The sequence below is a fragment of the Gopherus evgoodei genome, chromosome 1 (assembly GCF_007399415.2).
Source record: "Gopherus evgoodei ecotype Sinaloan lineage chromosome 1, rGopEvg1_v1.p, whole genome shotgun sequence".
Classification (NCBI taxonomy): Eukaryota; Metazoa; Chordata; order Testudines; family Testudinidae; genus Gopherus; species Gopherus evgoodei.
The window spans coordinates 35,981,632-36,269,989 of NC_044322.1; the positions used below are offsets into that span (position 1 = coordinate 35,981,632).

Below are 288,358 nucleotides of genomic sequence, written 5' to 3' on the forward strand. Positions count from 1 at the left end.
AGAGAGTTAAAGGTTTGTCAGTTTACAACCCAGGGAGGAGATGATGCTGAGTGGCCTGAAGGTGTCTACTATGAAGGAAAAAGTGACGGTGGCATGGAAGAGCTGAACCTCTCCATGACCCTTGGATGTATGCAGCAACAGCAGATCAAGGAGCTGTGCACTAGTTTCGCACCGATGTTCTCAGCCACCCCAGGATAGACCGAAGGGGCATACCACTCCATTGACACAGGTGATGCTTGCCCAATTAGAGCCCAACATTACCGGGTGTCTTCTCAAGCCAAAACTGCTATAGAATGAGAGATTCAGGACATGCTACAGATGGGTGTAATCTGCCCCTCTAACAGTGCAGGGCATCTCCAGTGGTTCTAGTTCCCAAACCAGATGGGGAGATACGCTTTTGTGTGGATTATCGTAAACTAAATGCTGTAACTCGCCCAGATAACTATCCAATGCCAGACGCAGAGGGGCTATTGGAGAAACTGGGACGTGCCCAGTTCATCTCTACCTTAGACTTAACCAAGGGGTACTGGCAAGTACCGCTAGATGGACCTGCCAAGGAAAGGTCAGCCTTCATCACCCATGCAAGGATGTATGAATTTAATGTGCTCCCTTTCGGGCTGCGAAATGCACCTGCCACCTTCCAAAAAAACTTGTATATGGTCTCCTAGCTGGATTGGGAGAATCTGCAGTCTCCTACCTTGATAATGTGGCCATCTTTTCTGATTCATGGGCAGAATACCTCAAGCATCTATAAAAAGTTTTCGAGCGCATAAGGGACTAACTGTTAAAGCTAAAAAGTGTTAAATAGGCCTAAACAGAATGACTTACTTTGGACACCAGATGGGTCAAGGAACTATAAACCCCCTACATGCCAAAGTGGATGCTATCCAAAAGTGGCCTGTCCCAAAGCCAAAGAAACAGGTCCAATCCTTCTTAGGCTTGGCCGGATATTACAGGTGATTTGTATTGCACTACAGCCAAATCGCTGCCCCACTGACAAACCTAACTAAAAAGAAACAGCCAAATGCAGTTCAGTGGACTAAAGAATGCGAGAAGGTGTTTAACGAGCTTAAAGCAACACTCATGTCTGATCCTGTGCTAAGGGCCCTAGACTTTGACAAACCATTCCTAGTAACCACAGATGCATCTGAGTGTGGTGTGGGAGCAGTTTTAATGCAGGAAGGACCAGATCAAGAATTCCGCTTGTCGTGTTTTTCAACAAAAAAAAAAACTGTGTGAGAGGGAAAGCCACTGGTCAATCAGCGAAAAGGAATGCTACGTCATTGTGTATGTGCTGGAAAAGCGATGCCCATACGTTTGGGGATGGCGTTTCCAACTACAAACCGACTATGCTGCACTGAAGTGGCTTAACACCATCAAGGACAATAACAAAAAACTTCTTCAGTGGAGTTTAACTCTCCAAGATTTTGATTTTGAAATACAACACATTTTGGGAGCTTCTAACAAAGTGGCTGATGCACTCTCCTGTGAAAGTTTCCCAGAATCAACTGGTTAAAATCATCCTTGAAATGTGGAAAATAGTTAGTTTTTTATATAGTCAGTAGGATATCTAAAGGTACATGTGTCTTATTAACTCTGTTTTCTCCTAGAGCTCCAGGAAGAAATCACAGCCAGTGTGGAACCAGTTGTCCAACACTGTGTGTGATTTGGGGGGCGTGTCATAAATATAAAGGGAAGGGTAACAATCTTCCTGTATACAGTACTATAAAATTCCTCCTGGAAAGAGGCACCAAATCCTTTTTATCTGTAAAGGATTAAGAAGCTCAGGTAACCTAGCTGGCACCTGACCAATAGGACCAATAAGGGGACAAGATACTTTCAAATCTGGGGTGGGGCGGGAGGAGGAGGAAGGCTTTGTTTTGTCTGTTCTTTGCCTGTCTATTCTCTGTGCTTGCCAGAGTCAGATCAAGAAAGCAAGCAATCCAACTCCATTAGAATTAGTAAGTACTAGCGAGGGAATGCATTAGCTTACTTTTATTTTGGCTTGTGATTTTTCTCTGTGTTGAGAGAAAGGTGTATTCCTGGTTTTCTTTTTGTAACTTTAAAGTTTTGCCCAGATGGAAATCCTCTGTGTTTAGAATTTGACTGCCCTGTGAGATTATCTTCCATTCTAATTTCACAGAGGTGCTTCTTTTAACTTCTTTCTAATAAAGTTCTGCTTTTTTAAAATCGTATTGGTTTTTTTTAAGTGGTCTTAAAAAAAACCCACCCAAGGTTGGTTTGTGCTCATCTTGTTTATTCTCAGGCCTCCCCAGGAAAGGGGGTGTATGGCTTGGGGGAAAAGTAGGAACTCCAAGTGGTCCTTTCCCTGAGTTTTGTCTAATCAGTTGGTGGTGGCAGCATTACCTAATCCAAGGTACAAGGGAGAAGTTGTGCCTTGAGGAGTTTTTAACCTAAACTGGTAGAAATAAGCTTAGGGTGGGTCTTTCATGCAGGTCCCCACATCTGTACCCTAGAGTTCAGAGTGGGGAGGGAATCCTGACAGGAGCCAACCTACTTCCCTATAGCTTTCCTTCCCAACTGAGCTTTTTCAGTCTTTATAGATGTTGTGTGTAAGCCAGTCGTCTGAATGAGCTGTCCCTTGCCATATATTGATGAATTGGGGGAAAAAGACTTAAGGAGCAGACTGTATTTGCATAGATACAACTACTTTGCCTAGGTAATCAGCAACCATACCTGCTTTGCCAAAGTCATCAATTTTGGCTGCTTTGGGTTAAAAAAATCATTTAAGTTTCAGATGCAGAGGTTATGAAATGTTATATTTACCATATAACTAAAGGGCAGCAGAATGGTACTTAACATTCCCTAATTGAGGTAAGTCACCTTAAACGGAACCTCATTCACTAAACAGAGTAGTGATGCCAGATTCAAGTGAAAATCAGAAGGAGATTGTTGTTACCTGGTGCTGTGAACTTGTTTAATGTGTGGGACTTGGTAGAGCTCCTTCCCTACATAGGGCAACCAAACCTGCCTGAGGGCTGGGGTGCTACTCCAAAACAAGGATACAGAATAGGCTACAAACTGTTTGGGAGGATTTGAACCCCTGAGCAGGTCAGAGGATTAGGCAGGGAACTAGCCTGCAAAGTTTGCAGAGAGAACAAAGAAGCTGTAGCCACTCCAGCAGGATCAGCAACACTGAGATGAAGGCAGAGACAGTCTGCACTAGGAGGTGCTTGAAGGAGAACCAGCTGCTGCAGTGGTGATTGCAAAAGGGATCCCTGCAGGCATACAGCCTGGAGCCAACAGGTCACCTTGGACCATGAAGCTGGAACCACTATTTTTTGCTCACAGCACACTCCAACATCAGAGTGTCTGGACAGGTTGGACTGACCCAAGGAGGTTTGCATTGACACCGGGCAGAGTGCCTGTGTGTGTCCAGCTGGCATGGAGGGATATGTGCTGTGCCAGCATAAGGGAGTCTGTAACCAAAATACTCACCGGGGTTTACTCCTGGCTTTGCCTGAGTTAGATAAAAGTGTGTTGTATTGTTAAGCATGATACTTGTTCCAGGGGTTAACTCTGACCCCTAGGAGGGAGAGTCGTGTTTGTGCAGAGGTGCAGTGGTTGGGACTTGGGGGATGTGGTCCCAAGTGACAAGTGTCATCACAAACAGGATTTGGGGAGTTAAGGCAAGGCTGAGACAATGTGTGAGACACAAGTAGTTGGAGGGTCAGGGACACCTTTTAATAGTCTGAATTCTAACCCTTCTCCTGTCCTAGTGGCCTGCCCTGCCCTGTCCCAATGTTGATGGCATACCACATGGGGACCTGTGCTTACCCTGGTTTACTGGGGATAGTCAGACCAGCTTCCCAGGTAGGACTGGAATCCACATTTAATATGTACTGCCTCCCTGAGACAGTGGCAGATTAGCCACTGGGCCAATGGGGTCTGTGCCCAGGGACCCTGGACAACTGGGGGGCCCAGAAAAATGGGTGGCCCCTGCCCCAACCAGATCCACCCACCTGGTACTCCACTTGCTTTGACCCAGGGCTCCACAAAACAGTAACCCACCTCTGCCTTGAGTACCAGAAGGTGAGGATCCTGTTGGAACAGCTGTGGGGAGCCACTCTAGTGGAAGTATGGACCTGGCCAGGCAACCAGAATGATAGAGTCCAAAATATTTTTAAAAGACTGGATTGGATTTATGGACCAATGACCTCTTCCCCTCCCTTAACAGATAAAATAATTCTTTGCTCAAGCTCAGAAAAGTCTACCAGCAACACTCAGGGATTTTGCCAATAGCCTCCACGCGATCCTCTGCTCCATCAAAAAGATGATACCTTTCCTGGGCCTAGAACAGGACCTGGCATGATGACCGGCAGAAAGGGCCTTTGCGCTCCCTATGCATGAAATTCCTCAAAGTCCATATTGAGGTCTTTAAGGAAAAAAGCTGTGGAGGCAGCTGCATTATAAACACCTGAGAGAGAGGGCTGGACAGCCACTCACATGCTAAACTTTAGTTACTCACACTCAACACTTGGGGCCTGGCTCGGAGTGGACTGAAGCATCTCAGCCAGCCTGGACATCCACAATATCACCCAAGTTGTCCAGATGCATGATTGAGCTGAGAATGAGATGGAGAGGCAGGAGACACAAATGTAGAGACTGCATTAGGCACATAAACAAATCCAGCAGTGAGGCAGGGGCAGGGAGGAGGGCAAATGCTCAGTTTGACCAGGATGGCCAACCCATCTGCTGGGAATGTGGGGAAACAGGCCACTGCGCAAAGAGCTGCTCCCACCAGGTGATGGTGTAAAGCAGAGGGTCCTTCGGGCATGGAACTGAACCCTGAAGGAACAACCACTAGGACACCTGAATGGGAACAATCTAGATTGAACAGCAAGTGCCCAATAGTTCTCATTGTCCTCAATGGTGTGTGGATGAATGCCATACTTGACACTGGCTCCCAGGTGACTACTGTCCATAAGAGGACATTTCTTCTGCACTGGTGGACAGAGGATTTATCAAACGCTCCCTACAACTGAATTCAGCTAGTTGCTAGGACTGGGCTCAGCATCCTTTATGAGGGATACATGCTTGTTGACCTACACCTAGACTCCCAGATGCTTCATCAACAGGGAATCACTAATAGACACTGATAACTATGCCCTAAATGGCTGTTGTTCTAGGCATCAACCTGATCCAGCACTGCTATGACAAACTGCTAGAGGCACTGCGGGCACATGAGCCTCAGCTGCCTCTCTAGGGGAGAAGGGTGTGGTAAAATATCATTAGAAAAAAGATGGAATTAACAGCATCTTGCTGACACCTATGATGAAATTTGATAAGCTAAGATCCAGGGCATCCCCTCTCTGCGTATAGGACTGAACATGGAGACCATTCTCCTGGTCAAAACAAAGACTGGCGTAGGTGGCATTGATTATGTCACCCAAGTGAAGCCATACCCTGACACCAGTGAAAACCTGATCATGGTTGCCCACAGCCAGAATGGAAGAATTATTCCACTGATTTAGGTTGAATCAGAGAGAAGAAGACTGCAAGCCCCAGAAGGAGGGCTGTGGGGTTCCCTTAGTAAAGAAGGAAGGGTTCTGAGCCACTGGAGACTGGGAGCAAGACTACATAAACTAGATCCCACCCAGAAGGGGTAATTTTGTTTGAAATACCTAGGACTGTGCAATTCTTAAGGGGGCCTGAAGAGGGGGAAGACAGGGTGCTGTAAAGTGAAACCTTACGCTGAGGGGCTGCTGAGGAGATGACTAACCTTGTTACATGCTCTAGACACAAATCAAAACAACCATCATCCACAATAACACCAAACCCACATAGGTCCTTATTCTTCACACAGCCCATATTGGCCATCCACAATCAGCACACACAACCTCAAACATCAGTTTGAAGCCTAGAAGATCTGTTGAGTCCGTGTGAAGTTATGGAAACAGCCACAGAGCTCTTTTTGTTTAGAATATCACCAGGTTCAATCATCACTGGGATTTGCAGTCCATTACCGTCCAGTTCTCAGCAATTTTCTGCCCCCCCCCCCAACTCCTTTGTTTTTTTTTAATACATACACACACGACTTTATAAATTACACCTGGGCAACAGCATGGCCTTTCAGCTAGTAGTAATAACACAAGATGGTATAAACTGGTTTCCACTCTCTTACATGGGGCTTCAATACTACTGAGGACAAGGGGTGGTTCTACGTTGCATGAGATGTAGATGTAGCTATGTCAGACTTGAGATATTAGAGAGACAGGTGAGTAAGGTAATTTTTTTTAGTGGATGAATTTCTGTTGGTGAGAGAGACAAGCTTTTGAGCTACACAGAGCTCTTCCTCAGGTCTGGGAAAGGAACTCCCAGCGTCACAGCAAAATTTAAGGTGGAAGGGATTGTTTAGCATAAGTAGTTGGCACATGTTGTAAGGGACCATTCCAGGTGGAGTGGATCCACAGATTTTGAAAACTGTGTTGGGGGAGGAGTGTTGATCATTGTAGCAAAGGAGATACGTCTGCCCCATCCAACCACCCCTTCTCCCTGACCACCCCTAGAAACCCTGTGTGCCTCCCGCTACCCCATTCAATCCCCCCCTCTCCTTCTTGACTCCCCCCCCCCCAGGATCATCACCCTCTGACCACCCTGACCCCTATCCACACACACACACACACACACCCCAACCACTACCCCAAACTCCCCTGCCCTCTATCCAACCCCCCCCTGTTCCCTTACTGCACTGCCTGGAGCACCGGTGACTGGGAGCACTACAGCCCTGCCACTCGGCTGGAGCCAGCCATGCCACCGCGCAGCACAGAGCACCGGCTCTGCAGCTGCGCTGCCCCAGGAGCTCACAGCACCATCACCCAGAGCATTGCTCTGGGGTGAGCTGAGGCTGTGGGAGAGGGGGAATGGTAGGGGAGGGGCTGGGGGCTAGCCTCCCACGGCAGGAGGGTCCTGTGGGTCATATATGGCCCATGGGCCATAGTTTGCCTTCCTCTGCACTAACCCCTTCTTTTTTTCCTAGGACTGCAGAGGTGTTAATATTGAATGGTCCCTTCTAATATGTGCCAACTACTGATGCTAAAAAATCTGTTCCACATTTCATTTTGCTGTGATATTGGGAGTTCCTTTCCCAGAGCTCATAGACTCTAGGACTGGAAGGGACCTCGAGAGGTCATCGAGTCCAGTCCCCTGCCCTCATGGCAGGACCAAATACTGTCTAGACCACCCCTAATAGACATTTATCTAACCTACTCTTAAATATCTCCAGAGATGGAGATTCCACAACTTCCCTAGGCAATCTATTCCAGTGTTTAACTACCCTGACAGTTAGGAACTTTTTCCTAATGTCCAACCTAAATCTCCCTTGCTGCAGTTTAAGCCCATTGCTTCTTGTTCTATCATTGGAGGCTAAGGTGAACAAGTTTTCTCCCTCCTCCTGATGACACCCTTTTAGATACCTGAAAACTGCTATCATGTCCCCTCTCAGTCTTCTCTTTTCCAAACTAAACAAACCCAATTCCTTCAGCCTTCCTTCATAGGTCATGTTCTCAAGACCTTTAATCATTCTTGCTCTTCTCTGGACCCTCTCCAGTTTCTCCACATCTTTCTTGAAATGCGGTGCCCAGAACTGGACACAATACTCCAGTTGAGGCCTAATCAGCGCAGAGTAAAGCGGAAGAATGACTTCTCGTGTCTTGTTTACAACACACCTGTTAATGCATCCCAGAATCACGTTTGCTTTTTTTGCAACAGTATCACACTGTTGACACATATTAAGCTTGTGGTCCACTATGACCCCTAGATCTCTTTCTGCCATACTCCTTCCTAGACAGTCTCCTCCCATTCTGTAAGTGGGGAACTGATTGTTCCTTCCTAAGTGGAGCACTTTGCATTTATCTTTATTGAACTTCATCCTGTTTACCTCAGACCATTTCTCCAATTTGTCCAGATCGTTTTGAATTTTGACCCTGTCCTCCAAAGCAGTTGCAATCCCTCCCAGTTTGGTATCATCCGCAAACTTAATAAGCGTACTTTCTATGCCAACATCTAAATCGTTGATGAAGATATTGAACAGAGCCGGTCCCAAAACAGACCCCCGCGGAAGCCCACTTGTTATACCTTTCCAGCAGGATTGGGACCCATTAATAACTACTCTCTGAGTACGGTTATCCAGCCAGTTACGAACCCACCTTATAGTAGCCCCATCTAATTCGTACTTCCCTAGTTTGTCTATAAGAATATCATGCGAGACCGTATCAAATGCCTTACTAAAGTCTAGGTATATCACATCCACCGCTTCTCCCTTATCCACAAGGCTCGTTATCCTATCAAAGAATGCTATCAGATTAGTTTGACACGATTTGTTCTTTACAAATCCATGCTGGCTATTCCCTATCACCTTACCACCTTCCAAGTGTTTGCAGATGATTTCTTTAATTATCTGCTCCATTATCTTCCCTGGCACAGAAGTTAAACTAACTGGTCTGTAGTTTCCTGGTTTGTTTTTATTTCCCATTTTATAGATGGGCACTATATTTGCCCCCTTCCAATCTCCCCCATCTCCCATGATTTCCCAAAGATAATAGCTAGAGGCTCAGATACCTCCTCTATTAACTCCTTGAGTATTCTAGGATGCATTTCATCAGGCCCTGGTGACTTGCAGGCATCTAACTTTTCTAAGTGATTTTTTACTTGCTCTTTTATTATTTTATCTTCTAAACCTACCCTCTTCCCATAAGCATTCACTATACTAGACATTCCTTCAGACTTCTCAGTGAAGACCGAAACAAAGAAGTCATTAAGCATCTCTGCCATTTCCAAGTCTCCCGTTAGTGTTTCCCCCTCCTCACTGAGCAGTGGGCCTACCCTGTCCTTGGTCTTCCTCTTGCTTCTAATGTATTGATAAAAAGTCTTCTTGTTTCCCTTTATTCTCATAGCTAGTTTGAGCTCATTTTGTGCCTTTGCCTTTCTAATCTTGCCTCTGCATTCCTAGATTATTTGCCTATATTCATCCTTTGTAATCTGACCTAGTTTCCATTTTTTATATGATGCCTTTTTATTTTGTAGGTCACGCAAGATCTTGTGGTTAAGCCAAGGTGGTCTTTTGCCACATTTTCTATCTTTCCTAACCATCGGAATAGCTTGCTTTTGGGCCCTTAATAGCGTCCCTTTGAAAAACTGCCAACTCTCCTCAGTTGTTTTTCCCCTCAGTCTTGATTCCCATGGGATCTTACCTATCAGCTCTCTGAGCTTACCAAAATCCGCCTTCCTGAAATCCATTGTCTCTATTTTGCTGTACTCCCTTCTACCCTTCCTTAGAATTGCAAACTCTATTATTTCATGATCACTTTCACCCAAGCTTCCTTCTACTTTCAAATTCTCAACGAGTTCTTCCCTATTTGTTAAAATCAAGTCTAGAACAGCTTCCCCCCAGGAGCTTTTTCAACTTTCTGAAATAAAAAGTTGTCTGCAATGCTATCCAGGAACTTATTGAATAGTCTGTGCCCCGCGGTGTTATTTTCCCAACATATATCTGGATAGTTGAAGTCCCCCATCACCACCAAATCTTGGGCTTTGGATGATTTTGTTAGTTGTTTGAAAAAAGCCTCATCCACCTCTTCCACCTGATTAGGTGGCCTGTAGTAGACTCCCAGCACAACATCACCCGTGTTTTTTACCCCTTTTAGCCTAACCCAGAGACTCTCAACACTCCCATCTCCTATGTCCACCTCTACCTCAGTCCAAGTGTGTACATTTTTAATATATAAGGCAACACCTCCTCCCTTTTTCCCCTGTCTATCCTTCCTGAGCAAACTATAACCCATCACACCAACATTCCAGTCGTGTGTATATCCCACAAGTTTCAGTAATGCCAACAATGTCATAGTTGTATTTATTTATTAGCCACTTCCAGTTCTTCCTGCTATTACCCTACTTCTTGCATTTGTATATAGGCATCTAAGATACTGGTTGATCTTGCCTCCCAGCTTTGCCCTGACCCTCCTTTCTCTCTGCCATTATAGCCCGTGCTCCCTCCTGTTTCCAACCCATCTCCCAGGTCTTGTTCCCCACTTACCTGTGGGCTTTGCTCACCTGTCCCCGTCGAACCTAGTTTAAAGCCCTCCTTACTAGGTTAGCCAGTCTGTGCATAAATAAGGCCTTTCCCCTCCTCGAAAGGTGAACGCCATCTGTGCCTAGCAGTCCTTCCTCAAATAGCATCCCGTGGTCGAGGAAGCCAAAGCCCTCCTGGCGACACCATCTTCGCAGCCAGGCATTCACCTCCACGATGCACCTGTCTCTGCCCGGGCCCCTACCTTCGACAGGAAGAATCGAAGAGAATACCACCTGCGCTCCAAACTCCTTAACCCGTACTCCCAGAGCCCTGTAGTCTCTCTTGATCTGCTCAGTGTCACACCTCACAGGATCATTTGTGCCCACATAGATGAGTAGCATGGGGTAGTAGTCAGAAGGGCGGATAATCTTCGACAATGCCTCTGTAACATCTCGGATACAGGCCCCTGGCAGGCAGCATACCTCCCGGGATGAACGGTCAGGGCGACAGATGGGTGTCTCCGTCCCCCTCAGCAGAGAGTCTCCAACCACCACTACCCTATGTTTCTTATTACCAGTGGTGGCAGCATCCCTCCCAGCCTTAGGGGTACGAAGCTTTGCCTCCTTAACTGTTGGGGGTGATTCCTTCTCTCCTGTATCAAGAAGAGCATAACGGTTATCTATTACCACAGCAGGAGGGTTCGCAGCAGGGGTGGAGCACTGCCCGCTGCCAGAAGTAACCAGCTGGCTGTGTCCACCCTGAGCCATCTCCTCCTCCACTGGTGTCAGTAGTCCTGTGATCTGGGACAGCTATGTCAGCTGTCTCCACATGGATACTGTCCAGGAATTGCTCATGGATACGGATGTTCCTCAGCCTAGTCACTTCCTCCTGTAGCTCTCCCACCTGCTGCCTGAGAGATTCCACCAGTAGGCACCTTTCACATTGGATGCCACCCCCAGCCTGGATATCAGTAAGTGGAAATTGCAAAGTACAGTCTTTGCAAGCCCACACCAGAATCTGGGTAAAAGCATCCATGCTTTGGTGCTCTGTCTGGCTACAGGCGCAGGTGGAGGAGACAGAAGCAGTGCTGGCACAGGTGTTGCAGGTCCTCCTCACCATTGTAAGCCTCCCTCTGTCAAACTCTCTCAAATTCCCGTCTGCAGCTCCCAGTCCGCTCTGCTCTGCTTTAAACAGAAAGGTTTAGGATGAGGCTTAGTTTATAGGTTCAGGGGACCAATGGGTCATGGATGAGACCGACAAGGGACCCCCACTCCCTTCCTATTTCCCTTCCAAACTCCCTTGCGAAACTCCCTGTTAGCAGCTCCTGGTCGCTAAGCTCCCGGGTTGCTTGTGCACAGCTTTATACAGCCCTGGCCTGAGTGAATGCCCTGCCCACTGGTTAAGGCTCAGCCAATTACCAGAGGCTTCTAGCTTTCAAACCTTCCTTGGTAGCTCTGCCTCCAACTGCCAGCTACAGCACACGGTCCTTCAAACAAACAAACCAAACAGACTGACAAACACAAGCTCAGCACACAGCAAGTAACCCACAAACACACACACTGCAGACAGTCACTTACCCCACAGATGCTGTATGTGCTCCTCCTTCACCTGGAGAACTCCCTTGTGAAACTCCCTGTTAGCAGCTCCTGTTAGCAGCTGCAGAAGAGCTGTGCGTGGCTCAAAAGCTTGTCTCTCTCACCAACAGAAGTTGGTCCAATAAAAGATATTACCTCACCCACATTGTCTCCTACTTCATTTCAGTAAGAACTGCTGGCAGGAATAGGCTCAAAAATGCCAGTTTTTATTTCAGACTTACACTGCTTCCTATATGTAAAGCCTGCAAGCTGACCATCTTGCAATGTGAACTCTCAGAAAACTGTGCTGTGCAAAAATGAGTGATATGCTTATTTTTCAAAGCAAGTAAATTTGTGAATACAAACTGCAGTTCAACCAGCCAATATGCATATTTAACTCAAAGAAGAGCTGCCTGTGAGAAGCACTGTGTATGGTTATAAATCAGTAGTTCTCACACTTTTGTACTGGTGACTTCTTTCACATAGCAAGCCTCTGAGTGCGACAGCCACCCCCTTATGAATTAAACACGCTTTTAAAATATATTTAACACCCTTATAAATGCTGGGTGCAAAGTGAGGTTTGGGATGGAGGATGACAGCTCAAGACCCCCCATCTAATAACCTTGTGACACCCTGATGGGTCCCAACCCCCAGTTTGAGAATCCCTGTTTAAAGCTTTCTTTGTGTGTTTTATGCTCACTACATTAAGAGTATGACAAAAGCTGCTGAGTTGTTCAGGATCTGTGGATGACAAGCCACTCTAAGATGGATCTAGAATTCAAATATCAATCCCTTACTTCCCACAGCATAGAGCCAGGAGAGCTTCAGGACCATACTTGGGTGCAAACAGGATTAGCTATAAAAAGGACAGCTGATCACAGTGTAGAAACATAGAAATGCCAATATAATACAAAGGAAAGCAATAAGGCAATCGAAGGCATTCACTGTGTAATAGCATGGATAAGCGGCAGAACAGGCAAACTATTCTTTGGAGTAGTTAAAGCGAGAGGGTAGCAACTTACATATTACAGAGAGAGACATCCAAAATGAATGAAGCATCAAAGAAGAAAGATGCATCTTGGTATGCAAAAATCTTTTAGATTAAACTAAGAGGGTTTATGGTGTCAAAAATGGAAGCCACAGTGCAGAAGTGACCCTACCCAAATGCAAGCTCTGGGAATGCAGCTGCTGCCCCACCCGGAAAAAATGCATGCAATTCTACAGCTAGCAATTCTGCTGACCACTGTGGAAAGGCAGTTCCATGGATGCCCTGCCTTTCTCTACCACTCTTGGGAGACTTGTGCCACTAATCGTGCTTAGGTGCATACAAGGGCTGCAGTTGTGCTCATCTCCATTTCAGGAGGTTCAAAGCCACTTGTGCACTTGTACTGGGACAGGCCACAATCTGTCCCTTCACAAAGGGAATGTTCTTTCCTCTTTTCAGGTGTATTAGATGTAAGAGCAAATCCCACAATTTCTCTCAGTTATAACTGATAAAATTTTTGTGGGTTGCATGGGAGTAGCTGTCCAGAATTTGGTTCCCTTACCTTATTTTAGTAAAAGGGGAGCTATATTAACCCTTCAGAGCTTAAAATGAGGTGGCAGTGATTATCTCCTGGCTCATGATCATTTCAATAGCCCAAACTCATGCTTATTCTAGTTAAATGTGCATCTCAGATCAGTATTAACTATGGAATCTATATCCTTATAATATTATGATACGAGTGTACTCTTGTCATAGTTAAGGTTCAAGCTGGGTTTCATAGTAAGCCCCATGTTTAGATCCTTTCTAACTTTAGCTAGCAAATTAGTTTGACCTGAAAATTAAAAAAAGTTTTCTCTGAAAGAAGAGGAGAAATTCCTGAAGTGATTGAAAAAAAATTGGTCAAAGTGGTTTAGAGTTACAGGACACTTAAAAAACAAAATGAAACATCACCCTACTTTCCAATATTGACATCTATTTAACATTACTGTAGAAGGGGCACTCACTTGTTAAGCACATCCTACCAGACAGGTGTGGTATTGCAGTCCTTTTCTCACCCCTTGTAGACAACTTGGCGGGCATCAGTGGCTTTGCTCTCTGGCAGACTCACAAAATCTAAATTAACCCCTTCTGGGGTATTAAAGAGTCCAACTAATAAGCAGTTTATCTCACTTCACTAGGGTCTTCAGCCCCAGCTCCAAGTCCTTTAATTCAACATTTTGTTCAGGCTCCCAAATAAGACTTGGCTCCTTCTTGGAGTTTACATCATTACACCTGGGGCCAGTAGGGGAATCTGAGTCCCTCCACTACTCCATGGTCCAATCAGGGACCCTATACACAGCAGCCATACACTACTTACTCCAGTCCATCAATCACCACTATTTCCATAGGACTAATCTTACTAGGCCCCTTTTGTCTCCAGCCCTATTTCAGGACCAGCATCCTCAGGGTCTTCTCCAGTACCATACCAGAAACAAACACCCTTCTTCTCTTCTCCAATCCTAGCCAGGAACTAAACTGCTGAACCCAAGCAGCTCCTTTTATCTGGGCCAGAAGGTCTCTGCTTGGCTGTTACTAGCCCCTCTAGCTCATGGAGGACCATCTCTCGCTAGCTTTTAAAATGGCTGCTCCAGAAAGTCCTCTCTAGGCAAGCTTGGAGGACTTATCAATACTGCTCTTTTCTTCTCAGCTTGCTGCTTCTTGGGGCAGGGTCTGATTTGACCCTAAAATGTGCATTAGAAATTGCTATTTCAATGGAGATTACTGCTAAAATTGGCAAATAGTTACAGCAACCACTTGTAATCTGTGGAACAAATAAACTGTGCAGCAAACAAAAAGCACAACATGGAGAACATTCAAAGATTGTGTGTTTTCATTGTGGGATACAATCTCACAAAGATAAAGGTTGTTGGTGTAAAGACAAACCATGGAGAAAATGCAAGAAATTGGGGTATACACAGAAGACGTGCATGTCAGTGGAAAAAATACAAACGTTATCTCACAAGGGCAATTTCAGAGAATTTCAAATTAATCAGATTGCAGATAATATGGAATCCTCTGAGAATGTTGTAGCATCTCTACAACTTTTTAGAAGACAGTAAATGAAGTGTTATTTGACTTCCTTTACAAATGGAAGGAGTATGATTTACAATGGAGTTTGATACAGGATCTTCTGTTTCAGTAATTTCTCCAGGGCTGCCCAGGGGGGCAAGTGTGGCAATTTGCCCCAGGCCCTGCAGGGGCCCCCATGAGAATGTAGTATTCCATAGTATTGCAACTTTTTTTTATTGAAGGGGCCCCTGAAATTGCTTTGCCCAGGCCCCCTGAATCCTCTGGGCAGCCCTGAATTTCTCTGCAGAATTATCAGAGAATACTTAAAATGGTGATGTTGCAGAAAACCTCAGTGCTTCTAACAACATATAAAGGAGGAACTCCTCACTCCCTTGAGTGTAATTATGGTGAAGGTAACATGCAGTGAAACTGTAAACTGCTGCTCTGGTAGGGTGCTGGGTGGCTGCTACAATGGAAGATAGCGTGGCCCAGTAGAGGTTTCCCGAACTGTTTAAAGGGATATTATTCCTCAGTTCCTTTACACTGCAGGCAGAGATTCTGCAAAGCTCTTATGATCCACACTGCAGGGAGCAGGGAGAGGTGGGCCTGGGAACCCTGTGGAGCTCCTGAACTCTTGATTGGCTCGTACTTAAAAAACAAACAAAACCCACAAGGAAATTAACAAATTAAAAAAAAAAACTTTAAAGTTATTTTTCTGTATACTAAGAGCTGTTCCAGTTAAAACAAAAAAATTCTCTAACTAAAGGTATGAAAATGCTGTTTTTGTCTCTTAATTTAAGCTATGGAGGCCCATTTCCTCTTTGACTCCCTGCAACTCCTTATAATGAAATGTGTATATATTAAATTTAGAAGTACTTGTATTTATTGTAATTTTGATGATGATTTTCCCAGTAGTGAAAACCTGGATATAGAACTTTAGCAAATTTTGTCTGAGACTCTAGCATCCATAATTTCACACAAAGTCTTTGAATCTGATTCTCCACATATGTACTTTAGTTTTACATCAATGTAACTGTACTACTTAAATGGAGTCACTCCAGATTTGCACCAGTGTAAATATGAGGAGAATCAGGCCCTTTGCTTTGGTTTCTTAGCTTAAAATGAGAATGAAAGACTGGGTCAAGAAAAATGAATGGTTGCATCTTGTATCTATACATTGTAGATACAATGCATGTACAAAATGAATTATTTCCTAGTAAGTTTATATTCTTTGCAGAATTAAATCATCCCTTGAAATGGATAAATAACTCATACTATTCAGCCAACAGAAACCTGGAACCATCAACTAGGAAAAAAATACTGTTATCCCTTTTTAACCCAAGCAGCTAGCCAATATTTGGGGTCTTGTGGGTTGTTTCCATTAGGAGAAGAAATTGATGATAGAGTCGAGTATTTCTTTGATGAAACCCTATTATTTACACAAATAATGTACACAAATCCTGTTTCCTGACCACAGTAGGAATCAAACAACACAAGGCAGTTTCTTTGCTCACAGTTCTAAGCCTCTTTCCAGCCAGCAGTCTGCCCACAAAGCTCTCTTCATTTTCTCTTAGGGCCACGAGTGATGCTCTTATTACCTCCTGACTCTCTGCTTGCTTTTCTCACAGCTTCTGTATGCTTCAGACACACACAGCTCCACTCAGAAATTCCTAGCTTGTACTTTTGCATTCAGTCCCCAGGGAAAATCTTCAGACTACACGGCTCAGCTCCTACTTCAGCCTTGCCATGCTGGTGTCTGATTTGAGTGGAGGGCTTCTATTGTTTCAGTTATTACCAACAAAGGGGCATTCAACTGCTCTGTTATTTAGCCTGAATGAAAGGCAACTATCATACCCATCACTTTCAATGTTTACAACTGCCCTTAGGTTAAAGACACATTCCCTGAGAACCAGCCAACCTGCAGCATAAAAATATTTTAATAGCAAACCTTTAAAATGGGAAATATATAATGCTTTCTTACTTGTATGCTGCGCAATGATTCCAGATAAGTATTCCACCAAACAGAGATGATTTTGGCCAACATACTAGTTACATTATGGCCTATGCTTGGCATTGATATTGTAAGTTTGTAAGAATTCTTTATCTTTCAATCTTTCATTTGTACTGAAACGATTTATTCTGGGGTCTAAACTCTTCCTTCCTCTTCCTCTTCTTGATGTATCACTCACTTACCTCATAGTGACAACTAAATGTATAGCAACAGGGAACTCAAGTGTTCCTTTGGCAGATAGATAACACATCACTGAAATGCCATACAAGGTTTTCTTCTCTGTCTTCCTAAGTTCTTGGTTTTATTTAAAACTGTATCAGCAGGCCTCTACCAATGATATGCAGAGTAATAAACAATAGTTTAACTGATCAGTTTTATTCATTATCTAACTTAAAGTCAGACAACAAGGGAGACATTGATAACACTTTATAACTGTACCAATGGATTCTTTATCAGAAGTACATCTAAGCCCAATGACTCTGTGACCTCTTGGTGCTGATTGTCAGAGGGCATAGAGGCACATAGGGTTCCAGGGCTCCCCATGGTCTGGTCTCTACATAATAATTTGTCAAAGGGTGTCATGTAAGGTTTGTATTGAAAGCTTGTGTCACACTGATCATCATGTACCTATGGATAATATGTAAGGAGTTATGTTAAGATTCACAGAAGAGACCTCTGCCACTTGAAAATAAAGTAACTATGAGAAATAGTAAGTTGTCATCCTCTGTGTGGACTAGCCATTAGAGGTACACATTTTGCCAGTGGAGTTTACAGCTGTCTGCTGCTAAAAGAGGAATGCTCAACCTCAGAAATCCTGATTCCTATTCCAGGTTCTGAGAGGAGTGTGTTTTAGGGATTACAGACCCTTCTTCTTCTGTGCTGCGCAGTTCAATCCCTTCTGCCCCTGCCCCTCTGGCTTGTCCTTGTCCCAGTCTGAGTCTCCCCCTTCCCTTTCCCCTTCCCCTTCCTCCCTCTGCTCCACATCCTAGTCCCACACTAGCAGACCCTGGGCTCCACATCCCAGTCCCCTACCCCTTGACTCCTTGTCCCAGTTCCAGTCCCCCACTGTGATGGGATCCCTGGGTGCAGCCTGGGACTGTGGGACTGCTGTGCCCCCTTAACTCTCCAGCCTGGGCTGTCTCTCACAACATTTTGCTAGTGACAAGCAGCAAAACCCCCTACAGATGCTGTGATCACTCAGCACAACAGCATGTGGAGCCCCACACTCAGCTAGATTGCATGAATCCTCCCAGAGCCACTTATGAATCACATAGAGTAAGACACCAGTCAAATCCCCCCAGCTCCCAGCCTTGTACCTCAAGAATATACCTTCTTGCACTGCTCAAGACTAGCAGTTCAAATTTATTAATGGTTCACCACTTCATCAATGGAAAGTGGATATACACCAGCCTTTGTAAACCTGAGCAAACACCCTTACCAAACACTTCAGGCAAACTCACTGGTAAAGATAAACAGTTAAACAAATGTATTAACTACAAAAGATAGATTTCAAGTGATTATAAGCAGTAAGCAAAATGTCAGAGTTAGTTACCAAAAGAAAATATAAGCACACAGTCTAAACTCTCAATTCTTTTAGACTGAGCAACATTTAGATTAAGCAGTTTTTCTCACCCCACTGGATATTACACTCCTTAATATTCAGGTTTGTCCCTTAAACCTGAGCCAGTCTCCAATGTTGGAGTCTTCAGTCTTCTTCTGAGTGTCTTTGTTGCTTGCAGCATAGGTGGAGGCATGAGAAAGGGCAAACATGTGGCCACTGTGTTCTGTTTTATACCCTTAGTCCATGTGCCTAGAGAACACAAGTCCAGGCATATCTTGTGGGCATTGCTGAGTTCCCAGGCAAGGTTGAGGAATTCCCCTGCTGTGGCCTTATGCAGGTGAATCATTGCATGTGCAGGTGAGTCATTGTAGCTCCTTGTATGCTGGACAATGGCTGGTGATTTCTGTTCAGCACCAACCCGGTGGTATCTGGGCGCTTCCCAAACGAACAGCATATTTTAGTGACAATCATACAACACATTCTCCTAACTTCATATGCATTAATTATATATATATTTAGATAGAAAAATGACTTTCAGCAGATCATAACTTTCCCCTGATACCTCACACAGCCTGTTTTATATGCAATATCACAATTATATACAAATGAGGAATATGTTGGTTAGAGGGGGCTCCCCCAAGGTATAGAATGTCACACCCGCACCTTGTACCAGTCTCCCTCATTGCCACTCCCTTGCCCCAAGGTCTGGCTCTTCACTTTTCTGCATTCCAGCCAGGCTTCTTTCTCCTTACTGCTTGGGCACCATAAGGGGTAGCACTGAAAGCACAGGAGAGACTAGTATCAGAGGGTAGCCGTGTTAGTCTGGATCTGTAAAAGCAGCAAAGAATCCTGTGGCATCTTATAGACTAACAGACGTTTTGGAGCATGAGCTTTCGTGGGTGAATACATCTGAGGAAGTGGGTATTCACCCACGAAAGCTCATGCTCCAAAACGTCTGTTAGTCTATCTGGAGAGACTGTCTCCTTGCTCTCAGTTCCTGTGCCTGGCATGTATCAGCCCTACTTGCCTGGAGGAGCAATTACAGCCTGTCCTGCAAGCAGGGGTGGCTCCAGACACCAGCACACCAAGCGCATGCTTGGGGCGGCAAGCCGCAGGGGGCGCTCTGCTGGTTGCCGCGAGGGCAGCAAGCAGGCTGCCTTCCGCAGCATGCCTGCGGAGGGTCCACTAGTCCCGCTGCTTTGGCAGACCTCCCGCAGGCAAGCCGCTGAAGGCAGCCTGCCTGCCGTGCTTGGGGCGGCAAAATGCCTAGAGCTGCCCCTGCCTGCAGTCCTAGGTTGAAGCATGCTCAGTAGAGACTGAATCTTTGGAGATTTTAGCTGCCCAAACTCTAACTAGTCTCTACTGAGCATATGCAAACTGAGATTTTTCAGAGACTTATAAATTTGCCAAATTTGAGTGAATTTTCACAGGAACAGGAAGAGGCATATCTCCAACACTAGGGCAAGTTATCTGCCAAATGTAAACTCCTATCTCCAAAGCATGAAGTTCTAGAACTTCTTAATGAAAGAGCTGTATGAATTTTAAACTTTTTTTTCTCATTAGTACCATCTAAAATATGATAGTTGTACATATGATTGTCACCCTATCCTCAGTGCTTCATCATATATTGTTAATCTTTTTAGATTGTAAGCACTTTAGAGTACTATGTTTGTATAGTTCCTAGCCCTGTGCAAATATCTCTGCTTGGTGTCTCTATATACAACAGTATATAATAAAATAATAAGCATATGCTTTGTAGACTGCACTATTTTCAGCTGACTTCCAGATGCAATTCGTGGTGTTGAATTTCAAGCCTACCTGGCTAGCATAATGGCAGCTTCTCTCTTCCTAGCAATAAAGATTGGCTTAAATGCTCTTGCTAACAGACTTAGCCTCTGCATTTATACCTTTGTGTCTGATGGTAGAGGAACTTTTCTCTGGAATTTATTTTCCTCCACTGTTCCAACAGAGTCCAAGTTTCATGACCTTCCAAATATGCAGTAAGGCCTATATGTACACTCAGGCCAGTTGTGCACAGCTGAATTTTTGAAATGGTTAAGTGGGATTTTTAAAATTAATTAGTAGACAAATGCTGTCCCAAGTCATCCCCTTTGTGGCTTGCAATGGCCCTACAGGCACCTTGCCTCAGTTTCCTTTTGAGTTCCCCAGAGCAATCAAGTCACAGACAAGATCTTTGAAACAATATTTCCCTCTCCTGGGGTTAGTTTATTCAACAGCATTCAGTCTCCTTTCTGCTTACCCCTCAGATTTAAGGTAATTTAAGGTAATGATTTAAGTCCTCCTCCTTGGGACTATGTCATTAAATCCTGGCCTTCCTAGCCCATAACTTGCCCCTCAAGTTTAGAGGTTACACAGCTATCCTTTCTGGGACTCTGGGCTGGTTAACTTCTTTCCTCCAGGAGGTGGCTTCAGCAGCTTTCACTGACTGGACTTAGATCTCCTTTTGAGTCATCCCACCCAGTCACCTGAACACTATCTTAATTCTTACCAGGTGGATTAGGTATAAACCCCCAAACCACCGATCTAGGCTGTCTGGGAGGGAGGGAAGCCTTGCCCCACCCCCTTTATACATTGGCTGATTTCTAGTAGGAATTGTGGCAGAAGTGGATTTTGAGAAGGGATTGGAAGGAGGAAGAGACAGTAATAGCTGTACTGATCAGTCAGGAAGAACATACTATGAATAAGGGTAATGTGGAATAAAATGTGAAAATGTTTGTGCAAAAGATGGTAGATGATGTCATTTTTAGTGGGATAGAAAAGGCTATGGAGTGAGGGAGCAATAAAATACATTAGCAAGTAAAGAGGAAGTGGCAAATTATTGAGAGGCCTTGAAGTTAAAGACAAGAAACTTGAACTTGATTCAGTGATAAAGAGGGAACCAGGGGAATATTCAAAAGAGGAATGGTCAGAGCAATGAGCATGAAAGTTGATCTTATGAGCTATGTTATGTGTGGGGCAAGTGAAGTGTTGGGGAGGCCAGTGAGAAGGTAGTTACAATAATCAAGATGGGTGGTTAGAAAGCTGAACAAATTCTAGTCTAGACACAAAACCTAGTTTTCAGTAAAGGAAACATTGTTAACTATTTATAACAGTTATAATACTTTTGATAAAAAGGTGATAAAACTTTCTATTTAAAAATCTCATGAAGAATTTGAAAAACAGCTCTGTTTCAAGCCCTTCAAAATGAAACAACTTCAAAATTTCATTTTTTGTGTGATTTTTTCTCCCCCAACAAGCTTTAACTATTGTTGATAATTGGCATTCTGGGACCAACCAAAAGAACATTGTGAACCTGATTAACAAAAAACAGGCAGTACTAGCCCTTCAATTAAAGATACTACCTTCTACCATCTCCTACTAATGTTTTCTCCATTATCCAGCTCTTGTCTTCTCCAGACAGAACCTTAATCAACTGGCTTTCATTCAAGCCCTGTGTACACAGGGTGACCAGATGTTCCAATATTAGGGGCTTTGTCTTGTATAGGCAACTATTACCCTCCACTCCTGTCCTGATTTTTCACATTTGCTATCTGGCACAGGTGCTGGGTTCCTCCGGGCCCTGGGAGAGCTCAACCCCCCTGCTCTGTTCCAGACCCTGCCCCCCCCCCTTCTCCCAAGCCCTCACCCCAGCTCCACCTCTTCCTGCCCAGATCCACCCTCTCCCCTGAGTGTACCCTGTCCACTGCTCCCCCTCCCCCCAGTGCCTCTTGCCAGGGGCAGCTCTAGGAATTCTGCCTCCCCAAGCACGGCAGGCAGGCTGCCTTCTGCGGCTTGCCTGCGGATGGTCCGCTAGTCCCACGGCTTCAGCAGGCCCTCCGCAGCGAAGCCGTGGGACCAGCAGACCCTCCGCAGGCTTGCCTGCGGGAGGTCTGCCGAAGCCGCGGGACCAGTGGACCCTCCGCAGGCAAGCCGCCGAGGGCAGCCTGCCGCCCTCGCGGCACCGGCAGAGCGCCCCCCGTGGCTTGCCGCCCCAAGCACACGCTTGGCGTGCTGGGGCCTGGAGCCGGCCCTGCCTCCTGCACACTGTGGAACAGCTGATTGTGGCGGGCAGGAGGTCCAGGGAGGGAGGAGGAGGAATTGATTGGCCAAGCCACTGGTGGGTGCCAGGTGTTGAGAAAAGGGGGGAGCTGGCTGCCAGTGGGTACTAAGCCTCCACTAATTTTTTTCCATGGGTTCACTTCCAGGACTGATGTCACTGGCCAATTGCACTAGCCCACAGGGCCCCCCAAAGCATGGAGCCCAGAGGGCTCGTGTGCACCTAGCAGCCCTGCGGCCTGCCACAGTAGTGGTGATGGCTGGGTCCCCCTGGCCCTTTTAAATCACCCACCTCCTCGGCAATTGTGTACAACAAGCACTGTGAAAGTCAAAACATAGCACAATCTAGGTTTAAGGAAAATAAATATTCAGTATTATCACCATACTGATGTCACTGCCTCTCTTTCCTTGCAGCACTGAACTGAGAAACACTTAAGAAGATATAGTCTTTACTCTGTGAATCTTACAGCCTGATATAGAAAGAAACAAGAGTGAAAGCAAATAGCATTTTAGAGAATCATCAAGGAAAACCTAGGAAGAAATTGGATTTAAAAAAGATCAAGGAGCTCACTTTGTACACAGGAAGAAGAAGGCTGTTCCAAGGCTAGGGAACTGTGTGAAGAAGATAGTGGGAAAATTAGTTAAATGGAGTACATGGAGGTTGGCGTGGGGAAAAAAGTGGTTACTCTATACTAGCACCTTTCTCAGTCCGAGAATCTGCACACAGTCCCAGAAGATAAGGATGTTTCTGCTAAACTAACCAACAATTAAATAGTTACTATTATTTTTTTATCAAGAGACTTCAGGTCACCATGCTGTTGAGGTGAATAAGAGCATTTCACACCTGTCTTAGATCTATTGGGCCTGAATCTTTTCTCATTTACATTAGTTTTACATTGGTATGACTCCATTGACTCAAATTAAGTTGCTGTACTTATGATTTACATTTCTGTAATGAGACACAAACTCATTGTTTCTGTCTATCTGAAAACTCAGTTGGATAGCCCTGCATTTGTTTTATATTTTGATCTGTTGCAATCATAAGGTTCAGAAACTTCATTTCTTTTAAACTAAAGCATAACTTCTGCAGCAGCTGATGAGGCCAAATGAAAAATGCTGGTACTGTGTACTACTGCATACAAACTCAATCTGACCCAGGGGAGCCCTAAGGAGAGGGAATTGGTCAGAACAAAGCGGGAAAGAGGGGAGAATTAGATGAAATGTAGGCAGTGATGTAGCAGTGCAGAGCATTGAAATTTAGCCCGAGAAGCTTGAACTTGAAGCAGAACAGGAGAGTAAACCATAGATACAAGGAAGGGAAAGGGAATATGATTAGAGTGACAGGATAGGAAGATAACTTTAGTGTCAGTGTTTTAGATAGACTAGAGAGAGAATGCAGAGATAGGGAGACCAGAGAAGAGGAGGTTGCAATAACCAAGGGAAGAGTTGACCAGGATTTCAGTAGTTGGGACACAGAGAAAGTATACTTTCTCGGCGCTATGAGCTAAGAGGTGAAAACATTATCTAAAAGTTGTATCTCTTTATTAGTGCCATTTCTGTTAGCAATTTCTTCCATTTTCAATGAGGACTACAAGACTTGTCAAACAAACAAAAAAGAAAAGAAGAAAGGAAAAGGTAACAAAACAAAAATGGTAAAGTTTGCATTTTGATTCTATTTCACAAGTAAATGAAATTTTGACCATTGCATAACTAAATAGAAATTATTTAAGAATATTGGATAGGTGTTGCAATATTAGCCTAGACAATATCAGAATATGTACAGTTGCCTTCTTTGAGAAAGGTGTGTATGTTTGGAACTACAGTTTCTAACACACACTTTTCCAAAATTGAAATATGGGATGTAGTGCAAGGTTTAACTGCATATTATACCATGTAATGTATAGTAACTTACTATAGAGTGCATAATGTCACATTATATGATGTTTTGAGAGATCATTTTTGGTTAAATAAGACACATGCAATGAAAACACTTGAATGTAATATATTTTTGGATACATATTAATTTGTTTATAAAGATCATGAAATATATATGTAGCTTAAAACTAGGCTTGGCATAATTCATTGTTAATATGTTTGACAGACAATATTGATATTCATTTTTAAGCATTTTTCTCAATTGGTATTTAGTTAAATTTTCGCAGTTGCGGGAAGTTATAGTGGGGTCAGACAATGTGTGTAGTCAGATGATAATTATTTAATGACAGTAGAAGTTGAGATTCAAAAAGTTAAAGATTTGTAACCATTAAAACAGAAATTGTCAATGTCAAATGTAAAAATTTACAAATTAAATACTGTATGTACTTGTTCATAAGCCAAATATTTTTGGTAAAAAAGCGACGCATCAAAGAGCGGGGGTTGGCTTATAAACAGGTCTACACCAAAATTTGATGATTTTAAACTCTGTGGAATCATTGAATTGAATATCTAATACATTGTTGTTTTGTTTACCTGCAGCGTCTGCAGGCATGGAACCCCGCAGTTCCCTGTGGCCAAGGTTCGCTGTTCCCAGCCACTTACCACAGCTCCCATTGGCTGAGGGGCTCCATGCCTGTGAATGCTCCAGGTAAATAAAACGCCCGATCTGCCAGCGGCTCACCCCGATGGGCTGGGAGCCAATTTTCCAACCCATGAAATACAGGGTCGGCTCATGAAAGGATCATACAGTTTTTGCTATTTTTACTTATCCATCCATATAGGGTCGGCTTATAAATGAACGGCTAATGAACAAGTATATGCATCGTCTTAAATCAAATTCTAATAAGTTTTCAAGCAGCATTTTTCTTACTTTGCCTATCTGTAAATTTCTGTTACTGTCAATGGAAATATATTTTTTATCAGTTTGTGAATGTATGGTGAAATTGATGTTTATTAACACTTACTGATAAAAATCTAATCCTTACAGGCCTACTTAAAACTCATAATGAAAAATACAGGTAATATATTGTTGAAAGAAATTTCAATTTTTTTCAGGATTGTGTTAGTGCCCAGAGACCCCAATCAGGATTGGGGGCCTATTGCTTTAGGTACTGTGTAAACACATACAAACCTAAGATGCCTGTCATGAAGAGCTTAAGTCTAAAAAACAGCTCAAAGGCCTAATGCAACTCAATTAAACAGAGAAAGGTAGAGGAAATGATTATAGCATACAAACAAAGTGATTAAGGTGTGATGGGCCCATATTGTTAATTGTGTATGTGATGGGTTGCCCCACCTTAAGGTGCCACCTGATGTACAAGGATACCACTGAGCCCACCTGTTCCGCCAGCCTGGGCCCCTTTTGCTCTGTCTTGCTGAGACAGGCTCTTAAGCCTCCACTGGCACACACACAGGCAGGGCCACACCCAGCTGCAGAAAGACACAAACACTGAGATCAGCTCTGGCAAAACTCAGCTTAAGGGATTTGCCGCAGCACTCAGGTGCTCACCTTCCTTGGAGAGCTGACCCAAAGGTATATTGTCTTGCATTGTATAGAAAGATGTGCACAGCGCAAGCTCATAAAAATTCGCCCTCTCCCTCAATGTGAAGAAAGATAAGCACAGCTTCTTGCCGGCCGCCCCTCCTCCCACCAGATATGGCTTGCACAAACTGGGTTTAATAATAAACAAAAACAAGTTTATTAACTATAAAAGGTAGATTTTAAGTGATTATAAGGCAGTGGTGGGCAACCTACGGCTCACGGGCCACACATTGCCCATCAGTGTAATCCGCTGGCGGGCCACGAGACAGTGTTTACAATGACCATCCGCAGCTCCCAGTGGCCACAGTTCGTGGCCGCTCAGTTTATAGTTTATTTATTATTATCATTAATTGCAGTAACACCTTTTTCTTCTTCTTTGAGTGACATCTCCAGTGTGGAGGTTGTCAACCACCACCTTCCATCTTTTGCTGTCGCGAGAGGCACAGCATTGTAAAACTTCCACTCTTCTTTGGATACCAGCCCATCTGGCCATTTTTCCGATATAGCAGGCTTTCTTCCTCTGTGATCTTGCCTGACAGTCTGAGTGCTGGAATCAAGTCGCTCTGCGATTGATGATCCGTGTGTTCACAGAAATATGTTATTCTCCTACCTAGGATCTCAAGTAATTGTGCTATTTTTAAATTAATCCTTCTCATAATCTCATCTATAGTTCTGGTTATTCAGCTATATTATTTTTCCAATTTTCAGTAATCGATTGTATATGGGATGCCTGGTCACTCACATCAGTGCACCCAGTACTCCATTTTACACTGTCTTGCCTGGGTACAAGAAAGTGCCGATTGTAATCAGATTGCAAGGCTTCTTTGCAGGTTTAATTATACTGTACAACTTTCCATGTCAGATTGTACTAGTGGGTAGTTTCAGAGGGAGGCCCCCAAATATCAGCCTTTCCAGAATCCCTTCTGGTAGGTCAATTGCATGCCACTTTGGTTAGGATTGGCTGCAGGCTTATTTAATTGCAGCCTACACTTGTCATGTCCAGTACTGTGTTTGGGCTTGGCAGTACTGCATCAGATTGTCTGCAATTGCTTATTTGACCTGTGTCCCTGGTTATATCGCAGATAGCCTTCATAGCTGAAGGCTGTTCCACTATCTGCAACCATGGTTATGTTCAGTGGTAGATGCTGCTGCCCCTTGGAATGATTACCCAGGGCACCTAGGGACTCAAATCATAGACCTGTACCCCATTGTGCTAGGCACTGCATGAACACACAAAAAAAGACTGTTCCAGTCCAAAGGAATTTATAAGCTTCTGTTTCTTCTTTCTTTCTTTGTTTTTATGTATGTATGTATTTATGTGCTTAGTATAGGATGGGGTTAGGCTGAGGAATGGCAGGAGTTGAGTAAATTGGAGCAAGAAAGTGGCATAAAATAAGGAAGGGAAAAAGAAACTGAGGAAGGAGAAATGGAAATGAGTAAAGGAAATAAGGAGAGGAAGGAGAGAATGGAAGCAGGGATAGTGAGACTGGAAACAGAGGGATTGTGAGGGAGATAGACAGGAGAAGAGGAAAAACAATGAATTAGCACACAGAAAAGAATTATTTTTGTTACAAATTGTACAAGGGGCCAGATTCTATTTTCATGCACACTAGTCAGAGTAACTGCACTGACATTTTAAAGGTATATGCTTTATTTGGGTTCCAGACAGATGCTTTTCCAAGCCAGCCTTCAAATCAGTTGTAATAAATTGTAGGATTGAAGTCTATGTAGTTTAAAGCTGCCTGTTCCCTACCACTTTCCAACTGTTAACTTATGCCAAATAGTGGTAGACACTTATTTTATCCAAATATTCCTTCTTCTTCCTTGAAAATGGTCATAGTTCTACAGGCTCTGGGCCAGATTCTGTCCTCAGTTATAGTGTTGTAAATCCTGATAGTGTTTAGGCTGAAAAGGGAGTCATTGAATAAATAGAATATTCACTTTCTAATTCTGGAAAAAGAGTCTAACCATTCGTTCATGTGTGAACACTTGGTAATGTTGGCGGTAGCAGGAGGAAGCTTTAAACTACATACATTCCAATCCCACAATTTATTACACCTGATTTGAAGCTGTCTTGATAAACTAGTCAGGATTACTGTGAAAGCCTAAACCCTTTAAAAATATGTCAAATATTCGATTTTGCCTTCTCAGTGAAAATACATTGGACTTCTAGTTGCCACACTTTTACGTCATGAGACATAGAAGGATATCACTCTTCACATATGTCATTACTTATACTATTAGTTCAGCTTTGATAATTTATCTACTTCCAGTCCATAAATTAGAACTTTTGTAGTGACGCTGCTGACATCAGACCTGTCCCTGAGCGCTGTAGTGTGAAGACTATAAATACATCAGTTTCACATTCATGGTATATATGCAGAGATACACCCTTTTTTTTTTTTAGGTTTTTTTTTTTTAGTTTTTGAGCGAGAGCAAGTGCTTTCAAACCATAAGATGGAACTGATTAATTTTAACGGTGTTTTTGAATAAGGTCAGCCTCACCATGGATCTGTGGATGACAAGACAGATAAAACGCGATACAACAATGCTTGAATTGGGAAGTATAGATGTCTATGCCAGACCTTCACTTTTCACTGCTGTCAGTTGAAAAAATAATTAAAAGATAATTGTATATGCCATAACTTTTTTCCAAGTATGAGTAATGAGAGAGTTAATTTAAAGGTAGGATTTGTGATCCTTGATTTGTGATCTTTTAGTGGAATTACGATTAGCAAAACTCCAGTAGAAAATACATACATTTCTAAAATTGCAAGCACAAATGTTCAAATTTAAAAGTAAACTTTACATTCTAGTGTCCTAGTGATAATGATCTGTACTAAAGTGCGAGAGACACACGTGCCATTGCTAGTTCAGATCTCTTGTTGGGACTTTGTAGAGGCAGAGTGCTCAGTGGTTACTTTTTTGACTGATTAAATAGAATTACAGATTCCATCTACAAATCCTGATTCAGAAAAGCACTAAAGGACATGCTGAAGTCCATTGCTATTCAAAAAAAGCACTTAAAATCACGTTTAAGTCCCATTGACGTCAATAAGACTTAAACACATACTTAAAGTTAAGCATGTACTTAAGCACAGTTCCAGAATAAAGATGTTTTAATTAAGGGAGATCAGAGTCATGTTTATCCTCTGCAACTAGAAGGGTGGTCAAAGTATGCAGACCATTGAGGATAAATTTGTTTTGATTCTCAGATACCGGAGAACCCATAAAACAAAGAAAACAAAACCAAACCCTAAATGTAGAAACGGTAGAATATAATTTTTTTTGTTTAATCTTAAACATTTCTCTGGTTTGTATGTATTTATTTAGCTGAACATTTTTCTGTTTTGGTTCAAACTATTTACCATACAAACTCAAAAGAATCCCTCACTGTGGATGGTGATTAACATAATTAAAAATGTCATCCTTTCATAGTCATTGAGTTAGACCTTTTTTCATTATCACGTCATTTTTTTGCATCCACACAAAAATGTCATGTACAGTATGACATCTAGGTGCTGTTAACCATAGGACACGTTTTCCCCCATAGCAAAAGGTGTTCTCTCTTTCCAAGGCATCTATAGCTAGGGTGAAACGTGCTAATAGTTGTTTCTTACCACCACCATATAGTAATGGTGTCACAAAAGTGTTTGGCTTGGGCTGTTGACTTCAGCCTGAGTCTCAGGGTGGGGCTGTTGGTCGGAAGGAATTAGTTGTAGTGAGCCAAAAGAAGCGTTAATATTTCTAGTCTATCTCCCACATGAAAATTATTAGCCCAACACACCAAGGGCACGCTGGAGAAGAGCCAGCCCTTCATTCACTTCTGCTCCTTCTCACCTCCGCACATTACCCGCCCAGATGCCCTGGCATTTGTGGTTGCCCTGCGCGATGCTTGCAGAGGTGGGATGGAAGTGGGGCAAGCAGCTCGACTGACTCATGCGCCTTACACAGGCATGAGGCTCTCTCCGGGGCTGTACTGCACAGTGTGGTTGACATGAATTGACGCAGGGTGGAGAGGGCTGGTGTTTGCTTCCTTTCTTGGCAGCGGGGGAGCAGTTCAGGAGAAAGAGCTGGATTAACTAGCGGTGCGAGAGGCTGAGCTCTCCAGGTCCTCGAAAAAGCGGGCGTGAGTCCCATGGCTAGAAAGGGGGAAGCAGCCGCGCAAAGGAAGTGCGCAGCCTCCATTTTGGCAGAGGGAGCGAGGAGAGCCTGGCTCTCAGGGTCTTGCAGCCTTTGCTGCTCTGAGCCCCGCGGACCACCCCAGGGCATTGCCTGGGGCGCCCTGCGAGTGTCACTGCAAGGCAGAGGCGCTTCCAACTGGCCCCTATCTGAGCCTCAGCTTGGCTTGAATTGGTCCCAAGTTCCCCGCAGCAGCTTCCGACAAAATGGAGGACGTTACCACCACTACCACCACCACCAGCAGCAGCAGCAGCTTCTCCAGGAGCCATGGCGGCTGCTGATATGGCTCCCTCCCCCAGCGTGGGTGGGAGTCTTTAGTGGAGGAGGCGAGGAGACTCCTGAGTGGGACGTGGGTGTGGAGAGTCTCTGCCCCGGGGGAGGGGACTGTGTGTTCTCTCGCTCTTCTGTGAGGGAGGATGTCCATTAGCCACACTGTCCTTCATGGAAATGGCTCCAGCCCAGGTTCATAGCCCTGCCGGGGGGCGGGGCCCAACCTATAAGAAGCTGTGGACGAGCTGTGCCCGCCCTGCCGTCGACGAGCATGGGGTAATTACCGTCTGTCCACGACTGGGGGTGTTGCCCATAGGGACTCTGCACAAGGATGGGCTAGTGTAATACACTGTACTCTCCCCACCCCAGCAGTTGTCTGGATGAGTGTGGCCAGCCTTGCACCCATGCTTCTGCAAGTTACTGTCAAACAGCTGCCCTGGGAACTGGGGGGGAGCCCCCATCGCTTCCCAGACCCAATACCCGGGCATTAGAACTGCTGCTGCTGGTGGGCAATGAAATTCGCGTTTCTCTAACCTGATGGATCAAAGTGGGACGAACTGTGGGCGTGGTTAGAAGAATGATTGGCAGCTTTTAGACCCAATCTGCTGCAGAATGATCTGATGGACGGACGGTCCGTCCAGTCGGCTTGCCAATCGCTAAAGCTCACCCTCTGTGGGAGCCAATGGGGGGGTTACGGAGGCCGTTCTACCCCAAGCTCGGTTGGCCCTGCTCCTCCTTCCCCTCGCTAGCAGCTGCGCTTAGCCCGGGACTGGACCGAGTTAGAGTTGAGGCGGCGGAGGAGTAGCGCGGAGTGCGTGTGAGCGGGGGGAGGGGGAGCCCCGAGCCTGTGAGCGGTGGGGAGCTGGGTAAGGTGGGGACGGGGAGTGCCGCACCTTAAGGGCGGACAGGGGGGCAGCTGGAGGCTCAGAGCTGCCCCTAGGGCGGGGATGGGAGGGGAGCCGCCGTGCCTCACAGCCACCCGGGCTAAGTGCCCCACTGTGGCGTCGCTGCTGCCGCCTCTCGTCACAGAGAGGGGTGGGTAGGACTGGGGCAGCCCCAGTGACAGTCTCGGTGTGGTGGCGGCGGAGCGGGTAAATCGGAGGCGGGCTGGGGCAGAATCGAGGGCGCAGGGGCATTTGGGGGAGGGGTGTTTCAGTTTTAGCGCCTCCTATTTTAAGTCGCTCCCTCCGGCTCCGGGCCCTCGGCTGTTGTTGTGCCCCGCATCCTCGCCCCCTCCCGCCCGCGGGTGTCTCCCTCCCTTGCCCGGCGCTGCGCTCCGCGGATCCTGCTGCCGCCGCCGCCGGTGCTCCCCTCCCGTATTGTTTGGCTGGGTGTCTCTAATGGCGGACAGGAGGCGGCAGTGCTGTTGGCTGACTGCAGGGGGGCAAACCCGAGACCCGGGGCAACTGCTTAGGGAGCGTTATTCCAGCACAGAGGGGTGGCTACTGAGGGCTCTGTGCCCCCCGAGGCAGGGGGCTCTGCTAAGGGACTGTTTGGGCAAGTTAGCAGAGCCCTCCTCTGCTCCCGGGCTGCCTCTTACTTGCACCTTCCCAGGAAAGGCCCCGGGGCAGATCCATGCAATCCTTCCTTCAGCGGGGAGCTGGATGTCTCTTTGGGGCGATACCCCATAACCCACTGGGAAGGCCATGTGTAGGAGTTGGGGGAGGTGAGGGAAGTGGCGGGCAATGCAAGTAATACCTGCCCAGGCAAAGGGGACGCTGCTGACTCCCCAGGCCGCATGTTAATCCCCCTGCCTTTCCCCCAGGCTCCAGCCCAGTTTGGTGCAGCCTTGGCAGAGACCAGAAAGGAGAGGAGCTCCATTGTGAGTGATATTTATGTATCTATTTCTGCCTCAAGTAGCCCTGTCTTTGGGGAGGGGTCAACCCCCTTCTCCGTTGTGGTGTGGGAATCGGGGTAAGAGGAGGAGCGTCCGGCATAGGGTGGGGGAGATGCCTGGGTGCAGCAGCTGCTTCCCTGGGGCGAAGCCCCTGTAATGTCTGTAAGACGGCTCCTCCTCGGGTTGGGCGCCGCTGCTGCAGGCATCGTTCCTGCAATACCAACTCCAGCAAGCAGACGACGGGCTCCTGCCGCTCTCACGTTACTCAGCTGGGGAGGGGGGAGGGCATGTTTCGGCTGCCCTCTAGAGTTTTAGATTGTACATTAAAATACACAACGTGACACATTTAGCCATCTTTAATTTTATATTTTTCCTGTAACCTGCCTGTAGGAGTATGGGGGAAGGCAGAGATCTAAACTAATCCAGTAATTCGCAGAGCCTATTCCAGTCTCTGGCCTTTGTGTAGTTGGATCAGTTCTTGCTGCCTGCGGGTTTGCTTGGGTGATTCTGTCTGGTGCCATTGGGGTTTCACGTGTCACAGCAAGGTTCCCTTGTTAAGCAACCATCTGTCTTGCTCTTTCCCCAAAACCGCTGATGTCACCTGAGAAACCCACACCTTGTCACTAATCCGTTTCAGTGTCTTATCAGTATGGGATTTTCGAAGCAGATTGTGTTCTCTGTTAGGTGTTAGCTTACCTAAGGAGAAACGACTATTGATCCCTTTTCACCTAGGTTCTGGGTGTAACTTGTCGTAGGTTTGCACCTTTTTAGTAATGTTTTTTTCTGCGCCCTGTGGAATCACGAATCCCAAAATTACAAAGTAGCGCAGTGAAGGCGAAAGTAATATTAGTATCTATAGACACAATGTATTTTGAGAGCTCACGAGACTGGATGCTGTCGCTCCCCACTAGAGGCCGCTGCAACGATCTATTAATTGCACTGAAACATCTCCTTAACAAACGTGGTGGAGGCAGAACAAAACAAGAAGTCAGCCCATACTTTGGGCAGTAAATTCAATTTTGTGTAGAAGTATTCTAAATCTGAAAATATTCCTAAACATGTACATCTTGTTTGATACCTTAATATTACAGAGCATAGTCAAAGAAAGTAAAAAGTTCTTTTCCAGTAGCATTGGACAATGACTACGTTGCACTTCTTATTATGTACATAGATACAGAGACTAGGTGGCTCCCTAAATAAATCCACAGCTCTAATTCTTTGGCATTCATGTTTGGATTTATTCTGAAATTCTAAAATGAGCAGTAACACTGACCATTAGAACTCCCACAGCCTCTAACTATTAAAGAGCTTGTTCTAATATAATCTCTGATTTGTTGCAGTATCTTATTTTTAATGTTTATGTTTGTATTCTGCCTGTGGTATAAGGCTACCTTCCAGCCTCAGCTCTTTATATGTTCTAGCATAATAACTATTGTAGAGTTTGTCTGTAGTACATATTGCTGTAATATCTAAGTTCTGAGTAACATAACTTATGTCAGCATTGCAGAATTCTACTAGTCTTCTCACTCAGGGCAAGTAACTGCTTTTAGAATGAGTGAATAAACATAATTAGGTTGATTTATCATCATAATCATCACCACCACTATCACAATGGCAAAGGGAAGGCAAGTAGATTATTGTGCCTGGACTAGTACATTTTCATGACCATCTTGCATGGCCGTCTGCTAGAAAACAAGAATAGCTTTATGCAATACTCTTTCTGTATAAAAGTATAGATAAGAACCAAACATCTTGAACCATCATAGTGTTCTAAAGGCAGATGTATAGAGCAAATCCCTTTTTATCAAGCCTCTATTTAACTATTAATAAACTAAGTCACTTTTAGTTCTTCATTGATCCAAAATCTTTTGTTCCATTCTACTGTTTTTTTTCTTTGTCAAAACAATCCCTCCCAACCTTTTATTTCAATGTATATAAAAACAAAGTTAATGTGAAATTCTGTATCTTCTGTGAATTGAGCTTGTGCAGAGCACATGTGAAGGCATGTGGGACCAAAGTCTCAGTTGACTTTTTTTTTTCCCAACTCTTTTAGTAGATTTTGTTGACTTGGTCTTGGCTATTTGTTGTGCCTTGTCCAGCACTACCATTTTTACATTGCTGTGGCATCTTTCATCCTCAAAACTTTGTATTGTACAGAGAACTTCTGAAATCTATCTTACATCTTTTATGGTGGATGGCAACCAAACAGAGACAGTGGATAATAGGGGAAATGGGAAATTTGATCAAGGACATTAGGGCCAGTACTGCTACTAATGAAAAATGCTACAAAATCTTTGACACTTGTGCAGAGTAGGCATTTTTGTTAGATTTTCTTCCAAAAGGCCTGTTTTCCTCAAATGGCAATGAATTCTATCTAAAGTACCCTAGAATGGTGAAGGGTTGTGGTGCAGGCAGCCTAGTCGGATCAAACCTGTTGGGGAGAGAGTTTGTCTAGTCCAGGAAGCTGGGTAAAAACTTGTTTAATGTAGACCTTGTAACTGTGTGTGTTTAGAGTCTTTTTGGCTAGCAGAGTTCAGTTTTGTTTCCTGTCAAAAGCAGTTAATTGCAACTTGTTTTATTATTAAAGCCATATTCTTGCCTCAGTGATTTAGGTTATGTCTACACTAGCACTTATGTCAGCAAAACTTTTGTTGCTCAGGAATGTGAAAAAACATCACTGTGAGCTCCATTAAGTTTTCCTGGCATAAGCACTCGTGCACAGCGTTCTGTTGGTTGGAGACACTCTCCTGCCGACATAGTTACCTCCGCTCATTGAGCTGGGTTTATTATGTCGATGGGAGAGAACTCTCTTGTTGGCATAATGTGACTACATGAGTGCTCTTACAGCAGCACAGCTATATTGCTGTGCCACTGTAAGCTTGTAAGTGTAGACATGGCCTTGGTCATGTTGCCTTTCTGGAGCTTGTGACTTAGTAACTTTCTTATGGATGGGAGACTAAGTTCTCTTTGAACTCTGTTCCTTACTGCATGTAGGCTGCCTGCTAGTCACAAATGTTGCTGAAAGTGGAAATTAGTATGTCTTGTTGGTTTCTTGTTCTTTGTGCAGGACCAAAGCTCATTTCCTAGTCACTTGAGTTCTAATACTGTTAGGAAAAATCTTTCACCTGAAAGATGTTAAGAAATGGGCTAGGAATATAAAGACACCTATGGTGTACAGTTAACTTTTATGTCCCTTTTCACTTGATACCTTGATATATTGATTAAACTCAACTTGCATGTACTTAAATAGTGATTTTGTGCAGTTTAAGGCCTCTTCCAGTTTCTGGAAGTGATCAGTTACAAGACAAAACTTAATTAATCTGTGAAACTCAGTGCCACTAGATATCACTGAGTCCAAGAGCTTTATAGGATTATATCAAATTACATGATAGGATTAAATTTTTTAAAAAGAAAGGATAAAAACTTAATGCTTCAGGACTTAACTCTTGTCAGTTAGTGATTATCTTAAGAGACTTCTTATAAACCATTATTTCATAAGTTGTCTACTACAGGGTTTCTTGCATCTTCCTCTGAAGCATTTGGTACTGGTCATGGACACAATAGCGGTTTAGGTGAATCACTGTTCTCATCTGATATGGCAGTTTCTGTGGTCATGAAACAACCAGGCTGCTTTCTGCCGAGTATCTAATTTGGGGCTCTTGTTAACAGTCTAACTTGTACTGGGGTTTGTTCAAATTATTTTAACTGGGAAATGTTTACAAAGTTATTTCTGTTAATGTTTGTAATTTAGGTTGTGAAAGTCTTACTAATTCAGCATATCCAATATAAATCAAGGTCATTCAATTCTGTACTCCAAATGAGCATTTTCAGACTTGACACTAAAACCCATTTGAAGTAGAATCTTGTGTGGGCGGTAGCTCCAAAGGGTGTGTGTGTGTTTTTTGTTAAATGTTTAAACTCCCTTCTGTCCCCATCCTGCACCCAGTCACACTGAATGATTATTTAATGATGATCTCATGCTTTGGGTGGTAGTCTCACTTCAAGATTCACATTCAAGATTTTCAGTAACTTAAATTTAAATCTTCCTTTGCTATTGCACTTCAGGTGTGCACTGTTTTAAATCTCTAGAACATTCAGCATTTAAGTGTATTGCCTTTTCATAGAATGCTCAACATATTTTTGCAGACTGATTTATTGCAAGAAACTACGTACATGGAATACTATATTCATTTAAATAAATGTAGCATGCCTTCATTTTTGTGCATGCTGAAAAAGCTTTATTGTTGGGTTACCTGGAAAAAAAATTGTTTTTTTTAATTGCCATTTCACCAAAGGTGCTAATCCGGGCTGGAGCCCCGTGGTATGACAGGTGCAATAATGATATCTAGAAAGACATGGTCCCTGCCACAAAGAATTTCTTTCTTATTAGCATGGGAAGTGACAAAGGTGGAAAAACAATGTTACCCCCTTTTTTCCTTCCCCAGTCTTGGATATTATGTGAATTAGCTATGTGCACGTTTTAACAATACCAAATCACTTAAAAGTATTGTCCTTCTGCTCTATTCCTACCTGACTTAGTTGTCATGAGTTGGACCAGAAGTAGGTCATTAGAAGAGGGTAGTAGCCTTACATTAGTTTAATGAGGGCATTCTATCTGCATGAGGCATCATAGTGGAAAGCACGAAGATGGCTGTCAGAAAAGGTCAAACTGGCATTTGAGGTTGGCATAAATGTGGCCGAGCAGAAAGGATGGGGGAAAGTTGATAGTTATAATTACAGTTGCAACAGCATACTGAGGCATAAATTGAACCATCTGTCATCTCTCTTCCCTCCCTCTTTCCCCTTCCAATTAAAAAAAAAAGAAAAAGAAAAAAGTGCAAGCTGGAGTTGCACGCTGGGAAGGATTTCTTTGATTTGTGTCAGTTAGGTGTACATTGCCACCATGGTAATGAATGCTATATACATGCCTATTAAAAAATTACTATGCTAACTTCACATACCTTTTACCTCAGTTCAAGATCAATTTTCATAGTGTTTAAGGCCAGAAAGGACCAACAGATCGTCTAATCTGATCTGTATATCACAGGCCAACAGCACTACCCAGCAATTGCTTAAATTAGATCGAAGTATTACAACTCACAAAGACTAGACTTTTATGTGTCACAGGCAGAGAATAGCGGGGCCCAAGGTACTCCAGTGCCTGAGGTCCAAAGTATCCCAGTGCATGAGGCCCTGCAACGGCAGGGAAATTATTGTTAGATATACCCAGATAATCCTGGCAAGTGATCACGATCCATGTACTGCAGAGGAAGGCGATCACAATCGCGTTCACTGCCAGTGTGACCTGGGGCAATATTTCTTCTCGACCCTACGTATGGCAATCAGCTAGACCCTGAGCATGTGGGCAAGAGCCAAGTACCTGAGAGAGAATGCTCCGTGCCACTTCTTAGCCGTGGTACACTGCCCAATGTCCCAGCAACAGCTGTGGCCATCCCGAATGCTTCAGAGAAAGGAGACCAAAAAAGCTCCCCCTCCTGCCCCAAATACATTGGGGTGCGTGTGTGTATTTTGCAGGCTATCCCTTCCTGACCTCTGCAGCTGGCCTGCTGAAATCCTGAAGCATGAGCTTTTAGGAATGTAAGAGAGAAACCTGAAGTGAGCCCCAGGGCTGCTGAGTCATACCTTTTATCACAAGCAACCCCATCATACAATCACTCCTATAAATATGTCCAGCTCTCTTAAAAAGTTGTCTCTCCCCCCTCCCCTACCTCCATTGGTAGGCTGTTCCAGAATCTCACTCCTTTGACTAGAAACTGTCTTCTAATTTCCAGCCTGAATTTGTTCATGGACAATTATATGCATTTGTTCTTGTGTCAGTACTGTCGTTTAGCTTAAATAGGTCTTCACGCTCCCTGGTATTTATCCCCTGATGTATTTGTAGAGAGTAATCATATCGCCTCTCTGCCTTTTTTTGCTAGACTAAAAAGGCTAAGCTGTTCCATTCTCTCATAAAATACGCCCTCCATTCCCCTGATGATTCTAATAGTTCTCTATACCTGTTCCAGTTTGAATTAATCTTTCTTGAACATGGGTGACCATAATTGTATACAGTATTCCAGATGAGGTCTTATGATGCATTGTACACTTGCATTAATACTACTTTATCTCTACTGGAAATGCCTCATCTGCTGCATCCTAGGATCATGTTTGCTTCTTTTGCAACTGCATCACAATGGTGGCTCATAATCATCCTCTGGTCAACCCACGCACTCTGGTTTCTCTCATCCTCTGTCACTTCCAGATAAGTCCCCAGCTTGTAGCAGAAATTCTTATTATTAGGTTGTAAGTGCATGACCTTGCACTTTGTGCTATTGAACTGCATTCCATTTCTATCATTTCGGTCTTCAAGGTCATTCAGATCTTCCTGTATAACATTCTGATCCTCCTTTATATTGATGATGCCTCCCTACTTTGTGTCATCAGCAAATTTCATTAGCACATTCCTACTTCTTGTGCCAAGGTCATTTATAAAAGTATTGAATAAGTTCCAAGACAGTTGCTTAAGGAACTCCACTAGTAACCTCCATCCAGTCTAGTAATTCATTTTTCAGCACAACCCTTTGCCTTCTCCCCTTTAGTCAGTTCCTTATCTACCTTACAATTTTATACTGATCCCCATCTCCCCTAATTTAGCTAATAATTTCACTGTAGTAGCATGTGAAAAGCCTTACTGAAGTCCAAGTATATTAAATCTAATGCCCTTCCCTTAACTATAAAAATAATTAATTTTCTTAAAGAAATCTGGTTAGTCTGACATGATCTGCCTTTGGTGGTAAACTCATATTCATTAGATTTATTTCCCTCCATGAATTTAATTATTCTTTCCGTCACAGTTTTAAAGCCTCACATACTATGGAGGTCAGACTAACAGGTCTGAAACTGCCTGAATCACCTTTTTCCATTTTTTGAACACCGGTATGATGTTTGCTATTCTCCAGCATATGGTACTTCCTCTGAATAGCTATTTATTAAAAATCCTTGATACAGGAGTAGCAATTTCATGTGCCTGTTCCTTCAGGATTCTGGGATGGAAATGATCTGGTCCTCCCAGTTTGAGCGCATCAAGCTTCTAAAGCTTTTCTTCCACCTTAGATGTGGTGATTTCCATATCTAGACACTCATTTCTGTTAGCTGTACTGCCTTGATGCATGTGCTCCCTATTATCATCCTTTGCCTCGATTTTCAGTTAAGTACTCATTTAGTTTTGGGGCCATACCTAGATTATTTTTAATCTTTCCACTCACACTGAATTGTGGCCCAACCTCATCCTTCTTTATCCTCTTTTTATTTATATAACTAAAAACCCTCATGTTAATTTTCTTGGCAAGAGTTAATTTAGCTTGACTGTTAGCTATTCTCACATTATTCCTACATTTTCTAACCTCCACAATGTAGCTTTCTTTGCTTATCAACCCCTTTTTCCATTCCCTATATGTTCTCTGCTTACTCCTAATAGCCTTTTTGAGCTGGTTATTCATCTAGCTGGGTCTGGAGGTGAAGACATTCTTTACAAGCCTCTCCTTCCCCCTCCCTTGATTGCTATGCAAATTTGATAGTTTTTGTATGGTTGGTGTGAAGAAATTCCAAGCCTACTCCACCATTTAAGTCCTTGACCTCTTCAGTCCAGTTAACTTCTGTAATTAATTCCCTTAATTTCTCAGTCTGGTCTTTTTGAAATCAAACCAGGTCATCAACTGTTTTTTTTATCATCCTTCCAATTTTTTTAAACTGAATCAACTCGTGATCACTCAATCCAAGGTTATCCTACATGAGCTCTTCTGTGCTGTCCTCACTGCTTTCCAAAACAAAGTGTAAAATTGCATCACCTCTTGCTGGTTCAAGGACAGTTTGATGAAGAAAACTGTCATCTATCACATCCAGGAATATGTTGGCCCTTCCAGTATTAGTATAATTTATTGTCCAATTTATATCTGGGAAGTTAGTCACTCATTATGCACAATTCCCAGAAGTATTTCTCTCTTTGATGATAATAGAGATCTCTATCCATAGCCACATCTGACCCTAGAGGGTCCATAGTAGACCACTAATGCTATTCAAATAGAACCTCTTTTACAATCCATCCCTAAAGTGATTTTGACCTGAACAGACCCCACCACCTTTTACCTTTTTCTCTCTCCTAAACAGCACATGCTCTTTGATACCTGTATTCCAGTCAGTGCTATTCCGCCATGTTTCTGTAATCTCTATGTCTAGCTTGATCTCCTGCACCAGTAGTCACAGTTCCTCCATTTTATTGCCCATATTCCTTGCATTCATGTACAAGCATTTCAGTTGTTTCTCTTGGACCTCATCCAGTTTTCTAGTCAATTAGTTATAATGCTTTCAATAAGAATAACACTTGACTACTACTGAAATCAGTATTTCACTTTCTTTCTCCTGGCTGTCGATAATCTTATCTCATAAAGAATAGCGAAACATCACTATATCTTCATTTAGCTGACTTTTTTTCCCCCTCTCATGTTTTGAAGCCAGGCATGGAGATTTCACAAGTCTCTCCAACCTACTCTCCATATCTGTTTTAAAGCTTTTTTTTTCTTTTTTTTCACCTTCCTTCAATCATGCCAGCCTTGATCCCAGAAGGTTAATACCCCTGGTATTCAAAGTTGAATGCATCAGTTGAGAATAATCTTCCATCAGATACTCCTAGAGGATGAAATACATCCTGCAGCTTCTGCATCTGTCCATCTGTATCTCATCTCTTCTTTGGGTCTCATGGACTTAAGGTCAGAAGGGACCATTATGATCATCTAGTCTGACCTGCACAATGCAGGCCACAGAATCTCACCCACTCACTCCTGTAACAAACCCCTAACCTATGTCTGAGTTACTGAAGTCCTCAAATTGTGGTTTAAAGACCTGAAGGTGCAGAGAATCCTCTAGCAAGTGACCCGTGCCCCACACTGCAGAGGAAAGCGAAAAACCTCCAGGGCTTCTACCAATCTTCCCTGGATGAAAATTCCTTCCCAACCCCAAATATGGTGATCAGTTAAACCCTGAGCATGTGGGCCAGCACCCAGGAATTAATTCTCTGTAGTAACTCAGATCCCACCCCATCTTACATTGCATCATAGGCCATTGGGCATATTTACCTGCTAATAATCAAAAATCAATTAATTGCCTAAATTAGGCTATCCCATCATACCATCCCCTCCATAAACTTATCAAGCTTAGTCTTGAAGCCAGCTATGTCTTTTGCCCCCACTACTCCCCTTGGAAAGCTGTTCCAGAACTTCTCTTCTCTAATGGTTAGAAACCTTTGTCTAATTTCAAGTCTAAACTTCCTAGTGTCCAGTTTATATCCATTTGTTCTTGTGTCCATATTGGTACTAAGCTTAAATAATTTCTCTCCCTCCCTGATATTTATCCCTCTGATATATTTATAAAGAGCAATCATATCTCCCCATAGCCTTCTTTTGATTAGGCTAAACAGGCCAAGCTCTTTGAGTCTCCTTTCATAAGACAGGCTTTCCATTCCTTGGATCACTGTAGTAGCCCTTCTCTGTACCTGTTCCAGTTTGAATTCATCCTTCTTAAACATGGGAGACCAGAACTGCACACAGTATTCCAGATGAGGTTTCACCAATGACTTGTATAATGGTACTAACACCTCCTTATCTGTACTGGTAATACCTCGCCTGATGCATCCCAAGACTGCATTAGCTTTTTTAATGGCCATATCACATTGGTGGCTCATAGTCATCCTGTGATCAACCAATACTCGGATGTCGTTCTCCTCCTCTGTTATTTCCAACTGATGTGTCCCCAGTTAATAACCAAAATTCTTGTTATTAATTCCTAAATGCATGACCTTGCACTTTTCACTATTAAATTTCATCCTATTACTATTACTCCAGTTTACAAGGTGATCCAGATCTTCTTGTATGATATCCCAGTCCTTCTCTGTATTAGCAATACCTCCCAGCTTTGTGTCATCCGCAACTTTATTAGCACATTCCCACTTTTTGTGCCAAGGTCAGTAATCAAAAGATTAAATAAGATTGGTCCCAAAACTGATCCCTGAGGAACTCCACTAGTAATCTCCTTCCAGCCTGACAGTTCACCTTTCTGTATGACCTATTGTAGTCTCCCCTTTAACCAGTTCCTTATCCACCTTTCAATTTTCATATTGATCTCCATCTTTTCCAATTTAGCTAATAATTCCCCATGTGGAACCATATCAGATGTCCTACTGAAATGGATGTAAATTAGATCCACTGCGTTTCCTTTGTCTAAAAAATCTCTTATCTTCTCAAAGAAGGTGATCAGGTTGGTTTGGCACCATCTACTTCTAATACTGGCACAGTAGCCATTGTTGACTTCTCTTCCTAGATCCTATGCAGAAAAAACAACAAACAATGTAAGGGGGGAAGGAACTTCAACAGCACCACCTCCTCATTAAAGGATTTTAGCAAGCACTGAACCAAGCCCCACACCTGTAAGAAATCACTGGGCCTTCAGAACACAAAGTCATCACTGTCCTCTCAGGCCAAACTCCCACAGAAACTCCACTGTTAGTGGTCAAGTGACTCCTGATTTTTGGATGCCCAAAATTGAGAGACCTTAAAGGGGCTACAGAAAAAGAGCAGGTGCTTAGAATTTTTTGTATTGGGCCCTCTTTAGGACTCACAATCACTATGCCCTGACAATGTGGACCCAATTTTCTTTTTTAACTCTTTTGTTGAAAATATTACAAAATATTCTTGCTATCTTTCCTGACTCCATATGCCCTCCTCCCCACAATTGCAAGCATGCTTTTGTCTCTCCCATCTTAAAAAGAACCCTCCCTTGACTCCACTTATGCCTTCAACTACTGTCCTTTCTCCCTTCCATCTCTAAGCTCATTGACTGCGCTGTTTACAGTCACTGTCTGGAGTTCCCTTGATGCTCTCTATTCTGGTTTCTGCCCTTTGCACGCCACTGAAACTTGCTGTCTAATGATTTCTCAGATTTGGCTAGGTAGAATCAGTACTCCCATCTTCGACACAGTCGTCTGTGCACTTCTTGGTTTTCCTTGGCTTCCATGACTGTCCTCTTCTGGTTCTCATCCTGCCTTTTTAAATCACTCCTTCAGCATGTCCTTTTGAGGATTCTCTTCATCTCTCTAGCTCCACTTCCAACTTGGGGGTGGTAGTGCTGTTCTTTTGGGGTCTGCCTTTGATCCTCTTCTCTTCTTCCTATACACCCTATCTCTAATTTGAATTTATAGATGAGATTACCTAAACTACCATCTCTATACTGATAATATATAGATCTTTCTCTACTCCAGACACATCTCCCTTTTTGCTCAACTATAATCTGTCTCTGACATCTCCTTGTCAGCTCAAGCTCAGTGTGTCTAATGTAGAGCCCTTAATCCCTCCCTCCACCCCCAAGCTCTCCCCATTACCTCCTTTCTTGATCATTTTGGTCAACACTACTATCTTTCCTGCAGCTCAGACCCATGAGCTCAGTGACATCTTTGACTTAGACCTCTTTCTAGGTTCTCACATCCTGGCTATATCTAAATCTTTCAGGTTTTCTGCATAACAGCTCTAAGATATGGCCTTTCTTATTCGCCCACCCAGCTAAAACTCTTTTATGCAGGCTCTCATCACCTTACATATTTATTACTGCAACATCTTTATCGCTGGCCTTGACAAATGCAGTCTTACCTGGCTCATATCCATTTGGAATGCATGTGTTGTTTACTGAGCTCTTTGATCATGTAGCCCATCACTTTGATTATGTCACCCCTCTCTGTGTATCCCTCTGCTGGTTCCTCCTTCTCTACCTAATCAGACATAAACTGCTTGTCTTCATTTTCATGGCCAGTCCCCACCTTGCCTGTCACCTCATTCACTATTGAGATGTCCACTCCTGCCTCTTCCATCATGGTCTGAGGAATCTCCATTGCCCACTTACTACATTTTTCTAACAAATGTCGTCTTGATTTCTCCTGGGAGAGGCTCCCTGCAGACATCTGTAAAGCTATCTCATGATCTTCCTTAAAAATTCTGCTTTGACGTGATGCCTCCAAAAATTTGACAATATTGAGGCTGCTGGACTGAGACAGTTGCTTGTCATGCTGACCAATACTAGTCAATGACTACGGCTTCAGGGGGCTAGAATGATAATAATTTGATAAAAACGGTAATATATTGGTAAAGAACCACTATCAGTTAGATCTGTTTTGGGTGGTGCTGGGGAATAAGCCTGTTTTTCTGTATAACATTCTGTATAATTTTTGATCTCAGATTAAATATTTTAACTTTTAATTGAAAAGTAGGATATTAATAGGTTTTATGCTCAAATAAATTTTAGTCTCTAAGGTACCACAAGTACTCCTGTTCTTTTTAGAGTATTAATGTGTGTCCGCTTTATGCTCAGACTAATACTTTAGTTAGTAGTGACATGTACCATTTCACATCAGGTGGACTGGCTTTTATGTACGCCTCACCATAAATATAAGACTTTATTTTTATTTAGGTTAAAAGAATGGGGGGTTCTTAGAGTGCTTGCTCATGTTCATTACATATTAGGTGTGTGTACATGCCACATGCACCGGAAGTTTTTCCCTTACCAGTATCCATAGGGGTCTGGCTCTGGCACCTTATGGAGTGGTGCCTGCATGGTGTGGTATAAGGCGCGTTGCCGGCTCCCCTCACCCTCCGTTCCTTCTTGCCGCCAGTGATGATGCTGAAACTTCTGCTGCTTCGGCTAGTTTTTGCTTAGTTCCATGTGTCTCACGAACTGTTCTTGTAAAATAGTTGTATATAGTTTAGTTTTATCCTTAGTGTTTGTTCCAGTTAGTTGGTCCTGGATGGGACTCAGCCTAGGGATGGGGCATGCCCCAGTTCCCAGGCTATAAACTCTGCAATGGTTGTAAGTGGCCCAAGCCTATCAGCAACCCTCACATCAGGTGTTGAAGGTATCTGGGAGGACAGATAAGTGACAAGTGTCACATCTGTAAGTTCAACCCAGAACGAAAAAGGGGAGAGACATCTGTCTCAAGGCACTCCTGATGGAGTTGGCGCTGACCCTGGCGCTGGAGCAGAGGTCTGACTCAGCCCAGAGCACTGCAGCTTTGGTATGGAGCTCCCCGCTGGTGCCGCCTACAAGCCAGCACCGATCCCCCCTCCCCAGCCAAGAAGCCCAAGAGGTCTGCAAGGGGAAGGTCTCCACTTCTCGTAAGGGAAAGGAGAGGGCCAGAGGAGAGCCAAGACCTGCGCTGCAGCTCAATATCTCCGTCAGAGAGTTGGGCCCGAGCGCATGTCAGGCGGTCGAACCCCTCCTGTACTATGCCTGCCACACCAGACAGTGATGAGGCCCTCTGTCAACTCGAAGTCCCGTCGATACCTGAGGCCCTGCAGGCAGTGCAGGAGATCTTGATGCTACCGGTGCCACCCACACTTTGGGACCGTTCCGAGTGTCCCCGCCTCAGCAGTGCTGTTCCCCAGTGCAGGGGACATCCCGCCTGTGCTTGCCGACCCATAGAGCCGTCATGTCTCGGACTTCGGGAGGCAGGCTCAAAGAACCCCTCTTTGGTCTCTGGACCCTTGGGCTCTGACAGCAGGATTTGAGGCGTGGCTTGCCGGTAACCTGGCGTAGACCTGCAGAGGCATGTGCTCCCCACATGAATGTCAAGGCCGACCTATCATGTTTCCAATGCCTTGGCAGCAGTCGTGTGACTGATCGGCAGAACATGGTCACCAGTCACGTGGCCGCTGGTGCCCGTTGCTGAGATGCGAACCCCTCGATCGGGGAGATTCTACCAGTGACCGGCCTGCTCCGACTCCCGGTCCCACTCTATATTCTGATACAGATCAAGCAGTGTGAGGCTTAGATTGCTAGTCTACCGATGCAGATTTGCAAATGTCAAAGTTCCCTGGGCTCCCATGAGAGGAACTCATTCCAGTTGGCGTTGAGACATAGTGGCTGGCACTGTAAGGAGGCGGGCCACTGGGCCAGCTGGTCATGGTCACTCCGCAGCATCTGCCCTGCTTAAGACTGGTGCTGATCAGGAGTCCCTGGTAGCAGGACGAGCCTCGGTACCAGTGGTACCGTTAATATAATTGGCACTGCAACTGACCCTGTGGGCTCTGGGCCAATAGTGGCAGCTTGGTACCCCTGGAATCCATGGGGCTTCACCCCGCCTTTCAGGCGGCCTGATCAGTGGTGGGGGCTTCAGGCCATCGCCGCAGCATCCTGCCCTCCTCTGGAGGTGGAGGCACACAGGGAAGGGCCACTGCCCACCCCAGTCCATGAGGACCTAGGGGAGCAGCCAATTGTACCACTTTGGGGGGATGTGGTGGAATCCTTGCCACTGGCTTTGTCGTCCTCTTCGCCAGACAAAGCGATTACAGGTCCCCCTCACCTAGTTCCGCAAAATGACACCAAGGCTCATCAGGAGCCTTTGAAGAGGGTTGCCTGTAACTTGAGGTTCCAGGCAGAGAAACTTGAGGAGTCATCGGATTCCCTGTTCGACATACTTTGCTCAATGACACCCGTGAGAGTGGCTTTACCCCTATATGAGGGGTATGACGAACCCTCTCTTCCCTGCCACTCATCTCAAAAAGGCCTGAGCGCAAATATTTTCTGCCAGCTAAAGGCAATGAGTATCGCTATACTCACCCAGCACCAAACTCCCTCATAGAGGGAGAGGCAGGGTCAACCCGCGGCCATGCCCAAGAATAAAGACTCGAAGAGACTATGTCTGTTTGGGTGAAAAATTTTAGTCTTCCAGCCTTCAGTTGAGAGTGGCCAACCACCAAGCCCTCTTTGGCAGCTATGACTACAGTACGTGGCAGTCTATAGCCAAATTCGAGGTCTCGCTGCCCCAAGGGTCCAGGAAGGAATTCTGGGTGATCCCCGAAGATGAGTGGCCTTCCAAGCAGCCTTGGATGCAGCAGACTTTTCAGCTTGCCCCATGGTCTGGGTCATCTCCACGCGAACGGCGGCCTGGCTGCTCTTCTTGGATCTGTCAACGGAGACTCAGCAATCAACGCAGGACCTCCCCTTCAACAGCCAGGTTCTGTTTGCAGAGCAGACGGCCAGTAAACTGCATGGCCTAGAGGACTCCCGCACTACCCTGAAAACTCAGGGCTGTATGTTACCAGCCCAGCGGTAAGCGGTTCAAACTGCAGCAATCTCAGGGTCAAGAGAGTCGATCCCGCCAGGAGCCCCCTCTCATAAGAAGAGTAGGGGCTACAAGTGCCACCCGAGTCACCCAACTCCACCCCTTCCCAGTTGGGCTCAACCTGCAATAAGCAGGGAGACGAGTGTTTTGATGGTGCTTTCGAGGGCAGCCTAGAAGACTATATCCCGGATCCATCTATCCGGCTGTTCTCCAATTGCCTTTCTTTTTTCCTCCCCTCATGGATCGCTATAACTTCAGACGGCTGAGTCCTCAATACTGTGGTGGAGTGTTGAACCCTACAGTTTATTTCTATCCCCCTCCCAATTGCCCTTCCCCGTCCCTCTTCGGGGTTCCTTCTCATGAGAGCCTCCTTGTGCAGACGGTAAAGGGGTTGCTGCAATTGGGTGCTGTGGAAGAAGTTCCTCTTGAGTACAGGAACAAGGGGTTCTATTTTGTAGTATTACTTAATCCCAAGGGTGATCTGCAGCCCATCCTGGACCTGAGGGATCTCAACAAGTATTTAAAGAAGCTAAAGTTCCACATGGTCTTCCTGGTTTCTATCAACAACACCCTGGATCCAGGAGACTGGTATGCTGCCCTCAACTTGAAGGACTCATACTTCCACATAGTGATCTTTCAAGGTCACAAATGCATTCTCCGGTTTATGGTGAGCCCCCACCACAACCAGTTTCTGGTCCTCCCACTCGGTCTGGCGACAGCACCCAGAGTGTTTACCAAGTGCACGTTGGTGGTGGCTCCTTACCTTAGGCATCAGGGTATCCAGATCTACTGTACCTTGACAACTGGCTAGTCAAGGACAACTCCCGGTTTCAGGTCCAAGAGGATGTCATGGTGCTGCAAGCCACATGCTGCTCCCTGGGCCCACTGGTGAATGACAAAAAGTCTACGTGAGTTCCGGTGCAAAGGATAGAGTTCATTTGAGCGGTGCTCAACTCGACCTGCACCAAAGCTTTCTGCTTCTAGAAAGGTTCCAGACATTTGACAGACCTCATTGCGGAAGTCTCTGCGTTCCCCTTGACTATGGCCAGGGTCTTTCTGGGCCTGCTGGGTTGCATAGCAGTGTGCACATATGTTGTCCACCATGCCAGGCTCTGGATGCAACCCCTGCAGCAATGGCTGGCGATGGTCTGGTCTAGTCTAGTCCCAGTCCAGAGATCACCTGGACAAGGTAGTTACCATTCCCCCGATGGTATTCACCTCACTGTGATGGTGGACTGATCGCATGACGATCCTGGAGGAGGTTCTGTTCAACACCCCCCATCACTCCCTCAAATTATCAGACGCCTCTGATTTTGGCTAGGGTGCGCACCTTGCTTCCAGACCCAGGGTATGTGGTCCCCAGAAGAGATGACGTTACACATAAGTGTTGGAGAACTCAGGGTGGTCCGCTTGGCATGCAGTGTCTTCCTACATCACCTGTTGGGCAAGGTGGTGAGAGTCCTGACGGACAACATGGCCTCTATGGTCTACATCAACAGGCAAGGGGGAGCACGCTCATTGACTCTCTACAAGAAGCTCTCTGGGACTTCTGCATCAGCCACGAAATCCATCTGGAAGCTTGTCACCTCCCTGGCTAGTGGATCACCTCAGCAGGGGCTTCTCCTCTCACCACGAGTGGTCACTCCACCTGGAGGTAGCTTGTATGATCTTCCGACGGTGGGGAACTCCCCATGTGGACCTGTTTTGCCACCAGTCTAAACTGGGAATGCCTCTGGTTTTGTTTGCAACAAGGCCTGGTCAAGGATTCCCTCTCCAATGCCTTCCTCCTGTCATGGTCAGAGAACCTGATGTAGGTGTTCCCTCTAATTCCTCTCATCAGCAGGGTCCTAGCAAAGATCAAGAGAGACAAGGCGCAGGTTATCATGATCGCCCTGGAGTGGCCTCGCCAGCACTGGTTTAGAACGCTCATGAACCTAGCAGTGGCCCCTCCCTGATCCCTGTCACAGTCGTCTTACACCCCAACCTCGTCCCTTCTTGGCGTGAATGCTGCATGCCTGAACCCAGAGCAGTGGACCTGCTTGGATGAGGTCCAACAGGTCCTCCTGGGAAGCAGGAAGCCCTCAGTCAGACTGACTTTACCTGGCTAAGTGGATGCGGTTATCCCGCTGGGCATCTGAGCGTGGCATCTCTCCCTTGTGCTCTTCCATATTGTTTATCTAAAACTACCTGCTTCATCTGAGGAACCAGGGCCTGGCATACTCTTCTCTTAGAAGCAACGAGGAGTCTGGTGGCACCTTAAAGGCTAACAGATTTATTTGGGCAGAAAACCCACTTCTTCAGATGTGTGGAGAGAAAATTACAGATACAGACATAAATATATATTGACACATAGAGAGAAGGGAGTTACCTTACAAGTGGCGAACCAGTGTTGAAGGCCAATTCAGTCTCGCAGCCATCTCCTCTTTTCACCCACTGATCCAGGGCCAGATGGTGTTTTCTCATGACATGATGGTCAGATTCTTGAGAGGCCTCAAGAGACTCTTCCTGCAGGTAGGGACCCCTGTCCCAGAGTGGGATCTTAACTTTGTCCTCTCCAGGCTCATGGGCCTGCCCTTTGAGTCGCTAGGCTCCTGCTCCCTTTCCCACCTTTCATGGAAGATCGCTTTCCTGGTGGCAGTGACATCGGCGAGGTGAGTCTGAGATTGAAGCCTTGACCTCAGAACCGTCGGACACGGTAGTCTACAAAGACAAGGTCCAGCTGAGGCCTCACCCAGCGTTCCTTCCATACGAACCAGGACATATTCCTCCCGGTGTTCTGTCCTAAGCCGCACAAGACCAGTGAGGAGAGGTGACTGCATGCCTTGGACGTCCGAAAGGCCGTGGCTTTTTACCTAGAACGTACCAAGCCTTTCTGTAAGTCGACTCAGCTCTTCATTGCCACAGCGGATAGGATGAAGGGCCTTCTGGTGTCCTCACAGAGGATTACCAACTGGATCACCTCTTGCATATGGGCCTGTTACAATCTGGCCAGGGTCCCGCTTCTTATGATTGTCTGAGCCCACTCGACTAGGGCTTAGGCTTCCTTGACAGCCTTCCTAGTGCACATCCCTATCCAGGACATCTCTAGAGCCGCAACATGGTCCTCTGTCCACATGTTCACGGCGCATCATGCCATCATTCAGCAGGCCAGAGACGACGCTGGGTTTGGCAGTGCTGTGTTAACGATTTACACGTCTGTGAACTCCTACCCACCTCCAGGGGTACTGCTTGGGAGTCACCTAATAGGGAATGTACATGAGCAAGCACTCGAAGAAGAAAAGACTGTTATCTTTTCCATAACTGGTGTTCTTCGAGATGTGTTGCTCATGTCAATTCCATAATCCGCTATCCTTCCTCACTGTCACAGTTTCTGGCAAGATATAACTGAAGTTGGGGGGAGCTGGCAGTGCCCCTTATACCATGCCATGTGAGTGCCACTCCAGAGGTCACCAGAGCTGGTTCCCTACGGATACTGCTAAAGGAAAAACTTCAGGCACCGGTGCATGTGTTGAGCGCACACACACCTAATATGGAATGGACATGAGCAATACATCTTGAAGAACGCCAGTTACAGAAAAGGTAACTGTCTTTTCTGCAGTCACCAGAAATTCATTCAATTGATGGGTTGTGTATTACCCTCTCACTCAGTTTTGGAAAAACTATGCCCTCCCAAAGGATGAGGTTTTTTAGAGTAAAAAATAACCAACCCATATGTAAATGGGGTAGAGCTCTCTTATATCTGAGCTTGGCAGAATTCAATTTGTATTTTTTTTATAATTTTGATAGCTGTTTATGCAAAGTAAAGATCCTTAAACTGAAGATCTCAAGCAGCATTTTTCTTACTTTACATATCCAAAAACTGATTATCGATGGGAATATTTTTTTTTCCAGTTTGTGTGTATGGTGAAATGGATATTTACTGACAAATCTAATCCTCCAAGCCTACACTTGCATCTGATGCATGGAAAAATAAGTTGCAAGGAGAGGTTTTGTTTTGTTTTAGACCTGGGAAGGATTTTTCAGGAAGGAAACCTGGATAAGTCCTGAGAGACAATGGAATAGGCTGAACTAAAGCTGCTTTTGTCTGTCTAATGACTTCTATATAACACTGGAGCATCAATAATATCTGTAGCTGCCATATAAGCAACAATCTGGGCCCTCTGACACTGTGTTCAATGTAGCATCCAGTCCATTAGCAGGACCTCCCTTGAAGCAAAAACTTCTTTAGAAGTACTTAATCAACAACTTGATATGAACAGAGTCTGCTCTTATTTCTTCCCTTACCTCCTGTCCCTTCCTTCCCTTAAATAAAAAAAATAAAAAAAAAAAAAAGAAAAGAAAAAGAAAAGAAAAACTGAGAACCACAGAAGAGAGAAAATGACTGCCTAAAAGTAAGGTCCTGTAACTAGGAACAAAGAATATAGGCTGCATATACCAAATGTGGGAGGGATTACCCTAGAAATTATGAGAATGAAAATTATTTAAGGAGTCATAGTGGATAATCATCTGAATGTAAGTGCCCAATGTGTGGCTAAGGCCAAAGGGGTAATACATTCCTTAAATGTATAAACAAAAAAATATTGAACAGAAGCGCCGGGGTGTGTGTGTGTGATTTTACTTCTGTGGAAGTGAGGGCAGTATTGGAATACTGCATCCAGTTTTGATGCCATTCAGTTTTTGAACAATTGGAGAGACTTCCGATAAGAGCCAGATGAATGATTTGAGGACTGGAAAACATGCTTTACAATGGGAGACTTAAGGTCAATCTGTTTAGCTTATTGCAGAAAAGCTTAAGAAGGGTTTATTGAGTTCTACAGGTACCTGCCTGAGAATATATCTGATATAAGAGCTCTAATATAGCACACAGAGGCATAACAAAATCCATTGCCTTGAGTTGGTTAGAAAAACAAACTATATAAAAGGCACAGTTTTATTTTAATCCGTAAGGGTAATTACCAATTGGAACAATTTACTGAGGGTTGTGGTAGTGTCTCCATCACTTGATAGCTGTAATACAAGATTTGAATGTCTTTCTAAGGGAACTTTGAGCTTGATGCAGGAATTAGTGGGTGAAATGTTATGGCCAGTATTCTGCAGATCAGACTAATCAGTTGTCTCTCTGGTCTAAACATCTATGATAATGATTAATACAAATGCCATAAAGTTTACTGTATCTTGTAGAGTACTTGGAGACCAGCATTAAGAGAACTAAAAATATACATATCTGCTGTGCGTTTAAAAAATTGAAATAACACTCTCCTTTGTACTTTTGGAAGCCTACCTGTTTAATCTTCATTTTGTAGTTTATAAGTTGGGGACTCAGTTGCATAACCCAAGCCCTTGCCAACCAAAGAATGCAGCTGCAAAAACCTGTCTTGCCTTACGCTCTGGCCACATCTATCCTCTCTTCAGATTCCTTCGCTAGTTTCCTGTTGGTCTTAGCATCAGACATAAGCTCCTAGACGTTAAGCCCAGAAGGGACCTTCATGATCATTTAGTCTGACCTGCTGCACAGTGCCAGCCAGAGAACCTCACCCATCCCACTCCTGTAATAGACCCATAAACTCTGGCTGAGTTATTGAAATCTTCAAATCATGATTTGAAGACTTAGTTATAGAGAATCCACCCTTTACTCTAGTTTAAATCTGCAAGTGACTTATGCTCCATGCTGCAGAAGAAGGCTAAAACAGCATCTCCCCGCCTCCCCCCACCCCCAGTCTCTGCTAATCTGATCCCAGAGGAAAATTCCTTCCTGACCCCAAATATGGTCAGTTAGACCCTGAGCATTTTGGCAAGACCCAGCATCCAGACACCTGGGGAAGAATTCCCTATAGTAACTCGGAGCTCTCCCAGTCTAGCATCCCATCACTGGCCGTTGGAGATACTTGCTGCTAGCCGTTCCAGATTGGCTACATGCCATTTTAGGCAGTCTCATCATATCATTTCCTCTATAAATTTATCAGTCTTGAATCCAGTTAGGTTTTTCACCTCCCATGCCTCTTCTTGGAAGGCTGGTCCAGAATTTCAATCCTCTGATGGTTAGGAACCTTTTTCTAATTTCAGACCTGTATTTATTGATGGCCTGTTTATATCCATTTGTTCTTGTGTCCACGTGGTGCTTAGCTTGACTCCTCCCTCTCTGATTTATCCCACTGATGTATGTACTGAGAGCAATAATATCTCTCTCCAGCCTTCTTTTGGTTAGGCTAAACAAGTCAAGCTCTTTGTCTCCTCTTGTAAGGTAGGTTTTCCATTCCTGTAAATATCCTTTCACTCATGGACAGTGAAACCAACAGCCTGCCCTTCAACTTCTGTGCTTTTATCTTCCTGCTGTTAATCTCTGTCCCCCTTTGTTGCCTGAATAACCTGGTTCCTTTGTGCTCTCATCTCACTGTTGGCTCCAGGCCGCTTCCATGTGGTCCCTGATATCAAGGCATCCCTCCCTTATCCAGTTTGGTGTGCAAGTATCCTGATGTGGGGTTTGCCTGCCCTATAGTGCCCTCTGTTAGCCAAGGGCAGCTCTACTGGCTTTCCCTGCCTGAGTTTTCTTCTCTGAGGTGGGTCTTCTGGGCACTCCATGCACCCAGGTCTGGTGGAGAGGTGGCTTAGCCCTCCAGCCAAGTCACAAACAAACTTAGCCCCCCACATCCCTCAACATCAAAAGAACAAACTAAAAAGTCCCAACCAAAAATGTTTTTTTTTTTTTTTTTTTTTTTTTTTTTTTTTGCCCTTTGCGGAGGGCTTCTCTTCAGCTCTTCAACAACCACCTGACCCTCTTTAGTCTCACCCCTCCAGGCTAGGAAGCAGTTAATTATGTCACAGGTGTGGCTGGCCCATCTTCCCTTAAAGGGGTTAGTAGTTCTGTGACACACCCTCTTAAATCTCTTATTTAAAACTCACCCATTACCATGTCCACTCCTCCTTAGTCCTCTTATGTGATCAGTGTTACCAAACTAGATGGTAGAATCTTTTCCATTCTAGAAAAAAACTCAAACAATTGTGGACACATGCTGTACTTAACTATGCTTCCTTTTTCTTCTGTTTGTGTTTATCTAGTTTTTAAACTCTTGAAGGTAGGGATGGTGGTTTTCATATTTCTGGCACACAGTTGACACTATACAAATGACATGTTTTTGAATTAAGTCCTGCTGATTCATATTATACCTAGCCTGTGGCTGCAAGTTGGGGTTTTGGTTTGTCCATATGAGGATCCTTGAAATTGTGATTGTGTTCACAATCATGAAAGGCAGTACAGTATCTTTCTCCAATTCTCTGTCAAAGTAACTTTTTTCCTTCTCTGTGCTTGTTGAACCAATGGGAAAAGGTGCCGACAATGAGTAAAACTTGAACACCTTACAATTCAAGACGTCCCATATAGAAAAGTGGTCTCAGACCAGTCTTCAGCAGATGGGTTTCCATATAATTACTGTCATAACTCATAATCTTGTTGATAGTTGTAACAGAGAGGCTGAGAAATGAAAGGGGCATGAAAACTGAACTATCCTCTCTTCTTTCAAGATGTTCCCTTTCTTAACAAGTTAGTTAACTGAAACATGTGAGCCAATCCTTTAGAATATCTTCTTGACACGTGGAGACAAAACCCAATTATCTAGATAATGAATTCAGGAGGGTTTCACACACAGCCATTGCAACTTTCTATTTTTTAATCCACTGGACACTTGTCCTTACCTCATAATATATGTTTTTATATCATCGAAGTGCAGTGAGGACACCTCTCTTGTTAGTGGCTGAATGAGAAGAACCTCAAAAGATTCCCTCTTTGAATCACCAGACTGGATAATAGTGACCACTGAAAGCAATTTGTTTGGCTGAAGAGTGATTCTGTGCTTCAGAGTGGGCCAAGAGAGTTCTGAGATTCACAAATTACAAAAGACAGGAGGAAACACTGATTATCTAATCTGATCTCCTGTATAACATAGGCCACAGAACTTCTCTGGAATATGCTGTAATTCAGATATTTTTCTAAAGAGAGTTTCTTTTTTATCTTGTTTTAAAAGTTGCCGTAGATGGAAATCCTGCCACAACTTTGGCAAATAGTTCCAGTGGTTAATTACCATCACCATTAAAATTGTCTGCTTATTTATGGTCTGTTGGGGCTTGTTTTACCTCTGGCTGCTATATTGAAGAATATATTATCAAACTTCTGGTCCCTGTATAGATACTTACAGACTGTAATCTCTTTTTTTAAGATTGCGCTCCTGAGTCTTTCATTATAATGCATATTTTCCAATCCTTTAATCCAGTGAATCTCAAACTTTTGTACTGATGACCCCTTTCACACAGCAAGCCTACGAGTATGACCCCTTTATAAATTAAAAACACAGTTTAAAAATATTTAACACTATTATAAATGCTGGAGGCGAATCGGGGCTTGGTGGTGGAGGTTGACGGCTTGCGACCCTCCCACATAATAACTTTGCGACCCCCTGAGGGGTCAGGACTCCCAGTTTGAGAACCCCTGCTTTAATCATTCTTGTGAATCTTCCCTGAACTTTCTGCAATTTATCAATATATTTCTTAAATTCTAAACATCAGAACTAGACACAATGTTCTAGTAGTGATTTGCACCAGGGCCAACTGTAGGCAATGTAACCTTCCTAGTCCTACTTCAGATTTCCTTATTTTATACATTAAAACAAAACAAAACTTTCTCAAATAGCTATCTGACTTTAGGCAACATGGATTGATCCATCCTCCTTTAGCCTTATAAATGATCTTTGTTCAAATTGCTGATTTTGTCAAAAGTGAAATAGTTTGGTGGTGTCACTTAAATCTTCTGACCACTTGTCTGTCTCACTGACAGTCTCTTTCTCCCCCTCCCTAAATATGGGAATGCCAGAATTAAGGTTTCCTGTGCAATCTTACTTCATCCGTTTTGTGCATGTGCATTGTGATAGTCATCTTTAATTGCATGATCACCTCTTTTTTTTTTTTTCATAGGTCCCCTGTCTTATTCTGTGCTCTAGGAGTGAATCAGGGTTGTATAGTGAATGAGACTGTAGGATCTGCTGCATTTGGTGTTTTCCCTAGCCTTGTCCTGAGAAAAGGATGAACCATTGTAGTTCAAACTTAAAGATTAGCTTGAAGGAGATGCTCCACTCAGCATGGAAAACGTCACCCTGGACAATTGGTTTTGCAAAGTTGTATGCAACTTACAACAGGATATTTATAATGGACGGTGTTGGGCAAACTAAGCTGTTGGGCTGCTACCTCTGCTACCTATAAAGATGTATTTAAAATTTGTTTGTCTTGATAGTCTGCTCAGAGGACAAGAATTGCATAGGCTGATCCAGGGGTCACTTCCAGTTGCAGGATTAACTTTTTTACATGTGGAATGACTATAAACATGGATGGCTTTGCAATTCTAAAGTATAGTGTGACTCTCCTTTTTATGTTAATTGCTTACTGGTAATTGATGAACAGTACTTCTTAGAGAGAGGACTAAATGATTTGAGAAATGGACCTTTCACCTCCTTATTCAGTAATGTCTAGGGCTGTGTCAGTGACCATCGCTGTCATGTAACGTCTGTTTGGCCATGTGAAATGAATAGTTTCAGTTCAGTTTCCTAGAAGACAGTAATCCATGTCACGTATCACCATCTTACTTGATTCTCTCAAGTATCCAGAAAGAAAGGAATTTGGAGACTGAACTGTTCTCTGGTTCTTGGCGGTGATCTCGACAGAGCAGTTATGAAGTATATCTAGAATTTAAATTTAGTAGCATTGTTCATATTTTTCTGGGTATGGATGACCCATAATTCCCATTTCTAATGCTCATGTTTAAATACCTCTTTGTCATTCCTAGGTCTGTCTCTATCTTAGACCATTCATTTATTTTCCTTTAGTAAGTTATAGTGCCTGTATTGAATCAAGATGGATCAAATAGCAGCTCAGCCTCTTTTTATGCCTTCAGTTCAGCACGAGAGAAGCCAGCAACTCGCTAACCTTTACAGATGGGTTTCAATCACTGTGTGTTCTCTCAGATTCTGTTGCCTTTTTTGTGCTTTCTCTTGTCATGTCCCTAACACGGTGGTTCTCATCCATCATATTTAATTCTTCTTTGCTCTCTCTGTCTCTCTCTCTCAACCTAAAGTTGGTTCAGGTTTTGTCACCGCTCTTTCCTTGGACCTCTACTCTCTAACTGCTGTGGAATTTTCTAGTTTCATCTATCTGTTTCCTCCTGCCATTAAAGGGGCATTACCTAAAATGTTCTGCTTGATATTTGAATAGCAGTAGTGGGGCAAGAATAATTTTGGTGTTTACCCCATTACATATATACTACTTACAGATAGAGGACTTCAGGTTGTAGGTGACCAGTATCTTTTCATGACTAAATTTACATCAAATGTATTGAGTGTGAGAAAAATAACCCTTTAATGTGATTAACATGGCTACCATGGACTAATTTTGTGTCTATACTAGAATTTTCATCTACTCTGGCCAACCTTGCCAAACACTGCTTGTTCTCCTCAACTGATATTGAAAATTGATTGTGCTGTTGGAGTGGCTCAGAGTCAAAAGTTAAACATTGTGATAGAGGGAAGGAGTGTGGCATGCTTTGCTGCAACAGACATTGAGTGCTGTTGATCCTGTCCACAGAGGCAGGACAGCCATTTCAACACTGGCTAAGAGGGAGCAGCACCAAGGGACAAAGCTGTGGTGGATGTCAGTTGTTCAAGTATACCCGAAAGCCCAGTTTGGATACATCTCCGGACTACTGCATTCATACGTTGCACTTGACAATAAAGACAACTTTCGTTGTGCATACTACAGGCAGTTTTGCAAAGGCATCAAGATATTCAGAATACAGTGAAGTTCATGGTCTCTTTACTTTTCAGCTTCCCAGTGGGCATCACTTTTTTTGCTTTTTTAAGTAGTTTATCTTTTGAATCAAATTGAAACCTGATTGATAGAATTGCTTTGAAGTATTTTCATTGCATAGGGCTATTGGTTTGTTTTGCTGTTCTGCAGCTTCTCTACATTTTTGCTATTGAGTTTTAAAAAATGTATTTAGACATACGACAACCTATGTGTCCATCATATGCTCTGGATGTTTATTGTGTATATAAACATAAAATAAGTCCCTAATTTAATACATTATTTCAATCCATTTCTCTCCATAAAAGCCTAGGGAAAAGATGAGCTTTGCAGCATGTCCAAACTTATCAAGTATGGGAGCAAATTCCAAAATCAAGGTCGTCTTGCAGCGTATGGCTTTCCATCTTGTTTATAAAGAAGGGGGCTGAAGCACCTCTGTTACACTCAACTGTGGTAGTACTGCATGATTAAAGAGCCATGCCATTTACAAATAGATAAGCGGGACAGAGAAAAATGACTCAATTTTCTAAATCTGTTTTTTAAACTCAGATACTTTTATTTGCGTGTCTCTCTTGTTCTTTCCTATCTCTTTATTTTATAGTCCTGAATTGCTAAAGTGAGTATTTTCTACTTTTGTTTAGTTTCCCAGCTGTTAGTAGAATTTAGGATTTTGCATAGAGAACATTTTCCTAAGAAGTTTCACACTTACAATGGGTTTCTTTTTCAACATGCACAGCAGTGTTTCGTTAACATCCTGTCCATGCTATACTTGCATTCAGCACCATCTTTCAGTATATTGAACTTTCACAAGTTAAGAAAGCTGAAATTCTTTGCCTTCATCAGTATTTGCAGTTTGAAGTCAATGAGGCTTGCTTTTGAAAACCATACCTGTAGGCTCCTAAACCCATACTTAAGCACCTAAACGTAGGCATCTTTTTTGTTGTTGAAAGTTTTGGCTTTTTTGTTTAAAAAGTTAATTTCTGTGTATGGAAAGTATGAATAACACTTGTTAATTCTGAAGCAATTTTGATTTGAAATGTCAAACATTTTATGCCACTAACACTTTTTAGATTAAAAATACAGTTTTATATCTGGTGGTGCAAACACTTATGATGCACATGCTTAACTGTATATGAGTAGCTCCATTGAAGTCAATAGGGCTATTCATGTGACTAAAGTTACACAGTTGATAAGAGAACAGGAGTACTTGTGATGCCTTAGAGACTAACAAATTTATTGAGTATAAGCTTTCATGGGCTACAGCCCTCTTCATTGGATGCATAGAATGGCACATATAGTCAGGAGACACACACACACACACACACACACACACACACGAAAAGGTGGGAGTTTTCCTACCAACTCTAAGAGGCTAATTAATTAAGAGAAAAAACTTTTGTAGTGATAGCCTATTACAAACAGTTCCTAAAAGAGTACTCAAGGACGATAAGGCTATTGCAGAGAAACCAAATCGGGTTGGCAGCCTTTCAGAAGTGGTGTGCCAAGTCTTTCTTTATTCATTCTAATTTAAGGTTTGCGTGCCAGTAATACATTTTTAACGTTTTTAGAAGGTCTCTTTCTATAAGTCTGTAATATATAACTAAACTCTTGTATGTAAAGTAAATAAGGTTTTTAAAATATTTAAGAAGCTTCATTTAGAATTAAATTAAAATGCAAAGCCCCCCAGACTGGTGGCCAGGATCCTGGGCAGTGTGAGTGCCACTGAAAACCAGCTCACGTGCTGCCTTCAGCATGCATGCCACAGGTTGCCTACCACTGAACTACATGCATTCATTGCATTGATCTTCATGGCTGAAAATGTGAAGGAGATTCCCAAACCTGAGACATTCTTTTTAGGTGACAAATCTGAGGAATAGTCCCAGCTTGAGGTGTCATTAGAGTAGGCTTTTAACAAATGGATAAATTTAACAGTAGTGAGTCACCAGGACCAGATGTTATTCACCCAAGATTTCTGAAGGAACTCAAATGGAACTACTAACTGTAATCTGTAACCTATCATCTAAATCAGTTTCTGTACCAAATGGCTGAAGGGTAGCTAATGTGACGCCAGTTTTGCAAAAGGGCTCCAGAATTATCCCAGCAATTACAAACCGGAAAGCCTGACTTGAATACTGAGCAAACTGCTTGAAACTATAGTAAAGTCAAAGTTGTCAGAGAGATAGGTGAACATAATTGGTTGGGGAAGAGTCAACATGTTTTTTTGTAAAGGGAAATAATGCCTCACCAATCTACTAGAATTCTCTGAGGGGGTCAACAACATGTGGTCAAGGGGGATCCAGTGGATATAGTGCACTTAGATTTTCAGAAGGCCTTTGACAAGGTCCCTCACTAAAAGCTCTTAAGCAAAGTAAGCTGTCATGGGATAAGAGGGAAGGTCCTCTCATAGATTGGTAACTGGTTAAAAGATAGGAAACTAAAGGTAGGGATAAATGGTCAGTTTTCAGAATTGAGAGAGGTAAATAGTGGTGTCCCTCAGAGGTCTGTATTGGGTCCAGTCCTATTCAACATATTCATAAACAATCTGGAAAAAGGGGTAAACAATGAGGTGGCAAAATTTGCAGATGACACAACACTGCTCAAGATGGTTAAGTCCCAGGTGGATTGCGAAGAGCTACAAAAGGATCTCTCAAAACTGGGTGACTGGGCAACAAAATGGCAGATGAAATTTAATGTTGATAAATGCAAATTAATGCATATTGGAAAACATAATCCCAACTATACATATAAAATGATGGGGTCTAAATTAGCTGTTACCACTCAAGAAAGAATCTTGGAGTCATGGATAGTTCTCTGAAAACATCTGCTCAATGTGCAGTGGCAGTCAAAAAAGTTTGCAGAATGTTAGGAACCATTAGGAAAGGGCTAGAAAATATCATATTGCCTCTATATAAATCCATGGTACTCCCACACCTTGAATACTGTGTGAAGTTCTGGTCGTCCCATCTCAAAAAAAGATACATTAGAGTTGGAAAAAGTACAGAGAAGGGCAGCAAGAACAATTAATAGTATGGAACATCTTCTGTAGGAGGAGAGATTAAAAAGCTTGGGACTTTTCAGCTTGGAAAAGAGATGACTAGGGAGGGCAAGATACGATAGAGGTCTATAAAATCATTACTGGTGTGGAGAAAGTAAATAAGGAAGTGTTGTTTACTCCTAACACAAGAACTAGGGATCATCAAATGAAATTAATAAGCAGCAGGCTTAAAACAAACAAAAGGAAGTATTTTTTTCACACAATGCACAGTCAACCTGTGGAACTCCTTGCCAGAGGATGTTGTGGAGGCCAAGACTATAGCAGGGTTAAAAAAAGAACTAGATAAATTAATGGAGGATAGGCCCATCAGTGGCTATTAGCAAGGGTGGACAGGGATGATGTCTCTACCCTCTGTTTGCCAGAGCCTGGGAATGGGTGACGGGATGGATCACTCGATGAGTACCTGTTCCGTTCATTCCCTCTGAAGCACCTGGTATTGACCACTGTGGGAAGTCAGGATACTGGGCTAGATGGGCCTTTGGTCTGTTCCAATATGGCCGTTCTTATGTTCTTAAGTTTCAATATTTTGTGCTTTTTGCCTATAACAGTTTTGTGAATTTCAAATATCCTACTATTAATGTTTGACAGATTGGGAATGTCTGTGTCAAATTCTGTACTCCATTTTGTTGTGAGAATACCTTTTTCTTTTTAGAGGCTCCACTTTGTACTGTTATCTTCATTTTGGAGGGTAACCTTGATAATGTATTGTAACCTTACTTGTGGATTAGAGCAGCAGTTCTCAAAATTGTGGGTCGCAACCCCATTGTAATGGGGTCGCCAGGGCTGGCTTAATTTGCTTCAGCCCTGGGCGGCAGGGCTCAGGTTACAGGCCCCCTGCCTGGGGCTGAAGCCCTGGGGCTTTTGGCTTTGGCCCCCCCAGCCTGAGGAGGTGGGGCTTTGTGCCCCCTCCCTCCTTCTGGATGGTGAGACTTGGGTGGGCTTAGGCTTTGGTCCCCCCTCCTGGGGTCCTGTAGTAATTTTTGTTGTCAGAAGGGGGTTGTGCTGCAATGAAGGTTGAGAACCCGTGGATTAGAGTATCTATTTTGTAATAGAGGCTCGAAACCTAGTTGAATTACTATTTGGGAAGCTGGTACAGAGCAGTCTGTCAACTCTGTCTCTGAGTTACTGGCCTATATACAAAAACAATGAACATTCTACACAGAAGCTTGGCTGTGGGAAAGGGCTGGAGTTCCTCAGACTGGGCATATGGCCAAAGTGGATCAAAGGTTATATTTAAGGGGTAATGTTCACAGACATCTGTGAGAAGACCAGGCCAAAGAAAGAGGTGGCAGGAAGGGCCAGGTAGCTGAAGAATGCTGACCAAATTCAGCAGTTATAGGAAGAATGAGATGAGAGAAAAGGAGTGGGCTGCATTTGAGATTTTGTTTTTCAAAGACCGTAACCCTGTAGTGCTGTTAAGAATAAAATGCCTGTGGTTAAGAAATTTCTTTGCGAAGCCTGTATTCTTTGATTTTCTGTCGTGTTATCCCTGAAGGAGTTAATGGAAAAGATCAGAGCACCCACAGTGAGGTGACATTGAGGTATCCCTTTAGAAGCAGCTGGTGACACGTGTATTAACAGTTGGAAAAGTTGAGGCACTGGTTCTGGTGTGTAAGGCAGCAGGGCTACAAAGCCCTAAAGTCCCAGGAAAGGGGCACTGAGGTCTTTTGAGGTTCGAGGTATGCACCTGGGAACTGGCCTGAGAAGACCTAGAGCTAGAACATAAGAATGGCCATACTGCATCAGACCAGTGATCCATCTAGCCTAGTATCCTGTCTTCTGACAGTGGCCAGTGCCAGGGGCTTCAGAGGGAACAGGCAGTCATTGAGTGAACCATCTCCAGAGTGGATGACACGCCCAGCTTCTGGCAGACAGAGGCTACGGACACTTGGAGCATAGTGTTACATCCCTGACCATCCTGGTTAATAGCCATTGATGAACCTATTTTCCATGAATTTATCTAGTACGTTTTTGAACCCGGTTATAGTCTTGGCCTTCACAACATTCTCTGGCAAGGAGTTGCGCAGGCTGACACGGTGTTGCATGAAAAAATAGTTCCTTTTGTTTGTTTTAAACCTACTGCCTATTAATTTCATTAGATGACACCTGGTTCTTGTGCTACATGAAAGAGTAAATAAAATTTCCTTATTCATTTTCATAGGAATAGAACAAGTTAAAAAGTACTTAAGCAAATTAGATATCTTCAGGTTGTCGGGGCCTGATTAAATGCATCCTAGAATACTGCAGAAGCTGACTGATGAGGTATTTGAGCCATTAGCGATTATCTTTGAAAAGTCATGAAGACGGGAGAGATTCCAGAAGACTGGAAAAGGACAAATATAGTGCCCATCTATTAAAAAAAAAAAAAGGGAAATAAAGACAACCCGGCTAATTACAGACCAGTCAGCTTAACTGCTGTACTGGGAAAGATAATGGAGCAAGATAATGGAGCAAATTCTTAAGCAATCAATTTGGAAATATCTAGAAGATAATGTGATAAGTAACAGCATGGATTTATCAAGAACAAATCGCTTCAAACCAACCTGATAGCTTTCTTTGATGGGGTAACAAGCCTTGTGAATAGGGAGGAAGTGGTAGACATGGTATATCTTGACTTTAGTAAAGCTTTTGATACTGTCTCTTGCATGATTTTCTCATAAACAAAGTGGGGAAATACAACCTAGATGGAACTACTATAAAGTGGGTGCAAAACTGGTTGGAAAATTGTTCCCAGAGTTTGCGGACGATACCAAGCTGGAGTTGCAAGTGCTTTGGAGGATAGGATTAAAATTCCAAATGATCTGGACAAACTGGAGAAATGGTCTGAAGTAAATAGGATGAAATTCAATAAGAACAAATACATTTAGGAAAGAACAATCAGTTGTTGCACACATACAAAATAGGAAATGAATGCCTCGGAAGGAGTACTGCAGAAAGGGATTTGGGGTTCATAGTGGACCACAAGCTAAATATAAGGCAACAGCGTAACACTGCCGCAAAAAAAGTGAATATGATTCTGGGAGGTAGAAGCAGGAGTGTTGTAAGCAAGACATGAGAAGTAAATCTTCTGCTCTACTCCGCGCTGATTAGGCCTCAACCATAGTATTGTGTCTAGTAAAGATGTGGAGAAATTGGAGAGAGTCCAGAGAAGAGCGACAAAAATGATTATCAAGATCTAGAAAACATGACCTTTGAGGGAAGATTGTCTGTCTTCTCTTTTCCAGACTAAACAAACTAAATTTAGTCAGAGAGAGGACATAAGTTTTCAAGTACATAAAAGGTTGTAACAAGGAGAAGGTAGAAGAATTGTTGTCCTTAACCTCTGAGGATAGGACAAGAAGCAATGAGCTTAAATTGCAGCAAGGGAGGTATAGGTTGGATATTAGTAAAAACTTGCTGTCAGGGTAATCAAGTACTGGAATAAATTGCCTAGGGAGGTTGTGGAATCTCCATCATTGGAGCTTTTTAAGAGCAGGTTAGACAAACACCTCTCAGAATGGTCTAGATAACACTTAGTCGTGCCATGAATGAATGGGACTGGACTAGATGACCTCTTAAGGTCTCTTCCATTCCTATGATTCTATGTTTTTCTCCCCACGATTCACAATTTTGTAGACCTCTATCATATCCCTTTTTAGTCATCTCTTTTCCAAGCTGAAAAGTCCCGGTCTTATTAATCTCTCCTCACATGGAAGCTGTTCCATACTCCTAGGAAAGGTGACTAGTCACGGCTTGGTCTACGGGGTGGAAGAGGCTCAGATGACTTAAAAGCATGTGGGATCTATTGGTTGTGTTTACTCACAAGACTGGTGTCTGTGGAGAGAGGGGGACCGGGGCAGGTTGTGACAGTGGAATTTTGTAAAAAAAGCAATTCATCAATTTTAATCTAAAGTTAAAATTTTGTTTCAAATTAGTTTTACAAAAATCTAGTTTAAATAAAAACTTTAAAAAATAAAAATAGAAAGGTGATTTAAATTGTTCCACTCTGTATATAAGTTAAAAGTAATGCCCTAAATTTCACCCAGAAACCTTCTGTCGTTCAGTGTAGATCCTAGAGCATTGATGTAATACTCCATTTAACGAGTGGACTTCCCTTTTCTGAATAGGTATAGTTTAAGTGGTCTCATAGGCTCAAGTTAGCTGCATTCTTGCAGTTTGATATCAAGGTGATAGGGCATAGATAATAGTGGTATAGTCTCATAGGCTCATAGACTCTAGGACTGGAAGGGACCTTGAGAGGTCATCGAGTCCAGTCCCCTGCCCTCATGGCAGGACCAAATACTGTCTAGACCATCCCTAATAGATATTTATCTAACCTACTCTTAAATATCTCCAGAGATGGAGATTCCACAACTTCCCTAGGCAATCTATTCCTTTTGAACAATGCTCATGGCCACATCCTCTATCTAATAATACACGTAAGTTCTTGCCTGTAGTTGAAATGTTGATTGCATGCTCTGTCAGGAGCCCCAGTATAATTTCTTCTAACTACAGGGTGATGTTTATCATAATGATCACATCACAGCCCACATCTCCTCACTAACTCTTCCAAGGGCCTCATTTGCATGTTAGTCAGGCGGGACTGACAGTAGACACACCTATCTCTTTCATAGGAGAGAAGCCTCAGAGTAGAAGGTAGTGATGTGGAATTGTAACTTTCTGATCTCTCAAAGATGGGACCACTCCAAACAGAATTCATGCCTACCAGGTCAACAGGCAAGTTAGTAGAACCTCATAGTCAATGATTTCAAAAGCTGCTGACTGATCCAGTGAGCATAGATGTTCTAGGCTCATCCATTGCAAGGAGGAAAATCATCAACTAATGCCACCAAAGCTGTTTCTAGCCCATACCTGTGCTTCTAGCCCCTACCCAATTAGACAGGATAAGGGAAATTAAGAAACCAACCAAAATTAATCTCTGGAAAAAGATATTTTCTTGAGTAGAGGCCTCAATAAATTCTTTAAGAATTACAAGCATGTGCCTCCCACTTAAAAAACTGTTAAATCTCAATCAGTAGTGGCAATTCACGCTGTAGCTTGAAGCCACGTAAGTATCTTCATAACACTGAGTTTTACCCTCAGCCTAAATACCAGATCCAGAATGCACCCAACTTTATGAATAGAGTGTATGAACACCTGAGGCTACCTATGGTATTAGTACCTTTCTGAGCCGATCCATTTCTCCTCTTCTTTCCACAAGAAAATACCTAAAAATTAATTCTTTGGACAATGTTAGCTTTGGCATTGAATGCTGTTTCATCATGCTTTTCTTAAAGAACTTTTTCACAGTCAGTAACTTTGATTCGCTGAGGTTGGTAGGTCCAAAACATGACTGATTTCTTTTCTACAAAGTTTGGCAATTCTTCTAAAATAAAATGTCAATATTCTTGTGTTTTTAAAATAAGAAGAAAATCCAAACATAGCCTTTCAATACATAGAGGGGCAATCTTTCAATCAGTGGAGTGTAAGTGCACTTCAGTCCTTCTCTTTGAGGTTGTTTATAAGTAGTAAGAAATGTTACACATCATGCTATTAAACTGGAAAATGTTCCTTGACAGCATCATAGAGTAAAACTCTACAATAGGCTAACTTTTTGAGAGAGTCAAACTCAAGAAAGGTCAGACAGTGAAGATGCATAAGAAGTGAATGTCATTGGTTAGAAAGAAATGAGAGGAAGTTTAATTAAGGAGATTAAAGTGTTTGTGATTAGTGGACCACCTGATTTCAAGCCTGACTAATATAGCCAAATGACACAAATTGGCCAAGGGACGTATAATCTGTATGTGAATTGTCTTGACTAACACACTGTAACAACCTTGTAGTCAAAGACCCCAGGTCTGAACTTTGGCAAGTGGATGAAACTTCGTTGACGTTATTGCAGTTTATGTACCTACACATGTGTAGGCTTGGGAGGATTTGATTTTAATTGATAGACATTGGTAAACATCTGTTTTAAGATGATGCACTGAAATAGAAGGAATAGAATGTTGACTGGATAACAGTTGGCAGGATCTCCCTGCAATTTATAAACCTCTTCCTAGCATTGAAAAATCCACACCCCTTGAGCAACACAGCTGTACTGACCAAACCCCCGTGTAGACAGCGCTTTGTCGATTGGAGAGCTTCTCCAGTTGATGTAGCTACCACTTCTCGTGGAAGTGGATTGACTATGCCAATGGGAGAAGCTCACCTGTCCATGTAGTAGCATCTTCATTAAAGTGCTTCAGCAGCTGCTGCAGCTTTTTAAATGTAGACTTGCCCTGAGAACTGCTTGAATCTTAGTACCCTTTGCTTAAAATAAGAACGGCTGTACTGGGTCAGACCAAAGGACCATCTAGCCCAGTATCCTGTCTACCGACAGTGGTCAATGCCTGGTACCCCAGAGGGAGTGAACCTAACAGGCAATGATCAAGTGATCTCTCTCCTGCGATCCATCTCCATCCTCTGATAAACAGAGGCTAGGGACACCATTCCTTACCCATCCTGGCTAATAGCCATTTATGGACTTAACCACTATGAATTTATCCAGTTCTCTTTTAAACGCTTTTGTAGTCCTAGCCTTCACAGCCTCCTCAGGTAAGGAGTTCCACAAGTTGACTGTGCACTGTGTGAAGAATAACTTATTTTTATTTGTTTTAAACCTGCTGCCTATTAATTTCATTTGATGACCCCTAGTTCTTGTATTATGGGAATAAGTAAATAACTTTTCCTTATCCACTTTCTCCACGTCACTCATGATTTTATATACCTCTATCATATCCCCCCTTAGTCTCCTCTTTTCCAAGCTGAAGAGTCCTAGCCTCTTTAATCTTTCCTCGTATGGGGCCCTCTCCAAACCCCTAATCATTTTAGTTGCCCTTTTCTGAACCTTTTCTAGTGCTAGAATATCTTTTTTGAGGTGAGGAGACCACATCTGTATGTAGTATTCGAGATATGGACGTACCATGGATTTATATAAGGACAATTAATATATTCTCAGTCTTATTCTCTATCCCCTTTTTAATGATTCCTAACATCTTGTTTGCTTTTTTGACTGCCTCTGCACACTGCGTGGACATCTTCAGAGAACTATCCACAATGACTCCAAAATCTTTTCCCTGATTTGTTATAGCTAAATTAGCCCCCATCATATTGTATGTATAGTTGGGATTATTTTTCCAGTGTGCATTACTTTACATTTATCCTCATTAAATTTCATTTGCCATTTTGTTGCCCAATCACTTAGTTTTGTGAGATCTTTTTGAAGTTCTTCACAGTCTGCTTTGGTCTTAACTATCTTGAGCAGTTTAGTATCATCTTCAAACTTTGCCATCTCACTGTTTACCCCTTTCTCCAGTTCATTTATGAATAAATTGAATAGGATTGGTCCAAGGACTGACCCTTGGGGAACACCACTAGTTACCCCTCTCCATTCTGAGAATTTACCATTAATTCCTACCCTTTGTTCCCTGTCTTTTAACCAGTTCTCAATCCATGAAAGGACCTTCCCTTTTATCCCATGACAGCTTAATTTACGTAAGAGCCTTTGGTGAGGCACCTTGTCAAAGGCTTTCTGGAAATCTAAGTACACTATGTTCACTGGATCCCCCTTGTCCACATGTTTGTTGACCCCTTCAAAGAACTCTAATAGGTTAGTAAGACACGATTTCCCTTTACAGAAACCATGTTGACTATTGCTCAACAGTTTGTTTTTCTCTGTGTCTGACAATTTTATTCTTAACTATTGTTTCGACTAATTTGCCCGGTACCACCTGCTTTTAATAAACATGTCCATGTATCTGTATAGTATCAACTAAAATGCTCTCCATTACAAACTGTGCCTAGTGTAAAATCTGGACTGTGTACTTTCTGGGAGAGATGACAGCTTCAATTCCCAATTTTTGGCTAGAACACTCCAATAACATAATGAATTTTATCTATCATCCAGGAACAACTAAACTGATATTAGTGCATTGTGTTAGTATTATATGATTGAACTGTTACGTAATAGTGTATTACCCACCCAGAGAACAAATAATTCTAAGTTCTATGAGCTGGACAGCACCTCTTATTCAGAAGGATGACATCACTTAAAAAATTTTTTTTTCTAAACTCTCTCTGCTGGTGTGAAGGAAACAGACTTGTTATCCTGGTTGGTAAGACTTTGGGCTGTGTCGGGGGGTGGGGGAGAAAAGAACTTGTTGTTATATATGTTAGGATCATGAGAGTTTATTTTTCTCTATTTCAGGACATTTCAGCCAAGGGCATCAAGTTAATTGGTATAAGAGGAGTAGACCCTACACTGGAGCACTTGGGATCAACTTACTAAGGTAAACAGGTTGCAGTGGATTTCTGGATGGGTGAGTATTGGGGAAGAATACTCCCCATCCCCCTACCCCCTTTTTTTAAAAAGGTTACTTGCAGAAATCCAAAAGACATTTTTCCAGCCTTGAATAATCTTCTGTTATAAAGTATACAAAGATTTAATGGTATCACACGTGCAAATTCAGGTATGTGTTTGAGTATACTATCATGTAGTTATCTTGATAGTCCTCCCAGTACCTGCAGTAGCACCAATGCACTTCATTTACCAACAGCTGCTGTGAACTTCGTTTCTATTATGTCCTTTCCATTGGCCCTGATTATATATTTAGTCTTTTATAATACATAAAAGCAATTATCCAGGGCTAAATTTTCTTTTGGTGTATTATAAAAATACAATTGTACTCATGCAAGTATCCACAAGAATAAACCCAGCAGCCTCCCAAAACCACAAAAAGACCAGCTGAAAACAAAATGCCACGTGCAAGATGGCACGTAGTGGATGAAGGAACCTGCAGCAGCATCTGATGTTGAGAAGAGAGGAGATAGGAAGTGAATCTCTTAAAACTTTCTAAAGAATATTAGAGTAGGAGCCAGGATCTCAAATGAGCCTCATTTCACTGCTCCCTTGCAGTGGTCAGAGTTGAAGATTGGCAGAGTCAATGTTTTCCTTTCTTCCTTTAGCGTCCAGCTATTCCAAGGCTCTTACCCTCGTTTCCTTCCCCCATCACTCTTCAACTGGGCAGGATCCTGTGATGGGGGGTTATGCTTTCTAATTCAGACTGTGAAGTAGTCTTTGTTAGCCTACACCTTGTGAGCATGAGTCCATGCAAAGCAAGTCCTTTACTAGGCACGTAATTTGTGCATTTGCTGTTGAGATGTTTTCATGCCATTTTAAGAGGAATAAAAATGGACAACTTTAAATATCTGTGCTCTTGATCTTGCCTTGCAGTTGAGCAGAGGCACTGCTATTTGACCTATTGTGCATACAAGAGAGGTGTGGGGTATAGGGATAGGAAATTAAGCCTGAGTAGTAAATGGCAACAAAAAGGTGACAATTGTGCTAAATTCTGTTGATGTTTCCAACATGTATCTTGCTAAACTTAACAGCACGTAGCTGTTCTACTGGCAAAAGTTTTATGAAACTGATAATGGACCTCTGTTCTTACTAGCGTGTTATGATGTGGGAGTGGTATTAGGTAGGATAATGAGTAAAAGTTCTTCTAAAACAGAAGGCAGATAGAAATCTTGAGTTGTCATTAAGATCTAGTTAAGAGAAAATAAATAAGATGACTTTTTAAATGTTATGGAATACGTGGTATTTAAAGAAGTTAAATCTTGTACTTAAATTACTTTTGTTTCTCTTTTAATTACAAAACAGCTTATCTGGAATGGACAGAAGTTCTCTGGGAGGATTAGAACTATCTGAACATACTTCTGGTTTACTAGGAACTACTGCCATGGCAACTGGTCTTGCAAATATAGGAAATTCTTTTGGAGGGCCACCTAATACTCTAGTTTCTAGAACTAATAAGTTCCAAAACTCATCTATAGAAGATGATGATGATGTTGTTTTTATTGAACCTATACAATCTCCACAGACTTCTACATCACTGATATCAGATCAGAGAAGCATTGCATTTATTTCATCAAAAAGTGATGAGCTTCAGGGAAATGATTCCAAAATGCTTCCTCCTTCAAAAGACTTAAGTTCTCAAAAGGGAAGTATAAGCGAGACTATTATTATTGATGATGAAGACGATATTGAAACAAATCAAGGACAAGAGAAGAATACTTCCAGTTTTAATGAGCGAAGACTTCCAGAGTGTAAAAATAGATCCAGCGATATGGAATTCTCAGCTTCCAGTTTTTCAAGAAGTAAGGTAAATGCAGGAATAGGTAATAGTGGTATAACCACAGAACCAGACTCTGAAATTCAGATTGCTAATGTTACCACATTAGAAACAGGTATGAGCTCTGTGAATGATGGTCATTTAGAAAATACTGAAGGGCGTGACATGAACTTAATGATTACACATGTAACATCACTGCAGAATACCAACTTGGGAGATGTGTCTAACGGACTGCAGTCAAGTAATTTTGGTGTTAATATACAAACATACACCCCATCTTTAACTTCACAGACCAAGACTGGTGTAGGACCTTTCAATCCTGGTAGAATGAATGTGGCTGGAGATGTGTTTCAAAATGGAGAATCTGTGACTCATCACAGTCCAGGTAAGTCATACCTTTAAATATTTTGCTAAGCTTATAAAATGTGTAAAATGTGAACAGTCCAAAATATTAATTTGTTTAAATATATACAGTGCAGAGCTACTAAAATACACACATGCACACATACACTCTTAACGTCATACTTTAGAAAAGGAACTTGTTTTGTTTTTTTTTCTGTCATCTCAATCAATGAGGCAAAGTGTATACATAAGTAAACTTGTCTTGCATTAGCAATTAGGAAACAAACTGAATTCCTTCCACCCCACCCCCAATAATTAATACTTTGTGTATAACTACCTAATCTTTCAAAAAGACAATGCACATTTTTATGTGTAACTGATTTGGGATGCATGGAATCCAGCGCGCAGTCAAGGTGACATGTGTGCACCTAGATAATTAGTGCACATTTGTTCATGAACTTAGTATTTGAGCCAAACTTCTGTTTCTGAAGTTCTGTGGCTAGTATTATGCATCAAAGCCATTTTCCCTCAAAGTGGAAAAGCGTTAATTTACAGTTTTGTTGTCCATGCTCTTTTAATAGTATTTGATATGCACAAGGATTAAGTGAGAGACCCTAGAATATTAATCAAATCATGATGATAGCAGCTAGCATTTTAAATTTAAGCACTGTGAAGTATATAATTTTTGTTGGTATGATGTCTGGTACATTTGAGGTCTAACCTGCTTGTGTCTTGTAGGTGTTAAGTATTAATAGTTATATGTGTGTTATCTTTTTGCACTACCGATGCTAAAACTTATATGCTATATGCTGTTGGGGTAATTTGTTTTTGTTTAGGAGAGCGGGAATAGCAGTAAACCTTACTTAGCTAATAAGAAATTCCACTTGAAGCAAAATGGGACAGTTGCAACTGCAGTTTTCTAGCATTCACGTTCTGCAGAATTTAAGCTTTCACCTAAAAGGTGCAGGGGGAGGAGGAGTAACTCAGTGGTTTGAGCATTGGCCTGCTAAGCCCAGGGCTGTGAGTTCAGTCCTTGAGGGGGCCGTTTAGGGATTTGGGGATTGGTCCTGCTTTAAGCAGGGGGTTGGACTAGATGATCTCCTGAGGTACCTTCCAAACCTAATAATCTATGATTCCATGATTTTCTATGGTAAATACTGGAGCTTTAATCTTAAATTATGAAGATGAAGTTCTCTCAGTGTCAGTCAGTGCACTGCTGCCCTATTCAATTAGCCTTGTAGAAAACCATCTCAAATGAAACCAGTAGCAAAGGTATGAATGCCCCTCATTTCCCTATGCAAGTAATAACTTCGGAGACTAGTTGGGATCATTTCAAAGGTGATCTAAAACATTCAGTTGGAATCCAGATGTATTAGAACCTAGCACAATTTGCCAGTATGTTAATTTTAGAATTTTCAGACACATTGGTAGCCTCTATCTAGATCTCAATAAGTATCTTGATAGCAGAGTTCTCTAGTTCATGTATTACCAAAAGTTAGTTTTCAGAGAGTATTAGTACTTTGTATAGAGTACTGTAGTAGCATTAATATAAAACTAAATACTTCTCTCAAAATAAGAGCAAAGGAAATGCTATGTTTCCTGACTAACTTGCAAAATTCATGTCAACTTGACAAGTTGTGTAGTTTGCTGATGGCACCGTCCATTCTTATGAATCAGTTATATCTATTGTAACGAAAAAGCAAAACTTGGATGTTCACCTCAAGTTTTAACTTATTTTTCGAAGAATGCATTCCCGTTTTTGTGAAATTTGCTGGTGATTCTTGATACGCTAAAGACATCAAAATGCATTGTTTTTTGTGACATTACAGGTAGAAGACATGGGAACTTCTGGTACCTGTTAGTGCAGAATAATGCCTTTTGTATGCCTTTCAAAACCAGCGCACGCTTTTGACCAAGACACCAGAAAATTCCTCCTTTTACTGCTGGCCCAGAAGGCTTTTTGTATGTCTGCTAGTTTGATTGACAGGTCAGGTGCATACTGAAAATCTGCAAAATATGGAAACTGGTACACTAGCAGCATGAAGTAGAGTGAGTTCTGGCAGCCTGGATTAATGGGGAAGAGAGGAAACAAGGTTTCTTTGGGATTCAGTGAAGAGGGACAACTATGGGAAGGAAGGTTGGTGCAGAATGGGGTGGGAGCTGAGAGTGTGTTGCAAAAGTCTTTATCTGTTGCACTTTCGAAATGTTGCTTGTCTTCTGGAGGGAATAAAAAAGGTCTTTTCTACGCTTGTGGTCCTTACACATGAAAAGAGCATAGTGAAGGGTAAACAAAAATAGGGAGAAGCGGGAGCAGAAAGGACTACCACAGGTAAAAAGGGGGAGAGACAGAGCAAGCGAAAAAAGGAACAAGACAAGTGAGAGCAGGAGCAAAAGAAGGAGAAATGAGAGGAGGAAGGAGAGAGGAGAGAGCTGTAGTGGAAACTGCTTGTACAGGAGAAGCAACTGAAACATGGTAGGTGTGGATCTCTTATAGGTTTTATTTACAAAAGTAGGGGAAACATTTTCCGAGTAACTTGTTTCTGCTCACCTTTTCATAATTTTTTTTTGCTTTTGGAATGACCCTCCAGTGAATACTTGTCAACATTTTATCTGCCAAGCTAGGCCTGCCTGATCAGAAATCTGTATACTATGAAGCATTTAAATCTTAAGTATAGCTACCAAGGATGTGTTCCCCAACATCCTGTGGTGCAGGGATAGGGTGGAAGAAGTGGATAGAAGAATCTTACATGTTCTCGGATATTACCATCTCCCCTAGTGATTGCTGCTCCTGACTTTCACCACAAGTGAAAACTTGGCACAAAGGATATTCTTTCCAGCTACTGCCGTAGTTTTGCAAATCTTATGTCCAACCCATTGTTGTATTAAGTCCATTGTAACTCTAAAGCAGGATGGTCTTAAGACTTGAAGTAAGTCTATTGTCTCTGGGGAGTAGCCTTTGAAAAAGAATGCTTGAGAGCTATAAACTGTAGCAGTATCAGTCTGAGCACCCAATAAAGCTTGTCACTCCAGGAGGGCATTACAGAAGGCAGACTGTAAAAGAGGATGTTGGGGAGGGGAGAAGAGCAACTCGAAGAAATGGAGACTTGGTGACAACATGGGAATGAACCAAAGAAGGGGAGACACCTTTTTTGTGCTGAGATCAGGCTTTAGGAATGGTTTTGAAGAAGGGAAGGAAGGTGGTGGAATACAGGGAATGATGGAGGAAAAAGCGGTGAGACTCAAGGATGTGAAAAGAGTTGGCAGAGAAGGATAAAGTGAATGGAGTGCAAATATGAGGGAGACAAGAGTGAAATAAAGAATGAAAGACAAAAGAGGAAAAAGCAAGAAGTCCCATTTTAAGATTAGACACTTTTGTTTCTACATTTTATGGTATTTCCCCTGCAGAAAGGAGGGAAGTCCACTTGAAATTTTAAGGTATGGGGGACTCTCAAAGCCTTGTGGAAGGGGCTAGGAGGTGTGAGTGGCAAGTTGGAGTCTCAACCGAAAATGAAGTGTGCAAACCATAGGGCCCATGAAGCATCAGTTAAGTAATGTTGGTGGTATAGTCGCATATACAGGAATCTTTCTGGGCATGTGCTTCCTTGTTCTGGATGGAAAGGAACCAGTGTAGATTCCCATTCCAAACGCACATGAGAAAAGGGAGTGTCAATATTCTGGCTGATTGAGGTATTTTCTAGAAATGTATCTGTCAGTCTAAGGTAGTTGACAAAAAATGGAGTCTACATTTGTATGAGTCTCCTTAAACTGTAAGTACTGTGGTAACATATCTAGATTTGTCAGTGTGGAGCACATTCTTAAAAAAAATTTTTTTTTTAAAATGGTCTGACAGGTCAAAAAGAATGTTTTTGCGCTGCTTCTCCTGTCCTCCCCATAACCCCTCCACTTTGTTAATTGAAGCTTTCTAAGGGTACGTCTACACTACGGGATTATTCCGATTTTACATAAACCGGTTTTATAAAACAGATTGTATAAAGTCGAGTGCATGTGGCCACACTAAGCACATTAATTTGACGGTGTGTGTCCATGGTCCGAGGCTATCGTCGATTTCTGGAGCGTTGCACTGTGGGTAGCTATCCCATAGTTCCCGCAGTCTCCCCCGCCCCTTGGAATTCTGGGTTGAGAGCCCAGTGCCTGATGGGGCAAAAATCATTGTTGCGGGTGGTTCTGGGTACAGCCTCACCCCTCCCTTCGTGAAAGCAGCAGACAACCATTTTGCGCCTTTTTTCCTGGGTGAACTGTGCAAACGCCATAGCACAGCAAGCATGGACCCTGCTCAGATCAATACCGCAATAGTGGACGTTGTAAACACCTCGCGCATTCTTGAGCAGTCTATGCTGAACCGGGACCTGCAAAGCCAGGCAGGGAGGCGGTGGCTACGGCAGCGCAGTGATGAGAGTGATGAGGACATGGACACAGAATTATCTCAAACCGCGGGCCTCTGCACTTTGGAGATCCTGCTGGTAATGGGGCAGGTTCTAGCCATTGAACGCCGATTTTGAGCCTGGGAAACAAGCACAGACTGGTGGGACCGCATAGTTTTGCAGGGGTGGGACGATGCCCAGTGGCTACGCAACTTTCGCATGCGTAAGGGCACTTCCATGGAACTTTGTGACTTGCTTTCCCCTGCCCTGAAACGCCATAATACCAAGATGAGAGCAGCCCTCACAGTTGAGAAGCGAATGGCAATAGCCCTCTGGAAGCTTGCAACTCCAGACAGCTACCGGTCAGCCGGGAATCAATTTGGAGTGGGAAAAATCTACTGTGGGGGCTGCTGTGATGCAAGTAGCCAAAGCAATCATTAAGCTGCTGCTAGGAAAGGTTGTGACTCTGGGAAACGTGCAGGTCATAGTGGATGGCTTTGCTGCAATGGGATTCCCTAACTGTGGTGGGGCAATAGATGGAACCCATATCCCTATCTTGGCACTGGAGCACCAGGGCACCCAGTACATAAACCGCAAGGGGTACTTTTCAGTGGTGCTGCAAGCACTAGTGGATCACAAGGGACGTTTCACCAACATCCACGTGGGATGGCCAGGAAGGGTTCATGACGCTCGCGTCTTCAGAAGCACTGCTCTGTTTAAACTGCTGCAGCAAGGGAATTACTTCCCGGACCAGAAAATAACAGTTGAGGATGTTGAAATGCCTATAGTTATCCTGGGGGACCCAGCCTACCCCTTGATGCCATGGCTCATGAAACCATACACAGGCAGCCTGGACAGTGGTCAGGAGTTGTTCAACTACAGGCTGAGCAAGTGCAGGATGGTGGTAGAATGTGCATTTGGCCGTTTATAGGCGCGCTGGCGCACATTTCTAACTTGCTCAGACCTCAGCCAAACCAATGTCCCCTGGTTATTGCTGCTTGCTGTGTGCTCCACAATCTCTGTAAGAGTAAGGGGGAGACCTTTATGGCGGGGTGGGAGACTGAGGCAAATCACTGGCCACTGATTACGCGCAGCCAGAGACCAGGGCGATTAGAAGAGCACACCAGGAAGCGGTGCGCATCAGAGAAGCTTTGAAAACGAGTTTCACCATGGGCCAGGGTATGGTGTGACTGCTGTGTTTGTTTCCCCTTCATGAACACCCCCCCCTTGATTGACTCCTTCCTTGTAAGCAACCCACCCTCCCCCTTTGATTACAGCTTGCTTAAGGAAATAAAGTCTCTATCGTTTAAAAATCATGTATTCATTATTAAAAAGTAATTATAAAAAGAGGCAGAGAATTGACAAGGTATCCTGGGTGTGGTTTGGGAGGAGCATAGGAGGGAAGGAAAAGGCCATTAAATACATTTCAATGTAATGACAGCCTTTTTTTTGGACTGTCCACTGGGGTGGAGTGAGCGGGTGCACGAAGCCTTCCCCCAAGTGTTCTTACGCGCCTGGGTGAGGAAGATATGGAACATGGTGAGTGGTGAGAGTGGTTCCACAGGGGCTGCAGCGGCACTCTGTGACCCCGCTGCTCTTCCTGAAGATCCACCAGACGTCAGAGGATATCAGTTTGATCATGCAGCAGCTCCAGCGTTGCATCCCGCCACCGCTGATCTTCCTGTCTACACCTCTGATCTTCCTACTGCCACCTCTCATCTCCTATCCTCATGTTCGTCCCTTCTATCCTCACGTTGGTCCCTCCTGTCCTCACGTTCATTGGCATCTTTCCTGTACTTTGCTACCACGTCCTTCCAGTCATTCAGATGAGCTCTTTCATTGCGGGTTACTTCCATGATTTCTGAGAACATTTCATCTCGCGTCTTCTTTTTCCTCTGCCTTATCTGAGAGAGCCTTCGGGATGGAGTAGGGAGGCTTGAAAAATGTGCAGCTGCATGAGGGAGGGAAAAAAGGGAGAGAAGTATTTAAAAAGATACATTTTACAGAACAATGCTTATACTCTTTCACAGTGAACAACACTATTCACCTTACATAGCACATGTGATTTCACTATAAGGTCGCATTTTACATCTTAATATTGAGTGCCTGCGGCTCTGGTGTTACAGATATCACAGACGCAGGTCCGGGCTTCAGAATTCAGCTTGCATGTGGCCATGGTAAGCCATTGTCTTTCGGCTTCTCCAGCCTTCATATACACAGTGCCCTCTGATGCTTCTTTCCTGTTAACATGCAGCAGCAGAAGCCAACCCCCCTCATCCAATTCTCTAGGATGATTGCTTTACCCCTCCCCCCACCGCATGGCTGGTATCATGGAAGATCACTGCTAATCACCCCCCTTTTCGCCCCCCACCGCGTGGCTGGTAGCTGGGACGATTCCTGCTAGCCAAACGCAAAAAAAGCTTAGTGCTATCCTTCCTCCCCTCCCCCTGCTTGGCTACGTGCAAGGAAGGATTTCTTTTAAGCAACAGCCCAGTAGGAAAATGGCCATCTCTGTCCCCTTAATTAAATTCCTGAATTTCAACCAGGTTATCATGAATATTATCACTCTGCTGAGGATAACAGAGCGAGATAAAGAACGGATGTTTCTTGAATGCCAGCAATCACCGGGACCATACGCAGCTATGCTTTGTCATGCAATGATACCCGATTACTTGCTACATGCATGGCGTGGTAAAGTGTCCTACCATGGTGGACGGAACAAGGCTGCCTTACGCAGAAACCTTCTGCAAAGACTTTTGGAGTACCTTCAGGAGCGCTTCATGGAGATGTCCCTGGAGGATTTCCGCTCCATCCTCAGACATGTTAACAAACTTTTCCAGTAACTTTACTGGCCGCGAATGCATCCCAAGCCCTCATGGCAAATCAATCATTAAAAAACGCTTGCTTTTAAACCATGTTTTATATTTACAAAGGCACACTCACCAGAGGTCGCTTCCAGGGCTTCGCTGTCTGGGCTAGTGGCTTGGGAGGGCTGGGAGGGTAATTCTGTCCGAGTCAGAAAAAGTTCCGGCTTTTGGGGCTAACGGAGTGCTGTGTGCTTGCTGCAAGGTCGTCGTCCTCTTCCTCCTCCTCCTCATCTTCCCCCTCCGCAGAATCCTCAGCCATGGTTGAGATTACAACCCCCACCTCGGAATCCACGGACAGGGGTTGGGTAGTGGCGCAGCCCCCTAAAATTGCATGCAGCTCAGCGTAGAAGCAGCATGTTTTCGGCCCTGACCCGGACCTTCTGTTTGCTGCTTTGGTTTTCTGGTAGGCTTGTCTGAGCTCCTTAACTTTCACTCTGCACTGCACTGAGTCCCTCGTGTGGGCTTTGGCCATCATAACCTTGGACATTTTTTCATTTCGTCTTTTGGAACGGAGTTCTGTTAGCACTGAATCCTCTCCCCATATAGCGATCAGATCCAGTACCTCCCGTGCGGTCCATGCTGGAGCTCTTTTTCGATTCTCAGGAGACTGCATTGCTACCTGTGCTGATGAGCTCTGTATGGTCTCCTGTGCTGATCACAGCTCCATGCTGGCCAAACAGGAAATGAAATTCAAAAGTTCGCGGGGCTTTTCCTGTATACCTGGCCAGTGCATCCGAGTTCAGACTGCTGTCCAGAGCGGTCACAGTGGTGCACTGGGATACCGCCCGGAGGCCAATACCGTCGATTTGCGGCCACACTAACCCTAATCCGGTATGGTAATATCAATTTTAGCGCTACTCCTCTCGTCAGGGAGGAGTCCAGAAACCGATGTAAAGAGCCCTTTATATCGATATAAAGGGCCTCGTAGTGTGGACGGGTGTGGCGTTAAATCAATTTAACACTGCTAAAATCGGTTTAAACGCGTAGTGTAGACCAGCCTCATAGTCAACTTACATTTAATGCATCTTGCATGCCTAGGAAATAGGACATCCATGGCAGCTGTCATGACAGACAACAGGGCAGGCAAACATGCAATCTCAAACAGTAACCTGGATTTCCAAACAAGAACATTAGACTCCTTGGGTATTTAAAGAATAAAGTTTTAGAGTCCTTGAAACTTTTATCCAAGAATTGTGAAGCACACTTAGTAAAGCTTGATCTTTATGGTCTCTTCTTAGAAATAGAGTGCTTTATTAGAAAATACGGCAATCTTTCATTTCATTGATTGATGGATTCCTTAGAAAGCATCAAGAATAGGCTGTAGTAATTTTCACCTAAAAACTGCAGGGATGAAGAATCCAAAATCTTCAGAATTTACACACACTTTTTTTTTCTTTTTTGTTTCTTTATGGCTATTTTGATACCAGCTGTTCTAAGGTGCAATGAGAGTCACTAAAAATGTTTATGTATTTAAACTAACTTGCTGATACTGGACCAAACTATAGAGATGCCACAGAGCTTTTAAGGTCCTGCAGTGCAGTTTGCAGGATGTCAGTGCTTTCAGCCTATATGTTAGGGTAAATGCCACATTAGCTTTAACTTGGGGACCATGGCAAATATATGTTCTCTAAGATGAGATTGTTTATGCATGCTAGGCTCTAGCATTATTTTTATGAAATATTCATTTAGAAGAATGGAATGACAGGATCAAAAGATAAGTTTAGGTGCCCTGAAGTTACTGGTGATAGTTGTCATGTTGTTGGTATTTTAAGTGAAATAAATTGGGTCATTCAAATATAAAGGAAATACACTTATAATTAAATTTTTCATACTTAAAATAATACTTCTTACTCTTGGCATCCTATAGAACTTTCTCCATTGTCAGGGCCTAAAAACTTAGTTGGTCCAAATGGAAGCTTAAATTCTGGAGAAATGCCTAGAAAGAGGGTTTTATAGAAGAATATTTTTGCCAGAACTTTGTCTTCTGAACCTAAGTTAGATATTAAAAATTGAGTTCAGGAGACACAGGGTTGCGATTTTTTTTTTTTTTAGTTCTTTTCCTGTGGGACAAATTAAATTGTGATGGAAACGGCCCTGCAAGATATTAAACTATAAAATGACCAACTGTCTCTGTACTCTGGGATTGTGTTGTCCAGAGCTAGGTGGGAGGAGGGGATGCTCTGAGGCGGTGCTTGGGTACTGCAAGGACTTGGATTGTTAACTTCTAGGTTTATTGTTCCCTACTGAGAAGACCAAAATCTTGAACTCATCAGTTTTTGCTATCCTGCAGATTTCCATTGTTCTGTTTGGTAGCCATTGCATTGAATTAGGTTTAGAGTAAAATAGAAATTGCTTCCTATAGGAACCATAATACAGATAAACGTAATGGTTGGTGTGAATCTGTTTTGTCGTCTTTAATTGTAATACAAAAATTTTTTGGGCCAGAGACTCCGGACTGGGAAAGTACTTCAGAAGTTGCAAATCTGCTATTTTTGTATGTAATACCAGAAGTTTTAAATCAAAATAGTTTTTACCTTATTCTAATCTCTATATAAGTGAATTTTCTATCTACAGAAAATCCAGGGTTTTGCTTTTAAAATAAAAACATGAAAAGTATCTTTGATAACAACCTAAGTCTGATAAACATTTGATTGGTCCAAATTTGTAAACCTCTTCAGTAATATTTTAGAAAATGGAAGTTTCTAATAGATGAAATCTTCAAAATGGAAATTCTGCTTTGACTTCTCTGCTTTGAATTTTTAACTGCAATTGGCACAATTTAATATTTGTCTACAGGTTCTACTCCTGGGGGAATTCTGCACCAGTGCACATGTGCAGAATTAATGTCCCCTGCAGATTTCTTTGTTTCCCTGCAGAAAAATGACTTTCTGACACGGAAGTAGAGCGAAGCTGCAAGAGCAGTCACACACGATTCCCTAGCTGCGCAGGTACATTGTTTCAGGTACCCGGAGCAGCCAGTGGTGACGTAAATCACTGCAGGGCTGGAGACACCTCAGCCAGTGCTCCTACCCAGAGGAAGGATTAGCTGCTAGTCCTGGCTGGGCTGGAGGCAGGAGAGGACGGGACTTCCTCTTCCCCTGCAAGGAGTGGCTGTGGCTGTGTTAGACCCATCCCCAGAAACCTCCCCAGTTGCGGAAGTTCAGCATTCTCCCCCCCAGCTTCCTGCCCCCATTGCTCCTGAGCTGCAGGGAGAGGGGTCACTGTATGAGGAGCTGCTCCACCATCCCCCTAACCCCCGCCAAGCCTCACCCCGTACACCCAGAACCCTCCTAGCCCTGCATACTCAAACCCCACCCCACTGAACTTCAGCCCTTGCATTTGGAGCCCCTCGCCTCCAAACCCCCAGCCCCCACTGAGCTCCCTGCACTCAAACCTCCACCCTGATAAGCCCCATGCTCTGCACCGCCCTGAGCCCCCTGCATCGAGATCCATTTCCCCATCAAACTTCCCTGCAGAGACCCTCACAACCAAACCCCTCTGCTGAGCCCCAGCAACTTTCACTTGGAAGCCCCTCCAGAGTCCCATTGCCCCTGCACCTGGAATCCCCTCAACAAGCCTTTGTGCATCCAAATCCCCCCACACCTAGACCCCACACTGAGCTACCTGCATTCAGATTGTCCCACACAGAATCCTCTCCTCTCCCCTCCCCTCCCTGCCCCCGGATCTCCCCACACTGAGTCCCTCTACACTTGGCTCCTGCCTGGTTGAGTCTGCCTGCCCCACACCTAGTGTGCCTGGCGCAGAGCCCCAGGGTTTTTCTGGGGCAGGCCGAGGTCTTGTGCTGTGTCAGGATCAGGTGCAGCCTCACCACTGAGTCCATGTCCCGAGGGTGAGGAGTCTGCAGGGTGATCCCCATCTTCGCACAGACAGTGGCCTGTGCTCCCCACTGCCATGCTGGAGCCTCTGCATTTATTCATTGACAAATAAAACATGCAGAATTTTAAAATGTATGCAGAATTTTAAGTTTTTGGCACAGAATGCCCTCAGGAGTAAGGTTCAAATGCCAATTTGCACACAAACTACAGGTGTGTTAATCACTCTGGTGTCTCCAGGCCTAGGAAATGGGCACCTTGAGATGCTCCCCTGTTTGGGATTTCCTGTGATTGCAGAGAACAATGCCATTGATCTAAATATACTGACTGATCGTGTTCTTTAAATTTTTACATATACCTCCAAGATAACCAATTCCTCCTCTTAGGATAATTTGCTAACAAAAGTGTTTAATATAATCAGATCTATTTGTATATTGAAAGAGGTCTATTCACTTAATTTTCCATGTATTTTGTATTTTTAAGATTCCTGGATATCCCAGTCAGCTTCATTCCCTAGAAACCAGAAACAACCAGGTGTGGATTCCTTGTCACCAGTGGCCTCACTTCCTAAACAGATTTTTCAGCCGTCTGCACAACAACAACCTTCTAAACAGGTTAAAGTCACATGTGCAAATTGCAAAAAGCCCTTGCAGAAGGGACAGACTGCATATCAGCGCAAAGGATCAGCTCATCTGTTTTGTTCCACTGCCTGCCTTTCATCATTCTCGCATAAACCCGCTCCAAAGAAACTCTGTGTTATGTGCAAAAAGTAAGGGATATTTTATTCTTGTTCCCTTAATACTTACATGCAAAAATATGTGCTTTATGATTGTTAAGGAGCATTCTTCTTCGAGAGAGTGCTTATGTGTATTCCACAATAGATGTGTGTGCTCGCCATGTGCACTGGTGCCGGAAGTTTTTCCCCTAGCAGTACCCGTAGGGGAGTGCCTTAGTAATCCCTGGAGTGGCACTTCCATGGCATGGTATAAGGGGTGCTGCGCTGCCAGTGAAGATGCTTCGTAACTGCTCTGCTCCAGCTGTGCCGTAGCTTGTCCCCAAAACTGCTTGCTTGTTCAGTGTATGGCACCTGTAGTTAGCTTAGCTTAGGTTAGCTAGAGCGCCCAGGCCAGAGCATGCTCTGTGCCCCGGGTTTTAAGTCATGCAGCACTTGTAGGTGACATATGCCAGTGAGTGATCTGCACGTGGACTGTTTACTCTGTTTGGGGGAAACGCATCTTAGTGATTGCTGCAAGATTTGCAAGTCATTTAAGACTCAGACCAAGAGAGAAAGGGACATCAGGCTCCGGGCTATTCTGATGGAGTCAGTGCTGACCCTGGCTCTGACGCATTGCTCTGAGTCAGCACTGGGCACTGCGGTGTTGGTGTGCGGCGACCCTTCGGCGTCATTGACTAGTTGGCATGGCCCATGGACGGGGAGTGGTGCCAAGAAGATTAGGAAGAGGCCTTCTTTGCCTCATCACTGGAGTAAACCTGAGACAGAGACTAAACCCATGTTAGGTAGTCCTTGATCCCCACCGGCCTCTAGGCCTCTGACTCAACTCGAGCAGAGCAGCCAGGCCCATTTGAAGCAGGCCTCCCCAGATGTCCGGATGCCCTCCACACAACGACCTGCAGGCGGCCCAGGATGTAATGTCCATGCCAGTACCAGGAGCACCGCCGATGTTGGCCCCATGCTCCAGAGGCAACCTGCCGCCGGGATCGCTGCAGTCACCCCCAGCTCGGTACTGGTCTTGGTCAAGGGAACGTTCCCGACGCCGTTCCCCACCTAGCATCTGTTCAGGGCAAAGTCCACGTGGATCCCTCTTGATGCTCACCAGGCTGTCTGGTTGAGTTCCATTTGACCGAGACTCTTGGCACCGCTCCGCCTCAAGGAGAAAACACCGACCGGACCAAGGCAGACAATGCCAGAGGTCCTCGTCTTGGAGGGGCTATTGCAGCCGGTCACGGCACAAACGTTGATGTCGTTCCCGTTCATCATCCTGCTCCAAGGTCCCGCCACGGCACCACCTCTGCAGCCCTGGGCATTGATTTCCGGAGCTGATCGCGGAGCATCTGTTACCTACAGTACCGGTCCTCCATGTCGGGATTGCAGTCCCATGGTCTGCATTGCTACCAGTGCCACTGCTCCTCCCGATCCAGGGACAGTGGCAGGTTATGTCAATCCAACCTCCCTTTGTAGTTGTCCATCAATGAGCCAGGCCGAACAGCTGGGTCTGCCGGTGCCACAGCAGGTGCAGTGGCATCGGGCTCAATGGTACTGGTGAGCACCATGGCCCCCAGTTGCAGCCCCTGGTGGGGGCTTGCTTGGTGGCTGGAGCCTCAGAAGGACCATCGGCCTCCCTCTTCAGACCTCCGAGGAAGGAGTTGGTGGGACATACATCCTTGGCACTGTGCCCAAAGACTGACCAGGTGGTGGACCCTCCGGTGCCGGTGGTGACACAAGTACCGCACTGGCCTCCTCACCCTCCCCGCATGAGACGATTACAGCCCCACCGTCCCACAGGAGGACTTTAGGGCCCACCGAGAACTCTTAAAAAGGGTGGCGTCAAGCCTCCACCTCCAAGCAGAGGAGATGGAGGAGCCCTCGGGCTCCCTGTTTAATGTACTGTCCTCCTTGGCACTGGGCACAGTGACCTTGCCTCTTCACGAAGGGATGGTGAAAATTTCAAATGCCCTGTGGCAAACCCCGACCTCATTGGTCCCTATCTGTAAGACAGTGGAATGCAAGTATTTTGTATCCGCCAAGGGACATGAATACTTATACATCCACCCTGCTCCTAACTCCCTGGTCATCGAGTCGATCAGCCACAGGGAATGGCAGGGCCAACCAGCCCCTACCCCAAAAAAATAAAGATTCAAGGAGGCTGGACTCATTTGGAAGAGAAATGTATTTGTCCTCGAGCTTCTAGTTACGGATGGCCAACCACCAGGCTCTTCTGGGCCAGTATGAGTTCAATCTGGGGGCTCCCTGCCCAAGTTCGAGGACTCCCTCCAGGAGCGCAACAGGAAGGAGTACAAAGCACTGGTGGAGGAGGGCACAGTGGCTGCCAGAGCAACTCTGCAGGCAGCTTTGGATGCAGTGGACACAGCTGCGCGGTCTATGGCCTCTGCAGTGTCCATGGGAAGGGCGTCATGGCTTCTGCTCTCTGGGCAGTCCGGAGAGGCGCAGACTTCCCTACATGACCCTCCCATTTGACGGCAAAGCCCTGTTTGTGGAACAAACAGATACAAAGCTGCATGGCCTGAAAGACTCCCGCATGACTCTCCAGACTCTGGATCTCTATGTTCTGGCTCTGGCTAAACCTAAGTCCAAGCCACAGCAGACTCCCGCTCGGGCCACCCATTCAAAATATGAGACTGCCTCTTACAGTCCCATCTCGTCTTATAAGCAGTCTTGACCTGGTCCACCAGCCTACCTCAGGCGCCGGGGGGTCCAGATCTTCCCCTGTCTGGATGACTGGTTGGTCAAGGGCAACTGCTGGTCGCAGGTACAGGATCACATGGTGCTCCTTCTGTCCACATGCACCACTTTGGGCCTGTTGGTAAACAACACCAAGTCCATGTTAGTTCTGGTACAACACCATGGAGTTTATTGGGGTGGTCCTGGATGCCTCGTCGGCCAGAGCCTCCCTCCCATCAGACAGGTTTGAGACCCCGAAGGGGCTCGTTGACTTGGTCATGAGGTTTCTGAGGACAACAGCCAGAGTGTGCCTCAAACTCTTAGGTCATATGTTGGCATGCACATATGTGGGCTGTCATGCCAGACTCAGGATGAGGCTTCTCCCAAGTTCTCTCAGGCCAGGAACAGGATGGACGAAGTCCACACGGTGCCCGAGCCAGTGATCACCTCCCTACGGTGGCGGTCCTCCCCGAGAAACATGCTCCAAGGGGTCCTGTTCAGGGGCAGGGCCCCATTGCTGGAACTGGTGTCTGATGTGTCTGGGATGGGGGGCCTGTGTGGAGAACTTTCAGACCCAAGGCCTGTGGTAGGCTCAGGATCTGACGCTCCACATAAAGGTCGAGCTCAGGGCAGTATGGCCGGCATGCATGGCCTTCCGCTCACACCTGAAAGACTGGGTGGTCAGAGTCCTCACAGACAACATGACCTTGATGTTCTACATCAACAGGCAGGGCGGGGCCCGATCCTCTGCCACGAAGCCCTCAGGCTGTGGGACTTTTGTATAGCACGTGACATGTCTACAGGCCTTCCATCTGCCAGGCACTTGGAACGCGCGCACGGATCGCTTTAGCAGGGACTTCTCTTCTCAGCACAAGTGGTCTCTCCACCTAGAGGTGGTGCGCAGACTTTTCCAAGTGTGGGGGACTCCCCAGGTGGACCTGTTTGCAACGCAGCACTGTCGCTGTTCCCAGTTCTGCTCCAGGGAGGGGGCTGGGATGGGGTGCTTTCTCCTGTCCTAGTCAAGCCAGTTTCTCTCTGCCTTTCCCCTGTTCCCGCTGATCAGCAAGGTCCTGGAAAAGATAAGGACAAGGCCCGGGTCCTTCTGATTGCCCCAGCATGGCCCAGGCAGCATTGGTACGGGACCCTTACGGGCCTGGCGGTCACCCCACTGTGGCAATTGCCGTCCCGCCTACTCTCCCAGGACCAGGGTTACCTCCTCCACCCTAACCTAGCGGCACTCCACCTCACGATGTGGCTGCTCAGTGGTTTGGTAGAGAGGAAAGGACGTGCTCAGAAGGGGTTCAGCGCGTCTTCCTAGAAAGCAGGTGGCCCTCTACGTACCAAGCCTACTTGGCAAAGTGATCTCGGTTTTCCAGATGGGCAGAAGAGCAGGGCGTTTCCTCATGACCTCCCCGATTCAGTTTATTCTGGACTACTTTCTTCACCTTAGAGCCCAGGGCCTGGCACCCTCGTCAGTCGAGGTGCACCTGGCGGCCATATCGGCCTACCATCTGCTGGTGCAGGGCCACACGTTATCCTCCCATGCTATGACTGGCCGATTCCTTAAGTGGTTGGATCATCTCTTCCGTATGTTAGGCCCCCAGACCCGCAGTGGAACCTAAACCTGGTGTTGGCCCATCTCACGGGGCCCTTGTTTGAGCGACTAGCCACGTGCTCCTCGTCACACCTCTCGTGGAAGGTGGTCTTCCTGGTTGCAATCACGTCGAGTAGATGGGTCTTGGAACTCAAGGCCATGACCTCTGAACCCTCGTACACGGTGTTTCATAAAGATAAGGTCCAGCTCTGCCCACACCCTTCGTTCCTCCCGAAGGTGGTCTCCGCCCGTCACATGGGTCAGGACATTTTTCTGCAGGTCCTCTGCCCCAAGCACCATGCATCCAGTGTGGCGCGCCGCCTCCACATGCTAGATGTGAGACGGCCTCTGGCCTTTTACCTGGAGTGGACTAAGCTGTTCAGAAAGTCCTCGCAACTGTTCATCGCATCGGCTGAGCGCATGAAGGGTTGGCCGATCTCCACTCAGCAGCTCTCCAACTGGATCACCTCGTGCATCTGTACCTGTCGTGATCTGGCGGGAATCCCTCCGCCGTCAGTTGTGATGGCACACTCGACTAGGACGCAAGCCTTATTGGCTGCCTTTTTAGCCCATGTCCCCATTCAGGACATTTGCAGGGCTTGCCCCATGGTCTTCAGTTCACACGTTCACCTCTCACTATGCGATTGTCTCCCAGACCAGGGGCGATGCTGGATTCGGCAGGGCCATACTCTGTCCTGAGAATTTGTGAACTCCTACCCACTTCCAACAGATACAACTTGGAATCACCTATTGTGGAATACACATGAGCAATCACTTGAAGAAGAAAAGACAGTTACCTTTTCCGTAACTGAGATCTTTGAGATGTGTTGCTCATGACTGTTTCACATCCCACCCTCCTTCCCCTCTGTTGGAATTGTCTGACAAGAAGGAACTGAGGTTGGGTGGAGTGCACAGCACCGCTTATACTGCACCATGGAGGTGCCATTCCAGGGTTGCTAGGGTGCTCCCCTATAGGTAGTGCTAGGGGAAAAACTTCAAGCACTGTTGCACGTGGCGAGCATGCACACCTATTGTGGAATAGACATGAGCAACGCATCTCGAAGAACATCACCAGTTAAGGAAAAGGTGACTGTCTTTTTCTAATAACTAAGTATCTGACACTTGTAAGATCTGACCACAAAAATATTTTTCCCCACAAAGTGTAGGGCCCGCTTAAATTTTGATGAAAATGGCAAATCCTTTATATGTTACCGTTTATGTGTTATCCTTTATGGTTATAGCGTGTCTGGAGACAATCAAGGAAACTACATTACCTCTCCTTGACTGTCAACTCTCTAGTTCAGAATAAGGGAGGATAGGGGAGCTGCTTCTCTTTAAAGATAATTTTGGTTTAGTGATTTTTTTCATATAAACAGTTTCTAAGAGTTTATAAAATATACTACAGTAAACAATATGGCAAAATTCGCAAGAAAAAATAGTGAAAGCATCTTATTATATAAATGCTTCCATTGTGAGAAGGAAAAGGTGAAATCAAGGGGCAAATGCATAGGAGAAAAAAATATTGAGACTTGGAAAGACATGGCAGAGAAACATAGGAAGACTGTTCCATCTACTGGGAATTATGGGGGAAAGCCCTGGCCTAGGCAGTGGCTGGAAGGGAAAGGGAGAGTAGCAATAAGCTGGCAAGCTTATGAGAAGGCCCTTTGCAAATACACCTCTACCCTCGTATAATGCAGTCGTGGGGAGCCAAAAATCCCTAACGCGTTATACCTGAACCCCCATTATATTGGGGTAGGGGCGGCAGGGGTCCAGCAGTGATTTAAAGGGCCCACGGCTCCCTGCAGCAGCCAGGGAGTCTGGAGAAGGGGCTTTGTGGAAGCTATAGAAAGCATAATTGAAATAGTGAAGGCATGAATGAGGGCTTGAGGGCTTCATCCCATTCTGCGGTCAAGGCAGTGTAATATGGGCAGTATTATAGAAGTAATTAAATATATTTATACATAGTGTTCTGCATTTTCAGTTTTTACCGACTTTCTCCCGCTAAATTACCTTTTTTGATTGAAGAGTTCAGTTTTTTTATTAATTTACACCCTCATCATTCCACTTAATATTTTTTCAGGTACTTATTTTTGTTAAACACTTTTATGCTTTACATAATTGTTGTGTCCTGCAGCTCTGAGACTGAAGCAGTTACTCAGTGTAAAACTCAGAACACACACACAGTGGAGATCAGAAAATCAAACAATGTTAATATTGCGCTATGATTGGTTCACGAAGACATGCCACCTACCTATTGTCTTGCGTCAGTTTAGAGCAGCACTAAATTTAAACAGTCAGTCCTCCATAGATAAAGAAGTTAACGTGGGGCAAAAACACAAATCTGTGCCTGAATACCAGCGAACGATCAGTGCTAAGAAATTTTCAAGGAAAGTAAAGATGGGAGCGAAGAGAATGCATTGCGCTGCAAGAACTGCAGCACTGAGGTGAGTGCTCGCACTGACAGAATAAAGGAGCACGTCGAAAGCAAGTGACACAAGAATCTGACCCCTGAAGTGTTGGTTCCAAAGAATGTCATCCAGGTATTGCACTCCTTCCTCAAGGTGAATTTTGCAGCAGACTGTGACAGTTATGCCAGCGTGTTTTAACCATTTGCCACTAAAGATGGAATTTCAAATCTAAGTTTACTATTTACACGAACATGCCTAACCTGACAATATGAAACTGAATGTGCTGGCTTTTTGGGACAGTCATCAAAACAAACTTCCTGACTTCAGCAGAGTGGCATGGCAAGCTTTGAGTGTACTACCTGGATCTTACTAATGTAGAGTGCTTATTTTTAAAGATGGAGTACCTCCAAGACAGCAAGAGGCTCAACATGAATGAGAATACTTTGAAGAAAATGATGTGAGCATACACAAACCAGGATTTCTGGAAAAACTGTTCTCTTAGACAAAAATTACCTTTTTGTACATGAAAAAGTTTAAATTATACTGTAGTAAAATGTGTATATTATGCAAGTTGTTTTTTCCCCAATTTTTTTAACCCAATTTCATAGTTTTAATGTTTGGAAAATAAAAAAAATTGAGATTTCTTTTTTTTTTACAATAAAAACTGAAAATGCAGAACACTAGACATAAATAATTAAAGGTCATAGTTCATCTTGAAATTTATTATTGATTAATTACTCAGAATGCCTAAAAGAACCATTGAGGAGCTTAAGAATTGTAGACTAATAACATAAGACTTGCAAAATAGTTATTCTTAGGGCTGTCAAGTGATTAAAAAAATCATGATTAATCACACTGTTAAATAATAGAATACCATTTAAATATTTTTGGATGTTTTCTACATTTTTAAATATATTGAATACATTTTCAAATATATTAATTTCAATTACAACACAGAATCTGAAGTGTACAGTGCTCACTTTATATTTTTATTACAAATATTTGCACTGTAAAAAGCAAAATAAATAGTATATTTCATTTCGCCTAATAAGTACTGTAGTGCAATGGTTTTATAATGAAAGTTGAACTTACAAATGTAGAATTATATACAAAAAATAACTGCAGTCAAAAATAAAACAGGGTAAAACTTTAGAACCTACAAGTCCACTCAGTCCTACTTCAGCCAATTGCACAGACAAACACGTTTGGTTACAATTTGCAGGAAATAATGCTGTCCACGTCTTGTTTACAGTGTCACCTGAGAGAGAGAACAGGTGTTCGCATGGCACTTTTGTAGCCGGCGTTGCAAGGTATTTATGTGCCAGATATGCTAAACATTCATATGTCCCTTCATGCTTCAGCCACCATTCTGGAGGACATGCTTCCATGCTGATGATGTTTGTTTATTAAAAAAAAAAAAAAAAAGTGTTAATTAAATTTGTGACTGAACTCCTTGGGGGAGAATTGTATGTATCCTGCTCTGTTTTACCCACATTCTACCATATATTTCATATTATAGCAGTCTCAGATGACTCAACCCATGTTCGTTTTAAGAACACTTTCACAGCAGATTTGACAAAACACAAAGAAGATACCAGTGTGAGATTTCTAAGGATAGATGTAGCACTCGACCCAAGTTTTAAGAATCTGAAGTGCCTTCCAAAATCTGAGGGGGATGAAGCGTGGAGAATGCTTTCAGATGTCTTAAAAGAGCAACACTCCAATGTGAAAACCACAGAACCCAAACTACCAAAAAAGAAAATCATGATGATGAAAATGAACATGCATTGGTCCACTCTGCTTTGGATCGTTACTGAGCAGAACCCATCATCAGCATGAACGCATATCTTCTGGAATAGTGGTTGAAGCATGAAGGGACATATGAAACTTCAGTGCATCAGAGACGTAAATATCTTGCGATGCTGGCTATGGCAGTGCCGTGAGAGTACCTGTTCTCACTTTCAGTTGACACTGTAAACAAGATGTGGGCAGTATTATCTCCAGCGAATTGTAACTGAACTTGTTTGTCTGCATGATTGGCTGAAGTAGGACTGAGTGGAGGTTCTAAAGTTTTACATTTGTTTTATTTTTGAATGCAGAAATTTAAGGCACCTCCCACACACCTCTCCAGAGCGGAGTTGGTGATTGGGGCAGGGGCAGCGTGCGCAGCACCGTGCTTTCCCTGCCTAGAAGCCAGACCTGCTGCTGGCCACTTCCAGGGCACAGAGCAATGTCGGAACAGGTAGACACTAGCCTGTCTTAGCTGGCCAGCACTACCTATGGAACTTCTAATGTCACGGTCGGCAGTGCTGACCAGAGCGACCCAGAGCCTGACATGCCATGACCCTAGTATTGGGTCGTGACCTGAAGTTTGAAAAATGCTGGCTTAAGGCATATTTCTATATTCCTTGATAAATGAGTCTTTTATTTTGCATGCTGTACATTCTCTGATGCTATAGTGAGTTGTCTACAATGAAGCGCTACAGTGGCACAGCTGCAGCACTGTAGCTGTACTGATGTAGTGGTTTAAGTGTAGACATAGCCCTAATCTTTTAAATTCTCTCTCTAGTCTTCAACTGCTCAGTAAATCTCTGTATTGAAACCAGGGCCTGGACAAAGTTGCTCTTGTTTAACACTGCCGTAGCTTCATGTCTAAAGAGTAGAAATCTATGCTACCTATGTTTTTTTAGTTAGTGATCCTGTATTTTCTGCACTTCCCTCCTCCACCATCCCCTCTCAGTATCAGATTTACTGGATAGGGAGTAATCTTGCTGCACTGTGTCAATGCCATAGCTATGGGAAACTTGGCCAATTTTCTTTCCAGTTGTAAGATGGCAGTACTGTCTGTTCTGAGCACATGGTAAAAAGTAGGAAACTTGATGTTGCATGGTGAGTTTAGTGTTGTTTTGATAGAATACGGTGTTAACTTAAGTTTTAATTCAGGTTTATAATGGCTGTTTTGTAAATTGATATCAACTTCTTCTAAAAAAAGATGAAATTTAGCGAATCTGGCAAGGATTTGCTAGAAGTGATGTGATTTTGGGTGTTCCCCATAAGGTCTCTTAGAGGGTTTTTTTTTAAATCCAGCTGTTTAGTAGGTCTTAAATTGGGCACTCAGAAATTTAAGGCACTAAAAATTGTTAGTCACTTTCTGAAAATTTTGGCTAATGTGTTAAAAGTTCATTATTTTTCCTGTCAAACTTTTATTAAAAATTGCCATTTTCCCCCTTTTTTGATGCTCTTACTTCTGTCTGATCATAGTCAGTGAAACTATTTGTGCTAAAAGTTAAGCATGTTTGTAAATCTTGGCTCAGTTGGTGCCACAGATTGTAAGCTTGTCAGGGCAGGGGTGCTGGCGCTCTGTTTCTGTGGTAGTACACAAGCAATTTGTCTTGTCTTGTCCTCTTGCAAAAGGCCCAGCTTCATGCTGACATCCTTCCAGATGAGGGTAGATCTGAAGGTGTCTCACTGTACAGGCAGTCCATACCTTTTCCAGCAGTAATCTTTAAAGAGTAGCATACAGCATTCCCTTTCCCCAGAGGCTGTATATCTTCAGTGTTTTCAGCTCCTCCCAGTTTATAAACTCAGAACTGAACATGGGATAGACTTTCTGGGAACTTATCCGTCCCCAACACGAGAATATAACATGCTATCACTTGACCTCCAGACCTGCCCAGTCAGTTCTTTCTTTATACTGCTGAATGGTATTTCCATTGCATCAGTAATCATAAAAAAACAAAAGCTGTGTGACTGTAAGGAAAAGGGAGATATTTTTCCTCTCTCATAACTTCTGTGGAGGATGTGTGGGGGAGGGGAGGAGAGGGAGAAAAGAATCCTCTGGTTTGTGTGTGTAGCAGTCCTTTGTGCCCAATGCACGGATGATATGGATGTGCCACAGCCCCAGCTACAGAATCTGGCTCTTTAGTTTAAGCTGTAGAGACTCTTACTTTTAGTTTTATGGGAGTAAGGTTCTTGTGAAGTAACAGCAAAATACACTAGCAGATATCACTTGTGTTCAAAGCAGTTAAACTAATCTATTGTCAGTTGAGTTTGCTTCTTATTCTGTGTCTATTGTTAACCACAACTTTCTGATGAATATCTATAATGTATGATGGATTTGATTTGGAGGGGGCTCTTCATTTTAGGAGTTGGAAGTATCTCTTAAAAACTCTGCTGCCATCTGAAAACCAAGTAATCTAATATGTTGAAGTAATCAGATTCATGGACACCCTACAGTTAATACTGACTGACTTTAAACCAAGCTTACTTTAAGAACATTTTAATGTAACTTTAGATGTGTATTTAAACCCAAAGGTGGTAAATTGGTGGTGGTTGTTACTATTATGCCCTGCTATTTTTGCAGAGATGGCCAAACAGTAAATGCGGAAGAAATAGCATGCAACAAGGCATACAACTGAGATTATTGCAAATGTTAAGGTACATAGTGTAGCATGAGCCTGAAGACCAAGTGTATCTAGCACTAGCCACAGAACACAATAGTGCAATTGACTTTTAATTAGGAGAGGCGTGAAGGACTAGTTCAGAGTAATTTATTACTGTTCATTTGATTAGTCCAAAAATAATCTTCTGTCTCAATTGTATGTTTAATCAGTTACAGCTAGGTAGTCCATATTCAGATTGGTGATTTGGAACTTCTTTAGCCAACTTGATTACTTTTATAAGTTGTGCCTATTTTTTATTTAAAATGATGCATTGTAATATCCAAGCACAGCAGGCAAATTCAGGGTGGAGTTTTGCTCTCAACAAAAATGTCTGGCTACAGTTAAAAAGACAGCTCTTCAGTGTCCTATTTCAGAAGAAAAGAATCTCCAGAAATAATAAAGTGCTGATATTAGTTGTAGCAGTGTTTATGGGGTTTTGAGGAGCAGGAAATAAATGTTTGACTGAATTAGTTTTTTTAAAATACCTTTTTTATTGTTGGGAAGCAGCTTTTATTTAAAAAAAATCCATGGCTTTTATGTTTAAAAATTTAATTTTTTGCATGTACCAAGTTAGATATGCACAATCAGTAACAGCTTTTTGGTAAAAGCTGTTTTACAAATACTCTCTCTTCAGTATTGGAAGTAATGTAGGAAAAAATATGTAGCCTGATATTATTTTGGATATATAACAGAAATTGCTTTGTTTTAATGGTCCGTTTGCAGTATTAATGTAAAGTTGCTCATAACTGTTTATATTTTAGTAAGTAGTATTAAACTCGAGAAACAAATGCAACAGATAGAATGATTAATTGACGTCAGTACAGTGGGACTGTCTTGAAAATAGTATCGAACCAAAAGCTGTTTGGAATCTGAGAAATGAAAAGTGCATGGTGGGGGGGGGAACAGAATCAATTATTAAAATACAATTTTTTAAAAAAGTTTTATGCTTTAGCGCTTTTGTCTTTCAGAGATATAACAACAATGAAAGGCACCATTGTTGCCCAAGTTGATTCCAGTGAGTCTTTCCAGGAGTTTTGCAGTACGTCGTGTTTGTCCTTCTATGAAGACAAGCATAATCCTTCAAAAGGAATCTTGAATAAGTCAAGATGCACTATCTGTGGTAAACTAACTGAGGTCTGGTTGAATGTTTGGTCTCAACTCTTAAATTACTTACTAATAGAACATTTATTATTAAAAATTTGATTGGGAGGAGTGGTAAAATATCTATTTTTCTGAAATTGTCCAGGTTTTTTTGTATTTCTACGCTTATTAGGCTTAATATATTTAGCAATTTTATAGCTCTTGCCATCTTCAGTCATGCTTTATAATGGTTAGATAATATTAATTTCTGGAAATTTCTTTATTGCATATTTAAATTTAAGAAATCTGTGAAGACAGTTGTGTATTACTAACATTTTTGTAGTCATGCAGCTAACATTTTGGAGTTGTCTTTCATTGTTGATTATTGCAGGCAAGGCTTTTCTTTAGACAGCTAGTAATTTTAAAAATTTTATGTTGAATTGATCACTGTTGATCTCCGTAAGAGCATAAGAATGGCCATACTGTATCAGACCAATGGTGCATCTAGCCCAGTATCCTGTCTCCTGACAGTGCTCACTGCCAGATGCTTCAGAGGGAATGAACGGAACAGAGCAGTTAGTGAGTGATCCACTTCCTATTGTCTAGTCCCAGCATCTGGCAATCAGAAGCTTAAAGACACCCAGAACATGGATGACCTTGTTGGCTAATAACCATTGACAGCCCTATCTTCCATGAACTTCTCTAATTATTTTTTGAGCCCATTTATATTTGTGGCCTTCATAGCATTGCAGGGCAATGAGTATTATAGATTGTGTTGTACTTTTGTTTGTTTTGTTTTATTAATTTCATTGGGTGGCCCCTGGTTTCTTGCATTCTTAAAAGGGAGAAAACTAGCAACAGTTACTGCTTCTTTCATATTTCATTTTTCAATAACTATTTTGAGGACTCTCAAAGTATAAATCATAATAATTGATAATGATCAGTACATTACATACAAATGTTGCCATTAAAACAATTCAGGATTTTCTCTATTCTAATTGCATATTTGGAGAATCCCCCTGAGTAATGAATAGATAGTTTGTATAGTAGAATATACTCTTATTTAAATTCTGCTAAATTGGGATTACTACATTCTGGATGCAAATACTGGGCCCAGCTTACATAGCCATCTATATGTATCCTTTTAGCCCCAAGACAGCCTTGTAAATTAAAAGCCAAATATATTAAAAATCCTGCTCACTGCCAACAAAGCGTATAAAGTGCAGATGGGGAAAATGATGTAAATTAGCTCCCCATTTTCTTGATCAGCCTTGTGTGAATCCCACCATGTGACCTTGGACCTTGGATTCCAGGGCTGCAAGAACAGCTGGGGTTAGGTTTTTGCCCAGAGATTGCAAGGAGGCAGAGTTTGCTTTGTTTGTTGTTATAGTTATTTCAAATGCATATGTCACACTGTTATATAGGGTTCCAGCTGAACCACATATTGTTTTTTAAATTGTGATTGTCAAGTGTAGTGCACTGATGAAGAACCTTTGTTTTTTTTTAGATTCGCCATGAAGTTAGCTTTAAGAACATGACTCATAAGCTGTGTAGTGACTACTGCTTCAATAGATACAGAATGGCGAAAGGTTTAATAATGAATTGCTGTGAGCATTGTGGGGAGTACTTGCCCAGTAAAGGAGCTGGAAACAATATCCTTACGATTGACGGTCAGCAGAAAAGATTCTGCTGCCAAAACTGTGTTGGTGAATATAAACAGGTAACTACTTCTATTTATAAAAAATGAAATTTAGCCTGTAAATTAAAAAACAAAACATACATTAGTACTGATAAGATGCTTTCTGTTCTTGATTAACTGATTTTCTTGGGACTGTGTAAATATAGAATACGAACAAACCTCAAAGACTCAGCTGAATTTGTACGTGCATTTGTGGGAGCGGAACTCTACTCATAAATTTATTATTGTAAAAGGAGATGTGTATCTTAACCATAACCAAAAGTGCTATTGACTTAAAATAATTGAGGAAGAAAAGTCTCTCTCTTTAGTGAAGGCTTTAATTCTTAACGTACTTATTTATGGTGGCCATGACAACTACATACCTACTGGACAACCCACTGTGCTTGGTTAGATATAGAAGCTCAGTTACTTGCACTTTTAGACATATACGTAAAGTAAAAAATTTATATGGGCCATGTAGTCTGGACATGGCTGTTGACTCTCTTAATCACATTGTTTACCTGTACATTGGATATACTTTTAGTTCTTTTTCAGTGTAGACCATCCCAAGTGCAAAGCCCTATATTCCTTCATGAGTGAAGGTTTGAAGGATTTTGTGTCCTCCTTTGCTTAGCTTCCATGTGCTCTTGAAATTATTATAGCGTTTGAAACACGTCTTGGTTTTTTACGTTCCAGTCTTCAGACAATATTTGCCCCCTGCGTTTACTTTAGGAGGCAGTGGTGAGCCATCACTTCACACTAGTGGGGAGGTTGGAGTGCTGTTCAAACTATTTATGACCTAGCAGGGATAATTCACAACCATTGTTATTTATTTATTTATTTATTTTGGGCTGGGCCACTGTAGAAATTCAGTTTTTTCTATAGCGTGCATCTTTTATCTGAGATGTCATGGTGGCCTCGTATATGAAGTGTTATGCCTCTAGGGACTGTGTTTTAGGACTTCTGAAATGAATGTTCCACTTGTAACATATGCCTATATTTTCTGTAGTTTTGGAGTAAACCTTTATATACGTGAGATGTTACTTTACCAAGGCTTCTTTGAGATGGTTGTGCACCCAGCTGCGTTGAAGATTCTTCTTCATTTCTTTTCACTTTTTGAAGCTGGTGAAATACAGTCAGTCAGAGGGAGCCCAGTATTGAATTAACAAAGCTCCATTATATTTGATTAATAAAAAGCTCTATAATGTTTGATCTCTGTTCTATATTGCTATTCCATTTTTGAACATCAAGTGCTGCTTACCTTTACCCTTTTTGGACTGCTTCTTTGAGCTTGTGCAGAACTCCAGACAGTATTTCTGGGAATGTATACATGTATAAACAGCACAACTGAAAGCGTAACATGAGCCTTATTGTTTTATCATACAGCAAAACCAAAAAAGGTCAAAATAGGTTTTCGAGATACTAAAAATGTAGGCATAGACAGAAACCATGGAAAGACTTGGAGAAACGTTGAATAAGCACTCATGAAGGAACAAAAAGACACAAGATTAACTTTGAACTTGGGACTGTCCCACACAACCTAAAAACTTGCATTGATGAAATGCCATGTGAGCATGGAATTATGAAAGGTGGAACGACAATTCTGTATCTGTTATACATTCATTGCAAAATGTACTTTGTCATCTGTCTCTCTAGATATTTTTGTACTATTGTGTTCAGACATTAAATCCCCATATGTTAATGAGAGGATGAAGTGGCATGGCATTGGTAGGATCTTGTACTCTATTGTGTGCTGGGGAATTGCATTATTTGTAAACGTCACTATTAGTAGTGGGTATTATGCAATAGCTTGCTGAAGTGAATCTCTCTTTCCTTGATCTGGATAGTTTTGCTGCGTCCATTGCCATTGGCAGACTTTGTACCAGCAAAATCTCTTACGTTGTGAAAGGATTATTATGTATTTGATGTTGGGGTGGGGTGGGGGCTGAATGGCTTATGGAATGGTAATGAGCTGTGAAATGATTAATCTCTAGTGCCTGTTTGCATCCACCCAGGTTATTGTGATCAAATGTAATTCATAGTAGGTTTTCAAATATTATTGACAGTGAATGGTGGATTTACAATTCTTGTTTAAACGAGGTACATTCCAAAAGACTATAATTGTTCTGATGGTGTATGATGTGGGTGGCAAAATGTCTCAGGCCATAGTTTAATTTTATAATGACAAATCTGTCTAGCAACGTGCATTTACATTTTAACTTGAATTTGAAATTATTTGAGGACATTTTGGAAAATGATTATTAACTTTTGTTGAGTGCTTTGGGTGTTTCTTGTGAGAAGAATAAATGTATAGTCTTGTTCAGTAAAGGGTTTTTGTATGGAATGTGTCTATCAATTTAATCTTTTAAGGGAATTTTGACCATGAAAGCTCAATCACTGCTAGCAATAGGTAATTATAGATAAAATATATTTACTTTCCCACAATAGTACTAGACCTCTTTCTGGGGATTTTTCTCTGTCATTTTATTTTAAAGGGGAGTGAACCACAGGAAGGGAGGGACAGACTTCTAAAATAATATAGAAATAATCCTCCTTTTGTCAAAACAGTAATACAAGGCTTGATGGGGAAGCATTTGGCTACATTAGTATTTTGTTTAGCGGGTTATCATCCTGTATACCTAAAACTTTTAATGACTATATTCCACTTATGTGCAAGCAATTGTACAGTAAGTGGGGTCTATCTTTTTGCTATGAGAGTTGTATAAAACTAATATGTCATGTACTGTAATTGTCATATAACAATTGGTCTTTTATAAATATGTAGTACTAGTAAACTAGAATTGACACAATATTTGTACCTACCTACTTAATCCTTATGTGTGAAATAAATATTACTTAAAAATGTTTGGAACTAGTTTTCATAACATATGCACATTTTTTCTTAGGATTGAAGTGAAATTATCTGCAGACTAAAATAGTATGCCCTTTGGCAGGGAGATTGGTGGTAGAGAACCAGGACAAATGGGTCATTATTTGATGTGGCTGATCCTTCATTTTACATTGTGATGGTTGGAGAGACAGGGAAAGAGGAGACAATGCTGTTTTTGAATTAGAGGGACATTGGATAAAATAGTCAAAAGCTCTTCTCTCATTTTCAGAACTGTGAATGCACTTAAGAGGTGAATTCCCATTGACATAAGCTCCTAAATAGACATGTCATGTTTGAAAATGGGACTCTAGGGCCTAGGTACTAAAATTTCATCCTTCATAATCTAAGGAGATAACTGGTCCCTCTTTTATATAGCACTAGTGAAAGTGTACTGTATACACTTGGATGCATCAGTGCTTGAAAGATATCTATTAAACTGAAGGATAACTGGGGAAAAGTTGCAAATGAATAGGCAATGGAAAGATGAGGAATGCTAAAAAAAATCTAAATAGGAATACCTTGATCAAACTGTTTAGGTATGATTATGTAAAGTGTGTTGACACCCACAAGGGAGACCTATTATTTATGGTGGCACAAGTGGGTATAATCAAGAAATGGAATGATAATAAGTAAAGGGCAACTTAGGTTAAATGTCAGGAAAACTTTTTGGAAATCTGTGTTAAACATGGAAGACACTTCCAAGTGAAGTAGACTCTGAACCCTTACCTGTCTTATTTGTTGTTGAAGTACATACTCTCCAGCACTGGGAGAGTTAGGGAGCAACTCAGAGAGTGATCCTAGAAAAGTAAATTAATTACCAGAAGAAAACAAGATATTGTTTTGAGTATATGTAGCTGTGTATTCCACTTATGTGTGTGGGTGCCCAGTGCAGTGGAACCAGAGAATTTTGCCTTCCAGTACCAGTAAAGGGGGTGGGGGGTGCTTGCGCCTTGTGGCTGTAGCACCTCCCCTGGTTACGTGAGGTGGTTCTCTAAGTTCGTTCTTATTGCCTGTGGTGGGGTTTAAACAATGTCCCCCCAACAGTGATCCCCACACTTGGTGCTTGCTCTGTCTTGTTGAGGCCTACATCAAGGAGTGTTGTGTGATATGCAGCTCATTTAAGAAATGGACTCAAGTAGCTTAAGACCTTTGCTTGAAGAAGCACCTGTTTGAACAGGCCATGCAGCCTGCATTGGTACCAAGGCCCTCATTGGGTCGGAGATTGCCCTTGAACTTCAGGAGAGCTGCTACTTCACATTCTGGAGCAAGTGCCTTTCCAAAGAAATGGAGAAGCCATTCCTTGTCAACTGTGCTGAGGAAAAGATTGCATAAAACCAACTGAGATTGCTCTAGGTCTCAGCGTGACTCTTCAGCCTCCCCCAGGAAAAGTGTGGACAGGCACAGAGTTGGTGCTGGCATGTGTGATGGTGCAGGTATCTTAACCCTTCCCTGATACTAAGTAGGGAGGGTAGAAACCCTGTACTGTTGACTGAGTGTCCATTGAGTCCAGTACCAATGAGGGAGATGCAAGCACTGACTGTTTCCACGTTGGCAGGATACCAGACAGCTCCTCTGCCTTTTGGTCCTGACCTCTCCTTTTGTCCAGGACTTTGCCATGGACGCGCCAGCTGTAGCGCCTTTGACTGAATGAGCTGCTGAGCCTTTGGATCTGTCAGCACTGCAACCCAATGTTCCCCTTCCACAGGTTATGTAAGCAGGGCTGGTACCAGGATTGGTATAGAGGGCCTTCATACCAGGAACCTCCTTTGCACTGCTGCAGTCACAACCACAAATGCTTCCGTGGTGGCTTTCACCACCCTCAACGTTGGTACTGTCAGATGCTCTAGTACTGCTGTTCAGTTTGTTCAGTTTGAGACTGACACTGCTTCCAGCACTGGTATGCTTGGTAATCAATAGTACTTTCTCTCCATCAGCTGCCGTGCTTTCTGTCTTGTTTTAGGTGACAGATTAGTCAGACTGCCTCCTCGTTCCCTCTTGTCTTACTCCTCCCTTATCTCTGTGATCCTGAGGCTCCTCTGCATCTGAGTCAAGGTTGTCATCCTCTCACTCTCCATTGCTAAACCAGCATTGAGGGCTCCTGATGGACCGTTATGGGTACCAGAATTGGCATGCATCTCGTACTTGGGATGGAGGTCCCTGGCCCAGTGCCTATTGGACTGGCCACCAATGCCATATCCATGTCAGTGCGCTCCTTGGAATCTGTGGGACATTCCTCAGTCGTGGGTGTCTCGCTCTTTGTCTTGTTCAAAGGTAAGATTGCTGGCTAGGTCTGTGGTGGTGAGCGTCAATCTGCTGCAGGCCTAAGCACTGGCTGTACTCCTCCCTGCAGAGCATCCAGAATTGTCCTGTCCAGGTTTGTCCGCTCTGGAACAGGATCTGGCTTTGGCTCAGTTAAGAGTCTCATATTTGTCTGTGGACAGTGCTATGCTGCCTGGCTCATCCTTCCCTTCAGTACCAGAGGACTTTAAGTCATACCAAGACCTTTTGCGGTATGTAGCTATTTCCCTCAGTGGAGATAAAGTTCTTTCAAGAGAACATCCACCGATTTGTGGACATCTAACAGCCCTCTGTCCTGGGAGAGTTACCCTTCCTATCAGTGACATGCTCCTTGAATCAGCTATGGATCTCTGGAGCATGCTGGCTTTGGTACAGCCTGCAGCTAAGTGCATGGAAAAGCACTAGTTTGTTCCTTTGCAGGGATTTGAGGGGTTTTACTCACATCCAGCCTCAAATTCCTTAGATGTAACTGCAGTGAATGACAGAACTCATTAGGGCAGGTTTAAATCCACCCCTGAGGACAGAGACTCTAAATGATTGGACCAGACGGGGAGGAAGATATATACCTCCTCTTCTTTACAGATGCGAATTGCTAACCAGCAAGCCTCACTGTCCAGCTGTGATTTTTTTGAATTGGACAGCTATGTCAAAGTTTGCAGACCAGCTGCCTGAGACCTCACCAGAGGGAGGAGCTTTGGGCATTTGTGACTGAGGGCTGCTTGGTGGCTAAGACATCCTTGCAGTCTGCACTAGACATTGTGGACACCTCATCTAGGTTGATGACCTCCACGGTCACCATGAGGAAAGGCTGCTTGGCTGCAGAATCTGGATATTTACCCAGATGCCCAGGAAACCATTGAGGATTTGCCCATCAATGGTCAAAAGCTGTTTGCGGACAAAAATTACAAGACACTGCACTCCTTCAAGGACTCCAGGGCTACACTGCGCTCCTTGGGCGTGTACATGCAAACAGGGATTTGGAGCAATCAAATTTTTGAATTGCTCCACTCCAGCTCCGCTCTGGCACCAATAGTGAGTACTCCAGCTCCGCTCCGCCCTCCGACTCAAATTAATTTTCAACTAAATAAAATGCATACTGTACTTTTGAAAAAACATTATTTTTATTCAGACTTTTAAAATAATTTAAATGTCATCAACAATGATACAAACTAGAATCATTCATAATTCATTCTGTGAAGAATTATTGCAGCAATCAAGTTGTCTTTAATTTAAAATTAACTTTAAAGCCGAAAACAGTCATTCTACACTAGTTTGAGTTGTTGGCATGCTCAAAGCAATTCTACAGGCGGTGTGAGTAGCTGTGAATGGTCTCAAAAACAGACTTGACTTTTAGCCTACTGATAGACTCTATCGCCTCACAATCTTCCCAAAAGTTTTTCTCGAATAATGCTTCATTACGATTATGAATCACAGAAACTTGACAGCATCTTTCTTGTTTATCCAATTCCTTTTTGAAGTCGTCATCTTCAGAAGAATTGATGCTTGAATTATCTCCATTTCCCCGTGATGGTTAAAGACATCTCAGGGATGGATGTTCGAACAAGTTCCGAATGGAGATGGAAGTTTGAGAACAGCCTGCTATTTCTGAAGGATGTGAACTTTTTTCCAAAACCGCAAATTCGATTGTTGATGAGTCCTTTTGTTGTTTCATTTTCTTTAACCTCTTTCAAATGTAGTAATAGATTTTGTTTTTTGAGTCGTCGAGCAATATCAAGGAGCCCTTCCTTTGCCTTTGTATTTCCCTTGAGGTAAGAAGAATTCGATACTTTGGATCAACATAAACTCCAGCAAGGAAATGAATATCGTCAAAAAGCTCCTCTTTGCATTTCTGCATGGAGGATAGAATTCCTTCTGCAATTTGTCCACCTTTTTTTGCAAGTATTTTGACAGTTTTCACCATTCCTTCATTAAAATTCCCAAGGTTACATCAACAGCTTGAAGATTCATGGTTGTTTGGTTTGGCTTTGCCAAGAGGTTTTACAGGTTCTTCATTTGTCCCATTCAGCTTTTGTTAACCTGAGTTCTCTTGTTCCAGCAGCCACTTGTTCACAGTAAGATTGAAAAATGAGAAGTCGATCAATCATCACAAATGTTGAACCCTAGCGAGTCACAGTATCCAATGATTGAGTTACCTCATGTAGATCAAGCAGAACACTTTGAATACTTGGGGTTTGTAGTTTGATAACAACTTGTCGAATTTTTGCCAGAAATTTCTTTGCATGTTCTTTATTCAGTCCATCCCAGATTGCCAACTGAAGAGTGTGAATACCACACCTCATCAGTTGGATTTTGAGTCGTCCTCATGAAGCCATGTTGGAAGTATGAGGCTAGGGTCATTAACCCATTGCGCAGCAGCATCCATGTTGAGTTTGATTTCATCCATTTTCTTTAGTTCCTTCATCAGGCAAAATAGAATCATAGAATATTAGGGTTGGAAGGGACCTCAGGAAGTCATCTAGTCCAACCCCTTGCTCACAGTAGGGCCAATCCGCAGACAGATTTTTGCCCCAGTTCCCTAAGTGGCCCCCTCAGGGATTGAACTCACAACCCTGGGTTTAGCAGGCCGGTGCTCAAAGCTTTAGTTCTGTCCACATCCCTGTTCTCAGAGGTAGAAATGGTTTCATTGCCCTTGCTGAAATTTTTGACGGCACACATTGTATTTGCTGCATTGTCAACGCAGAAACTCAGCGCTTGCATTTCACTGTTCTCAAATTTTTCTAAAATAGCTTTTACTTGAAGAATTGTGACACTTTTAGTGTCTATTTTGTCCAAGCTATTTACAACCTGAATAAATTATACAAGATAGAACCTGTTATTTGCTCTATCTTATATAATGTTTCCAGCCTGATGAAGGAAAAACATATTTCCGAAAATTTACTCTCTTTACTAGAAGGATTGTGCTTGCAATTTGAATCCGCTTTCTCATTAAAGTTTATTTTCAACCTTGTCAGGTGTAGCCTAATTACTTCCCAACAATTAATGTTATAGAACAGTAATAGCACGTAATAATGCTATGGCACATACCAAATTTCATTGATGGACATTTTCCAATAACTCTGGAGATATCACAAAAATCACTTCTAATTTATGCAAAAATGTTTACTATATATTTATATGGCTTCTGCACTCGACTTTTTCAGTAATTTTAAAATTACAAACAGCGCTACCAAAAGACTGTTGAACAGATGATGTATAAAATAAGTCCACCAGAGTGATACAAGAGCATGTACAAATGTAGCGATAACGGGAGCCCATGTGAGCAATGAGCTTGTGTTAAATATGTCTTGATATCTTAATATATCAATAAACAAAAACTTTTTTTTGCAATATACCTGTTTGTGATATCTTAAATGTTTTGTGTTGCATCACACTTTCCCATAATCGCAGCACTCAGCACGTCTCGTTGATCAACCCTTAGAAAAGAAGTATCAACAAATACTAATATATCTATCTATCTAATCTACATGAGTACGTTCTCGCCTAACCTTGGCATAAGGGTAGGAGCAGTCTGTAGTGTTGCTGGATGTCTGATAATTATCTGATTCTTTAATAAAACGTATCACTAAAAAACTTTGTAATTTTGTATCTACACATTAAATCTTGATTTCAGCCGAAGTGAGAATAACTGTGACATTACGTAAAGTGGTAAAGTAGGTGAAAATATCAATTGCTATACAATCTGAAACTTTTTGGCACCGTTAAGGTTTTCTTGCTAAATATCATTCATTTTGGATTGCAAATGGAAAAACAAACAAACTGGAACAGTCAAGATTTTCTGTGTTCCGGCTCCGCTCCAGCTCCGGGCAAAAACCTGCAGCTGCACTGCTCCATGCTCCAGCTCCGTGCTCTGCTCCAAAGTCCTGCATACAGGCGGTGTAGAGGTGCCACTATGGCATTCAACAGCAACAGTATTGTCTACAGTGCACATTTGGGCAGCCTTTCCCTCCCCTGAGGCAATGGGACTACACCAGAAAGAGGTTCATAGGTCCCACAAGAGAAAATAGTTGGGCTCGGGGTTCAGCCAGTTCACACGACCTGCCCCAATGCCTTCCAAATGCTTATTTTGGCTCCTTGGTTCAGAGCACTGTTCCGTTCTTTGTTTCTCCCTCCTCATTTCCAAATGGTCACTCTATTGACTCTTCTCCCTGAGTTATCTCACAGTGACTGGCTTGCAGCTCTGAATCTTCAGGACAATCACTTCTGTGTAGCAATTTTGCCAAGCCACAGAAGTTCCTTCAATTTGTTGTGGTGAAACTCCACTTTCAGTACCCAGTGCTATCATTTCAACCTCTCCTGTGCCATCCAGGTTTTTACCAAATGCATAGTCATTGTTATGATGTATCTCAGAAAGAAGAGAATTCACATCTTCCCATATCTGGACAACCAGTTACTTAGGGGGCAGCTCCATAGAGCAAGTTGTTGCTCATGTCGGCACCACACTGATTGCTCGACTGTCTTGGTCTCATCCCGAACACCAGAAAGTCAGCCTTGGCTCCCATGCAAAAAGTATAGTTCATTGGGGCCCTGTTAGATTCCACAACGTTGGGAATGTTTTCAGACAATTTTCTACCTTTGCCTTAGTCTGCAGTCTGTCTTCCACGACAGTTCAGACATCTCTGTGGCTCTTCGTTCACACATCTGTTTGCATGCAGGTGGTCCAATTTGTAAGGTTGCACCTTTGCCCCTTTCACATGTGGCTCAGGATGATGTACGGTCCTGCTGTTAATCCTCTAGACAGACTGATTCATCTTCCTCCACAGGTCCTGGACTCCTTGCAGTGGTAGATACATCCAAAGAACATGGCAAGGTGTCCCCTTTGTCCAGCCCTCTCCAGCCAAGTCAGACATTACCAGTACTTCCCTGATGGGTTGTGAGGTGCACTTGTGGTCACTGAAAGTACAGGGACTGTAGTCAGAGTAGGTTGTTTCACTTCATATCAACTTGCTGGGGCTTTGGGCCATCTACAGTGCATGTAATGCTTTTTGGCACTGTATCAGAGGCATTGGTTCACATATTTACCGACAATACCTCTGCGATGTATTATTGAACAAACAAGGTCCAGGTTGCTTTGCTTAGAGGCAATCAGGTTGTCGAAGTTCTGCATTGTGGAGGACATTAATCCAAAAGCTGTTCACTTTCCGAGGGTTCAGAATACTCTTGCCGACCATCTTAGCGGAACTGAAAACAGGTATTCTCCGGGTCATCTTCAAAGCTTGGGCATTCCAACGATTAACAGGAAATGTCTGTTTTGCTCTTGATGGGTCCTCAATCCAGGCTCTCTGTCCAATGCTTTTCCACCTCTGCTAGCAGTCTGCTCTCCTTTATGTGTTTCCCTCATTCCCAGTCATCCCTCAAGTCATCTTGAAGATCAAGTTGAACTGGTGTAAAGTCATTCTCAGTGCCCCTGGCATGTCTGAGACAGTGCTGGTTCTCTGACTTTCTCATGCTGTCTGTTGAGCCTCCCATACTGCTTCCTTTCCATCCTGATCTATTCACTCGTAATCACAGCCCGACTTTACATCCTATGTACAACTCCCTGCATCTCATGGTGTGGCTGCTGCATGAATGAGGAGCAGGAAGAGCAGTGTTAAGCAGCTGTCGAGCAAGTCCTGTTCAGTAGCAGAAAGTCGTCTACCATGATAGACTGTTCAGTGAAATGGAAGTGGTTTTCAGTGTGGTCATTAGCCTGCATACCCCAGCCGATGTTGCCTTCTATCCGGGACATCTTGGAATACCTGCTTCATCTTCAGTTGTTGGGGCTTGTGCATAGTTCATGGAATGTGCTCTGACAGTGATACTGGCATTTCATCCTCCTGTTCAGGGAAGATATGTCTTCTCCAGTGCCATGGTAATAAGATTATTAAAAGGGCTTCTTAGTCTACATCCTCTGAACTGAGAAATGGTTTGCCAGTGGGACTTAAACATGATCCTAGTGGCTCTGATGGTCCTCAAGTCCCTAGCATCTTGTTCCTTGGCAAGTCTCTAGCATCTTGTGTCGGAAAACTGATTTCCTGGTAGTGATAACATCCACAAGGAGAGTGTGAGTGGTGCAGGCTCTGATGGAAGAGCCTTCTTATAAACAGTTCTTCGAAGGTGGCTTTATGATCGCACCTCAAAATTTTGTCTAAAGTGGTCTGTTTCATTTGAACCAGGCAGCATATTTACCAGTTTTGTGTTTTGTTTTTTTGTTTTTTCCCCCTAAGCTGTCTTCATAGCTGGAGGAGCAGTGTCTCAATATCTTAGATGTCAAGTGATGTTTAGCCTTTTATCTGGACAGGACTAAACAGTTTCATGCTTCACCTTGTTTGTGTCTACACTACAATCTGTGAAGGGTCAGGCAGATTCTTCACAGATTATCTCTGAATGGATAACATCCTCCATCAAGATGGCATATGAAGTAGCTTTGGCTATGCCCCTTCAAAGCTTGAGAGCTCATTCTATGAGGGCATAAGCAGCGTCCATAGTGTTCCTCAGTGATGTGTCCTCATTAGACGTATGCAGGGCTGCTTTGGGGTCCTCTATACATGGGTTCATAAATCATTATGCCATAGCCACAACTTCCAAGGTGGATGCAATCTTTGGTAGATCAGTCCTGCAGTCCCTGTTTAGTTAGACTGTGAGCCCTGCCTCCTGGGAGTGGGAGGAGTTACTGTTAGCGAGTCACCTAGGTGGAATACATGGCTGCATCTATTTGAAGAAACAACACAATGTTATGTAGATGTGCATTACATGACCCACCCTCCATCCCCTCTGCATTAGAGACTCATTTCCAAGCGTTTGGTATGACATAACTAGGAGAGGATCAGGATAGTGCTGCCTCATGTACCCTGGAGAGGGGCCATGGCCACAAGACGCATGCATTACCCCTCTACAGGTACTGCTAGGCAAATTTCTGCAGCTCCAGTGCTCTCGGCACCTACATACCTAAGTGGAATATGTGTACCTGCATCACGTCTCGAAGAACCAGTTGCAGTAAGTTGGAGCATCCTTGACAGATGTAAAATGGCTAAAGTAATGGTCCCAGAAACTGAAAGGAAAACTATTATTACACTGAGTTACAGTGCATGCAGTTAAACATTTTTACCTTTATTACTGGTTTGAGCAGGTGTTCCCTGTAGTTATAATGGGGAATATTACCAATTCTAGTATTATCCTTATCTGCAGGTTGAAACAGCCCCCTAATATGTCCATTGTATAACTGTCTCTAACAAGAGAAGTGACATCGTATTTTGGTTCTTGTTAATTTGTACCTGTGACCAATATGTCTTCCTTGTTTCCACAAACCAATCAAGAGACGATCCTCTCAAGGAAGTGGCAGTGCCTGGTTGTGCCTACGTTCGCTGGTGGGTTTCAGTGACTGGCCTGGCATTCTCATCTTTTGGTCACAAACTGGTGCAGTTATCTTGGTCATATCATCAACCATACCTTTCATCTTAGCCAGCTCAGTCTAAGCTTGACTGAATTCAGTATACCTGTTTTTACTAGATTGCATCTGCCATTGTAGCACTATGGCCCTGTTTACACTACAAAGTCATGCCATTTGAAGTTAAGTCTGTATACAGCTGCCATAGTTAGCACTTCACTGTGTACATGCATACTTGGCTCCTTGTGTCAGTGATGCGCATGATCACTAGGACTGTCAATGCAGAGTGCTTTGCAATATGGGCAGGTATCCCCGGGCAACTCACCACTGTCTGGCGCACTGGCTTGTTACCCTTAAAAATGAATTTTGGGACTCTGCTATAATAACCTGCCTATTGTCCCCTTAATCTGTTCTTCCCAAGGTAAAAGTTTTTGGCGTTGTTAAGAAAACACTAAAGGACACAGATATAACCTTCTAATAAAGTAATTGACGCAGCCAGTGTTCTTTCCAAAACAAAATATCTTTTTATTAAAGTGACTAGTAAGCCCTACTATAATGTGATCTAAAAATCCTAAACAAAGCACAAAATCCCTGACCCCAATCCCTTATTACAAATTTAAGAGCATTCAGACTACAGTAACATATAGCATGGGTGACCAGACTTTCTGAGCTGCATACGATAGTCTTCAGAAGTTCACGAGGTGGGCACGTCTGCTAGGGCTCAGAGCTTCAGTCCTTCTCTGGTGAAGCTCTGAGCCCCGGCAGATGCGCCCCACAGGGATGAAGCCCCAAGACCTATCATCTTGCTGCAGGGCAGAAACTCTGAATGCCGCCGACCTAACCGCTCTCCCCCCTGGTCTGGTAGGTGGAGATTGCGGGGGGGGGGGAGCTGGAGGGGGGTTGTAGAGGGTGGTCTGCAAGCCACACTTTAACTGTAAAAGAGCTGTAGTTTGGCCACCCCTTGCATATAGTTGAAATGATTCGAAGCGAAGCCATTTGTTAAAGTGGCGAGTTTATAACAAATTGCTGACAGCAGATCTTAAAATTTACTTTGCTTTACATAAATAAAACAATTAAAATACACACACGCACACACACACACACACATTCTGAGCAAACACATAAATACTATACTAAACGTATGAAAAACTGGCAAGCTTACTTTATAAATCCATTGATATCCCTTTAAAATCACCGTTGCTGCTTTTTACATTTTTAATCACTGTTGCTGTTCAGCTCCTAGTCAGTCAGTTTTGCTCTGCTCTGGTTTTCTTCTCTCTCTCTCTGCAGCAGCTTTTTTCTGGCTTCTTTACAGCAGCTTTCTCTTTGTTGGCTTTCAGTTCTCAGTCTTCCGATCAAAACTCTCCTCCTTCCTCCAGTCCAGATCTTCTCTCCACATCAACTGACTGCTCTCCTCTAAATGTCTGCCTTTTTATACTGTGTTATTGGGATTTCCTTATATACCCTTAAGCAATTACCCATTTGCACACATTCAGTACGAACTGTTACTTCAGCATTATGATTGACAGCTCTGCCCTTTCAAAACAAGTTGTGACTGGTATGAGTGGTCTGTGACCAGCTAATGGCTCGCTTAACTCACCTCTCTATCATCCCTTACTGCACATGCTCCATAGCCAGCAATCTTGCACATGTTCACTGTTTTCATTTACCTCAGAGCTGTGATTCTGCCAATCCACACATATATATATACCTAACTCTTTGCCAGGGCACCATTTAAGAAATCTGAATTTCTTGAAGAATCTCAGGCTCTGCAGCATTCATCTCAGGGTGGACTGACTTTTGCTTAATCAAAACAAAGATTTAGAAAGGCAAAGTGGATACTGGAGATTCTCTGGTAATAGGCGTTTGGAAAGTTTTGGCAATGCATGATGGGGTTGAAATGAGTCCCTCAGGGGTGACTGGGAGCATGGGGTCAACTTCCCAGTTGCAGCTGTGTCCATCTCATTGTTATCTGTATCCCATAATTTTATACCTTTTTTCTCAAAATCCTACAATCCCACATGACCGTCCTCACTGTCCACCATCTCTGACAGAAGCATGGAGCGTGCACAGCTCTGCACTATTGTCATGAGCATTGTAGGCACCGGATGCATGATCTTGGAGTATTTGCAGAGCCACAAAAAGAACCAAATGCGTGGGGAACATGACTATTCCTTAGAGGACAGGGTGCTGTGGGACATAGCAAGAACCAAGGTTGTTGGTGTCATTCACAGAGCAGCTTCAGGTGGTAGAGTGCTGCTTCTGGCCCTGAGAAATAAGCACTGGCTGGCAGGTTCGCATTTTAATTCAGGTTTAAGATGACTAGCAGTGGCTGCAGAACTTTTGGATGTGCAGGGCCACATTCTTGGATCTATGTGCCGAGATCATCCCAGCCAATGCAGGGACACCAAAATGAGAGCTGCACTAACAGTGGAGAAGCGAGTGATGATCTGTGTGGAAACATGCAAGGCCCGATTGCCACTGGAGTCAGGAAATCCACCCTGGAGGGCTATTGTCATGCAAGCATGCAGGGTCATTAATTGCCTCCTGGACTGTGATTCTGGGCAATGTGGAGGACATAGTGGATGTATTTGCAGCAGTGGGGTCCCCGAACTGCAATAGAGTGATAGACTGCACACACATCCCTATTTTGCCACCAGATCACCTTGCCACTGAGCACATCAACTGAAAGGGCTACTTTTCTATGGTAATGTAAGCATTGGTGGCTCACTCATTGACATCAGTATGGGCTTGTCCAGGAAGATGTGTGATGCTTGCATCTTTAAGAATGCAGGACTGTCAAAACTACAAGCAGGGACTTTTTCCCCAGCAGGTGGATTACCATTGGGAATATTGAAATACCAACAGTGGTCCTGGTGGACCCAGTTTACCTCTTGCTCCCTTGGCTCATGAAGTTATACATCAGCCACCTCAACAATACAAAGGAATGATTCAGCTACTGGCTCAGCAGGTGCAGAATGACAGTTGAATGTGCTTTTAGTCATTTTAGGGGGCCTTGGTGTTTACTTAACAGATTGGACCTCAGTGAGAAAAATACGCCAATGGTTATAACTGCCTACTGTGTCCTGCATAATACCTGTGAAGCAAAGGCGGGGAAGTTTCTGCTGGGGTGGAGGGCAGAGGTGGAGTGGCTGTCTGCTGAATTTGAACAGCGAGACACAAGGGCTGTTAGAAGAGTTCAGTGTGGAGCTATGCAGCTCAGGGAGGCTTTGAAAGACCATTTTAATAGTGACACAGAGTAATTGCATTGTTTTAGTGTGCTCTATCTGGGCCTGCACTTTTGTGGCCTGGTAGGAATTGTGTAGTGATTATTGTACATATAGGAAGATAACGTTGTCAGTGCATCTATTAATTTTGTTTGTGACTGATCCTCTGAATTGTGTAATGGTAATTGGTTACTTTCAGAACTGCTGAGTGCTCAGCAGCATATGCTGTGAACTATAAAAGATTATGTTCCAAATAATAGCATTTTGTTCTGTAACAAAATTAGTGCAAAAAAACCTGTGCAATTAAAAAAAACATTCAAAACATAATAAAACTTAATAGAGCAGAACTTATCATGTCCATTTCAACTACAGATACATCAGCCGTGTCTTTCACTTGTATTCGAAGCTGTGATTGTCTTCAGTGTCCCCTGAATTGCAGGGGTAGGGGTAGTACAATGACCCCTGATGCCCTGTGAAATGTGGGGCTATGGGGAGGTCCCAATTTTGAGTTCTTAATGGGTTGCAGAGAGAGGTGAGCCCAGTATTATTGAATCTGCAGGTCCACCACAGGCTGCGGCATCTGTCTGTGCTGCCTGAGAAGCCTCATCATGTCCCGGTGTATTTCCCTTTGCTTTTCCTGCTGGGACTACAATATTCATCCTCCAGGCCCTTTGCTCACAGTCCAGTGCGGCACTGGCTTGCATGATCTTATTGAACATGTCATCCTGAGTCCTCTTCCTTCTCCTTATCTGGCTGAGGTGTTCTGTGGGTCTGGGTGTGGAGGGGAACATCCTGAAGACCTCAGTGGTGATTTTAGCTGATATCTCACTCTAGAGGATAGCAAAGGCAGAGAAGAGAGCACAGCTGCTGCTGGTGTACTGAAGCCACCCACACACTGCAATGGTGACTGCTGAAGTTACCACTGAGTGGCTTTGGAAAATATCCTAACACAAAGGAAAAAATAAGGCAGCCCTCCGTAAACCTTTGGCAGCGGATTGCAGAGTACCTCTATGAAAGTTTGAGATCTCTCAGGAGGATTCACAGGCCCCATCACTATGTACATAAAGAAACTGGTCCTCATGGGCTCCCCTGCCTAACTCTAGAGGGGAATGAAAAGCAGATAGCAGCTCTCTTGGTTGTACCAGTGTGTCTTCAAGTCAAGTGAATTAATGAAAGTCAAAAGCTATATCCTGCTACTTTAGGTGAATCCATCCCTGTAATTGAAAGTTTCTCTACACACTGACCTGAGGTTCCTTCCTTGCATTGGCCTAGCCCATGCTCGAATGGCTAGACTGAGGTGGAGTCAAAAACAGTTTGTGGCTCACTGCTAACTGGATTTCCCCCGGTCACCTAACCCCCATATGCTGCCTCCTCTTCCTCATCTCTCACCACCTCCTCAGCCTCACTGTTCACGGCAGCGTCCTGCAATTTGGGCTCCTTGGAGGTATCCACTGTGCTGGGGTGTGTGTGTTTGTGGGGCTTGGTGGTGGAGTCTCCACTGAATATGGCCTGTAGCTCTTCATAAAAGTGGCAGGTCTGCAGCTTGGCACTGGGTCAATTGTTGGCTTCCCTAACCTTCTGGTATGTCTGCCACAGCTCCTTGGTTTCATATGGCACTGCTGCTCTCCTCCATTTATACTTCTGCATCCCGTGAGCAATCTGTTCGTAGAGGTCAGTGTTTTTGTAGCTGGTTTGGATCTGTGCCTGCACAGCCTCTTCTCTCCACAGGCCTAAGAGATCCAATATCTCATGTCTACTACAGGCAGGACCCCATCTGGAGTGTGGGCAGTGTGGTCAGCTGGCTTGCTGCACTCTATAATGTAGAGCTGCTAGGTGTGGTTGCTAAACCAGACAATCAGGAAAGGGAATTTCAAAAATTGGTGAGCAGTAGAGTTCACAATGATGACCAGAATGGTCAGTATTGGACACTGTGGGACAGCCGCTGGAGGGCAATTTGAGTCAACGTAAGTAACAGTGTCTACGTGTACTGTGTTGACCTAAGTACATGGATCTTGGCTCTGTGCTGCTCAGGGAGGTGGTGATACTGTGTCGGCATAATGGAGCTCTTAGAGTGGTAGGAGATTGTGTAGATGCATACACAACTAGGTTGACGTAAGCTGTCTTTCATTGGCCTAACTTTGTACTGCAGACCAGGCCTGTACTCTGGCCTGAGTACCAATTCCATCTCTCTCTCTCTCCTTCCATCACATGAGTTAACATTTGATCCCTTTTCCAGATCAGAACACCCCTTACGTGTCTTGAATTTGGCTTCTTTTTCTGATGCAGAGTACTCTTTCTTTCCCTGCCCCCTTGTTAGAATGTACATTTGGACTTAACTCTCTTGGCTGTTTCCCAGGAATCGTGGTCGTGGTATTGCCAACCAGCAAGCTGTCCTCAGTTACAACAGTTTTAATTCTTGGAATGCTCTGACCAAGTTTAAAGAGTTGCTTCCAACTAAATCCAGGCAAGATCAAGAACCTCCTTGCAAGCCTTTCTAGACTGAGCAACCCGCACTATCTCAACCACCATAGCTGTGAGAAGGAGCGTGTGGCTGAAGGCTTCAACATTTCAGACTGGAAAAGAGATGGCTAAAGGGAGATACGATTGAGATCTATAAAATCATGATTGGTGTAGAGAAAGTAGATAAGGAAGTGTTGTTTACTACTTCTCATAACACAAGAACCTAGGGGTCATCAAATTAAATTAATAGGTAGCCGGTTTAAAACAAAAGGAAGTATTTCACACAATGCACAGTCAACCTGTGGAATTCCTTGCCAGAGGATGTTGTGAAGGCTAATACCATAACTAGGTTCAAAAAAGAACTAGCTAAATTCATTGAGGATAGGTCCATCAATGGCTATTAGCCAGGATGGGCAGGAATGGTGTCCCTAGCTTCTGTTTGCCAGAAGCTGGGAATGAGTGACAGGGGATGGGCCACTTGATGGTTACCTGTTCTGTTCATTCCCTCTGGGGCACCTGGCAATGGCCACTGTTAGAAGACAGGATACTGGGCTAGATGGACCTTTGGTCTGACCCAGTAGGGCCATTGTTATGTTCTTTTGTCCAGCAAAGAATTCAGGACTTGCCTTTCAAGGGCTTAGGGTTGTTCTTGGAGCAAACAGATGCCAAGCTCCACACTCTCAAAGACTCATGAGCAACGCTAAAATCTTCGGGGCTTCATACACCAGCCCCACAAAGGAAACATTTCAGATCATCGCATCCCCCACGCTTCTACCCTGCTCATCCTAGACAGGATTAGAGCAGGAAGTGTTTCGGAGTGATAGCCATGTTAGTCTGTATCAGCAAAAACAGCTAGGAGTCCTTGTGGTACCTTAGAGACTAACAAATGTGGGCATAAACTTTTATGGGCTAGAACCCACTTCATCAGATGCATGGAATGGAAAATACAGTAGCAGGTGTGTATATATATACATAGTACATGAAAAGATGGGAGTTGCCTTACCAAGTGGGGGGTCAGTCTAATGAGACAATTCAATTAACAGTAGAATACCAAGGGAGGAAGAATCACTTTTGTATTGGTAATGAGGGTAGCCCATTTCAAACAGTTGACAAGAAGATGTGAGTAATGATATGGGGAAATTAGTATGGTAAAATTAGGTTTTGTAGTGACCCATCCACTCTCAGTCTTTATTCAGGCCTAATTTGATGGTGTCCAGTTTGCAAATTAATTCTAGTTCTGCAGTTTCACGTTGAAGTCTGTTTTTGAAGGTTTTTTTATTGAAGAATTGCCACTTTTAAGTCTATTATTGAGTGACCAGGGATGTTGAAGTGTTCTCCTTCTGGTTTTTGAATGTTGTAATTCCTGATGTCAGATTTGTGTCCATTTATTCTTTTGCGTAGAGACTGTCTGGTTTGGCCAGTATACATGGCAGAAGCGTGGCAGGAATAATAGGCGAAGGCCACCTCATCCCTCTTTCAATCAAGGCCAGGGCTTGGCGAGGCAGTCTTCAGCCCCTAAGCAAAACCTTTGAAGGGGCGCCCAGGAGCGACGCAGCAGACCAGATCCCGGATCCTTCCCACTGTTTTGTGAACAATCTATCACATTTCTACCATGCCTGAGCCTGGATCACCTCAGACAATTGGGTCTTGCACATGGTAGAACTGGTATATTCTCTTCAATTCTGTTCGCTCCATTTCTCCCTCCCAGCTATCTTCCCCGTCCCTCTTCAGGGACCCTCTTCACAAGCAGCTTCTCATAGAGGAGGTGTAAATGCTCCTAGAAGTTGGAACGAAAGAAGAGGTTCCTCAGAAATTCCGGGGCAAGGGGTTTTATTCACGCTATTTCCTAATCCTGAAAGCCAACGGTGGACTCAGGCTTATTTTAGACTTGGAAAACCTCAACAGATTCATGAAAAAGCTGAAGTTCCGCATGGGCTCCCTAGTTTCTATTATTCCTTCCCTGGATGCAGAGAACTGGAATGCCACCCTTGACTTGAAGGGAATGAACTTTCACTTGTTGTTAGTCCTGTCGCACAGGCGGTTCCTCTGCTTTGTGGTCAAAACACCCATTATAAGTTCATGGTTCTCCCCTTTGGCCTATCGGTGGCCTCTCAGGTTTCCCCAAGTGCATGTTGATCGTAGCCACTTCCCGAGGAGGCAACAAATACAAGTAGACAGCTGGCTAATTAAGGGCCGCACCAGAGCTTAGGTGGAGGAGCACATGAGCCTGATAAGGTCAACTTTGGACAGGCTCAGACGAATATTTAATGTGACAAAGTCAACTCTAACCCCCACTCAGATGATAGAGTTCATCGCAGCTCTCCTAGACTCTGGTCATGCCAAAGCATTCCTCCCAGAATCTCATTTTCTGACAATGGGCGCCATCGTAGAGGACTTAAGGATACCCCACTACTACAGTGCAAAAGTGTCTGAAGCTTGCTTGTTTGTATGGCAGCTTGTACATCTGTATACAGCACGCAAGACTATGGCTCTGACCTTTTCAGGCCTGGCTGGCCTCATTGTACAGACCAAACCGAGACCGCCTAGGCAAGATAGTCACACTCCGTCCACCAGTTATTGAGTCCTTCCCTGTGGTGGCTCAACCCATAAGTGGTATGCGCAGGGGCACCCTTTTCCAGTCATGGATGCATCAGTGATGGAATGTGGGGTACATGTAGGAAGACTCAGGACTCAAGGCCTCTGGTCCCAAGCAGAACATGCCCTGCACATCAACATCAGGGAGCTAAGAGCAGTTTGCCTTGATTGCCAGACATTCCAAATCCCTCTGGAGGGCAGATGTGTATCGGTATTGACCGACAATACGACAGTGATTTTCTATATAAACCAACAGGGTGGTGCTTGCACCACTCCCCTACGACAGGAAGCCCTCAAACTGTGGGATTTCTCCATTGCCTGCTTGATACATCTGGAGCGGCGGTAGTCAATAGGTGGACTATTAACCAAATCCAGACCACCAGATGCTTTTGAACGGACCCCAAAATCTTTTTATTTACTACTTATTATCATCATTAGTATTTTTTAAATGATTTTCTTTGGAGTCTGGACCTTGATTATACCTTGAACAAGAAATTTGGACTTTGACAAAAAATAGTTGACTATCCCTGATGTAGAGGCGGCATACCTTCTGCGCTTTTAGAACAAACTGGCTGATCATCTCAGCAGGTCATTTCACAAACACAAGGGCCTGAGAGGTCCTTCTGCCTGCATGTCATGAATATCTTCCAACAGTGGGGAATTCCCGAGATAGACTTGTTCACAACAAGGCATGTCGGGAAATATCAGCAGTTCTGCTCCTTCCTGAATCACTGCCCACGGTTGCTCATGGACACTTTTCTCCTTTCTTGGAAGGACCACCTGCTATATGTGTTCCTGTCGTTCCTTCTTGTACACAAGGTCCTGCTAAAGGTCAGAAGAGAGAGCATCAATGATATTAATAGCACCAGCGTAGCTGTGCCAGCATTGGTTCACCATGTTTCTAGACTTGTCAGTGGACACACCAGTGACCCTGCCCCTGGTCCCAGACTTGATCATGCAGGACCATGACTGCCTCCAACATCCTCGTCTAGAGTCTCGGTACCTCATGGCGTGGAAATTCCATCGCTAAACCCCTTGGAACCGGCATGCTTAAACTCTGTTAGAGAGCCACTTATTTGGCTAAGTGGAAGAGATTTTCTATTTGGTCATTACAAAAGGACACTCCACCTTTGCAGTCATTGATTCCTTATATCCTGGCCTGTTTACTATACCTGAAACAGCAGAGCCTGTCAGTGTCATCAATAAAGGTGCACCTGGCCCCCAACTCAGCCTTCCATCCAGATTTGGGTGGCCAGTTGATTTTCACTGACCCCATGGTTGGCCATTTTCTCAAAGGACTAAATAGACTGTACATTCAAGTAAAGCAACCGATCCTCCTGTGGGATCTCAACCTGGTGCTCTCAAGACTGATGGGGCCTCCCGTTGAACTCCTAGCAACATGCTCACTTCTCTACCTTTCCTGGAAAGTAGTGTTCCTGGTGGCTATAACTTCAGCCAGGAGGATGTCTGAGCTTAAGGCCTTGACTTCTGAGCCTACATATATTGTCTTCTGTAAGGACAAGGTGCAGTTGTGGCCCCACCCTGCCTTTCTCCCAAAGGTCGTTTCACATTTCCATGCAAATCAGGACACAATTCTCCCAGTTTTCTTTGCTAAACTGCACGCCAGCAACCGGGAGTGAATGCTTCACTTCCTTGGATGTCAGGCGAGTGTTAGCTTTTTATATTGAAAGAACGAAGCCATTTTGAAAATCAACACAACTCTTGGTTGAAATTGCAGAGTGCGTGAAGGGACTTCAGGTATTGTCACAAGAAATTTCCTCATGGATCATGTCTTGTATCAGGGCGTGCTACGACCTAGTGAAGATACCTGCTCCCGCACTGACAGCACACTCCACAAGAGCGCAGGCATCCTCGGTGGCATTCCTGGCGTAGGTCCCCCATTCACGACATCTGCATGGTAGCAATATGGTTATCAATCCACAGCTTTACATCGCACTACACCATAGCACAGCAGGCCAGAGATAATGTTGTATTTGGTAGAGGGGTGCTGCAGTCTGTGACTCTCTGATCTCCGACCCCTCTTCCTAGGAGATGCTTGGGAGTCACCTACTGGGAATTGACATGAGCAAGCACTAGAAGAAGAAAAAATGGTTACCTATCTTCCTGCAACGGTTGTTCTTTGAAATGTATTGCTCATGTCCATTTCAACACCCACACGCCTACCTCTCTGTAGGAGTAGTCTGGCAAGAAGGACCTGAAGAGGCGGCAGGTCGGCAGGGACTTATATATAACGCCATGAAGGCAGACTCCAGGGGCCTCCACAGCCAACCAACAGGTACTACTAAGGGGAAAACCTTCTGACAACTCTGCATTTGGCGTGCACACACCTACTTGGAATGGACAGGAGCAACACATCTTGAAGAACAACAGTTACAGAAAGGTAGGTAACTGTTTGTTTCCACTGAAGGAAATAGGTGACTGGAAGGATTCTCAGTGTTTGCTCACCCTACAATTGTAAGGTTCATCAATGGACTGGGACTTCCTCAAGTAACAACCCCTCACTCTAGGTTGGAATCTTAATCTACTTCTCAGAGGTCTCACAAGACCCCATTTGAATCAATGGTGACCTGTTTCTTAATGAACCTCTCTATGAAGATGGCCTTTTAAATAGCTATTACATGGGCATGAAGAGTTGGAGAAATCAGAATTTTGATGACATCCTCATTTACAATATTCTTCAAGAACAAGGTTTCCCTATATCCACACCTTAAATTCCTGCCTAAGGTGTCATCTGAGTTTTCTCTGAACCAGACTATACATTTACTCATCCCCTACTCCCTGAAACCACTTAACTGAGGGCAGGAAGTTGCTTTCCATACCTTTTTATAGAATCATAGGTACGTAGGACTGGAAGGAACTTCTAGAGATCACCTACTCCAGTCCCCTGAACTCATGGTAGGGCCAAGTATTATGTAGACCAGGGGTTCTCTCAACCCAATTTTTGGTGGCCTCAGTGCAGCCATCAACTCATGCTTGTGGCTGCTCTGATAAATTTTCCTACTTTACTTTAGGAAAAACAAATAAATATGCACATATACATGTCCAAATCATTGTAATTTATTTATGTAGGTTTTTGCAGACTCAATAATACACAGTTGTATTTTGGTGCCCTGATCCCCACTGACTTGCCCGCCATGGATTCCACCTGGCCCTTGCCGCCTTCCTTCCATCAAGCATGGGCTACTTAACTAAATTAGGAAACCGATTTTATTCCAAGTGCTTACAGTTACCTAAAACTTTAGAAGGGCTTCATCCAACTTGGTGATACATGAATCAGTAATCCTTCTAAAATGAACAATGAAATAGTGATGTTTAAAGTCACCATCAGTTTTAAAAGTTAAGAAGTTCTGTTGTATTCCTTCTTACCCCCTTTATCATAAGAACGGCCATTCTGGGTCAGACCAAAAGTCCATCTAGCCCAGTATCCTGTTTTCTGACAGTGGCCAATGCCAGTGCCCCAGAGGAAATGAACAGGTAATCATCAAGTAGTCCATTCCCTGACACTCATTCCAGCTTCTGGCAAACAAAGGCTAGGGACACCATCCCTGCCCATTAGGGTGACCAGATGTCCTGATTTTATGGGGACAGTCCTGATATTTGGGGCTTTTTCTTATATAGGTGCCTATTACCCACTACCCCCATCCTGATTTTTCACCCTTGCTATCTGGTCACCCTACTTACCATCCTGCTAATAGCCATTGATGGACCTATCCTCCATGAATTTAGGTAGTTCTTTTTTGAATCCTGTTAGTCTTGGCTTTCACATCATCCTCTGGCAAAGAGTTCCACAGGTTGACTGTGCGCTGTGTGAATAAATACTTCCTTTTGTTTGTTTTAAACCTGCTGTTCATCTGTGTGTCTGACAATTTTGTTCTTTACTATAGTTTCAACCAGTTTGCCCAGTACTGAAGTCAGACTTATCGGCCTGTAATAGCTGGGATCACATCTGGAGCCCTTTTTAAAAATTGGCTTCACATTAGCTACTCTCCAGTCATTTGATGCAGAAACTGATTTAAATGATAGATTACAGACTAGAGTTAGTAGTCCTGCGATTTCACATTTGAGTTCCTTCAGAACTCTTGGGTGAATGCCATCTGGTCCTGGTGACTTCTTACTGTTTTAGTTTATCAGTTTGTTCAAAAACAACCTTTGTCACCTAAAAAGAATGGGTTTTGGGAATTTCCTTCACCTCCTTAGCTGTGAAGACAGATGCAAAGAATTCATTTAGTTTCTGCACAATGGCTTTATTTGTCGTCAAGTGCTCCTTTAGCATCCCGATTGTCCAGTAGCCTCACTGGTTGTTTAGAAGGCTTCCTGCTTCTGATGTAGTTAAAAAAATTTTTTTGCTATTACTTTTTGAGTCTTTGGCTAGCTGTTCTTCAAATTCTTTTTTGACCTTTCTAATTATATTTTTACACTTAGTTTGCCAGAGTTTATGCTCCTTTCTATTTTGCTCACTAGGATTTAACTTCCACTTTTTAAAGGATGCCTTTTTGCTTCTCACTGCTTTTTTTACTCTGTTGTTTAGCCACGGTAGCACTCTTTTGGTTCTCTTACTATGTTTTTTAATTTGGGGTATACATTTAAGGTAAACCTCTATTATGGTGTCTTTTAAAAGTTTCCATGCAGCTTGTAGGGATTTCACTTTTGGTGCTGTACTTTTTAATTTGTTTCACTAACTTCTTCATTGTTGTGTAGTTCCCCTTTCTGAAATTAAATGCTACAGTGTTGGGCTGCCAGCAATGCTAGCTTTAGAGCCCTCTTGATTTGCTTTATTTCCTTTTCCTTTGGTCAGTCTTCAAGCTGCCCCTACTTGGAACATCTTTTCAATTCCAGTGTTGAGGATCTCTCTAGTATCTTCGTTTTCATCCTATCTGAAGACCCGTTTTTCCTTAAGGTCCACAATATTTAAGACTTCAAAAATTTATCTAAGGTAACTTCTTCCTCTCATTCTCTTAGTGCATCTTGGTTTATCTTTTTTTCTCTGCTGGTTTCAGGATTTTAAGGTTTCCAAGGTCAAGACTGTCTTCTTCTTTATCTGGTCTATTGGACTGGGCATATTGTTGATGCTTAACAAATAAAAACAATAACCCATTGTGATGAAAGGGAGAGCATTACATTTCTCAGAAATATTGTTTCAGGTTTTCTCTTATCGTGGAAATAGAGAACACTACTTCGGCTTATATTTTTGAGTTTTGACTCATAGACTTTAGGTCAGAAGGGACCAATATGATCATCTAGTCTGACCTCCTGCACAAAGTGGGCCACAGAATCCTACCCATCCTCTTCTATAACAAACCCCTAACCTATGTCTGAGTTATTGAAGTCTTCAAATTGTGGTTTGAAGATCTCAAGCTGCAGAGAATCCATCAGCAAGTGACCCATGCCCCATGCTGCAGAGGAAGTTGAGAGAACTCAACTGTATTAGAGAATGTTAATGAAGAGTTAGAGTTAGATTTCATCATTCATTTCTACAGCAAAGGTTAGATTTTACAGCAGGTCCTCACCAGCAGAATTGCAGAATAAATGGAAACCGTCTTTTGTAATATCTTAGAACCATATGCTATTTCATACAAAAGCCATCTGAGATGCCTGTATTGTCTCTAATACTGTTTAGTACTTAACATAAAGTGAAAGCTGAAAAGTTTATACAATTAATATATTTTTGGGGTTGCAAATGGTTTTAACATTCAAACATACTAGCTTGGTGGAGAGCCGACAAGAATAGAAACAAGATATTGAAAAAAGATTGAGAAGAAGAGGTGGCACAGGAGTTTGAGTTGGAAGAAGTGGTAATGGGATTGGAGAGGGAGATTTTTCTATACAAAATATTGTGCTAAACTCTGTACTATCAATATTGCAAACGTGCTAAAATCTCCTTGTAGGGGTCAGTGACAAACAGTGAGAGCTTTAATTGTGATTAGATACCTCCAGAATCTTTCCATAGAATTACACCTTAATGTACCACTGGGAAAATTATATTACTTATGGTACAGTTTTTGTCCATGTAGAAACTTGTGGGATGAAAATATAAAGACACTGGCTCTCTAGTATAAAATACCATTAAGCAAATTAAGATCTCTAGGTTTGGATTTAGAAATTTCTTTCTAGATACCATCAGCACAGATTTTCTCACTCTAAAGTTTCAAGCTTGCAGCATGAAGCAGAATAGGAACTTCTTTAACTGCAAGTCTGTTTGAATCTCAGAAAAACTGGTAGTGGGTCTTGACACCTTCTTACGCTATTGATTGTATATTAAATGCCATTTCTGTGGTCCAGACATCCAGGTGTTCCTTCCTTGCTTCCAGACATGCAATAAGGTCTCTGTGACCTTGTCTGGCTGTGTACCCGTGCAGGACTAACCCCTGTCGCACCTCCTGCTGGTACCTTCCGGGAATTAGCTCTCCAGCCGCCGGAGCGCCCTCTGCAGGCCGGTGTCCTGCTTTGCCTGGCCCCCATGTCCGTCTTGGACCTGGTGCCCCTTGCACGCCAGGGTACTGCCCCTGGCAGTACACCCCTCAGTCTCTGGGTCTCCCCTCCTGGGGAACCCCCACTCACTATTCCCGCTTTGTCTCAGTCGTAGGCTACTGTCAGTCACCAACTAGCCCCTACTCCCTGGGACAGACTGCAGTATAAGCCACTCATCACAGACAAGGTTGGGTTTGGACCTGCTGCCTCTACCTATAGTGGAGCTGCCCCTCTGCAGCCTTAGTACCCTCTAGTGGGCGCTTCCTTTGGCTTGCAGCCTAGGACTCTGCTAGGCTAGAGCTCCCCAGCTCCCTGGCTCTTTCCCAGCACCGCCCTACCCTCGGTACCTTCCTCATTTCCTGAGGCAGCCTGGTCCCTCCATTTTCAAAGGCAAGAGAGAGAATGTTCCTGCTCCTGGCTTCCCTGCCGTTTATAGGGCCAGCTGGGTCTGTTTGGGGTGTGGCCCCAGCTGCAGCTGCTTACCAATCAGCTGAGCTTTTCCCCCTGCCCCAGCCCTCTCCAGGGCTGTTTTAAGCCCTTCCAGGGAGGAGCGGGTGACCACCCTGCTACAGGCTGCCTTTGAACTCTGTTTTGCCCACCATTCATTCGTTAGACATAGGATATCCTTCAGAGTGTTCTCGCAACATTCAGTGTGTAATAAATTTTCAATTTTTTTGCATGCCTGTTTTTCCATACTGTGGAGTGCTGGTAGCCTTCAAGGCCTGACAGCTTAATTTTGATCTCTTCTTCCAGTCCAGAATCTTGTGGAGGCTCCAGTGATTTCTCATAGACTTAAAGGGCAGAAGGGATCATCGAACTCATTTAGTCTGACCTCCTTCATACTGCATTCCTGCTTTCTGATTCTGCTCCTGGATACAGTCTATCTATAAAGCCCCCTTTCAGCATAATTGCATCGGTGCTTCCGGATTTTGCTTAGAACCTTTGAGTGGTTATCTGCATAGACTTTGGAGTAATTACTCAATGCTCTTAGGTCTTTTTTCCTGGATTCCAATCCTGCATAGACTCTACCTTGAGGTCTTTACTGTGCTCAGTTTTTGCTTTACATGGTTTCAAAAAGTGCTGCTGTGAGATATTCCTCACAGGTGAGCATGACTTTTGTATTTTGTGCTTGGGAGTTGAGGAAATTGTGTGGCTGTCATATATCTGATTAGAAATGTCACCCACAACGTGCAAACTCTCTATGAGGCACTTCTGAAAATTTCCAGTAAGATGGGCATAAAATTGGCCTGGAATCTTTCAAACGATTGATTCTCTAAATAGAAGCCAGAGTTGAATCCCTTCTCCTTGGTGCTAGGATTGTCCACATCAGCACAGACCCAGCCACTCTTGAAGCAGAACGGATCGACAACACAGGTTGCCTCAAAGTGGCTTCCACAGGTCATGAAGCCAAACTCTTTGGAGTACCGTGAGGCTTTATGTGTTGCAAATTAATTCACCAAATTGTGCGGGGGGGGGTACATTTTACAGAGGCTAGAGAATGTTATAGACTCTGCTCTGGAAGAACTGATCGTCCACAAGTTTCTCCAGTGACTGCATAGACGTCTGGCTTTGACTTAGTCACTGATGATAAATCCTTAAAGACTAAGAGCCAAAAGTACCCAAACGAAGTTCCCTCTGCAAACAGGATAATTGTGCCCTTACATGCTCCTCTTGAATGACTGAAGCAGAAGTGGAAGAGCCTGTCCACTTCTCTCCCCTGGACCTAGGTGTTGAATGATTTGGGGAAATTACTAGGAAAAGATGGTTCAGAAAATCCCTCTTGAAAAAGTCTACCGTCAAGCATGGGCTATTTGGAATAAAATCTGTTCCGTAATTTTGTCCAGTGCTTACAGATATCTAAAATGTTAGAAGGGCTTCATCGAACTTGGTGATTATATGAAACCATAATCCTTCAAAGGAAAAATTCAAGATGGTCACCTAGGAGCAAGTATACTACTAGATACAGAACACAAAGCCAGTGACCTCTATCTTGTTGATGTTTTGTGTACATTTGGATCCTTACCTAACTGTGAGATCTGTATCAAATTTGTAGAAGACATCAGCACTATCCATTTTGTGTATTGCCTTTTGTGTTGGAATCTGTAGTGCTTGTGTTCACTAAGTGATTATCTTGGCCTAGTTTGGCTTATCTGCGTGGTTTGAGAGTGCTCTTATGGGGTGGAATGATACTACTGATGGTGGTGGGGATTATCTGAAATCAGTCGGTCACCATCACGATGTTTTAATTACCTAGAGTTCACTCAAAGTCTCAACTTGTCATTGGGTGATCAGTTGACATACATAGAAACTCTTCTAGACATGGCTCAACTGCATCAAGGCAGGAACCCAAGATATTCTAAAGTTAAGAGAAATCCACTCTTCAGGATTTGTCAGAGCCAGGAATTTTCAGCTCTAACAATATTCATGTGAGCTCTGCTGGCTGCAACAGTATTCATAGTAGCCATGATATATCATAACATCAGACAACCTCAGTGGAGCCTTTGATCCACTGAAAGTATGTTGTATTTCACCAGTAACTATTTTGCTACTAATAGTCTTATAAGAATCATTCAGGGTGGAAGGTTAAGTAGAGGGTATTTCTATAAGATACTGGTGCACAAGGGCTTGGCCATTTTGTATCTAAAATTACGTTGGGAGTGGTTTAATGTGAAACCAGTCTTACTGCTTACAAAAGAACATAACGGCCATTCTGGGTCACACCCAAGGTACATCTAGCCCAGTAATCCTGTTTTCTGATAGTGGCCAATGCCAGGTGCCCCAGAGGGAATGAACCAAATAGGTAATCATCAAGTGGTTCATCCCCGTCGCCCATTCTGAGCTTCTGGCAAGCATGTCTATAAACAGCTGAGAGATCCCATGTATTTTAGTTCAACTACATGAAAGCATTTTTAATGTTTCTTTTTTTACGTTTACCATAAATTCCCACTTTTCATGTATCATACTGAGTTCTATTTTGGTGCCTAATTACTTGTGCTCTTTCTTCCTGCATGGGTGAAGTTCTTTTTGGAGCCTAGAGTATCCCTGTTTTAAACTTCAGTTCTCCATCCCACCTCCCTCCAAGAAAAGCCTCTCTTCTCTCATTACACCGTTTATCCGCTAGCAAGAAGGGATAAATATGGGTACCTCCAAACTACTGTAACCACTCCGATTTACCTGGGCTCTAACACAGTTCACAAAATTGTTTTCAATACTCTTGAAATTAAAAAATATATATTTATTTTTAGCCAAGCCATCCTTTCCTGCCAAAAGAAATGTTCTAGATCTTTTATGTAATACAGGAAGATTCTAATGAGGTGAGAATAGCAGAAATGTATCTTCCTGTGTACTTACTGTAATATAACTTAGTCATAACTAATGCATTGTTTTGCTTTGTTTTATGTTTTAGAAATATGGCAAATTAACAACTTGTACTGGTTGCAGAGCTCAGTGCAGGTTTTTTGAAATGACTCAGTGCATAGGACCTAATGGATATATGGAGTCATACTGCTCAGCTGCATGCATGAACACACACACATCAGAATATGCAAAATCACAAAGTAAGTGAAAAGGATGGTGGCTTTTCATCACTGATAAGACTCCCAAATTGTCCGTCCCCCTCCCTTAAAAAGTTTCCCAGTGTATTGAGGCTTGTAGGTTACTGGGGGAAAAATGTTGAGACATAATAAGTAGTGTACACTAATGATGCTACAGAGTCAGATATAGTACAGTCTTCATGCATGTAGGGGGTACTTTTTACATATATGATACCATCCAGTACTGAATAAAATGCCATCCATATGCATGAGGCATTGCAACTGTGTCTCCTTCACAAGATGTGTCATTTAGCCAAGACATTTATTCTGGGAAAAGGGTGTATAAATCTATCAAGATTTCTGAATGGAAAAAGGAGACAGAGTGAATTAGCTTGATCACTAAATTGGAAATACTAATAAGTTTTTGATAGGAACACAAATATACTTTAACATTGAGGTTTAACAAATAAGATCAGGAAGAACTAAACTGTGTATTTTTTTCTGGTGTGTGTGTGTGTGTGTGTGATTTTCAGAGCCTAATAGTTTTTTTGGTAAGAAAATTTAATTATGAAGTTTAGGTTTTTACATTAATAAAATGAGGGGAAGTGGTAAATTATAACCCAGTAAATTTCTACACTACTGCTTGTATTTACTTTCTGTGTAAACTACGTTTTTCTTTTAGGTATGGGAATTATTTGCCACTTTTGTAAACGAAACTCTTTACCTCAATATCAAGCCACAATGCCTGATGGAAAACTGTACAACTTTTGCAGTTCCAGTTGTGTAGCTATATTTCAGGTTAGCTGTTGTGTTAAATCTTTTGCTCCCTGGGGGAAAAAAATATATAATATATATGTTTATGCGTGTGTTAAATATGTGCATATTAAAATATCTGGCTTTTATATAGCTTACTTTGATTTTTTTACTAAAACTAAAAAAAAGACTATCTTAGGCCACAGGCAGCTTTGACATAATGAAAAGTACAATTTCATAAAGAATAAAACTCACAACCTAAAAATCTGAAAACAATCAATTAAAAATATATATCCCAGCAATACGTGGGCGCACCCACCAATATCAATCCTCACCACATTCTCTCCCCCCCCGCCCCCCCCAAAAAACCAAAAGTATATGTGCAAAGATGAGCACTGAAGGACAACAAATTTTGGATCTTTCAGACCAAGTGGGGGAAGTGAATTCCAAAGTTGAGGGTCCTTCATGTTTGTATACCTACCATATGGGGCTCCACTGACTACAACTACAGCAATACGTCATGGGGACAGAGGTGCTCTCTGAAACTGTTACATCCTGTGCCATTGAAGACTTGCAGATGGAAATTAACCGCTTAAACTGCACCCAGAAAACAAATAGGTTGCCAGTGCATATCCTAGAGCACCGATACCCTGTTCTTCTGGTGGGATACGCTACTTACCAAATGGACTGTCACGTTCTTCGCAGGCTTCAATTTCTGATTTAATTTAAGGTGTAGCCTCCATATAGACTGCATTGCAGTAGTAAATCTTTAGGGGTGAGAGGTATAAATGACAATAGCCTAGTCTTCATCTGAAGGAAATTGTTGCAATCTCCAGATTAAATAAAGTCTTCCTAGTATTGTTGCTATATGATTGCCCAACAGTGACTGGGGATCCAGCAATACCCCCAAATGGCTTCCCATATGTCAGCGGTCCCCGACCTTTTTGTGGTCAATAGCACATTCATGTTTTCAGAAAAGTGTTGCGGGAACCAACAATTTTTCAAGACTTATTTTGCATTTGTACATTAAATAATACAAAAAAAATCATATTTACTGTTACATAATATATTAATCCATAAGATAAAAAAGATAAGTTTACATATAAAAGATATTAATTAAATTATTTGGCAATTACTCTTTCACCTTACCATGTGAATTTCCTCTTTTTTTATCTACCTGTAAGAAAAATTAAGGAGTTTTTACAAAATAAATATCATAAACAGTTTTCATCTTATTTATTTTAAAAAAGTAAAACGTTGAACTGCTGGTCCAAGTATATTTATTATTCTTAACTTTAACATCGATAGCCAGTTACGGTTAATTAAAAAAAATTCTTTGTATTGTTATTTGTATCTGGATTTCAATAAACAAACAAATATGAGAAAAAGTTAAACACAAATTAATCATACGTGCTCATCAGCACTTAATGGAGAATAGGTATCATTAATTCATGTGGTTTTTCTAATAATGTCAGTGTGATTTTTGACACTGCATTTCTTCTACCAATTTTTTGTAGTTGGGAGAGTAGGATGATATTCCCGTTCGTAAGCAGTTGTCAAGATGGGCAACTGTAAGCTGAGATCTGTATTTTGATTTTATGATGATCATTGCTGAAAAAAGAACTTCGCATAGATAAGTGGAACCAAAATAAGATTTTATTTTGTATGCTACGTTTTTTAAGGCAGGAAACTTTTTTCGGTCTACCAGATTCCAGAAGTTTTCATCTGTTGCACAGAATTTTAGCGCAATGTCATTTTAAAGGTCCAAAATCTTCAGTTCCACGTCTTCTGTTCTTACTTGAATGAGACTTGCAATTGATGTAGCCATTTCTCTTACCTTTTTTTAGCAAGTAAAAGGATTCACAGGAAAGGCAACTACAGGCTCAAGATGGTGAACTGTTGAAATTCTCTTTTCAAATTGTTCCAGAAGTGTTTGAATGTGGATAATAGATGGTGATGGGTTAAAATCACTGTCACATACCATTTCCTTCGTATTTGGGAAATGTGCGAGAGACTTCGTCATCATTTGTGACATCCACAAGATCAGTTTTGCTTTTGCATTTGAGCCACATGTTTGTCTAACTTTTCCTTGGAGCTCAAGATTTAAAATGTTCAATTTTGTCAGTGATGTCGGCAAGAAAAGCCAAGTCCATTAACCAGCTGTCGTCTTCTAGTTGCTCGAAGTTCTGATTTGTGGACTTCAAAAATTCTTTTCTCTCTTCAGTTAGGCTTAAACATGCAAGAACTTTACCTTTGCTCAACGAGCGTACTTCTGTGTGCAAGATAAGATCAAATTTTGTCATCAACGTCTTCCAACAGGGCCTTAAGTTGCTGTTGCAAAGGTTTCGCTTGAATAGAGTTAATTATTTTAATAATGACATTAATGACATGTTGAAAAGAAAGAACTTTGATGCACAAAGCTTCTTGGTGGATAATGCAATGATAAGACAAAGTTCGGAAAGGATTCATTCTTCTTGCAGAGTGCAATGATGGGCGGGGCCTATGGATTCATTACTGGTGCCCCACCAGTGGTGATTGCACACAGTTTGTGTAGTGCCATACTAACTGATGTTGCATATGATTTGAGTAATTTATAGATGTCCTCACCCTTTGTTTGCCCTTTCATAGGCGGTACTTTTAGTAACTCTTCTTTTATGGTGAAGTCACTAACTACCATCCTTACCATAACTGCCAACTGTGCTGTATCCGATATGTCTGTCGACTCATCAAACTGCAGTGAAAACCAGTCATGTATTTCCAAATCATCTTTTAGCTGAATTTGCATGTCGCTTGAAATTGCTTGTATCCTCCTCGTAACTGTGTTATCTGATAACTGCAAGCCTTAATGTTAAATAAGAAAGCAAACAAATCTCATGCATGTTAGAAAATCCTTGAAACAGGCAATCAGCATCAGTCAAAAATGCTTCCTTCAACAATTCACCATCTTGAAAGGGTTTTTCTTCTTTGCGAGCAGATGAGCAATTTTAAAGGAAGCAATAGTAGCACTTTTAGACTTTACTACTTGTCTGATGAAAACAGATTGGTGGGCAGATAGGTTTGATTTGAGTTGATTAATTTTTTTCTTTCTCAGCTCAGATTTAAGTGGATGGCTAATGTCAAAAGAGCTGTGATTAGTTTGGAAATGGTGTTCAACTTTGTTTTTTCGGCACTGCAATGGTACCACTGCACAATAAGGAAACACATTTTCCTTTATTTTCAATAAAACAATAGGATTCTTCCCAGTCTGCATTGAAATAATACAGACATTGTCTTTTATTTGAACCACTCATTTTGGGGCAAAATGTTAAAATAAATAAATAAATTGCAAAGCATGAGAAAACAGTATCAGTGCAGTGGAAGAATACTCATATAATATATGGAAACATGGGTCACTGACATCCTACTGCGTGCGCAGGTGCAAGCAGGAAAAAAAGAGTGGCGATAAATGAGTGACGAGAGGTTGGAACCAACAGCACGCACATGAGACAGCCTACATCTGCACTACCATGATACTACCAAATATGGTAGGTTGTTCCAGCGAACAAGAATGAGACCAGTTTGTGTTGGGCAGTGCGGAGAGAAGCTGCAGCCCTGTGCCTGCCGGGAACAGAGAACATCTGTTCCTGGTAGTCGCGGGGCTGTGGCACTAGTTTTCATACCTTTTTACTAGGCAGGCACACATACATGCCCTGGTGGGTGCCATGGCGCCCGCGGGCACCATGTTGGGGACCACTGCCATATGTTGTTAAAGTTTGTACATTTATGGGAGCAGATGTAATCCCCCCCTGCCTTTTCTGGTTGCTTCTAACAAATCTACCAGCATCACATCAGTCTTCTCCAGATTGAACTTCAGTCAGATAGCCTTCATCTGTGCCCCAGTTTGTATCAAACATCTGGTAAGGCACCTAACAGCACTGTCTAGATTGGATGAAGTAACAAAATAGAGCTGAGTATTGTCAGCATATTGAGAACACTATAACTCATGCCTCTTGCTAACCCTCCCAACAGTCATGCATATTTGTCATTCCCACATACCCGTCATTGTTCAGTAAGATGGAATCCTGCAGAATTCCACATGTGTGAGTTCTTGGGACTGAAAAGCAATTGCACAAAACAGTTCAATATCTCTTGAAAGAGAGAGCTACTGAAGGATAATCCTGTTTGCTTCTGCTTGGTTTTGCAGACCAGACAGTGTTTCGTCCACAATACTGAAAGCAGCTGATAGATCTACAAATGTCAGCATGTGTAGCTTGATTTGGAGTGTGGTAGTAGTGTTGATTTAATTTATCCACTTAATTTAATTGTATTTATTTATTTAATTTTTAATTAATGCTATTAATAATTATTGGATATTAATTAGTGTGGGTTTGGCTTGCCAGTTTGTTTGATCAGAAGATAAAGTTCATCCTGATCAGGCTTCACAGAGTTTATAAAAGGAACTTCGGGATCATGACAGGAGCTTACACTGAGGCAGATATAGTCATAAAGACCTTTTTATTAAAATCAATGAAATGATAAGCAAATGACAAAACAGTTAGGATTACAGAGTTACAGGTATCACAGTTCTTTAAGAGAGATATCTATGGTAATATAATATTATAAGCTACAAACATGCTTAATACTCACACACTGTTTTAATAACCTGATACTGAAAGATACAGGCCGCACCTGTGGCAATTTCTTTTTTCCTCTGGCAGAGGAAGCTACTGCGGATTTGTTTGCTTTCTTATTTAACACTAAGCTTTAACTCAATTAAAACATAAGGGAAATTAAATCCCTTTACACTTCCAGTTTGAAAAGAAATAATAATATGGCCTATTAATAGTTAATAGCCATCGTAGATGAGTAGCATCGAGATGGAGTTGAAGGTGGAGGCAATGAAGAGTAGATTGGAGCAGATAGATGGGTAGATTGCCTGCTTAATGGCGAGCTGTCTCACCTTTTTATAGGGTATTAGTCAGAAATCCTTCCTCTGATGTCCAAATTTCATCCTTCCCCCACGGAAATGTTAGGGTACACTTGCCCCATAGGCTAGTATGTATGTGTGTATGAATGACAGGTATGTACGCATTTGTGGTGTACTTGTTAGATTTGTGGGCAAAAATCCCCTTTTTCCACCTTTTACTGTTGTTGGTTCAGTCAAAGGTCTCTAGACATCTGCATAGGTATTTTGTCTATTATTACTTTTCTGAGTAAGGGTCCTAAAATGTGCTAAAGTTGCCTTAGCGTCACATACAGGATGTTTGGCCTGTAGGTCTCTTGCATTAAAGCCAAACTTATTCTTAATATAAATCTATAAGCCTATTACATTAAATACTCAAATTTATAAGAAAGATATATTTATACAGACCAGCAGATTAATCCTTAGGGCTACTGGCTTTTCCTCTTTCATAGGAGATCAACCAGTGCTACCATTACAGTGTCTGTGCTATACTAAGTCCGTGTCCAGCCCAGATTAATATGGACTAAGATGATCTGAGGCATCCACAAATTATCTTGGCGCAATCTTTTAAATACTTTTAACCAGGGATGGAAGGTCAGATACTTAGTGGTAGTTGGTGAAATCGTACACTTCAGGGGCTGACTTTTGGTCATATAATCACTTACTTAATAGAAGCCAACTCCTTTGAAGGAAGAGTTGATATCTATCAACAGTTCACCTGTGTTCCAGCCCTCTGAATAAAGCTCAGAAGGAAGGACAGATCTGAAGCACAGGTTGTGGCATGAAGTATTCTCGGAATCTCTAATACCAGAGTGAACAACATGGTACTGAACTTAAGAAGAGGAAACCAGTTTTTTTCACCCTCTTCATCAAGATGTTGCCCTTCATCTATGGAAAAAGACAATTAATTCTGAATCTGCTTGATTTTATTCACAAAATATGAGATTCCCTGACAAAAGCGAGGGACACTCAGCCACCAAATGCATGTGCAATGCTTCAAGCAGTGGGTGATGGATTTACTTATTTAATGAACCATGTGAGCAGCAGTACTACAAACCATGTGATGGATTAAATAATTGACTTAATATCATAGTCCGAATATTCTTAATGTTTGCTAATGTAAATTTAGTTTCACCTTTTACCATCTCAGCATTAGTAGCTAATATATGCCTAGAAGTGTACTGTTTTTTCTTTAATAGTTTAAGTGAATCCTCTCAAACTAGGATTTACTCAGTTAAAATGAGTTTGACATGAATTATTATTAACTATTATCCAACAATTTGTCATCCAGCCGCTCTGTACAGTTTGCTTTTACTCCTAAATGGCTGAAAGTTTTGCAGAAAGGTGTGAATATAGGGTTCCACCAGTGATTTTTATTTCTACTAGTCATGGGTGGTTCGGCACTGTTAAAAAAGAAAATGCAAGGTGATATTTTGGTCAGATCCCTTTGATCTAAGATCTTATTCTTTCACTCTACTCTTAAAGTAGGTTGCTATGTTTCTCACTCTGATAATATATCTTCTCTTGAATAATCCTTTCATTTCCAAATAAAAATTATTTAGTAACATATTAAAAGCATTTGAACAGTTCACTTGAGGTATATGCTATGGCATTTCTGCTACTACCTAAATACTGTTCTCCTTTCCTTGAGCAGTTGAATGTAAGCATTCATCCTTGTGGCTGAGAGAAGACCAGGCATGTTTACCTAAGGCTGTTGTTCAATAGGCGGTTGCTGGTGAAATGCTCTGCAAGAATATCTGAGGCCTTTCCATATATCCTAAACATACTGCTTGGTCTTCTGAAGCTAATAATGTTGCAGGGTTAAGTATAAAGTTATTCGTATATCATATTAATGTTTCCATCCAACATTGTGCTGCCATTAAGAAAACTGGCACAACTGAAGATTTTTTCTTTGTCATGTCTGAACTTGATAGTTAAAGAAACTGAGGCTGAAAATTCCTTCTTTCTGAAGATGTGGTGCTGTCGTATGAGCTTGCCAGTTCATCTTGCCAATAGCATCAGTCCTGAATGGGCATAAAGTGCATTACTTAAATAGTCTTATCTTGCATCATGTCTCAGCATCTGTTTTCCAATCTTCCAGTTTTTGAGTGTGCCTAAAGAGTGCTAGATCTAGTGTGTTTCAGACTTCTTTAAGTAGAACATCCTGTAACTTGTTGCCCATTTTGTTGGTGGCCAGGTAGTATGGTATTCTCTCTTGTCCTCTACTGTGGAATGCGTGTGATGGGAGATTGGCGTGTTGGTGGTGGAAATCCATGCTATGAGTCTGATAGTAGTAGAGAAAATATTTGACATTCCTGTACGGAGGCTGTAATGGAGGTAGTTTTTTCCTTTCCCAGTGCTGTAACGTTGTTGAGATTTGCTTATGGAACAATCCTGGGTGGATGGGTGACTGATAAATTAGCTCTTCTAAGGAACAGACACATTTTATGCACTTTTTTACATTATTTCAATGATTGGAGCAATTTGATTCTTTCTGGGTTCATTTTATTTTTGTCAAAACCAGAAAACTTGGTGTGCTAACTGCTGGTTGGACCTCCTAGACGACTTGTAATACATGCATCCATATGTAAAATTGCTAGTGCAATTTGAACTGCCCTTGCTCAGAGCAACCCTAACTTTCATGTTGTTCAGAATTTCATCATGTTCCACCAGTTGCAGTGACAGTGTAGAATGTAAGGGCTGGGTTTAGCAGTTGCATTAGTGCTTCAGTCCTCCCAGTGCAATCCCAGACTGTTCCTGTTCCACTCTTTGACAGTTGACAGCTCAGAGCACTGGCTCTGTCACCTGTTAAGTTGCTTGGATGGAAGCCTGATTGTGGTCTCTGATGGTCTCATCTGTGCCTGGCACTTCCTATGTCCTCTGTATTCAAGGCAAGTCCTCGAGCAGCTGCAATGAAACATGACCATTCTTGGCTCAGATGAGAGCTCAACAAAGAAGGGAACAAATATATAATTTAAAACACAACTTTAATACAAATATTAATAAAAAATAACTTAAAGATGTCTGGAAAAATGTTTTAAATGGGTTGTGCCTTTTTTTTTTTTTTTTTTTTTTTTTTTTTTTTTGCTGCTTGATTTATTTATTCTAACTGTAGTACACAATATGTTTTAGACGCTTCCCAGACATTCAAGAAGGATGTTCTCTTTGAGCAGCTTGCAATGTAAGGATAGACAGAGTTAGGGGGAAAAACAACAATAGGCAACTTATAAGTCCACTCAAAAGTTAAAGAAGAAGAAATTAATTTAGTGTGGTAGAGGTCTTATAGATGGGCTCAGTGAGGTATTAAAAATGGCCTGAAGGATTATTTTGTATTTTTAAAAAAAAACTTCTTTCCTGATATTTCTAAAATAAAAAACAAGCAATGTAAATCCTGGTCTTCCCTGGCAATCTCTGGTAGACCTCTGTGGTGCTTGTTGTGAGCTGTATTTTAATTGAAGATGTGTGTATATTAAATCTCATAAACAACGATTTCCATTATTATCTAAAATGTTAGTCATTAAACTTTAAATATTAATTAAAAACAAATTTTGAACTGTCTGACTAAAAATCCCTTCCATTCTCAACTCTTTAATTTTCACTTTTGTCATGTAACTATTTTGCTATTTGTCCAGTCACTTGTCTTCCAGGAGACAGGACTTGAATTTCTAATATATAAAGAAGAGCAAGGGGACATTAAATAAAATCCTTTCAGGACTTTTATATATCAAAAGAAGCTAAAAAGCCACATAACCAATTTTTAACATACATTTTTTTTTCTTTTGCCCTCCCTTTTTAGTGATTTTTTTCTTATTTTTGGAAAAACAAAAATGACAAAAGTCAGTGGTCAAGAACACACACCATTTCTAATGTACTTATTGCCTACAGGTTGTCACAAGCGCCTGTCAGATTTTTAGCAACATCCAAAGCTCTGATAAAAAGGAACCACATACCTCTGCATGTTGCTTTACTGCCTGATCATTTCCCAACCAGTGCAACTCCCTAGGACTTTCCCTGCACTTAGTGAGGGAGTGTATAGTGAGGAGAGGAACAGAATGGGGAGTTGAAGGACCTGGAGAGAGATCTTCTCTCTAGACTCAGACTATTACTCCCTCTGGATCCTGGAGAGAAAAATGCAAAAGGGGATTTTCAGTAATGAGACAAAGGAAAAAATCAACAGAACAAAAAAACTTAAACAAAACCCATACTATTTTACTCCTTGAGCACCAACACCCAAAGGCATGATTGCTTATCAGAATAAACTGGTCACCAGTCCAGTAATATGTGCCGGGAGAGCTGCTGACTCTGTCCTGGCATCTGCAAGTATGAGGATGTAGCAAGTTGTAGATCCTACTCTTCATAGCACTTGCACAACTCCCAGTGCTGAACAGAACCATTTAAAGCAGGCAATAGAACAAACCAAAATATGATCAAGTTTTAATAAACCCATTACATAATACTGCAAAGATATGTGCTGGACATAATGTGACAGGTGTGAAGATTGAGGCCCTGAAATGCTTGCATGGAGTACTATTTGTGGACATTGCACAGGGTTCAAGTTATAATGACACAGTTGTCTGAAGAAACAAAGCATAAACTTTTCTGTTTGAGGTTAGGCCAGTTTTACTCTGAGGCCTCATCTACATTAGTGCACCAGAGTGAAAACTCATGCAAACTCCTGATGTTGCACTTGTGCAAAGTTGGGTCTTGCACCAGTCCAGTGTACGTCAGTATGTTACTTAATTAGGATGCGCCAGTGTTGGTCAGTTTTATGTCAGTGAAGCACATCTGTATGAACTTGAAGTTTCAAAGAGAGCTGTCCTGAGAAATGTGAGTTAAACGCTGAACCAGCATGACTTTTGAAGTCAGCTGGAGCAGTGGTAATGAGTCCATTATTGTTTGAAGTTAAATCTTATCCCAAACTTTGATTAGTTCCCTCTTGTAAAAATAAATAAATGTTGCAAACTTTGTTGTTGTCCTGTTTATAATATTTCTCTTTTGGGAAAGGCTATTAAGAAGGTGGGTGTGGGGAAGGTAGTGCTATCTCAGATTTCTGTGATCACCTTTCATTGAGACTCTGGCATGACCACAGCACAGAGAATATGCCAATTTAATTGGTGGTTGATTTAGTGATGGTTAAATGCTGATGTCCATAATGGGTCTAGAAGACCATTGGAAAGTTTCTGGTATAAAATAGAGTTTTTCATCTAAGTGGTATTTGCTGCAGGGAATATTTTACATCTGTTCTTTAGCTGTGATGTTGGCTTCCTATACATCTCCAGATGCAATATAAGATGTCTCCTTTAATCTAAAAGCTCTAAATGACGTGGGATCTGGTTACATGAGCGAGTGCCTCTTCTTGCCATGGCAGTTGAGTCCATTGGGACACAGCTTGTATTCACAAATTTTTCTAGGAATTGGATGCAGGGTATTCTCAGTAGATTGCCCTCTACTCTGGCATTTATTTCCTCATCTGATCTGCTAGAACTTAAGTTTGACCATTTAAGACACTTCTCCATTCTCAGGCTTTTTTCTGAGGGCAGGGTAGTGTTAATCTGCCTTGTTTTTTCTTTTCTTTTTTTTTCGGGAGGGGTTCACACGGGGCGCAGCTGGGGTTCTTTATAAATATTGCTTTGTCTAGTTCCTTTCATATGAAAGCTCTGATATAAATGATAGTTTGATAATTCTAAATGGGAATTATGTTTGTTTCAAGTTACATGACTGATTAATTGTGTCAACTGATCAGTGGTGGGTGGCATAGGGGGAGGATGCTCTTCAGCTTTATGCATACATACAAGGAGCAGCCTAAAGAAGTCCTTAACATTGAGTACAGTAGATGGGAATGTAGGAGAAACAAGACTGAAGATCATCAGAGGTGAAACAAATGGATTATAACAAGAGCAAGAGTAGTAGATTGTGAAGATAAGGGAAAAGATCTGTAAAGCAATTGAGAGACGTGGGGAGAATCAGTCAAAAGTGGAAAGATTTATCTATTGTGCCTTCTACAAGGAAAACTTCTGAATTCAATAATATAAAACCCCATATTGTTAAGTGTCCTTTAATGAAACATATTTTAATTAAGAAAAATGTAAATTTGTAGAACACACTTTCTACAGTGATGTGTATATATGTTTTTATATTTTTCAGACTCTTAGTGTGCAGTCTTCAACCAATGGTCAGTTTGTGTCTCCAAGTGACATTCAGCTGAAATGCAATTATTGCAAAAGTTCTTTTTGTTCAAAGCCAGAAGTACTGGAGTGGGAGGTATGTTCCTTGATAATACTGAAGCAGAAGTAGGGACTGGTTACATGTACTTGCCAAATAGGTTACTTACAAAGAGGTTTTTAAACCTATATTGTGTTTAAATGTGTACCTCTTAATAATGGGGTAGTCCTTAAAGTTCGAATAATTTTTCTTTTTAATGTTTTAATTAGCAAAAAATAGGTATTAATCATGTTAAACCTATAATTAAATTAGTTTTACTGATGGAATCAAAAAGTTTTGCAAGAGTGTGTGTGCACGCACATGGTGCATGTACTCAAATACTATATTATCTATAGCAAAAAGGATCTAGAATTTAAAGTAAAAGGTAATTCTCTCTTCTCACCTTAGCTGTAGAGGTTGAAGCCTGCTTCTTCTTTGAGTAGTTGCAGACATGCATTCCACTCAGATGTGTGCGTGCCAGTGCTGGAGAACTTGGCTTAGAAATATCAGCTGGGTGATGCATGCTCCTTTTGGCCCCTTGTAGCTCCTCCTAGGGCTTTTTAAAGGTGGTGCCGCCCTAAACCTCCTAGGTTCCCTCTTACCACCCACAGCTTGAGTTAAAGCATTTGACGAGGTATTTACCTCATATATTGTAGTCTGAGAGTTTTCTCTCTCTTTTTTAATATGTAGTTGACCCCTAGCGTTATTAGTTAAATAGTTGGTTTTTTGGATGGTGCAGTGCCTTCACAAGGTTTCCAGCACTGTCCCTCGTGTGAAGTAGTTACCTCCAGTAGCAGTCCCCATTATCAGTGTGTATTGTGCCTGGCAGAGGGGCATATTAAGAAGAAGTGCTCCATTTGCAATTCCTCCATCCATTTTAGTCAGGCAATCAAATTGGCTTTCCTGTGGAGATCAACATACCAGTCATCAACTTCCATACCAATTCCCTGCCATTTAGGGACAGATTGTCCCTTTTCTACAGTGGTTAGGAAACAATAACCACAGATGTATGGATTCTAAGCATGGTAGGATTGGGTTATGCCATCCAATTCCTGTCTGTCCTCCCATCCCCCCTTCACACACCCCAACTTTGTCCCTTTTCAGGGAACCCTTTCATGAGTCAGTGCTTCTACAGCAAATTGAGACTCTGCACTTTGGGAGCCATAGAGGAAGTTCCCATTCAGCCTCAGGGAAAGGGATTCTACTCCCATAATTTCCTGATCCCCAAACCCCATGGAAGGATGAGACATATTCGGGACCTCTGAGGTCTCAACAACTACATTAGAAATATGAGATTCCATATAGTAACCTTAGCTACAGTTCTCCCGACATTAGAGGAGAATGTCTGGTATGCTGCCCTCAACCTTCTGGATGCCTACTTGCCATGTTCCCTTTGCCTGTCCTCCAGTGACCAGGACTATAATTATTGATGCCTCCACAATGGGTTGGAGGGTGCATTTAGGGACATTGAAAGTACAGGGGTGTATGAACAGAATAGGAAGTTTCCATTCATATCAATGTCCTGGAGCTTTGAGTGATTGACAATGCATGCCTGGCCTTTTGGGATTAGATCAAGGGTATGCAGCGATTCACATACTTAATGACAATACCACTACAATGTACTATGTGAACCGGCAGGGAGGAGTTGACTCCAATCAGCTCTGTTAGGAAGCCATGATGTTTTGGCATTTTTGCATTGGGGAAGACATCATTCACACAGTTGCACACTTACCAGGTTCACAGAATCGGGTGGTCAATCATTCTGCAGGAATGCCTCCCAAAGTCATCAATGGTTTGTGAAGAGCTGTATGCTGAGATTCCCTTTAAAAAAATAGGGCATTCAGACAATTGCCCTGTTTGCAATGAAAGACCCCTGCAAGAAATGCAGTCAGTTTTATGCTCAAGGGGATCTCAGTCTGTCTCATTAATCAATACCTTCCATTTGAATTGGGTATCAACCCTGATCCCACTTGTCCCTCAGGTTATTCTCAAACTGAAGTTGGATCCTGTCAGACTCATTGCACTAGTTTGGCTGAGACAGTGATGGTTTTCTGACCTTCACAGTCTGTTGGTTTGACCTCGCAGATCTCTTCCCCTCATTCCTTACCTGTTGAAACAACACCATGGTCAGATATAGCATCCACTGCCAAGCAGTCTGCACCTAATCGTGCGGGTACTGCATGGTTAGATGAGGAGGAACAACAGTGTCCTCAAGCAGTGCAGCAAGTCTTATTTCGTAGGAGAAATCCTTCTGCTGGGTTTGCCTAATTTAGTCATTGGCTTGGGGAATTCAGTTGATGCTAGCACATATTCAAGAAGTTTGGGATTAGCTGTTACAACTTAGGTCCTCAGATCTATCTTAGCTCGAGCTCAGAACTTTATCCTATGATGCAAGGGAAGTTGGGATTTTCCAAGTATATGATAGTTATCTTTCTAACAGGTCTTGTCCTCCTCTTTCCAGCTGTAAAAGAGATGGTTCCCTTGTGGGACCTCAGTACTATACTAGCTGCCCTCATGACTCCTCCATTTTGAGCTACTAGCAACTTGCTCTCTGTCTCCCCTTTGCCAAAAGACAGCAATAAAAATAAAAAGCTATAATTACTATGAGGAGAGTTAGTGAACTGCAAGCCTTAATAGTAGAGCCTCTGTATCCAAAAGTGGTGTCACAGTTTCACCAAGCCTCACTCAGATGTGAATGAGCAGCATCTTCATTCCTTGGATATGAGATGAACAATTGGTATTGGATCATTTAAGGCATCACCTCAACTTTTTGTCTCTTCTGCAGATCAGATGAAGGGTCAGAAGGTTTCCACACAGTTTACTTTCTGCATTACGACAGCACATGGAGCTGCTCAGAGCACATCTCCATGGAGACTGGTGGCTCATTTGTTGAGGGCCCAAGTGACTTTGGTCACATTTCTCAATAACATTTTTTCTTCAAGTGCTAGTCCCTCTGTGTAGTCCGCACATGTGTACACATATGTGCCATGCACCTGAGTCTCGAATTTTTTCCAGGCAATGTCCATTGACCCTCACATGTACAGTGTCTCCCCTTGTGCTTTCCCAGGAGAGTATAAGGGGTGGTGCAGGTCAACACCACTACAGTTCCCTCTTACCGCACGTGACCTGAGTCAGAACCCTGTTTCCCTTTGCCCTTCTAATCTTTAGAAGAGTTACTGTATATATTTGCTATAAATAGTTATCCTGTAGTTTAGAAATCTTAGTTGTACAATGGCCTCATGCACATATGACAGTTTTTGCCAGGCTCCATTTGCGGTGTCTACAAGCCTGGGTCCACTCGACCTAGCAGGCATCACATGGATTCCTGAGTCACTGCTCCCTCAGAAGTCCTTGTCTTTCTTGGTTGGTAGTCCAACCCAGCCAGGGTCATGGTGGGTATTCCCTCAGCTCTACCATACCAACAACCTCTCTTACAGGAGGGGTGCTAACCTGGACTGCCTTGCAGCCGAGGGGATGTGGACACCATGGGAAACCAGGCTGCATATAAACTTTCTGGAACTCAGAACAGTCCATCTAGCCTACAAGGCCTTTCTTCCCCTCATACGTTCCCTCTGCTTGCAAGTCCTATCAGACAATATCATCACAATGGTATATATAAACTAACAGGGAGGAGCAAGATCTTGTCCTCCTCCTGCTTTGAGGTAATCATACTGTGCCACTGGTGTGTCAGGAATCGGGTTACCATACAGGTCATATACCTCCCAGCTGCTCAGAACTACCCAGCGGACAGACTAAGCAGAAGTCTCTACATAGATCATGAATGGGAAATACACTACACAGGTCTGACCAACATCTTTGTGCAGTGGGGTATTCCCTTATGGGGTCTGTTTGCGTCCCAGATGAACAGAAAGCTGCCCAAATACCGCTCCAGTGTGGCCATAGGCAGTGACTCAGCGATGCTCTCCTTTTTCACTGGACGGGCAGCCTCTGATATGCCTTTCCCCCATTCCTCTCAGGCCACAGGTTCTCTGGAAGATTTGCCAAGATGAAGCTGCCATCCTTCTCCTAACACGCCATTGGCCAACACAGTTCTGTCCACACACCAACCATTCAGGATTGGCCTATTCCAAGTTCTCCTGAAACAAGACTATGGGAGGCTCAGGCTTTCCAACCCGAGTTCCTTACATCTCACGGCTTGGTGTTTGGGTGGATGTCAGACATAGCACACTCATACTCTGCCTCGGTCCAGGTAGTCCTTAACTAGAGCAGGAAAGAGTCTTCAAGAACATACTACCAAGCTAAATGATGCCCCTCTTCTTCTTGGGTGTGCCGCTACCACCATTCCCTCACCACAGTAGACAGTCTGGTTATCCTCGATTATTTCCTTGCCCTAAAAACACCAGGTTTATCCCTTAGCTTGCTTCATGTACACCTACCAACATTTAGCACCTTCCTTCCCCGGTGTAGGGATGCTCTGTCTTCATGCAGTCCTTGACCGTACTCTTTATGAGAGGCTTGATCAGAAACTTCCCACCCATCAAGTAGTCCAGGCTTCAATGGGACCTTACCATCAGCCTGTCAATTCTCCCAGGTCCACCCTTCAAATCTATGGAAACCTGTGCCATGGCCTACCTCACCATGAAAGTAGTGTTCTTAGTAGCCATCACTTTGGCTGGGAGAGTCAGTGAGCCATCAGCCATGATGGCAGACCCTCCTTTCACAATATTTCACAAGGAGAAGGTCTCCCTTTGGCTACATCCAGAATTCTTCCCCAAGATGTGTCCGAATTCCATCTCAACCAGTCAGTTCACTTACTTATATGTTTTCTATGGGTATCTCTACTCTGCCTGCTGTATTGGCAGGCAGCGATGGATCCAGGGGGGGTCAATTTATTGAGTCTAGTCTAGATGTGATAAATTGATTCCTGAGTGCTCTCCCATCGACTCCTGTACTCTGCCACCACGAGAGGTGCAGGCGGAGCTGATGGGGGAGTGGCAGCAGTCGACTCACCGCAGTGAAGACACCGCGGTGAGTAGGTCTAAGTACGTCGACTTCAGCTACGTTATTCATGCAGCTGAAGTTGTGTAACTTAGATTGATCATCCCCCCCAGTGTAGATTAGGCCTAAAACCTCATTCCTCTCCTGGGGACAAGAAACTGTACTCCCTTGACATCAGATATGCCTTGGAGTTCTACCTGCAGAGAACTAAGCCCATTAGAAAGTCTCTGAGACTTTGTTGCAATAGCAGAAAGATCAAGGGGCCTAACCGTATCCTTCCAGAGAATTTCTAAGGGGATTTCAGGATGTATACTAGAATGCTATTAGATAGCAAACCTTCCCCTCCTGGGGGTGTTACAGCTTGCTCGACGCAAGCTCAATCAGCCTCCACAGCATCCTTATCAGATCCCATTGCAGAAGATTTGCAAAGCTGCAACTTGGTGATCTGTCCACATGTTTACAGCACCCTGTGCCCTGACTCAAGTGACAGCTGTGGATGCAGCAATAGCAAGGGCTGTATTACAAACAGCTCTGCTACCAGCATCTGCGCACCGTCCTCCACTCTGATCACTGTTTGCAAGTCACCCGTGTGTGGAATGCCTATAGGGACCAGCACTTGAAGAAGAGGTGGTTACTTAACTGTAACTGGAGGTTTATTGAAATGTGTGGCCCCTTTCTGTATTCCACTGCCTGCCCTTCTTCTCCTCTGCTTCAGACTTGATTATATTGCAGTAAGAGGAGTAACTGGAGTGGCATCAACTCACACTGCCCCTTATACCCTTCGTCAGGAGCACAAGGGGAGATACTGCGCACGTGTGGGTCAACGGACACTGCGTGGAAAAACTTCTGGACTCAGGCATATGGTGCACGTGTGTACCAATGTGTGGGATACAGATAGGGACCACAGATCTCAAAAAAAACTCCAGTTACAGTAAGTAAGTTGATATTGGATATTTTCTGGGGTGCAAGCTTGTCTTCCATACATCCTTTTACCAAACACTACACTGTTAAAACTGCATCTTGATCAGATGCAAACTTTGGAAGGGCAGTTCTATAGTTGCTATTAAGAACATTCTGAGCCCCATCTCCTTCCATTACTGCTTGTGAGTCATCTTGGTGGAATACATGTCTGCAACTACTCAAAGAAAAAGTGGTTATCTACCTGCTCTGTAATTGTTGTTCTTCGAGGTCCGGGTGCAGACATGTATTCCATGATCCACCCTCTGTCCTCTCTATACTGAAGTCTCCAGTCTTGGATTCCAGTGCAAAGGAACTGAGTGGGGTCAGAGTGGTGCCAGCCCTAAATAACCCTGGGTAGGCTATGAGGGGCCAGAGGGCATGTGTGCAGCCCCAATGGGTACTTCTAAGCAAATTGCTTCGGCGCACTGCTGCATGCATACGAGTGGACCTCACGTCTGTTTCCACATCTTGAAGAATAACAATTATAGTGCAGGTAGGTTACAGTTATCTTCATCTCTTATTCAGCTACTCTGCTTTAGAGATTATAGCTGATCTTAGACCATCTTGAAACTTGCTTGTAAATTGAAAAAGAGGAAAATAGCTAAAGGAAATGTGCTGTTTTTTAAGATTCACCAATATGTATTCTTTCCCGGTTGTCACTTTCTCCATGTGAAATACTTAATGACAAATAACTTCTGTAGCATTGAGTGTCAGTTTAATCAAAAGCTTTTACCTCTGTTGGTAAAGGTCACACTACCTCATATATACTTGCATCTTTGCTCATGACACATTTTTAAGCATTTGAGTATTAAGGCATATTCTTGTTTAAAAGTTGCTCTATGCCAATCTTAATACTTTATTTTATGTTTAGAACAAAGTATACCAGTTCTGCAGCAGAACTTGTTCTGATGATTATAAGAAACTGCACTGCATAGTTACATACTGTGAATACTGCCAAGAGGAGAAAACACTGCATGAAATGGTGAATTTCTCTGGTATCAAAAGACCATTCTGTAGTGAAGGTATGTTTTTTCTTTTTTTATGGTTTTGATCTCATTTGTTGTATTTTTACTGTAGTCTGTTTACCGTTTTGCTTATTGATGATGATGAAACTTTTCACATTAAAATATATATAAAATACTACCGTATTCAGCAATATTAAGCTGGAACAGCACCCCCCCCCCCAACCCCCCGTCCGGTGAGTGGGCCTGTTGAAGCCCTGAGACACTCCCGTGCATTCCAATCTGTTGAGTTTCTGCAGTGCTTATTTCAGGTTGAAGAAGACTGGGCCAAGATTCTTTTTTTAAAAGCTCTTCAGTGCTCTACACCGTTCTCCATCAAGAAAAGTTGTTTTTGAGTCCTGGGTGGCCCCTATACAGGGACTGAACAAACTTTCTGTTTAGCAAGGTGGATAAAATTTGATGATTTAAAAATAAATAGGTCTCTCTTATTTAAATTAAATGCAAGTTTATTTTTTAAAAATAAAAATTGACAACCTATGTTAAGGCCTAAAATTATTATAATTCTATTAACATTGTTTGAATTAAATATGAAAAACAATATAAGCAATAGATGTTTGCTGTTAAATTTGAAAGAAAGTGAAACCACTGAACTGATGGAAGTCACTGGCTACGTACCAGAAACCAGAATTTTTGAAGTGCTAAACTTGCTTTTGACTGCAGTATTCTCTTCTGTAGATGCAAAGAGAACATTTTCTTCCTTTAAGTTTATTCAGCTTATTCAATTTGATGACTCATGTATTCATAGTCGACAAACCAATTGGGTGTTGAAAAAGCAGAAAATCTTGTTTTCATCTTCCAGTCTGAATAAAATATAGGTGTGAGAGGATGCTATCTACTAGTTACAAAATCTTGATGGAGATGGTGGCCAGAAACCGTTCAGTTCGCTAGCTATAGAGAATACTTTCTTTATTTTATTAAATCATTTGGTTTTAATGGCAAAACATGTTTTGAGAAACTTTTTTCTTATGTATCCAACACATTTAAGGTATTGTAGTTTTATTTAATAATCATTTAAAAACATGTAAATGCTGTTTTTGTGCATTTTTAGTTGAATTTGAATTTCCATTTTTTACTTACAAATCATGAATAAAAAATTAATAATTTAGTGAATGCTAAATGCATAATTCACCATTATCTAACATAACAAATATGTAAAAATTAAGAATGTGAATAAAAGTAAGTTAAGATGCGTAATTGTTTAAATGTGTATAGAATATAAGTGTATCCTTCTGGTCAGCAAAAAGAAGCACCAAATTTAGTGCAAATCAACATGTTTTAATAGTTTTTAGCCAGTGAAAATCAACCTTTCTTTAGGAAAATAAGTTGTACAAATGAAAAATCACTTTATATTAAGGTTTTCTGATTTAAATCATTAAAATTGGTAGTTTAAATTTTGGTTTAAGTCAGTCCACCCTGTTGTTCGGACTTTTGAAAGAAGGTAGGTGAGGTAATATCTTTGACTGGACCAACTTCTGTTGACAGAAGATATAAGCTGTTGAACTTCAGAGAGCTCTTCCTTTTCTTCCCTGTAAAGCTTGTACCTTCCATCAACAGAAGTTGATCCAGTCGAAGGTATTACCTCACCTACCTTATCTCTCATATCTCCTGGGACCAACTCTGCAAAGAAAAAAGAAAAGTCACCAGGAAATCATTTTTACACAGAAATAAATTATGAAAGTCCCTTTCAAGCTATAGTTTGCTGTCTTGATAGGTATTCATTATCATTCAGTGGTGGATGGCACTGCATGGGGAAGATGACCCAGAATCTGTGCACTGGTTGCTTGCTTGAGGATGTTCAGTTTATAACTGATCACTTCACTTGGTCAGTCAATCATTTTAGTTTCACAATCAGCCTAAAGAAAACTGAAGTATAGTACCAGTCTATGCTGGGGAATGGACATGTCTACCCAATTAAGATCAGCAGTGCTCCTCTCAAGTGTGAAGTTTTGCTACCTAGGGAGTATGCTGCCACAGAATGCCACAATTGATGAGCTAACCCCTTTGGAATGCTGTCATACCACTTATGGAACAATAGGGTATCAAAATAAACACTAAACTAAATGTCTGTCAGGAGTCATGCTCCAGCGCTTCTATATGGTTGTGAGACATAGACTAGATCATTAGGGTTTAGAGGCATATTGTTCATTTGATCCTTTGATGCAATGATCAGATTTAACCCTAATCTTGCAAACCCTGCCCAGAATTCTTTCTCCAAGTAGAGCAAACAGTAGAATTCAAATTTCAGTTTGTAGTAGAGCCCTTTTAATATAAAATCTTTAAACCAAACCAAAAAAATCTTGCTGTTCTGTCCTTCTGTTCCTTGTGCCTTTTAATCCCTCATACTGGTACTATTGGGGCATCCTGGATTGGCACATTAACTTTAATTACCATCTACTGGCCAACCCCAAGCAGTCCAGTTGGAATGCTTGGAGGACAAAGATGATCCGGATCTAGTGGTTCTGGGAGCAATTTCATTATCATCTCATGAGGCAGTTACCCCATCTTCATTGTCTCTGGTTGATGAATTCAGGCAATATCAGGGACTCCTCCTGCACAGGGTGGCATCCAAGCTGCAGATATAACTTGAAGACATTCAGGAGCTCCAGCATAGATTGTGATGCATTTTACAGCACTCAGGCCCCAGTCGAGTATCCGCCTGATAAATGAGGTCTTTGTGGATTCTAGCAAAAATGGTATGGCACATTCCTGTGTCTTGTGCTCCCACCTTAAAGAGAGCCTAGTAGCAGTACTTTGTTCCATCCAAGCGGAGAGAGTTTCTATTCTTGTACCCACCGTCTAACTTCTTGGTGGTACAAGCAGCCCCTGAAAGATCCAAGCTGCAATGCCCAAAAACGGTTCCCTCAAAAAAGGGTGCAAAATGGCTGAATCTCCTGGAGGAAGAAAGATCTTTTCTTCTTTGAGTGATTGCTCATATCCATTCCAGTTAGGTGTGTGCGCCGTGCGTGCACGTTCGTCGGAAAAATTTTTACCCTAGCAACTCCAGTGGGCCGGCAGGTCGCCCCCTAGAGTGGCGCCGCCATGGCGCTCAATATATACCCCTGCCGGCCCATCCGCTCCAATTCCTTCTTACCGCCATGTCGGTCTTTGGAACTGTGGAGCGCAGCATAGCTGTCCTCCACGTCCCTAGCTCTCCTTCGTTTCACTGTTCTCATAGTTGTAAATTGTAGTTAGTTATTGTTAATTGTAGTATAGTTGTATATTCTTATTAGTGGGTTTGGGCTGTAGCCTGGTTCGCCTGGGTTCAAGCAATGCTCGGCCTGTAAAAAGCCGATGCCAACCAGCAATCCCCACGACGCCTGTCTGAAGTGCCTGAGGGAATCGCACATTTCCGACAAGTGCCGCATCTGTAAGGCTTTTAAGCCTCGGACAAAAAAGGAGAGGGACCAGAGGTTAAGGACTCTCCTAATGGAAGCGGCACTTAATCCTGTGGCCTCGACGCAGAGCGCCGGCTCCTCGCCAGCACCGGACCACGCCGGCACCAGAAAGACACCCCGGCACTGCCCTTCCCCGGCACTGGGACCCGAAGCAAGACCCTCGAAGTCTGCAACTCCATCCTTGCAGGCTCGAGCGGAGCACCCGGCACCTACCTCGGCCGCGGCACCACCAGCAGGGTTTCCGTCGACTCCGGGCCCCGGAGGTCCGTCGACTCCGGTCCCTCCTAGCTCCCCTATAAGATCTGGGGTTGAGCTATTGGTCCCTTCGACGCCAGAGATTTTCGCTTCGGCACGGGACCTAATTGCTCTCTCAGAGCCTCCCCAGCCTCAACCCCCGGTACCCTCGGTGCGGGTCATATCCAGAGGCAAGCCTGCGGCAATGCGAGCACCGTCTCCGTACTCGCCCAGCCGGCACCGATCGCCTTCGAGGTCCCGACACCGTGGACGTTCTCGCTCCAGGTTCCGCTCGCAGTCCCGGCACCGCTCCCCTCGGCGGTACCGGTCGCACTCACGGCGCCGGTCATCCTCCAGGCAGTCTCGCTACTCCCGGCACCGGTCTGGATCCAGTCGCCGCTACCAGCACCGAGACTCCAGGAGCCGTTCCTGTCGGCGATCAGCACCCCGGTCGACCTCCCGGCACCAAGCTGGTGGCAGGTCCCGGTCCCGGTCGACCTCCCGGCACCGCGCCGGAGGCAGGTCCTGGTCCAGATCCCGGCACCGGTACGATTCCCGGTACCGGTCCCTGGCACCGAGAAGATCATCGGCGTCGAGACCGAGGGAGCCCTACCAGCCGCATTCGGTCCCACTATGGCCCTCCCGGCAGCCGTCTGTCTCATCACAGACAGACAGCATTTATGCCCTAGACGCAGACAGACCCGCGGCCCTCTTCCATGACCCTCCCCCGCAGGATCAGGGACCGCAGCAGTGGGGTTTCTGGACACCCTGGGCGTATCATCAAGCCCAGGGCCCTCAACATATTCCACCTCAGCCTGTGACGTCTGAGCGCAGGGTTCCGGAGGCCTCGTTGTCTCGCCCTCTCCAGCGGGGGAAGACCGATCCAACCAGCAGGACCCTGAGCTCCCTCCGTAATCAGAGGCGCTGGTACAGACGGAGCCCCCCGTGGACCCACTCCTACCGGGGGTCTCCTCGTCATCCTCCCCCGATGAGGCAGTGGCGGGAACATCATCTTCCAGTCCTCCCCCACTCGACCTCAGGGCGCACCAGGACCTCCTCAGGCGTGTAGCGCAAAACTTGAACTTGCAGGCTGAGGAGGTTTCGGAAATCGAAGATCCGGTGGTGAGCATTCTCTCAGCAGATGCTCCCACCAGAGTCGCCCTTCCCTTTATCAGGACTATCCAACCCAATGCTAATACCATCTGGCAATCACCGGCCTCCATCCCTCCTGCTGCACGCGGGGTGGAGCGCAAGTATATGGCTCCCTCCAAAGGATATGAGTACCTGCATGTACACCCAACCCCGTGCTCCCTCGTCGTGCATTCTGTGAATGAGAGGGAGCGTCACAGGCAGCAGGCCCCAGCACCGAAGTCCAAGGAGGCGAGGCGTATGGACCTGCTAGGTCGGAAGGTCTACTCAGCAGGCGCCCTCCAACTCAGGGTCTCTAACCAATAGGTCCTCCTTAGCCGCTATGCCTATAACTCCGGGGTGGCCGCAGATAAGTTCAAGGAGTTGTTGCCTCAGGATGCGCGTCAAGAATTCGCAGCAATTCTTGATGAAGGCAAGAAGGTCGCAAGAACTTCATTGCAGGCATCCTTGGACGCGGCAGACTTGGCTGCTAGAACTCTGGCTTCAGGGGTTACAATGCGCCGCATCTCCTGGCTACAGGTTTCTGGCCTTCCTCCGGAGCTCCAACACACCATCGAGGACCTCCCATTTGAAGGTCAGGGCCTGTTTTCAGAGAAGATGGACCCCAGGCTGAAAAGCCAGAAAGACAATAGGGTCATCATGCGCTCCCTAGGGATGCACACGCCTGGGATGCAGCGCAGACCCTTCCGGCCGCAACAGCAACTGCAGTGCCAGCCGTATCCCCAATACCGCTAGCGGCAGGACTTTAGTAGATGCTGAAGCAGGAATGGCCGGCGCAGACAATCGGGCAACCAAGGGGGGCAGAATCAGGGCTCCTCCAAAGCCCCGCCTGACCCAAAACCTTCGTTTTGAAGGTGCGCCCAAGGACGCTGTACCAGTTTCCCCTACGGATCCGTCTCCCCCGTTTTCCAACCGCCTTTCGTTCTTCCTCCCTGCATGGACCCAAATAACTTCCGACCGTTGGGTCTTATGCACTGTGGAAACGGGATACCGTCTGCAATTTATTTCACACTCTCCCTCCCGCCCCCCACCCTCGTCCCTCTTCAGGGACCCCTCTCACGAGCAATTCCTCCTTCAGGAGGTGCGGACGCTCCTCGACAAAGGAGCCATAGAGGCGATTCCGGAGAACGAGAAGGGCAAGGGGTTTTATTCCCGCTACTTTCTGATCCCCAAGGCCAAGGGAGGCCTCGGACCTATCTTTGACCTGTGAGAACTCAACAAACATATGGTGAAGTTGAAATTCCGCATGGTATCCCTGGGGACCATTATCCCATCTCTGGATCCTGGAGACTGGTACATCGCCCTCGACATGCAGGACGCTTATTTTCATATAGCCATTTTTCCGCAACACAGACGCTTCCTTCAGTTCGGGGTCGACCGCCATCATTATCAATTTGCGGTCCTCCCGTTTGGCCTCTCCACGGCCCTGAGGGTATTCACGAAATGCATGGCGGTCGTCGTCGCATATCTTCGGCGCAGTCGCATACACGTATTCCCCTACCTCGACGACTGGCTGATTCGAGGCACGTCAGAGTCGCAGGTCCGCAACCACATCCACAAGATCAGCAGACTCTTTGGAGCTTTAGGCCTCATTATCAACGTGGACAAGTCCACTCTGCTCCCCACGCAGAAGATAGAGTTCATCGGGGCCATTCTGGACTCCACCTTGGCCAGGGCCGTTCTGCCGCTGCCCAGGTTCCAGTCGCTGTCGGCCATCATTCGGCGCCTACAGACGGCCTCCTTGACCTCTATAAGGACGTCCCTAACCCTCTTAGGCCACACAGCGGCCTGCACCTTTGTTACGGGTTATGCGCGGCTTCGCATGAGGCCTCTCCAGTCTTGGCTTATCGCACAGTACCGTCCGGCCAGACATCTGCTGGACGCGGTCCTCACCATCCCCCAGGAGGTATTGAATTCCCTCCGGTGGTGGCTAGACCAGTCCGTAGTGTGTGCGGGGCTCCCGTTTCATCCGCCCCAACCCTCGGTATGCCTAACAACGGATGCCACCTTGGAACCCTGAGAATGCAGGGCCAGTGGTCCCCTCAGGAAGTGGCCCTCCACATCAACATACGGGAGTTGAGAGCAGTCCGTCTTGCTTACCAAGCATTCTCCCATCAGATTCAAGGTTGCTGTGTCTCGGTATTCACTGACAACATGACACGGCACGAGATCCTCTCCCCTATGTCAGGAGGCGATGCGGCTCTGGGACTTCTGTATAGCCCACTCCATTCACCTCATGGCTTCCTTTCTCCCTGGAGTACGGAACACGCTGGCAGACCATCTGAGCAGATCCTTCCTTTCGCACGAATGGTCCCTTCGCCCGAACGTCGCCCTCTCGCTCTTCCAGAGGTGGGGTTGTCCCCGGCTGGACCTCTTCGCGTCCAGAGGGAACAGGAAATGCCAGATGTTCTGCTCTTTTCAAGGGCGGGAACCAGGGTCAGTAGCGGATGCCTTCCTTATCCCGTGGACGACTCACCTGCTCTATGTGTTCCCTCCGTTCCCTCTGGTCTACAAGGTCCTTCTGAAGGTGCGCAGGGACAGGGCCCGCTTGATTATGATAGCTCCAGCGTGGCCCAGGCAGCATTGGTATCCGACGTTGCTGGACCTGTCTCTGGCCGACCCAGTCCCCCTGCCCCTTTATGTGGACCTGATCACCCGGGACCACGGCAGGCTCTGTCACCCGGGCCTCCAGTCTCTACACGTCACGGCGTGGCTCCTGAGTGGCTGACCAGGTCGGAACTATGGTGCTCTACCCCTGTATGTCAGGTACTACTGGGCAGCAGGAAACCTTCCACTAGAGCGACATACTCGGCCAAGTGGAAGCGTTTCTCCTGTTGGTGCACGGAGAGGGGTTCCCTCCCTATGGAGGTTTCTATCGCCACTATTCTTGATTACATCTGGTCCCTCAAGCAGCAGGGCCTGGCGATATCGTCCCTTCGGGTTCAACTGGCGGCTATCTTCACCTTTCATCCAGGAGGAGATGGCCATTCGGTTTTCTCACCCTACGGTGACTAGATTCCTGGAAGGACTAGAACGCCTCTACCCCCAGGTTCGACCCCCTGCCCCTACCTGGGATCTTAACCTGGTTCTGACTCGGCTCATGGGCCCTCCATTTGAGCTGTTAGCGACTTGCTCCCTGCTCTATCTCTCATGGAAGACTGCTTTCCTGGTGGCCATCACCTCAGCCAGACGGGTATCAGAACTCCGGGCCCTCATGGTAGATCCCCCGTATACGGTCTTCCATAAAGACAAGGTGCAGCTGAGGCCGCACCCTGCCTTTCTCCCCAAGGTGGTCTCAGCCTTTCACGTCAACCAGGAGATCTTTCTCCCCGTCTTTTTCCCAAAGCCCCATTCGTCCCGCAGGGAGCAACAACTCCACTCGCTTGATGTCCATCGGGCACTCGCATTTTATGTGCAGAGGACCAAACCGTTCCGTAAATCCCCCCAGCTCTTCGTGGCAGTAGCGGACTGAATCAAAGGGCTTCCCATTTCCTCACAGAGGATGTCCTCATGGGTAACGTCTTGTATCAGGACCTGTTATGACTTGGCTCACACCCCTACGGGCCATGTGACTGCGCACTTCACCAGGGCACAGGCATCATCGATGGCTTTCCTCGCCCGCGTGCCCATCCAGGAGATCTGTAGGGCGGCGACCTGGTCCTCTGTCCACACCTTCGCTTCCCATTACGCCCTGGTCCAGCAGTCCAGAGATGACGCGGCCTTCGGCTCTGCAGTGCTCCATGCCGCGATCTCTCACTCCGACCCCACCGCCTAGGTAAGGCTTGGGAATCACCTAACTGGAATGGATATGAGCAATCACTCGAAGAAGAAAAGACAGTTACTCACCTTTGTAACTGTTGTTCTTCGAGATGTGTTGCTCATATCCATTCCACACCCGCCCTCCTTCCCCACAGTCGGAGTAGCCGGCAAGAAGGAACTGAGGAGCGGGTGGGCCGGCAGGGGTATATATTGAGCGCCATGGTGGCGCCACTCTAGGGGGTGACCTGCCGGCCCACTGGAGTTGCTAGGGTAAAAATTTTTCCGACGAACGTGCACGCGCGGCGCGCACACCTAACTGGAATGGATATGAGCAACACATCTCGAAGAACAACAGTTACAAAGGTGAGTAACCGTCTTTTCTTCCATCTCTCCCCAATTCAGGATGTTGAATTTCAAGGCTCATCTAGCTAAATATGATTTTTACCAATTATATGAAGTTTGGTTTTTTTAGATTTTAATGACAAGCTGCTTTAGGAAGATAGAGCCCACTTCCACTCCTTAATTAATGAGGGCAAATTGGTGGCCAAAACTTCCCCCCAAGCTGCAGTATATGCTGCAGATGTTGTGTTCACAGGGATGACTGTGACCTTCCTGGTTACAGTCCTCAGGTTTCCCTAGGGAGGTACAGAGTACCGTTCAGGATCTGCCTTTAGATACAGTTAATTTGTTCCAAGAGAAGATGAATGAACCACTCCACTCCCTCAGGAACTCAAGAAAAACTTTTCGCTCTGGGCATTTATACCCTTGCCTCTGAGACAGCATTGCAAGGATACAGAGTGGGACAGTCCCCTCAACCTTTTTCCTACCAGCGTCATCGGGAATCACCACATAAGTGACACAGTGTGCACAGGCCCAGACACACAGGTCTTGCAACATCCACTGCCTCACCTCGCTTTAACCTTCAAACAAAGAATTTCTTTTGATGACTGCTGAGACCGTATCTCTTTATTGATGCCACATCATCCTCCCCTCTCAGTTTTTTGATGGCCACCTTACCAAATTTTCCTGCAAGTGGAGGACCCTAACAACCAACTTATGGGTACTGGAAATGATTCATTGTGGCTGTCTGATTGTGTTTCTGTCAATTCCTACCCAGAAACCCCCTCCCTATTTCCTTTTCAGGAACCAGTCTCATGAGGAAATTCTTTCGAGAACTGGATTCCTTTCTCTACCAGGGAGCCATAGAAGAAGTTCCACCTCAACATCAGGGGAAAGGATTCTACTCCCCATACTTTTTAGTTCTCAGAAAGAATAGGCAATGCAAACGTATTCTCAGCCTGCACTGATTAAATATATTCATCCAAAAATTAAAATTTTGCATGATCACATTGGCATCAATAATTCACTCCCTAGACGAGGGCACATGGTTGGTAGCTCTGGACATGAAAGACACATACTTTGTGTAGCTTGAAAGCTATTCTTTCACCAATAGAAGTTAGTCCAATAAAACCCCGCCTTGTCTTGGCATACTTTCACATAGACATTTGCCCATCCCACTGAAGGATCCTCGGGTTCCTCTTTGGTCAAGACCATTATCAATTCTGGGTTCTTCTATTTGTACTAGCCACAGCACTAAGAGTCTTTACAAAAAATTTTTTCAGTGTTGGGAGCTTGGATGAGAAGGAATGAGTTCACTGTCTTCCCATTGGCCCTAATGAGCAGATCATATGAGGAAGTCCAGTTGTCAGCCTGATTCCTGTTCTGCCTATGTCCTTCTCTAGAAGTTTGTGTCAGCCGTGAGAAGTCCATGTTGACCCCTACAAGGTCTGCAAACATCATAGAAATTACCTTGGATTGTACCGCAACAAGAGCCTTTCTATCGAGAGATTCCATTCACTGGGTCGCCTTCAGGCCCTGTACATCCGTCAGAACGTGCCTGTCCCTCCTCGGCCTTGTGGCCTCATGCACACATGTGAAACATTTCTCAGGCTGCATCTTTGTCAGAAAACCTGGTTTCTGTCTGCCTACTCACCATAGTGGGGCAACACCAGTGCCAAAATGAAAGCTCTGTTTAAGTTCCAGAGTCTTTTGTCCAGTGGATAAAGTCGAAGAAAGTTTGAGTGGGGATCCCTTTCCTCACGCTGACACCCAAGACTACCATAGATTCTATGGAAAATTTGTCATGACAGAGCTTGAGTCTTCCTTATTTCATCTTATTTACCGAAACAGTTCTGGTTCACAGATATACTGAAGCTGTCATGTTGTTGGTCCATAAGAATCCGTCCATTTCTGGACCTTCTGACACAACACAAGGACATCTTCAGGCACCCTAACCCGGAACTGTTGCAGCATGTTCTAGATTGATGCAATCTATTTTCAATTAAAGTAGGAAAGATTCTACCAGCAGATGTTTTTTCAGATAAATGGAAACTTTTTTCTTGTTGGGGTCAATGATAACTGGGATCTCTTATATTCTGGCATATCTACTTATCTTTAAAACTTTGGGTCTTTCTTTAGGTTCGCTTTGGGTTCGTTTGGCAGCAATCAGAGTTCATTCTCCATGAAAATTTGTCATGACAAATTTTCTTTCCCCTGTTGACAGCCACACTCTCTCTTCTCATCCTGCAATAACTAGATTTTTGAAGGGGCATCTTTGATCCTTCTGATCACTGGTGAAACTCTCATCCCAGTGGGGCCTCCCTTCAAACCTTTAGCCTGATGTTGTGCATCCCATCTTTCATTTAAAGTTACCTTCCTACGTGCCATAACATCAGCCAGAAAAGTCAGTAAGCTGTGGTTACTCATGACAGACCGCCACAAGCTGCAAATTATCTCCTTTCATCTTTACTCATTGCACCTACAATACTCGAAAGACAAAGGAAGCACCATTGGACTGGGAGGCATCCTGGCTGAAAGATCCAGCCAGTAAGACTGCAAGAGAACATGTGGTGAGAGAGAGACCCTTTTGCTTTGTTCACTTAACTTGTTAAATTAGGTATTAGTTTGTATTTTACCTTTTATTTCTTTGTAACCAATTCTCCTTTTATGCCTTATTACCTGTAATAATTTAAAATCTATCTTTCTGTAGTTAATAAACTTGTTTTATTGTTTTGTCTAAACCAGTGAATTTGGATTGAAATGTTTGAAAAACTTCATTTGAGGTAACAGGATTTGTGCATCATTTTATTAATATAAAGTGATGTGGACTTTCTATGAGCTTGTATTTTCCAGAAGGAAAGAGCTGGGCAGTACAAGATGCATTATTTCTGGGGATAAGTCTGGGATTGGGATTTGCTGGTGTCACTCTGCAGTGTAATTCATGAGTGGCTAACTAAGCACTCATGCAGTATAGCTGGGAGTAATTTACATGCTAGAGGTTATGTGTGAACAGGCCAGGAGTGGTTGCTCTCACAGTGAAGCAATGTAAAAGGTTCCTCAGATTGGAGAATTGAGGGGACACAGCTGTTCAGTAGTCCAGATTGTACCTGGATAATGTCCCCGTGTCCCAGCAGCCAACATGTATATTATAAATACAGAATGTGAATTCTCAAGTAGAACAATCAGATAACTTCAGAAGTCCTGTTTGCTCCTAAAGAATAGAAAGGTCAATGTAACTTTGGTAAACTTAGGTGTAGCTACTGCTGTGCAATTGAGGGTATGTCTACACTGCACAATAAATGTGGTTCTGTGGGACCTGCGCGTGTAGTTCTTAGTGTTCCAAGCCCACGCTTGAGCGTTCACACTGCTTTTTAAACCCGGGTTTACAGTTGCTGGACCTAGGTTCACAGCCATGCTAATATTGCACTACTTAGACCTTCTGACTTGGGTCCACAGCTTGAGCTGCATCCACGTTGCAAAATGACAGGGCTTGGACCCAAGTCACAGTGGGACATGGGCTCTGATCCACCCCTCTCACAGGTTCCTGTGACCCAGGTCCTGAGTGCTTGTGGAACTGAGTCAAACTGATTTGTGTGTGGACGGAAGCAGGGCTTGGGCTCAAACCTGAGTCAGAGCTTGGGCTTAATGTGCATTATAGACATATCCCAAAACACAGCTGAATCCTTAGAGGGGGAATTCTTACTCAAGGAGTCCCTGAACAGGATGATTGTAGATAGGAGGCCATCCTTGAGAGATGATTGACTCTAAAGGATCTTCACTACAAGCCTCTACCATTTCATACTGTTCTCAAGGTAAACTGGCCTGACTGATGAACTGGAAGATTCTATTCAACCAACAAGTAGAAATTAAAATTAGTTCTTCTGGATATATCTTTGGATGCCTCTTTTACAGCAGATGAGTTCTGGGGCTCATGCTGCTTGCTCTCATCAGTATATTGGATTAGGAAACATTGTTGGCTTGGACTGTGGAAGGTAAATGCATATATGTAACAGTTAAACTGCCTCTAAATATGCAAGCAAAAAACTGCACAGGGAAGTAAAAGTCAGAGCTGTAATGGAGGTGATGGATAGGTATAAGATGCTACTTGCTTTCCATAAGGCATCACAGAAGGAATTTAAGTAGTCTTTTTCAGAGAAGCAATCCTTTTATGATCATTACAAGTGCAGCTGTGTTCCCAGCAAAGGCTGCTGGAACAGGAGGAAGTGGGGGATCAGACTAGTCTCTTGTACCAAACAACAAAACTCAGACACATTTCTTAGGAAAGAAGAGGTGTCAGAAATTTGCTCATGTATGAGGGAGGGGTAATCAAGAGTCTTGAGGGAGGACAGTCCTTGGCACAAAGACACTAAAAGACAAATTGTTATCCCTCAGAGTTGCAGGACAAGCATCCATAAACTAATCCAAGCCACTCCCAACTATTTTCCCTGTGGTGGTGAAAGGCTCAGGCAGTGGGAAGGTAGCGGGATACTACATTGTTAAACATGGCAGTGTCAACAGGAGAGGAATTACTTAGGCATGTAGAGAGCGGTCTAGGGTATGTACCCAAAGGATTCATGTGTCTTTACTTGCCTAAGCAGTGCTTCGCTGTCTATAGTGTTATCTATGCCCCAGCTAGGGGGGCATGCAGCGTATGTACTCAGCATGCTGCCGTAAGGAATGTGAAGTATAGACATACACGCTGTCAGTTGCAAAACTGGTACAAATAAGATTTCTAAGATAGGCTCAGGGCATGCTATTATCTCTTCAGGTGGTATGATTCCCTAAGAGAAAGCTGTAAAGGTGCAGAGCCGCTCATATTCCAGCCTTAAGTACAAAGTGGAGGGCCACCACCTTAATGGGCCCATAATAAATAGGAGGAGCCACCCAGAAAAATTTAAATCAGCCTAACTTCTCAGTGTCAGACTGTTGCTGATAGTTCTGATGATTTCTACAGAGGTGGCACGCATCTGTGGTACCATTGGAGCAATGCTAACAGTGGATGCATGCCTTCCCATAGAGATAATCTGAACTACCAAATTACACAGGGAGTATAGGCAGACCGAGAGTCAAAAAAGGAACATAAACTGGTTGTAACTTGGGGCAATCCAGCTTGTGCTTAAATTCTAGATATATCTGTACCGCGCGCACACGCTAGTCATAATTGAGAACACTGAGATGATGGTACATAAGTTGTCCACACGACGCAATAAGGACAGTAAACTGTTGAGCTGGGCAGAAGCCACATAAAATCTATTTGTCCTGTATACCAAGGATAGGGCTATCTTCGTTGGTGATGTCTTGGCAGGATTGGGAGCCAGCAGTGTTGTCCAGGTCTTTGACTCAGGTGAATGGGTCAAGTCAAGACTCCAAACAGACTCAAATATTTTTCCCCTCAACAAGCAGAGAGATCCAGTGACAGTGATAGATCTTCTCTTCCAAACATCACCTTTGGTATAACTGTACGTCTTTCCTGGGAATGACTATAAAAAGATTGCAGTAGAACAAGCTGTAATGATGCTGATTGGCCCCAAAGGGCATGGAGGCAGTGGTTCTTGGACATAATCCCAATGCAGATCACCCTCTAGTATTTGGTCCAATACAAGTCTTCTGACATGCGGGGTGGGGGGGAGTGGAATCGTGCACTAAATTCTAACATGCTATGATTAACTGAGAGTTTGTGAGGGATGAACTGTTGCTCCCTTGAATAGTCACAAAGGTACTAACACATTCCTAGCTTCCTGGAAGAAATTAAAGTCATTGAAAGAGAAAATATGAACAAAGTTCAGAAACTGGTATTATGAAAGACTTCTAAGCAAAGTCAACAGAAGTGAAACACACGGAATTTTTGCAAGGCTGCTTATCTATGGGTTTCAAAGCAAGTGCTGTCAAGAAACACACTTTGTCTATTATGCACTTGATCAGCTACAAAAAAAATAAAAAATAAAAACTTTACTGGCTGTGCTAGCCAATGACATGATTCCATATTCCCAAGGGCAACATCTTTGGGCTGGTCTACACTACAGGGGAAAATCGATCTCAGATACGCAACTTCAGCTACATGAATAACGTAGCTGAAGTTGAGGTATCTAAGATCGAATTAATCACTGTCCTCCCGGCGTGGGATCGATGTCCGCGGCTCCCCATGTCGACTCCGCAACTCTGTTGGGGTTGGTGGCGTTCCGGAATCGATATAAGCGCGTTCGGGGATCGATATACCGCGTCTAGATGAGACACGATATATCGATCCCCGAGCAATCGATTGCTACCCGCCGATACAGCGGATAGTGAAGACGTAGCCTTTGTTGTTCACATTCTTTGGAGCCTGAGTTATTTTTTTAAGGCACTGAGATACCCATTAATGCTGCTGGGGTCAGTCTCTCTGTACTTTTACTTCCAAATCTTGCTTCTTAATCAATATGACTTCGACTAGGAGAGATTTGGAAATATATGCAATATCCATGGAATGAGAATACCCAAACCTTCCACCCGGACAAGGTCATCATCAGACCTCTATCCAAATCCCAAGCACTCCAGGGAAGTTGAACGGCATGAATTGACCAGTAGAAGAGCTATGGAAATCTGTCTACCAATGACTGGTGGAAATTAAAGTAACCTCATAGTGCATTGCCACTTCACATTCTAGGGGTAAAAAGCTTAAAAACCTCAGTGACAAGCCATTGCAAAGTCTGAAGCAAGAGGAGCAGACCCAGTTGTGGATATTCTTGTGCAATCAATCAGATAGGTGACAACATTGAAGACAGAATGAACAAATATGAGGAAATTTGCAGAACAGCAACTTGGCCATCAGTACATGTTTTCTCTGAAGTGTCCAGAAAACACATCCAGTTGTGTTCAGATTGCTACAAGCTGTGACTCCATAACGTCTTTCCTTATGGACTCACAGGCTGTGTCTAAATAGCTAGTTAATGCACAGCAAGCTGGGCAGTGAATGTTCAGCGTGTGAGACTGACAGATGCTAATTGACCACATCGATCCCGTTTTGCTGTGTATCAGAAGTTCCCTAGTGCATGGCAACAGGATTCACATGGTCAATTAATGTGTGGCAGGCCTGGCTTGCTGCTTGTTAACTAGCTATGTAGATGAGCCCAGAATCTGTATATAGTTAATCTTTCTTTCTCTTGGAGATGGTACTCACAGCTATTAACATTACACTGTTTTATGTCTCAACAATGAAGAATACAGCTTTCCTTCTTCTAATCTGGGAATTTTCTTTTTAAACAACTTCATGTCTGACCTATCCTGAAAGGAGAGAGCTGGATGAGGTTAAAATGATTTAATTCTCTGAAGTTTGATTGAAGGCTTTGTTTCAAATGAATAATACTGTTAAGTTTTAGAATGTGTACTGCTTTGATATTTGTTGTCTCTGGGTAAGGTTTCTGAGCAAGGGATGTCTCCTCTTTCTAAGCCCTTTGTAGAGTCAAAGCATTTGCCTGAGTTCAAGTTGCTAAGGAAGAAGAGGATACACACTTTTAAGATTGCTGGATGTTAGGGGTCTAAACATCAGAATGCTCAAGAAATAATGCTTCATCCCTACTCCCCCCCAGCATCACTCAGGTATAAAAATTGTGCAAATAGGAGATTAATGTGATGTTTCTTTGGCTGCTTCAGCCAAACAGAATCCAGCTTACTTTAACAATATTGTGTTGGTTTTTCAGAGCAAACAGGAGTAAAAAAATAATATAAACTTTCTCAGAAAACTAAGTGACTTTGACACTGAATGCCTACTGGCTGCACATCCATTGAGTAACATACTGCAGTTTTAACACTTGTTTCTAACCATAAATCACATTTAACCATAAGATCATTCAGGTTTTATATTTCCTAATAGTCTAGACCCTCAAGTTTTAGTAAAATGCATAATAAAATGTTTTGAGTTGACTCAATAGACCTCTTGTTTTTTATAGAAGAAATCTTAGATTATGTATATTAAAATGAAAATACTGGGAAGACCTTAAATCTCTGTGTATTAATTATCCACAAGAGAGGGTGTTAACACTTTGTGGAAAATTCATTGTTTTATTACAAAATGCTTGCAAATTTATTGATGCAGGAATAGTTTTTTGTCATTAACTTTGTTAAAAATATCATAGTTTAAATAAAATGATATATCAAATGATTCTGCTTATGGGTTTTTTTTCCTTATTTTGTTTTTTGTTTGACCACTAGATGGAGAACTGTACTGAGGAAAAGTTCGTATGCTGTATTTTTTTTCTTCTTTTTAAATGCATGCTTGACTCTAAAATTGTAAATGATAGGGATGAAGACAACTGCCTGACTTGTATACATTATTGCCTTGTCTTCTAGATCTTATTATTGTCAGACTTTAGAAAAAGTTCAAATTAATTTATTTGCTTTTTGTTTCAATTTGTCCTTGTTTATATGTCCCATTGCCACCTTAAAAGGGATGCTGTCAATGTTTTTAATGCCAATAATGTACCTTTTAAAAAGAATATAAATGCCATGCAGAATCCTGCTACTGCAATTAAGGTTTACACTTTAATCACACAAATCAAGATGTTTAGTGTTTTAATTTCCATAGCAATTTTAATTCTTTTGCTGTATTATCCTTTGTTAAATGTCACAAGATATGTATGAATATAACATGTATTTATAGATTAAAAGGCAATTCCTGCGTGTATGGTGTTTGCCAAACAATATGTCATGTTTGTGTCTTGCGTATGTAATGAAAAACCCTACTGTAATTCTTACTTAACTCTTCCCCTTTCTAAGTTGTTCTTAGCTTCTGGACATTTTGCATTGTAGCCTAGCATCTCTCACAATTGTGTGGTGTGTGGCGCTGTTCCCTTCTCTGACGTTATAGAGTTTAGCTTTGCAGAGTAGCCCCTATGCAGCAGTTAGTCATGGTTTGTTTTAATCCTGCTTGATTCCTTTGCCAGTTTAAGGCAAATATGTACTAGCCAAATCCCAGCATGAGACAGCAATTCCCCTTTACCTTCCCTTTGATGTGAATGGGAATACTCTGATGAGGGGAGGAGTCATTTAAGTGGACAAGTATTTAAATAACTACAAAATGCAACAACCTAAAAATAGCCTCACAGAAATACCAAGAGTATATGCTGCGGTGGCATCCTTAGTGAAAGATATGATACCGTCTTACAGGGATTTTTTGTCCAAAGGCACAACACTCTTTGGAGCAATTTTGATGCTTTCTCAGCCACTGTCAGAGAGCATCCTTAGCCACTACATGCTTTGCAAGAGCTACAGTGTTCTGATTGGATGACCTAAAGCCCCTGAACAACAGGGACCATCCTAGCTTCACGTCAACCCTTAAAAATAACCTTAGCAACCACTTTTGCCATAGACACCTTAATGGACACACTGGCGTTCTCAGCCAGTGCTATGGCATCTAGTTTAACACCCAAGGGCACCACATATGGCTACACTGCATTGTAAACGTGTCCTGTGCTTTTCTAAGTTCACAGGCTCTGTCTCCTACCTGGAGAAAAACTGGATAAGATAGTGGCAGACAGTACTTCCACACTGAAACAGTCTCTCCTTTCTGCACACACTGCCAAAAGTAGGGGGCCTACAAGTCCAGCAGTAGGCAAAGAGATTCCTTTTATAAATCCTCATCTCAGAATTACAAGAGGAAAGATGGCAGGTATATCCGAGGAGAACCCCGGAACCATGGAAAACGCAGCAAAACCATACAGGGTAGCCAGACTTCACACTTCTCAAATCTTTTCATAATCACAATAAACTATGCATCTGGCCTAGTCTGAGTCAAGGAGGCATAATATCCCACTTCTGAAAAGAATGTTCCCTCTTTACAATGGGCAAGTATGTGAAAGTAGAAGTGAATTTTGGTAAATTCTCTCAAACTAAGGCCCCCTCTACTCTGTTTATCCAGTTATCCATCTGTAGCAACTGTACAAAACATGAGTTGGTGCTGAACACAGTCTCTCACCTTCTGGATATAGGAGCAGTAGAACTGGTTCCCTCAGAAAAAAGGTTATTAGTTCTTTACTTCATATTCATCATTTAGAAGCATACAGGGGAGGTCAGAGCTGTTCTGGGTCTAAAATGACTCAATGAAGAAAATGAGATTTTGGATGGAAATTGTAGCCTGGACGGTAACATCGCTATCCCAAGGGGATTTTCTTGCCTCAGTGGATGTAGCAAATGCTTATCTCCACATGCTCTTATGACTGTTACATATTGAGACCTGGATACAACATGGCTTACTACTAGTACAACTTACTGTCATTTGGCCTTTCATTGGCTTCCAGAGTCTTTACCAAGATGCTAGTAGTGATCATAGTCAAACTCAGGTCTCATAGTACTCATTTATATCAGTTGCTGGATACGTACTGATCCAGCCCTTGACCAGACAAGCGGCTCACAGCACATATGTTTGTGATGAACAGGAAAATATCACTGATCCTTTCCACAAAGAGAGCTTTTATGGGAGTGCATGTGGATCCATCAGTAGCCAAAACCTATCCCTCACTGGACACATTTGAGAAATTTACAGAAATTGACATCCAGACTCACAAGGAATCGAAGACTGTCCATATCGCAATGTCTCCGGCTCACAGACCTGCTGATTTCATTTATTGCTGTTACTCCTTGGGCAAAATTCCACATAAGGTGGCTTGCAACTTCTGCTGAAGGTGGGGACCACTCACCATAAGGCATTCAAGATCAGGTGCCAGTTCCTTCCCTCAGATGGCGGAGAAATCCAGGAAACGTCCACAGGGGCTTTCCAGTTTGCTCTGCAGAGTTCCCAATACTCACAATAGAGGTCAGCGTACTGGGATAGGAATGCAGAACAGCGCAAAGCATATGGAGCTCCTTAGGCAGAAACAAGAGCATCGGCTTCTTGGAGCTCAGAACAGTGAAGCTAGCCTTCCAAAAATTCCTGAACCATCTCCAGGGTATTCAAATCTTCGTCCAGTCACACAACACCCCAATGGTGCTGGTGTACCTCAGCAGCCAAGGGGGAATTTGAAGCACAGTCCTGTACTTGAAAGTGATGGCAGTTAGTGGAATGGGCAGAGGGGAATATGGCTTTTCATAAGAGCAATACAAACAATGGGAGAACTCAACCGTAAGGCAGACTGCATCAGCAGACACTCAGTCAATAACTCAGAATAGTGTCTGAATCAGGAAGTCTTCAACTTGATTTCACAGAAATTCACCCTCCCTGGCAGATGGTGTGTTTGCCACTTACATGACCAGAAAGCTGCCACGTTATTTTACCAGGGAAGCAGATTCAGGTCGCTGGGGACAGATGTATTTCCATTCAGGTGACTGAAGGGCTTGCTTTATGCATTCCCACCACTTCACCTTGTAGGAAGGTGATTGAAAAGATAAGTCATAAGGAAGATAAGGTAATAGTTTTTCTGTATTTTTATAGTTAGTATAGTTAGTTTAGTTGTTCTCCGCCATCCCCCTCCACCACCCAAAGTTGTGGTGTGTGGGTGTGTGTGGAGAGTTCTCGCTCTGAAGAGAGACCATGCTAAGACTTCGAAGGTTCAAGAACTGTCTTCTGCCCTGGTTGCTTTTCTGCCAGTGACAAACACTAGTTCTGCCTTTACTGCCTTGGGGAGGATTATATAGCTACCACCTGTAGTATCTGCTGCTCCTTCCCTCCCTGAACTTGTGAGGGACAAGAGCACCATCTGCAGAAGCATTTCATGGAGCAGGCTATGAAATCCCATTTGGATTCAGGCTGGGGAGACCTCCCTGTTAGACCTACCTAAAACAGCGAGCAGTGTCCCTCTGAGCACAAGCTCCAGAGTTGGGGCAAGTATCAGAGGGGTAGCCGTGTTAGTCTGGATCTGTAAAAGCAGCAAAGAATCCTGTGGCACCTTATAGACTAACAGACTTTCGTCTATAATCTGTTATGCATCTGACGAAGTGGGTATTCACCCACGAAAGCTCATGCTCCAAAACTTCTGTTAGTCTATAAGGTGCCACAGGATTCTTTGCTGCTTTTACAGAGTTGGGGCAAAAACTCTTATGCCTTAGAAACCATCTCATGAGAGTAGGGGATGTGAACGTAGACATGAGAACAGATCTCTGTCCAAATCCTTCTAAGAGAGAGGATCTCTCCTTGTCTCGGTCAAAGTTTGGTGAGCCATCACATGTGGGTTGCAAATAATTAAGCCTACATAAACCTTCTGTCCAAGAAGGAAAGGCAGTGGGGGAGATTTAGATTGGATATTAGGAAAAAACTTTTTCACTAGGAGGGTAGTGAAGAACTGGAAATGGGTTACCTAGGGAGGTGGTGGAATCTTCCTTAGAGGTTTTTAAGGTCAGGCTTGACAAAGCCCTGGCTGGGATGATTTAGTTGGGGATTGGTCCTGCTTTGAGCAAGTGGTTGGACTAGATGACCTCCTGAGGTCCCTTCCAACCCTGATATTCTATGAAAAAGGAACAATCCAATGATACTGTTGCTGGCTTCGCCCTAGGAACTCCAGGAGTGGTACCCAACAGTTCCATCTGTGACTTCAGTGCTCAGATCCTATCTGACAGCTCCAAAGCAGTCTATGCGGAAACCTCTGAACACTAGACCATCAGATTACTCGGATCCACCAAGTCATCTGAAGGAGCAGCCCACACTACAGGGAAGTCCAAAATCACCACCTTGCTGGAGAGTACCATTGTTTTGTCTTACCCACAGTTTCACCTGCTATCAGGTCTGGTTCTTTTTAGAAATATCCCTACACTTGTGGAAACCACCTTGAGGGGAAGAATATCATCCCCTACCACAGCCGTAATTAACATCCTCCTGCTAGTTCTGTCAGTGCCACTTGTAGAACCAGGAGCCTGTCATCTCACCAAGTGAATCTGATGCTCCTGCTGAGACTTTCCTCCCCAAAGGAAACAAGCCTGGTCAGAAACCCAGGAGGGTAGTGGACCCTACGCATCTCCTTCCAAATGTGGTTATGCAGGGGATTGTTGATAGGTAATGTCTTGAGGTCCTCCTCCTTCAATCAATCCCTACTGGTTTTACTGGGGTCTGTAGGATCTATACCATTGGTCTCAACTGGTGGCCCAATCAGCACACAGGTGTGGCCCATGTGACATCCTCAGGGCCATGCAGGTAGTGTGTATAGATATATATTGTGTGGCTGCGGCCCGCATAACACAGAAAGTGCCGCATATTTGGTCCACAATGGTAAATAGGTTGAGAATCACTGATCTATACAGTAGAAGCCTGGGGTCCATGAGGGAATCGCATTGATCATCCTCTGCTAGCCAATACCAGCCAGTTCTATCAGAATTTGCAGAGAAGAAGAGATCGAGCTGGTTCTGACTGGCATGGCATATTGTTGTCCTCTCCAGATGACGTAGTTGCTCCTTCATAATCCTGTTCACCTGTTGACCACAGACTATACCCACTGTTGCAGAGGGTGACGTCACATACCTCTCGAAGATGTCAAAGACACATAATAGGCCTGTTGGACATCCTCCAGCCCTCTGGCCCTTTGAGGGTGGCCCTTCTAGTTAATCAAGCCAAACTGGAACCTACCAGACTGGTGTGGCACACCCATGGCTCTTGTGTCCCTACATGAAAATGAGCTGGTATAAGGTATTTCATACTAGCTAAAGGGGCTGAGTTCTTACTCACCCATCTGGCACCCAACTCCTTAATAGTGCAAGTGGCCACAGAAAGATCCAGGGCACAATACTTCAAGACTACACTAACTGATAAGTTGCTAAACGCCCCAGCCTTTTGGATAGGAAAGTATTCTCATTGGCTAGTCTCCAATTGAGAGTTGCTAACTACCAGGCATTGTTAGCAAAATATGATTTCTTTTAATTACACCAAATTTACAGAGTTTAAAGACAAACTTTGGTAGGAAGACTGGGCCCTGTCCAAGCCTGCAAGTGGCCAGACATCACTTCAGGTGGTGGTTGACACATTTAGTATTGCCTTTAGAGCCATTGTAATAGCTACAGTCATGAGGCGTATGTCATGGTCACAATCTTTGGGATTCCCCTGAGAGGTCCAGAGTACCATCTAGGACCTTCCATTTGAGTCTAACATTTTTAATGCAAAGACTGATTGCATACTCTAAAAGACTCCAAAACAACCTTACGTTTCTTAGGGATTTATGCCTCTGCCCTGAAGAGGAAACATCATAAGCAACCCCCTAGACCCAGACTACCTCCTTAAGCATTCTACCATCAGTGGTTATATGAACTCCTACGTAAGAGGCAAAGGATTCAAAGCCCCACATATACGGCTTCCTGTGCTTCTACAACCACTGCACAACCTCAACCACCACCTAAGGAATCACAATCACTCAAGATTTCTCAGATCAGACTGGCTTGCTAAACCTGTGGTCAGACTAGTCTTTCCTAAGTCACTTTTGCTCAAAGCCCGAACTACTCACCCCTCTGAGTGGTTAAGTTGCGCCATTTTTAAATCAAAACATGCTGCTTGATCAGTTTCCTGTTTTCAGACATGTCTTGGTATTAGCTGCTCTGTCCATGCAGGAACCACATGACATGTTCTATAATGAAAAGGTGGTTCAAATGAGCCCAGAATTTTTCGTATCAAAAGTGATTTATCGTTTCATGTTTCCCGGGAAGTAATCTTCCCACCAATGTGTCCAAAGCCACAGCATCCTACTGAAAAGCTGCGGCATACTCTGGATGTACATGAGCTGCCTCAAGCACACTAATGGACAAGATGATCAGGTTCCTTGTTTATGTCCTGTCCTCTGAAGTGCCAAGGACTTCCAGCATCCAGATGGATTGGTATGTTTTGTGGAGGCATATAATCCCTGAAGGAATCGGAACCCACTTTACAAGATCACTAGCTACATTGTGGGCAGAAAAAGTGTAGGAACATCTCGGAATAAAGAATGTAGGCCATACTTGCATAATGGGAGACTCTATCCTGGGAAGCAGTGACTCTGAAAGACTTGGGGGACATGGTGGATAATCAGCTGAATGTGATCTCCCAGTGCAATGCTTTGGCCAAAAAGGCTGTGTGAGATCATTGGATGAACGAACAGGGGAGTAGGAGTAGAGAGGTTGTTTTCCCTCTGTATTTGGCACTGGTGCGACTGATCCTGGAATACTGTCCAATTCCTGTGTCCCTAGTTCATGAAGGATGCTGATAAATCAGCAAGAGTTCAGAAAAGAGTCATAAGAACGATTAAAGGATTAGAAAGCCTCATAGTGATAGACTGAAGGCATTTACTTTCAAGGGGAGATTTGTCTACTTCAATCTGTTTCTTTATCCAATCTTACTTAATGTTCACTGCTTGCTGCTTCCCACATGTCTCATAATTGTGGGAGATGTTGAGCTGCAGAATGGAAAATTTCTTATCTGGTAAATTCCTTTCTTCTAGCAGCATCTCTCACATTTCTACCCTCCTCGATGTGACTTCGGTAGTCAAGGGACAATATTTATTTATGTGTATGGTTTGTGGGCCAATTAACCTACTGTGCATAGGGCCTAGCTGGCACTGATATTATTACTGCCAATCATACTTTGATGGTTTCTACACAGCTGTGGGATTTACTCTCATGGTAGAAAGCTGGAGAAAGAGGTATGTGGCCAGCATAGTCTATGCTGCAATGCTGAACTGCCTCTGGAATTGCAGGGGGAAGGGTCACAGCCCCACATGTCACAGATTTGTAGGAGAGACTGCTCGCAGAAAAGAAATAATCAGGTAAGAAACCTTCCGCGACTAAACAGTTGATGAGTAAATTATGAATATACACACTGACATCTTCAGTGATAATACATTGGATTTATTTCTGTTGAAGAGTATATTCTCTAAACCAAACTACTTAAAAGTGACGTATCCCATTTTTAAGGAAGAATTATGTATTTAGTAACTCAAGTATTTGTAATTATTGTTTAATTGTCTCTAAATCATATCACATTTCCATAATCTCTTCTATAGGTTCTGCTCTCTAATTCTTTTAATACAAACTTAGCTTTAACAATCTGCATAGAAGGCAATTACTATCTCCAATATTTTTAATGATACCCCTTGTATATAGTATTTTTGGCGACAGCCTCGCTTCAAGATCATGTCTAATTTATTTGCAAGCAGTGTTCTAAATTCTTCATTGTGTAGCTGTGTTTTAAGCAAGCTGTTTGTTTTATATTTTTGCCGGGTATTAGAATTCCATGATTATTTAATTTTTTTCCAAGGTGCTGAGCACCTGCAGTTCCCGTTGACTTCAGTGAGATTTATTTGTGCTCAGTACTTCTAAAAATTATGCCAACAGCATATTACATGTGCTGATAGAAACTAAATCTTTCTATTGCTGTTTGCCTGTGTCCTTAAACTCCCAAGATTTTCTATAATCTATCTCAGATGAACTTGATTGCCTTTTAGTGAGAATAATTTTAAAAAGTGATTATGTATCTGTACTGTATTTGGCATTCAGTGTATATACAGCATATTTGGATTTTAGTGAAGCATTTGATACTTGTTAGACTTTAGATCAGAGATCGGCAACCTTTGGCACATGGCTCGCCAGGATAAGCACCCTGCAGTGTCCGCAGGTTCGGCTGATCATGGCTCCCACTGGCCATGGTTCGCCACTCCAGGCCAATGGGGCCGGCGGGAAGCAGTGGCCAGCACATCCCTCGCCCCACACCACTTCTCGCCACCCCTACTGGCCTGGAGTGACGAACCATGGCCAGTGGGAGCCACGATCCCACTGATATAGATATTCAGACCTGCCTGTAAAGGCCTATACTTTAAGAACTTGCGTGTATTTTATATCACTTAGGGCCTTGTTCTTAGGCGAAGTCCTTTGGCTAAGCGGCAGGGGCAGCCATAAGCTGGAAAGCATATGGTCACATCCTCACATTCCAAACCTGTCACATTGAAATAAGGTGGTATTGGGCTGTTAGGAAGACTGTCCTGTCCTGATGGTGCCCGTCACCACCAGATAAAGAAACAGATCTTAAGATGGTTAAAAAAAACTTAGTTTGATAGCATCCTGTCGGGCAGAAATCACTTTCCAGTGGTTGTGAAACCCTCATTATGTATTTTTATCTTTATGGCCCCTACTTTTTCTATTGTTAATCTATCTGGTTCTCTAATTGTTTCTGTCTACCATTTAATTTTGCTAGATGTAAGTTAATTAGGGTTTTGGCATATAATTGGTTAGAGAATTATGTTACTATATGTTAGGATTGGTTAGTTAAATTTCAGTAAAATGATTTGGTTTTAAGGTATAGTTGAGAATATTACTATATAAACTGGGGTCAAACAGGAAGTGGAGGGAACGGAAATTGGAATCATGTTTGCTAAAGATGGGGGAAACAGGGACACAAGCAAGGCTCTGCGGCATCAGAACTGGGAAGGGGCACATGGGGTAAATGCTCTGCAGTGTAAGAGTGGGGAATGGTGCACTGAGGAACAGACTCTATTGGCCTATCGAGGTAAGCCTGACTGGTGTGAAGGGCTTCAGAATATGCTTGCTTGGAAACTAACATCGCATTGTCTGTACTTCAGACTTCTGGTATTTTGGTGTTTGCTGTCTGCGTGACAAGAACCAGGGAAGTGGGAGGGTGAAGGGAAAGCCCTCTAACAATACTGTTTAATGAAATCATAATATCTCAAAAATAAATGAGTTTATCTTGGGTAGAAACATTGTGGATTTGACTGTCTTATCACAGTCTGAATATAGTCTAAAAGACTGACAGCACAGATGCAACTGGCCAGGTTCAGCTTGAATTCCAGGGCTATAAAATTGCATTGTAAACATCTGGGCTTGGGCTGCAGCCCAGGCTCCAGCACAGTCCTCTGTTGCGGGTTTTCAGATTCCAGGCTCCAGCCTGAGCCCAAATATCTACACTGCAGTTTAATAGCCCTTCAGCCTGAGCCTGAGTCAGCTGATCTGGGCCAGCCATGAGTGTTTTATTGCAGTGTAGAAATATCTTTAATGACTCATTAGATAAAAGATAATAATAAATGGTAATGTATCAAAATTGGTGGAAGTGCCATAAAATGTTGTTGTACTCTGTAAACTGACTATAATAATGGAATTGTGGGCCCCTAAATCAGGGCTCTTAAGAGAGAACCATGTGATCCAGTGTCACCAAGTCACCCCGCAATGCACAACCTTAACTCAGTCATCCAATGTAATATTGTTTAATAATTAAGTTATAATGGTATTTCCACATTATGAACCAGAGAGAGAACCTGTTTTATTACATATTCAAAACTTCTTGACTTATTATAAGCACAAAGTTCTGCTGTTTACTACAAGGCACTATGAGGAAGTATGGCCTAAAGGTCTCAGGATAGTTGTGTTCTAATTCCAATGCTGCCACTGGCCTGTTTTGTGATTGTGGGCAAATCCCCTTGCTTTTGTGCCACATTTTCCCCTTTAAGTAAAATGAGGTTAATGATACTGACCTCCTTGTAAAGCTCTTGAGATCAACTGATGAAAAACGTAGGTAAAAAATGTATTCCGCAGCCATTGACTCCATCTCTTGGTTAATTTTTGCCACAGAACAATGCCCTTGTGGAATTGAAAGGTAACCTGAAAAATTTGAACTGACTGTAGAACAATGCAGTGTTGTTTTCCTGAGTCTACAAATTGCCTGAACAGTGTGATAGATGTGAATTTTCAATCATCTCAATGGATTGTTAACTTTGGAGTGTGAAGATGACCATTTCATTGTTAACGTTAACTATTTTAGTGTTGATCATTCTGGCAGTTGCATGCAGCTGATGCATTTATACAGCAATGCCAAACTGCCACCTTTGCTTTCCCAGGTGCCAAAAGCCCACATGTCCCCTACTCAGCTGCCAAAACCTCCAGCTTCCCATGACAACTTTTATGATGCATTTATTCCTTGTCAGGACAGAAATCTGTGGCATATTGAAAACTGAAAATGTGGGGACAGCATAAAAGGTAGAATTTAATATAAAAATAAACAACATAATGGCTGTTGTCTCACTCTTTTTCATATTTAAAGCATTAAAAGCCTCCTTTTAATTGAAATGAAGACAAAATTTTCTAGTCTGTTGCACCAGATGACTGAAGAATCCAGGTCCAGCGTGCTGTTAGAGTACTTTGAGCTGTGGCTACATTAGTAAAAAAAAAAAAATCTAAAGTACTATAACATAATAAACAAAACCATATAAATTTTTTGTTAATTCATATATTCATACAGTTTCATGTTTATACTGATAATTATATGACAGAATAACCAGTTGCCAGATTTGAGTTCAGATTATGTTTTGCAATGTGATTTTCAGTTCTTGGTTCTGTGTGTTGAGTGACAGTACTGTTAGACTGAAAATGAATGGGTTACATAGATTATTGGAGTGTTAATGTGGATGAGTGTAGTCATGATAGCGAGCTGATGCTTGAAGATCACTATATTGTATAAGGTGTGAATATTGTTTTAGTCTATGCTTTGCTTTTTATTGTTTGCATTCTAGGAAATATACCTGAGCAATAGTAACTCTAATGGTATGTCTACACTTTGGTGATAAACCTGCAGCATTGAGTCTCAGAGTCTGGTTCAGCTGACTCTGGCTTGCGGGACTTGAGCTGCAGAACTATAAAATTGCAATGTAGATTTTCAGACTTGGGTTGGAACTTGGACTCTGAGATCCTGTCCCCTCACTGGGTATCAGAGCATGGGCTCCAAACTGATCCTTCAACATCTACACTGCAATTTTATAGCCCCACAGTCCAAGCCCCGTGAGCCCGAGCTGTATTACTTGGGCCTGCCATGGCCCTGCTTGGGAATCTTTTATCATGGTCTAGACATACCCCTAGCCGAGGATTTTTGTGGGGGGTTATGTAGAAGGCAAAAACTAAATAGAACTCCATGGCTACTTGTGATATTCTGAGTTTTTAAATGCTGATAAGTAGCCACAGCGTTACATATTGTGAGATAAGAATACAAAGAATTATATATAACCTTAAAGTTGTGCATGGGTTATATTCAGGTAAGTTTGATAGTTTGGATCATAGTGTAAATTGTAACCTGAATTTATCTGAAGCACCAACTTCTTTGCTATTACTGCTGTTTCAGTTTTAATATATCTTGTAACTTCAAATGATTCTGAAAAAAAAATTCTATAAAAATAACTCTGTTCCTAAGCATTCTTTTAATTTTTAAAACTTTTTTCCAGGATGCAAGCTGCTATATAAACAAGATTTTGCAAGACGGTTAGGATTGAGATGTGTTACTTGTAATTACTGCTCACAGCTCTGTAAAAAAGGAGCTACTAAGGAACTTGATGGTGTAATAAGAGATTTCTGCAGTGAAGAGTGCTGTAAAAAATTTCAAGACTGGTACTTCAAGGCAAGTAACTTAGAATTTTTGCCAAGAGCTCCAAAGTGTAAAAAGATAAAATGCTCTTGAGGATATGTTCAAGGACTATCTAGGAAATATGGCTTACTTCAGCACAGCATTTGCAACACAATAATCAAATGTTCTTTCCATCATTTCAGTTTTCTCATAACTTAGAGCAGCATTTCTACCTGTCTGTAACCCAAGTTTCCCTTGCCAACTGGTTTACTAAAAAAAACTAATAAAGAACTGCAATATGTTTGTTACTTTACAGTTGCAAAAAAAGCTGCTTCATCCACAATTCATAGAAATACTTTCGCCAATCACAAATTATTTTAATTTATATTCAAAATATTGGTTAAAAAAACCAAACCCCATTAATAGTAGCTGACTAGTACCTCAAATAGACTGATGATAGATTAGGTTAACGGAGTTCTTTCTCTTTGTTCCTGTTTTTGCCTGTCCCCTTCTTCCCCTGTTTGTGAACTTCAGAGGCTTTAATTGTTCAGTATTTCCCAGTGCAAAGGATGCCAAAGTGGAAAAATGAGACGAAATGGATTTTTTATAGAAGTGTAAAACAAATGTGATGACTTCTTTTTTTAATTCCCTGGACGTTTAACTACTTTGTCATGCACAACCAGCCAAGATTATGCCTTAAGAGCTTTTGGGAAAGACGTTAAAGTGAAATTGGACTGGGTTTAACCTGCCATTGGTACCATGGATAAAATATTTGATCTCTGGTGTGAACAGCCTGGAAAACTACTTTGATATACCAAAACAAGAGCTACACTTGCGGATGCAATGCAAAAAACGAAGGATTACAAAATTCATCACCTTTCCAAAACTGCCTACACAGCCTGAAAGCAAGGCAATAAAAAGCATGAAATATTAGAGGTCTGGGTACAGTCCAGTTATCCAAGATAAGCCTTCCAAATAGAACCAAATCTGAAGAGAGGTTTGATATTTTTGACTGGCAGTTTCCAGAGGTTTTACAGCCAAATGTTATACAGTCTTTATTTAGAATAAATACTACTGCAGCTACAGTGTTGATGTTTTTCCTATGCTGTCTCATGTAAAAGATTGAGGCTAAAAACTGACTGCAGGTTTAAAAAAAGTTACTACAGACATTATTTAATACATTATATTAATTGGATGAAGAAGTTTTTAAATGGATTGTAAGGAATTGAAATTTATCCCATATATAAGAAGTGCCTCCTCATATGAAAATCTATTACAGCCCTGCGATACTTGAACCAATCTCTTGGTTGAGCATTCACCTGAGGGCTTAAAATATCCAAACTTCCATGAAGATGGGATTCTGATTTGGGTTTGGGAATTACTTAAACTATTACTTCAGAGTCAGAGGGGTGGCCGTGTTAGTCTGGATCTGTAAAAGAAGCAAAGAATCCTGTGGCACCTTATAGACTAACAGACGTTTTGGAGCATGAGCTTTCGTGGGTGAATACCCACTTCGTCAGTTCCATTCACCCATGAAAGCTCATGCTCCGAAACATCTGTTAGTCTATAAGGTGCCACAGGATTCTTTGCTGCTATTAGTTCAGATGCACTTCTGTCTGTGTGATAAGGGTATGCCTTAAATGGACCAATAAGTCTGCTTAAAAGAATTGCTGTACTTACTGTGATACAAGGAACTGAAATTTTCATTATAGTGGCTTTGCCTTGGTACCGTGGTGTGGCAAAGGCAATGTAATTTAAGTAGCCTTTTTGGTAATTAGATGCTTTTGATAGTATTGTTGGTCTTAAATTTTGTCAGATTATTTTTATATTTTGGGATCTTACACTTTTGAGTGAAAACTAGTGTTATGTAACACTGTTGAATTATTCATTGTTGCAGTTGCATTGTTTTTTGATGCTACTTAATGCCTTTTCCTAATTCAGTTATGTTTATAAAGTTTGGGGTTTTTTCAGTGGGGAAGACATGCATACATTCACAGGTTTTTGGAAATTTGTGCATCTTGCTGACAGTCTCTCTCTGCCTACTCTTGCCAAATGCCTTTTTTAAATTAAAAATTGAATTTAAAAAAAAAAAGCCCACTGCATGTAGTATCTTCCTTGCTTTTTTTGCATTCTACAGTTACATGGTATACATTTTAACTGTTAGTTAATGTCCTTTCCTAACTAAAGGATAATTTTAAAATGTGGGAAGAAAGAATGGACAGATGTTGACCTCTCTCCCTCGATTTGTACTTCATTTGCTTTTTTTCTTGAAAAAAGTTAAAAGAACACTTATTTATGCTTGAGGAGTTAGTCTCATTTGTGCAATGTCCAATGTTATACTGGAGTTTCAAGAAATTTAAATATATTTAGTTAGTAAAATAAGTAGTGGTGACCTAATAATGTTTAATACCAGCATTATGTTCATTAAACAAGAGTTTATTTCCATTTTCTTTGTTGTCTACTTTTTTAAACTGGAAAAATGTCTCATGTGTATTATAATTAGCAGGTATGGGGCCTCTTAATTTTTACATGAAATTAACGCTCACCAGAGGCCTCAGAATACCAACCGTGGAGGATAAAATCCTCTTTTCAGATAGCAACTATGGCGAAGGCAGCGGTATGTCAAGGTCCCTGCCCTGTCCAACTCTATCACGAGTCAGCCCAGATCTGGAGGTTTGAAGGGAAGAGTAATTCAGCTCTTGTTATTCTTTACTGAGAGACCCACAAGCTTGTCAGTGCCAAATGTAGTGATAGCTCTTGCAATATGGATCCTTATCTAGTCAGAAAAAAGTCATCTGAAAGTGAAGGATTCTGTATCCTGAGACCAAGTCCCTAAATTATTGTATCTCTTTATGCTAATATTTCAGTGTAATTACATCTATTGATACAAAAGCAGTGGTTTGGATATCATTCAAAAGAATAGCTATGTAGATGAGAAATATAAAAGGTAATTTTACTTAGCTGATTTGTGACACTTGACCATAGTTCCAATAAAGTAATTTGATTTTACTGTAAAAGAGCACTGACTGAAAAAACTGAGGAAGATAACTTAAAGGGTATTCCTCAGTTCTGAGAATTGCAAACTGCTCCATTTCTCTTCAACAGGCGTTAATTCATACGGCTCTTAATGCTACTACTCTAATACTACACTAACTTCTCAGCTGACCAGTTTAGTAGAAATAACCATCTACTTTGGACTTGTAGATGGAGCTTGACGATAGCAGCACACCTTTCTTTCTCCCCATCTGATTCCTCATTGCAAATACAAGGAACAAGATCTTGCAAAATACAGTGGAAGTGTTCTTTCTGCTGATAATTTTTGTCGCAACTACACAAGTCACGTTGCCAGTGTAGACTAGCCCTCAGAACTAATGTTTCAATCTTTCTGTTGACTCTGAAAGAGAGTGCTTGCATTGAGTCACATCTAGAAGGGTTAGAAACACTTTTAATGCAAGTATTTTCAAAAACAGATGCCTAAAATTCAATTCCTAAGTCCATAGATAAGCACCTTAATATTTCAAAATCTTGGCTCAAATTTTATGTTCCACAGAAATTCTCACAGGGTCACTAGAGAATGACACCAAACCACTAATTCAAGCAGAAGAGACTAAATACTGTACCTGATACACATACACACAAACACACACCACTTAGTCTCTTTTGTGCTTTAACTAATTGGCCTGTTGTCATTCTCTCATTACCCTGTGAACACTAATGGTGCAAATTTCAATTCTTCAGCAATCAGATCCTCATATGTAACTTCAGTGCTACGTGTCTCTTGACCAATTATCGTATCTGTTGCGCCCTGTACTGCTTTAAATGGGTTTTCCAGTGTATCTCATTCAACAGATCTATCTGGTTTAAGTACCCTTAAACCTTGTATATTCCCTCCTCTGTTTTTGGTATTATGTGGCACGCAGGTGTCAACAGGTGGGAAGAGCATTGTGGTTATGAAGATTTGCTTGTTTGCTGAGGGACTGCAGGTGGCACCATCAACATTCATATTATAACTTAGTGTGACTGATTTACTTCAATGGAAGCTTTATTTATTAGAAATGAAACCGATCTTTGGGTAGCATAGAAGCCCAAGTAAAGTTGTTATAATGCAAAGCTAAGTGTGGAGACCTACAGGATTCCATTTAGGAGCTTCAGTTATGTGCTAATCATTGCGTTCCTGACCAAAAACATTGAAATGGCAACTTGAACTTCCTGTTAGATTTTCAAAATATATATTTGTATTGCTCTAAAACTGGTGAAACTTAAACAATCATATTAATATTTATTATTTATAACAATTTTACTACTACTGCTATAGCACAAAGTAGATAAAGACACAAGGTCCCTTCACCAAGGAGCTCACAATATAATTCAAATACAAAACATTGGACAACAATATTGTTGCTTAATTACTATTTCATTGTGGGTTGGAAAGAATCCTTACGGAGGTCTCAATCTCTGTCCTTCTCTCTTGTTTTGCAGAATGTTTCAGTGGACCTTGTTAAAAATGGTTCCATGACACACAGATATCTTGATGAATATGCAGAGATGAGCTAGTTTTACAGACTTAAAAACATGTAAACAAATGACGCCTGTTGATCCTTTTTTCAGTTTTATATAGTTGAAAACCAAATGACTAATGTGTCTATACGTACAGATCAGAAGGTAACACAAATGTTGTGGAAGTGGCAAAGTAGTTGTCTCAATTGAAAATGAACTGTTTAAAAGTTTTAACTGTTTAAAAGTACTCTAGAATCAATGATAAATAGCCTCATCATTAAGTATCCTTCTAAAATGTAAAGTGTTTAGTTCTTTTTCTGAGGTTTCTTTCTTTAAAAAATATCAAAATCTCCCTTTCTTTTAAGGCTGCCAGGTGTGACTGTTGTAAGTCTCAAGGAACTCTCAAAGAGAAAGTGCAGTGGCGTGGAGAAATGAAACATTTCTGCGATCAGCACTGCTTACTGCGTTTCTACTGTCAACAAAATGAACCTAATATGGCAACACAAAAAGGACCTGAAAATTTGCATTATGGTATGTGATGTTTCAGAGATCATAAACAGCAGAACTATACATTCGTTATTCTGAAATGACTTTTTTTTTATTTACAAATTTCAATTGTGGCTCAATATTTTTCACTCAGATGACATCTACAAGCAATATGAACTTGTATTTACAAAGGAGAGACTTCTGTTAAATGAGAAATCAGAAATTGATGAGATTATATATTTTTCTTGCGATAAATCCTAGAGGCACCAGCCCCATTGTGCTAGACACTGTCCAGACGTTTGTTTTACTGTCAGAAATTTGCTGCTTGTGCCATTTGTATTGGATTTTTGATGTTAACTTTTTGTTTTATTGCCTGTTTTGAGAGTGAAATTTCTGTAATTTGTCAATTAATATTCTGATTATGTGGACAGGTATTCAGTACTTTTCATGGGTAGAATTAAACACACAATTTCTGTTTAATGTTAAAGAAAGAAGAGACTGATTCCCAGCAGATCATGCTAAATAATTGCCCTTTACTGTATGTTTGTTCATATAGAAAACTTACTTGTACTACAAGAGTCACAGTTTGAAGGTCAGTTCTGAGGCCAAACACTGGTTAAAGAAACCAAGTAATCTCAAGAGGGGAAGGAATAGCAGAACACACTAACACTCATATTAGCTTCTCTTCAGAGCCAATGTAATTTTGCATTTAATGTGGATAGGGGGCAGGGAACACTCTCTTCCTCCCTCACTCCCAGTTTCTTTGCTTGTACTTTGGGGTCTTTTCCTTTCCAAGTGTCCTTAGATCATGGGGAGAAGAGGGATACCAGGGGTTAGAGGTGAAAACGTTAAAATCATGTTTTTCTCACATGGGAACTCAACTTGCAACATCTTTTTGAACTACACAATGCTCTCTTGCTTTAATACAAGGAGACAGCTAGATCCTTAGAAAGAGCAGGAAGCTCATGTACATGTGGAGATCATAGTGATACTTAGGGGCTTGTCTGCACATAGAAATGACACCAGTTTAGTTAAATCAGTTTTTAAATCAGTTCAATCAGATTGGTGCAGCATCTTTGTGTGTACACTTTTTTAAACCTAAGTGGTCACTATTAATTAAGCTCAATTTAAGATAAATTGATATAAGGAAGTCTTAAACCAGATTGAGAGTGAACATGGGTATTGCACTGATTTAACTCAGTGGATTTAGAAACCTGTGTAGTTAAAAGGGTGTAATTTCTGTGTGTAGACTGGGCCTAGGACTGAACACAACTGTCATAGACAGTTGGCTGTGCTTGTCTGGTAATACTGTGATAAAGTAACTGTCTTAATTTTTGTTGTTGAAAATTTATTTTATGTACTTTTTATATAAACTGATAAAATAAACACTGTTAATTTTGAATCTCTTTACATTTTAGATCAGAGTTGTCAAATTTCCCGAACAAAAATGACAGTAAGTATATAAAATATAATTAGATGTATTAAAATGACATCTTGAACTCTCTTAAAGAAACACCAACAAAATAAGTAACATTTTTATATGCTTAAAATAGAGAACGTTAATCCAACTTTGGGTTTTTTGTTGGTTTTTGTCGTCATGATCAGTGAAACTAAATTGGCTAGCTTAAGTAACATAAAAAAATTGTATTCATATGTCTTTTTAAACCACTTCCACTAAAACGAACTGCTGGGTATTTTCTTGCTGAATTACGTGAGAGTATCCCTTTAAAGATAATTCACAAGAAAATATAGTTTTTGTATGTTTTGTGTTCCTAATATATAGGTGTATATAATAAATGTACAAGGAAAAAAACCCACTGATTAATTAGCATTTTAAGGTTATGACCCATTTTGGAAAGGCAGAAAGTCCCAAGTTAAGGCCTCTGATTATGCAAATAGTTATCAGAAGTACAGTCACTGCTGTACAGAGTCCCATTGACTACATTTAGACTGTATGTGGGAATAACTGAGTAACTTTTTGCAGGTCTGGTGCCTGTGTAGCGGAGAGCAAGGCAAAGCATGAATGGAGCATGGAGTAACCTAAGTTTGAATTTTACTAGGTTGTATCAGATTTTCACAAAAATGGGGTTTAATAACGGTCTGTTCCTCCAGATTACCTTGTTTTAATTTCACACTAATTTATTTTTCTCTTGTTGAGATCTTCGGGATGCTTATTTTCCAACTAGACTAGATTACCTCCTTCAGATTCCTTACTGTTATAGAAAAATATATTTAGGCTTGTATAGAGATAAATGTTAGACATGTATAATAAAGTATCTTAATTTATATTTAGTTTATGTATAAATGTGTATGCATTAAACTTTTTGGGATTTCTGTAGTAATTGGAGATGTCAGCCATAAGCATCTGGATTAAAATTTCTGAGCACATACATAGAAAACTGCTTCTAGACTGATTGATTCAGTCCACAGGTTTAAAATAAAAAGCAGCTAAAAGCCCTCATTACTTAACTTTTACTTTTTAGGAAGTACATTGCCAACTATTGTAGTATTTTTTTAATATTTTACTATTTTATAATATCCGTTTGTAAGTCTTAAGTCTTTCCTCTACTGATTTTAATGCACACTGCCATGTATAGGTGAAAATCTGTTTTAAAGAGAACTCTGTTCATCAGTGGGTTTATTTTTAACAGCAGTTGAAACTTATGTAATGTTCTGTCATGCAAAACCACCTTGATTTATTGATCATCATTTTTAGTACATTTCTAGAAAAAGAGTTGGATTACTGCTATAGAGGCCATATTGCATATTTTTAGGATTAAAAAAAAAGCAGTGGAATGCTGAAATTAAAATAAGAATTAGAATTGAAGACTTTTCATTATGGATTATTATACCTCTAAAGAAGGTCAAATTTGAGCCTAGAGCCTTTCAATTGTGTTGTTTTTAATGAAGTAGTTTAAAGCTAGAGTTTTTAAAAGTTGTAAACCAACAAGTCCATTTCTTTATGCTTTCATAATGTAACAGCAGTGAAGTCAATGTTGTAGTTTAAACTAAAATTTAAAAGTTAATTCTGGAATAGGCAGTTATTCTGAAAGTATTAGCCCCAAGCAAATAAAATACAGGTGTATTATGCTTCTGACAGAAGAAGCTCATTTAGAAATACAAAACAACTTTTAACTAAAGAGCAGTCACCAGTGCTGCTGTGTTTTACATTCTTTTCCAGGACTTGTCTGTGTTTAGAACACAAATATTGGCTAGTATCTGAAATCAAAAGCTGTAACAAATCAATAATGATGCAATTGTTTGCTTGTCTGTAGGGTTCAGTGCCACCCCCTTCTCCAACACTTAACAAAGAGATGAAGAACAAGGCAATTCTTTGCAAACCTTTGACAATGACAAAAGCTACATACTGTAAACCTCACATGCAGACAAAATGTTGTCAGACAGGTAACTAGTGAATATTAGTAGAAGTAACAGTTCGTTCATTTCACCTTTCATGTATTTGAATTATATTGGCTTGGAATATGCTACAGAAAGTTTAACTTTTAAGTGCCTATCTGTAATTTGGCTTATTTTTATAGAAGATGATTGGAAGAAAGAATATGTCCCAGTTCCTGTTCCTGTACCTGTTTATGTTCCGGTGCCTATGCACATGTATAGTCAAAATGTTCCTGTTCCGACAATGGTTCCTGTTCCAGTAAGTCATGCCTTATTTTTGAGCTGAATTGCATTATTATTAATTATTTTGCATGTTACAGTCATAAATACCGTGTTGCTTGAGTGGTGCTGCAGCACTTCTTTTTTTTAGGTAGAACAGTACTTATTTTCATAGATTCTGGGACTGGAAGGGACCTCGAGAGGTCATCGAGTCCAGTCCCCTGCCCTCATGGCAGGACCAAATACTGTCTAGACCATCCCTGATACACATTTATCTAACCTACTTTTAAATATCTCCAGAGGTGGAGATTCCACAACACCCCTAGGCAATTTATTCTAATGTTTAACCACCCTGATTGTTAGGAACTTTTTCCTAATGTCCAACCTAAACCTCCCTTGCTGCAGTTTAAGCCCATTGCTTCTTGTTCTTTCCTAGGAGGCTAAGGTGAACAAGTTTTCTCCCTCCTCCTTATCACACCCTTTTATATACCTGAAAACTGCTATCATGTCCCCTCTCAGTCTTCTCTTTTCCAAACTAAACAAACCCAGTTCTTTCAGCCTTCATTCATAGGTCATGTTCTCAAGACCTTTAATCATTCTTATTGCTCTTCTCTGGAACCTCTCCAGTTTCTCCACATCTTTCTTGAAATGCGGTGCCCAGAACTGGATACAGTACTCCAGTTGAGGCCTAACCAGCACAGAGTAGAGCGGAAGAATGACTTCTCATGTCTTGCTCACCACACTCCTGTTAATGCATCCCAGAATCATGTTTGCTTCTTTTTTTGCAACAGCATCACACTGTTGACTCATATTTAGCTTGTGGTCCACTATAACCCCTAGATCCCTTTCTGCTGTACTCCTTCCTAGACAGTCTCTTCCCATTTTGTATGTGTGAAACTGATTTTTCCTTCCTAAGTGGAGCACTTTGCATTTGTCTTTGTTAAACTTTATCATTTTTACTTCAGACCATTTCTCCAATTTGTCCAGATGATTTTGAATTTTGACCCTGTCCTCCAAAGCAGTTGCAATCCCTCCCAGTTTGGTATCATCTGCAAACTTAATAAATGTACTTTCTATGCCAATATCTGTCGTTAATGACGATATTGAACAGAGCCGGTCCCAAAACAGACCCCTGCGGAACTCCACTTGTTATACCTTTCCAGCAGGATTGGAAACCATTAATAACTACTCTCTGAGTATGGTTATCCAGCCAGTTATGCATCCACCTTATAGTAGCCCCATCTGAATTGTATTTGCCTAGTTCTTCTTCGAGTGCTTGCTCTAATCCATTCCAGTTAGGTGTGCGCGCGCCGCGTGCATACCTAACTGTAATGGATATGAGCAACACATCTCGAAGAACAACAGTTACAAAAGTGAGTAACCGTCTTTTTATTGATAAGAATATCATGTGAGACCATATCAAATGCCTTATTAAAGTCTAGGCATACCACATCCACCACTTCTCCCTTATCCACAAGGCTCATTATCCTATCAAAGAAAGCGATCAGATTGGTTTGACATGATTTGTTCTTTACAAATTCATGTTGGCTATTCCCTATCACCTTACCACCTTCCAAGTGTTTGCAGATGATTTCCTTAATTTCCTTAATTACTTGCTCCATTATCTTCCCTGGCACAGAAGTTAAACTAATTGGTCTGTAGTTTCCTGAGTTGTTTTTATTTCCCTTTTTATAGATGAGCAGTATATTTGCCCTTTTTCAGTCTCCTGGAATCTCTCCCGTCTCCCATGATTTTCCAAAGATAATAGCTAGACGCTCAGATACCTCCTCTTTTAGCTCCTTGAGTATTCTAGGATGCATTTCATCAGGCCTTGGTGACTTTCTAAGTGATTTTTAACTTGTTCTTTTTTTATTTTCTCTTCTAAACCTGCACCTTCCCATTAGCATTCACTATGTTAGGCATTCCTTCAGACTTCTCAGTGAAGACCGAAACAAATAAGTCATTAAGCATCTCTGCCATTTTCAAGTTTCCTGTTACTGTTTCTCCCTCCTCACTGAGCAGTGAGCCTACCCTGTCCTTGGTCTTCCTCTTGCTTCTAATGTATTGATAAAAAGTCTTCTTGTTTCCCTTTATTCCCATAGCTAGTTTGAGCTCATTTTGTGCCTTTGCCTTTCTAATCTTGCCCCTGCATTCCTGTGTTGTTTGCCTATATTCATCCTTTGTAATCTGTCCTAGTTTCCATTTTTTATGACTCCTTTTTATCACTTTGCTAGTGATACTTCAGCTTCCTCACCATTCTTCAGTAAAAAAACCTGCCTGCTTGCATATATGTAAGCTCTTACAGTGCTGTTTTGCTCCAGCAACAGTTTTGACTGGTGCATCTCTGCTGGGTGGTCAAAGATGAGAAAGTGAAAGATTGTGAGAGATGGCAGAGTCAGACTAGCAGGAGGGAGTAGAAGCAAATAGAGAATGACAGGGTTGCAGTGGAAACCAGGATAAGATTTGGATTTCAAAATTTCTAGCAAATTAAGCTTCTTAATAGTTACCATTTACATAGCATTCTGCATCTTCAATGTGATTTGCTCAAGTGATGATCCTCACAGCGCTTCTTTGACTAGGAAGGTGAAAAGAATTTTCCGCATTTTACAGATGGGGAAATTGAGGCCACCAAAAGAGGATAATGACTTGTCCAAGGCCACAAAGAGTACGTAGATAGTCAGACCTGGGATTAGGAGTCAGGAGTCTCCTAACACTGTTCTTTATTCTCACCACTAAATTGTACTACAGTACTTCTCACAGCATTTCTGTCCCTCTTTTTTTTCACTCTGGTCATCTGTATTCATGGGTTTTCAACTGTTGGCTTTTCTGCTAGATCTTACTGAGGGCACCGTTTCCTAAGCCCCGGACTATTGAGTCTTTTAAAAGATAGATGTAAAGCTTCTGCATTTAACTCTACATCATTGGTAATCATTTGTTAACAATGAAATTTTTGAAGAGTTATTCATTCATATCTGCTTAGGTGCCAGTTCCAGTTTTTCTGCCCACTACTCTGGATAGCAATGAGAAGATCCTTGCAGCAATAGAAGAGCTGAGGGGTAAAGTTCCTTCAAATCCTCTGGAGGCTGAGCTACTGACTATAGCTGAGATGATGCCTGAAGATGATGGAAAAACAGAGACTACAGATCTGAACAGTATGTTTTATTGCTGTGGCCTTTGAATCCATGTGTTTTTACTTCTGTGTGTATGTATCTATAGTATTCTTATATTACAGTAATTAAATACAAAACTGCTATTTGTGAATTCTAAAATTAATTGGAAACTTTACCTGTTTAAACAAATTTCTAGAATATTTCATCGTATTTGAGAAGCAGGTAACTTTTAGAAATCTGCTCTGTGGCTTAGCTGGCAGCCGTGTAGATGCTGAAATCCTCCTCCTCACTTGCTCCTAGAGCCAGGAAGATGACAAATTGTCACCCAGGATTTTCTCACTCTATGGGGCTCCTTCCTTTACATCTCTAGTTTGACTGCTGCTTCACTTAAAAAAAAACACAAATGCAGGAAAGTGACTTCTGCAGCTGGGTCCAACCACCATTTATCTATCAACCAAAGGAGGCTAAAGAAAGAATAAATTAATTGTTGTTCTTGCAGTAGCACTTTCCTGTAGACACCTTAAATTATTTATTAGCTGAGGGAAAAATTCACTATCTCAATGGAGCAAGGCAGTGGCTGAAACAGTTTTTGCGATTGTGATGAACAAAATCAGCCTCTCAGGGTGCCTAAAGACTCATTATAAAGGGTAAGTTTTTAACAGTGACAGTAATTAACCATTGGAACAGATTTTAACAAGGTTTGTGGTGGATTCTAAATTTTTAAATCAAGATTGCATTTTTTTCTAAAACATACAATCGGAATTATTTGGGGGAAGTTTTATAGCTTGTGCTATACAGGGTGTCAGATTAGATGTTCAAAGTAGTCTCTTCCAGCCTTAGAGTCTATGAAAACCTGCAAAAGCAGAGTCTCTGGCTGAAGCAGAACAAGGAAGCAGTTGATGCAATTTCTGGGGCTGTGACAGGGGTACTGCTTTCCCACCTTCTTCCCATCCTCCCTGCCAACTTACCTGAAGGGGGAGAGAAATTCTCTCTAAGGCATTCTCAGATTCAGAGGATGATATGATTCAAGACTTTCACTAGGAGAGGAATTTCTGCAAACTTTCCTGTCGTGCAGACTTTTTTTTTCTCCCCACGTATCATGATATGTTCGTGGCTTCCAAATTTTACCAGAAAAAAACCTCTCCTTCAAACAGTAACCTCAAAAGCTTTTGAGAGGTCTCCAGAAGCATTTTTTCCTAGACTACTTCAGTTGTTTCCTCAAATTATCTAGAGACTATATGGACAAATGTTTTATGTCTGGGATACAGGAGGCATACAAAGCTGCAGAACTTCCATGTCCATTAAAACTTAGCACTCACGAAACCAGAGCTAGGGCCACCCCCTCAACTGGAGAGTTGAAGGTGTTACTGGAGAAGCTTTGCAAGGTTGCCACCTCAAGTTCCCTTTGCTCTTTCACTAGATACTGTTGACTGAACATACAAATGTCTGCAGACAGAGCCCTTTGACTGTGGAGAGCTTGTGTGCTCTGCGTTTTACTGTGAAGAGCTTCTGTGTGCTCACAGAAGCTCTTTGACAGAAGTTGGGGAAGAGGTCAAAGATTCCTATTTCCTTTCATCTCCCCTCCCTTTTCTGGTTTATCCTCTTGTTTTCCCTCCGTGTTTGTTTTTGCTAAGGTCTGCTATAAAGAAGCCCAGGATCTGTGCTGTTGCAGGCAAAGCCGCAGAAAGACAAATTATATTCCCACTTTATGCTAATTTGCTTTCTGTGGCTGGTTGAGACAGCCTAGATTACACAGTCCTGAGCTTTACAAACCTGGACTTCAACAAGAGATTCTCCATAATTAAGCAGGGCAGAGTAGGCTAACAGATCTCTTTCTAGCTGGGAAGGAATCATATTGGAGAAGCAGAATCGAGAGCTCCAGAATTGGAAAATCTGGGCTGGTGATTTGACATCATTCTCCTGGCAGTGAGTATGTGAGGTGGAATTCAGCATATGCACTGTCTTGGCAGAGCCACAAAATGAAAATTAACTGTTAAATGGTAATATAATTGTATTTAATTTAATTACAGGTATAATAATTGAAACAGACTTGCTAAACTCTGGTACAGAGATGCAGACAAGCTTGCCTGATATTCCGTATGAACCAGATCTTGATATTGAAATTGATTTTCCAAGAGGTATTTCTGCTATTCTTTCAACAAATGTTCTGAATGAAATAGTCTTTATGGTCTGGCTTTGTGGTCATACATAAGAATACCCATACTTGTCCATCTAGCTCAGTATTCTGTCTCTGACACTAGCCACTGTAAGATGTTTCAGAGAGAATGAGCAGAATAGGATAATCTCAAGTGATTAATCCTGTCATTCAGTCCCAGCTTTTGCCAGCTGGAAGTTTAGGGACACCCAGGAGCAAGGGGTTGCGGAGAGAATTCAGGGGCAGGCCACCTCCAGTCAGAGAATCTCAAAGTGGGTCTCGAGGTGCATTACACTCTATCAGTTGTTAGGGCAATCCCATCCAAGTGGGATAGGGGCCCATTCCATGAGAACGCAGTCATCAACTATGGCCATGCTCAACAAAGTGACCTCTGTGGATATATGTAAGGCAGTCACGTGGAGTTTAGTACATACCTTTTCTTCTTATGCTCTAGGCTGGGGATCGGCAACCTTTGGTATGTGGCTCACCAGGGTAAGCAGCCTGGTGGGCCAGTTTGTTCACCTGCCACATCTGCAGGTTCGGCCAATCATGGCTCCCACTGGCCGCGATTCACTGCTCCAGACCAGTTGGGGCTGTGGGAAGCAGCACGGGCTGAGGGATGTGCTGGCCGCTGCTTCCCACCACCCCCATAGGCCTGGCGATCGGCCGAACCTGCTGACGCAGCAAGTAAACAAACGGTCCCACCAGCGTGCTTACCCTGGCAAGCCTCATGCCAAAGGTTGCTGCTCTAGTCATTCTGTGGCAGATGCTTTGTTTGATGTGGCAGTCCTCCGTTCCACAGTTCTGTCTTCTTCCTCACAACCTCCTCCTATCTAGGTACTGCTTGTTAATCACTCTCAGTGGAATACGGTAGGGATCATCACTCAAAAAAGAAGGGTAGGTTATTTACCTATAACTGGAGGTTCTTTGAGATGTGTGGTTCCTATCTGTATTCTAATCTCACCCTCCTGCCCCTCTGCTGCGGAACTGGTCGATTTTTTTAGTGGAGAAGGAACTGAACGCGTGGTCATTCCGCCCTGTCCTTTATTACCTTGGGCGAAACCATGAGGCGGTACAATAACACATTGACGGACCCACGGATTCTACTATTTTGAAAAGCTCTGGGTCTGGGCCCATGTCTCATGTGCATAAATCCTCAGTAGAATACAGATAGGAACCACACATCTCAATGAACCTCCAGTTACAGGTATGTGACCTCATTTCCCCCTTTAGTCATCTCTTTTCTTAACTGAACAGTCCCAGTTTTTAAATCTCTCCTTGTATGAAAGCTGTTCCATTCCCCATACCACTTCTTGTTCTACCTTTTCCAATTCTAATATATCTTTTGAGATGGGGTGACAGAACTACTCCGTATTCAAAATGCAGGCATACAATGGCTTTATATAGTGGCATGATGATATTCTCTGTTTTATATCTATCCCTTGTTTTTAACATTCTGTTAACTTTTTTGACTGCGATTGCACATTGAGCAGATGTTTTCAGAGAACTATCCACAATGACCAAGTTCTCTTTCTTGAGTGATAATAGCTAATTTAGACCCCATCATTTTGTATGTCATCCCTTTAAAGTTTACTGGCTTGCTTCTTTGGATGGTTGGTTGTTCAGCTTTGGCAGACTGAGGGTGTATGTGAGTGAGTTCCTCATCCTTCGAAAGAAACTTTTCCAAATAGAGCACTACAGTCTGGCTCCTGGAAGGAGCGGGTCTTAGACACAAGAAGGTAGGTGCACCATTTGGCTTTGAGAGTAGACTCGGGGAAAGCATTCTTAAGACTGCCTCAGGGACTCTGGACACACCCTGACTCACATTCCGGAAGATGAAAATGAAACATCCTCTATAATGCTGGATGCATGACCAAGAAGACATACCTTGTACTCAGACCTGCTCAACCTCTCCATACCACCCCCACTCATGCTTCCTGTAGTCTCAGATCTTATGGCTCAGAATGGAGGTGAGATGCTGCAACCAAACCTCCACTCTCTCTATCTAAGCATGTGGATGCTTTCTTGTTGACTCAAGCAGAGAGGTCCTGCTTGCTGGAGGTGCAGGAGGTGTGATAAACAGCATGTAGGAGTTAACAAGGACAACTTATCTTTTGAAATGGATGAGACTCTCCAGCTGGGCCCACGGGTACCATATTCCCCCCTGTTCAGGCAAGCATCCAGGATACACTAGAGTACCTGTGTCAAAGCAAGCGAGTGTTTTCTAAGGCTCTTGGTGGGTGCACCTAGTGGCCATATCAGTTGACCATCCATCTGTTGATTGACCATTCCTTTGTATTCTTATAGCCAATGGCAAAGAGAGTCCTGAAAGGCATCTCTAGACGCTTTCCACCAGTTAAGGACCCAAACCCAGCATGGGACCTTAATGTGGTCCTCTCCAGGTTAGCGGAAGCCCTTTAGGGCAACGAGCCTGTTGCCAGTGGCTCAATCTCACCATAAAAGTTGGCAATCACATCAGCCAGAAGAGTTGGAGAGACTCAGGCATTAATGGTGGGACCCTCCAGGTACCATCATATATAAGGATGAAAGGACAATGAAGCCCCACCCAAGATTCCTGCTAAAAGTAGCATTGGAATTCCACATCAGTGAGACTATCAACCTACCTGTGTTCTTCCTGAAGCTTCATGCAGGGAGAGCAGAACAGAGTTTGCACGTGCTGGACATGCAAAGGGTGCTGCTATATTACTTGGACAGGGCCAAGTCCTTCCAGAAATCACCCAGACTCCTCTTTTGCTTATCGGGAAAGGGTTATGGGTCAAGTAGTACCCACCCAGAGATTATCTGGCTGGAGCATCACATCATGCTTTTGACTCGCAAGGATGCTACTTCCATACAAAGTGTTAGTGTGTTCCTCCATATACAGTCTCTATCAGTGGCTTCTTTGGTGTGCCTTTCCATCAGTGACATCTGCAGAGCAGCAGAGTGGTCATCTGTCCACACACTTATGAAGCATTACACACTGCTATAGGTGAACAGGGATGAGGCCAGATTTGACAGGACTGTAAGGACTACTGTTGGAAGTCACCAGCTGTGGAATTAACGGACTATCAAAATAAAAAAGGTTACTTACCTGTACAGTAACTGATTTTCTTTGAGATGTGTAGTCTGTATATGTATTCCACAATCCACCCACTGTTACTACTACTACAGAATTGCCCAAGCCCTGAGCTTTGAAGGTGGTGAAGGAACTGAGGATGATGACGTGGCTCCAGGCTCCTCACTGGAATTTCTTAGAGTGTAAGGGGGCATGCAGTGCCACAGAGATGCTGCAGACTAGAAAGTTTTCTGGCACATGCACTGCCCCCGCAATCACAAGCTGTGGAATATGATTTGGACTACGCATCTTGAAGAATATCAGTGACTGAACAGCTGAGTAATCCTTTCCTTGGATGTGTGGCATAAGACCATTCCGCCCCACTCTGAACTCAGTCAGTGCCTGGTAGTTAAATGGGAAGTCAGCCTCCTTTTACTATTAAGTCAATAAAGTTACAGCCTGCAGCTTTAAATCTAGTGTCTTTGTTTTGCTGTGTGTCCTGATCAAAAATTGGTGGCTTCTTTCCACTTCTCAGGGGTTAATCAGAGATGCAGTATTGGGGCCTTACCTTATCATTATAATAATTTGTATTACCGTCGCTACTAGGAGCCCTAGTTACAGACTGGATCCCATTGTGTTAGGTGCTTTATGAACACAGAATAAAAAGACTGCCTGCTCCAAAAAGGAAATCTAAGACTTAGTAATGTTAACTTTACATTTGTTATAACAAAAATAAGTGAACAAAGTACATTTTGTAATGTCACCCTAATTTGTTTGTTTTCTACTGTTTATTCACTAAGGGTATGTCTACACAGCAACTAGATACTCCACAGCTTGAGCCCTGTAATCCTGAGTCAGCTGGCACGGGCCAGCCACAGGTGTCTAGTTGCTGTGTAGAAATACCATTACTTGCTAATTCACACAATGGGATCACAGGTCTGATCCAAAGTTTGCATAGGTGAAAGAAAACCTGCAAAGTGATGTGTTATGTGCCTCTCTTAATAAAACAGAAGAATGGGCATTACTGGGTGAGACTAATGGTCCACCTATTCCAGTATCCTGTCTTCCAGTGGGCCGGTGCCAGTTGCTTTAGAGGTAATGAATGGAACAGAGCAGTTTATCAAGTGATTCATACCCCATTGTCCAATCCCATCTTACAGCAATCTGAGATTTTAGGGATGTCCGGAGTATAGAGTTGCATCCCTGACCGTTTTGGCTAATAGCCATTGATGGCACTTTCCTCCATGAACATATCTAATTCTTTTTTGAACCTTGTTACACTTTTGGCATTCAAAACATCCTCTAGCAATGAGTTTCACAAATTGACTGTATTATGTGAAGAAGTACTTCCTTGTGTTTGTTTTAAACCTGTTGCCTGTTAATTTCAGCAGGTTCTTGTGTTACGTGAAAGGGTAATTGTTGAACAGCACTTGTCCCAGTACGGATCCCTGGGGAACCTTGCTATTTACCTCTCTCTTCTATTAGAACTGACCATTTATTCCTGCTCTTGGTTTCCTGTCTTTTAACTAGTTACTGATCCATGAGAGGAATTTCCCTTTATCCCATGGCTGCCTACTTCATGTAAAAACCTTTGGTGAAGGACATTGTCCAAAGCTTTCTGAAAGTCCAAGTACACAATATCAACGAGAATCATCCATATCCACGTGTTTGTTGATACCCTCAAAGATTTCTAAGGATTGGCAAGGCATGATTTCCCTTTACAAAAGCATATTGGCTCTTTTTCAGCAGAGTATGTTCATTTGTGTGTGTCATAAATCTGTTCTTTACTATAATTTCAACCAGTTTGCCTGGTACTAAAGTTAGACTTACGGTCTTGTAATTGCCAGGATCATCTCTCAAGCAGTTTTTTAAAAATCGTGTTACGTTAGCTATCTGCCAGTCATCTGATGCAGAGAGAGATTTATGTGATAGGTTACATATCACCGTGTAGGCTTACACTGTCTTAGTTATGTAACAGACCACTTGAAAATTTTTCTTCATCATTAAAGTGCTTTTGAAATTGCTATTTCATGTAAAATACCAATAGAGTGAATTGCCTCGTCTGAAATCCTACACTTGGTATTGCAATGAATGTTAGCAGAACCTTATCATCTGTGTATTCTAATAGACTCCTGTATTAGTGGATATATAATAATATAACCTGGACCATGTAATCCTCTCAGAAGTTTAGGAAACTTAAGTTTCTAATATATTTGCAGCAGCGGAGGAGCTTGATACAGAAAATGAATTTTTGCTGCCTCCTGTCTTTGGGGAAGAATATGAGGAACAGCCAAGACCTCGATCCAAAAAGAAGGTAATAGATCATTTGATTCAAATACAAAAAAACTTCGTACACTGCAGGTTGACTAAATTTTAGATCACTGTGAGAACTGAAGTTATTGCTTATTAATATGTCTAATTGCTTTGGAATGAAATAGTACATTTGTTCAAATAGTAAAATTAATTCAGTGCCTTGCAATTAATTCAGTGTAATACTTCAGATTTGCCATCAGGCAGAGTGAGTAGGAGAGTGGTTGCCGTTAATTTCTGGGGTTTAATCCCATCTTTGCCACTGACTTGCATAGCCTTGTACAAAACACTTTACTGCTGCCTCAGTTCCCCTATTTGTGAAGTGGAAACACTAAATCGGGGTGGCCATACTTACTGACCCTCCAAGAAATTCCATTGAGTGTAGAGCTTTGCTTTGCTTTGCTCAGCCAATTATATAAATGTATTAGCTTACTTGAGCAGCCACTATAAGTAACCATTATAAGTAACTAACCCAGGAACCTATCCTTGCAACAAAGCCTGTTGTCAACTCTGTCCACATATCTATTCAGGAGATAGCATCATAGGACCTAATCACATCAGCCACACTATCAGAGGCTCGTTCACCTGCACATCTACCAATGTGATATATGCCATCATGTGCTAGCAATGCCCCTCTGCCATGTACATTGGCCAAACCGGATAGTCTCTACGTAAAAGAATAAATGGACACAAATCAGACGTCAAGAATTATAACATTCAAAAACCAGTTGGAGAACACTTCAACCTCCCTGGCCATTTGATTACAGACCTAAAAGTCGCGATATTACACAAAAAAAGTCCAAAACAGACTCCAATGAGAGATTGCTGAATTGGAATTAATTTGCAAATTGGACACCATTAAGTTAGGTTTGAATAAAAGCTGGGAGTGGATGGGCTCATTACACAAAGTAAAATTATTTCCCTATGCTTATCTCCCTCCCCACTCTGCTCCCCCCCCACCCGGTTCCTTATATCTCCTTATCAAATGCTGGAAGTGGGCCATTTTCATTAGCTCACCTTAACTGATCACTCTCCTTATAATGTGTATGGTAACACGCATTGTTTCATGTTCCCTGTGTGTGTGTATATATATATCTTCCTTCTGTATTTTCCACTATGCATCCGATGAAGTGAGCTGTAGCCCATGAAAGCTTATGCTACAATAAATTTGTTAGTCTCTAAGGTGCCACAAGTACTCCTATTCTTTTTAGGTATTTTCAATCGCTCAAAATTTTCCCAGACTTTGTTTTCAGTCTGACATTTTCCAGGTTTGAAGGCTGATCAGTTAGATTTTGGTTTTTAAAACATTTAACTGCATTTAACAGTTCTAAAGACAATGATTGGGTATAGAAAAGCTGAAGTTTGGATCAAAAAAGCCCTCGCTGAGAAGTGCCTTTGAGTGTTCTGGTAAAAATTGGTTTTGATTAGCAGTTACAATTTGTCAAAAATTGTTCTTAGCAGATGCACAGTATGTTTTGCACAGATTTTTTTGCTAAACTAAGTGCAGAACTAAGACTGTGCTGTCTATGTGTGCATGGGAGAAAAATATAGTAAAATTCCCTGTGAATCTTGTAAATCATATGGGACCATTGAGATTGTTTGGTCTCTTTTCAAGAAGGTGCAGTGTTTGGGTTGCTCTTTTCCTACCTTCTCCTTCAAGTAGTATCCCCTTGGGTGCTCCACTCCAGGTATGCTTTTATCCCTGCACTGCCGATCGGAGAACTTTGATAGCAGAGTCCATTTGGCCCGCACATGCACTGTCCCCCCACCCCATGCTCTGCCACTCACGGGCGAACTCCTCTCAGTTCCTTCTCAGCATCCCTAGCTAGAGATGGAGCTATTAGCAGTCCATTCCTCAGATCAACTCTCTTAGCACTTCAGTAGTTAGTTATATTTTCTCTTGTAGAGCTTTCTTTAGTTTCTCTTTCTTAACATCAAAGGACTATGGATCAAAGAAAACAACAGTGAACCTCTCACTTAAGGCTTCAAAAAAGAGAGCTGTGAGCCCTGAGCTAGCTGAAAAAGACACATTTGGTATCATCGGTACAGAGATAGTTGAAACGGTACCCATAGCCTCGAGGGTCTGACATGGCAGGTACCACTGATGTGCCTGAAGACCTGATGGGCAATAGGCACTGAAGCACAGTACCAACAGATAAAGGAAGGACAGAGACTATGTCACCATTAAGAAAACACTGCCAATATGAGTAGTATCATCGGCACCATCAGCAGCGAGCCATCCAGCCTTGGAGCACTCAGTACGGCCAAGATCCCTATCCTCTCTGTGCTGCCGGCCCCCCGCAGCTGCCATTGGCACCAGTTAGGTCTGCGCCACAGGAATTCAGACACTCTAGAAAACTCATGGTATCTGACATACCAGAGTCTCCCTCATTTGGTACCTGGGCTCTGATACCAAGTTGATTTTGGGCACTGGAATCTTCACCAGCACTGTGACATGCACCTCCAGTCACTTGTGATGAATCAGATAGTAAGTAGGAGGAGGTTGTCTCTCACTCTTATAGTGCTCGCTATCAACCTGGACCCCGTCAGTCATACCCTCCACCTGCTCCTCAACCACCGTGGTATGGCTAGCCATGGGCACCACCACCAAGACCTCTTTCACTGCACCAGTTGCCCTACTGGGATCCTTGGGTAGGGTACAGACTACATTCCTTCCGAGCACACAGCATGACCCACTGTGAACCTTTGAGGTGCTCTCCCTGAGCCATGGCATCCAGAGCCTCCAAGATCATAGAGGAACAGGCAGAAGGGTGGGTTCAAGGAGGAAGTCACACCACAGACCAGCACGTCTTCCTCCTCCCCAAATGAGGCAGTTATGCCCCTTCCACCATCTCTAGCTGATAAGTTCAGATATTTCAAGATCTAGCTAGAAGGGTGGCAGACATACTGCAAATACCTCTTGAGGAGGTAAAAGATACCTTATTATAAGCTCTTGGACATCTTGTACTCCTCCTCTTCCTCCAGAATAACCCTCCCCATCAACGAGGCCCTTCTAGACTCAGCCAAGCTTATGTGAAAAATTCCAGCATTGGTCACGTCCACATGTAAATGGGCTGTTAAAAAAAATATTACATCCCAGCTAGGGATATGGATTTTTTTTCCCCATTCCCTTGCCTCCCCAATTCTATTGTTGTGGACGCAGTAGACTCCTGAGGTCTCCAACACTAAGTGAGGTCCACCTTTTATGGTAGAAATTGGAAGCACTTCAGCCTGTTTGGAAGAAAGACCTATTCCTCCATCACACTGAAATTTAGAATTGCAAACTATCAAGCTCTGACAGCAAAATATGACTGTCAATTATACCAAGCTTAACGCTTTTATTGATCAGCTCTCAGAGTTGCACCATGAACAGTTTCCGGGCCATTGTTAGTGAGGGACAACTGATGGCCAAGTCAGTGTTCCAGTCAGCGCTTGATGCAGCCGACACAACAGCCTGGGCCATCTCTACAGCGGGGGTTATGCAGTGAGCATCCTGCTTGCACCTATCTGACTTCCGTAAAGAAATGCAGATTACTTCCCTTCAAAGGCACCAGATTGTTTGCCAAGAAGACTGACAGGTCCCTCCATACACTTAAAGTCTGCAGGGCCCCACTCCTGTCATTTAGTTTGCAGCCTTAGACATAAATCCCGCACTCCACGTTCTCCAACTCAACGCTATTATGAGCCTCAAAGGAAAAATCCAAATTTCCAAATGTAAACCATCAGGCCATGGTCTTCCTTGTCACAAACATCCACCTCAAAACATCAGCTTTGACATCTTGGTCGGGGCACTGACACACCTCTCCCCTCAACACCAACTGCAACTGAGCTACCCATCACATTCATCTGGGTACTACCTTGCTTTGTTCCACAACAATTGGGAGTAAATAACATCTGATCAAAGAATCCTTGAAATCATCCATAATGGGTATTCTGTCCATGTCACCTTCCCCCAACACCCTTCCCTGTCCCTCTTCAGGGACGCTTCTCGCGAGAGTTTATTACGACAAGAAATAGATCTCCTCCGTCTGGGAGACACAGAACCTAGCAAAAGCACAGAACAAAGCAAAGATTTCTACTCTTGTTATTTCCTGATACCCAAGAAGAAGGAAGGTAAGCACTGAATAAATTTGTCAAAGCTCAAAAATTCGAGGTGGTCACACTAGCAGTGATCATTCCATCTCTCGAACAGGGAGATTGGTTTTCAGCTCTCGACTTATAGGATGCCTATTTCCACATATCGATCCTACCTTCCCACAGACGATTTCTCAGATTTAGGCTACGTCTATACTAGAGATCTTACAATAGCACAGCTGTATCAGTGTAGCTGCACTGCTATAAGATATCCCATGTACCTCCTCTGCGCTCTCCCATCAACGTAATTAAACCATACTGCTGAGCGACATAAGTTATAACAACAAAAGTGCTAGTGTAGACATAGCCTTACACTGGGCCAGGACCATTACCAATAGAGAGTACTCTCCTTTAGCCTCTCATCGGCTTCGCAAGTATTCTCCAAGGTCTTCTCCATAGTGGCGGCTCACCTATACTTTCAGGGGATTATGATCTACCCCTATCTGGACGATTGTCTCCTCAGAGCCTGCTCCTTCAACAAGGCCCACCAGGTTACCCCAACAGCTGTAGACTCGTTCACAGAACTAGGTCTCCCGATCAGTGCCCAAAAATCAATGTTCATCCTGTGTGTAGCACTTAGAGTTCATAGGAGCCAATCTTGACTCATTACAGGTGAGGGTGCTCCTGCCACAGCACAGGTTGCACGCACTGGTCACACTCATAGAGACAGTACAGCTCAGCCCTCAGATATCAGTGAGACACTTCCTCCACCTTCTGGGATATAGAGTGACAGGCGCATCCATAATACCTCATGTCAGAATTCACATGAGGTGCCTCCAGATGTGGTTCAGCTCTGTCTGCATGCCGACAAAGATAGACTAGACCAGGGGTCCCCAACATGGTGCCCTCGGGCGCCATGGTGCCCTCGGGGGCATTTGAATGTGTCCACATCCTGGCCGGCGGTTGAGCATCTGCCAAAATGCTGCCAAAATTCGGCGGCATTTTAGCAGCAACGCCTCTGGATGATGCTGCTTGCCACCGACAAGCGACATTATCCAGAGGTGTCGCCACCGAATTTCGGTGGCATTTCAGCGGGCGCTCGACCGCCTCCACAGTCCTTGGTTTGGTGCCCACCAGACAAAAAAGGTTGGGGACCCCACTGGACTAGACAAACCTTTATCACTGCCCGCCAAAGTCAAACACTCTCTCGACTGGTGGAAGCACCCAGCAAATGTCTGCACAGGGATCCCTTTCTTGCAAACTCCCATCGTTACTCATCACCACCGATGCATCCCTCATAGGATGGGGTACATATCTCAACAGTCTTACGAGACAGGGCAAGCGTGGGGGGAGGGCAGGCAGGGGGCCTGCCGTGCTCCCAGTGTACATCAGCTTGGAGCCACTCTAGGTAAACACTGGGGGAGGGCGGGAGGGGGCCGCGAGGAGCTCGCGGGCCACAGAAAATAACCTCAGTCTGCGGGCCGCGTGTTTGAGACCCCGGTTTACCCTAAACCTCACCGTGATAACAGGGAGCCTATTCTGCACAAGCTAAACGTTAGGAGAGCCCGGCCTTTTACCTGGATGGGACAATGGCCTTTAGGAAGTCTAAGCTCGTCCTTTTCATTGCAAAGGTCTAAAGGTGCAGCAATATCGGCCCAGAGACTCTCCAAATGGGTCTCAAACAGTATCAAACGCTGCTATGAGGTTCTCAATATAATACCTTCATCTGGAATCCACACACACTCCACACATCTGTTTCCTCTTCTGTCACTTTCTTCAAGAATGTACCTATCTTGGAAATCTGTAGAGAAGCAACCTGGGCATCTGCATGTACCTTCACAGAGCACTATGCAGTTACTGGGGACTCTGCTTCTGACGCTCTCTTCAGCTCTGCAGTATTGTCATCCATAACAGACTAGACTCCGAAGCCCCAGCCTCCCATTGGAGATACTCCTTGGGAGTCATCTACAGTGAAGCATCCCTGGGAACACTACTCAGAGAAGAAGAAGTTATTCCCCTTGTGCAATAACTAACGATGGTTCTTCGAGAGGGTGTCTCTGTGGGTGCTCCACAACCCACCCTCCTCCCCTGTATTTAGGAGTTCTTGTCAGGAACTCTGCAGTAGCAAAGGAACGGAGGGGAGTTCACCCATGCGCTCTGGTTAGCCTCGTAGCAGAGCATGAGGCGAGGGACAGCATATGTGCGGACTGAGTAGATGCTGCTATCAGAGTTCTCCGTTCCGCAGCACAGGGACTCAAGGGCACCTTCGGTGGAGCACCCAGAGGGGGACACATCTCGAAGAACAATCGTTCCTGCACAAGGTGAGTGACTTCCTCTTTTCTGAGCAGCCTTAAATATGGCACACACTTTGATGATTGCCAGGCAAATAGTCACTGTTATTGATGCTGTTCTTTGATCTACTCTATAGATAAGGGGTCGGCAACCTATGACACGCATGCCAAATACGGCATGCGAGCCAATTTTTAATGGCACACGGGAGCCTGCCAGGATTCCAGCGTGCCATTAAAAATCCTGCCCAGCCCAGCCCACTCTCCTCTGCCCTCTGCTCTCATCACGGGGGCAGGGAGCAGAAGCATAGCCGTGCACATGGGATGGGCAAATGGCCCCACTCTCCCGGCACGGCAAGCCGCGGTGTCTGCATTCCCAGGCCAGAGCACCGGGCCGAGTGCAGCAAGCTGCCGGCCCCTCCCCCCACCTTCTCCCCTCACCTGGAGCTCTGCTGCTGTGCGCAGCGCTCTGAGGGTTGGGGCTGTGCGCACTCCTGCAGGGCAGTGTTTGGCTCTTCGGGAAGGCAGACACGCTCCCCCTTCCCCTGGAGCCATGCCGCCCTGCGCGCTCCCGTGGGGCAGCGTTTGGCTCTGCGGGGAGGCAGACACGCTCTCTGCTGAACTGGAGCCGTGTCGCCGCAGCGCTCTGAGGGCCGAGGCTGCACTCTCCCATGGGGCAGCGTGTCTGGCTCTGCGTGGAGCCTCAAGGTAAAGGGCCCAGGGTTGGGGGTGTTGGATAAGGGGTGGGGGGCAGTTAGGGGACAGGGAGCAGGATGTGTTGGATGGAGGGGGGTGGAATCCCGGGGGAGGTGGTTGGGGCGGGGGTCTCTGGAGAGGGCAATCAGGGAGCAGGGGGGGTTGGATGGGGCATGGGAATCCTGGGGTTGTGAGGGTGGTGGCGGGTGGATAGGGGTCAGGGCAGTCAGGGGACTGGGAGGAAGGAGGGTGTGGGGGGGGCAGTTAAGGTGGGGGGGGTCTCTGGAGGGGATGGTCAGAGGACAAGGAGCTGGGGAGGTTGTATGAGTTGGGAGTTCTGGGGTCCTGTCAGGAGGCAGGGGTGTAGAGAGGGGTTGGGACAGGCAGGGAGTTGGGGGGCGTTGGATGGGTTGGGAGTTCTGGGGGTCCTGTCGGGGTGCGGGGAGCGGTTGGATGGGGCATGGGAGTCCTGGGGGTCTATTTGGGGATGGAGGTGTGGTTAAGTGTCGGGGCAGTCAGGGGACAGGTAGGGGGTAGGGTTCAGTCTGGGGACAAGGAACAGGGAGGCTTAGATAGGGGGTGTGGTCCCAGGAGGGGGTAGTCAGGGGACAAGGAGCAGCGGGGTTGGGAGTTCTTAGGGGGGCAGTCACCCAGCCCTCCCCCTTGAACCCTGACCCCCGCCCCTCCCCCGCACGCACACCCACCCCACGCCGTCTGCCCTGAGCCCTGCACACCCCCCAGACCCCTGCCCTGAGCCCTGTACCCTGTATCTTCCTCATCCACACCCAGCCCTCTGCTTGACTCCTTCATCCCCCTCCCAACCCTAGCCCTGACTCTGGCACCCGCACCCATACCTAGCCTTCCCTCTGCCCTGACTTCAGCCTGCCCCCAGCCCTCTGGGTCCTGGCTGCTGGCCCCGCTCAGTCCGCTGCTGGTCTGGGGTTCTGGCTGACGGACCCTTGCCACCCAGGGTCCTGGCCGCAGGCCTCGCTCAGCCCACTGCCGGCCTAGGTGAACAGAACCCCAGAGCAGCAGTGGGCTGAGCAGGCCGGCGGCGTAAGATCAACATTTTAATTTCATTTTAATGAAGCTTCTTAAACATTTTGAAAACCTTGTTTATTTTACAATACAACACTAGTTTAGTTATATAATGTATAGATTTATAGAGAGAGACCTTCTAAAAAATGTTAAAATGTATTACCAGCACGCGGAACCTTAAATTAAAATGAATAAATGAAGACTTGGCACACCGCTTCTGAAAGGTTGCCGACTCCTGCTATAGATGCACTGTCACATGTTTTAACTCCCATCCTAGAGATTTTGGGGTGGTACCTCAGAATTGTTCCATGCCTATACCTGTCAGTATAGAAAAGCTATAAATGAGACATTTGGGGGGGAAATAGGGAAATGCATTATAATCATTAAATCCACTTTTTGGAGGGAGAGATTTGGAAGAATATTGCAAAAACATTACTAAAGAAATAGCACCAGCTTCCTTTTATGGGGAAAGATGTCATATACGCCAGTCTACAGAAGGAAAATCTTCAGACTTCTAACCATGTAAGATTTGGCATCCTTTTCTCTAAGTCCATAAGTTTAATAAAGATGCACTACTGTATTTGGAGCAGAATCCTGTGGCACCTTATAGACTAACAGACGTTTTGGAGCATGAGCTTTCATGGGTGAATACCCACTTCATCAGATGCATGTAGTGGAAATTTCCAGGGGCAGGTACATATATGCAGGCAAGCTAGAGATAATGAGGTAGTTCAATCAGAAAGGATGAGGCCCTGTTCTAGCAGTTGAGGTGTGAAAACCAAGGGAGGAGAAACTGGTTTTGTAATTGGCAAGCCATTCACAGTCTTTGTTTAATCCTGAGCTGATGGTGTCAAATTTGCAGATGTTTCTCTTTGAAGTCTGGTCCTGAAGTTTTTTTGCTGCAGGATGGCCACCTTAAGGTCTGCTATAGTGTGGCCAGGGAGTTGAAGTGTTCTCCTGCAGGTTTTTGGTATTGCCATTCCTAATATCTGATTTGTGTCCGTTTATCCTTTTCTGTAGCGACTGTCCAGTTTGGCCGATGTACGTAGCAGAGGGGCATTGCTGGCATATGATGGCATATATATTACATTGGTGGACGTGCAGGTGAATGAACCGGTGATGGTGTGGCTGATCTGGTTAGGTCCTGTGATGGTGTCACTGGTGTAGCTATGTGGGCAGAGTTGGCATCGAGGTTTGTTCCATGGATTGGTTCCTGAGCTAGAGTTACTATGGTGCGGTGTGCAGTTACTGGTGAGAATATGTTTCAGGTTGGCAGGTTGCCTGTGGGCGAGGACTGGCCTGCCACCCAAGGCCTGTGAAAGTGTGGGATCATTGTCCAGGATGGGTTGCAGATCCCTGATGATGCATTGGAGAGGTTTTAGCTGGGGACTGTATGTGATGGCCAGTGGAGTCCTGTTGGTTTCTTTCTTGGGTTTGTCTTGCAGTAGGAGGCTTCTGGGTACACGTCTGGCTCTGTTGATCTGTTTCCTTATTTCCTCATGCGGGTATTGTAGTTTTGAGAATGCTTGATGGAGATTTTGTAGGTGTTGATCTCTGTCTGAGGGGTTGGAGCAGATGCGGTTGTACCTCAGTGTTTGGCTGTAGACAATGGATCGTGTAATGTGCCCGGGATGGAAGCTGGAGGCATGAAGGTAGGCATAGCAGTCGGTAGGTTTTCGGTATAGGGTGGTGGTAATGTGACCATCACTTATTTGCACCGTGGTGTCTAGGAAGTGGACCTCCCGTGTAGGTTGGTCCAGGCTGAAGTTGATGGTGAGGTGGAAGCTGTTGAAATCATGGTGGAATTTTTCCAGAGACTCCTTCCCATGGGTCCAGATGATGAAGATGTCATCAATGTAGCGTAGGTAGAGAAGGGGCTTGAGTGGACGAGAGCTGAGGAAGTATTGTACCAGGTCGATAGTAAAAATATTGGCATATTGTGGGGCCATGCGGGTGGCCATAGCGGTGCCACTGATCTGGAGATATATATTGTCATCAAATTTGAAATAGTTGTGTGTGAGAATAAAGGCACAGAGCTCAGCGGCTGTGGCATCATCAGGGATACTGTTCCTGACAGCTTGTATTCCATCTGTGTGTGGGATGTTCGTGTAGAGAACCTCTGCATCCATAGTGTCTAGGATGGTGTTTTCTGGAAAGTCACCAATGCATTGTAGTTTCCTCAGGAAATCAGTGGTGTCACGGAGATAGCTGGGAGTGCTGGTGGCATAGGGTCTGAGTAGAGAGTCCACATATCCAGACAGTCCTTCAGTGAGAGTGCCAATGCCCGAGATGATGGGGCGTCCAGGATTTCCGGGTTTGTGGATCTTGGGTAGTAGATAGAATAACCCTGGTCGGGGCTCTAAGGGTATGTTGATTTCTTCCAGTGTTAGTGTAGGGAGTGTCCTGAGCAGATGTTGCAATTTCTTAGTGTATTCCTCAGTGGAATCTGAGGGAAGTGGCCTGTAGAATTGGGTGTTGGAGAGTTGTCTGGCAGCCTCCTTTTGGTAGTCAGACCTGTTCTTGATGACAACGGCACCTCCTTTATCAGCCTCTTTGATGATAATGTTAGGGTGGTTTCTGAGGCTGTGGAAGGCATTGCGTTCTGCACGACTTAGGTTATGAGGCAAGCAATGTTGTTTTTCCACAATTTCTGCCTGTGCACGTCGGCGGAAGCATTCAGTGTAGAGGTCCAGACTGTCATTTCGACCCTCAGGAGGAGTCCATGTGGAGTTCTTCTTCTTGTGCTGTTGGTGGGAGGGTACCTGTGTATCAGTGCGTGTTCAGTGTTGTCCTGAAAGTATTCTTTGAGTCGGAGACGGCGAAAGTAGGCTTCCAGATCGCCGCAGAACTGTATCATGTTGGTGGGGGTGGCAGGGCAGAAAGAGAGTCCCCGAGATCGGACAGACTTTTCTTCTGGGCTGAGTGTGTAGTTGGAAATCCGGAAATCCTGGACGCCCCATCATCTCGGGCATTGGCACTCTCACTGAAGGACTGTCTGGATATGTGGACTCTCTACTCACACCCTATGCCACCAGCACTCCCAGCTATCTCCATGACACCACTGATTTCCTGAGGAAACTATAATGCATTGGTGACTTTCCAGAAAACACCATCCTAGCCACCGTGAATGCAGAGGTTCTCTACATGAACATCCCACACACAGATGGAATACAAGCTGTCAGGAACAGTATCCCTGATGATGCCACAGCCGCTGAGCTCTGTGCCTTTATCCTCACACACAACTATTTCAAATTTGATGACAATATATATCTCCAGATCAGTGGCACCGCTATGGCCACCCGCATGGCCCCACAATATGCCAATATTTTTACTATCGACCTGGAACAATGCTTCCTCAGCTCTCGTCCACTCAAGCCCCTTCTCTACCTACGCTACATTGATGACATCTTCATCATCTGGACCCATGGGAAGGAGTCTCTGGAAAAATTCCACCATGATTTCAACAGCTTCCACCCCACCATCAACTTCAGCCTGGACCAATCTACACGGGAGGTCCACTTCCTAGACACCACGGTGCAAATAAGTGATGGTCACATTACCACCACCCTATACTGAAAACCTACCGACCGCTATACCTACCTTCATGCCTCCAGTTTCCATCCCGGGCACATCACACGATCCATTGTCTACAGCCAAGCACTGAGGTAAAACCCCTCAGACAGAGACCAACACCTACAAAATCTCCATCAAGCATTCTCAAAACTACAATACCCGCATGAGGAAATAAGGAAACAGATCAACAGAGCCAGACGTGTACCCAGAAGCCTCCTACTGCAAGACAAACCCAAGAAAGAAACCAACAGGACTCCACTGGCCATCACATACAGTCCCCAGCTAAAACCTCTCCAATGCATCATCAGGGATCTACAACCCATCCTGGACAATGATCCCACACTTTCACAGGCCTTGGGTGGCAGGCCAGTCCTCGCCCACAGGCAACCTGCCAACCTGAAACATATTCTCACCAGTAACTGCACACCGCACCATAGTAACTCTAGCTCAGGAACCAATCCATGCAACAAACCTCGATGCCAACTCTGCCCACATAGCTACACCAGTGACACCATCACAGGACCTAACCAAATCAGCCACACCATCACCGGTTCATTCACTTGCACGTCCACCAATGTAATATATATGCCATCATATGCCAGCAATGCCCCTCTGCTACGTACATCGGCCAAACTGGACAGTCGCTACAGAAAAGGATAAACGGACACAAATCAGATATTAGGAATGGCAATATACAAAAGCCTGTAGGAGAACACTTCAACTCCCTGGCCACACTATAGCAGACGATAAGGTGGCCATCCTGCAGCAAAAAAACTTCAGGACCAGACTTCAAAGAGAAACATCTGCAAATTCGACACCATCAGCTCAGGATTAAACAAGGACTGTGAATGGCTTGCCAGTTACAAAACCAGTTTCTCCTCCCTTGGTTTTCACACCTCAACTGCTAGAACAGGGCCTCATCCTCTCTGATTGAACTACCTCATTATCTCTAGCTTGCCTGCATATATATACTTGCCCCTGGAAATTTCCACTACATGCATCTGACGAAGTGGGTATTCACCCACGAAAGTTCATGCTCCAAAACGTCTGTTAGTCTATAAGATGCCACAGGATTCTTTGCTGCTTTTACAGATCCAGACTAACACGGCTACCTCTCTAATACTTGATACTTTATTTGGCAGTCCTACTCTTAGTGTGCAAATAACTGAAACAGTGTGTGTAACATTAATAAATACCTAAAGAAATGTCCTTGCATGTATGCTACTAGTAACATCCTGATCATCGGCTTTCGTTGTTTATGCTCTTCATATCCGTTTTTGCACTTCACTCAGTTTAGGCACTGAAAATAGATTGGCCAGATTATTTTGTTCATAGTCTGTTTCCAGTCAGTTTCCCTTTGTGGCACACAGGCACCAGCACAAACTGAAGTCTAGCAGACTGTTTCATAGCATTTTTTTTAAATGATGAAGAAAATTCTATTAATATTAGGGTTTCTGAAATCTTCTTTATATTTTGCTTACTAAATTTAAATGTGGGTCCTGCACAAGCTTGAAATTGTCTTTCAGTAGTTAGTATATTTTCAAAAGGGGTCAGGTCCAGCGTCTCTGTTTTTGGGTGTTGTTTGAAAAATCAATGATGGACTCAGCTTTTAGTTGTACCTCTAACTTCCTGATTTGCATATTTGCAAAATGAGGACTTGAACGTTAATCTATAATCTTACTCTGTGAACTGTGGTGCCAGGAGTGTGTGTTTCTTAGTGTGATTCACTAATGTAACACTTTCTTTATAATAAAAAAAGTCCATCTAACTTCATCTTAGATACCACTTTAAGTGTCTTAGAGGTATCAGAGTCAGCACAGGTAGAACTGTTTTTGGAAGTGTCTTCAGTATAAGGACCCACATACTGATTGTAGTTGAATGAAACAAATATTGTTACTTGCGTTTTATAATTCAAAATCTGGCTGACAGTTCGTTATAGTTTGCTTAGTTTCTGTGTTTTTAGATAAGGGTAATATTACTGACTGTAAGTTAGATCAGTTTAATAAGCAGTAATATTTACAGATTTATTTCAATGACAGGGAGTGAAGAGAAAAGCAGTGTCAGAATACCAGTCTCATGATGATAGCTCTGAGAATTCAGAGTGTAGTTTTCCTTTGAAATATGCATATGGTGTAAATGCGTGGAAACACTGGGTAAAAACTAGGAGTCTAGATGAAGATCTGCCAGTATTAGAGGAACTGAAATCAAGTAAGTATTGCCCACATATTTGTAATTCATTTTTATTTTTTATAAGAACTTTTATATTTTCATGAACTCTTACCTTTTATAAACTAATTCTTAATATAAAATATTAACTACTGTTTTCAAGTTTTAATCAAATCCTGTGTACAACAGAATAATTTATTTCTGAAAATGGCTGCTTAACTCTTTTTCAAAGTTCCCACAAACATGGCTTTTCCTGAAGATACCTTCTGAACTAGATTCTGAGTCCTGGGTCTTGTGCTCCTGGTGTGAAACAGGATTGACCACCCTAGTTGTCAGCATTTATTGTGGCCCCTTGGTTTTCTAGCAGCCCCCTGGTTCTCCTTATCTCATAGCCAGCCCCAGAGTTCACATCTTAAGAGGTCTTCAGCTGCGGACCAAGTTGGCAGTGCAGAGCTTCTAACCTCTACCTGTTTGTGGGGCTCTGCTCAGGTGAGCTTCGGAGCTATGGAATGCAGCTGCCCTTCCTGCAAGGCTCTTCTGGTATCTGCATTTACCGTGGCCCCTGGGGCCACTAATCTCCTCTTCTGCTAGTCTCTCATGTGCCTTAGCACAGCCATATACACCAGAAATGCAGCCATTCTTTCTGAAACCTCTCTCCCCAACTCCCTGTAGTTGAATTAATACCTTGGGCTATTGTCTTCCTCCACCTTTTCCTCAGCCTGGAATGACTGTAAATTCTCCTCAGTGGGTGATAATCTTCCCATCATGGCACAGCACAGTGTAGTCAATTAACATAGCCTTGAATCTGGTGGCTTTGCTGCGTAAATTAGGTCAAATATATCAGGTAGAACACTGGAACTCACATATTAATCTGTGCAGAGAATATCTAAACCAGTAGTTCTCAACCAGGGGTCCAGGGCCCCCTAGGGGGCCTCCAAGCAGGGCCAGCATTATACTCCCTCGGGCCCAGGGCAAAAAGCTGAAGCCCCATGGTATGGGGCTGAAGCCCAGGTCCCTGAGCCCCAGCACTCGGGGATGAAGCGGAAGCCTGAGCAATGTAATTTGTGGGAGCCCCGTGGCATGGGGCCCCAGGCAGTTGCCTTGCTTGCCACCCCGTAATGCTGGCCCTGGCTTTTATATGCAGCAAACCAGTTATTGTGGCACAGGTGGGCCATGGAGTTTTTATAGTATGTTGGGGGGGCCTCAGAAAGAAAAAGGTTGGGAACCTCTGATCTAAACCGTTTCCTCTCCCATAGCAAGTAATGTTAATGTTGTTGTGTAATGCTATATTTGTTTTATCTTTATTTTACAGCAAAGTCTGTGAAATTAAAGGAAGATCTGCTATCGCATACTGTAGCTGAGCTAAACTATGGCTTGGCACGTTTTGTCAATGAAATTCGAAGACCGAATGGAGAGAACTATACACCTGACAGCATCTATTATCTTTGTCTTGGGATTCAGGAGGTTAGTAAGCTAGAAGATGCAGTAGACTATAGAGCTGATGATTTGACTCCGATATATGCTTTAATAAAAGAATGGGGATAAGAAAATGTGGATTTATTGGTTAAGTGGCTGGGAGGCATCATGAACATAGGAGCTGTGTTAATTTGGAATGCAGAGAGATCATATAAATTACATAATGGAAAGGTGTGTGTTTTGACAATGAACTGCAAATACATCTGGAAATTTGAAAGAAAGATGGTACAACATGATACTTTTAAACCTTGTGATAAATGAAGGTACGGAATGAGTTGCCTTACATTCACTTGTGTCTGACAAAAACAATTTTTCAAATGTTGCAATTTTTGTGGATTCCCTGAGATTTAATGATAAAGCAGAGTGAAACAGTTAACTGTATCTACACAGAAAATGAGAATTTTCACAAACTCTGGAAGCAACATTAATAATGATGACTAATTCATTCATTAGTGGATGGAGGGGACAGCTGTGTGGTGGAATGCTTATTGGGCAGGGCTGCCTTTGCTGAATACTGAGCACTATTAACCTGCCTTATTTTGTGGAATATTAAAATGTTTAATAGTTACACAAAGTGATTTAAAATTCTACTAAAGTGATCTAAAATACTTCAGATCAGAAAAGAGCCACTATAATTTCATTGCAAATAAAGACAGTAAAAGACCATTAGATTCTTAAATAAAGAAGTAGAGGGGCATCTCAATTTTGTGTGGTGCAGAAAGCAGTCTGTAGATTAAACATTCTAAATTCTGAGCTGAAAACGATAAGGCTGAAAATTTCAGTCAGTCCAACATCATTTGTATATGTGTCTAATATAGAGCACCAGCTCTTCTTTAACCAGCTATCACCCTAGCTAATCTTTCTTATTGTTAAGGGAAGGGACTGGAATCAAATAAAGAATCCCTTAAACAATCAAAAATATTTTAAGAAATTCTTCTCCAACTATTTAGTTTCTAGTGAGAGCTAGCTGATAACTTTCCAAATACAACCATGAGGAAAAGACATCATCCTTTATTTGGCAAAATATACAACATTTTAAAGAAAATGAAGTTTAATCTCAGGTAGCTTGCCACCACTGTCCTTGCATGATCTTCTATCACTTTGACATCAGAACTTATTAAATTTTTTAAAAAATCAGATATACAGTACTGAAAAAATAAGCCATCTGCTTATACAACAGTGTTCTCCCAATAGTTTACTCTCTCCAAATTGTTCTTTTATCTCCTCTACCCTGCCTATTTTTCTATTATTTTCTATTTTCTGTTGCAAATATTAGGCATATATTTAATTTTAAGTTTATAGTAAATGATTTGTCTTGCATGGATATGAATATCAGGAACCCTAATACAAAAATAATATATTGTGACATTGGAGTAGCATTCTTTATTGATCATGCCATTGCAACTATTGTTTGTATTTGTGTTTCATATTTCAATTGGGATAGTGCCCATAGATCCCAGTGGGATTTAGGGCCCAGTTGTGCTAGATGCTGTTCAAATACATAGGAAGACATGGTCTCTGCACTGAAGAGCTTAGAGTCCACAAAGACAAAAATGAGTTGGGAATTAGAGGATATACACACACAAGCAGTCAGGGTGACAGCAAGTACACATCTTATTAATGACAGATTTTGTGCATTTTTAGGAAGTATCGTCAAGTGCATTTCCCCCTTCCCCAGAAGCAGGTTCAGACTTTATCCTGGGGCCTAGCACTGAGAATTTTTTTAAGTGACAATGTACTAAATTTGATCCCATTGTCCCTATGTGAAACGAAACCCAACTCACTTCTTTGGTCATTACATCTCTTCCTCCCAGCAGACAATCCTAGACTGGAATCCATGGAAGGGAGAATAAATATAACTTCCAGGAAAACTGTTAAAGGACTTAATCAGAAGGGGCTTTGATAAGCTAGGAAGGCTTATGTCAGATATTAGTTGTTAAAGGATTTTGCTAGTAATAAAATTAATATGAAAAAACCCTCAGACTTGTATATTCAAATAAACCAGATAAGTACTCTATGGAGGAAAACTAAATTGAGAGATCAGTATATTATGGAAAATTAAGATTGCAACAAATTTTACAAGAAGTGTATGCTATTTTCAGATCAAAAGAGTAACATTTATATTGAGGAAGAAAGCTGAGAAATTATCAAGGCAAGCAAAAAAACCTCTAATGAATTAAGAACAGTGTGAAGCCTTCATTCAGATACAGTGGAAATTCCCATGGATCTAAATGTAATCAGCAGTGTTTTAGTAACTTGTACTAATACTGTCCGACAGGTTACTGGGGAAAGCGGAGGGAAGGACAGAGAACATTTCTTCTCCCCCAATAGAATTACCATAGTTGTTGGGACTAGATAGTGTTACTGTGATGAGCCTTATTCTCTGTTAGATATAGGCTTTGAGCATAATGGGGGTTATGTAAAAACCTTATTTGTATTAGTTTTTCTGACATTGATATATTTTGAAAGCATATAAGAATATTGTTTTGAAAAGGACACTTGGAAAAAAGCATCAGTACGTTCAAGACCAGGTAAATGTGTTAACCAAAACAAGGATAAAAAATAAGTGGAGGGATCCTCTTGAGATTTCTTATACAGATTTGTTGCATTATCTGATTTAGAATTGTAATACATTCAAAATTGCGTATCTGCAGCATTGAAAATATTTGTAAGGGTTTTAAGTTTTCAAGAAAGCATTTTTGTAAATGTATCCATTCCAGATCAATTCTCTGAACTAACGTACTGTGTATTCAGAAACTTAAGACTTCAAAGAAAGTGTACAGATTCATTTTTCCTTATTATAAAACTAAGTGCAAAGATAAGGTAGTCAAGATATGCTGAACTTCTGCTTACTACAAATGAGTGCTGTGTTTAATGTTATTTCAAGGATGTGTACAGAAATAGAAGCCATTTCCAGAAGTGAGCACATGTTTTATTGTATTCACTAGCAACAGGCTTGTTTTCACTAAGATAATATTGAAGTGGAAGTCTTAAGAAGCCAATACTCCATTTCTTAGAAATGTCTCCAGAGAGGATAATGTCTAATACTAGTATAGCCCTCATAATTAATTCTTGGTCAATGTTCAAAAGAGCAACCACTTCTGTCTGTAAGATCTAGAGGATTAAGATAATTAGACTTTAGACTGCAGAATATTCAGGCGCCTTGCACAGTCTAGCAGTTTTAGAATCGTAGAATCATAGGCCATGTCTACATCTAAAATTTTGCAGCGCTGGTTGTTACAGCTGTATTAGTACAGCTGTATAGGGCCAGCGCTGCAGAGTGGCCACACTTACAGCAACCAGCGCTGCAAGTGGTGTTAGATGTGGCCACACTGCAGCGCTGTTGGGCGGCTTCAAGGGGGGTTCCGGGACCGCGAGAGCAAACCGGGGAAGGAGACCAGCTTCGCCGCGGTTTGCTCTCGCGTTCCCGGAGCCACCCAGCAAACCGCAGGGAAGGAGACCTGCTTGCTCGGGGTTCTGGGACCGAGAGAGCAAACCGGGGAAGGAGACCAGCTTCGCCGCGGTTTGCTCTCGCGTTCCCGGAGCCACCCAGCAAACCGCAGAGAAGGAGACCTGCTTGCTCGGGGTTCCGGGAACGAGAGAGCAAACCGGGAAAGGAGATCAGCTTGATTACCAGAGGCTTCCTCCTTCCACGGAGGTCAAGAAAAGCGCTGGTAAGTGTTTACATTGGATTACCAGCGCTGGATCACCAGCGCTGGATCCTCTACACCCGAGACAAAACGGGAGTACGGCCAGCGCTGCAAACAGGGAGTTGCAGCGCTGGTGATGCCCTGCAGATGTGTACACCTTCAAAGTTGCAGCGCTGTAACTCCCTCACCAGCGCTGCAACTTTCTGATGTAGACAAGCCCATAGACTATCAGGTTTGGAAGGGACCTCAGGAGGTCATCTAGTCCAACCCCCTGCTCGAAGCAGGACCAATCCGCAACTAAATCATTCCAGCCAGGGCTTTGTCAAGCCTGACCTTAAAAACCTCTAAGGATGGAGATTCCACCACCACCCTAGGTAACCCATTCCAGTTCTTCACCATCCTCATAGTGAAAATTTTTTTCCTAATATCCAACGTAAACCTCCCCCACTACAACTTGAGCCCATCCCCCTTGTTCTGTCATCTAGTACCACTGAGAAAAGTCTAGATCGGCGTCGGCAACCTTTCAGAGGTGGTGTGCCGAGTTTTCATTTATTCACTTTAATTTAAGGTTTCACGTGCCAGTAATACATTTTAATGTTTTTAGAAGGTCTCTTTCTATAAGTCTATAGTATATAACTAAACTATTGTTGTATGTAAAGTAAATAAGATTTTTAAAATTAAATGCAGAGTCCCCCAGACTGGTGGCCAGGACCCGGGCAGTGTGAGTGCCACTGAAAATCAGCTCACGTGCCGCAGGTTGCCTACCCCTGGTCTAGATCCATCCTCTTTGGAACCCCTTTTCAGGTAGCTGAAAGCAGGTATCAAATCTCCCCCTCATTCTTTTCATCTGCAGACTAAATAATCCCAGTTCCCTCAGCCTCTCCCCATAAGTCATGTGCTCCAGCCCCCTAATCATTTTTGTTGCCCTCCGCTGGACTCTTTCCAGTTTTTCCACATCCTTCTTGTAGTGTGGGGCCCAAAACTGGACACACTACTCCAGATGAGGCCTTGCCAATATCGAATAGAGGGTAATGATCACATCCCTCTATCTGCTGGCAGTGCTCCTACTTATACAGCTTAAAATGCCATTAGCCTTCTTGGCAACAAGGGCACACTGTTGACTCATCCAGCTTCTCGTCCACTGTAACCCCTAGGTCCTTCTCTGCAGAACTGCTACCTAGCCGCTCGGTCCCTAGCAATGCATGGGATTCTTCTGTCCTAAGTGCAGGACTCTGCACTTGTCCTTGTTGAACCTCATCAGTTGGCTTTTGGCCCAATCTTCTAATTTGTCTAGGTCCCTCTGTATCCTATCCCTACCCTCCAGTGTATCTACTACTCCTCCCAGTTTAGTGTCATCAGCAAACTTGCTGAGGGTGCAGTCCACATCATCCTCCAGATCATTATTGAAGATAGTGAACAATGATATTGGCTGTCAACTAGACATGGAACCACTACCCGACATGGGATCACTACCCGTTGAGCCCGATGATTTAGCCAGCTTTCTATCCACCTTATAGTCCATTCATCCAGCCCATATTTCTTTTAACTTGCTGGTAAGAATACTGTAGGAAACCGTATCAAAAGCTTTGCTAAAGTCAAAGAATAACACGTCCACTGCTTTTCCTTCATCCACAGAGCCAGTTATCTCACCATAAAAGGCAGTTAGGTTAGTCAGGCATGATTTGCCCTTGGTGAATCCATGCTGACTTTTCCTGATCACTTTCCTCTCCTCTAAGTGCTTCAGAATTGATTCCCTGAGGACCTGCTCCATGATTTTTCTAGGGACTGGGGTGAGGCTGACTGGCCTGTAGTTCCCCAGATCCTCCTCCTTCCCTTTTTTAAAGATGGGCGGGCGCTACATTAGCCTTTTTCCAGTCATCCGGGACCTCCCCCAATCGCCATCAGTTTTCAAAGATAATGACCAATGGCTCTGCAATCACATCTACCAACTTCTTTAGCACCTTTGGATGCAGTGCATCCAGCCCCATGGACTTGTGCTCGTCCAGCTTTTCTAAATAGCCCTGAACCACTTCTTTCTCCACAGAGGGCTGGTCACCTCCTCCCCATACTGTGCGGTCCAGTGCAGTAGTCTGGGAGCTGACCTTGTTCGTGAAGACAAAGGCAAAAAAAGCATTGAGTCCATTAGCTTTTTCCACATCCTCTGTCATGAGGTTGCCTCTCCCATTCAGTAAGGGGCCCACACTTTCCTTGACCACCTTCTTGCTGTTAACATTCCTGTAGAAACCCCTCTTGTTACTCTTAACATCCCTTGCTAGCTGCAACTCCAAGTGTGATTATGCCTTCCTGATTTCACTCCTGCATCCCTGAGCAATATTTTTATACTCCTCCTTGGTCAATTGTCCAATCTTCCACTTCTTGTAAGCTTCTTTTTTGTATTAAAGATCAGCAAGGATTTCACTGTTAAGCCAAGCTGGTCGCCTGCCACATTTACTGTTCTTTCTACACATCGGGATAGTTTGTTCCTACAACCTCAATAAGGATTCTTTAAAATACAGCCAGCTCTCCTGGACTTCTTTCCCCCTCATGTTATTCTCCCAGGGGATCCTGCCCATCAGTTCCCTGAGGGAATCAAAGTCTGCTTTTCTGAAGTCCAGGGTCCGTATTCTGCTGCTCTCCTTTCTTCCTTGTGTCAGGATCCTGAACTCAACCATCTCATGGTCACTGCCTCCCAGGTTTCCATCCACTTTCGCTTCCCCTACTAATTCTTCCCTGTTTGTGAGCAGCAGGTCAAGAAGAGCCCTGACCCAGTTGGTTCCTCCTTCACTTGCACCAGGAAATTGTTCCCTACACTTTCCAAAAACTTCCTGAATTGTCTGTGTACTGCTATATTGCTCTCCCAGCAGATATTGGGGTGATTGAAGTCCCCCATGAGAACCAGGGCCTGTGATCTAGTAACTTCTGTTAATTGCTTGAAGAAAGCCTCGTATACCTCATCCCCTTGGTTTGGTGGTCTATAGCAGACTCCCACCACGACATCAGCCTTGTTGCTCACACTTCTAAACTTAATCCAGAGAGACTCAGGTTTTTCTGCAGTTTCATACTGGAGTTTTGAGCATTCATACTGCTGTCTTACATACAATGCAACTCCATCTTTTTTTGCCCTGCCTGTCCTTCCTGAACAGTTTGTATCCATCTATGACAGTACTCCAATCATGTGAGTAATTCCACCAAGTCTCTGTTATTCTAATCACATCGTATTTCCTTGACTGTGCTAGAACTTCCAGTTCTCCCTGCTTGTTTCCCAGGCTTTCTTGTAATGCCTGGTAACAAGCATTTCTTGTAATGCTGCATATCTTTACAATGAGTAAATATTTTTCTTTGCTCTATATTAAAGTTAAGGTAATTCTGTCATTTGTATTGTTGTCAATAATCACACTTCACATTTAAAATGTAGTCCTGCTAAAAGTGTATCTACTCTGAAGACCTTGCTGGAAATGAAAAATAAGTGTTGGTGCCATAACTAAATACTTTGTTTTTTAGAGATTTTTTTAAAAAAATCCTTTTCATTGATGTGAATTAGGCTTCTAATTAAACCAATATTTTTATCTTTAATATTTTCTCAATACTTTTCTCTTTAATTTTGTTGTACCCAATATTACATGTTATGTGACTTAAATGCTACACTACTTTGTTTTATAGCCAGCCTACAACTGCTAAACTATTAGAAAATTTCATTGTTTTGTGAGAAGAAATGCCGGCTCTTAACATACGTTGTTTTTTCACTAATTCTCCCAACACAATAAATATTCTTTCTTTTTCTTGTTTTTAGTACTTGTATGGAAGCAATCGAAAAGACAATATATTTATTAATCCAAGCTACGAGACATTTGAGCAGGAATTAAATAACATCCTTAAAAGTTGGCAACCAAGCATACTTCCAGATGGTAATTTTCTTTTTTGTTGTGTACAGTCTTCTGTTAGCAGTTCTGTACTCTTAAACAGGCAGATATACACAAACAAATAATTTGTGCCTTGTGATGGTGATTGATAACATTAAAACAAATAAATAAAATGGTAGGTGTCATTCACCTTGCCTGCCTGGTCCCTGCTCCTCTCCCTCCCCCTCCCAATCATTGCAGAGGATGAGGCCAGCCTACTGAGCAGAGCTCTGTAAAGAAGATGTAGCAGCACTAAGACAACTTAGGAAGTGACAGAGAAAGGTGAACCTGTATCCCTTCACTCCTGTAAGACATCTGGTACAGTTTAGGGGAGGAACACCTGCACTAGCCATGCTCACCCAACAGAGGAGAGAACAGAAGGCCTAGGCAGCATCACTTGTGCTGCCTTCTCTCTGCCCAAAGATATCTGGGTCCTTTTCAGAATATAGGGGGTGAAACAAACCCCATTGTTCCCCACCCTGGGAATGGGAGAGGTAGCTCTTGGGGGCTGTGAAGGAGCATTTGTGGTCATCACTCCCCCTTTGAAGCTGGAGCAGCCCTGAGAATAAGAGGAGAAACAACCCACCTCTGAAAAGATGGGAGAGAATTTGGTATGTATGAAGAGCATTGTAGGGTGTTCAGTGGGGCTGGGAAGTTAGACACTTTGGTTACTGTGATGCACCTACCACCATAATCTCTCAGTCTCAGCAGGAGTGGGCAGATCTCCTGTGATGTGTCTTGGAGTGTGTGTGTGTGTGGGGGGGGAAATACGAGGTAAGAGAGGAATTCATTTCTAGTCTCCTCTGCCCGCTCTCCCACTATATCAGAGTGCTGCCAGGAGAGACAAGCTATTTCCCTGCCTCTCTTCGCTCTTGAGATTGTGGGATGTCAAGTTGCACTAGAATTTTTCTACTGCAAACCCGTGAGAAGGAGGCAGGTGCACCTTTCTTTTCTCCTTTTCCTCCAGTGATCTTAGGTCTGCTGTAGCCTCTTTAGGTAGCAACTGCTGCCCTAGCTGACTCCTCCACCTAAAGTAATACAGGAGTCCTTTCTGGATGAGGCTTCTATCTGCAATCAGAAAATTGAGAGGGTCAGTCAGGGGCCCTTACATGTGCCAAAAAACTCAAAAATCCATCCCAAAAACATGAGTGTTTTTTTATGAAAGGACCCAAGGTTGGTCACTTTCTCTGACCTTCACTTTTTTATGATGTGGCATCAGTTATGAGAGTGACAATTTAAGAATCCTATTGAAATAGTTTAACAAAAAAAGTGTTGCTTGTGTGTCTTGCTTATGTGGAAATTGCCGTTTTCTCTTCCTGAATCAGTGGGTTTCAATTTCTCCTCTTAGGGATGTGGGCAGTTTTCCATTGAATATTGAACATTTTGTCTGATTTTTTTGCAGTTGATAGACGTTATTAATTCTTTTAAATGTAGGTTGTTTGCCTCATTGTATTTTCTCTAATACATTTTTCCCCCTCTTGAAGGGTCAATATTCTCTCGAGTTGAAGAAGATTATCTTTGGAGGATAAAACAGCTAGGATCCCACTCTCCATTTGCTCTTCTGAATACACTGTTCTACTTTAACACTAAATATTTTGGCCTGAAAACAGTGGAGCAGCACTTAAGACTTTCCTTTGGCACCGTTTTTAGACAGTGGAAAAAAAATCCTCGAACAATGGACAGCAAAGCTTGTCTTCGATATCAAGTTTCTTCCCTATGTGGAGCTGATAGTGAAGGTATTATCATCAGTTTCAAAATAAGTATTACAGAGGCATCCAAATTTTGCCCAATTGAGGGCTACTTTGGCACCTTGCCAGGAGCCTGAGGACTGTACCTCATTTGCATAAAACTGAGCAGCTTGTAGCTAGTGGATCTTTAATATGAATGTGTGGTCTGCAGCTGCTACAAGGTCCCTGCATTAAATGTTCCATTTTGATCCAAGTAGCCTCCATGTCAAATGCTGGAACCCTGTCTACGGGCTACATCTCCAGTTTAGAGATGCAAGTGACTGCATTGCAGTATTCTGTGTTGTACTTTTGTTCACCCTAATCTAATATGTTAAATATACAAATGAAATTACCTAATGTTTTCAAGTTTGGACTTAGATGGGTTTTTTCCTTTTTAAAGATAAAATTACTACTGGAAAAAGGAAACATGAAGATGATGAGCCAGTGTTTGAACAAATTGAAAACACGTCAAATCCTGCCAGATGTCCCGTGAAAATGTTTGAGTGCTATCTGTCTAAGAGGTAAGCGTTTCATGGACTAGTATACGTATTTTTTTTTTTTTAGAGTTGTGAGGATGCAGAAGGAGAGACTATTATGGTGCAATGTGAAATAATGTTTACACAAATAAAGTGAATGTAGTGCTTGGGGAAAGGGGCGGATTGAAAGCGCTGAAATTTTCAGCACAAACTTCCTCCTTCTGCTCTGCAGAAAGACACTCCATCTAGGGGTGAGAGTATGGTTTGGTTTCTATATCTATTAAATCATGAGAATCTCAGACTTGCCAACAGGAGACCCAATTGATTCAGATATTGATGATGTGTCTTGTGGTGTGCATATATCTGTTCAATAATTGGACTGTAAAACAGTCTTATTTTATATAGGCCTTCAGGAAGTCACGTGATGGCAACAACTTTCAGTTACTACTGATTTCTGGATTTGATAACCTAGGCCTATAAAGCTCCATTATCTTTTGATTCTCTTTGTTTAGATGCTAAATAAGAATCTGAATGGTGTAAAAGAAGTCCACAAGGTATTAAACTTGGAGAGATTCAAATACCCAACACCAAAGTAGTGCCTTTTATTTGTGGTGATACGTTGTTATTCCAAGCAAATATTCTCTATTTTTTTGAAGTATTTTAAGTTTTTTCTGTTACTGATTGAAAGACTCTCAAACAGCTGTAATTCTGCTGTTAACAGACTCCAGCTGCATACTAATATTCTTTTGGTTTCTTCAGAATGAAATAAATATTAGTTTGAGCAAACATAATCTTGTTATGTCTTCCCCTGCATTCTTTATATTGCTTATAAATTGATGAATTGATGTTGGGGGCCCCATTCTGTAATTCTCAAGTCAGGCAAAAATCCCACTGAAAATAAGTTACACATTAGTTACAATTTAATGAAAAGTTCTATTATGTAGGTAAATATTATGGAGTAATTTAAAAAAAAAATATTATAGAGTTTATTGTCATTTGAAGACTGCTGCTTATATGGTAGATTTCAAGTTCAGATTGTTTTGTTGTAGTCCAGGCAGAATACATGCTTCGCATTTTTTCACAGTGAGAGACAGTAATTTTTTCACTAGCCTATGATTTAGAAATGGATGAATGGTTTTTCAAAAAGAACTATTTAATGTAAAAAAAAAAAAGAAGCTTTGGGCAGACAAAACTTAAAAAATTTCATTTCAAAGGTTGAATGTTTTGGAAATGCATATGTGGTAGAAAACTGAAGAACTTAAAATGGGAAACATTTAAAAACTTTTAAATAATCTAAGAAGTTCCATAGAAATTTCAGAAAGTATAATATAAAGCCCAAAATGTTTTAGCAAACTGCACTTTATCCCTAAAAAGTGAAGATATACACCTCTACCTCGATGTAACGCTGTCCTCGGGAGCCAAAAAATCATACCACATTATAGGTGAAACCATGTTATATCGAACTTGCTGTGATCCACCGGAGTGCACAGCCCTGCCCTCCCCGGAGCACTGCTTTACCACGTTATATCTGAATTCGTGGTATATCGAGTCGTGTTATATCGAGGTAAAGGTGTAATTTGAATGTATGGCAAAAACAAAGTCCAAGTATAGAATTTTTCCTCTTTGATTTCTCACTGTGGTTTTCAGTTTTCTATTAAATATTTGAAAACAAGTTCCTGTTAAATAGTCCTTGCCCTGCTAAAATATGTTTGCTTAGACACTAGAATCACACACCTTGGGAGGATTGTATGTAATAGCACATTGTAGAGGTAGATTTTTGTTAACTACTCCAATGTAGCCAATAGATGGAGTATACAAAACGCTTTCAAGAAACTTATTTGAAAATAGTGAAAGGAGAGAGAAAAACAAATAATTTTAGAAGCTTTCATAATAGCTCTTTTGTTCCTAATAATGTCACAATTTTAAAGTACAATATCTTAAAATAGGTCTTGCTCTTTCTCCCTACTGCAATTGCAGGCTCTCTCTCCTGGTCTTGTTTGCTGCCACACCTTGTTAGTACCCTGATCTAATGGAGGAGAGGTTTCCTGCACAATTGAAGTTATTTTGTAAAATACCTCTTTAAAACAACATTTAATTAAAACTGTTCTCTTAATTTTCAAGAAATGGTCCCTATATTCTGTAAGTGGGTTTTGAAACTGGTACTTGAGAATCAGCTGAAAACCTGCAGCTGACATTTTAAAGGGACACCTCTCACTTTCAGCTGCTGCCATCATTTTCATACCCTGCTTCAACAGAAACAGATCTGATTGTTGAGAATCAGTTGAGGATATTAAAATGCTTAAATGTAATATTTCAAATCTAAACAACTTCCAGCAATGATGTCTGTTTCTATCAAAGTACGAAAGTAGCTGCTCTTGCAGCTGAGTGAGGCTATGTCTACACTACCGTGGTAAGTTGACCTACGCTTCGTACCTTAGGTCGAGTTACTGTGGGGTCTACATTGCAAGGGGTCAACAGGAGAAACTTGACTGGAGAGCGATCTGCTGTCGATTTGGCAGGTCTTTACTAGACCCACTAAATCAACCGCCAGTGGATAAATCTCAGGGTGTCGATCCCAGCTGTAGGCTAGGCCTGCCCTGAGATCTCAATGTCTGCAATCTGCAATTGCCAGTCCAGAAAAGCCAGCTAAATACTTTCAGCCAAAAAGCATGTCCCAGTACTAATGGCTCTTAAAATCTGTAATATTTAAGGGAGAGGAGAATAAAAATATAATCATAAACTAGATGGGCTGCTTTGTGTTGAGAATTTCCTTAAGAATCCTCTCCACTATCTAAGAATGCTGAGATGCATCTGAGCCACAACACCAAGTTCACCAGATTTGCGTGGCTCAGTAGGAAACTGCAAAGCAGCTTCATAGGAGAAACAAGAGGAACCATATAATAGGGACCAAGATAATAAAATCTTTGCCAAACAACCAGACCTTGGAGAGAAAAGACAGGAAACAGGTTTTTGAGTTTCTCTCTTAAGACCAGCCATACTGGGTCACGCCAAAGGTCCATCTAGCCCAATATCCTGTCTTCTGACAGTGGCCAATACCAGGTGCCCCAGAGGGAATGAACAGAACAGGTAATCATCAAGTGATCCATTCCAGGTCACCCATTCCCAGCTTCTGGTAAACGGAACCTAGGGACATCATCCCCACTCATCCTGGCGAATAGCCATTGATGGAGCTATCCTCCATGAATTTATCTAGTTCTTTTTTTAACCCTGTTGTAATCTTGGCCTTCACAGCATCCTCTGGCAGAGAGTTCCACGGGTTGACTGTGCGTCAACCTTTTTAATTTTAAGGAAATATACAACAGTTTTTAGTTTATAGAGAGCTACAGCACCTTAGGTCAAAAAGCAACTTCAGCTAGACAAGAATGCTTGAAGCCATTTATGCCACCATAAGGTCCCATTTTCAAATCAGAAGGCAGTATTTTTCCACATTAATCCTCAACTCCTAATATGTATATGCACAATTATAGTTGTACACACAGGATGTTAAAAATCAAAACCTGTATAGATTTGTCATGTGAAACTTTGACTCTTTTGACCATTTTTTTTTTCCTTTTAGCCCACAGAATCTTAATCAGAGAATGGATGTGTTCTATTTACAACCGGAATGCTCTGTTTCCTCAGATAACCCTGTCTGGTATACTTCCACTTCACTGGACCGCAACACTTTGGAACACATGCTCGTACGAGTTCTTTTAGTAAAAGATATTTATGATAAAGACAATTATGAACTGGATGAAGATATAGATTAAAACAAACTTCCAAAAGCTGTCAGGAAAAACAAAACCGTATTAGATAGTCATGCTGCTAGACCTTAATTATGGAAACCATTTCAAGTTTACTCTTTGTTTTATGAGTTTTGTAGCAGTGTACCCTGACCTGGGTATTACCATGTAAATAATCTGTGAGTGAAAGTTGCCATTATCCTCCTACGTAGTGGTTTTAGGATACTTAACAAACACATTCAAATTCTTTTTTTTTATTACTATTTATTTGATTAGGTATGTTTGTAACTTTTTACATTGCAAAATATGAATGAGAATGTGCCATGTGTAATTTTTTTCTTGTAGTAAGAAACATCCATATTGCACAACTCTACTGTTGCAAGCTTCCTTGAAAGGAGGCTCTTTTACTGGGTTCTTCAACCAGTTGGTTGTGTATGGGTAGCACTACTAAAGTTTAGAACTTGCTGTGTCTTTCAGAATTTTTAAATAAATTGTAAACTAATAGGTTTTTTACTTTTTAGTTACTGAAGCCTTATAAGGTTATGTAGAGAGATTCCATCTTATGTACCAAAAATAGACAAAAGAGAATGCTGTCAATATTGGTGTACTGTAATGTGAATCTATACTGGTGAAAACAACTTTTTTGTTGCCCTTATTAAAACCTTAGTGTCCTTTCCTTATTTGTGACTCTCTGAATTGCCCCTTCAAATAAAATATATATTCAAAATGAGTGTAAGCGTAAGGCATGTGATCATCTAGACATTTATTTTGTAAAAATGTCTGATGGCAATGCTATAATTTTCTTTTCCATTTTTATTTTGCCAAACATAAATACTGGTACCCCATATTGCTGTACATCAGTCCTTCATAGCCTTAGCAAAAGGGATTTTAATGCAGTATTACAAAAAGTAATACAGTATACTACATTTTTTAATTTTTTTTAATTTGTCATTGCTATGCTGTACTTAAATACAACTAACATTTGATTATGGGTTGTGAGAGTTCTTTTAACTAATGTCTCCATTAAAAAAAACTGAAGATACATGAAGTGGCAGAAAGTCAAAAGATAATTTAAAAAAAAATCTGCTGTCCTTTGTTCTTTGTTCAATATATTTATTTTGCATAAAGAATCTGATTTCCAGATGTATATGATCAGCCTTTAAAGTTTTGTTTGTTCCTTGCTCTTGTTTGACTAATGCAGACAATATGGTGGTTTGTGCAATGAAATTTCCTGTAGTACTCAAGAAATCATAGTACAGCATTCTACTATAAAGTTGGTAATTGGTATGGTATTCCTAATGATTTAAGAATCTATTGATAACAATCAATTATTACTGAGATGAAAGAAAGAAAATTGTTTTTATATATCTTATTGCCATGAGATTCATTTCCTGCAAAGATGCACTACTTTTTCATTTTCCTTATTATAGAAGAATGGACATAGGGATGCTTACTTATACAAAGAAATAAAGCTGCTAGCGCTTTGTTTTGATAAAGAAATTTATTTAAATTTTTGCTACTCTCTTCTGACCGTGAGTATGTATTAACTTTAGATATACCACTTATAGAAAAGCAGATGAATATACACATTTTTAATTTCTTTATTTTGATTGGCTGAATTGGCACCAGGTCCCCCCAAATGATTACAGTTGTTCCATTGCCTGGAAAATCAGGCAGCGTTTCACAGCACTAGTCAATAGATTACTGAGCATTATGTGTTAGATAATCTGTTGGCTGTTGCCGTGAAATGTTGCCTGATTTTCCAGGGAATGGTGCAACTTCAGTAACTAAAACATTACTTAATGCCTGTTTTTTCAAGCAAAAGCAGTATAAAATACTCATGAGATAGAAAAGTTACTTGATTTAAAATAAATTTCAAGCACTATAATCACAATTTTAATATTTATATGTTTTGGGAACTAAGTTTCTAATTCTGTGAAGTACTTAAGTACAGACTTACCTTTAAGCAAATGAATAGTCCTATTGAGTTTAGTGGGACTACAATATTACTAACCTGCTTAAAGTTAAATGTGCTTGAAACCTCAGGTCGGCAAAGCACTTAAGTATATGCTTAACCTTGAGAGATAAATTTAAACTATAAATGTTTAACTGGTTAAGTATATGCTTACGTGCTTTTGCTAAAAGCAGTAAGAGACCCAATTTCAGGAAGGCCCATAAACGTGCTTATGTCCATCCCTGTTGAGTACAACACTTTAGTACTGATTCAAGAAAGCACTTAATGTTTGACTCTGTGCCTAAATTAAGTATATGCTGGCATGTTTTGCCTGAATCAGAAACTAACCTAGTGTCCGCAAAATCTGATTATGGATATCCTTTAAGTAAATAAGGACACTTGTTAATATGACATACTGGAGACTAACCTACCTTGTTTTTCAATTTCATAAGGAAGTGATGACTGAAGTCTATTAGAAATCAAATTATTACCATAAATTTCTCCCATTCTCTACCCTAGTTCCACTCTCCAATAAAAACACAACCATAATTTAGGCAGGCTTTAAAATAGAAGTTTTTACATATAGATCCAAGTTGGTAATACAAAGATGGCTGAAATGAAAATAACTTATTCCAGAAGATGGAGCTATTCCATCATTAGCAATAATGTTTATTCAAGTAGTGTGTTTAGATCAAACATTGTAAACTGTTGGGATACTGTAGTCAAGTACACATCATGCCTCAATGTATACATGTTATTACATAATTTCTAAATTTTAATGGTGATGCAAAATGCAATAAACAGCCTTAGCTTTAAAAAAATAAATAAATGCAATTTTGTAATAATTAGGAGTTGAGGGCAAATACTTTTTTTCTTTTTAAAGACTGTTGCTAGTCCAGTTCTTGACTATCTTGGTTCCAAGGAACAACATGAAGAAATAAACTAATGTGTAGGAATGTATAGCCAACTTGTTTCATACCGGGTGTCTAGGTTAATGGCATGGATCAATAATTTGCTTGACACCCCCCACCCCCAATCTTGTGCAGAGTAGAGGGAAGTGTGAAGAAGTACCCTACCTTCCTCGGCCATTGTTGTTAACTATGGTACAGCTCACCTTAGTTAGAAATATAACTTGGTAACTAGTCTGTTGTACAGTCGGTTGTCTATGAGCCACCTCAAAACCTACCCCCCCCCCCCCCCCGGTACTGGTAGCATGTCCTAGCCTAAATACATAATTTTTCTGCCACATCCCAAAATCTGTCAGCATGTGCTAAATGTCTCCTTTTCTGCATGAAGGAAAAGTTTTATCTAGAGAACCGAATCTCCCAGGAAACTTATATTTTTAATAATAATTAAAACAAAGATGGCAGCTTGAAGCTGTTGAGAGAATTAGTGTGGCAACACTAGGCAGGATGCAATGCAAATACAATTTATAGTGAAAATTTTATACAAAGGAAAAGTTCCTTTTTGAAAATTGTAAGTAGTAATATTTTCATAGATTCTTCTTCGAGTGATTGCTCACATCCATTCCAGTTAGGTGTGCGCGCCGCGCGTGCACGTTCGTCGGAAACTTTTTACCCTAGCAACTCCAGTGGGCCGGCAGGTCGCCCCCTGGAGTGGCGCCGCCATGGCGCCCAATATATAACCCTGCCGGCCCGCCCGCTCCTCAGTTCCTTCTTACCGCCGTGTCGGTCGTTGGAACTGTGGAGCGCGGCTTAGCTGTCCTCCACGTCCCTAGCTCTCCTTGTTATCTCTCGATTATCTCTCGCCCTACTGCGAAGGGCGTCGAGAGGAAGTACATGGCCCCTTCTAAAGGCTATGAGTACCTCCATGTACACCCGACGCCGGGTTCCCTGGTGGTTCAATCGGTGAATGACAGAGAGCGTCATGGGCAGGAGGCTCCAGCCCCCAAATCCAGAGAGGCCAGGCGAATGGACCTCCTCGGCCGTAAGGTATACTCGGCTGGGGCGCTGCAGCTCAGGGTTTCGAACCAGCAAGCCCTGCTGAGCAGATACGCCTTCAACTCCTGGGTGGCAGCAGACAAATTTAAGGAGCTGCTGCCGCAAGACGCTCGCCAGGAATTTGCAGCCATCTTGGATGAAGGCAAGAAGGTTGCACGCAAGTCCTTGCAAGCTTCTTTGGACGCTGCAGACTCGGCTGCCCGTACCCTCGCGTCGGGAGTAACGATGCGTCGCATCTCCTGGCTGCAGGTTTCTGACCTTCCGCCGGAGCTCCAGCATACCATCCAGGACCTCCCCTTTGAAGGCCAGGGCCTGTTTTCTGAAAAGACAGACCCCAGACTCAAGAATCTGAAAGATAATTGGGTCATTATGCGGTCCCTCGGGATGCACACACCGGTAACGCAACGCAGACCCTTCCGGCCACAGCAACAACAGCAGCGCAGGCCGTATTCCCAGTTCCGCCAGCGGCAGGACCTTTACAGGCGCCGCGGCAGGAATGGAAGGCGCAGGCATTCGGGGAACCAAGGAGGGCAGAACCAAGGCTCCTCTAAACCCCCGCCTGGACCCAAGCCTTCATTTTGAAGGTGCGCTCGAGGGCGCAGTAACAGTTTCCCCCATGGATCCTTCCCCCCCGTTTTCCAACCGCCTTTCGTTTTTCTTCCCGGCGTGGTCCCAAATAACATCGGACCGCTGGGTCTTACGCACGGTGCAGACGGGATACCGACTGCAGTTTGTATCATTTCCTCCTTCCCGCCCCCCTTCCTCGTCCCTCTTCAGGGACCCCTCTCACGAGCAATTCCTTCGGCAGGAGGTGCAGACGCTCCTCAGCAAAGGAGCTATAGAGGCGGTTCCGGAAAACGAGAAAGGCAAGGGGTTTTATTCCCGCTACTTTCTGATCCCCAAGGCCAAGGGAGGCCTCAGGCCTATCCTCGACCTGCGAGAGCTCAACAAATACCTGGTGAAGTTGAAGTTCCGCATGGTATCCCTGGGGACCATTATCCCATCTCTGGATCTGGGAGACTGGTACGCCGCCCTCGACATTCAGGACGCGTATTTTCACATTGCCATTTGGCCACACCACAGACGTTTCCTTCGCTTCGTGGTGGGCCTCCTTCATTACCAATTTGCAGTCCTCCCATTTGGCCTGTCTACGGCCCCGAGGGTGTTTACAAAATGCATGGCAGTGGTTGTGGCGCATCTTCGGCGCAATCGTATCCACGTGTTTCCTTATCTGGACGATTGGTTGATTCGGGGCACGTCGGAACAACAAGTCCGCAGCCACATCCGCGTGATTACCGGCATGTTCGCCACTTTGGGCCTCTTGATAAACACGGACAAGTCCACCCTGATTCCCACGCAGAGGGTGGAATTCATCGGGGCCGTGCTGGACGCCACTGTGGCCAGGGCCTTACTGCCATTGCAGAGGTTCCAGGCCTTGTCGGCGATCGTTCAACGACTGCGGACAGCCCCCTTGACATCAGTGCGGACGTGTCTAGCTCTGTTAGGCCACATGGCGGCTTGCACCTTTGTGACCGGTTACGCTCGGCTCCGCATGAGGCCCCTCCAGTTGTGGCTCATCGATCATTACAGGCCGGCAAGGCAGCCACTAGACATGCTAATCACAATCCCCCAAGGGGTGTTAGATTCTCTCGGCTGGTGGCTAGACCAGTCCATGCTATGTGCGGGACTCCCTTTCCACCCACCTCAGCCCTCGGTGTCCCTGACAACGGATGCCTCAGATCTAGGCTGGGGGGCCCACCTAGGGACCCTGAGAACGCAGGGCCTGTGGTCCCAGGAGGAGGCGGGGTTGCACATCAACATGCGGGAGTTGCGAGCGGTCCGCCTTGCTTGTCAAACGTTCTGCCATCAGCTTCAGGGTCGTTGTGTCGCAGTGTTCACCGACAACACGACGACCATGTATTATATCAACAAGCAAGGCGGCACCAGATCCTCCCCCCTGTGTCACGAAGCGATGCGACTCTGGGACCTTTGTGTAGCCCACTCCCTTCACCTCACGGCTTCCTTCCTCCCCGGAGTACGGAACACGCTGGCGGATCGATTGAGCAGATCCTTCCTGTCGCACGAGTGGTCCCTTCGCCCGGACATCGCCCTCTCCATCTTCCGGAGGTGGAGTTATCCCCGGGTGGACCTCTTCGCGTCCAGGGGGAACAGGAAGTGCCAAGCGTTCTGCTCCTTTCAGGGCAGGGAGCCCGGGTCGATAGCGGATGCCTTCCTTATTCAGTGGTCGACCCACCTGTACTATGCGTTTCCCCCGTTCCCTCTGGTCCACAGGGTCCTTCTGAAGGTGCGCAGGGACAGGGCTCACGTGATCATGGTAGCCCCGGCATGGCCCAGGCAGCACTGATACCCCATGCTGCTGGACCTGACCATAGCCGACCCAGTTCCCCTGCCCCTTCACCCGGACCTGATTACCCAGGAGCACGGGACCCTCTGTCACCCGGACCTGCAGTCGCTACACCTAGCGGCGTGGCTCCTGCGTGGCTGACTGGTTCTGAGCTGCGCTGCTCCTCGCTGGTGAGGGAGGTGCTTTTGGGCAGCAGGAAGCCTTCCACGAGAGCGACATATTTGGCCAAGTGGAAGCGTTTCTCCTGTTGGTGCGTGGAGAGAAATCTCCGCCCTATGGAAGGGTCGGTGGCCGACATCTTAGACTACGTTTGGTCCCTCAAACAGCAAGGTCTGGCCATATCGTCATTGCGAGTCCACCTGGCAGCTATCTCCACCTTTCACCCGGGTGCGGATGGTCGCTCTGTTTTTTCTCACCCGACGGTGTCTAGATTCCTTAAGGGGCTGGAACGTTTATACCCTAACGTCCGTCCCCCTGCTCCAACCTGGGATCTTAACCTGGTGTTGTCCCGGCTCATGGGACCCCCCTTTGAACCCTTAGCCACTTGCTCCCTGCTTTTCCTCTCTTGGAAGACTGCCTTTCTAGTAGCTATCACCTCAGCTAGGCGGGTGTCGGAACTCCGGGCTCTTGTGGTAGACCCCCCGTATACAGTCTTCCACAAAGATAAGGTGCAGCTGAGACCACACCCTGCCTTTCTTCCCAAGGTAGTCTCGTCCTTCCACATCAGCCAAGAGATATTCCTTCCGGTTTTTTTCCCGAAACCTCACTCCTCAGGCAGGGAGCAGCAGCTCCACTCGCTTGATGTCCGTAGGGCTCTCGCGTTCTACGTGGAGAGGACTAAGCCCTTCCGCAAATCCCCCCAGCTTTTCGTGGCGGTAGCGGACCGCATGAAAGGGCTTCCTATCTCCTCCCAGAGGTTATCCTCTTGGGTGACGTCCTGCATCAGGACCTGTTATGACTTGGCCCATATCCCTACGGGCCGTGTGACTGCGCATTCTACCAGGGCTCAGGCGTCGTCGCTGGCTTTCCTCGCCCGTGTGCCCATCCAGGAAATCTGTCGGGCAGCGACCTGGTCATCGGTCCACACCTTTGCTTCCCGCTACGCCCTGGTCCAGCAGTCAAGAGAGGATGCGGCCTTCGGATCTGCAGTGCTCCATGCCGCTACTTCTCACTCCGACCCCACCGCCTAGGTATGGCTTGGGATTCACCTAACTGGAATGGATGTGAGCAATCACTCGAAGAAGAAAAGACGGTTACTCACCTTTGTAACTGTTGTTCTTCGAGATGTGTTGCTCACATCCATTCCACACCCGCCCTCCTTCCCCACTGTCGGAGTAGCCGGCAAGAAGGAACTGAGGAGCGGGCGGGCCGGCAGGGTTATATATTGGGCGCCATGGCGGCGCCACTCCAGGGGGCGACCTGCCGGCCCACTGGAGTTGCTAGGGTAAAAAGTTTCCGACGAACGTGCACGCGCGGCGCGCACACCTAACTGGAATGGATGTGAGCAACACATCTCGAAGAACAACAGTTACAAAGGTGAGTAACCGTCTTTCCTAGGGTCAGAAGGGACCAATGTGATCATCTAGTCCAACCCCCTGCACAAAGCAGGCCACAGAACCCTACCCATCCACTTCTATAAGAAACCCCTAACCTATGCCTGAGTTATTGAAGTCTTCAAATTGTGGTCTGAAGACCTCAAGCTGCAGAGAATCCACCAGCAAGTGACCCATGCCCCACACTGCAGGGGAAGGCAAAAAACCTCCAGGGCCTCTGCCAATCTGCCCTGGAGGAAAATTCCTTCCCGACCCCAAATATGGCGATCAGCTAAACTCTGAGCATGTGGGCAAGACTCACCAGCCAGCACTCAGGAAAGAATTCTCTGCAGTAACTCAGTTCCCATCCCATCCAACATCCCATCACCGACCACTGGGCATACTTATCTGGCGACTAATCAAAGATCAGTTGCCAAAATTAGGCTATCCCATCATACCATCCCTTCCATAAACTTATCAAGCTTAATCTTAAAGCCAGATATGTCTTTTGCCCCCACTACTGCCTCTTGGAGGCTGTTCCAGAACTTCACTCCTCTAATGGTTAGAAACCTTCGTCTAATTTCAAGTCTAAACTTCCTAGTGTCCAGTTTATATCCATTCGTTCTTGTGTCTACATTGGTACTAAGCTTAAATAATTCCTCTCCCTCCCTAATATTAATTCCTCTGATATATTTATAAAGAGCAATCATATCCCCCCTCAGCCTTCTTTAGGCTAGACTAAACAAGCCAAGCTCTTTGAGTCTCCTTTCATATGACAGGTTTTCCATTCCTCGGATCATCCTAGTAGCCCGTCTCTGAACCTGTTCCAGTTTGAATTCATCCTTCTTAAACATGGGGACCAGAACTGCACACAGTATTCCAGGTGGGGTCTCACCAGCGCCTTATATAACGGTACTAACACCTCCTTATCTTTGCTGGAAATACCTCGCCTAATGCATCCTAAAACCGCATTAGCTTTTTTAATGGCCATATCACAATGAGCAGGCTCATAGTCATCCTGTGATCTACCAGTACCCCAAGGTCCTTCTCCTCCTCTGTTGCTTCCAACTGATGCGTCCCCAGTCTATATCTAAAGTTCTTCTTATTAATCCCTAAGTGCATGACCTTGCACTTTTCAGCTATTAAATTTCATCCTATTACTATTACTCCAGTTTACAAGGTCGTACAGATCTTCCTGTATGATATCCTGATCCTTCTCCGTGTTAGCAATACCCCCCAGCTTCGTGTCATCCGCGAACTTTATTACCACATTCCTGCTTTTTGTGCCAAGGTCGGTAATAAAAAGGTTAAATAAGATTGGTCGCAGAACCGATCCTTGAGGAACTCCACTAGTAACCTCCTTCCAGCCTGACAGTTCACCCTTTAGCATGACCCGTTTAGCATCTCCCCTTTAACCAGTTCCTTATCCACCTTTCAATTCTCATATTGATCCCCATCTTTTCCAATTTGACTAATAATTCCGCATGTGGAACCGTGTCAAATGCCTTACTGAAATCTAGGTAAATTAGGTCTACTGCATTTCCTTCGTCTAAATAGTCTGTCTCCTTTTCAAAGAAGGAGATCAGGTTGGTTTGGCACGATCTATCTTTAGTAAAACCATGTTGTACTTTGTCCCAATTACCATTGACCTCAATGTCCTTAACTACTTTCTCCTTCAAAATTTTTTCCAAGGCCTTACATACTACAGATGTCAAACTAACAGGCCTATAGTTACTCGGATCACTCTTTCTCCCTTTCTCAAAGATAGGAACTAAGTTAGCAATTCTCCAGTCGTACGGGTACAACCTCTGAGTTTACTGATTCATTAAAAATTCTCGCTAACGGGCTTGCAATTTCATGCGCCAGTTCCTTTAATATTCTAGGATGAAGATTGTCCGGGCCCTCCGATTTTGTCCCTATTAAGCTGTTCAAGTATGGCTTCTACCTCAGTATGTGGTAATATCCTACCTCCATATCCTCATTCCCAGTTTGTCATCCTTCCATTATCCCTAAGCTCCCCATTGGCCTTATTAAAGACTGAGGCAAAGTACTTATTTAGATATTGGGTCCATGCCTAGGTTATCCTTAATCCTCCTTTCCATCCTCAGTGTGTAGCTGTCCCACTTCTTCTTTCTTTGTTTTCTTCTTATTTATATGGCTATAGAACCTTTTACTATTGGTTTTAATTCCCTTTGCAAGGTTCAACTCTACTTGGCTTTTAGTCCTTTCTCACTTTATCCCTACATGTTTAGACCTCACTAAGATAGCTTTCCTTGCTAATCCCACCCTTCTTCCACTCCTTGTAGGCTTTCTGCTTTTTCTTAATCACCTCTCTGAGATGCTTGCTCATCCAGCTTGGTCTACAACTCCTGCCTATGTTTTCCCCCCCCTTTCTTGGGACACAGGCTTCCGATACTTTAAGTCACAGCTGCAGAAACTAATTCCAGGCCTCTTCCGCATTTAGATCCACAAGTTCTTCAGTCCAATCCACTTACCTAACTAATTTCCTTAATTCTTTAAAGTTAGCCCTTTTGAAATCAAAAACCCTAGTCCCAGATCTATTTTTGTTTATCCTTCCATCTAGTTTGAACTGAAGTAGGTCATGATCACTCGAACCAAGGTTGTCCCCTACAACCATTTCTTCTATGAGGTTCTCACTGCTCACCAAAACCAAATCTAAAATGGCATCCCCTCTTGTCAGTTCTTCAACTACTTGGTGAAGGAATCCATCAGATATCACATCCAGAAAAATCTGATCCCTACTATTCTTGCTAGCACTTGTACTCCAGTCTGTATCTGGGAAGTTAAAGTCTCCCATGATCACACATTTCCCATTAGCGTTTACTTCCTTAAAAACATTAAAGAGGTCTCTATCCATATCCAAATCAGATCCCAGCAGTCTGTAGCACACCCCAAGGACTATCTCAGGGGAGGCTCTAGTAGCTTTCTTTCCCAGTGTGATTTTTGCCCAGACAGACTCTGTCTTGTCCATTCCATCACTTCTTATTTCTTTACAGTTAACCTCCTCATTGATGTACGATGCTACTCCACCACCTTTGCCTTTATTTCTATCTTTCCTAAACAGCACATAGCCTTCAATACCTGTACTCCAGGCATGACTACTATTCCACCACATTTCTGTTATCCCTATAATATCTGGTTTCACTTCCTGCACCAGTAGCTCTAGTTCCTCCATTTTGTTCCCTAGGCTCCTCGCATTAGTGTACAGACATCTTAATTTTTGCCGTTTGGCTTCACTCACATTCCCTGTTAGGCACGGACATTCTACCACCAACATCACATGTTAGTCTGTTATCTACACTACCCTTCCTCCTTACGCCAATTCTTCTGTCCATGGCTGTATCCCCTCTTACTTTGTTTACTTCCCTCTCAAGGTTAAATTCTGGCGTGGAGATCTCCCGAACATCTCCCAACCATCTCCCCCAAATTTCTAGTTTAAAGCTCTCTTAATCAGGTTGGTGAGCCTCCATCCTAGAAGTCTATTTCCTTCCTTGCTCAGGTGAAGTCCATCCCGAGAGAACAGTCTTCTGTCCGTAAATGCTTCCCAATGGCCGTACATCCCAAAGCCCTCCTTACAGCACCACTGCCTGAGCCATCTGTTGATCGCCATAATCTTGTCACACCTTTGTCGCCCTTCTCTAGGAACCGGCAGAATCCCACTGAAGATCACCTGAGCCTCGATTTCCTTAAGCGTCTTCCCCAGTCTGGCATAGTCTCCCTTGATACATTCCAGAGAGTATCTAGCTGTATCATTCGTTCCCACACGAAGGACAATCAACGGATTCTTCCCCGCTCCCACTAGTATCCTTTTCAGCCTCAGGTCCACATCCTGTATCTTAGCACCCGGCATACAGCACACCCTTCTGTTCTCCCGATCAGCTCTAGTCACAGACCTGTCTATTCTTCTCAGTAAGGAGTCTCCAATCACGTAGACCTGCCTTTTCCTGGTGACAGTGCGCTTCTCCGGTCTATCTCCCGCACCCACCGGCTGCAAGTCCTCTCGATTCCTATTCCCTCTTGCATTCCTCCTGGGGCTCATATTTGGTATTGCCTCCATTGACTCCTCCCCTCCTCTTGCAGGACTATCAGCTCTTCTCTTTTTCCTTGCTCTCTCTTCTTCAGCGACCATTTGCTGTGCCCCTTCTTCATTTTCCAACTCTGCAAACCTGTTCCTGAGTTCTATTTCTCCTTCACTGGCCTGTCTTTTCCTCTGCCTGGTTCTCTTAGTCACATGCTTCCACCGTCCACTTTCCTCCCCAAGTAATCTCTCCTCTGAATTCTTTGGTCCTGCTTCCATCTGCACATCTGAGCTTATCCCTTCAGCCCCCTCATGTCTGTGCTCCATCGTCTGCTCAAACCCCCTTCTGAACTCAACCAGAGCTTGCACCTGCATCTCCAGTCCTCGGATCTTCTCTTCCATCAGCTCTATCAGGTGGTACTTCATGCAGACAAAGTTCTTTTCAGGCGCCCCCTCCAGGATCATGTACATGCCGCAGCTTCCACATCCAGTCATCCTCATTGTGTCTTTCACTGCTGCCTCTGTATCAGTCATGGCCTTACCACCTAAAGCCTGGTAGTCAACACAACACAAGCCCCCAGCAGGCACCAGACCACTACCCTATCCCTTGACTTGCTTGTCAGTTCCTCTGTCTTAGTCTCCCCTGCAACCTCCACCTGGAAACTCCCACTGAAACTCCCCTGTTTACAGCTGTTGTTTGCTGGCTCCTGTGCTGCTGCAGCTGTCTGTGCTGCTGCCTGACTGGCTGGCTCCTTATATAGGACCCTTAATCAGGTAAGCCCCGTCTCCTAATCAGGGCTCCGCTGCTCTCCCAGCACATTGCCCCAGCAGCCTCCACACACACACTACAATCCAGAAACTACAAAAACCTGCTCCTCCAACAGAACTCCCACTGAAACTCCCCTGTTTACAGCTCTGTTTGCTGGCTCCTGTGCTGCTGCAGCTGTCTGTTTTTCTATTAAAATGATGATTGCTATGCAGTGGCATTCTGGGCATGGAAAGCAAATGTATATTATATAAGTAAACCCAGGCTTTTTTAATTATTGGCTTATGATACAAAGCACAATGAAGACTTCTAAGAGTTAACTTTTAATTAGGCAAAAAGTAGTTGTGTAGATAACCTCAACATTTAACATATCAATTTGAGAAGGATTTTTAAAAGACTAAAAACATAAATCTAGAATGCAGTAATAATTTATTTGTATTACTGTACTGCTCGAGGGCTCCATTATGCTAGATATGCTATACAAATATATTTTAAAAAACCATGATTCCTGCCCTCCAAAGAGTTTGCATTCTAGAAAAATGACAGAGACAAAAAGCATGTGTATGGAGAGGACGAAAGATAACATACAAGCAGAATAATGCTAGGCACACATCTTAGTTCCATTTTTTTCTTGTATAGATTTTAAAATTTTAGCTTATTAACTATTTTTGGCTATTCTGTTTTTTATTAATTTTGGTCTAATGTTCTTTTAAACAGACAAAAATAAAATTTCAGACCTCTTTAATCAATTTTATTCCAAAATAATAAATCTTGTAGAGAACGTAGATTGGGGGCTGCTGTTCTCCCACTTGTAACATAAGTGAATTACACAGTAGCAATGAATTATACAATAGTAGTTTAAAAACTGATAAAGTACTCTTTCCACACAACACATAATTATGTCAATGAGTTCCCGAATCTAAAGTGTCATGGAGGTGAAGAATTAGCAAGATTCAAAGAGGGATTGGACATTCATATGGAAAACAAGACTATCCAGAATTATAACTAATACTAATAAAATTTTGGAAGGGATATTAAACATCATTCTTAAAACTTTAAAACATCTCTAACTATTAGGGGTTAGGACAAGACCTTCATCAAAGTAGATGATCTCAGAGCAGCCATGCTGCAGGTGTGGTTTTTAGTTTTGTTTTTGTTTGCTTGTTTTTTGCACTTCCCCGTGAAGCTTCTGGTATTGCCCACAGACAGGATGTGAGACTAAATGGACCTCAAGTCTGATCCAGTATGGCAGTTCTTAATTTGCCAAATTTTCATGAAAGGCCTCTGCTTGAAAGACCTTGCATGATATGCAGATTATACCAAGAATCCCATAATCCACTGCTCCAGTGCACCCAGTCTTGGCGTGAATGTGGCAAGTGTCTAACAGTGCATAATAACATTACAAACTGCTTGACAGAGATTAATATTTACTCTTTCTGAGCACCCAGAAGTATGTTAGGCACCTCAGAAAATTAAGTGGAGGTGTGAGGGTTAGATTTTCAGTTCTGCTCTGCTTTTTGTACTTCTCAGGTGGCAGAAAGAGAATTGAAACTGCCTCTTGGAGATTCCAGGTGGGGGAATCCCCAGTGGGTATACAGCACCCCCTATTCAGTATAAAAGGCAATAGCTAGGGCATGCTGTATACCAGTTATCCTCTATTTGTGAAGAATCCATGAAAATAGATGGGATAGATTAGAGCAGTTTGGAGGCTCTGTCTTCAGTTTTGTTTTTGTGATGTGCTTAACACAAGTTTGGAGCTTGAAAAATAACATGTCCTGAACTGTGTGTAGTGTTATAAAATATTAGACAACTTCAGGCTGCTCTAACTTAAAGCAGCATCTGGGCAGAAAATCTGGGCATTGTAACAGTTTCCATGACGTCCCTTCCTCTCCATTATGCTGAACAGCCTCTGGCCACAGCAAAGATTTTAGCTTGTGGTCCATGCCCAGAAAAGTAGAAATGCAACATGGTACAACTGAGGTTCATCAACAGACAAAAAGGGGCAGATGGAAACAGAAAGGACCAGCGTGATAATCTAATCTGTTCCTTAACTCAGGGCTAGTCTTCGCTACCAGATTAAGTCAATTTAAGTTACACTACTCCAGCTACGTGAATAACGTAGCTGAAGCTGACGTAGCTTAGGTCGACTTACTCTGGTGTCTTCACTGTGCTGTGTCGACAGAAGAGACTCTCCAGTTGACTTACCTTACTTTTCTTGGAGAGGTGGAGTACCGGGGTTAACCGTAGAGTGCTCTGCCATCAATTTAGTGGGTCTTCACTAGACCCACTAAATTGATACCTGCTGCATCAATTACAGCAGGGTCGATCTCCCCGGTAGTGAAGACAAGCCCTCAGTAAGCTACCATTACATCCTGCTGTACCTTTTGTATATAAACTCCCTCCCCCCTTTCAGTTCTATTGGATAAAAAGGCATAATTGAGTTTTTAGGAGGGATTTGAATGAAACTGGCTGGTGTGGCAAACAGGTTTAGGGATGCAAACATGATATTGAAGCTGGTGGCATTGATGTACAGAGGCAGAGGGATAAATGCAAAAGGAGATCAGTCAGAGAAGATTCTAGCCATTTTGGACAGCTAGTGGAATTTAGGAAGGCAGAATTCATTAACCAATTCTAAAGTCAGAAGGAACCCTTAGAGCATTTAGTATGTCACAGCAAAATAATTTCAACCATTTACCCCGTATGCAATCACTGGAGTTGGAATTAGCTAAAATATCCATGTAATAGTGTCAGTTGTTCAAAAGAACTGTCAGGCCAGTTAAAATTTTTAGTTTTCAAGATTGACAGCAATGTCTGTGCTTCCACACGTGAATAGCAAAAAGTCATCTGTCCAGGGAATATTTTTATTTCTTGGACTCCAGATTTGTTATGTATCTCCATTCAGTAAAGTCACTGATATAGTAACAATAGTGTGCTTCTCCATGCACAATTCTAGCTGGTTGTGATGCAGTTAGATCTTTAACTGTCCATGAGTCTGGAGTACGTTCAACGAGTTTGTCTAAGTATACATTTATTTGCAACTGAGTTCCCTAGTTGTCAGCTCACACAGTGAAAGGGAGAAAAAGATCTCCTAAAAAGATACAATTTGAGCTCTTTGGGGTCTTCAGTGGGCAGATCTATCATGAGACCTGTCAGCATACTTTTTGTGCCTACAATACTTCACTTCTGTTAGTATCAGACTGTGCCAATAGTCTGCAAAGAAACAGCAACCGATACTCTTTGTTTTGGATAAACTCACTGGGAATAGCGAGGAGTCTACAACTTCTTCCTGAACCAAAATTTGTCTGATTCCAGTGGCAGGTCTGAACCTTGACTTTATGAACATGAAAAGCAGATACAAAAGGAATTTCTAATTCACCAAAAGGAGCTGAAGGGCAAAGGCTTCTATTCCCAGTATTTCCTGAAGTTCCACATGGTCTCTTTGGCCTCCATTATCCCTTCCTTGGATCCAGGGGAATGAGGTGCCATCCTTGACTGGAAGGAGACATACTTTCACATAGCAATCACAATGTCCCACAGAAGATACCTCAGGTTTGTGGTCAGCCACAGCCATTACCAATTCACAGTCCTCCCATTCAGCCTATCAGTGGCTCCTCGAATGTTTACCAAGTGCATGGCAGTCACAGTCGGTATGACTCCACGACTGGCTGATCAAAAGCCACTGCAGGGCTCAGGTGGAGGTACAAGTCGCCTTCATAAGAACGACATTTGATGAACTGGGTCTTCTCCTGAACGTGGGGAAATCTACACTGTCCCCGGTTCAGCGGATCGAGTTTATAGGGATGGTACTGGACTCTACACAGGCCAGGGCATACCCCCCAGAATTGAGGTTCTGGGCCCTCGCAATATCATTCAGTCTCAGGAAGTTCCCCACCACCACAGCAAGGAATTGCCTGAAACTCCTGGGACACACGGCTGCTTGTACCTATGTGGTGCAACTTGCCAGGCTCAGACCGGACACTCCAAACGTGGCTGGCCTCGGTGTTTCGGCCAGTTTGGACAGATTTGTGATTCTTCCTTGCCCGGTCCTCATCTCCCTCCTGTGGTGGCTTGACCTGCAGGTGGTATGCGTGGGGGTCCCCTTCACCAGTCCTCAGCAGTCCCTCTCACTGGTGATGGACATGTCAGCCTTGGGCTGGAGCACACATCTGGGAGACCTCAGGACCCAAGGCCTCTGGTCTCAGGCAGTGCTCGCTCTCCACATCTATGTCAGAGAGCTGAGAGTGGTGCTCCTAGCATGCCATACTTTCTGAGCCCACTTGACAGGGAGATGTATATCAGTTGTGACAGACAGCACCATGGCAATGTTTTGTATCCTCTCCCCTGTGCCAAAAAGCCCTCATGCTGTAGGACTTTTGTCTAGCTGATTCCATACACCTGCAAGCATTGTACCTCCCTGGACTTCAGAATGAGTTGGCAGACTATCTCAGCAGTCATTCCACGGTTACGAGTGGTCCTGTGCCCAGACATCGTGAACTCCATCTTCCAACGGTGGGGTTTTCCCTGCATAGACCTGTTCGCCACACAATGCAACAGGAAGTGTCAGTAGTTTTGCTCCTTCCTGAATCACAGCCCAGGCTCCATCTCGGACATGTTCCTCCTCCTGTGGGAAGGCCACCTATACATGTTCCCTCCCATCCCTCTCGTTCATAAGGTGCTCGTCAAAGTATGGAGGGAAGAAGCTTCAGTGATATTAATAGCCCCCGCCTGGCCCCACCAACATTGGTAAACATCTGTCCTGGAAATGTCTGTGGAAGCCCTAGTCACCTTGCCTCTCTTCTCAAACTTGTTAACTCAGAATCATGGCTGTCTCTAGCACCCAAACCTTGAGTTGTTGCACCTCAGGGCGTGGAAGCTCCAGGGCTGAACCCGATGGAGCTCACCTGTTCGGACCTAGTCAGACAAGTCCTCCTTGGCAGTAGGAAATCCTCCACCAGGGCTACCTACCTGGCCAAATGGAAGAGGTATTCAATCTGGTAGGTGCAAAACCATCTGCCTCTGATGCTTGTGCCCATACCCCTTGTATTGGACTACCTTCTCCATTTTAAGCAGCAGGGGCTGTCCATGTCATCAATAAAAGTTCACTTGGCCGCCATTTCTGCCTTCTATCCAGGAGCAGGAGGCCAGTTGGTCTTTGCCAACCCTATGGTCAGCCGTTTCCTGACAGGTCTCAACAGGCTATACCCACATGCCATACAGCCAGTCGCAGCCTAGGACCTCAATCCGGTCCTTTCCAAACTGATGGTACTGCCCTTCGAGTCACTGGCAACATGCTCTCTGCTCTACCTCTAATACAAGGTGGCATTTTTGGTAGCGATAACCTCAGCAGGAGAGTGTCCAAGCTCAGGGCTCTAACATCAGAGCCTCACTACACTGTGCTCTACAAGGACAATGTTCAGCTAAGACCGCATCCAGTGTTCCTCCCTCAGGTTGTCTCCCAGTTTAATGCAAACCAGACCATCTTTCTTCCAGTTTTCTACCCTAAGCTGCACGCGAACAGCAGACTTTCACTGGACATTCACCAGGTGTTAGGCTTTTACATCGAGCAAAGCAAACCGTTCCCAACATCCATTCAGTTGTTCATCATGGTAGCAGACAGAATGAAAGGGCTCCTGGTCTCCTCCCAAAGGATTTTGTCATGGATCACATCCTGCATCTGGGAATCCTACGACCCGGTGAAGGTGCCTGCCCCTCCGCTCACAGCATGCTCCAGGGTACAGGCTTTGTCAGCGGCGTTCCTTGCACACGTTCTAACCCAGGAAATATGCAGAGCAGTGAGGTGGTCCTACTTTCATACATTCACATTGCATTATGCCATTACCCAGCAGGCTAGACATGATGTAGCCTTTGGTAGAGGAGTACTTGAGTCAATGAACATTTAAGCTCCGACCTCGTTTCCAAAATTTAGGCTTGGAAATCACCTAATTGGAATTGACATAAGCAATCACTCGAAAAAGAAAAAGCAGTTACTAACCTTCTCATAACTGTTATTCTTCGAGATGTGTTGCTCATGTCCATTCCAATATCCACTCTCCTACCCCTCTGTTGGAATAGCTGGCAAGAAGGAACTGAGGGGGTGGTGGGTTGGCAGGGTCCTATATCAAGCGCCATTAAGATGCGACACCAGGCAGTGCGCAGGCCAACCCAATGGATACAGCTAGGGGGAAAATCTTCTGGCATGCACACACCTAATTGGAATGGATATGAGCAACACATCTCAAAGAATAGCAGTTACAAGAATGTTAGTAACCATTTTTCCTAGGGCCAAGAACCAATTCCAGTAGGACCCCACTAGAAACCCACCTGCTCAATGATGATTCCTTATTTAAAATTACATTTTGAGACCTATCAGCCAGGTTTTAATCAATGTAATGTGTAGCATATTAATTTTATATCTTTCTAGTTTTTTAATCAAAATATATGGCACCAAGTCAAACGCCTTACAGAAGTTTAAATATATTAAACCAGCCCTGTTACCTTTATCAATAAAATAAGTAGTCTCATCAAAAAAAGAAAGTTTGACAGGATCTATTTTTCATAAATCCATGTTTATTGGCATTAATTATATTACACTTCTTTAATTCTTTGTTATCTGAGTCCTGTATCAGCCACTCCATTATTTTGTCTGGGGTCACTGTCAGGATCACAGGCCTAAAAATACTTGGCTCATCCCCTTTACCTTCTGTACGTATGGGCACAACATTAGTTTTCTTCCAGTCTTCTGGAATTTTCCCAGTGTTTCAAGAGTTACTGAAAATTAACATTAATGATCTAGTGAGCTTCTTGGCCATGACTTTTAAATCTCTTGGGTGCAAATTATCTGAACTTTGCTGATTTAAAAATGTTCTAGTAGCTGCTGTTAAACATCCTCCTGAGTTACTATTGGAATAGAAAGTGTTTCCTCATAATAATATAACTACATTTGTTTTTTTCACCCATATACAGAACAGAAACATTTATTGAACACTTACACCCTTTCTGCCTTTTTGGCATTTATCCTGACACTTTGTCCTTCCCAAAAAAAAAAAATTAATGGGAACTCCTTCTCAGATTTTACATCCATACAGTTTAAATTTCACATCTAATTTGTGCTGGATCAATAAATGTACTTTACTAGAGAAAAATGATGAAATATTTCCTTGTTCTTCTTCGAGTGATTGCTCACATCCATTCCAGTTAGGTGTGCGCGCCGCGCGTGCACGTTCGTCGGAAACTTTTTACCCTAGCAACTCCAGTGGGCCGGCAGGTCGCCCCCTGGAGTGGCGCCGCCATGGCGCCCAATATATATCCCTGCCGGCCCGCCCGCTCCTCAGTTCCTTCTTACCGCCGTGTCGGTCGTTGGAACTGTGGAGCGCGGCATAGCTGTCCTCCACGTCCCTAGCTCTCCTAGTTTCTATCGCTTGTTTATCGCTTATCTCTAGTTCTATATAGTTGTTAATTAGTATTGTTAAGTAGATAGTTTAGTAAATAGCTGTTAAGTAGTTTCTTGCCGGGGGCTTAGCCCTTCCCGGCACCGGGCGCCAGGCTCATGCCTGTTTCGCCAGGCTTCAAGCAGTGTGCGGCCTGCAAGAAGCCCATGCCTACCAGCGATCCCCACGAAGCGTGCCTGAAGTGCCTCGGGGAATCGCACAGATCTGACAAGTGCCGCATCTGTAAGGCTTTTAAGCCGAGGACAAAAAAGGAGAGGGATCAGAGGCTCCGAACTCTCCTAATGGAGGCGGCACTTGACCCGTCGACTTCGCAGACCGTGGTTTCGGCACCGGCACCGGATCGCTCCGGCACCGAGAAGACTCCTCGGCACCGACCTTCTCCGGCACCGGAATCAGAGCCTAGGCCGTCGAAGTCTAATACTCCGGCCAGGCAGACCCGGCTTGAACGCCCGGCCTCGACATCGGCCGCGGCGCCGCCGGCACCGTCAGCACCGTTGACTCCGGGCCCGGCGGGTCTGTTGAGTCCGGTGCCGCCGAGCTCCCCCATGAGATCTGGGGTTGAGATAATGGTCCCATCCACACCGGAGACCTTCGCCTCGGCTCGGGACCTTATTGCCCTGACGGAGCCTACTCGGCTGCCACCCCCGGTTCCTCCGGTGCGGGTCACGTCCAGAGGCAAGCCCATGATGTCGGCACCGCCCACGGACAGTCGTTCGCCATCCAGGCCCCGACGTCTTGGGCGCTCCAGATCCCGACGCCGCTCGCAGTCCCGGCACCGCTCCCCTCAGCGGTACCGGTCGCACTCGTGGCACCGGTCGGCATCGAGACGGTCGCGGTCAGGCTCCAGTCGACACCGGCACCGCGACTCCAGGAGCAGGTCCCGACGCTACTCGCCGCACCGGTCGACCTCCCGGCACCGAGCTGGTGGCAGGTCCCGGTCCCGATCTCGCTCGACCTCCCGGCACCGAGCTGGTGGCAGGTCCCGGTCCCGGTCGATCTCCCGGCACCGAGCTGGTAGTAGGTCCCGGCACCGAAGCGGCACCCGGCACCGTGACAGATCCCGGTCCCGAAGCGGCACCCGGCACCGTGACAGATCCCGGTCCCGAAGCGGCGCCCGGCACCGTGACAGATCCCGGTCCCGAAGCAGCGCCCGGCACCGTGACAGATCCCGGTCCCGAAGCAGCGCCCGGCACCGTGACAGATCCCGGTCCCGATCCCGGCACCGTTATGACTCCCGGCACCGGTCCCCGGCACCGAGACGATCCTCCGTGCCGGCCCGCGCAGACCCGTACCATCCAGGGTCGGCCCCGCCGTGGCCCTCCAGGCAGCCTTCCGTGTCCTCCCAGACGGACAGCGGCTATGCGCTGGGCACCGACCGGCAGGCGGCGCTGTTTGCTGATCCGCCGCTGCAGGACCAAGGCCCCCCACAGTGGGGATTCTGGACACCCTGGGCGTACCATCAGGCCCAGGGCCCCCAGCAGCTCCCTGCTAGGCCGGCGACTGCGGAGCGTAGGGCCCCTGAAGCCTCTTTGTCTCGCCCCCCTCCCTCCCCGGAAGGGGACGAAGGGTCCAAACAGCAGGACTCCGCTGCGGCTCCGGAGACAGAGGCGAGGGCTGAGGAAGACCCTCAGTTGGACACTATTGTGCCTGGGGTCTCATCATCCTCCTCCCCGGATGAGGCGGTGGCGGGTACCTCCTCCAACAGTCCCCCCCCGCTGGATCTCAGGGCGCACCAGGACCTCCTCAGGCGATTGGCTCAAAACCTGAGTCTGCAGGCAGAGGAGGTCTCGGAGATAGAGGACCCAATTGTCACCATCCTCTCTTCCGATGCTCCCACCAGGGTCGCCCTGCCGTTTATACGGACCATTCAGGCCAATGCCAATACTATCTGGCAGTCCCCGGCCTCCATCCCTCCGACAGCGAAAGGAGTCGAGAGGAAGTACATGGCCCCTTCTAAGGGGTACGAATATTTACATGTTCACCCGACTCCCGGTTCACTGGTAGTGCAATCGGTGAACGATAGGGAGCGTCACGGCCAGGAGGCTCCGGCCCCCAAATCCAGAGAAGCCAGGCGGATGGACCTCCTTGGCCGTAAGGTGTATTCGGCTGGGGCGCTGCAGCTCAGGGTCTCTAACCAACAGGCCCTGCTGAGCAGATACGCCTTTAACTCCTGGGTGGCAGTGGACAAATTTAAGGAGCTGCTGCCACAGGATGCTCGCCAAGAGTTCACGGCCATCTTGGACGAAGGCAAGAAGGTCGCGCGCACGGCCTTGCAAGCCTCCTTGGACGCTGCGGACTCGGCTGCCCGTACCCTCGCGTCAGGAGTTACGATGCGTCGCATCTCCTGGCTGCAGGTTTCCGGCCTTCCGCCAGAGCTCCAGCACACGATACAGGACCTTCCTTTCGAAGGCCAGGGCCTGTTTTCCGATAAGACAGACCCCAGACTTAAGAGTTTAAAGGACAACCGGGTCATTGCGCGGTCCCTCGGGATGCACACCCCCGTGACACAGCGTAGACCCTTTAGGCCGCAACAACAGCAGCTCCATCGGCCGTTTTCCCAGTTCCGCCAGCGGCAGGACCCTTACAGGCGCCGCGGCAGGAACGGGAGGCGCAGGCAGTCGGGGAACCAAGGGGGGCAGAACCAAGGCTCCTCAAAACCCCCGCCTGGTCCTAAGCCTTCATTTTGAAGGTGCGCTCGAGGGCGCAGTAACAGTTTCCCCTACGGATCCTTCCCCTCCGTTTTCCAACCGCCTTTCGTTTTTCCTCCCGGCGTGGTCCCAAATAACATCGGACCGCTGGGTCTTGAGCGTGGTGCAGACGGGGTACCGCCTGCAGTTTGTTTCGTTCCCTCCTTCCCGCCCTCCTTCCTCGTCCCTCTTCAGGGACCCCTCTCACGAGCAATTCCTTCGGCAGGAGGTGCAGACGCTCCTCAGCAAAGGAGCTATAGAGGCGGTTCCCGAAAACGAGAAAGGCAAGGGGTTTTATTCCCGCTATTTTCTGATCCCCAAGGCCAAGGGGGGCCTCAGGCCTATCCTCGACCTGCGAGAACTCAACAAATACCTCGTGAAGTTGAAGTTCCGCATGGTATCCCTGGGGACCATTATTCCATCCCTGGATCCGGGAGACTGGTACGCCGCCCTCGACATGCAGGACGCGTATTTCCACGTTGCCATTTGGCCACACCACAGACGCTTCCTCCGCTTCGTTGTGGGGGCTCGTCATTATCAATTTGCGGTCCTCCCGTTTGGCCTGTCCACGGCCCCGAGGGTGTTTACAAAATGCATGGCAGTTGTCGTGGCGCATCTTCGGCGCAACCGTGTCCACGTGTTCCCTTATCTGGACGATTGGTTGATTCGGGGCACGTCGGAACAGCAGGTGTACAGCCATGTCCGCGTGATCACCGGCATGTTTGCGAGTCTGGGCCTCTTGATAAACACAGACAAGTCCACCCTGAGGCCCACTCAGAAGGTGGAATTTATCGGGGCCGTCCTGGACGCCACTGTGGGCAGGGCCTCGCTGCCTCGGCAGCGGTTCCAGACCATGGCGGCGATCGTTCAACGCTTGCGGTCAGCCCCGTTGACGTCAGTGAGGACATGTCTAACCCTGTTAGGCCACATGGCGGCGTGCACTTTTGTGACCGACTACGCTCGGCTCCGCATGAGGCCTCTCCAGCTGTGGCTTATCAGTCATTACAGACCAAGGCAACCGCTAGACATGTTAATCACAGTCCCCCAGAAGGTCTTAGATTCCCTCGGCTGGTGGGTGGACCAGTCCGTATTGTGTGCGGGTCTTCCCTTTCACCCGTCTCAGCCCTCGGTATCCCTGACAACGGATGCCTCAGATCTAGGCTGGGGGGCCCACCTAGGGACCCTGCGGACGCAGGGCCTATGGTCCCAGGAGGAGGTGGGGCTACATATCAACATGAGGGAGTTGAGAGCGGTCCGCCTTGCTTGCCAAACGTTTTGTCATCAGCTTCAGGGTCGTTGTGTAGCCGTGTTCACGGACAACACGACGACCATGTATTATATCAACAAGCAGGGCGGCACCAGGTCCTCCTCCCTGTGCCTCGAGGCGATACGACTCTGGGACTTTTGCGTAGCCCACTCCATTCACCTCAAGGCTTCCTTCCTTCCCGGAGTATGGAACACGCTGGCGGATCGATTGAGCAGATCCTTCCTGTCACACGAGTGGTCCCTTCGACCGGACGTCGCTCTCCATTTTCCGGAGGTGGGGTTATCCCCGGGTGGACCTCTTTGCGTCCAAGGGGAACAGGAAGTGCCAAGCGTTCTGCTCCTTTCAGGGCAGGGAGCCGGGGTCGATAGCGGATGCCTTCCTCATCCAGTGGTCGACCCACCTGTACTATGCGTTTCCTCCGTTCCCTCTGGTTCACAAGGTCCTCCTGAAGGTGCGCAGAGACAGGGCTCGTGTTATCATGGTGGCCCCGGCATGGCCCAGACAGCACTGGTACACCATGCTGCTAGACTTGGCCGTAGCCGACCCAGTTCCCCTGCCCCTTCATCCGGACCTGATTACCCAGGACCACGGGTCCCTCTGTCACCCAGACCTGCAGTCGCTGCACCTAGCGGCGTGGCTCCTGCGTGGCTAACTGGTTCCGAGCTGCGCTGCTCCACGCCTGTGAGAGAGGTGCTCTTGAGCAGCAGGAAACCATCCACAAGAGCCACATATTCGGCAAAATGGAAACGCTTCTCCTGTTGGTGCGTAGAGAGAAATCTCCGCCCTATGGAAGTTTCGGTATCCGAAATCTTAGATTATGTTTGGTCCCTCAAAGAACATGGTCTGGCCTTATCGTCGTTGCGAGTCCATCTGGCAGCTATCTCCACCTTTCACCCGGGTGCGGACGGTCGCTCCGTTTTTTCTCACCCGACGGTGTCGAGATTCCTTAAGGGGCTGGAACGGTTATTCCCTAACGTCCGTCCCCCTGCTCCAACCTGGGATCTTAACCTGGTGTTGTCCCGGCTCATGGGGCCCCCCTTTGAGCCGTTAGCTACTTGCTCCCTGCTTTACCTCTCTTGGAAGGCTGCCTTTCTAGTAGCTATCACCTCAGCTAGACGGGTGTCGGAACTCCGAGCCCTTGTGGTGGACCCCCCATACACGGTCTTCCACAAAGACAAGGTGCAGCTTAGACCACACCCTGCCTTTCTACCCAAGGTGGTCTCAGCCTTCCACGTCAACCAAGAGATTTTCCTCCCGGGTTTTTTCCCAAAACCTCACTCCTCAGGCAGGGAGCAGCAGCTCCACTCGCTGGATGTCCGTAGAGCTCTCGCGTTCTACATAGAGAGGACCAAACCCTTCCGCAAATCCCCCCAGCTTTTCGTGGCGGTAGCGGACCGTATGAAAGGGCTTCCTATCTCCTCCCAGAGGTTATCCTCGTGGGTTACGTCCTGTATCAGGACCTGTTATGACTTGGCCCATGTCCCTACGGGCCGTGTGACTGCGCATTCTACCAGGGCGCAGGCGTCGTCGCTGGCTTTCCTGGCCCGTGTGCCCATCCAGGAAATCTGTCGGGCAGCGACCTGGTCATCGGTCCACACCTTTGCTTCCCACTACGCCCTGGTACAGCAGTCGAGAGAGGATGCGGCCTTCGGAACTGTAGTGCTCCATGCCGCGACTTCTCACTCCGACCCCACCGCCTAGGTATGGCTTGGGATTCACCTAACTGGAATGGATGTGAGCAATCACTCGAAGAAGAAAAGACGGTTACTCACCTTTGTAACTGTTGTTCTTCGAGATGTGTTGCTCACATCCATTCCACACCCGCCCTCCTTCCCCACTGTCGGAGTAGCCGGCAAGAAGGAACTGAGGAGCGGGCGGGCCGGCAGGGATATATATTGGGCGCCATGGCGGCGCCACTCCAGGGGGCGACCTGCCGGCCCACTGGAGTTGCTAGGGTAAAAAGTTTCCGACGAACGTGCACGCGCGGCGCGCACACCTAACTGGAATGGATGTGAGCAACACATCTCGAAGAACAACAGTTACAAAGGTGAGTAACCGTCTTTTTCTTTTCTCAGTGAGAACACAGGACTGAATCAGTAGACATACTATATAAAGTCACAAGGGTAATGATTTTCCAGTTCAGTCTTCTAAATATGCATAGTAGTAGTATGGTAGGCACGTTGGTATTTGCAGCCTTTAATTAGTTATGTTTATTGTTAATGAGCTTTTGAAGTATTCTGCCTGAAATTTAATGGGGGAGCTCAGGACTGCTTCTAGATGGCATAGTAAAGGACCTTAGCCATCATTGCCAAATCAGCAGGTCCGCTGTCTCTCCAAAAGTGACCTCTCTCCTTTTAATCAAAAAACATTTATTATTTGCTCATATTTAGTTCCTGTTATGAAGTACATGCTAGTATGCAGTGGACATATCATGTCGCAGCAGTATCTTACTACTTTTCAATATTTATCATAATTATTTTTCCAGTAACTTAAAAAATGAAGTCCTCTCTTCACTCAAGCTTTTTGACTGTATCTGTGTCATTAGATTTAATACACCCTTTTCAAAAAGAGAATGGTTTTGAAAGAGGAGGAGTAAGGGCACTATGTAATGGGCTGATAAGGAATGCAACTCATTTAAAGAAATAATCCTGAAAAGAGTGTCTGTCGAAATATTCATACAACTCAGGTGCATTGGAACATAAGAGACTCAGGGTTGGTCTTCACTACGGGGAGATCGACGCTGCTGCAATCGATGCTACAGAGGTTAATTTAGTGGGTCTAGTGAAGACCCTCTAAATCGACTGCAGAATGCTCTCTGGTTGACCCCGGTACTCCAGCTTGCCGAGAAGATTAAGGTAAATCGACGGGAGAGTGTCTCCTGTCGACGCAGCGCAGTAAAGACACCAGGGTACGTTGATCTAATCTATGTTGACTCCAGCTAGTTTTTCATGTAGCTGCAGTAGCATAACTTAGGTTGACTTATCCTGGTAGTGAAGACAAGCCCTCAAGTGCTGTCAGCCATGTGAAAAACTTGTTTCACGTTTTTTAAGAAAAAAAAGATATGGATGTGTAAAGGGCTATAGATAAACTATTTTCAGGAGGAAAAAAGTGTGAAATTTTCACTCTGCTAGAGTCATAGAAAACTCACAATGAAATAGACCTATGAAGTCACCTAAGGCCAGACTGTTATAGATTTTTAAAGTTAACTAGGCAGCTAAAGATACAGTTAGGCATCTAGTAGGATTTGCTTTGGGAGTCACGTGCACAGGCACTTTTGAAAATCCCACTAGGCACCAATATATATCTTTCAGTGTCTACATACCTTTAAAAATCTAGTCCTATGTCTATCGCTCTTCCATTGCAGGATTGTTCCTTATAGTATAGACATTTACTTCAGGCTCTCAATCTCTTCTCTAACCTGCAGCTAATGGGTTGTGATCCTACTACCATACTCAAGAAGCACTCCAGAGTAGTCATTGAGGTTGAGTGCTGGGACACACCCCATCCGTGGTTCATCAGAATCTCTGTCTTAGGTGGAGCAGATAAAGCAGCAACCTAGCTTTCTAGTCTGTAAACTTTATTACCTGGCTTTTACAATGTAACTGGGCCAATAATGAGTGATATTCTTCAGCTTTCTCTCTTATCTCTTTCCATCCCGCATACTTACTAGTGAGGAATTCCCTCTCCAGGAACCAGCCAAGAAGCATCTGCTGAGGCCTGAACTTCCCCCCACCAACATGGCAAGTATGCAAAGAAGCAAAAATCCAAGCCAAAGCTATGTTCTTTTTGTAAGGACACCCTCTTTGGCTCCACTGTGGGAGAGCTCTGTTACAGTGACTCCCAAGAAGCAAGGTCCATTTACCCAGTGTCTCCTTTCCCTATGCTTGTTGACTTCCTAAATGAACTATATTGGGATAGAGAGATAGATAAATTATATTGGTACCAGCAGGCTGCGAAAGGTAGGGGTGGGTATTTGTGAAACCTGAATTACTCTACTGGTTTTCACAGCTTTCCCCTATCCAGTTTAGCTGAGCTTGGCAGCCTGAGTATTGAATGCAAAGGCCCAAGAAGAGTGTGGTTTATAAAAGGTTATGAAAACTCTGCTTCATACAGGACCTTCTACCATCTCAGATTATGCCAAACTCTAGGTGAGATCTGAGTTGCCAATTCTCATGAATTTTGCAATTTTAGGTTCTCTTAAAGCTACCAGGAAAAGCTGAAGACTTCCTTGTGATCTTTTTCCCTTACTAACGCCCATTGTTCTCAATGAGACTGAAGCCAGGCTGCCCTTACCCAAAGTGGCCACCACTTTTCTTCATCCTTTGTAGGTGATGGTGGGGCTGCATCTAGAAAAATTGCCTGCTATCTGCCATTGTTTCCAAAAGAGACTGAAGCCAAAATATTCTGCAGTGAGAAGACTGCCTACTATTTACCATACATGCCTGAGAATGCAGAAAGTGAGGACATGGGAATGAGACTAAGGGAAGGGGAATATATGGGGTGGTAGAATGGGAGGCTGAGAAGAGCATGGGAATGCAGTAAAGTAGGTAGAATGGGAAAGTAGGGATTCTTTGGGGATAAAGGAATGTGGGGAGGTGCCAGGAGGCAGAATGTTGGGGCACAGCATGCTAAGGGGCACATCTGCCTACACAGATCCCCAAATCCAGCAAACCTCCCCCCCACCAATTTTCCTTCATTCCCCACCATTATTTTTCCCACCTCCCCCAGATCAGATTGTATTTTTTTTCCCTAAAAGATATGCTGTAATTCACACGGGAATCTGTTCAGGGAAGTCCCATGGCGTGTGTCAGATGTAGGCAGATCACAGTACTCCCTTCTGGCCTTGGAATCAATGAATCATTCATTCTCCAGCTCCCTCTAGTCCCATTAATTCTCTCCCAGCACTTGCTAAATGTTTGTAAAATCTGTGGTGGGTGGGAAATACAAGCTATTAGTTTTTTAAAACTGAAAGGTCCTTATGTGTTGTGTGTCTGTCAAAAAAAAATGTTGGTTTGAAATTAATAACTGTTCTGGAGTCTTTATAATAAAACTGTTTGTGGTTTTCCTGTAGAATATACTCTTATCTAAAGTAATAGATATTAACAATTGAAATGGAATATACTTTTGTTTTATAAACAAACCCGCATGCAGAATAATTTTGAATGCACTGAAATCATAATGCTGCTCACAGTAGTCTGACAGGCCTAGGCCCAAACTTACAGGAAGTAAAAATTATCCAAAAACAGAAAGCAGCAACAGAGAGACACAGATCTTTTAGAGCATCAAGATCACACAACACCTATCTTACAAAAGCCAAAGGCTAAAACCAAGAAATGCAGTAACAAAAGATATTGTTCACACAACACTTTCTCCTTAGCAGTAATAATTTCAGTAAGCTTTGACCAATTAGATTATTTGTGATGGGCTATTATGTACGTAATCCTTGGCTAGATCAGGAAGAGGCTAACCCCCTTGACTGAACTTAAACTATAGAGACTGCCTGAGGTTTGGGCCTGGAGAAAGGAGATAACAGCTGTGATCCACTACTAAGGCTTTTGAAAGGTGGAGTTGATGGCCAAGTCTCATGATATGATAGAAGCCACACAAAAAAAGAGCACTGGCTTGCAGTAGAAGTTTGTGTTCCTGGAAAGGAAGAGTGTAATTTCTAGGCACAGAGGTGATGATCAGCATTTGGAAAGGGGACAAGGGCTCTCATTTTTTCTCCCCTGTAAACCAGGGAAGAACCAGGACTATGTGAGCACCATGCTGAGATGGGAAACCTACTTCCCTTATCATTTGTTTATCTACATGGACAAATAAAAAACAAAGATTATTTGCCTCCCAGGAAGGAAACTGCCTGGAGAGCTGTTTTATGATTATTATTATTTTAATTTGTTTTTCTGCTCATTTTTAAAGTAGTGGTAACCCCAAGTCTGTGGGGTCGAAGCAGTGTCCTTAATATATTACACCAGAGGTGAAAGTAAGCCGGTACAGTCCAGTACGGCGTACTGGCAAGAGCCAGTACACCGTGCTGGACTGCCCCGGCTTCTGTGGCGTGGATTCAAAGGGCTGTGGGTTCCCCACCGCAGCGGGCAGCTCAGAGCCCTTTGAATCCCTCCAGCGGCCGGGCTGGGGCTGGGATTTTAATGGCTCAGAGCTCCCGTGGCTGCGGGCAGCCCAGAGCCCTTGAATCCCGCCTGCGGCTCTGGTGGCCAGGCTGGGACTGGATTTCAAGGGCTCAGAGCTCCTGCAGCTGCAGGGAGCCCAGAGCCCTTTAAATCCCGTCCGTGGGTCCGGCAGCTGGAGCCCTTTAATTTGCCCTGACCCCCGGGGGCTCCCAGCCACCTCTGCAGCTGGGATCCGTGGGTTGATTTAAAGGCCCTGGGGCTTCCAGCCACAGCTGGTGTCCCAGGGCCTTTAAATCTTGAGAGCTACTGCCTCTTCCAGTTGAGGCCACGCCAATTCCATATGAGGCCACGCCCCCCTCAGGACTCCGGCAGTACCGGTAAGTCCTGTAAGTTACTTTCACCCCTGTATTACACACAAAAACTGCACCATTCCAAAGCAGATTCTTTAGGAGCTGTGATGGCAAAAGCTTGATAATTATGTTAATATTTTTCTAATTTATAAGCTCTCCCTATAAAAATTGGCACACTATACAAAATTAGTATTACTTTTAATAATGATGTGGCAAATGAGTTCAACAAATCTCCAAGTGAAATAAAGCACTTTCTCCCGTTTTTGAAAGAAGTGCTTTCAAGATATATACTATGCACTAGAAAAATGGAGGTGGTATGCATCTTAAGCTCAAAAACTCTAAGCAAAAGTGACTGGGCATTAAAAAAAGGAATTTGACTGTAGCAACGGGTAAGTGGGTGGCTAGTTTGAAAAAAATACATAACTAAGGGTGGTGTTAGCTCTGAAAATGAAAAAGCATGAGTATTACTTTCAAGTACAATTTCTGCATTCAACCAAATAAGCCCTTCAGCATAGCCACAGTGATACAATGTCTGGCACATAATGTGGGTTGGTTTACAACCACAGATACACCCTGTTGAAGATCTCTGAGGTCTTGCACTAGGACAGTCCCCCCTCAACCCCCTCCACACTCTGAATGTCCCTGGAGATATTGGTGTAGAAGATCTACCTCCAACCTCTGATGTGTTTATGAAATGTCTGGAAATGCAGAAAAGGTTCATACTGTACTATAAGGAATTCTATGCTAATATGAATAGAATTGACTCCCTAGTGGAGTGATCCAGGACACAACAACAGGGCCATCTCCGCCACCCCTACCCAGGTTCTCTCCACCCCACAGCCTGGTAGCTGGATGGGACTTGCATATAGACAACGCATATTCCTCTCCTGTTCATGACATCTTTACATACAGTCACCACCCATCTACTGGAGCATGTTACCAAGCCAAATGGCACAATATTGTCACCTAGGCACAGCTCCGCCGGCTCTCCTTAGACTCTATATCCATTCCCACCATTCTGGACTACCTCTTCCACCTCTGACAGTCGGGCCTCACCCATTCCTCTGTCCACATCCACTTGGCGGTTCTCAGAGCTTTTCTTCCTCCTGTGGATGGGTTCTCCATCTTCACCCATCCAGCTACCTCCCGCTTCCTTTACTGCTTCCTCAATGCAGTCTCCATCATATGAAAGCCTACTCTTCTTGGTGGCCATCACCTCTGTTTACCCTCCTTCCCCTCTGCTCCATGATCTCCTACTGCTGGATAAGATGTAATTTGAGCGGTGTCGACCTGTGCTGCCTCTTAAAGCCTCAGACACGCTACATGGCCAACTAATGACACACATGCAGATCAATGGACAGTACTATGAACATTTCGGCTCCGGCCCATAGTGCGCATGCGCACCTACATTTGGAATCCAGATAGGGACCACACATCTTGAAGAATTTCCAGTTATAGCAAGTTACCTTGTGATGGTCCCTATGTGTATTCCACTCGAGGAGTGCATGTGCTGCAGTGCAGGGGGCTGGACTAGATGACCTCTAGAGGTCCCTTACAGTATTGCATTTCTATGATTCCGTGTGTGATGTATTACTAGTTCTTATAATAGAAAGCACACTTCAAAACTATTAAATATTTAATTTTTTAATTATTTTAATCCTTCTTCTAATATATAAATTACCTGCATAATATAAATGTAATATATATTCTATTTCACTTATGTAAAAACTGTGTATTATAATAACTGATCTTAATGCAGTTAATATGAGCCTGTTTCAATGCCTATTGAAGTTGGTAGAAAGACTCCTTTTGACTTTAGTGGGCTTTGGATCAGGCCCTATGCATGTATTGTTGTGATTATATTCCTCTACTATAATAAGACCCTAAATTGGATAGGTTTTTGCTGTAGATCAGGAGTACAATTGACATTTTTTTCTATCTATTGCTATTGTCTCTGCTGGGTTTGTCTTGCATAGGTTCTGGTTCAAACAGAGTTCAGCTACCACATATGCAGAAAAAACAAACCTGTCTCACTATAAACAGACAAACATGTCAGTTGAATACCCATAATAATACTGCATACCTTGTATGCGTTTGTCAACAGCATTTGAAACTGTTCAATCTCACAAGTGTTTAAAAAAATTCTTATCAGAGGGTGTCTGGGTTTTGTTTTTATTTTGAGCAGATAAAATAGCTTGTGAATTTATTAACACAAAATACAGTGCACTTTTTACATATTTCTCAGCTAGCTGAAAATTTACTACAAACAACGAAGGGGAACATTTTCAGGATTCTAGAAGTGTTTGTCTGCAATTAATTCATTTTAAATGCAGACCTCATAGGATTAAAATCAACTCTCTGAATAGTAGCTCATGCTATAAGTGCTTAAATTAACATTTTTTCAGGGACATGAAAAAAATAAATGAACTATCAGAGGTGTTTTTATTAAGATATATTCTCTAATGAAAGGTAATTGTTTAAAATCTTTTATTCTTTTTCAGCAAATTTGGTGATGCTGACAAGAAGGGAGTCTCTCTGTCTATTCCATTGTGTAACGTGTCTGAGACACGTCATGTGACTAAGCTTACAGTCAATACATAACAAAGACTACAGCCACATAATTGACACCACATACAATGAAAGGTTGATGTAACCACATTTTTGTTAACTGCATGAAAACTCAGGAGCATTAAGCAAACTAGGTTTCAGAGAGTTTCATATTAAAGTAAAATGTGATGCATGAATTAGATGTTGATATCAACAAACAAGTCTTTAAAATCAATTTATTTAAGGAAGAGTGGGAAAAACATTCTATTCTATTTTTAAACTTAATTTGCTCTTACCTTGCCTGTTAGGTGCTTAATGTATTCAAAGAGCTTTAATCTGATGTGCAACTGAACTAACATGTGCCTTTCTTCTGTTTGAATGATGGTGGGGGATCTCATTCTTAATAAGAACACATGAAATAATGTGGCCTTTGTGGCACACACAAAGTTTAGCAGGAGGCCACTTATCCAGAAGAGTGCTTTGGTTTTCTGTGTCCTGGAAGTCAGGAAGGGGGCAGGCATGTGCCATGGTGAATAAAATTACTGTGGCTTCATTTTGTATAGATTAAATAGGGGACAAAGTGGGCATTTGGGAGATTAGGGCGGATGAGGTTGCAGGAGAGAAATAATCAGGATCTGGACAAGGGTCTTTTCTGCGATAATGGAGATGGATGAGTGGTAATTAGAGACATCTATGTATGTCTAATAAATGGAGTTATACACAGGACCATTGTGGCAGAAGGAGAGAGTAGATCTGATAATGCCATGATCGGGGCATAAAGAACAAAGTGGTAGTGGAATGAAAGAGAAGGCTAGATTGAGGAGGTCATGGAAGTATGAATAGGGAGTTCAGTTTTTCCTGTGTTCGATCTGACTCAGTGGTGGAAAGAAGTGTTGTTAGAAGTCACTAGGAGATGCAAATCTGATGGTGAGCGATGGATTAGGGATGGAAGAGAGATAACTGTGGATCTCAGCAAAAGGATACGGTTTAGACTGGTGAAAGAGGCAAAAGCTGAGCCATGAGAGACCCTGACAGAAAGAGAGAAGGAAGAGGAGGAAAGCCGGTAGGAGATAATGAAGAGGCTATTGAAGAGAAAGGAAGTGAAAGTGGAGAATAGTCAGTCTCTGGGGGCTAGTGGGGCGAGAGTTTCTGAGAGGAGAGACTGATCATCCAGGCTGGTTTTCTTATTGAACCATGTTCATAGTCTCAGAGATCTGAGGTTGAAAAATGAAACAGGACAGGCCACCAAACAAACATACCCAGATGGGGGATGCGTCTTGGAAAAACGTAAGTGTTTAATGGTAGCCAAAGCATTAAGAGGGATACAAGGGTCAGAAAGCAAATCCACTAATAAATGAGACAAGCAATGAGACTGACTCATGGGGTGGATTTATTTTTGTGGTGCCCAAAGGCGTGCAGGGCACTTCACATAACAAAGAGAAAGAAACAGTTCCAAGGAGTTAACAATTTTTGACAGGATGTGACAAGCAGGAGTGACAGCAATAGGCAGAGGATGGGGAAGAAGGACCAAGGTAATAGCAATAAGCTCAGTTACTTAGTCTAGGTGTGTGCACAACTTGGTGGTTCAATGTATTTTTTAAAATGTATTATTAGGGATACTTCTCATGGGCACTGAAAAACAAGTAGGAGTGAGAGAATAGCGGTTGAGTGGACTGGAACTGGGAGGCCATGCCATGCCTGGAGGTTGCTATGAAAAAATGCTTGGAGATAGTCATGGGAATAGCAGACACACAGGGCACTGAGGCTGGTATAATTAGTGGGGAGAAGGGAGTGAGAGGTGGTGCAGTATGAGCCTAGGTCAGATATGTTTTCAGAAGCAGAGATATGTAGGACTTTGAAGGTGAAGATAAGGTGTTCAAGCTTGATATGGTAGGAAAGGGGCATTCGATAGATGGATTAGAGGAGTGGATGATGTGATCAGATCAGCATAGGAAAATAATCACAGTAAAGGTCTGTCACATCGTACACTGGGGTTACATTCCCCAGTCAGCAGGTAAAGCGAAAATCACATATAGTCAAAATTCCATTGAGTATAATGGCTGGCGGAATCACCCACACTACAAGTACAGTATTAAATTGTTATTTTTCTCTTCTTTTTTTTTTTTTTGCCGACTGCGCAAAGCTGAATTCACACATGTTAAATGCGCATAAGATCAGACAGACCGGTAGTGGTTTTTTGAATGGATTCCAGGGATGCAATGTGGTATCAGGAAAGTCAGACAGGAGGGAGGAAGAGGCTGATTAGTCAAGACAGAAGACAATGAGTCATGGACAAGAGTTATAGCAGTGGGGAATGAGAGGAAGGACTGGGTCTCTGAAATGTTTGAGGGGAAGAAACAGCAAGATTGGACATGGCCTGTATGTGAGGAGAGGAGCAGAGAAGTTCTGAGCCTGTGCACCAGGGAAGTTGGGGTGATGTCAAGAGTAATAGTAACAGGGAAAGGAGGAAGTGGAAAGGGCTTTGAAAGCAAAATATGGTGCTCAGTTCTGGCTACGTTAGCTTGACATCCAGGAAGAAATGTCAGAAAGACCCCTCAAAATTCCAGAGTGGACTAACAGAGACAGCTCAAGAGTGCACAGATAGGTATATGAGTTGTCAGCATACAGATGATAGTGTGTGGAGGAAAAAGCAGTAAGGGCCAGGGAAAGAGTCCTTCAGGACCCCTTCACAGAGTGAAAGGAAGGGGTGAATCTAGCCTGGGGACCCTGAGGAGGACTCTGCAGTAGCAGGCACAGAAGTAGGAAGAGAACCAAGATAGAACAGTAGCATTAAAGCCGAGGGAGGACATGCTATCAAGGGGCAGAGAGTAGTCACTAAAACTGAAAATAGTGGAGGGAGAGGAAGGCCTGAGTTTTGGCTTTTTTTCACTTAGTCTTAAAACTATTTCCAACAAGAAAAATATTAAAAATGTGAAAAAAATCCATTAAAAATAATTAATGATAAAAAGCAGCTAAGGGCTACTTTGAAAATCTGAGCAAAATCCACTGATTCAGTTGTAATTATACTGTAGGGAGACATTGTTTCATTAGCAGAGGGATACTCTAGATAAACTCAAATGGATTTCCATCACTAACATTCAAGGATTCTATTAAGTATAGGAGTTTTTAAATTATTTTTGTTATTGTTGTAGGCTCTTATTAAAAGTTTTGTGCTCACAGTTGTCCATGACATAGAAATGAAATTTTGTCAGTGATCCATGGGGCAACTGATTTGACTTGTCAGCTTACATCACAGCTCCAAAGAAATGAACCTATCAGGATCTGAGCTCAAGCAACCCTTGTTTCTGATTTGTTCATGGTAATGCCAGATTTGAGTCACTCTCTATTACTTTCTCATATGCTATTTTGTCATGTGGTTCTCTTAAGAAGGGAAAAAAAAAAAGAGGTCTATTTTTGTTTTAGGTGCCACTCTGCAGAAACACAAATGCTTTTTTTCCTAGGGCATCACTTTCTGTTTGCACTAGTTGAACCTGTACCATGAAAGTTCTGATTTATTTGTATACAAACCTCCCCCAGTTTTGGAGAAGGCTTATTTTTCAAATGAACCAGTCTGTATTTAAATGAATCCAACATTGGCTATTACTGAACAGTTCTTATAACCCATAGCTTGCTTTTCCAGCTGTTGGGAAAAAGTAAATGCACAAACTGTAAAAGAGCTTTCTTCTATAGATTGCTTTCTTCCCCAAACTGTAAGTCAACACCACATTGTAGATATCAATCTTTTGATACTAGTCAGCACCATAGACTGCTTATATGGCAAAAAGAGAATTAACCATAGTAAGAATTAATGCTGTATGCGATATGTAGTTGATATTATATTAAATCAGGTTGTCTTGAGTGGATGTCCTTTATCTCTAAAAAGGTATGTATTTCTTCCCTGGTTGGGTTGTTTCAATTCATTTTAAACACATCAGAAAGGGTTTTTTTTGGAAGATGGAGATTTCTGTCAAGTGGTGTTGGCCAGACTCCAGATTTTTTTCTATTCATCTAGAGCTATAACAGTACTGAACACATAGCTGTGAGCGTGAAAGCAATTTTCACCCTGCATTTTTTGTTTCTGTTCAATCCCTTGTCCTTGTAGTCAGTATAATAGAAGTGCTTCAGTAAGCAGAGTCAAGTAGGATATGCCAGTGAGAAACATGAAAATGAGACTATAGGCTGCGATTATGGGCTCTAATGTGTGATGAATCCTTTTTAATCACATATGAACTAATGTCACCATTTATTATAAAACAACAAAGTGTCCAACTACAGAAGGAATAGAATGGATGACAACTGCATTTTTAAATGTTCGTTTAACATTTAAATGTTTTTAAATGTTCTTGTTTAAGCAAGTACAGTATGATCGTTTTAGACAAGGAAAAAACAAAGTTAAAATAATTGCAAGTATTTTCAGTGAGTTTCATTTTAAGACTAGTGTTTCGTTTCTTTACAGTAGGTTATAGATTCAGTATTCTTTACAATTCTTGCACTCTGTATGGATCATAGTATTTGGTCTCAGTAGGGAGAATTGAAAACTGAACTGCGTTATTACAATCAAAAGTACATCATTTAATTTATTTAACTATTTATTGAACTCCAAGGTTCAATACTAGTGTGGATTAAAAAGCACATGGCACCAGCCATAGTTAATTTTTTTGGTTTTAAATTATTTTTAATTACTGCTCAGCTATTAATTTCTAAGCTACTGCATTTGCTCTCTGCACTTGGATAATGCATTAACCATTTGCTGTCTGGCATCTTCAGCTAGAAGATCAGAAGATTCAAATGCATCACAAGATTTTGGTATGTTTCAAAATATTGACCATGTGCTGAGACACTCAGAAATTTGTAGTGTTAGAGGGGAAAACGCACAGTGTGGTAGACTGGTACAATGGAATTGCTCAAATACCACAATGAGGAATGTGGTATAAAATCTGGATTCTGATCCCTCCGGGCACTACACCACTGACTTCAAATGGACTTTGCTTAGCCGTAAGGGTCCAGTCAAATGGATAAGATTGCCTTGTGCAGTTAAACAGCCATCTCAAAACTCGGTGACTAAACTGCAACTTGTTGTACGTGGGCAAATGCACACAGACCCATTAGTATTCATGGGGTACCATGTGGATGCGCAAGTCTGTCCACAAACAACACATTGCGGAATTGGGTCTTTAGGGCCTGATCATGCACCGATTAACGCAATGGCAGACTCCCATTGACTTCAATGGTACAGAAGCCTACTGATGAATGTGAACTGGAAGAAAGAAGTGGTTTCAGTCTTTTCCAGCCAAATGGTAGACCGGTAATGGAGACAGAGTTCAAATATCGCATTGACTTCATATTGCTGATTTAAAGTGGAAGATATGTTTCTAAGGCATTGATCTTTCAAAGACTTAAAGCACATGCACAATAGTAAAATGTGCTTAAGTCTTTTCAAGGTCAGGGCCTAATTCTGCAAAGCAGAACCAGAGGAATGAGATATGAATATTTAATAAAGTACATAGAATATGTAATTCCATTACTTTGAAACATTTGATGTTAGAGTAACTTACATGATAAATATGACACAAATACCAATACAAACAAGTCAAAGACTGTAGCAGCAATTTGTGCAAAAAATAAACATACTTATGAAACGTATGCATTGTTAGATCGGTTTTAATTAAATGAATTAGAATAATGATGATAACCTTGATACTGAAATTTTTGTAGAATTGAGAACTGAACCTGGACCATGCCTGGCTACAATTGTCTAATAAGAGCAGAAATATATCATTCTAAGATGACAGCAGAAATTAATATCAATATAATAGATGTACATTTCAAATCATATTTTTGTTTTAAGTATATTTCTAAACTTCTGTAACCAAGCCGCTGAGGGTTTTGCCAAAGTGTGTTTGTATTTCTGATTGTAATCATGATTTTTGTAGAGATCAGCAGAAAAGCAAGTGGATTCATACTGTACTTAAACTGAATTGAGGAACCATGTATGGTGGCATAAAGATAGGTGTTGGGACAATAACTGGATAAAATTAAGAAAAGAATAATTTGATTGCTTTTCAAGGAAAATATGCTGAGAGTGACATTTTTTAGACTAACTCACAATAGAGCTTAAGGCCACAAGGTGCTGCATAATCTCATTTGGATTCTTGGTAGACACTTTGGGGGTTTTTGTGTTTGCTGAAACACTTGCACCTGTATTGTTTCCTTTTAAAATATCATAATATAAATGGTTTAGTTATGTTGTCTGATTTATTGCCTATAACATGGCCTGTTTCAGCAATGCAGCCAATATCTGCCCTATATCTGTTCTAATGCCTATCTCCATCATCTCTTGCAATAGTAGACACAGAATTTGTGTAAGCGTAGGACTAAATCACTTCAGCCCATCTTTCATTTTAGCTGTCAGCCTTCACAGAGTTACCCTGGTGATCATATTCCAGGAGAATTTTCCCAGATCCTTCGGTAGCTCTATTATTTGGGACCAGTCTGTGCAGAGAGGAGTCTTGCATTGTGTCTTAGTACTGAGATTTGTGGCCTCTCTTAACAACTATATCCTCCTCTTGAACCCAAGAGCTTCACCCTAGGGACTGTCATCTCTGTGAAACAGACCTGCTGCAGTGAGATGGAAGAGGGCGTAGCATGGACACAGCTCATTAAGGGTACAATAACTGGGTTTTTTAACAATGATTTTTCTGCATAAAATGGCCTTTTCTGAAAAATGAAAACTTTAATGACAATTTTTTCCCCCTAAATATATATTTTTTCAACTAAACTTGTAAAGGAATGTCCCCCTTTCCATTTTCTCCCTCCTTTAAACTCCGTCACACCTTTTTCAGTGGAAAAATGGGGGAAAAAATTACATATGATGGCAGCCACTTTCCAGATATATAGTCAGACCATGTGACTAAATAAAGGTCACGGAAGGATTTGGTTCTAAACCTGGCATTAGTCCCTTGCTCAGAGTCCTTTGTTTAGTTCAGTGGTTTTGAACCTCTGGGGGCTCCTCAGATTATGGCTGAGATTTCCAAAGTGGCCTGCACATCCATTTGAAATTTTGTAGGGGTCCACAAATCAGAAAAGGTTTAAAACCACTGGTTTAGTTCACTACACCATGTGGCCTCTACACCACGCTACCACTCTCTGTGCTAGAGGCATGACATCAACTCAGCTGTAGGGTTGGCTCAGGGTTTGGCTACACTTGCAGGTGTGCAGCGCTGGGATTTAAAGCTGTCTTCATACAGCTGTGTAGGGAAAGTGTAGTGTGGCCACACTGACAGCTACAAGCGCTGCAGTGTGGCCACATTTGCAGCATTTGCAGCGGTGTTGGGAGTGGTGCATTATGGACAGCTATTCCACAGAGCACCTCTTCCCATTCTGGCACCGTGGGTTGTGGGAAGGGGGTGGAGGGGGCTGGTCATTCTGCTTCCTGTCCCAATGCCCTGTGATGCATCACTTCACATCCCAGCAATCCCTGTTTTTCCGTCCACGTTTGGCGCCATCTTGCCTCTTTCAACCGTTTCTTTGCAGTGCGATTTCTGTGGGAAATGGAGCCCGAACTGCTGAGGAGTATGCAGTTGAGCTATTCCTTAAGATCCAAAGTGACAGTGAGGAGTCCGATGTTGATAGCTGGTCGCGTAATGTGTACGACACGAAATTGCTTGTGGCATTCATGGACATGCTCAGCACCGTGGAACGCTGCTTTCAGGCTTGGGAAACAAGCACTGAGTGGTGGGATCACATCGTCATGGAAGTCTGGGATGACGAGCAGTGGCTGCAGAACTTTCGGATGAGAAAAGCCACTTTCATGGGACTGTGTGCTGAGCTCGCCCCCACCCTGCAGCATAAGGACACGAGATTGAGAGCTGCCCTGTAGGTGGAGAAGCAAGTTATTGCAGTCTGGAAGCTGGCAACTTCAGACAGCTACAGATCGGTCGGGAACCAGTTTGGAGTGAAAAAGTCGACCGTTGGAATCGTGTTGATGCAAGTTTGCAGGGCCATTAATCGCATCCTGCTAAGAAGAATCATGACTCTGGGGAATGTGCAGGACATTGTGGATGGCTTTGCCCAAATGGGTTTCCCTAACTGTGGAGGAGTGATAGATGGGACGCATATTCCTATTCTGGCACCACCCCACCTAGCATCCGAGTACGTTAATCGGAAGGGGTATTTCTCCATGGTTCTCCAGGCACTTGTGGATCACCGTGGGCGTTTCATTGACATTAACACAGGCTGGCCCGGAAAGGTGCATGATGCACGCATCTTTCGGAACACTTGCCTGTTCAGGAAGCTGCAGGACTGGACTTTTTTCCCAGACCGGAAGATCACAGTAGGGGGCGTCGAAATGCCCATTGTGATCCTTGGAGACCCCGCTTACCCGTTAATGCCGTGGCTCATGAAACCGTACACAGGGAGCCGTGACAGTAGCAAGGAACGGTTCAACTACAGGCTGAGCCGGTGCCGAATGACTGTGAAGTGTGCTTTTGGCTGTTTAAAGGAGCGTTGGCGATCTCTGTATGGGAAGCTGGACTTGGGGGAAAGCAGCATCCTCACGGTTATATCTGCATGCTGTACCCTCCATAATATTTGTGAAGGGAAGGGTGAAAGATTCAGTCAGGCATGGACCTACAAGGTTAAGAACCTGTACCGGGTCAGACCAAAGGTCCATCTAGCCCAGTATCTGTCTACCGACAGTGGCCAGTGCCTGGTGCCCCAGAGGGAGTGAAGCTAATAGGCGATGATCAAGTGATCTCTCTTCTGCCATCCATCTCCATCCTCTGATGAACAGAGGCTAGGGACACCATTCTTTACCCTTCCTGGCTAATAGCCATTTATGGAATTAGCCACCATGAATTTATCCAGTTCCCTTTTAAACATTGTTATACTCCCAGCCTTCACAACCTCCTCAGGTAAGGAGTTCCACAAGTTGACTGTGCGCTGTGTGAACAAGAACTTCTTTTTATTTGTTTTAAACCTGCTACCTATTAATTTCATTTGGTGACCTCTAGTTCTTGTATTATGGGAATAAGTAATAACTTTTCCTTATCCACTTTCTCCACATCACTCATGATTTTATATATCTCTATCATATCCCCCCTTAGTCTCCTTTTTTCCAAGCTGAGGAGGCCTAGCCTCTTTAATCTTTCCTCGTGTGGGACCCTCTCCAAACCCCTAATCATTTTAGTTGCCCTTTTCTGAACCTTTTCTAGTGCTAGAATATCTTTTTTGAGGTGAGGAGACCACATCTGTACACAGTATTCGAGATATGGTCATACCATGGATTTATATAAGGGCAATAATATATTCTCAGTCTTATTCTCTATCCCCTTTTTAATGATTCCTAACATCCTGTTTGCTTTTTTGACTGCCTCTGCGCACTGCGGGGACATCTTCAGAGAACTATTCACGATGACTCCAAGATCTTTTCCCTGATTAGTTGTAGCTAAATTAGCCCCCATCATATTGTATGTATAGTTGGGGTTATTTTTTCCAGTGTGCATTACTTTACATTTATCCACATTAAATTTCATTTGCCATTTTGTTGACCAATCACTTAGTTTTGTGAGATCTTTTTGAAGTTCTTCACAATCTGCTTTGGTGTTAACTATCTTGAGTAGTTTAGTATCATCTGCAAACTTTGCCACCTCACTGTTTACCCCTTTCTCCAGATCATTTATGAATAAATTGAATAGGATTGGTCCTAGGACTGACCCTTGGGGAACACCACTAGTTACCCCTCTCCATTCTGAGAATTTACCATTAATTCCTACCCTTTGTTCCCTGTCTTTTAACCAGTTCTCAATCCATGATAGGACCTTCCCTTTTATCCCATGATAGCTTAATTTACGTAAGAGCCTTTGGTGAGGGACCTTGTCAAAGGCTTTCTGGAAATCTAAGTACACTCTGTCCACTGGATCCCCCTTGTCCACATGTTTGTTGACCCCTTCAAAGAACTCTAATAGATTAGCAAGACATGATTTCCCTTTACAGAAACCATGTTGACTATTGCTCAACAGTTTGTTTTTCTATGTGTCTGACAATTTTATTTTTAACTATTGTTTCAACTAATTTGCCTGGTACTGACGTTGGACTTACCAGTCTGTAATTGCCGGGATCACCTCTAGAACCCTTTTTAAATATTGGCGTTACATTAGCTAACTTCCAGTCATTGGGTACAGAAGCCGATTTAAAGGACAGGTTACAAACCTTAGTTAATAGATCCGCAGCTTCACCTTTGAGTTCTTTCAGAACTCTTGGGTGAATGCCATCTGATCCCGGTGACTTGTTAATGTTGAGTTTATCAGTTAATTCCAAAACCTCCTCTAGTGACACTTCAATCTGTGACAGTTCCTCAGATTTGTCACCTACAAAGGACGGCTTAGGTTTGGGAATCTCCCTAACATCCTCAGCTGTGAAGACTGAAGCAAAGAATCCATTTAGTTTCTCTGCGAGGTGTGACGCTGAGCAGATCAAGAGTGACTACAGGGCTCTGGGAGTATGGGTTAAGGAGTTTGGAGCGCAGGTGGTATTCTCTTCGATTCTTCCTGTTGAAGGTAGGGGTCCGGGCAGAAACAGATGCATCGTGGAGGTGAATGCCTGGCTGCGAAGATGGTGTCGCCAGGAGGGCTTTGGCTTCCTCGACCACGGGATGCCATTTGAGGAAGGACTGCTAGGAACAGATGGCGTTCACCTTTCGAAGCGGGGAAAGGCCTTATTTGCGCACAGACTGGCTAACCTAGTAAGGAGGGCTTTAAACTAGGTTCGACGGGGACAGGTGAGCAAAGCCCACAGGTAAGTGGGGAACAAGACCTGGGAGATGGGTTGGAAACAGGAGGGAGCACGGGCTATAATGGCAGAGAGGAAGGAGGGTCAGGGCAAAGCTGGGAGGCAAGATCAAACCAGTATCTTAGATGCCTTTATACAAATGCAAGAAGTATGGGTAATAAGCAGGAAGAACTGGAAGTGCTAATAAATAAATGCAACTATGACATTATTGGCATTACTGAAACTTGGTGGGATAATACACACGACTGGAATGTTGGTGTGGATGGGTATAGTTTGCTCAGGAAGGATAGACAGGGGAAAAAGGGAGGAGGTGTTGCCTTATATATTAAAAATGTACACACTTGGACTGAGGTGGAGATGGACATAGGAGACGGAAGGGTGGAGAGTCTCTGGGTTAGGCTAAAAGGGGTAAAAAACACAGGTGATGTCGTGCTGGGAGTCTACTACAGGCCACCTAATCAGGCGGAAGAGGTGGATGAGGCTTTTTTCAAACAACTAACAAAATCATCCAAAGCCCAAGATTTGGTGGTGATGGGGGACTTCAACTATCCAGATATATGTTGGGAAAATAACACCGCGGGGCACAGACTATCCAATAAGTTCCTGTACTGCATTGCAGACAACTTTTTATTTCAGAAAGTTGAAAAAGCTACTGGGGGGAAGCTGTTCTAGACTTGATTTTAACCAATAGGGAGGAACTTGTTGAGAATTTAAAAGTAGAGGGAAGCTTGGGTGAAAGTGATCATGAAATCATAGAATTTGCAATTCTAAGGAAAGGTAGAAGGGAGTACAGCAGAATAGAGACAATGGATTTCAGGAAGGCGGATTTTGGTAAGCTCAGAGAGCTGATAGGCAAGGTCCCATGGGAATTAAGACTGAGGGGAAAAACAGCTGAGGAAAGTTGGCAGTTTTTCAAAGGGACGCTATTAAGGGCCCAAAAGCAAGTTATTCCGATGGTTAGGAAAGATAGAAAATGTGGCAAAAGACCACCTTGGCTTACCCTTGAGATCTTGCGTGACCTACAAAATAAAAAGGCGTCATATAAAAAATGGAAACTAGGTCAGATCACGAAGGATGAATATAGGCAAATAACACAGGAATGCAGAGGCAAGATTAGAAAAGCAAAGGCACAAAATGAACTCAAACTAGCTATGGGAATAAAGGGAAACAAGAAGACTTTTTATCAATACATTAGAAGCAAGAGGAAGACTAAGGACAGGGTAGGCCCACTGCTCAATGAGGAGGGGGTAACAGTAACGGGAGACTTGGAAATGGCAGAGATGCTTAATGACTTCTTTGTTTCGGTCTTCACTGAGAAGTCTGAAGGAATGTCTAGTATAGTGAATGCTTACGGGAAGAGGGTAGGTTTAGAAGAGAAAATAAGGAAAGAGCAAGTAAAAAATCACTTAGAAAAGTTAGATGCCTGCAAGTCACCAGGGCCTGATGGAATGCATCCTAGAATACTCAAGGAGTTAATGGAAGAGGTATCTGAGCCTCTAGCTATTATCTTTGGGAAATCATGGGAGACGGGGGAGATTCCAGAAGACTGGAAGGGGGCAAATATAGTGCCCATCTATAAAAAGGGAAATAAAAACAACCCGGGAAACTACAGACCAGTTAGTCTAACTTCTGTGCCAGGGAAGATAATGGAGCAGGTAATCAAAGAAATCATCTGCAAACACTTGGAAGGTGGTAAGGTGATAGGGAATAGCCAGCATGGATTTGTAAAGAACAAATCATGTCAAACTAATCTGATAGCGTTCTTTGATAGGATAACGAGCCTTGTGGATAAGGGAGAAGCGGTGGATGTGATATACCTAGACTTTAGTAAGGCATTTGATACAGTTTCGCATGATATTCTTATAGATAAGCTAGGAAAGTACAATTTAGATGGGGCTACTATAAGGTGGGTGCATAACTGGCTGGATAACCGTACTCAGAGAGTAGTTGTTAATGGCTCCCAATCCTGCTGGAAAGGTATAACAAGTGGGGTTCCGCAGGGGTCTGTTTTGGGACCGGTTCTGTTCAATATCTTCATCAACGATTTAGATGTTGGCATAGAAAGTACGCTTATTAAGTTTGCGGACGATACCAAACTGGGAGGGATTGCAACTGCTCTGGAGGACAGGGTCAAAATTCAAAATGATCTGGACAAATTGGAGAAATGGTCTGAGGTAAACAGGATGAAGTTCAATAAAGATAAATGCAAAGTGCTCCACTTAGGAAGGAACAATCAGTTTCACACATACAGAATGGGAAGAGACTGTCTAGGAAGGAGTATGGCAGAAAGAGATCTAGGGGTCATAGTGGACCACAAGCTTAATATGAGTGAACAGTGTGATACTGTTGCAAAAAAAGCAAACATGATTCTGGGATGCATTAACAGGTGTGTTGTAAACAAGACACGAGAAGTCATTCTTCCGCTTTACTCTGCGCTGGTTAGGCCTCAACTGGAGTATTGTGTCCAGTTCTGGGCACCGCATTTCAAGAAAGATGTGGAGAAATTGGAGAGGGTCCAGAGAAGAGCAACAAGAATGATTAAAGGTCTTGAGAACATGACCTATGAAGGAAGGCTGAAGGAATTGGGTTTGTTTAGTTTGGAAAAGAGAAGACTGAGAGGGGACATGATAGCAGTTTTCAGGTATCTAAAAGGGTGTCATCAGGAGGAGGGAGAAAACTTGTTCACCTTAGCCTCCAATGATAGAACAAGAAGCAATGGGCTTAACCTGCAGCAAGGGAGATTTAGGCTGGACATTAGGAAAAAGTTCCTAACTGTCAGGGTAGTCAAACACTGGAATAGATTGCCTAGGGAAGTTGTGGAATCTCCATCGCTGGAGATATTTAAGAGTAGGTTAGATAAATGTCTATCGGGGATGGTCTAGACAGTATTTGGTCCTGCCATGAGGGCAGGGGACTGGACTCGATGACCTCTCGAGGTCCCTTCCAGTCCTAGAGTCTATGAGTCTATGAGTCTAATGACTTTATCGTCTTTAAGCGCTCCTTTGAATTTCTATCGTCAAGGGGCCCCACTGGTTGTTTAGCAGGCTTCCTGCTTCTGATGTACTTAAAAAACATTTTGTTATTACCTTTGGAGTTTTTGTCTCGCCGTTCTTCAAACTCCTCTTTGGCTTTTCTTATTACACTCTTGCATTTAAGCTGGCAGCGTTTGTGCTCTTTCTATTTGCCTCACTAGGATTTGACTTCCACTTTTCAAAGGAAGTCTTTTTATCTTTTACTGCTTCTTTCCCATGGTTGTTAAGCCATGGTGGTTCAACGCGTGGATGCTGAATTTGCACAGCCAGAGAGCAGGGCTACTAGAGAGGCCCAGCACAGGGCCGCAAGGATTAGGGATGCCTTGAGGGAGGAATTTGAGGCTGAAAACCAACAGTAATGTTTGGTGCCTTGCACGGGAGCGAAGTGCAGTGGTTACAATGTTAGTAGGAATCTGTGTTTGCTAAGCTGATTTGCAGTGCCTGTTTCTTTCCTGGGCTAAGGTATCTTTGACTTTCTGCAATAATAAAGACTCTTTTCAAAGCCAAGAGTTCATTTATTGAAAAGCAAATAACTTTATTGACAGACACACAAGTTTCTGAGAATTTACCCTAAAAGGGCAGGGGTGGTGGGGTGGGGAACTGTAGAGTCAAAGGTTTGAATATGTCCTGTCTGGAGTGCTGTGCAATGACTGCTGCACTTCAGGATGGCTATACTGCATGGTGTTGGGGGTTGAGTGCAGAGGGTAAGGGCCATAGTTCTCAGGGCTGCTTGTGGTGGTGGTAAGAACCTGGATGCTGAGGAAGAGGGTTTTGAGCTGACATGGGGACACAAGGAAAAGAGCTTTGGGACAAGGGCGGCGGGGAGGCGGGCGTGGTAGTGCTCTGCCTGCGTGGCTACGAGCACCTGGATAGAGTCTGCTTGGCACTTCAGGATGCTTATCAGCTGCTTTGTGCTTTTCTTCCTGTCCACGGCATTTCTCTGGCGGATCCTCCTTTACCTTTCCCTCCAGTCCTGCACTTTTTGATTCTCTGTGATAGAGTGCTACATAACTGCTTGCAGCATGTCTTCTTTGCTTTTTCACTGCTTCTTCCGGAGGTTTTGTAGTCTCTCAGCCATTGATAATATGGGCAGCCGAGATCTCAAGGTTGCATCTGCAAAGGCAAAAATACAACACTTAACAGAGGCAGCATTGTTTATACCAGACAGTTATTCCCCCGCAGTTAAGGAGGGTAACAGTCTTCACAATAGCATAATTTTCCCATCCCAAAGAGAGCGCACATAATCCACAGAAGCCCCGAAATGGTGAGTAAGGGGAACTGATTGTTTCAGGGCTGTACTGTCCTCGGGGTTTCTATGTGTTGGGGAAAGCAAACAGCTGCAGGGGGCATCTACACTGAACACTCTCTCAACATTTTCCACAGGAGTTTATCCTGGAAGACATCTCGCTGCTGCTGGTCCCCTGGGAAGCACGGGAGGGTCTTCTACTGCAATGCGGATTCTGCCCTGGCCCCTATGCAGCTTGCCTGTGTCTTGCAATGGTCGCCCCACCCCTCGTGGCACAGTGTCGCGGATGCGTTAGCCTGACTGGGACAAGGACCACAGTGGCTCTCCCAAGAAACCTGCGCAAGCGCATTGCCCACGCTCTGGCTGAAACTTTTGAAGAGATTACCGAGGTCTATTACCGCTATGTGATAGACCACATCAATGGGCTATTCCACATCTAGGCATGCATGCATGCAGCCATAACCCTCCTTCCTCTCCCGAAAAATTTCAATCCTGAAAATAAAAGCCACTTACTGGGAACCCGCTCCTCTGTTTGTCCTCCACCAAGTACTGGCTGCTGCGACTGGCTACCTTCCTCCTGGCTTGAGAAGAGCTCCTGGCTGCATGCTTCCTGGGACTTTGGGGTGTCTTCCCCCAACCCAGTACCCTCACTCTTGCTTTCCTCCTTCTCCTCCTCCCACTCTGTAGTGTCCATCGTGGTCCTCGGAGTGGAGGTGGGGTCACCCCCAAGTATCACATCCAGTTCTTTGTAAAAATGGCAGGTCGTGGGGGCTGCGCCGGAGCAGCAGTTTCCCTTGCGGGCTTTGCAGTAGGCACTCTGCAGCTCCTTCACTTTAACCCTGCACTGCAGCGTGTCCTGGTCATGGCCCCTTTCCAGCATGGCCCTTGATATCTGCCCATAGGTATCGTAATTCCTACAGCTGAAGCGCAGCTGGGACTGCACAGCTTCCTCACCCCAAACACTGATGAGGTCCAGCAACTCGTCATTGCTCCATGCTGGGGCTTGTTTGCCACGTGGAGCCATGGTCACCTGGAGAGATTCACTGATTGCACTCTACACCTGGCTGAGCAAACAGGAAGGGGATTTTTAAAATTCCTGGGGCATTTAAAGGGCGGGTCTGACACTTGGTCACCTGACGCCAGAGCAGTAGAGTTTGAACTGATGAGCAGAGTGGCTGAACAGGCATTCTGGGATACCTCCAAATACCTCTGGAAGCCAATAACAGCATGTCATAAACAGATAGCTAAGGGTTAATATTCTTTTACCTGTAAAGGGGTAACACCAGTAACCTGAAACACCTGACCAGATGACCAATCAGGAAACAAGACTTTTTCAAATCTGGGTGAAGGGAAGTTTGTGTGTGAGTTCTTTGTTCTTTGTCTTGTGTCTGACCCTCTCGGCTATGAGAGTGATTTTTCTATCTCCAGCTTTCTAATCTTCTGTTTCCAAGTTGTAAGTACAAAGATAGGAAGACCATAGGTTTATATTGTTTTCTTTTGTATTTACATGTGTGTAGTTGCTGGAATGTTTAAATTGTATTCTTTTTGGATAAGGCTGTTTATTCACTTTTTTCTCTTAAGCAATTGACCCTGTATTTGTCACCTTAATACAGAGAGACCATTTTTATGTATTTTTCTTTCTTCTTATAAAGCTTTCTTTTTTAGACCTGTTGGAGTTTTTCTTTAGTGGGAATTCCAGGGAATTAAGTCTGCAACTCACCAGGGAATTGGTGGGAGGAAGAAGTCAGGGGGAAAATCTCTTTGTGTTAGATTTACTAAGCCTGACTTTGCATACCCTCTGGGTGAAGAGGGAAGTACTTGTGTTTCCAGGACTGGAAACGGGGAGGGTGGAGTCCCTCTGTTTAGATTCACAGAGCTTGCTTCTGTGTATCTCTCCAGGAACCCAGGGAGGGAACACCTGGAAGGGAGAAGGGGGGGGGAAATGGTTTATTCCCCTTTGTTGTAAGACTCAAGGAATTTGGGTCTTGGGGTGCCCAGGGAAGGTTGTTGGGGGGACCAGAGTGCCCCAAAACACTCTAATTTTTTGGGTGGTGGCAGCTTTACCAGGTCCAAGCTGGTAACTAAGCTTGGAGGTTTTCATGCTAACACCCATATTTTGGACGCTAAGGTCCAAATCTGGGAAAAATGTTATGACACAGCACTTTTGGTGGCCACACTGGTGGAGCAGCGCTGGATCAGCAGCGCTATAGTCGTTATTCCCCAGGTCGAGGTGGAGTACGACCAGCGCTGTAGCCAGGGAGATACAGCGCTGTATGTGCCTTGCAAGTGTGGACAGTGAGTGAGTTGCAGCACTATAAAGCCACCACCAGCGCTGCAACTCTCCAGTGTAGCCAAGCCCTCAGCCCTAGTTCCATCTTCAGCAGCTTAGCTAGTGCTGCCCCCCTACAACTTTGAACTAACCTGGGATCTTTGAAAAATTCAAGGGACCTATCGCTGTGGTTTTCTGAACCCCAAAGGCCTGCCCGGGGTGGCTGTGAGGAACAGCAGCAAACTTTCAACCCCAATGAAGAGTTTCCATTCAAGCCTGTCTTCATAAGAAAAAGAGAGAGAGAGAGAGCTACTTTATAAAACTGAAAGTTAAGATTGTCTTTTTGTATTTCAAGATCTTTTATATTAGAGAGAATCACATAGGAGAGGCTTTTTAGCTCTGCAAAGACTAGCTGTACCAGGAGATGCCGTAAGGGAAAAGTCTGGCGATGCCAGTCACCAAAAAGAGCAGTTGGTTAGGAGTGAAACCTGGAAAGTGAGCTATTTGAGACTGCAGAAAGAAAGAAAGTCATAACTGAGGAAATCAAAAGCACCCCTTGAGAAGAACTAGGAAAAAAAAAGGTGGGATTATGACAGAACAGTGTTTTTATATATAAAGTCCCAGCCTCTGACACTTTTTTGTACCAGGCGAATGCACTTTCAACATATTCTCACTCTGAGAGTTTCTACACAGCATTGAACTGATGCAGCCCTGTCCTTCATGTGGTAGGCCCATTGTAAAACATGGGCTATAGGCTTTCAGTGTGGTCTCTTCATTTGCTCCAAAGACCTGGTGAGAAATCTGGGAGGACCTTCATACTGTATTGTCTTCTATTGTCCTAATAAGGATTTTTGTATATTTTTCACTAGATTGTATTATGTCAAATTATTATTGTCACTTGAAATGCATTGATTTAGGCTAAGTAGTTGCATAAATCTTCCTTACATAGAGTTGTAATAGACAGTTGAATAGTTTGTTTAGGGGAGTGTTGAAAGTTCTGTAACCTGGGAAATTTAAAACTAGCATTGCATACCACTAGAATGTGGTGTGGGGAACAGTCTTGCAGTGACAGGTGAATAGACTGTATAGGTTTCTTCCATGTCCAGTTTTGGGAAGAAGGATGGGGGTATGTGTTATATGAGCACCTTCTCATACTTAACAATGAATATAGTTATGGAAAGAATTGACAGATAGTGCTATTACACATCGTCTTACAAGTTCTTTTTCCCAAGGTGTGGGCAAGTTTTTAGTGTTTGAAGAAAAGCTTTATTATTGTTAATTTTGTTGTTGCAGGATCTTTCAGTACAGCTATGGGAAACAGCAGGAAATTTGAGTTAATCTTGCTAATTACAGTGTATTCCTGAGGCAGAGATACTCCTGGGAACTGGGCACTGGTTTTTGGGCTGAGATCCCCAAAAAGGGGCTTGACTTCATGCTGTTTGTGACCACCACTGTTCCAGGATTGATGTTTAAAGAAAAACAAGTTATGCTAAGAATATATCCTCATGTTACTAATTTCTCCTCTGATGGGAAGCTGATCTGAAAGACCCCAACATCTGCTACCAATTGGCAGAGGACAATATGATTTTTTAGTGTTAAATTAGTGCTTAGCTGCTTCTACCAAGATCAAGGCCATATTATGCTTGCCAGCATACAAACATATAGTAAAAGAGTCTAGTTCTCAAGGAGCTTACAGTCTAAGTATACAAGAGAGATAGTGGATGAGAGCAGTGGTGACAGTAAAATTAATTCCTTCCTGGTACGGGAAGGGCCACCTTACTCTGCCCCACACGGGGCCCCCACTCTCTTCCCCTCCCCTCCCCATCCCATGTTACCTGGGGGGGAAAGGGAGGACTGGGGCTGGTACAACAGCCAGAGGAGCTGCCGGCATTCTGCTCCCAGCGGGGAAAAGAGCAGAACCCCCAGCCCTGCCACCTATGCTTCCACAGAGCTGCATCTCCTCCAGCTCTGTACAGCAGCAGCCCTGCCAGAGGACAGGGCTGGGGGTTCTGCTCCTTTCCCCACTGGGAGTGGCAGCAGCATGCGAGGAAAGGAGTAGAACGCCGACAGCTCCTTCAGCTGCCATACCGCTCCCAGCTCCCCCCCCCCCGCCCAGTTCTCCTGAGAGGCAGCTCTGTGGAGGGGCTGGGGGGTGGTATGGTGTCTTTCTGGTATGCTGTACTGTCATAAACAGATAGCTAAGGGTTAATGTCTCTTTCACCTGGAAAGAAGTAAACTGAACCACTTGACCAGAGGACCAATCAGGAAACAAGACTTTTTCAAATCGGGGTGGAGGGAATTTTGTGTCTGAGTCTTTGTCTGTCTGCCTGCTTTTCTCTCAGCTTTGAGAAGTGATTTCTGTTTTCTAATCTTCTGTTTCCAAGGGTAAGGACAAAGAGATCAAATAGTGAGTTATATGGTTTCTTTTCTTTGGTATTTACATGTCTATAGTTGCTGGAGTGCTTTGATTTGTATTCTTTTTGAATAAGGCTGTTTATTCAATATTCTTTTAAACAATTGACCCTGTATTTGTCACCTTAATACAGAGAGACCATTTTTATGTATTCTTCTTTCTTTTTATATAAAGCTTTCTTTTTGAGACCTGTTGGAGTTTTTCTTTACTGGGAAACTTCAGGGAAATTGAGTCTGTACTCACCAGGGAATTGGTGGGAGGAAGAAGTCAGAGGGAGATCTGTGTGTGTTAAATTTATTCGCCTGACTTTGCATACCCTCTGGGTGAGGGGGAAAAGAGAGATTAACTCTCGGTAATTCTGTTCTCCAGGACTGGGAAACGGGGAGAGGGGAGTCCCTCTGTTTAGATTCACAGAGCTTGTGTCTGTGTATCTCTCCAGGAGCACCTGGAGGGGGGAAGGGAAAAAGGATTATTTCCCTTTGTTGTGAGACTCAAGGGATTTGGGTCTTGGGGTCCCCAGGGAAGGTTTTTCAGGGGGACCAGAGTGCCCCAAAACACTAATTTTTTGGGTGGTGGCAGCAGTACCAGGTCCAAGCTGGTAACTAAGCTTGGAAGTTTTCATGCTAACCCCCATATTTTGGACGCTAAGGTCCAAATCTGGGACTAGGTTATGACATGTACTGGCTATAAATAGCTTGCTGGTACGGTGTACCAGCTTATTTGCCCAGTTTAGGCCACTTTCTTACTGGTACGCCATACCGGCCTGTACCGGCTTACTTTCACCTCTGAGTTAGAGAGCGAAAATATGGTGATCCACATTTTACTGATAACCAGTGTCTTAACACCTTAACCACAAGAACATCCATTCTGTCATCATCATCCTTAATAAATGTGAACCTTTACTAAAGTTATAATGACTATAATTAAAATATGTTTTAAAATATATTGACAAAGTTTGCTGCATACAGAAGTAAGATCAAGAGATATTGCCACAGATTTTTTTCAGCTTTGGGGTTGTATATGAAATTTTAGCTCATTAAATACTAGGGTAATACTAGACTGTAGAGACGGGCCTGAGCTGACATTCAGGCCATAATGGCAGATACTGGAGTACTGCTCCCTGTCAGGTGATGGGCATATTGACGTTTATATTCCTCATCCAGTTCAGGTGACTGGGGCCAAGCAATAAAGTTCACAGCACTCCTGTGCATCACACCTTTATTATATATGTATGGTTTTGGGTCTGGGGTCTTGGTTCATCTTTGTCAGAATTTCAGACTATGAGCATCCAGCAAGTGCACAGAGTAATATTCTGTACTGTACTTAAGTGACAGAAAAGAAAGCATTGTGAAAAGTGTAAGTGAAATTATCAAGAAGGCTGCTGATTGCTAAACATACAGTATTTTCTGTTCACTTACATGTTTTCTGTCTCTCTTCAGTGATGACAGCAGTGGGAGTTCAAAACATGGTCATCGTAGTGCAGAATTATTCTCACACTGCTGTGCTGGAAGAGGAGGGAAACTAAGGTCAACAAGAAAGGAACGCAACAGAACTTTTTTTCAGTGATTTCTAGTACACTCAATCTATATGATTCTTGTTTCTGAGTTAACACAATAATACCGAAACATGTCTACATCCCATCCAGATAATTATGATGGAATTTTATCATGCATTAAATGTATAAAGATTAGCACACCAAAGGAAAGATCAGTCTAAGGGTACGTCTACACTACAGGATTATTCTGATATTACATAAACTGGTTTTGTAAAATAGATTGTATAAAGTCGAGTGCACGCGACCACACAAAGCACAATAATTTGGTGGTGTGCATCCATGTACCGAGGCTAGCGTCGATTTCTGGAGCATTGCACTGTGGGTCACTAACCCGTAGCTATCCCATAGTTCTCACAGTCTCTCCCGCCCATTGGAATTCTGGATTGAGATCCCAGTGCATGATGGTGCAAAAACAGTGTGGCGAGTGATTCTGGATAAATGTCGTCACTCATTCCTTCCTCTGTGAAAGCAACGGCAGACAATCATTTTGCACCCTTTTTCCCTGGATTGCCCTGGCAGACGCCATAGCATGGCAACCATGGAGCCCATTTTGCCTTTTGTCACTGTCACCATATGTGTACTGGATGCCACTGACAGAGGTGGTACTGCAGCGCTACACAGCAGCATTAATTTGCCTTTGCAAGGTAGCAGAGATGGTTATCAGTCGTTCTGTACCGTCTGCTGCTGTCATGGGTGCTCCTGGCTGACCTTCGCTGAGGTTGGCCGGGGCGCAAAGACAAAAATGAGAATGACTCCCCGGGTCATTCCCTCCTTTATGTTGTATCTAAAAATAGAATCAGTCCTGCATAGAATATGGGGTGAGTTTACTAGAGAACCAGTGTACCAGAAAGCACAGCCACTCCGTGTCAGATCCCACAGAAATGATGAGCTGCATGCTATTGGGGAGAGGGATAGCTCAGTGGTTTGAACATTGGCCTGCTAAACCCAGGGTTGTGAGTTCAATCCTTGAGGGGACCACGTAGGGATCTGGGGCAAAAATTGGTCCTGCTAGTGAAGACAGGGGGCTGGACTTGATGACCTTATGAGGTTCCTTCCAGTTCTAGGAGATTGGTATATCTCCAGTTATTACCTTTATTGCAGTGGGTGCCCCTGCAACAACGCCCCCATTGCTTCCCTCCAACCCTCCTGGGCTACCATTGCAGGGTCCCCCCATTTGTGTGATGAAGTAATAAAGAATGCAGGAATAAGAAACACTGACTTTTTAGTGAGATAAAATGTGGGGGAGGCAACCTCCAGCTGCTATGATAGTCCAGGCAGGACATTAAATGGTGGTGGGGAGAGGAGCCCAGCATCCCACTGCTATGATAGTCCTGGCAGTACAGAATCTTTTCTTTAGACATGAAAGTGGGGGGCTGATGGAGCTTAGCCCCCAGTTGCGATGATGAGGACGGTTACCAGCCATTCTGTACTATCTGCCAGAAATAACCAGGAGTCATTCCTATTTTTACCCAGGCGCGCCCAGCCAACCTCACCTCAGGCCAGCCAGGAGCACTCACGGGATAATGACAAGGACAGCTACCAGTTCTTCTGCACTGTACCGTCTGCCACCGGGGAGGGGAGGGAAGAAGATGCTGCTGTTCAGTGCTGCAGCACCACGTCTACCAGCAGCATACAGTAGACATTGAAAAAAGTCAAGAAACGATTTTTTTCCCTTTTCTTTCATGGGGGGTGACGGGAGTAAATTGACGAGATATACCCTGAACCACCTCGGACAATGTGTTTGACCCTACAGGCATTGGGAGCTCAGTCAAGAATGCAAATACTTTTCGGAGACTGCGGGGACTGTGGGATAGCTGGAGTCTTCAGTCCCCCCTCCCTTCCTCCATGAGCGTCCATTTGATTCTTTGGCTTTCCATTATGCTTGTCACACAGCACCGTGCTGTGGACTCTGTATCATAGCCTGGAGATTTTTTTCAAATGCTTTGGCATTTCATCTTCTGTAACGGAGCTCTGATAGAACAGTTTTGTCTCCCATACAGCAATCAGATCCAGTATCTCCCGTACAGTCCATGCTGGAGCTCTTTTTGGATTTGGAACTGCATCGCCACCCATGCTGATCAGAGCTCCACGCTGGGCAAACAGGAAATGCAATTCAAAAGTTCGCGGGGCTTTTCCTGTCTACCAGGCCAGTGCATCCGAGTTCAGATTGCTTTCCAGAGTGGTCACAGTGGTGCACTGTGGGATACCTCCCGAAGGCCAATACCGTCGATTTGCGGCCATACTAGCCCTCATCCTACATGGCAATACCGATTTCAGTGCTACTCCTCTCGTCGGGGAGGAGTACAGAAACCGGTTTTAAGAGCCCTTTATATCGATATAAAGGGCCTTGTTGTGTGGATGGGTGCAGGGTTAAATCGGTTTAACGCTACTAAAATCGGTTTAAACTCGTAGTGTAGACCAGACCTAAGAAAAGCATGTTATGAACATGTCTGTTTGAAACTATGGGATGAACCTAGAAGGACACTTAGTAGCAATGGAAGAACATGTGGCTGATCATGAACATTAAACAAACCAGACAGAATTTAGGTAAGTACCCAAGAGGACTTCTTTCCTCACTGGGTAGTTAGTGTTGAGAATTCTCTTCCCTTAGAGGAACTGAGAAAATCAACATTTTAGGACAAATATTACCCTCCAAATCCGCAGAATTGGGGAAACTTCACAGGAAACCTGTTTATACATATGGAGTTTTCTGTTTGTTCTCTCGTTGTGGGGCAGGGGTTGGCTTTTTTTAAAATAGGCAGGAGGAAAGCCCAGCAAACTCAGTAGAGTCTGTTTTGGCTCATATATATGTATATATATGCACCGTTTTGTGCTAAACACTGCTCACAAAACCTATCCCCTCCCCCACTCATTGCTGTGTAAGGCATCTTCATAAGTATTTCCATGAGTGATCATGGACTGGATAGCTAATATATTCTGTATTGAGGGAACTAGCGATTTCTCTTGCTAAGGGATAGTCTTGGTGAGGTAAGGGACTTTTCTATCTCTAACATCTGTGACCCAGTATCAGTATAAGTAGGGTAAATTCCAGGACATGTGGTTGTGGCAGAAAATGTCTCTACAGAGGCAGATGACTAGCCTCAAACTATAAACAGTATACAGAGTATGTTCAAGAATATTATAGCCCTCTGCTTTGGAAGTCTCAGCTGGGGTTAGCAGCTCTTGAAAGGAGGGACTAGCAGGCTATTGCTGCTGGCTGTCATAGTCTGAGGGGAACAGGAGCCCATCCATTCTGAGTTGGAAGATAAGCATGCAGAAATTAACATAGCAGGTAAAATTCTTGTTTACATTCTAAGTATGTAAGCATGTGACTCTCACAAATCTTTGGTGATGGATGTGGTAGACTCTGAATAGAATTGATTGTATTTACAATAGTGTTCTAGTCCCCAGCAAACAGAAGTTATTAGTATTCAGAATCATGCAGTAGCTTACTACTGGCGTATAGTGTCAAGGTAGAAATTTTAAAAGTAGAAAACAAATTGTTTGAAGGCATCTTTTTAAAGTAGCATCATGCTCTTTTAAGGAATGCACCTTTGGGCGTGATCCAAGTCCAGTTTGAGGGCTCGTAGAAGTCAATGGAAAGACTTTTTGGCTCAGGTGCACATATAGTGCACCTCAAGACTTTTTGGCTCAGGTGCACATACAGTAAATTCATTCATTGAGTTAAAGTTGATGCAAGAGTGCACCCATCTGTTTCCATGCTGGAGCTGGGCAAATAATTTTGTTTTGGGTTGACTTGAAATGATCTCTTGGTCATTCCTTGAGATTCCTTTTGGTGTTGAATGAAACATATCATTTAATATGAAATGTTTATTTTCGATTTGGGGTGTTTTTTTACGTGTGTGTGTTTTAAAATTATATCTAGTTACACTTAGAAATGAAATATCATTTTGAAATGAAAAGTCAAAACATTTTTTGAAAATGTCAAAATGAAATGTTTAGACTTCTTCCAATTTTTCCCCATTTTTTCCAGCCAAAACTATTTGCCAAATTCAGCTTAAATTTTTGAACAATTTCAGTTGAACCAAAACTGCATTTTCAGACCCAAAAAATGAAAAAAAAATTGCCCATCTCTATTCATTATACACTTCCAAGACAATAACAGCACTGGAAGCATTCATTAGAAGTTTATATTTTATCTTGACACTCACTGTAAAAGAGCATCCCTAACTGGTATATTTTTGGTAAGAAGTCAATTGGTTTAGATAATTTATAGTGAAAAAAGCCTCTCCTTTTTCTCTAAAGTATTCCTGTGTCCAGGGCCGACTCTAGCCATTTTGCCACCCCAAGCACGGCGGCACTCTGCCGCTCGCTGGTCCCACCACTCCAGTGGACCTCCCGCAGGCGTCCCTGTGGAGGGTCTGCTGGTCCCACAGCTCCGGTGGACCTCCCGCAGGCCAGCCTGCGGATGCTCCACCGGAGCCGCGGGACCAGTGGACCCTCCACAGGCACGCCTGCGGAAGGTCCACCAGAGCCGCCTGCCGCCCTCCCGGCAACCGGCAAAGCGCCCCCCATGGCATGCCACCCCAAGCATGCGCTTGGCACGCTGGGGCCTGGAGCCGGCCCTGCCTGTGTCTTCATATTCCCATGTCACATAACTAAATAATTATTTGGATTTCTGTCATTTGTTATATAAAGAAATTTAAACTCTAAAAGATGTAAAGCCTGGGGTTTCAAATACATAGCTATGTCTCTCACGCATGTGAGAGGAGAATCATGCCCAATACCTTTACATCATATAGACTTTTTGTCTCTCCAAACCGTTTCATGCCAGACTGACACAACATAAAACTATCTGAATCAATCAGAACTTTAAAAGCATTTTGGTTTGGATAATACGAATGTTGACAAATAAGTGGTGCAGCCTCCAGTTTTTAATCAGGCAGATTTAGGGGTTTCAAATCTATTTTTCAATAAACTGGAATAGTAAATCTTGAAAGGTGATGGGGCAGATTACACTGAGGAGATGCTGAGTGCAGCAGAGTGGCGGACGGATGGGGAGTGGAGGAAGCTGTTTGTTTTATAACCTCCTGCTTCGCTACTCAGGCCACAAACAAGTAGGAATGGCTGGAGTACCCCTAATACGCCCCTCCCTTCTCATCTCTGCCAGGAAGCTGCAGGGAGGGAGCTGTAGGTGCTCTCTGATGGCTGTATATCTGCTATGGACTGCCCCATGGCAGGGGTATCTCCAGCAAGGGAATTCAGGGTGGGATCCACTCCCTTTGCAAATTCTAAGCAGTGCTAAGGCAGTGGATCAGGCCAGAGAATCTGCCCTTCTATGTCCAGTCTCTTTAGGCAGAAAGAAATTTAAATATTTGTTTTATTACTTTCATATAATATATGGGAAAACATGATAAACTGATAAAATATCAACTTTTTAGAAAAAAGGGAGCCATTTATATTTTATAAAAAATTATAGGGACTGTGATTTGTTTAAAAGCTGACTTCATTTTAAGCAAGTAGGGATAACTTGCTCCACCTAAAAGTCTATTCTGAGATTAGCAAGAATCCTGTTTAAAGTCTGTTCACAAAAGCAAGGAAAATCAGTGGTAATTTGTATTTCTAAGTCAAGTCAGTCTTTGCTAGAATGATAGGTCAGGCAGCTGGAAGTTGACTCAGGATAGACTCATAGACTCGTAGGTCAGAAGGGACCAATATGATCATCTAGTCTGACCTCCTGCACAAGGCAGGCCACAGAACCCTACCCGTCCACTTTTATAACAACCCCTAACCCAGGACTGAGTTATTGAAATCCTCAAAATTGGTTTGAAGACCTTAAGCTGCAGAGAATCCACCAGCAAGCGAACCATGCCCCACGCTGCAGGGGAAGGCGAAAAACCTCCAGGGCCCCTGCCAATCCGCCCTGGAGGAAAATTCCTTCCCGACCCCAAATATGGCGATCAGCTAAACCCTGAACATATGGGCAAGACTCACCAGCCAGCATCCCAAGAAGGAATTCTCCGCAGTAACTCAGTTCCCATCCCATCCAACATCTCCCCGCAGACCATTGAGCAGACTTATCTGGTGATAATCCAAGATCGATTGCCCAAATTAAACTATCCTATCATAACATCCCCTCCATATACTTATCAAGCTTAGTCTTAAAGCCAGATAAGTCTTTTGCCCCCACTACTTCCCTCGCAAGGCTGTTCCAGAACTTCACTCCCCTAATGGTTAGAAACCTTCGTCTAATTTCAAGTCTAAACTTCCTAATATCCAGTTTGTATCCATTCGTCCTCGTGCCTACATTAGTACTAAACTTAAATAATTCCTCTCCCTCCCTAACATTAACCCCCCTGATATATTTATATAGAGCAAGCATATCCCCCCGCAGCCTTCTTTTGGCCAGGCTAAACAAGCCAAGCTCTTTGAGTCTCCTTTCATAAGGCAGGTTTCCCACAATCTGTTGGTGATTTAAACATTTATTTTACAGCCTGCAACAGAGTAGTGGCGGTAACTGTAGTAGTAATCTCTGTTATGAAAACATGAGGAAGTGAATTATAAGCAGCATGATATCAGTATACAAGCTGTAATGGCTGTATAAGGATCCTATTTTTCCCCTCTGGGGAGTATTTTTTCTCCTGATCCCCGCAAAATACAACAGGCTCTTGATTTCTGGTCTCTTATGGAAATGCAGCTCTCAGATCAAACATGCTGATATCTAACTTGCCAGCATTGCTTTGTTGGTATCCGTGAGCATCTCAGCAGTTGTTTTGATAGATTTCACACCACCTATTGGAAAAAGTTAAAGATAAGCTAACTTCATATTTCTGCAGCATCTTATTTTGGGGCGTGTATCACTGATGATCCTGTTCATGTGACATAGTGCCAAGAAAACTGATAGTTTCCCAATGTTTTAGAATACAGTTATTTCACAATGTGTTGAAAGTATTTTAGCTCCTTCTTTGTGTTTGACATTTCTTTCTCAAGTTTTGTTTAGCATTGATGAGAAGTGTCAGACTGACAATGCTAGACATTGAAGTCCCCCACTTCTCAGTAGAACAGGTAAAGCATGGGATCAATGGTACAAACTTCCCCATCCAAAGTGCCTTCAACTATGTTCTAGTGAAACAATTTAACTGAGGAGAGAAAAGGGATTTCAGTTTCTATGCCCCTTCAGTGCTTAGCCTTTTCACTCTGAGGGTGGTTTTTGTTGTGTGAACATATGCACAGTAGAAGAAGACTGAGACTGCTCACTCATTCAGAAAGTGCTCCAAACAGCCATCAGATGGTCAGAACTTTCAGTCACTAGTGACCTGGGCTGGATTCATACTTGTGAGCTAGAGGCGAAAGAGTCTATATTCCATTACCAGTTCCCTGAGCTATCCTGTACTGTTGATCAAAAAGGCTGCTGATTGCTAAACATAGTGTATTTTCTGTTCGCTTACATGCTTTCTGTCCCTCTTCAGTGATGACAGCAGTGGGAATTCAAAACGTGGCCATTGTAGAGTAGAAATATTCTCACACTTCTGCAACATGAAATATGTGGCAGAATGTGGGTAAAACAGAGCACAGGACATACAATTCTCCCCCAAGAAGTTCAGTCACAAATTTAATTAACACATTATTTTTTTAGCAAGCCTGTTCTCACTTTCTGGTGCCATTATAAATAAGAAGATGGCAGCATTATCTCCTGTAAATGTAAACGAACTTGTTTGTTTTAGTGATTGGCTGAACAAGAAGTAGGACTGAGTGGACTTGTAGGTTCTGAAGTTTTTACATTGTTTTGTCTTTGAGTGCAGTTATGTAACACAAAAAAATCTATATTTGTAAGGTGCTCTTTCATGATAAAGAGATTGCACTACAGTACTTGCATCAGGTGAATTAAAAATACTTTTTCTTTTATTTACAAATATTTGCACTGTAAAAATGATAAAAATAATATGCACTTTGATTTCAATTACACAGAATACAATATATATGAAAATGTAGAAAAACATCTGAAATATGTAATAAATTTCAATTTGTATTCTATTGTTTACCAGTGCGATTAATCACGATTATTTTTTTTAGTTAATCAAGTGAGTAAACTGGAATGAATCAATAGCCCTAGTTTTTTCCTTCTAAAAACTCTGTCCAGCTAAAGGCAAAGGGAACAAGAGATGTGGTTAAAAGGAAAGTCTCACTTAATACTTTACAGTTCAGATGCTTTAACTGGTTTTTCCTTCTTTCCTGTATTATTAATAAAAAGGTTAAAAGGATTTTTAACAGTGTATTTACTACTGTGCTAAGCAGGCTGAGCTCTCTGTATACGAAACCTTATTTCACACTGTTTAATATTGAACAGTGACAGTCTCGTTAATACCTTTGACTCTGGGTCCATATAACCCATCTAAATTACTTCAATGCCTCCACCCAAGAGAGTAGCTGAAATCATTCCTGTACAACATACCTAATCCATATATAGTGATGATCATCTGTAGATATCAAAGCACTTTACAGAGCAATATAAGTATCTTTATCCCCACTTTACAGATGGAGAAACTGAGGCACACAGCAGTGACATGACTTGCTCAGGGCCACGTAGTAGAGTTAGTAATAGAACTCAAGTTTCTGCAATCCCATGCCAGTGCATTTGACCCTGGCCCATGTTGTCTATGTACTCTGGAGTCAACAATCCTGTGGGATCCTCTCGGGTGAAAGTCACTGTAAGTATATGCTGCTATTCTTATTTCATGTAAGAAATATAGTAAGTAATGATATACTATAAAAGCTTCCACTACTGTGTGAATCCAGGATTGGCAGGAGGTCATTTTAATAAGAGGTTACTGTAGCCAAATCACATTCCCTTAGAAATACAGGGTTTTCATCTACGGACAGTCTGAAATTCCTAACCTTCATGTCATGAATTCTAGAGCCACAGATAATTTAGGCAATAAAACCTGCAAGTCAATTATATTTTTAAAACTCAAAATGTGCTTTTACATATGAGTGTCCAATGATTTGCAGCTATTCACTAAAACAAACAAATCAGTACAGCACTCATTAGTAGGGGAAACAAAGCAGATTGCACTTCTCAGTCCACTTCAGTGTCATACATTCCTATCGCTGAGTAGCATATTGATAACACAGTGTTGTATGTTACAGGAAGAAAGTTGCTTGGTAACTACTGGACATTTTAGCCTTAACTCTTTAGATGTTCTGTTCAGTGTGGCTATATTTCACTTAATACAGCTACTGAAAGACGGTCAAGCAATTAACTCTTTGGCACCAACAGGCAGAACGTTAATCTATATTTGTTCCTTACGTGTAGAAAATCAGGATCTTAGCATTAAGAGCAGGGCTTGAAAAATTCAGCAGACCCCCTACTAGCCAGAGAGTTAAAAGCAATTATGAAAGACAAGGGTGTGCACATGCCCACCAACAGAGGGTGGTGGGGAGCAAAGGGGCAATTGCTCAGGGGCCTCGGTGATTTAAAAGGGCCTGGTGGCCCCTGGCCACCACTGCAGCTAGCAGTGCAGCAGAGCTAAGGCAGGCTTCCTGCTTGCCCTTGCTCTGCACCGCTCCTGGAAGCAGACAGAATGGCACTATGGCCCCTGAGGTGGGGGTGCTGCTCCTGCCCTGAGTGCTGACTCCACAGCTCTCATTGATCGGGAGCTTTGGCCAATGGAAGCTGCAGGGGTGATGCCTGGGGGCAGTGCTGTGCGGAGATCCCCTAGGCCCCATGCGTAGGATCCGCTGCCAAAGGGGTGTGCCAGTCATTCTGGGAGCTGCCCGAGGTCAGCACTGACCCCCTGATCCCCTCCTGTACCCCAAAACCCTGCCCTAGCCTAGAGCTCACACCCAAACTCCTTCCCAGAGCCCACACCCCCTCCTGCACCCAAAGTCCCT

At 43.5% G+C, this 288,358-nt stretch overlaps 1 protein-coding gene across 14 annotated transcripts; it reads left to right on the top strand.

Annotated features, from left to right (window-relative positions):
* Positions 1-29,287: 29,287 nt before the first annotated feature.
* ZMYM2 (zinc finger MYM-type containing 2) lies at positions 29,288-226,961 on the top strand. Of its 14 annotated transcripts, XM_030561538.1 has the most exons (26): positions 30,919-31,062; positions 31,962-32,018; positions 69,312-69,423; positions 70,767-71,268; positions 71,530-71,623; positions 83,146-83,431; positions 95,496-95,661; positions 97,115-97,327; positions 128,035-128,185; positions 128,844-128,959; positions 140,001-140,117; positions 146,848-146,998; positions 176,007-176,179; positions 180,988-181,153; positions 182,527-182,561; positions 184,384-184,513; positions 184,648-184,763; positions 187,704-187,875; positions 189,864-189,971; positions 195,263-195,357; positions 209,062-209,230; positions 210,501-210,652; positions 218,105-218,219; positions 219,698-219,949; positions 220,341-220,461; positions 223,994-226,961. In XM_030561538.1, exons 4-26 carry the CDS (start codon positions 70,777-70,779, stop codon positions 224,184-224,186), a joined length of 3,783 nt encoding a protein of 1,260 aa, XP_030417398.1. In that variant the 5' UTR covers positions 30,919-31,062; positions 31,962-32,018; positions 69,312-69,423; positions 70,767-70,776; the 3' UTR covers positions 224,187-226,961. The 14 variants fall into 14 exon arrangements, with proteins under 14 accessions (XP_030417357.1, XP_030417337.1, XP_030417418.1 ...); XM_030561497.1 differs by lacking the exon at positions 30,919-31,062 and adding an exon at positions 29,288-29,873 and having other exon boundaries at positions 70,767-71,623; XM_030561477.1 differs by having other exon boundaries at positions 30,917-31,007; positions 70,767-71,623.
* The last annotated feature ends 61,397 nt before the right edge of the window (positions 226,962-288,358 follow it).

Excerpts from the sequence above, each read along its gene's own strand:
- ZMYM2 (XM_030561497.1), top strand. The coding sequence starts at position 70,777 with ATGGACAGAAGTTCTCTGGGAGGATTAGAACTATCTGAACATACTTCT. Across the intron at positions 128,186-128,843 it reads AGAATATGCAAAATCACAAA|GTATGGGAATTATTTGCCAC; the intron begins GTAAGTGAAAAG and ends TTTTTCTTTTAG. Across the intron at positions 181,154-182,526 it reads ACCTGAAAATTTGCATTATG|ATCAGAGTTGTCAAATTTCC; the intron begins GTATGTGATGTT and ends TTTACATTTTAG.